At 40.7% G+C, this 288,358-nt stretch overlaps 3 protein-coding genes across 3 annotated transcripts; 1 reads left to right on the plus strand and 2 right to left on the minus strand.

Annotated features, from left to right (window-relative positions):
• Positions 1-22,214: 22,214 nt before the first annotated feature.
• On the plus strand, positions 22,215-23,717 carry LOC145987018 (zinc finger MYM-type protein 1-like). The gene has a single exon (XM_083121480.1). The coding sequence runs from the start codon at positions 22,215-22,217 to the stop codon at positions 23,715-23,717; it is 1,503 nt and encodes a 500-aa protein (XP_082977606.1).
• Positions 23,718-40,397: 16,680 nt separating this feature from the next.
• On the minus strand, positions 40,398-42,308 carry LOC145987019 (uncharacterized). The gene has a single exon (XM_083121481.1). It carries the CDS (start codon positions 42,306-42,308, stop codon positions 40,398-40,400), a length of 1,911 nt encoding a protein of 636 aa, XP_082977607.1.
• A 61,644-nt stretch (positions 42,309-103,952) lies between these two features.
• dsb (scavenger receptor class B member debris buster) lies at positions 103,953-228,496 on the minus strand. The gene is made up of 9 exons (XM_083120927.1): positions 227,966-228,496; positions 161,460-161,551; positions 154,599-154,759; positions 130,832-130,973; positions 119,286-119,489; positions 117,644-118,037; positions 111,276-111,394; positions 108,101-108,226; positions 103,953-106,447 (listed from the first exon to the last, which is right to left on the minus strand). Exons 1-9 carry the CDS (start codon positions 228,120-228,122, stop codon positions 106,115-106,117), a joined length of 1,728 nt encoding a protein of 575 aa, XP_082977053.1. The 5' UTR covers positions 228,123-228,496; the 3' UTR covers positions 103,953-106,114.
• Positions 228,497-288,358: the final 59,862 nt, after the last annotated feature.

The raw sequence follows: 288,358 nt of genomic DNA on the forward strand, positions 1-288,358 counted from the left end.
TCCTACATAGTAGTCAGTAATCGAAAGTAAGATCACTGGCTTCCACTGCCATACGCAGGATTTTATTCGGAGGGTGCTGCTGGAACTCTAATGATGGATATAACGCTTAACGCTCACCAAGACGCGGAGAAACGAGACAACAGAAAGCAACAGACGCGTTTCCGGCGTGTCAGTGGGCGATAACCTGCATCCATGGGCGTCCGGAACCAAATATTATATATTTTTCACATATAATTTCATTTCAGCTACAATAATATGTGTTAATTATTGCATGAATATGATAAATTCAAATTTAAGCAATGTTTTTTAGAGGGAACACTATTTTTGGGGAAAATGTGCCTTATTTGCCCCCCCCGAAAAAAATACCTTCCTTGCCCCTCCTTGGAAAAAATAATCCTGCGGACGTCCATGCCTGCAGACTTCTGGCACGGAAATTCAACGCTGCCGTTCCGCGCGTTACACTATTGATTTCAATAGAAGCAGACAACAGAAGTTCTGTTGCCGCGTTTCCCCGCGTCTCAGTGGGCGTTAAACTTTACATAGCTGCGTTCTGGCGGGCTGAGGGAGACGGAATACACAATGAAATTATTATTTTAACATCATTTTTAAAAGTGGTTCATACAAAAATTGTAATCGGGGAACATTTAAGGTGGGACTGAGTTACTACTTGGGTTTTCCCGAGTTATTTACTGCTTACATTTGAAAATTCAGACTTTCTCAACATTTCGGGAGGGGCTGTAGCCCCATCACCGCCCCCTGTGTACGCTAGTCCTGGCTTCATAGCAAGCTATACGAATCAATGGTCACAGACAAATCCGTCCGTTTTTTTAATCTACAGGGTAAATAAATCATCCACTCAAATATTGATAAATCTTTCTATAAAGATATATAGATTCTTTAATGTACGTATATCACAGAATCAGAATTTGGGTAACGGTATTCTTGAGTGCAATTTTAGTAGGGTTGGCATCACTGATAGCAGTTGAGGCGCAGTGCTTCCCTCACACGGCGACGCCGTTAACTAAAAGCCATTGCACCTCTCCCACTGCCGCACCTGTTGTGCGCTTAGGTTCTCCCTTATCGCACAACACTTCTGCAACCTTGCGTTCTGACGTCACCAGAGACTGCTTATATTTTTTATGCTAAATGTCCAAGTTGTTAGGTTAGGTTAGCGAGGTTTAGTTCTCTTAGCATAAATAATAAAATCGCATTGTATTTATGCTAAGAGAACCAAACCTAACAGGTCTAACCTAATAACATAGTCATTCCTCGTCTGACGACAGAACACAAGGTTGTAGAAGCGTTGTGCGATACGGGAGAGCCATGTTCTCAAATGCCTCAATTCCGATCACCGTGGCGGAGTGCTTATAGCACTCGAATTCCGGCGTGGGCGTTCCTTGTCAGTGCTCCTTCATCAATTTCATATCATCAATCGTCCTCATTTTGCGATTATCCTAAAATGGCAGAAAAGCCAAGTAAAATAAATCAAATCAATCAATAAATATCACAATGCAGTCGCATGAGCTTTGAAGATTATACTTAATCTATTGTTTATATTGAATTCGAGGAACCAGAGTTCTGAGTAGCAACTTCTAACCTTATGCATTATATATAAAATAGAACAGAAATATGAGTATAGCAACCCAATTCTCGCATTATTTTTTAATTATTGCAAAATAATATGTGTGTTTTATGAGAGATGCTATAATGGGTGCCCAAAGGGAGGGTTGGGGAGGTTACTTCATTCCAGTGGCGCCAACTTATATGGGTCTGTGGGGCCAAAGCCAATCCAATAATTTGTCGTGTAATTATTATTATATTTGTTGTAGTGGTTCATGGTGAAGTGCTTACTGAAATCTGTAAACAACAATTTTTTTTTAAATAAATGAGGATACATTGTTGATATGGTACGTGGAAAGGGGGGATTATGAGATTTCTTTAGTGAACTCAAGTGTTTGAGCCAATCCAATGTTTTTCAAAAGTTAGTTCCCCTCTCTTATATTTGTACAGTGCCTTTTTCGGTTGAGTCGCCGCGAAACGGCGGCTAGCGGGGCGGAAAGTAAGATCACGTCTGCCGGCAAACATGATGCCGCTAGCTATGTAATGAAAGATGCTCGTAGAATTACATTGATAGTTACAATTAAAATGAGCACGTATCTTGTTACACGAGGTGTTGGAAATAATGCCCTCCTGCATCCACACATTTACGGCATTTTTAAAGGAAATTTTCACTAACACGTATGAGTTCCTTCTCCAAAATTGCTTCAATTTTCCTTCTGACATTTTCTTTCAATTCTTCTAATGAATGGTTTCAGGTTTGAAAGCTTGGTAGCTTTGGTAGACGTCATGAAAATGTCTGTTTCTTGTACAAGGCGCCGGAGGGATTTTTGATCGTACGTCAACGTTTCTCCTCATTCATTAAGCACACGCTGTTTTACTCTTTGCTTCTTATCAAGAACAGACCCTGATTACCTAAATTTGTTCACAAGTATCCGAACATTGTCTGTGTGAAACAGGAACATCTGGGAATTCTGCTGCAAAACGTATTTTAACTTCCCTACAAGTATTCGTAATAAAGTAAGAGTCGTGCATAAAAATGCGTTGTTTCAAATTGTACGGATAGCATGGCATTATTAGTCTGGAGAACAGCACCAGAAGTACGTAAACTGAAACAAAACAATCTAAAACACTTGTAAACACCTTAACACTTCACAAACACGATCAAACTGGACACCAGCTATTAGCACTGACGCGTCCAGTGGCAAGTCAGCGTAGAGCTGTGCCGTCAGATGCGATCTTACTTCCCGCCGGGTAAGCCGCCGTTGAGAGGCCGGCCGATTCGACCTAAAATGGCACTCTATTTCTTTTCCCGCTATCTGTTTTTCTTTCTCTAGGTCTTCCTATGTCTTCTTTCTTTCTCTCTCGCCCTTGTTAATATTTTTACAATCTTTTCTTCCCCGTTTTATTGCCTCGTTTTATCCTATATTCTAACCCCCCTCTCTCTCTCTCGTGCTTTGTTTATTTGTATTTCTTTCTCTTTTCTCAAACTTCTTCTTTTTCCTCTCTTATGTGTGGAAAGCTTTCAGACCGAAGCGGCAGGTGACAAACGACACGGGGATTTCAGGGAGCTTTCAGACCGAAGCGGCATAATGACGGATCACTGCACATAAATTACGTTTACAATGCAATATGTTTCCACATCTTTGATTAACAGCTTCCACTATTTATATAGATCACACTAATTTCTGCGTCAAACGATGCGTCTTTGCATGAAACTGTAGAAGTATCGTTTTCGCCAGAAGTGGTCGATAGGGGGTTTCTGGAATAAGCGATAGGCCAGTGGCTCATTCTGATTTTCTTTCCGAAGCAGCTTTCGATTAAGACACGTTGTTTCTTCTGTTTGCCAAACTGACAGTTACCATGGCAACCGAAGTGTGGCGTCATCTCGAGTGTTGTTTTCCCCCTCTTTTAGTGTGAAAAACATATTTACCTTGATCCTCGATATAATTAGGCACGTTGAACTGAGGGAAACTTACCTAAGCTCCTCTCTTACGTATAGGAATTATTTCATAAAGTGTTTATAATCTGTACGCGCAATGAATATCTGCATGTTTGCATTTATATTTTATCGACACAATCTCGGTGTTGATCACGCCCTGGTAGTTTTAGGTTCGAGTCCCAGACAATTCATGAATGCTCCATTGTATTATCTCCTCAATCTATTTCATATCCTTCACATGGTTGTTCATAAAAATAGAAATAGAAATTAATAATGGTCCATTTTTTTGAAAGATTTATAACTATGTCAAACATATTTGATGTCGCGCAGCCAGTGGCGGCGAGGATTCCAAAACTGGTGTGCAAGGTGCCAAAACTGGGGGGGGGGGAGGATAATTTACTTTCCCTTGGTCGATACGATTTACCATAATCCAGGGCCAAAAGTGTGTGGGGGGGGGGTCCGCATCTACTGCGTGCAGGTTTTGATTTAGGTGTGCTTGGGGGTGGGGCCTCCACGTAAAAATACAGAGTTGGCATTTTAGAAACATTATGTTCTTCCAGGCAAAGCTCGAAATGGGAATTTTCACGAAACGGAACATTTTACTTTCGTTATAGGTATTTTCTACTCTCACGGCGGCCGGCCCTAGTTCTGGCAAGTTTAAGTGGGGAGCGGGGATTACGCCGCAGACCAACCAGACAACGGCGATGGCGCCGAGAGATACGACGCGGCAGGATGAAGTACTACGTGAACCTCACTCTACTGCCTGCTGCGTTTCTTATCGTGCTGGATTGGTCGCTTCCCCGCTCCCCACTTCCCTTGCCAGCATTAGGATCGGTCGCCGTAACAGTAGAAAAACCTTTAACATGCTGTTGACTGTTTTTTGTCTCCGATTGTCCATAAGAGTTAATTGAAAATGTAATTAATAGTTCCAACATAGACCTACAATAGGCTGAATGCCATCTCACATGTCATATCTGTTATGTCACTTGAGTGCAATTTTTAGTATCATTTTATGATGTTACAAGTCTTACCTTTATATTATCTCACAATATTTAATTTAATCTTATAATCCATTACAGAACTCACATGTTATTTTATATTGTAACCTCAACATGTTTTGCTGGTGTTACTTTTATGTAATAGACTGTACCACTAATACGAGTACACTTCTTCCAGCACACAACTGTAATAAGCCAAGGTATCATTTCATTGTATCAACCAGAAGAGTCTCGTGAACGCATGCGCAGCATGCACTGCATGCGTTCACGAGACTCCTCTGGTATCAACTCACTGTGCATTATTGTATTTCATCGTATTAGTGTATTGTAATGTGAACACAAATTGACATGTCCGATATCAAAGCATGTAAATGCAAACATTTGATTAAGAAATAAATTCAATCTAATTACGTCAGTGGAATGGATAGGTTCCAGCAGAAAACGGCTCGCCGCTTCGGTCCATTTCGACCGTTCATCTCAGGCCGATGGCTTTCTTTACAAGTGTTTAAAACACTTCCATAATTGAATAGTATGCGGGAGAAACGGTTTTGTTCCGCATTTAATGTACAGTACATTGAGCTTGATATAAACGAAGGGTCTATTTTCTTGCATTCAGAATAAAATGTGACATTTCGGAAAACACAGTTACTACCACGGGGATAGAGAGGGTGTTTGGCAACCGTGGAAGATTTGAACCTTCTCGAACAGCCTAAATGTGAGATTTACAAGTAACGTAAATAGATATATTGAGAACGGTGTTAACTTCATAAATAGTAACACAACCCTTCCTAGGCTGGTTAACAAATTTCGTATAAACTATTTTTCTTAGAAAATAAGTCTTCGGGATTATGTTTTCAACGTTTTATTTGTTTAAAACATTTTTTGTTTTTCATTAAAACACTGGTTAAAACATAAAACACGTTTAATTGGTTTCTTAAAAAAACAAAAACAGATTTTGCCAATCCTGTAAAAATATAGCCAACCATCTGACGCAAAGTGTGTTCAAATTATGAAATTTTATAGTAAGAGGCCTCGTGATAATGTTACCCACAGACAGGGACGGCGACAGGGGTGGGCACGGGTGGGCAAGCGCCCACCCAAAAATTTCTGTGCCCACCCGATTGCCCACCCAATCAAATTCAATAAGTACATATACTCGGGGATATATGAATGATTAAATATTTAAGTGTAACCTGGTGTTCATAACATGTATATTTTACTTGTAAATATTATCTATGCTGGAAATGTTCACATATTATCAACCCATAAAAATCCACTTTTGTCATTGTTGAAACAAAAACTGTGATCAAATTAATACTTCCATGTTTGAAAGCAGCTATAGCTCTTTTTAGTTCTTACATCGTCCGCTCTAGAAGCTGGCAGGGGAAGTGGGGAGCGGGGAACGTGCCGCTGACCAACCAGAGAACAGACCACCTAGCGGTGGAGCCGAGAGTTACGCAGTTGCGGGAGGAAGCTGCAGCGCTAACTTCGTTCTGCACGTTGCTGTGTTGCCAATTCACCGCGTTGCTGATGGTATTTTGCCCCAGTGTTGATTCCTGTTTGTTATGAGCGGGATGTAGGAATAACATACGTGGGAGTAATTGTTGTCGCGTCGTGTATTACCTAACTGCATTGTTTCTTCGATAAACGTGTATGTGGCATGTGATGTGACGTTTATTTGTACTCTCGTTGTTCCATAGGGAGCTTTGTGCTTATTAACGCAGTAAGCATAGGCGCCGACTCCATGGGGCTTGGGGGGCCCGAGACCCCCTAATGTTAACGATGGGGGGGCAGAGCCCCCCAAATAATTTTGCTTAAGAGTTCTAATGCATTATTTTGCTTCTCTTGTCAAGTTTACTCTGAATTGTGCCACATGAACTTAACTTTAAATACACATTTGAAATGTTCTAGACTAGACCATCACCTTTGGGGGGCTGAGACCGCTAAACCATCAACTTAGGGCGGGCTGTGACCAGAGAAAACAAAACACATGACTTATTACTATATACTAAGTATATAATTATGAGTATTGTTAAAATTTTTACTAAAAAAAGAGTTTCAAAGGACGATGTGCATGAACTAGGGTAGTGGATGGGACGTTCGGGCTACATGACATTCAGAACGAGATCATTGATATATTAGGAAGATCTGTTTTGCGCTCCTTGGTAGCAGATATTAAAAGTCGAGAATATTTTGCTATTATGGTTGACGAAACTTGTGGCATATCCATCCGTTGACAATCAATATTCTGCATTTGAACTGTGAATAAAAATTTTGATATTTTTGAGGAATTCATAGGCTTTTATGAGATTCCGAACACTGAGGCCAAAACTTAAAAAAGGGAGAGAGTGAGTCATTGATTAATTTATTTCAGTGATCAGAGCCCCCCCTAATAATTTTGACAAGTCGGCGCCCTGGCAGTAAGTATCGTACGATGGTGAACAGGAAAGAGGGTAGTTTATAGCCAAGGCAGGAAAATAATCAGTAGGGTTCATGGATATTATCAAAAGGAAGCAGAAAACAGTGGTCCCTTGGTAAGTGTGCACAAAGTGCAACAGAGTGTGTTGGAAGCGAACTGTGCAGCTTATTGTTAGGGAAGGCAAAGACAGTCTTGAGGCGTCGGGTTCCACGTCATTTGAATCACCGCGCAAACGAATCAAAAGGAATAGTATCACAAAGACAAGCGACGGTTGCGATAAAGATATAACAAGAAGAATTATCCTCGGGTCTTATGTAAAGGGCGAATATCCAACACTGAACAAGTTTTCGTTGATTTGCATACACAAATAAGCTTTCAGTGGGGAGTTTCGTCGTTGTGGAGGATACTGAAGTATATGGGGTTAAAGTACAAAAAGAGCAATGACGGTAGACGATTTCTGATGGAGAGAGCCGATATAATTACAGCCAGAGTAACGTTTTTGCGAAAAACGGATCTTCTAAAAAATAAGGAACCTTTGCCCTATATAGGTATTTCATTTAGATGAAACGTACATACATCAGAATTACGCTCCAACGAAAAACTGGCAAAATAAAGAGGGTACATGGGGTTTAAAAGTGCCCGTGGGTAAAGGTGGGTGCATTATTATTTGTCACGTAGGTTCCAGTCACACTGGTTTTCTACAGTAATGTAAATTATTTTTCAGTGGTTTTTCCAGTTTTTAGATCCGCTTGACGAAAGGAACATCAAAGACGCAGTGATTGTAATGGACAATGCTATAGATACCATTCGTTACAGTTGGAAAGAATTCCTACAACGTATACACTTGATATCGTACACTTATCGGTATTCTACTGACCACAAGATGGGGATAATATGCATTCTCAGGCCATACGCGAACAATGGGACGTCTGTATTTCATGGTTCTTTCGATTTCAACTCCCCTTTCCCGCTACTCTGACATGGCAACGCTGCAGTCTCTCTCTCTAACCGGCCTGTCTCGTTGCGCTGGATAGGTCGTTTCCCCGCTCTCCACTACCCCTGCCAGCTTCTAGAGCGCACGCCGTAACAACTGAAAAGAGCTATAGTAGGCTTAGGAGGCTCAAAATTATGAAGGGTATGATCAAGATTAAATCAGAATTGAGGGTGAACTTGAGGGCTGCAGCTCCGGGCCTCCACTACGTATATATACATTCCGGCCTGGCTATGGTTAAAATAATCTCCAAATAAACAAATCCAAACATCATCTTAGCTTTACTTCCACCAGCAACACAATAAATTATTTCGACTTTTTAATTAATATTAGAGTAATTTAATCAAGAACACTTAGTTAGATGGGCAGTAGACTGGGACAATTTTCGAAAATTCTGACTGTAGGAAGCATTTTTGAGGAAAAGCGGGCAAACAATATTTTCTGAATGTATTTGATGTGCTGATTACGAATATTTTGTTTGCCACTCTCGATTTTGGTGTTATATGCTTCAAATCGCTAAAAAACAAAATGGCGGCCATACGAAATGAGTTCCTATTAACTTTTGAAGGAGCAGAAAGAAAATAGTGATCTTGGTGTCAAACATTATGTTTTTGGGTATGCTGAATCCAAATATTATGTTTTCTAATCTGAAATTTTAAGCTATGTGCTCCAAATCGCTAAGAAACAAAATGGCGGCAATACGAAATAAGGTCCTAATAACTTTTGAGGGAGCAGAAAGAAAATAGTGATCTTGGTGTCAAACATTATGTTTTTGGGTATGCTGAATCCAAATATTATGTTTTCTAATCTGAAATTTTAAGCTATGTGCTCTAAATCGCTAAAAAATCAAAATGGCGGCAATACGAACTGAGTTCCTATTAAGTTTTGAAGGAGCAGAAACAAAATAGTGATCTTGGTATCAAACATTATGTTTTTGGGTATGCTGAATCCAAATATTATGTTTTCTAATCTGAAATTTTAAGCTGTTTGTTCCAAATCGCTAAAAAAAACAAAATGGCGGCTACGTGCATAAATGCAATGTTTCGTATCCATACTTTTGAACTAGGAATAAAACAGTGTAACAGTAGGTTTTTAATACAGAAAAAAGTATAGAGCATTGCTAAAGTAAAGATGCAAAATAATAATACTATTCAAAGCATAAGACCATATTGAAATATTAAGAGTACCAGTGTATGATAAATCGGCACGTTATCCTTATTCAACCTTATTTTGCCTAGAAAAATAGTATAACATTTTTCTAGTCGCGGATATTCATTCCCTCCTTAGTGCCAGTATCTGCACATTTGCAAGTTGCAGTACATACAAGCTGGCCTTTCCTGTAGGAACATGTAGCAGATATACAACCACCCAAACATCCACAGGTGACACTGTCGTAGCAGGGTTGTGGAATTGGTGGCAGCGATTGAAGTTTTGGAACGAGCTGTCCATCAACCATTTTCCATCCCAAGATAGTAGGTGGTGGTAACACAGGTTTTGGTATGACCGACTGCCTCCACACCATGGCTTGATAGTGGGCCCGTTGTACATGTACCCGTAGAGCATCGGTAGTGGGGAGCAGTGCTTGTGGTGTTTTTCCTTTGCTGAACAGCTTTACTCTGGCTTCATCACAGCTGCTTGCCTCCGGTACACCATACAACTTGCATATGAACTTCTCTGCCTTGTGTGCTGTTTCTTGTTTCAGTTTGTCAACACCAAGATTTAGTAGATCATTATTATTAGTGTTAAATATTTTCCATGCTGTCGTATTACTGATTCCAGCAATGTAGGATACTGTGTCGCATCCTGTTATGGCGTGGAATAGGATGAGAGTTTCGAAGACAGGATCCGTAAATGAAAGCTTCCGCCTGACTTCATGTACTGGAATGTATTTTCTTTTCTTTTTTTATGTTCCTGCTCGCAACCACAATTTCGTACATCTAATCTTGTAAAATAACGCTACCAATTGCACTAATACATCTGCATCACGTGCTGAGACAACAATGTTATCAGCACCAGAACGAAGACAGTGAAGTAGAATGCGCGTGTCCTCCTCTTCGTGGTTTGCCTGCAATCCTTCAATAGACAAATCACGATTGTTTGTTCGTACGTCATCCTCCTTGAGAAATCCACCGGAAACCACAAATATTTTGTCTTCAGGAGCATTGTTGATCAAATGAATAGAGATAAAACAGGCCAAATCTCTTTTATTCTCTGAGTTAGCAAGAAAGTCACTGAATTTGTTGGGGATTGGCACGCATCCATTTTCTATTACTCTCCTTACTAAATGAGCATGTTTCAAGCCCCTATCCCTTGTTCCAGCCTTGATTGAAGTTGCGTTATACCGATCAAAGGTGACATCAATCCTCTTAACAATGTTAAGAAATGCATCTGCCAGTTGACCAAAGTTTAAAAACTCCTGCAGGCTTTCCAAGTGCAACAACTAATGTTTGACCATCTATTATAAGGCATGACGCAGACGGAATTGATATATCAGGTGGACAATTTACATCCTTGGTCATCACATCAGCTAGAATGGCTTTGTTTCCTGTTCTCAGACTTCCGTTTGTGTTGGCAAGGGAGATTGGAATTGGCATTAGTTCATGACACAAAATGCGATTTAGATCCACATTACGACCTCCCTCATAGGCAGTTACGAGGCGCTGGAGAATATTCCTGTCAGTTTTCAAAATTGTTTCCTTGCCACTTACTACCAATTTAACTTCATAGAGGGACTTAAAGGTCTTTGCATTTGACTTATGTAGAGGATCACTTAACTTGACTTGTGTGTGACTTTTACCAGGGGCCATCATCCTTTCCTTCACGAAGGTGTCTAGCTTTACCTGGCCCAGTGTTTCAGCTTTGAGGAGAGTATCTTGAATATCTGAAGTAGCTAAATCCTTTGTTTGTGGCAATGTTCTGGAGGAACTGATAAGAGACATCTTAAGATGATGGCTCACAGGTGCAGGTCTTTTCAAATTTATTAGTGGATCCATGGTTCCATGTTTCTATCATTCTGAAATAAAGTAAAAAAAGAAAAAAATATATTATAGGTTTAGTCATATTTGTGGTTCTTTTGTTTAAAAAGAGGAAAAAAAACTACAACAATTTTCAAAAATGTCAGATTAGAAAACATAATATTTGGATTCAGCATACCCAAAAACAATGTTTGATACCAAGATCACTATTTTGTTTCTGCTCCTTCAAACGTTATTTGGACCTCATTTCGTATGGCCGCCATTTTGTTTTTTTTAGCGATTTGGAACAAACAGCTTAAAATTTCAGATTAGAAAACATAATATTCGGATTCAGTATACCCAAAAACATAATCTTTGACACCAAGATCACTATTTTGTTTCTGCTCCTTCAAACGTTATTAGGACCTCATTTCGTATTGCCGGCAATTTGTTTTCTAACGATTTGGAGCAAATAGCTTAAAATTTCAGATTAGAAAACATAATATTCGGATTCAGCATACCCAAAAACATAATGTTTGACGCCAAGATCACTATTTTCTTTCTGCTCCTTCAAAAGTTATTAGGACCTCATTTCGTATTGCCGCCATTTTGTTTTTTAGCGATTTGGAGCAAATAGATTAAAATTTCAGATTAGAAAACATAATATTTGGATTCAGCATACCCAAAAACATAATGTTTGACACCAAGATCACTATTTTCTTTCTGCTCCTTCAAAAGTTAATAGGAACTCATTTCGTATGGCCGCCATTTTGTTTTTTAGCGATTTGAAGCACATAACATCAAAATCGAGAGTGGCAAACAAAATATTCGTAATCAGCACATCAATTACATTCAGAAAATGTTGTTTGCCCGCTTTTCCTCAAAAATGCTTCCTACACTTTTTACAGCCACATTTCTGAGAATTTGCACCAGGCTACAGGCCATGTGACACGAATGGCAGAGGAAAGAATAGTTTACAGGATTCTTGTTGGAAAACCTGATGGTAAGGGAACAATAGGAAGGCTAAGACGAGGATGGAGGGATAACGTTGAGATGGACCTAAAATAAATCGGTAAGGATGGGAAAGATTGGATTGATAGGGACAGATGGAAGGCTTGTGTTGCTGCAGCCATAAACCTTCGGGTTTAAGTATGCTATAGGGCAGGCATGTCCAACACGTCGATCGCGGGGCGTTTGTTGGTCGATCGCAGTTATCTATTGTAATTATACGAATATACGTTATTTGAATTCAACTTCTATAATGTATAATGGCTGAATGGGTACAAATTTTTGCAAAGATTAACGATTAATAGTAGCTCACTGCCTGTTATGACAATAAAAAGTAGATCACTGCTTCATTGAAGTTGGACATGCTTGCTATAGAGTGTAATATAATTTTAATTAGCTCTGCATTAAAATTCCAGAAGTGTCCCTTTTTTTTTTCATTACAATTTTTATATACCTGTCATCTTCAAATATCAATATGGTATACAAAATATCAACTTTATATTCGTTCTACTAATAGAAAGGATCACTACAATCACTATAATACCGAAGTGAATAAATTTTAATAAATCAGTTATATATGGAAAAAGCTACAGAATTATTCAATTGCTAATGAGTGGCTTATCCTATTTAGAAATCCTCGTTCCACACACAAATTTTGTTACATGAATCAGCCGAAAATGTAAACAGAATCTGTAGATGCAGCTGATGTAAAGAAAAAAAAGTTATGTCACGAAGTATATAGAAGACGATTTTGTTATAGTTTGTATCTAAGCCCACTTTTATGCTCAGATAGGCCAATCGGTTCTAAACCTACAGTTTAACGTGTAGTCCGAACCCGTGTGCATTATGCTTCCACCAGAGGATGGGGGAGTCGAAACAGGACCTCTTCATTATAATGCGACAGCGTTATGCCATTGGGGGAAAAATATACAGAAAGAACTCGCAACAAACGTGGCATTTTATCACCTCAGAAGATGTGTCTATTTTAAGAGGGTGATTGCCTGAGACAAATATTTGAGACTTTCGGAAAACAACGTCATTGTTCACGGAATTAGCTGCCTTGATCCACTAATGAAACGCTGTGCGATTGAAATTACCACCTCAACTTTCTAAGAGGTATAAACTAATGAAACTTCATTTTGGAAGAGTAAGTTCTGGTTGATTTGTTTTATTGTAAGTCATTTCTCTGCTGATTTTAATAATGACGACGTTATAAGGTTCAATGGTGATTAGATGAAAGTAACGAATAGGCGAAAACAAACACACGCTGACACTCAAAATACAAACCCTCATAAATTATTTGACAGTGGTTCCAGGCGCCAGGGACTCGTTGCCCTGAAATAATAAAGTTCCCAGGGTATGCTGCACAGGATAGAGGTTGATATTCTAGTGTGTTCGAAATGGTCACGCCATACAACCCAATGAAAAATAGATGAAGTATTACTGGTACGATGATCAACTTCGATGAATTCCTTGTGTCCTAAATCATTTTGTTACCTCAAAAAATATGTTCATGTAACCATACGTCTATTGCTTCTCCCGCATTAGTAATATGACAGTTCTTCAGAAAACGAAGAGCAACTTAACCAATAATCTCTTAAATTCTGAACAGATTTCTCAATCTTACTTGTTTATTACTTATGACGAGTGATATTTTGTCAAATTAGCCTTTCATTAGCCTAGGGATACTTAATGGACAATGAACAAATAATTTATTTTCCGTGTGTGTTTTAAATCATTCCTAATAAGACGTTCATTTTAATCCAAACATTCAGTGGCGGCGATTAGGAGGAGCGGGAAGTGGGGGATGCAGTTCCCCAGCCACATTTTGCCACTTTTTGCTCCCGCACTATTGCCTCTTTATGCTAAGCCTTTTATACCAAGAAAACGTATATTCAGGGGTACCCACGGGGGGGGGGGGGATTATCGCGCAGGCTGCGCCATCGAGATTCTTTGGGGGATTTTTTCCCTTCAAATAATGTAAAATTGAACATTTATATATTTGTCCAAAATACAGGTAAAAATTTTACACCTTAAATTCACCATATTTAATCCATTAGCTGAAGAAAAGAAAGCGTTTAAGGTCATTATTGAAGGTGCGAGGGGGGGATAAATATCCAACTCTTACATGTTAGGTGGGTTCTGGGGGCAATTCTAAATTAAACGTTGGCGGGGACAGTACTATTCAACTCTAAGTCTTAGATTATGGCGGGTATTTTAGTTAGAGGGGCATTGAGCATTAAGGTATCCAATTCTTGTGTATTACTATTGTCTTAGAATGTTGCAGAAATTCTGGTGTGGAGACTGAGAATTAATTTTTTGGAGGAGGCAATATCCAGTCTTCAATATCAACAGTAAGTCTAAAATTGGCATGGACATTTTTGTGGTAGGATTGAGTATTAAATTTAAAGGAGGAGATAGGAAGCTCTTGATAAAGTCTTAAATCTTAGATTGTCAAGGGATTTCTGTAGTGGAGAGAGAGTTTGAACATTAAATTTTGGAGACTGTATTTAGCGATATGGTATCCACACGTTTTCGACCCCGAAGGTGCCAAAACAGAAGTTGGAAAAGGCTAAATATCCCGGGATCCTAAGAAAGTATTGACACACCGTTAAATTAATATTCTTGAAAGCCTGCAAAGAAATGGATGTAAAAATGTTCTTGCTTTCTTCGCTCGCAATAATGTATTTTTTACAACAATGCGTGTTTGGCGCTTTACTGAGGTGGATGTGAACTTTTATGCTATAGCTGCATTACAAGACATGAGCGATATTCTCCATATTCATGAGTAACATCACTTCTTAAAATATAGTGCTTAGTGTTGGTATACTGCTTATTTTAAAGCAGGTGCATCATTTGTAACAAAAAGCTAAGGAAAAAGTTACTTTCGGTGTAGGGATTACGATATAGTTTCAGGGCGCAAATGATATGATTGGGGGGCGGATGACATGGACATGATTTTTGTGGGGATGCGCCATTGGCCTTTGGGGGGATGGGTACCCCTGCATATATTGTCCTTGCCCCTCAAATGTTGGCACCCAATCGCTGCTACTACAAACATTCAGATAGATTTGTCAGTTGTACAAACCTTGTAAGCTAAGAAAAGTAACCCCCAAGGAGTAACAAAACTCTTTCAGTCAAAAACTTATACGATGAAAATACCATGCGCAGGAACATGCATTTAAATTACGAGAAACTTCACGATTGTCTACCATCGCACTTTCTATCATTGCCGCCGAATACATAAAATCAAGTATGTGCCTTGTATTTGTAACACAAGCTTAAACCTAATTCACATTTATTTCACTGTATTAACATGCATGAAAGAATGTGATTAGAATGTATGGCTGCGCATGGGTAAACACTTCCTTGAAATAAAAATAATTGTGTCCGTCAGAGACAAAGCGAAAGGAAATGGAACAAGATGCGAGAATAGATTAGAAAAGAATAAAGAGGAAAACAAGGAAAGGGAAAAGAAGTAAGAGGAAAATCGGGAGTGTGAGAGAGAGGGGGATACATACGTCTTACGTACACATACATGGTCTTACATTTATACTGCCCACCCTAATCTATCACTTTGGAGCTTCTGCCCACCCGGTCTAAAATTTCTGGCGCCGCCGGGCCACAGACCTCCACACATACGTATATAAAGACAGTAAGTCGACAGCTGGTCTAGACACACACAAAAGAAGAATCCTTTAATAACGTTGGCGTAACCGGACTACTTCCGAAAATTTGCCAAATTACACTTCTCTACAGTAAAATACTTACAGAAACAATGGCAGCCGTTTTAATACATATCTTGAGGTGATGCATAAAAAGAAAGTGCCATTAATCTTTGTTCATTGCAGGCCCGTAGCTAGAGGGGGGGCAGGGGGGGCAACTGCCCCCCCCTGAGACCCTGCTCTGCCCCCCCTGTGAAAAATCAAGGAAATGTTTTTCGCGATAACAATTACGAATTAGCATAATGAACCAAGATTGAATGAAGAATAAAATTACAGAAACTATTATGCATGGACGAAGCATGTTGCTTTGAACTAATGGGAAAAGTTCAATCTTTACTGAAAACCAAGCTTTGGTTCCAAATGTTTGGAATGCGAGAATCTTGAGGTCAAACTGAAGGCACCTTGTAACTTGAACCAACTTGCAACCCCCCATCCACTTCGACATCTGGTTCCGATGCCGGACGAGAGCCGTTGTGGTGTTTAGGGAGAGAAAGAGTCGCATTCCTCTTGTCACATGGATGTGCTACGGATGTGTTAGAGAAACTTGGAGATATTTCAGAAACGAGTTGCAAGGTAAGTTTGAGTTTATTTACCTCATCTAACATTAAATAAAACCCTGTCATATCACGTCAGACGGTCAGACTGACTTTCCAATTCACAGTGACATGTTGGGGCCTCGACCGAAAGGAAGTAATTCATGTTATACAGATTTGAAAATGCCCACATATACATTCGTATATACACAAAAGAACACCATTACAATTATTGCTTCTATAGTACATATTGGTTTGAAACACTGTTCCTCCCCTACACACACAAAATGCATGGATTCGAGCATTGCATCGAAAACAAGAAAGGCTTTCATTCAATTTTTTATTGAAAGTAATAACCTGATTCATTGGTTGATTTCATTCATTTGACTTCGCTTTCTGCCACTTTTGGCTAATTGGGAAGATGAGGATGAGTGATAATATGATGAAACTGGTGGTTAAATAATTTAAATGAAATATTGGAGAACAAAAAATAATTAAAAAATTTAATATGAATAAGTGTAGGGACGCTCACAAGGAACATTATCCCCAAAACGGGATTCGAACCAGGAAACTCTCGCGTCGCTAACCACTCTGCCAAGGAGGTCGGCAAGTGATAATTTGGGCAAACCTAAATATTCTTTATCCGTGTGCCCCTTTTACAAAGAAAATGTAATAAGTGCCTATAGATCTTGTTCATTCTTAACGGCGGGCAATCTAGATGCTGGCAAGGGAAGTGGGGAGCGGGGTAGCGAATAATCCAGCACAAGAAACACAACAGCCTGTAGAACGAGGTGCGCGTAGTACTTCCTCCTGCCACATCGTAACTCTCGGCGCCACCGCTGTTGTCTGGTTGGTCTGCTGTGTATACCTCTCTCCCCACTTTCGTTGCCAGCATGTAGAGTGCCCGCCGTAAGAGTAGACAACACCTATAATGTTATATCAGATAGTACTCAGGATTGATTTTAATGTAAAGGAAAAACCTTCCTTCTTGCGTGAGCGGTACGGAAGTAAAAGTACACACGGATAACAATATAATCCACTGTGAATGGATGTTATTGATATAATGATTTCCACTTATTGGACTTCATTGACTTCGTTTCATTACCGAAGGGGTTATGGAAATAGTTCTCCAAAACAAGGGCTAGTTTGACACCCACGAATTCCCATTGGGCACGCCACTGATTACTTCAAAAATCATTGTTAGTGTTTTATAACTGTGCATGTTCACGCGCGTGTCTCTATTCCTCAATTTTTATTTTTTTGCTTCTGTAAAAGTATTTTTATTTTTTTATTATTTTTTGCATTTATGTATATTTGCCATGGTTTTCTGATTTTGCATATAATTTTGTATTTTTTATCATTATTTTATGTATGCCTTATTTTTATTTTACCATTCATTTAAAACATATTCGTAGTAAATGTGTGTACCTTGTATACCTCTGGTTCTCATACTTTTTTGATCACGCCACATCCGTCCAGTATAATGCATTTTAAAATGTCAATCCTTCCGACCTAATCTCTTTTGAATATATTCACGCTTTCCCATTTTAATAAACGTTTTTCGTGGATTTTGACGCACACCCATATACCAAAGCCATCCCACACATTTTATACATTTTTGGTGCAAAATAACGTTCTTTTTCATCACTGAGAGGTGTCTAAAGAAAAGGTTATTTCGTTTTTTTTTTTGTTTTTTTTTGTACTTGTTAATAAGTTAAGCAGTCAGAACCAATGGCTTTCTCTGTAAAAATATTCAGCAATGAATTTGTACGCGAGTTCAGATATGTTTACCATCCAGAAGGCAACCCTCATGAGGGCGGACCTCATCCTCATCCCCTGTGGCCAAGCACGTAGCCAGGGGGTGGGCTCTAGAGGCAGTAGCCCTCCGAAATCGTACATTTGACGAAAATACTGTATAGCGGTAATCAGGTCCGTAGCCAGAATTTTATTTCTGCGGGGGGAGGGGGGAGGCAGTCACTATCAGCACCTCCCATCTAAAATCTAAAAAGTTGGAGGGGGTACATATTAGTGAATTGAATGTTTAGAACCAATATAGAAAAGAATAAATATGCTATACGCATGCATAATTTCATTTCGGAGGAGCTTCAAAGCGGTAGGCGTATAAGCCAACGAAACATTTGTAGGATTTCGTGGGGACTTCAGCCGTCCGAGCCCTCCCCCTAGCTACGTGCCTGGTGGCAATTAACTTTACTTCCTTCGTAAGATTAAACATCTTGTATAATAAGTTACAATATACTGATAAATTCATCATCAGTGCTATCCCCACACTTTATTGCCTTTATATGACGGCTGTTGATAAGGGATGACCCCCCCCCCCTACCCGAAATAAAATTCTGGCTACGGGCCTGCCTCCGGAAAACTTGTAAGGATGAGGAAAGATGAAGTCTTGGGTTACGTGACTCGTGAGGGTGTGGGCGAGGTGATTCCCAAGGATGAGGACGTCTGAGGATGAGTCAGGAAGTGAGGGCGGTCCGTAGGGATCAGGTAGGGCAAACCTGATTGCCGTCCGCTTTGGAAAGTCTGTTATAACGGCCGTGTTTGGTAAGCCGAGACAATTGTAAAATCGTGACGTCATAGGGATGAAAAAGATCATGGGAAAACCCATCAGAAGTTCCGTTAAATTTGCAGGCAGATATTTGAAAATTCAAGTACGCTATTGTATTTAAACGAGACCCCTTTCAAGCTATTAGAAAAAATAACTATTTTCACTATGATTCAAACTATGATTCGTGCGACTCAAGAGAGTGAACAGGGCTCCGTCCTCGGGGGGAGGGGGTGGGTCGCATGGACGTCCGCAGGATATTTTCCAGGGAGGGGCAAGGAAGATATTTTTCCAGGGGGGCAAACAAGTCACATTTTCCACCAAAAGAGTCTAGTTCCCTAAAAAAATTGCTTAAATTTGAATTTATGGTGTTAATGCAATAATTAACCCATATTATTGTGGCTAAAATGAAACTATATGTGTGAAGCCCGACCCTGTGGCCGAGTGGTTAGCACATCGCGCTGCGACGCCAAGGGTCCCGGGTTCGAATCCCGGTCGGGCTTGGTTGTTTGTGAATGTCCATTCATCAATTTCATCATTTCATCACTCATCCCCATCTTCGCAAATTAGCCAAGAGGCACAAAACGCGAAGTAAAATAAACTAAATCAAATAAAAAATAAAAAATATATGTGTGAAATACATAATTTTTGGTTGACTTTAATTTTCCAGGGGGGGGGGCACGACCTCGCCTTGTCCCCCCCTTCCGGACGCCCATGGATGGGTGACAAACTGTGCATCCGCCTTGAATAATGTCGGAACCTTATTTCTGATCATATGTGGTGTAAGCGTGTCTATTTGTTTGAAAGAGAATTGGATTTGTGCAGACGAAAAATTAATGTAAGATACTGTGGCATATCATACTTTATTGCAAACTTATGTAGAAATTTAACCCAAGAAATTATTGTTATTTATATATTATTATGTAGGTATTAAATAATAAATACATACCTGCAACGAACGTGTTCTTTAACAGTAACATTTAAAGTTTGTAAGAAATAAGACTATTACTTTTCGTCATTAAAAACTTAAATATACAACACGGCCATGTTTCTCATTGGATAAAGGTGGAAAGTAGAGAGACCAGGGTATAAAATTGTGGGGGAGGGTGAAAAGTACGGGGGGCGCTGGTCCTGCACACGGTTGTTTTCAAAACTGTATCAAATACATTTTGGGAGTGTAAGGAATTAAACTTGTAATTCAGAACATTTATTGTACAAGACTTTATTATTATTTTTTAAATAGCTCTCTCCATTCTTCTCTCTTTCTCATCCCCTCCCCCCTTTCTCTCACTATAATGCATAGTTCAGGAGGTGAACGGAGGCACTCATCCGGCTTGATAATCCAGTTCTTTTAGTGGTCCAATTTCAATCTTGCCACCGAACACCGAAGTTCCTCGATTCGAGTCTCGGCCTGGGCATGAGTGTTCTTTAATCAAATTGTCCCGGATTCGATACCTAGTGGAGGCAGATTGGTTCAAATCCGGTGTTAAACTGTAGTTTCAGTCTCACAGTAGCGTTTCTGTGCACAAATTTGCACAAAGCTGAACTCATGTGTTCTTTATGTGTGTCCCTTCATCGATTAAAACTAATCACGAATCATCCTCTTCGGCGCGATTAACCAAAACTGGCAAAAAAATCTACACACCTCATCCTCCGGAAGACTTGTGAGGATGATTTTTTATTTGCTTTATTTTACTTCGCATTTTGTGCCACTTTTGGCTAATTTGCGAAGATGCGGATGAGTGATGATATGACGAAATTGATGAATGGACACTCACAAACAACCATGCCCAGGCCGGGACTCGAACCCGGGACCCCTGATGTCGTAGCGTGATGTGATAACCACTCCGCCACGGGGGCCTGCTTTGTAAGGATGAGGGAAGGCGATGGCTTGGGCAAGTCACGAGGGTGAGGTTAAGTCGCAAAGATGAGAGAGGTTGATTTGAAATGAATACCTCTGGGGTAGATTAAGTAGATAGATTCCGGCTCTTAAAATATTAGATTTCATAGTTTCAGTTCTGATATTATCTTAAAATATGTTTATTTTTTTCTGGAAATTCTACAGAGAAGTTTGGTACACTTCACCCCTCATTTTGTAGATTGCAAAATGCATTCAAAACAAGAGAAATGGGCATTAAAATACACAAACTAGAAATACATTTCTACAAAGTTTTATTTTAATCTATGTAGTATTCAACTTTAACATAGACAATGAGAATAATAATAAGCTGAATGGAAAGTCTAAGAGACTGGCAAGAACATACTATGCCTACCATTTGTCCATTGAGAAGCTATCACTACATACGCGTACAATCAATACAAAACGAAGGATTTTATTTGTAGTTCTATTTATAACGCTATAGTTTAAATAAGATAAATTGAAACGTGATTAAACACAGTTTGTTAATTGTCGAACTTGTGAATAGACAACTATATCTTCTGATTGGCAATAAGTGCAGCATGATCTTTGTTCTTTTATTTTTACATCTTTGGATATGGTTTGTCGAACATTCTGTGTAATGTTATAAAACTGCCTGTTTGAACTTTCAAAAAAAATGGTATTTGCAGGACAATTAATTTTGGTTGCCATCTAAAAGAGGTTTTCACTGCTGACTTTCTGCATCCATGAGCTGCAGCTTCATCCACCAACTACTTCTGGACAAGAGCAAACTGTTCTACATAAATGACATGAATTCTCCATGATGACAGTTTCATTGAGTATCGATGTGAGTGCCAATTAAGTTCAACTGTGTGTTAATGGACTGATTTTTCAGAGAAAGATGGATAAATTCATAGTGAGGAGCAAGAAGTTCACAAACTCAGGTACAGTGTCTAATGATTTTTCCCCAGCCTCGTCATCATCTGAAAACGAGCATCTCCTTGTTGAGGTGAAAGTATTTTCGACACACAACAATAACACGTCAGTACCCAGTGATATTTCAACATTAGGTGAAGATATAAAACAAGTAAAGTTAAAAGTCTATCCGAGAAAAGATGGAAGAGGATTTAGAGAGGACTGGTTCAAGCAGTATATATGGCTAGAATATTCACCTTCCAGGGATGCTGGATTTTGCTATGCATGTAGGCAGTTTAACTCATGCGGTTCAAAAGAGAATGTTTTTACAGTTAGAGGATTTACGAACTGGAAAAATGCTCTTAGCAAAGAGAAAGGTTTTTCAAAGCATTCCACTTCAGATTCCCATCTTGAAGCAATGCAGAAGTGGCAAGAAAAAAGGAACAGGGAATCTAAAGGTTGCTCTGTCTCGATACTTTTAAAAGACAGTGTGTTAGAACAAAGAAGATACTACGTAAAATCCATTGCAGAGGTTATTCAGTTTCTAGTGGTAAATGAATTACCATTACGAGGCGATTACAGCTTGGAGGAAAGTGAAGAACGCAGTTTATTTATGAACTTATTTAGTTTGTTTTTGAAAAAAGATGAAAAGCTCAAAGAAGCTAGTAAAATTATGCCAGGAAATGCAACATATACATCCCCAGAAATTCAAAATGAAGTTATAAGCATTATGGCTGAAATGGTTAAACAAGATATTGTAAGTGATGTTCTTTCAGCTGATGTACCATGGTTTAGTCTGCTTGAGGATGGAACAAAAGACAAAAACAACCGTGAGCAGATAGCTATTGGAATTCGTTACGTCAAGGATGGCAAGCCAAATGAATCTCTTCTTTGCATGAAGTCTTCTGAAAAATTGGATGCACAAACGTTTGCAGACTTAACTCTGAAAGAACTGGAAGACTCTGGACTCTCAACTCAAAATGTGTTAAGTCAATGCTATGACGGAGCATCGGTTATGAGTGGCCGTGAAGGCGGAGTTCAAGCATTAATAAAGAAAAGTGCAGGGCGAAATATTCCTTACGTACATTGTGCCAATCACCGTCTTCACCTTGTTGTAATGAAAGCTACAGACTTTGAGGACAGTGTTCAACATTTTTTTCAGCAGTGTGGTACACTTTATTGTTTCCTGAAATGTCATAAGGTGAACAGATTATACAATGGACAGCAGTTGGTGCGATTATTGCCTCAGAGGTGGTCTGGACAGTTGCAAATGATCAGAATAATTTACAATAACTTTGACCTTATTCTAGCTGCGCTTGAAGAAGTAAAATCCCAGCGAACACAGTTTGATGGAGAAGACATTGTTCAAAGTGTAGGTCTTTTGAATGTCCTGAAGAAGTTTGAGTTCAGATTTATATTAGTCCTTATGAAAATGGTACTTGAAGCCCTTGAACCTGCAAATAAAAGTCTTCAATCACGCACTACAAGTTTAGTAGATAGTTCTAATATTATCAAGGCAACTACTGATTTCATATCTGACAAACGTAATGAAGAGACACTAGAAGTGCTTCTAGAAGAATCTAGAACTCTAATAAAGGTAGAAAATAGGAAATATGAGAATGCTCATGATGGTACTGCCGAAAGTTTCTCATCTCTGCTTCCATGCAAGAGACGAAAAGCAAATACGTCATTTTCAGATTTTGTCATCACTGAAAAAATAGGATCAAGTTTCTCTTCAGAAAATTTAAAGAGAATATTTTATTCGGTGATTGATGTTATTGTATGTGAACTTGCTCGCAGATTTTCCAGCAATGAAAAACTGTTAACAGGACTTGAGGCAGCGGAGAACCTTGATTATGATAATTTAAAATATCTTCGAGAATTGGGTGTGTGTGTACCTTCCAAAGAAGAGGTAAAAGTTGTGAAGAACTACTTGCAAAAATTTGATGATCCGTGCATATTTCAGGAAGTTTACAAGCAGAGAACAGCTTTTGAGGACACATACAAGTTGCTAGCAACAGTGAGAACATTTCCTTGTAGTACAGCAATGTGTGAATCTACATTTTCTGTTTTAACCCATATAGATAGCCCAAGAAGGAGGTCAATGTCTACTACCCGACAATCAAAACTCACCTTTCTCGCCTTCGAAAAGAAGAGAACTGAAAACCTTGACCTGGACAAATTTTTACACTGCTTTAACAAAAATAGAACAAGAAGGTTGCAGCTGTTTTGATTATGTATTCTGGAGAACAAACTAAGGCATGATGTAATAAGGAACACAAGAAACTATTGTTTGTATTCGTGTTGAAAATAATACTATATTCGTTGGATGTGTTTGGTGCAGAATGAATTAATATTAAAGTGATGAACATGTTGCACGAGTTAAATGCAAATTTATTACATGAAGAGCTGAACATTTTTTCCCCCAAGAAAATGTGAAACAGTGACAAAACACAAAAGACTGTTGATGTTGATGGAGTTGCTTGTAAAGGAAATTTCAATAGACAAGTGTATAATTAAAGTTGAAAGTGTTGCTGTTGAGATGCTCAATTTTTGTTTCCTTCATATGTCTACTTTTTGGATACATTGATGCATGGTGCATAGAGAACTTATTGGGTTAATTAGGAAACAATGTGAGAATGTGATTAGTGTCAAGTGTGATAGTTCAGGAATTCAGGAAGCAGGAGCATAGGAATTCTATTTTTCAAGAATGGGTGAGTACTGTAGCTTCTCTAAATTTTGTTCTTGCTATGTTTCAGTTCATTTGTTAAAATATTGTTAATATGAAATAAGTCATTGCATGGTAGAATATCCATGCACATAATAATTTCATCCACGAGCCGTTACTGAATGCGACTGGCAGCTTGCATTGAAATAAAAAAAAAAAGTATCATCTCTGAAAAATAATAATTATTGTTAATGGTGAAAATTGTCTATACATTTGACTCAGTATTATTTTATTTATGCATTAGTGTGTGATATATTTTAAGATAAGTGTGGACTTTCCTTGAACACTACTGTAACTAAGAGCGACACCATGTATTAAAAATTTGCCCCCTCATTGATTAATTTTGCCCCCCCTAGTAACAAATCCTGGCTACGGGCCTGGTTCATTGACTCTTGTTTTCTTCCAATACCAGGAAATGTAGTTTAGGATTGCATACGCGGTGAATGCAAGTAGTTTATTTTCTCGTACACAGATGGCGGGGTAAACTACAATACTGCTATGGCCATCTATTGCCCACTGAGAAAACTAATTGGAAGCATCGTAGCGTTGTAGAATCCCTGGTTTCAGTGCCCCGAGGTTGTGATTTCTAGACACAGGGCTTTGTTTGCAGAAAATGATAGCGGTTGCAGCACTGAGGCTATTTGCATCTTTTTTCGTAGGGTAGATACGGCTTTGTAAAGGTGGAGGGATATGAACATAAGGTATAGGAATTTTGGATTTCAAATTTCAGCAATAGGTTTTAAGTTTGATATTTTAATTATTTTCCTACACTCAGGCACGTATCCAGAGGGGGGGCTTAGGGGGCTCTTACCCTCTCCCCAGGAAATTTTTCAGTTTACGTTAGATAAAATTGGGTTTTTGGCTTCTTGAATAATGTGAAAACAATGTAAGGAGAGAAATAATTATTGAGGCAATACGGAACATGTTTTATACCCCTGTTATTGTTAATAGCACGTATCCAAGGTGGGGATGAGGTGTCTCGAGCCCCCCTCTCAGGAAATTTTTCAATTTACACGAGATAAAATTAAATTTTTGGCGTCTTGAATAATATGAAGATAATAAATTTATAAATCTGAGAGAAATAATTATCGAGACAAGACGGAGAGCGTTCTATAACCTTATTATTGTCAATAACACGTATCCAAGGTGGGAATCAGGAGGCTCGAGCCCATCTTCAGGATTTTTTGCTGTTTACACTAGATAAAATTAGAATTTTGGCTTCTTGAATAATGTGATGATAATTTGGGAGAAATAATTATCGAGACAAGTGGAGAATGTTCTATAACCCTGTTATTGTAAATAGCACGTATCCAAGGTGGGGTTGAGGTTTCTTGAGCCCCCCCCCCCCTCCCAGGAAGTTTTTTATTTTACACTAGATAAAATTAGGTTTTTGGCTTTTTGAACAATGCGACGATGATTTAAGGAGATAGACAATTATCGAGGGAAGACGGAGAATGTTCTATAACCCTGTTGTTGATAATATTGAACGTAAACTTTTCTTGCGCTTTCGGTGTTGTCGCAGCGCACTTGAGCACTATGTAGAAACTTGTCAGCATTTGGAAGCTGTACAGCAAAGGTAGCGGCACACGTAGGGCGATTCGTTGTAATTTCTAATCTCTGGAAGGCGGGAGAGGGTACGTTCTTGAATGAGAGAAGGAGTCAACTACTTTCAATATTAACGAATTGTTTTATCTGCGGAACGTTCTAAAATGTCATGAGGATATAAATACGCGGATTCAATTTTTCGGTTCATCTGTACAAAGAATCGGTTAATGAGATTTCAGAGGTAAAACAATTCATACTGTCGATTGATGATCAGATCAGTCAGCGTCCTATCTGGTTGCTTTATAAGATATAGTGATTCGAAAATGTAGACATTGACGACATCAGAACTTCCGGTTCCTCAGTGTAGTGCTAGTTCGGTTCGAGGGCCGAAGAGATCAAGGCCTGCCTCTCTCTCTCTCTCTCTCTCTCTCTCTCTCTCTCTCTCTCTCTCTCAAGTGAATATTTCAGCAGTACCGGATATTGGAGTGGTTTATTAAAACAGAAATAAGCTGCATAGATCAACTGTAAATCAAAGTTTTGAGTGATGATCTAGTTTTGCCAGAACTAAATTTCGTATATGCAGTCCGAGAATTTCATGGTAAAAAAAAAAACAACTTTTGTTTAAGCCTACTAGGTTCGAAACACATTCAAACACTTAACTACCATAAAGAGACAGCCGAAAATTTTATGAATGTCGAGAAGAGAAAGCAAGAAAGTGTTACATATGTAGACATTTTAGGCGGAAATTGCAGGCTCTACCGGAACCCGAATCAGGGCTCTACCAACTGAGCCACCTAGCCATCCTCGACTTCAATCGATTTTTCGTTAAAATGTCTAAATAGTACATATCCTGTGTATATCAAATCGTAAGGTGTTGCCTGTATAGTGAACAAGCACAGAAAATATAGGAGAGAAGAAAACTGAAGAACATTTCCACCGGTTGAGGAGATTTTTTTTCTTCTGTGTTCAACAAGAGCTACTACTTCGAGGTGGCAATGACAGTGGCCTAATAAGGGAGATTTCACACCGTGTCGCCTGAAGATTAGGTTTGTTCCGCTTCTTGTGTCACTACGGTGTGAAACGTTGCTGTTGATTGGCCCATTCCAATCGACATGTATTACGTGTCCCTTCAGTCTGAAACGTTCCTAAGTCTTGAAAATCCAAGTCACAAGAATGGAAAATTAGGGCCTTGTTAAGGGTAGGTGTGAAGGCAGGCAGACGACAGCACCCTAAAGGATCATATCCAAACCTGCAGGAAGAACGCATCTTACTTCAATCTCCAATACGGAATGATAAAAACTTCTGGTGAGTTGATTTTAAAAAATGTGTCCGAGATAAAGAGAGGCGTGCCCAGGATTTTCGGAAGGGAGAGGGGTTACGCATACTATTTTTGGTGGTCAGTCCTGATTTTGCCATTTTTTTCCTGTCTTCGACGTTCCTCTTCTTTTTTTTTTTTGTAAAAAAAAAGGAATACTGGGTCAAATGGGGTTATGATCTCACCAACCCTCCCTTGAGCACGTCACTTGAGATAAATAAGTCAGCATTTGATCATACTGGGAGACGAAACATTAGATGTGTTGGGAACGGAAAGGTTTTCACTGTGCATTAATTGTTTCGTGATCTACCTGTATTCGAGAAGACTTGCTTTGTTTCGTGCCGATATACGACAAGACAGCGGAATCTGTGACAGGCATTTTTGAACACTTGTGAGTGCTAAGGCCAGAATCTGAACAATTTGGTGGGTTTCGGCTTTCATAAGAGCTGCAAACATGGGAGGACAAGACACGTTAGTGGTGTTCAGGCTCGAATCAGAGAGAAATATTCGAGAGCTGTCTGCATCCAGTTCGCAGCCCACAATTTGAATCTCGCGTTGTCGAGTGGATTGTCCATCCCGTGCATGTGTAACAGCTTCGTAAAAGCACTCAAAGACACCATAGATGTTTTTATGCCTGATGAGAAGAAATGGACAAACACACATACTGAGATGGTTTCGGCACACAATGTTAATGCATGGAAACAGAGGAGTCGAGTGGTAAAAAATGTTCCGATCTCACGTTCTGATTAAAATGACAGCCTTACAGTGGCAACGATTTAAGGGATAGTTGCTCCCCATTTTTTATTTTCTTGCCTCAACATTATGGCCTCTTAATGTTAAGCCTTGCCTACCAAGAGAAAGTAAACTTTCCTTGCAACACCCTCCGCACCCCCCCCCCCTCCTGTTTTGGAACCCAATTGCCACCACTGGTCTTGAACATACAATTGTGAGATTCTTACTATACCCGTTTAAAAAATGGGGTTGAGCCCCCTCCGAAAGGAATTCCTGGATACGTGCCTGCCTACACTCTACATTTTCCCCGCCCTCTCCTGGGCACGCCACTGTTTATAACTTAAATCGGCTCATTGTTAATGGTCTTATTATAGCAGATTCTGTTTATTTTCTCGTACACAGATGGCGGGGTAAACCACAATACTGCTATGGCCATCTACTGTCCACTGAGAGAACTAATTGGTTTACCAGAAAAATCTCAACAATGGACCATCTGTCCGTCTAGTAGAAAGCAACATCAATGAATATCGAACAATAGAAAAATGAAACTTCCAGTTTTCTAATTCTGATAGTAAAATTTATCGTTTTCAAACTAATGAACAGAGACTGAAATTTTAAAAAAGTTTTAAAAAGGGTTCAACAGATAACTTAGGACGCTAAACACTAACTTCGAATATTATAACTTAGCTTTTCATGCTTTCGATGAAGAAACTGCAATTTCTTTCTCAATATTACAATTTGATAATATCATTTATAATTTTCAGTCTTCCTGATCTAATCACGATGTCAAGTTGTTTTCATTTGTAATTATTTGAAACAAGTGCTCATTCATTGTCACATAACACGCACACATATACGGTAAATATGTGTTATATGGGAGAGAGAGGGAGCTTCGGTGTTCCGACCGGCAGGGCGTCTGTCTGCCATCGGGAGACTCGAGTTCGATTCCAGTGGTGGGAATTTTTCCTGCAATGTTCCTGTGTAGAGCTGTTCTGAGGCTCCTGGGGGCTGCTCTAGCCTGTAAGAAATGAGTGGCTTGAAGGAGTCAAGGAGGCCGGAGCGTGGTGCTGATCGCATCATCTTCACAAGAGACCCAGTTGTGAATGTGTGGAACCCTAACTCCACATCTCCACATGTGCCTTTACTACAGTAGTATGAAAATAGCGGAGCTGACTCATCCGGAAGATTCGTAGCCTTTTACGCTGTATATTTTAAGGTACCTTCACGGGAAATCACCTATATGGCAGTAGTGAACCGTAGCCTTTTACGCTGTATATTTTAAGGTACCTTCACGGGAAAGCACCTATATGGCAGTACCTTCACGGTTAACCCAGTACCTTCACGTGAAAGCACCTATATGGCAGTACCTTCACGGTTAACCCAGTACCTTCACGGGAAAGCACCTATATGGTAGTACCTTCACGGTTAACCCAGTACCTTCACGGGAAATCATCTATAGGGTAGTAGTGAACCGTAGCCTTTTACGCTGTATATTTTAAGGTACCTTCACGGGAAAGCACCTATATGGTAGTACCTTCACGGTTAACCCAGTACCTTCACGTGAAAGCACCTATATGGCAGTACCTTCACGGTTAACCCAGTACCTTTACGGGAAAGCACCTATATGGCAGTAGTGAACCGTAGCCTTTTACGCTGTATATTTTAAGGTACCTTCACGGGAAAGCACCTATATGGCAGTAGTGAACCGTAGACTTTTACGCTGTATATTTTAAAGTACCTTCACGGGAAATCACCTATATGGCAGTAGTGAACCGTAGCCTTTTACGCTGTATATTTTAAGGTACCTTCACGGGAAAGCACCTATATGGCAGTACCTTCACGGTTAACCCAGTACCTTCACGGAAAAGCACCTATATGGCAGTATCTTCACGGTTAACCCAGTACCTTCACGGGAAAGCACCTATATGGTAGTACCTTCAAGGTTAACCCAGTACCTTCACGGGAAATCACCTATAGGGTAGTAGTGAACCGTAGCCTTTTACGCTGTATATTTTAAGGTACCTTCACGGGAAAGCACCTATATGGTAGTACCTTCACGGTTAACCCAGTACCTTCACGGGAAAGCAAATATATGGCAGTACCTTCACGGTTAACCCAGTACCTTCACGGGAAAGCACCTATAGGGCAGTAGTGAACCGTAGCCTTTTACGCTGTATATTTTAAGGTACCTTCACGGGAAAGCACCTATATGGCAGTAGTGAACCGTAGCCTTTTACGCTGTATATTTTAAGGTACCTTCACGGGAAAGCACCTATATGGCAGTACCTTCACGGTTAACCCAGTACCTTCACGGGAAAGCACCTATAGGGCAGTACCTTCACGGTTAACCCAGTACCTTCACGGGAAAGCACCTATAGGGTAGTACCTTCACGATTAACCCAGTACCTTCACGGGAAATCACCTATATGGGAGTAGTGAACCGTAGCCTTTTACGCTGTATATTTTAAGGTACCTTCACGGGAAAGCACCTATATGGTAGTACCTTCACGGTTAACCCAGTACCTTCACGTGAAAGCACCTATATGGCATTACCTTCACGGTTAACCCAGTACCTTTACGGGAAAGCACCTATATGGCAGTAGTGAACCGTAGCCTTTTACGCTGTATATTTTAAGGTACCTTCACGGGAAAGCACCTATATGGCAGTAGTGAACCGTAGACTTTTACGCTGTATATTTTAAAGTACCTTCACGGGAAATCACCTATATGGCAGTAGTGAACCGTAGACTTTTACGCTGTATATTTTAAGGTACCTTCACGGGAAAGCACCTATATGGCAGTACCTTCACGGTTAACCCAGTACCTTCACGTGAAAGCACCTATAGGGCAGTACCTTCACGGTTAACCCAGTACCTTCACGGGAAAGCACCTATATGGTAGTACTTTCACGGTTAACCCAGTACCTTCACGGGAAATCACCTATAGGGTAGTAGTGAACCGTAGCCTTTTACGCTGTATATTTTAAGGTACCTTCACGGGAAAGCACCTATATGGTAGTACCTTCACGGTTAACCCAGTACCTTCACGTGAAAGCACCTATATGGCAGTACCTTCACGGTTAACCCAGTACCTTCACGGGAAAGCACCTATAGGGCAGTAGTGAACCGTAGCCTTTTACGCTGTATATTTTAAGGTACCTTCACGGGAAAGCACCTATATGGCAGTAGTGAACCGTAGCCTTTTACGCTGTATATTTTAAGGTACCTTCACGGGAAAGCACCTATATGGCAGTACCTTCACGGTTAACCCAGTACCTTCGCGGGAAAGCACCTATATGGCAGTACCTTCAAGGTTAACCCAGTACCTTCACGGGAAAGCACCTATAGGGTAGTAGCGAACCGTAGCCTTTTACGCTGTATATTACAAAAGTTCACGGTGTATGTTAACCTCACTGTCAGCGTTGGCAGCTCTGCGTAGCCGTATATTACAAGAGTTCACGGTGTATGTTAACCTCACTGTCAGCGTTGGCAGCTCTGCCATCAGCATTTCACCACAATATTTTTACGAGTTAAACTAACCTAGTGAGTTGGCAACATTAATTCTATCATTCATTGTTTGAGCCGCAAGCTAAATTTAGCTAACAAATCAAAATGAGTGCTCTTCAGGGGATGAAGTATGCTTTCGAAAACAAAGAAACAATACAAATTCCAGCATTTCCTCTACCGATGAGCCTCTTTTCGCCGTTCGGGCAGCTCTGTTCTTGGTTAATTACTCAAGGGAAAAAAGGGCGTTGACTTCGAAAGAAAATCTTTACCAGTAAAAATATCTGCGAGACCTTTTTCTCGAAGCAAGAAGAGTAAAAATTAATAAAATAGTCTGAGCAGTGGGAAAGAAAGAAATACGCTATAACATGCCAACCAACGTGTTCGGCTACAACAGGAGGAAACCTGGCGCCACGCTTCCCAAGTACGTCAAGATATCCAGCGAAGAGGTCGTCAAAGCTCGAGACATGCTTGACGATGTCTTGCTTGCTTTCCGAACCGACCTGTTGGCAGCTACAATCGTCCACTTGAACGGTATTGTGAAGCAGTTCGAAGAGAACACTGGCAAGGTCTTCTTCATCTTCAACAACAATAGCATCTTCTACGAACTCTCGCTAGGAGGTGGAAGTCTCCGGATTGTGAACTTGCATCCCCCGAGCGGTGTCGTGATAAGTCTACATCACGGGGAGAGTTTGTTCAGGATCAAGCACGACAACATGAAAGTCGGAGTCTCGTACGACAACGTTTCCGTCGGAGATCGTCTGTACGCCGAATCTATCGAGACGAATATGGAGCATTCGATAACGCTTTTTTTGGAGTTGGTGCTCTCCTATCCCGTCGCCAGTGTCAGTCGTCTATCGTAAGCAAAGAAAAAAATGCAAGAAAGCAAGGAAGATAATAGATCGTGCTATAAGCCTCAAACAACCTTTATTGCCATGAGAGCAGCTATCGTGAACGAACTGCACAAACCTGCCCGCAGGAATTATCCTCGACTGCCCGTGATCACCAAAGGGATAGACGACCTCTGGCAGGCCGACCTCGTGGAGATGAGCACGGGGAATCTCAAGGGGCTTCACAAGATCAACAAGGGGTTCAGATACCTCCTCACCGTGATCGACACTTTCAGCAAGTACGCTTGGGCGATACCCGTTAAAAACAAGACCGGGGTTGAGCTCAGCAAAGCTTTTGATTCTGTTCTCAAACAGAGATCCCCTTGTTTCATGCAGACCGATCGAGGCAGGGAATTCTACAACTCTGCCTTCGGGAGGATGCTCAAGAAGAACGGTATTCTTCACTATTCAACCTACAGCGAGCTGAAAGCAAGCATCGTGGAGCGATTCAACAGGGCCCTCAAGGGACTCATGTGGAAACGGTTCACCCTCCGCGGGAACTACAAGTGGGTGGATCTGGTGCCCGAACTGGTGGAGGAATGCAACAACCGAATTCACAGGACGATCGGGATGAAACCCTTGGAAGTGTCCAAGCGAAACGAAAGGTGGCTGCTCTCCGAAGTGTACTGCAAACGAAACACTGGCGAAAAAATCAAGAAACCAAAGTATAAAATAGGAGACAAGGTGAGAGTGAGCAAGTTCAAACGCCCCGGAGTGTTCGACAAAGGTTTCACTCGAAACTGGTCTACAGAAATTTTCACTGTGACCGATGTTCTCCTGCCTTCATCACCTCCCTACATCCCCACCTACAAGCTGAAGAGCACCGCGGACGGTGAGGACATCGAGGGTCGATTCTACGAGCAGGAACTGTCCGCCACTAGGTTCCCGGACACTTACCTTGTGGAGAAAGTGCTCCGACGCAGCAAGGGCAAACTTTACGTCAAGTGGCTCGGCCTTCCCTCTTCGCAGAATTCTTGGGTTGATGCTGTCGATATCATATGAGCTGGGAGGTGACCAAGAGGCTCCCGGACGTTGGCGAAGGTAAAGGAAGAAAGAAAAATGGCGAATTGCTTCCCGAAAGTATCAGATGCCTCATCGTGGGGCCCTCGGGTTGTGGCAAAACCACATTGATGGTAGACAATTTCATCCTGGCTCCCCACTGGCTCGATTGGGAGAACAGACACCTGTACGTCTTTTCCAAGAGCCTCGAGCAATCGAGATACCGGCAGCTGATTGCAATCTACGACGATCTGGAAATAGCCACCTTTGCCTCGCAGATGGTACCTTTGGACGAGAGTCGTGAGAATTCGGTGGTTGTCTTCGACGACGTCATCCTCGAGAATCAGGAAGAGGTTCGCAACTACTTCACTCGAGGTCGCCACAAGGACATGGACTGCTTTTACTTGGCTCAGACCTTCTCGAAGATCCCCAAGCAACTGATCAGGGACAACGCCAACTTCATTTGCTTGTTTCAGCAGGATGCCACCAACCTCAAGCACGTGTACGACGAGTTCGTCGGAGGGAATATGACGTACGAGTCGTTTCGCAACCTCTGCACGCATTGCTGGAATGCTGACGACTACGGCTTCGCCACGATAGACATGACTCGCAAACCGAATCAGGGGAAGTATCGTAACAAGATCAACGAGTTTATCGTGATAGAAAATGTAATATAATAGTACGATGCGAACAAAAAGAAAAAATGAATACATCACGATCTGCTAACCTTCCTGTGGAGCTGCTCTATCAGATCTTCAAGATTGTGTCGGGTAAAGAAGAAGATAACATCCACAGAATAATTGATATCGCCGATAGTTCGCCAGCGTTCGCCGTGCCGTGTCAGATGATCATGAAGGACTACATATTTAAAATCACGGGGAAAAAGATCGTGAATACCGAAGATCTTCACGCAATAACAGACGAAATGGAAGACATGCTTGATGGATATCATAAGCAGAGTGTTAGAAAATTTTCAGATGCATGGTACGAGATGAACAACAAAAAAGATAAGATTATCAACAATATCATTTCATTGACAGCTCTGTCTTGTTTCTTCCGTCGAAATAAAATAACAAAATTGTAAGAAAACAGATAGGCCCAAAACTTCATTTTGCAATGTCCAAAAGGAAAGCCGAAGAAAACATCAAGTTGACCGAGTACCTTGTTAAACGATTCAAAGGGTGGAAGGAAGAGAATCGTGAATATTATGAGCAGAAGAAGCGACAGGAGCAACCGCTCATCGATGCGATCGGTGACCTGGGCAAAGAAATCAAAGATGTTGCCGAACATAACAAGGACTTGATCACAGAGTTGGTGCCGGTGGCAGTTCGCAACATTACGGACTATCCTCCCACTCCTCCTTCACCCACCACAACTCTCCAACACTTCCAACTGCCGTCGCTTCCCACTAGGTTTCCGTCGCCCAGCAGCAACAGCAGTTCGTCTTCCGTCGAGGGAATACGATTAGGACCGACCGCAGCCAAATATCTGAGCACCAAAGGCGATGACAGAGACGAAGTTTTCTGTTTGTATCCATCACCCGACCCTTCCGGGAGCGTCGTGTGGAAGATAGGCAGTTGGCACGTCACGTTCGACAAGGACGATATCATCATCTACAACGAGAGCCGAGCGGGACGCAGAAGTTTCTTCAAGAAGTATGCAGGCACGCCGGGGCTATGGGAACTAATCACTAGAAAGCGCCCCGACGACAACGTGTATTCCGAAGAGGATTATGACAATTACAAGGAAATTTTCAAGATGACCGATGCTTTGTATCAGAACAACGACCCATCACAGAACAGGGTTAAGTCAAGTAGCAGCGAGAAGTACAGGAACATCATCAAACCGTTTTGGAATGAAATCAAGCAGCAACCTGGCACCACTCGCCTGCCTACCGGCAGCGGTATCAAGCGCTACTCCAATTTGCCCGTGGAAATCGTGTGGTTGGACGATGTTCGTAAACTCGTGGACCGGCTGCTGGTCATCGCCGGAGAAGAAAGGGCCGGAAACCGAAACTTTCACAACGAAAAGGTTGGCATCGTGGACATGATCGTTTCCAAACTAAGCCGCTTCATCGTTAACGAACCGAAAGGCATCGGGTATCTGATCAACATCATCAACATCTTGCCCCCGCGATTCTGGAAGCTGGCGGAAGGGAAGGGGCTCATCAACGACATCATCAACAAATTGCCTTTCGAGATGCATATTCCCGGCTACCAATACTGCGGTCCCGGTACTAAATTGGACGCGCGACTGGATCGCGGTGATCCGGGGGTTAATCCCTTGGACGCTGCCTGCAAAGACCATGATATTGCGTATCGGGACAACAGGGATCTCGCAGCAAGGCACGATGCCGACATGCAGTTGGAACACCGGGCTTTCCGGAGAGTGGTCAGCAGAGATGCCAGCATGGGTGAAAGACTGGCCGCTCTGGGAACGACAATGGCAATGCATACGAAAAGAAAACTCGGTTGGGGTTTGTAAAAAATTTGTATTTATTTCATTTTAATAAAAAATATCAAAACTGTTCAACGATTCTCTCGTTCTTTACATCGTAAACAAACTTTTTCCCTGCAATCAGGACCACGCTGCATACTGTATTGTCTGGGATCGCCTCTTGGAAATCCACGACAATCTTGATGCTCGTGCGGTCGCTGATCACCACCTGCTTGCGTTTCGATGTGTTGATCACGTACATCGGACGTTTCTGGATAAACTCTGCTGGCGTGTAGTACATGTCGGTAGATCCTTCCATGGTGACCCTCTTGAACGCTGTGTAAGCTTCGTACAGCTTCAGGTAATCATCTTCCGCGAGGTTGTAGTTCTCTCTGGGGAAAATCTCGTTACGCCCGTTCTTAAGGTAAATGTTCCTAACTTTGCAGTAGTCGAACATACTCGAATCCGCATTCTGACTGCCGTCGCGACCGGTTTGAAACACAACCACCACGAAGTCGGGCATGTCGTACTGGATGCTGTTGAACTGTGTCGTCACGTCGAACTCGAAGTATCGCCCGGACACTGTCCTCTGCAAGAATTGGTACATCTGAAACTCGAGCGGGATTTTCGGGTTCTTCAGGATTTCTGCTTTGATCTTCGCGGCGTGGTTAGCTTCGTATTCGATGATCGGCATGCGAAGTTCCATGGATTTTATCACGCACTTACCCTCGGACGGGAGGCTCGCATCGTCCACGGCACCCCCAGCCGTCGCGGATTTCCATCGCAGAAACAAGTTGTTGTCGTTGGACGCTCTCTTGAAAGTGATCCTCAGTCCACCCTTCCACATGATTTCCTTGTAGTCGGAGAAGAATCCATAGAGGAGTCGCAGAGGGAATAGCACGGTGCTGAGTTTCCCGGGTAATTTGTTGTCGGTTTCGAAACCCGCCGCTTTGTAGTACGAACTCTCTGGCTTTGAGAGCGTCATGGTCGCCACGATGGTCGAAGTTAGTCCGGGGTTATCCATCCTGTCGATGACTGTGCCATGCTTTCTCACTTCCACCTGGGAGAAGAGGTGAGAGACGAAATTGTCTATCAGCCTGATGTTGGCTCCTGCGGGGTAAGCTGCATTTTCGTCCCTGGTGACAATTTCGAGTCTGATGTAGAGGTCAGCGCGATGAGGACGTACAAACCCGTCACCAACATCCACATCAAATTCGATGTCCTTGTTCGGTTCGTTGAGGTTGCCAAATCATTGGCAGGGAAGGACTGAAGTTCGTAACTTTCTACGTGATCCATCGTAACCGTCTATTTTATTACAAGATAGCCAGTACGGCCGTGCTCGTGGCTCCGGCAAAATCCACCAGTTCGCCTTTCTCGTTCGTTATAGTCAGTTCTACTTCACTGAACTTGTCGTGCTGGATGGGAAAAAAGATTGGTTTGACTGGTTCGTAAAGAATCGGCTCCAGGAATTCTGAATTGGGCTTGAACGTCGCAATTATACCGGTTTCCTTGTGTGTTTGGTCCCGATTTGCGTCCGTCGATACAACCATGCCCTGAGCCAGGTTGCAATGTACGTTCAAAGTTTCTATGGACAGGAATTTGGGAATAGAGGACCCGACATGCTTGATTCCCGGCGCCAACCTGCTGTTGTTAGGAAAACCCAAGAGCTCCCCGATGGATCCGAGGTTTATTTCTTCTGTGGCGGACGTGATCTCCACGCGATGAGTGACCGAACTCTCGGACAGGATGACGTTCGAAGGCAATTGGGCTTGCAGCGTAGTCAGGTTATATTGTCCAGGTGAAACGGTGACCTTCTTGCTTCCCACGTGGAGGGTGTTGTTGTATTCTGTGACGTTGCGAATCAAGTACATGCTGTAGAAAGCCACGAGCCCCAACGACTCTTGTTGCAGAGTGCTCCTGATTACATCGTAATGCAGTTTCAGTTTAAGGATTGAAGTCTCGCTGGACAAATGCAGGACTAGCATTTTTCTTTTATCGCTATTGTTTTATCAAATCCGTTGCTCTCTGAAACATTTCCAACGACGTCGAGTCGCCGCTGCCGGTTAGTTGCGAAAGAATGACCAGCATTACGACGCAGAGATGACCGCAGACCACTTCGTCGAAGCCCTGCATCCTTTCGTCGTTGTAAAATATTTCGGACGTCGATTTCAGGTAGTTCGCAAGCGCGAGTAGCGGAACGCCACCGAAAGAATAAAAAACGAAAGCGCTTCCGTCCTCGGCAATCCAATAACATACCCAGTGGGTTCCCGGGTTGAGAGAATTATCCAAGTTGACCACTTCGCTTTCGCCGCCACTTCGGGGTCCGTTAGCAGGCAATGTATCGGACATGAACACACCTCTGAAGTTTATAACGTTGAACAATTCGGCTAGAGACTCAATATCTTCGTTTGACAGGGGCACTTTTTTTTAAGGTTGAATTTCTTCAACGCTGCTGCGGTGGTTTGCTTCTTCGTTCTTCTTCTCTTCAATCCGGAACCAGTAGCGTTCATCTTACTTTCCACGGCGAGGTTGTGTCTTTTTTGCTCTTCGAGCTCTTTTGTGTTCTTCTTGGCATCGATCACGGTTTTCGCGATCGCGGCACTGCCACCTGCGAGACTTCCCACGGCTCCGAGAGCAGCGAGGATCGCGGGAATGCTGAAAATGAAACCTCCCTGCTTTCTTGACCTAGATTTTTGCAACTTGCTTAGCTGTGGCCTGCTGAGAAGGAGCTTCATCCCGTGTCCCTTCTTTAAACATTTGTTTTTCTTCTCGCGTTGCTTCTTCGTGAGTATATAATCAATGCCCGAATCCTTTTTGAGTTCCGAGTAAGGGATTTGATAAGCCACTCCTTTCGGACGCATTGTGAAGAACTCCTATTTTATTATGTCTATTTATTTACTTACTGCTATCCATGAACTGCATTCTGCTTCAGCTGCTGCCTTCTTTTCTCTCTGTGCCAACCCCAAGACCAACATTGGGATAGTGTAGGAAAGAACAATAAATGGAGAGAAAAGGTTTTGGTGATATGCCGTTTATTTCAGAAAAAAAATAGATGAATGCTGGAAATGAAGTGAATGAAAAAAGTATTTACAGAAGTGTGCGAAGTAGATTCGTTACAGGATTAGCCTAATTACAGATATTGCATGATTTGAACTTTTCTCCGATTGGTGAATAACCCCATGGAACGGTGTGAATACCGCAGTTCAAAACTTTTCTCTTGTCGTCCTCTGCATCCAACGCCACTTTGTTCAGTTTCACGGTCTTCATATCATGGTCTATGCTCTGGAACCTCCTCTCTTCCCGCAGGATGGGGAGTTTCTTTTTCAGGCATTCGATGTAATCCTCAACGTTTAACTTCCCCTGAACAGTGCTTTTCCCAACTCCCTTGGACTTCTTGATGGTGGCGACTGTCGTTCTGATACAATACGATTTAGCCTTGAGTCCCACGAACTCTCTGATGATCTCACCGTTCATTTCGTCCTTCATCAATCCGGGAACTTTCTTGTTTCTTGCCAAAATGTTGTAGGGGTTCGGTTCTGGATAGTCCGAAGTGTCGAAATGTTCCTTCAATTCGGTTACCGTGCCCCTGTACGGATTTTTTTTCATCACATAAACGAAACTGTCAGTATCCATGTAAGCGATCTGGATTTAATTTTTGTATCGTGGCTTCATGATGTTGTAGTGGAACTCGTACATTTGCAGTTTCGACAGTTCGAGAATTGCAGCCCCCACGTACGTCGGTTTGTTGAACGTAATGCAGGATTTGTCAAGATGAAGCAGCGTCAGGTTCTCGTTGAAAATTTTCCTGCTCTTGAAGCGTGGGTTGGCAACCCACTTCCTGCATTTTTTTCGTCCGAAACTATCTTAACATCCTTGTATTTCCTTACATTCTCCATTGTTTTTCCGTAGATGGCGTTGTTCATCAGTTTATACATATCCTTATCCAGGTCAGATATCGCCACCTGCCGCTTCTGGGTGTTCATGTTGATGTAGGGTTTCAGCCATTTGCCCTGCGTGAATTTTAAAACTCTGTGCACTTTAGTTAAAACAAGACCCTGCTGGAGATAGAATATCAGCAGTTTGCAGTGCACTACGTAATGATCCTTCCTCTCCAACGTCAGAAGCAGTTTTGGTTGATTGGAGCGAGGAGGACATTTTAGCTCAGGCGCCAGAGGAAAATCCGAATGGAGCTGGTGCAATTCTGAAGGATACTCCAAGTCTACCTCCGCGAAGTATCCTGTCGATCCTTCAAAATTATCCTCTTGAAGCAGATGTTTCAGTCCTTCTTCGGTGATGTCCGACCACTCGAAATTAGACTGTGGCAGCTTCTGAGTCATCGCATAACCATACAGGTTGTTGGCGTCCAAGTATATTATGTAGCTGGACTCCTGATTGGGATCGTACTCGTCTCCCATGTACTCGTTGTTTGCTTTCGCATGTCTTAAACAACATTGCACGATGCCACCCCTGATACATTTCTCTATGAAAAGCTGCATGTCGCATTGATCTTCCGCGAAAAGTTGCAATCGGATGCTACTGTAATACAACATGGCATTCCAGGTGAATCCCGGAAGACTCACGAAGTGCGCAGGATCGACTTTGTAATCACGAATAGCGGTTTGACGAAACGCTTGGAGCACGTCGAATAGGAGAAGCACGTCCAGCTTCAAGTATTGATCGTGGAAATCACCCAGCGAGCAGCATCGAAACTCGTTCCACATACGTTTGGCGTGCGCGTAGTCTTCTTCGGAACACACGGAGTCCTTCAAGGTTGAATTAAAAGCGTCTTTCGACGGAAGATCCGTCTCGTCGAACTTTTGGGGCCGTCGACGTATTCATATGGGTACACTCCTTTCCTTCGAATAGCGTCCAAGGACACATCTGGGAAATGATCTCTGGTAACTTCCGGCATGTCCAACATGGAGACGCATTTTTCGAGGCTAGCCTGGAGAAAGCGGTAAGAATCGATGAATCTAAGATCAATTCTTCTGTATTTTGGCTTCTTGCCAGCAGCGCACAACGTGCACTCATCGTCGCAGGGGATCATTTTGCTCATCTTACCATGATATCCCGGTGGAATATTCACCCACTTGCTGATAGTAATGTATTTCTCATCGGTCTCGGCAATCACACGGATGGATTTTTTGTCATAGCCCAGCTCTTTGATGAAATGGTGAAGATCATAATTGCTGAGCCCGTGGAAAAATACTGGTACAAACTTGGCAGTTTGAAGCTTCAAATTACATCTATGGCATAACGGACGGATGTACTGACCCGTTACGTGATTGTGGTGTGCCACTTTTATCACGCAATCATCAAATTTGGACTCACAATTTGGACAATGTGTTGCACAAACAAACCTCAATTCTTCGTCTTCGGTAAGATCATTCATGGGTTTAGTCCTGAACAAAACATCACCCCATTCCTCCACTTCCTTGACTAGAAATTCCAGGAAGCGTTTTCCAGCCTCGGGTCCTCGGTAAAGAATCGGTTCCTTGCTATCTTCGTCCGCTCCTGCCATCCAGTGCACGTAGTATGCGAAACTGCAAGGTATGTGCTCGTGGTAGGCAGTAGTTGATGATTTTGCAGGATCGGGGTCGCAGATCGCCATGGGCTTCAAGAATGCCTCGAAGTCCGCAACGATGACAACGGGGACCTCCAGCTGTGACTTGTACTTTCTGAAGAAATGAGAACCACCAGGGAACACGCACCTGGATGGTTGATGCTGTAGGCATTCTCTGAGGTGTTCCTGCAGCCTCTCCTTGGCGGTTCTTGAACCTAGGTTGTTGAAAAATGACATACATCGATAACAGATTTCGATTTTATGTTCATATTTTGTTATCTCGGTTCTGACCAGCTTCGAAAGATCACGGATGAGGCAATAATGGTGCTGTTTCACATTTTTTATCAACAGCATGTGCACTACATTCACCTCATCACCTACAATTTTGCTGATCCGAAGCGGAAAAATATTTACTTTTTTGTTGCTGATTGTATATCCATACACATTTACACCGATTGGAATCTCGTTCTTTTGTTGATATGCTTTTTCGAATTTTTCAATTTTTGTCAGCTGCACAGGAAATGGAACGTCTTCGAAATATTCATCCAATTCATTCTCGTACTGGCTGTAACTTCCAACGCGCGCAGAGTTTTTTGTTTTATGATGCAAATGGGCCAGGAGGCACCATTTGAAACACTGGTTGTCGTTGTATTCAATGTTAAGAACGGCTTTCTTGTTTTCGATCACCTGCGGGAGCTTCACGTAAGTCGATCCTGAAAGAGGCTTGTATTTGCTTATGTTGATGTTGATGATGTGTGTAGTGTTGCAAACACTCCAACCCGATCCTTTACCTTGAAACTCTTCCTGCTTCCGAACGATCTCATTCATTAACTTGTCGTAAAGTTCGCTTATCAACTCCCTATCACTTTCCAGCAGAAGTTGTTGCTTTGTTCTACTGGAGAACACGTGAGTTTGTTCCGACGAATGCTTCTGGAACAACGAATCCAAAACCATGTTGAATTTGAAGGGGCCCTTGTTGAGAGTGGAAACCAAAATCTTAACCACTTCTGCTTTCTTCTCCTCCAGGAAAATTTCGGCACTGCAGGGCAAATCTCTATTCTCGCTGCTGAGGCTGTAATTTGCCAACATATTCCTGAAGGCCGTTCTATTCATCTTAATGCATTCTGGGTCGCGTGCTTCAGCCGATTCTATGATCTTTGTTCTCTTTCCATAGCTCAACTGGTCATCGTTTGAAGACTGCTTTCGCTTTACCCCACTCTTCTGATTTTCTGTTGTTATCACTTTCCTGGATGTTGGGGAAGGTTTGGTGATGCTGGCGGGTTCTTTCGACGAACCAGGCCGTTGAATACATCTTTGTTTATGCCGACTTAGGTTGGACTTGGTTTGTGGGATATTACAGAAGGGGCAGGAAACTTGAGGTTGTTTCGTCTTCGGAACTGACGACGCAGTGGATGTGTCTTGTGGCTGCGACATTTTTCTGCAACAGAGAAAGCCAACTTTTCAAGGATATGCAATAGGCTATTATATACACATTGGGGCCATTGATTTGATTCAAATCTGTAAGTAAACAGTAAGACGCATCAAGATGCCGAACAATATCTTCGGCCACTCCAGAGGCGACACGGATACCGAGCCACCCGACAAGACAACACTGAAATTTTGAAACTCGACCAACGAGTGAAGAAACTTCGCAGCGACCTGCTGACTCTCCAGAACACTCTGTCCTCGAGCCTACAAGATGAGATCACAAGTCTGCAGAAAACATTAGTGGATCCGATCCTGAAGATCGAAGCGGAATTCAAATCACTGTTCGCCAAGTATGCTGATTTAGCATCCTTGGAAAGTTTGAGCGGCATTCAGGAAACAGTGAACAACCTGCGAGAGGAATTATCTAACCTACAAAAATCCAGAGACATTATTCAACTAAAAACTAAGTTTGAGGAACAGGAAACAAACATCCAAGCTAGCTTGAACGAACTTCAAAATGTTATTTCTAACATTAAGATCCAACTTGAAACCAACCCTGCACCCGAAGACATACTTCTAATCAATCGAGCAGTGGCCGATCTACGAAACGAACTCGGTAGTTTTCGGGATGAGATCCCGTCTCTGATATCCTTCGCAGAACTTGAAAACTCGGCGAAAAACATCAGGAAGAAACTTCAAACCGTCGAAGAAGCCATTGCCAACTTTCCTTCGTCCGAGGAACTGAAAATTATAGGAAAGTCTGTGGCCAACATCAAACTGCAACTCGAGACATACGAGGATTTCGGTAAAATCCAAGGCACCGTAAGCCACATCGAAGACACTTTGTCGACCATGAGAACTGATCTATCGACCGTGCAGGAAGCTTTGGAATTGAAATTGCCAGGCATAACGGAAACCCTGACCACAGTTCAACAGCAAATTGCCAAGCTGGAAAGCCTTAACACCGAAACCGAACTTTCACACTTCCATCACCTGATCGACGACATACAGAGCAAGTTGGAAACACTGCAGCAATCAACCCCCACACAGGACGACATGACGCGACTCCGGGATGCGCTGGGTACGGTAGCCGACGCCAGTGAGCTGGATGCCGTGAGAAAAGCTTTGACAGTGCTGCAGAATACAGTCGCCAACTTACCAACATCGCAGGAACTGAAAGCCGTGAAGAGGGCAGTGAATCGTTTGCTCAAATCCGAGGACGTGAAAAACATTCAGATTGAAATCATGCAAATTCGAGACACCATCGCTACGATGCCCACCAACCAGAACGTCAACGAGCTGCACACTCTGTTCGCAGAAATCAGAAATCAGGTTCACGACCTCGCGACACAAAACTCCAAACTGAGGCTCGTCGAAAGCTTACAGCAGATCATCGCAAGCGTGAAACTTCGAATGGACGACGTGGAGACTGGTCAAGAGTCTGCTTTGGCTGATTTTGCCGACAAGCTTCGCGAACTGAACGAACACTTCAAGCAACTTCGCGTGGAAATCAAGATCAAACCTTCTTACGACAGCATCGTCAACCTCTTCAGCGAACACCTGGAGCCCGTACAGAACAAACTGGACGACGTGCAGGAGAAACTGCGAGCCAACTTCGGCAGCCTGAACGTTAGCCTCGACAACTTAAAATCGACGGTCGTCCTAGAGATATTCAGCATCCCAAATCGAGAATTTCCGTCCCCTTTCAATCCACGAAGCAAACTCTACATGCTCACTCCTGTCAAAGCATACCATCAATTTTACCTCAGAGGAAAACTTCAGTTTGTCAAGGTAACTTACTGGTCGCTACTGCAAGCCCTTCACTATCCGATTATGACTGTGACGAATATAGGGGACGAACCTAAAGTCCGTAATGTACAGCTGGTTGATTTCACACATCCCGAAAGTGGAGAGACTGCATATGCAGAGGATGCTTCGCAAATCATAGACATTCAAGTCGGCGATAAACTGTATGTAGAGAATCCCACGCTCTCTCCAGCACAAAATCCCATCGTCATCGTGTTCCTTTTCTCACACGACGTTCAGTAGAAGCAAGTAAAATTTTGTTATGTAAACTTATTAAAGATTAAACGAGACTTTCCTGATTAGCAAAAAAATACACTGATATTGTGCGATCACGGGATAATTTGAGTTAATAATATGCAATGTAAAAATAAATTCCAAGTTAACTCGGGTTAATAAAGCAAGTATAGCTCGACCACATGGAAAAAACCTTCCCTCAAAAGCGTTCGCACATCTTCCCTGCCGTTATCGGTGCTCGGGGCAGTATTGCCAGGTTAGACTTGAAAAAAATCGGGGGATTGTTTCTTGGGAAACCAGAAGATCTGCTACAAAATCCGATGATCTAATAGTAGCGGATGAACGACCTTCTCGGGGGGGGGGGGCGACATAGGCGTGTGCACTGGGGGGCAAGAGGATGTCTGCAGATTTTTTGCAAAGAGGGGGAAACAATGTATTTTTATCAGGTGGGTAAACGAGGCATATTACCCCGTATAATGTTGCTCTCTCAGAAAACACCACTTGAGTTTGAAATTATCACGTTTCCACATCCCTATTATAATAATGGATGTAAATTACTGTAACTGAAATCAACTCAATTTTCGGGTGGGATAAAATACAACCATCTAAAAATAGTAATGTACATGGATGTCCGCAGGATTTTTTCCAGGCAGGGGGCAAGGAAGGTATTTTTTTCCAGGGGGGGCCAAAAGAAGGCACATTTTCTCCAATAATAGTGTTGTTCCCTCAAAAAACATTGCTTAAATTTCAATGTATCATATTCATGCAATAATTAACACACATTATTGCAGCTGAACTGAAAGTATATGTGAATGCCCATGGTAATGTAGTAATAGTAACAAAATAATAATAATGTCCTAGCACATCGTTTGGCATAATTTCACAGTTCAAACATCCACTCTCCCCTCCATGTTGAAGTAAGGTGACCAGGAAACTTGTTTTTGAGCAGGCCGTCGGAGGTACCATAGCAATAGTTTATTGTGGAATCCTACCGAGAAATCAATAGGTCTGGCAACACTGACGTTGGCCGCTATGAAGGCTCCTTCCTCCTGTCTTTTTCCCCCACCCGCCAGCGCGATGGGGTCTGTGCAGGTTTCTTTCCTTGTGGTTCCACTATAAAAACATAATTGCTGTACTTACCTCCGTTGAAGTAAAGCTGTTCTTTCTCCTTCTTGCGAAAGTTTTCATGCAATTGAACACAACGTGCACCACAAGCACATATAGATCTCAGTCACTAGAGTTAATACAGCAAAAATGTCACTAACAATTCACGGCAGGAATGCTGTTAATATAGTCACTCGGTCACCTTCTCGCTAAGCACTGCGAAAAGTCGAGGCGATGTATGGCGTGGTAGGAAACGATATCGATCCGTCTAGGAGTTGACCTACATACATCGTTCCGTCTTGCTCACACAATTAGAGGAAAAGAATCGCGTAAGTAGCATTAGCACCGACTCCTAGACAGATATTTTTACTGGTAAAGATTTTCTTTCGAAGCCAACGCCCTTTTTACCCTTGAGTAATTAACCAAGAACAGAGCCGCCCGAACGGCGAAAAGAGGCTCATCGGTAGAGGAAATGCTGGAATTTGTATTGTTTCTTTGTTTTCGAAAGCATACTTCATCCCCTGAAGAGCACTCGTTTTGATTTGTTAGCTAAATTTAGCTTGCGGCTCAAACAATGAATGATAGAATAAATGTTGCAAACTCACTAGGTTAGTTTAACTCGTAAAAATATTGTGGTGAAATGTTGATGGCAGAGCTGCCAACGCTGACAGTGAGGTTAACATACACCGTGAACTCTTGTAATATACGGCTACGCAGAGCTGCCAACGCTGACAGTGAGGTTAACATACACCGTGAACTCTTGTAATATACAGCGTAAAAGGCTACGGTTCGCTACTACCCTATAAGTGCTTTCCCGTGAAGGTACTGGGTTAACCGTGAAGGTACTGCCATATAGGTGCTTTCCCGCGAAGGTACTGGGTTAACCGTGAAGGTACTGCCCTATAGGTGCTTTCCCGTGAAGGTACTGGGTTAACCGTGAAGGTACTGCCATATAGGTGCTTTCCCGTGAAGGTACCTTAAAATATACAGCGTAAAAGGCTACGGTTCACTACTGCCATATAGGTGCTTTCCCGTGAAGGTACCTTAAAATATACAGCGTAAAAGGCTACGGTTCACTACTGCCCTATAGGTGCTTTCCCGTGAAGGTACTGGGTTAACCGTGATGGTACTGCCATATAGGTGCTTTCCCGTGAAGGTACCTTAAAATATACAGCGTAAAAGGCTACGGTTCACTACTGCCATATAGGTGCTTTCCCGTGAAAGTACTGGGTTAACCGTGAAGGTATTGCCATATAGGTGCTTTCACGTGAAGGTACTGGGTTAACCCTGAAGGTACTACCATATAGGTGCTTTCCCGTGAAGGTACCTTAAAATATACAGCGTAAAAGGCTACGGTTCACTACTACCATATAGGTGATTTCCCGTGAAGGTACTGGGTTAACCGTGATGGTACTACCATATAGGTGCTTTCCCGTGAAGGTACTGGGTTAACCGTAAAGGTACTGCCCTATAGGTGCTTTCCCGTGAAGGTACTGGATTAACCGTGAAGGTACTGCCATATAGGTGCTTTCCCGTGAAGGTACCTTAAAATATACAGCGTAAAAGGCTACGGTTCACTACTACCCTATAGGTGATTTCCCGTGAAGGTACCTTAAAATATACAGCGTAAAAGGCTACGAATCTTCCGGATGAGTCACCTCCGCTATTTTCATACTACTACTACATGTTGCAATATGTAGTACAAGAAGTTCGAACCGGCATGGCTGTACTATTGGGCTTGTCCCATAATCAGTTTCATCAGTTAATCCATCCTCATCGTAGCGATTAACCCAACAAACAGAAAAGCGTCGTAAAATAATATTAACACAAATGTATTCATACACAACTTGAGTTATGAAATTCACAATGAGAGTATATGTATTTGAATGCATCACCTTTTGTTCTGACACTTTACGTTTCTGCCCCTAACTGACAGAAAAAATACTATACACAGCACATGGAATTATGGCATTACTTTTGTCTGGAAGACATTTGATGACGAGAGTTACGTAATGAATAAAATAGAGGAAGGGTACATTAAAAAATCCTTCAGAATGTCGAGCACACAGATGAAATAAAGGAAACATTAGGAGAATAATATATTGTGCTTCCAGGTTGGTCGTTTCGTATTGAATCCTACAATACAAAAAATGAAATTGACATGTAATTACTTGGGAATGCGGCATACTTTGCATTTCCACATACACAAGTGGACAAGGAGTATTCTCAGGAATATATGATAAGCATTGTCTTGTGTGTCATATGCTGGATTTTGTACGACAAACCTACGTATTCCATGTGACAGTAATGATCATATGTTTTGTCTCTGGACATGTGTGGCGTTTGTTGATGCGTAATAGTCTCTCGGTTAATTATAAGAAAGCAAACTCATATTCCTGACACATGCACATAGGGTTGAATGACATATCCTCCCGCAGTCATGCCGGAAATTCTTCAAAGTGAAATGTGTGGTCGTGCGTGCGAATGTGTGTTTCGCCAGACTTTTTGTCTATATCCATCTATCTATGTATCTCTCCCTCTCTCTCTTTATATATATATATTTATGTGTGTGTGTGTGTGTGTGTGTGTGTGTGTGTGTGTGTGTGTGTGTGTGTGTGTGTGTGTGTGTATGTGTGTGGGGGTGTGTGTGTGTGTGTGTGTGTAGTGCCTCATTATAATACCAGAAGACATCAATACAATAGTCTTGAAATCTAACTCTTGGATAGATAAATTGGTAAAGTTAGTGGGGGTAAATGTCCCAATGTATAGAAATGAAATTCGACAATAATGTAGCCTATTTTAAGAACAATTATGTATTAACTTTTATTTATCATTTGTTTTTAAAATTTCTGACTTACGTATTGAATGTACATTATTATAAGTCTCTTTTATGTTGCTAACCTTTTATGCTTGCATGTTAAATACACGGTGTTGTATAAAGGTGTAAAACTGTTCACAACACTTAAATAAATAGATTTAAATTCAATTCAATATACGTTATATGTACATATATGTGTATATATATATATAGACACACACACACATTACTCGCATGTATATTGGTTTATATTACTCCGCTTTTATGCCACTTTTGGTAAATCGCGAAGATGAGGATGAGTGATTACTATGAAATTGATGAAGGGACACTCATGCCAAAGCCGGGATTAGAATCCGGAACCCCTGGCGTCATAGAGCGCTGTGATAACCACTCCACCACGGAGGTCTGCGGTGGGTTACTAAGCTCCGCGACAGGTTAAGTGTGCAGCAACTTTTCGCATATACAGACCGCTACGTGCGCGCAGAATATAGTTCCGCTGCAATACTGCCGATTTTCTCACTGTCTTTGATATGAACAGCTCGGCAATTGAGGCAAGACTCGCACGGAAGATCCTGAGCGCCGTTCTCGCGTGGATTAATACATAACCTGCTGTTAACTTAACCTGTCACGGGGCTTAGTTCAACTGATTTTGGTGTGTTTTTATTTCTCTGGTTTGCTACTATTCGAATTTGTGAAACGACGTATCGGTGTGCATTTACTAGTCCTTTCTAGTGGTATGACCAAATGAATATCGCAAAGAGAATACATGACCATAAAGAGGGTATGACTTGTTTTGTTTCAGTAATCAGAATAACGTTCTAGTGTCAACTTTTCTTCTTCCCTTTTCTTTCTTGTTTGAAAATCTGAGCAGAGTCCATCAACCTGCCTTCTAGGCAATATAATCTCAACACAAATGAAGACATTTAATGCATGTATATTTTTGATCTTACTCGCGTAAGGACAATCTGAAAAAAGGTTGAGTAATGCTCAATTAATTATGATAAGAAATGACGTAACGTATGTAAATCAATTACGTCATTATGGTGTATCGAGCAATGCTTGGTAGTTTCATATTCCAATTCTCGAAACTAAATTAAACTTTGTGCTGCAGTAAAACTTTAGGGGCGAAGGCTTGTCGAGCGGGTTTTCACTGCTCAGTGCATTGAATCCCGTCGTCGCTGTTATCTAGCTTTCCAGATTTCCATCCAGCTATTATTTCTCTTCATGTATCTTCCCAATTGTCCTCACTGAGGATGGCTTCTCTCGGAAACCAACTCAGAACTTCCGCTTGAACCCTTCGAGTCCTCTGCCTTGTGGTTATTGAACCGTTCTGCACTCTTGTAAAAAATCAGATTGCGCGTTAAAGCTTTTACACTATACTGGTCTTACGTGGTATTGTCGCTGCACATCTCTATTTACACGTTACATTAGCAAAGGTTCTTAACCTATTCGACCTATGTGCATAGTCAATTACTTAAATAACATGTATATTTGTTTGGTCGCTTTTGTTTTGTTAGTTTTGCTTTAACTTTGTGTTTTCCTTTCACAGTTTACATAGGATTTGAAACACACACACAATGTGTAATTATTGTACTCTTCCTCCATGGACATTGAACTATCACATCCTTTCTTGAACTGGGTAAACGTTTCTGTACTTTTCCTCGTTTTATTTCATATTTTTCTGCTTCGTTGTTCCTTAGTAGCACAATACATTCACTTTTGATTGCACCTTTTCTTGAGATTATTTAGATATTTTGAGCTCATTCGTTTCATTACATTCTTTTGTATTTTTCTAACTTACTTGTTTTTAGTTTTTATTCATTGAGTTTTCTTTTCATTTTCTCCACTTCCATCTGTTATATCATTCAATATTCGCTGCTACTTGGCTGTGCATTGTGTACAGTACACTCTTTTTTTACTGTTTTTTTTCTGGGTGTAAGGGGTGCTCCTTCCACGTAGTGAACCAAATAGTCAACCTCACTTCCACGTAGTACACCCTGGACTGCAGACTAACGAGGCTCTGGCGACTGGCCCCATGGACAGTATAATTTTGTTTGTATTGTCCTGTTCTTTTGTCCTTATGTGTGCTGAGTGCTCCTTTACAGCCTCAGCTTTTAACGAAAGTCAAAAGATTTTAATATTTTATGATTTTAGTTATGCAACGTTAGAGTTGTTATGTGTAACGATAAGGGGCTGGACCCCGTATAATGTGACCGGTGCAAAATAGCCTTAGTGCTGACGGACCCAAAAATTCAAATTCAAATTCAAATTCAAAATTCAAATTTACTGGGTTTTTTTCATCGTGTTCTTTTGTTACTGCCATATGCAAAGTTTGTAGGTGACACAGCAATTTAACTGTCAAAACTAATTTCTACAAAGTGACAATTCAGAAAAATATTTTATTTCTGAAAAGTAAATAATATGTCCTTCTAGGTGTTTCATTTATCGGAACAAGTTGTACATGTATGAAAAACGATAAGTGTTTTTGTAGCTTCCCTGCCAAAACATTCGAATTCATCTTGTAGATACGAGTGCTTACACTAAAGTTTTTACTTCTGAGTTCTTGTAACCTTAAGATTTGTCGCAAGTAAATTGCGATAGTCCGGTGCCATTTAGGCATATTTTAGGCCTAACCCGGACAAGATTATTAACAAAGCGAAATCTCTTGGGATGCGCTCATAATATGAGTTAGGTGAAAAAGTTTCATTTTCAGTACGGAGGGAGTCCTGTACGCCTAGTTCATGCATATCTGGGACCGATTTCCATTTCCGCATGCTTACTCTTCAGATAAAAGTCGAGGATCTGCGAAGGTCGTGTACTTTTGTGGAGTGAAGGAAAAGCGCGTCTCGGTTCATTTGCATGTGCTAAAACATTTCGTAGTCGAAGGCGTTAATAGAAAAAGTGAATGGCAACTGTCAAGGAAGGTTGACAAACCAACTTCCACATGTCGTCCTCGAGATTCGTTGACCCCGTGGTGAACGAATGAGAGGAAAAGAACACACAACATTACTTTGCAAGTGTGTAGAGCAGATCCACTTTGACGCAGAGCGTGGGGAAGCTGTTTTCCAAGAGTGCTGGGAATCAACAGCAAGCCCAGGATTTCATTTTGGGAGAAATCTGAATCTGAAGTGTAAGAATTTGTTCTCTTCTTTCTCCCCCCCCCCTCTCATCCACGTGTGTATTTATGTGTGTGCTTGTGTAGAGCAACGATGATCCAGTCGATAGGGTGCCTCACTACCACTCGCGATACTCAGGCTCGATTCCTGATGTGGATGATATCAGATGGGAACTTTTCCACCAATGTTCTTGCATGGAGTGGAGGCTCTGGGATTCACTCAGTATTTATTGAATGGATACTTCATGGCAATCCTGGGGTATAAAAGCGGTCCGGGCGTGAAGAGGATCACATAGTCATCACAAAAATTACAGAGATTGTGAACGTCTGGGGGCCAGTGGCGGCGATTGGGTGCCAAAACTGGGGTGGGGGGCAAGGATTATAAAGAGAGGGGGAAGTCTGCTCAAATATCTGAGCTATACATGCTCGCCATGTATCTTCTACTCTGGCGGACTAGTCATTAGGCAGGCACTATAAGTACAGAAATCAAATTACAATTCAATTATGTATTTTATTCTTTTTCATTTTTAAATCAATTAATAAACATGGTCTTACATTAACAACCCATTAATTTAATAACCTAGAATACCAGACTAAATAACTACTGTAGACACTACACTTACATAACATCTCAGGGTCATCCTCAATAAGCATAGGCGTACTGATAAAAATATTTACTTATCGAAACCGATATAGGTTAAATTAGAGTTTTGGATTGTTAAGGTAAGATTATGTTTATTGTTAATTTAATACAACAAGCAATGGATATTCTGTAATAACTATATGTTCTTAGTTCCATACAAAATGTACAGGGAAATAATTGAAGACTAAAATCGGTAAACGCTGTAAGTGCCACAATAATTCAAACACCGTTTCCACGTTAAACTGTGAAATGTGCCATGCTTTATAATGTGGTAAGCGTGAAAAGTGGCTGGTAGCCCTCTAAGTAGTTCAAAGGGCGTGTAAAGAGGGCACTAGTGTGAAATTGACCATAAAATTGAATGGAAGATGTGTAAGAATAAGGCTTACCATAAAGAGTTAATAGTGCGGGGCAAAAAGTGGGGGGCAACTCCCCCCCTTGCTCCCCCTAATCGCCGCCACTGCTGGGGGCCTACCTTCACATCCAATCATGTACCTTCACTGCATGTTACAATGTGCAAGAGTAGCTGTACCATTTTATAGTGTGTGTGTGTGTGTGTGTGTGTGAGGAAGAATGATTATTACATGGAATCAATAGTGGAACCCCTCACAAAATAACTTCCAATAACGAGATCGTAAGTCAACGACTTAATGCTCTCAGCCACAGAGCCGGATCGATGTTATCTCGATAATACATATGTACTTACATAGACCCTACAAGAGCCGAGGTGGTCTAGTTGGTAAGGCGTCTGACTGCCATGAGTTCGATTCCGGGGGTGGGTGATCTAAGGTCGGAATTTTTCCTGCCTTGTACCTACATAAAGCGGCTCCGGGGCTCACCCAGAGCCTTAAATCAATGGGTACCCAGGAGCAACCCTGGGAGGTAAAGGTGGCCGGAGCGTGGTGTTGATCACATCACCTCCAAATGGCCTAGATCGAGAATACCCTACCCCCATACCCCAAAATGTGCCTTCATGGCCCGGAGCTATATACACGGGGAACTTTACCTTTACCTAATACAGACCCTACTTCTTGGTCCCTTTCGGTCAAGTCTGGACGTCTCTGCTTTGTTCTCATATCGCGGCGATGAGGATGAATAGTTTCCTTCACGTCTCCATTTTTGGATGGTAGTTAGTTCCGGTTTCGGTATTCCTATTTAGAAGGGAATGTCAGGATGAGGCTGCGATATTTTCTGAGCGTAAAATTGTGACTTTTCGCCCCTCGAAACCCCAGAAACTAAGAAAACCATTATGAAATAACTTGCACAGTGTATAACAGAATCTAAGTGTGGAGTGATTGATATGGTGTCATATCCACTGTGCGGTGCTAAAACGTTCTAAATAATAGCAATAACATCTGAATGTTCTTTACTATGTTTTTTTAAAATAAAGTATACATCACCCTCCACCCACCGTGACCTATGCACCCCTAGATTAAAATTCCTTTTCATGTCCCTGTTATTCATTTCTTTCCATCAAAACCTCATTTGACGTATTCCGCCAGAGGATAATCACCACCCAATGTTATACTATGATTCCCGTTCGGAAGGTTATTCGTATATTGCTCAGCTTTGCGTAAATATTTTGAACAGCCAGCAAGGTCAAAATTTTCCACTACCTTGACTAACGCTTGATGACGTCACACTCGAAAACATCATCGGATAAATCATGCTATAAATAAACAAATTGCTGAAGAAACGGTTCAGTGCAAGTCACAGTTCGGTGGTTCTGGATATGCAACTTGTGTTTTGCGTCATACGAATTAACCTTGTCCTTCTGTACGTCTCAAATGGCAACATGCGATTTAAAGCACATCCAGAACTTTGGTCAAGAGTTGTTGGGTACATAATGTGCTTGGTATTTTGACTTTGACGTAATGGTAATGCCAAAATTGTCGAAACAATGTTGGTCTTCCTGTGCAGTTAATGCATTCAGAAATGTCAACTGAAGTTTTGACATCGGCTAACAAGTTGTTTGTGTATCCTTGTGTGTCTGTTGCTGTCGTAGTGAAAGATGACATGCTTGTCCTTTCATCTTGTGTTCCTTGGTGTATAGAACTTTGACAGGCAACACTGTGAATGAAAGATGAAACAACATTTTCATACAAGAACTCCTGGGAGAACCATTAAACACTAATGTCCAAATACAACCTTGGCCTTTTCAGTTCTTTGCCTCGACTGTAGTCAAAATTATGAAGTTGTAGACTTTATTCAATTTTAATACAAAGTTAATCATAGTGTTTGTGAATTGTGAACAGAACTTGAGGTTAAACGTTTATTAGCTTTTAAGTGTATTTTATGCTCGGATAAGGTAATCTGGACTTTGCCCATAGTCAGGCCCGTATCCAGGATTTTTTTTTGAGGGGGGGAAGCCCTGAACCTTGGTCGAGAGACCATTAATAGATTTACACCATTATAAAAACATAACACAATAAAAGTATGAAAATGTTATTATCATTTTTAATAAAAAGCAATAATTAAATAACATCTAACACTTACTAAAAACATTTAACCTAACTTGTAATTTCTTGACATTTTGAACCAGTCGTTAAAGGAATTAATTTGCTAGTTTATAAATGTAGCAAGTTAAAATTTGTTTATATATGTTTATAAATAATAAATAAATAAATAATTTAATAATTGACATATATTTCATGACAATTATATATATATATGTCAATTATTAAATTATTTATTTATTTACTATTTATAAACATATATAAACAAATTTTAACTTGCTACATTTATAAACTAGCAAATTAATTCCTTTAACGACTGGTTCAAAATGTCAAGAAATTACAAGTTAGGTTAAATGTTTTTAGTAAGTGTTAGATGTTATTTAATTATGGCTTTTTATTAAAAATGATAATAACATTTTCATACTTTTATTGTGTTATGTTTTTGGTGTAAATCTATTAATGGTCTCTCGAAAGAAAATATTTCCTTATCAGAGTTGTAGCTAGAGCTTTCAGCACCCAGGACGAGAATGATTTTCGCACCCTCTGCACCGAATTTGCACCCCCACCCCCCTACCTAGATGTAGGCATTGTAGACATTTTATGTACTTACTCATTTTCACTGAATCCAATGAAAAGAAATCTGGCTAATAAAAGGACAGTCGGTTGTGCATCCCGCAGCATCTTCATTGAAGCAGTGTGTGTTATTGTTCACATCTGCAAAATCGATTGCAAATTAAAGATAACTAGGTGGAGGGACAAAAAATGAGAAACTTTAAGAAGACATTAGATTCCTATTAAATTAACATGTAAGTGCTATGTTTTATTCTCGACGAAAGAAGGTGAGAAATGGAGGAGAAATGACAGGTCGGTCTAATTTCTATGTTCCAGGGGCCTAGGGTGACAATGACAACCACCTTCGCAGCTACAGCTCCATTTCTAACTAGTCCAATTTCATATAATTTTAAAATCGTATGTATGACTGTAGAAGTACGTTTTTACCCAATGCTGTTACCAGCCCTAAAAATAGAGAGAGAGAGAGAGAGAACAAGAGATGTATGCAACATTCACACACAGGCTGACATCATTCTTTGTTATTCCTTCTTTGTATGTGTTTGTGATGTTATTCTTAGTAAAGTATGTTTGAAGTCCAAACTAATTGCTTACCTTTGTTGTTATAACACAAACTCTTACCCTCGGAAAACTTTAATGGGGGAAAAATTTTAATAGGACAAGATCGTTGGTGGGAAGGTGGGAGATCCCCCTTCCGCCATGGGAATTCGTACTCTGAATGTGACCACCAACGCTATGGAATTATCCTTATAATGAAGAACATGTCTGAATGTGAATTAACCACAAAAAGAGAACATTTTCTCATCAAGACTGCAGTTCGGAAAAAGTCAAAACAGGGAGTAAATATGGTGAACTGTCCCGACCGAATTGGAACATTTAGTAGCTGCGCATAAATGGTTATAAATCTAAAATTACTAAATATAGTAGACTGCAGTCTTCTGGAGTCTGCCTCTCTCCAGAGACAACCCATTTATTTATACAAGAAGAAAATCTAAATTCTTGGAAATTTTTTTGAAAAATTACCCATGTTATTTTTGTAGGTTTGCATCAAATATTTCATGGCTGGAGGGGGTGGGGGCATGGCCCCTCTTGCCCCCCCCCCTGGGTACGGGCTTGCCCATAGTTTAAAATGGAAATTGTGCAATATGCCTCCAACGGAGATGGAACAAGGCGACAACATTACCACTACACCATCGGGGAGGCACTGTATTGAAGACTAAAATTGGTAAAAGCTGTAAGTGCCACAATAATTCAAACACCGTTTTCCACGTTAAACTGTGAAATGTGCCATGCTTTATAATGTGGTAAACGTGAAATGTGGCTGGTAGCCCTCTAAGAAGTTCAAAGGGCGTGTAAAGAGGTCACTAGTGTGCACGTTCTTACGGGCTGATGTGCGGAACGATGCGATTTCCCAACACTTTCGCTTTTGGCACTTACAACGTTTACCACTTTTAGTCCTCTATTCTTGTGTTCAATAGAAAGAAAGCATATCGTTGATATAATAGGGTGTTAGTTTCTATTTAAGAAGGAACTCAAAATGTTTATTTGAAGATCGATAGATAGCCATTTTGAGATTTCGCGTCAGCACTCAGGGGTAAGAACAATGTGTGTGGAGTGTTTTTGATGCAGTTTCGTTTTTAATTTAAAGATAACACTGGTCTACGTCCATTTTGCTGACTGGAGGCTGATGGTTGTTCTTTGTTATTCGAGGGTGGTAAAATCAAAACAGAAATCCGTTTTTTTCTATCACGTCAGGTTTCGGAGGAAAATAGAAAATTATCTAATATTAGGGATGTATATTTAGAGCAATGAAACAACGAAGTCCGTAAAGAGGTCACAAGATGGCAGCACATTGAATATTATAATGAATGTTATTTCAATCAGTTACTCGAACATTGATAACCCCAAAACAAAGGACAAATATTACTGACTTTGTAAGGAAAGCATATAGTTTATATTTCGGAATTAAATTATGTGACCAAGATAAATCCTGGGCACCTCATAAAGTATGCAGGACCTGTGTAGACTAAAGGAAAGAAATACGGTAGTGTCTGGAACAACCTTCATGTATCGAGACAGAAAGAGGCATATATTAAGATATTTTCAAAGAGACGAAGAACTTGTCTATTGTACAGATGGGAAGGGACTAATTGAAGCTATGGGATGTACGTATAATGCAGAAGAATGGAGGCTTTTTATTGATAGCTCGAAGAGGCATTTCAAGTGTGTATTGCTGCATAATGGCAATAAGTTAGCATCCATTCCTGTTGGACACTCCGTACATTTGAAGGAAAGCTACGAAACAATGAAAGAACTGCTCGAAAGATAAAGTATGCAAATGACAGTTGGCTTGTGCGCGGAGATATCAAGGTAATTTCAATGTTACTTGGTCCACAAGCAGGTTTCACGAAATATCCATGCTTTTTGTGTTTATGGGACAGTCGAGCAAGGAACGAACATTGGGTACGAAGACTGTGGCCTGCCAGGAAAAGCTTTGAAGTCGGGGCGAAAAACATCCAGAACAAGCCGCTTGTTGATCCTAAGAAAGTGTTACTTCCTCCACTGCACATTAAGTTTGGATAAATGAAGCAGTATGTAAAAGCTCTGGATAAGAATGGGGCTTGCTTAAAATACATTTGCTCAAAATTTCCTGCATTGACGCATGAGAAAGTAAAAGCAGGTATTTTTGATGGTCCTCAGATAAGGATGCTAATGAAAGATGAAGAATTCTTACAAACAATGAACCGCACAGAGAAAGATGCATGGTGTGCCTCTTCTGATGTCATTACAAACTTTGTTGGAAACTTCAGGGCGCACAACTACGAGGTTCTAGATGAAAATTTGTTGGTGACGTTTCAAAAGTTAGGAGTAAATATGAGTGTCAAGCTTCACTTCCTGCACAGCCACTTAGATGTATTTCCGTCCAATCTTGGTGCCGTAAGTGAAGAACAGGGCAAACGCTTCCACCAAGACATAAAAACCATGCAGCACCGATATCAGGGGAGATGGAATGAAAACATGATGGCCGACTATTGCTGGTGCTTGCAGCGTGACGTTCCTGAGGCCACCTACTCCAGAAAATCAAAGAAACGAAAATATTTGCCTAAGTAGGTATGCATGTTGTGCTATTCTGTGGTGTATGTTAAGTTTAGCATAACACAGGCATCAGGTGTTGACTGTATGTGCTCGTGAAACAAATTCATCAATTTGCCGGAATTGCCTAAACTTTTTGTCCATTAAGAAACTCCCTATTGAGAAAATAGAAACGTATGTTTGTTAAACAACGTGACGTGATACTCTGCATGGACATCTGACTACGTTGCATTCTCTTTGCAAGTGCTGTTGGAATGTAGCCGGATATCATTTTCTGAAAATTTTGAAACGTGACTTGTGAAACAATGCAATTTAATACCTGTTATCAGCTACGCCCCCTATTTATAGTCCTATTATTTCATTATGTGCAGATATCTATATGGAAAATTGTTGGAGTTTAGCCCAGTATTATAATATTGTGAAAATTTTCAAATGTGATTTGTGAAAAATTGTGACGTGATACACTTTTTCTGACTACATATTTGGAATCAGCGACCTCAAATTATATAGAATCAGTTAAAATATCTAAGTAAGCAGGAAAAAAAATTTCATATGTAGACCAGTGTAATCTGTACAATACTGTTGGCAGCATTTGAGGAGAATGGGAAGGATAATCTGGGTACAGTGTCGATATTTTGCGAGTAATCAATGGGGCTCATATCGAGCGTCTGTTAGTTTTAGTTTTATACTGATTTCAAAGTGTATTCTTTCCAAATTCTTCCATCTTTTAATTGTTTTTTTACCAATACTTTTTTTTATTCAGTAAGAAACTTTCTTGGGTACTCTGTGTTATATACACGTGGTCTATCAAATCATATTAGGGACAGTGTGATTTACTTTTGAATCTGATAATACCCCTAGATGAAGAACAGTAACCGTACCATGTCAGGAATTCAGGATTCTTGGTTTTGAGGCACCCTACGCTAGACGAAACAGCCAAGAACACCAGTACGGGCTTGCTATACAGTACAGACGAGCACGTATCAAGAAATATATTTCGGGGGGAGTGGTCCTAACGAGATGTGTCAGAAATCATAATAATATAAACGTTTAAATTAATACGTTAATATAATTTATAGGTTTCATAATAATACGTTAATTAGTTAATATTCTTTATTATTATTACATGATTAGTTGAAAGACAGTGCAAGAATAGAGATACAACAGCATGTTAAAGGTAAAGGTAAAGTTCCACGTGCATGCAGCACCGTGCCATGAAGGCACATTTAGGGGGATCTCAGACATTTTGGAGGTGATGCGATCAGCACCACGCTCCGGCAGCCTTTACCCCCAGGGTTGCCCTCAGGTACCAATTAATTTGAGGCGGGGATAAGATCGGAAAATTCCGATCACCCACCCCGGGAATCGAACTCGAGGCTCCCTTGTCGCAGTCAGACGCCCTACCGAGTAGACTACCGCTGGAATATACAACAGGACTTACGTATTATCTAGCATACATGTACGAGCACCAAAATTTGCATAAACAGTTGTCTTACAAGAAAATTAAATATTTATTGAATAACAAAAATTGATGTTAGATCCAGTTGACGAAAAGTAAAGTTACTGATTAATATTTTATGCATATTATTATAAGTAGTAGTGTGCATAAATCTTAGTTACTGTTATTCAAAGCCGTATGATTCCAGTCTAATCCTTGCCTTCGTCTATGTTCGGCGGATGTAAATAACTCGATTATGCAACAAATGCTATGTAAGTATGACAGGGGAGATGCGTCTCCCAAATAATCTGGAAATTTATTATGTATACTACGTATACAGGGTGCATCATAAGTAATAGCGCAAACTGACACTGTTGAAAGTACGAGGGTCACTATTTATATTTTGAGCCTTGGCAATACTGATTGAAGTTAGGCGCGATTTGACGTTTGCACGGAATCGTCTGGCATTATTGACCATAACGTACTTCAAATGTTTTGTTAATAGCTTCATTTGTGTTGTTTACGTTGCCTTGGAGATTGCGCGATAACAATAAAATGGAATCAACTCGTGAACATTTTCGTGCGATGATTTTTTACGATTTTCGACGTGGATTATCAAGACAAGAGTGCATCGATCAACTTACTTCCACATTTGGCGATGAAGCCCCATCCTTTGCCACTGTGAAACGCTAGTATAACGAATTTAATCGTGGCTGCCATTCGCTCACCGACGAGATTCGCGAAGGTCATCCAAAATCAGTTGTTGTTCAAGAAAACATTGATGCTGTGCAAAACCTAATACTGCAAGATCGTCATGTGACATACTGTGAGATTGAGGCAACCGTAGGCATTAGTTCCACCAGCATATATAAAATATTATATGATCATTTAGCTGTGAGAAAGGTATGTTCTCGTTGGATCCCACACAATTTGACAAAAACTCAAAAAGACGCTTGCGTCAATTGGTGCAAACAAATGCTCAATAAATACAATCGTGGTGCTTCAAAAGACGTATATAAGATTGTAACAGGTGACGAATCATGGATATATGCATATGAGCCGGAACGTAAACAGCAGTCGACTGTATGGGTGTTTCAAGATGAACCCAATCCAACAAAAGTTGTTCGCGCTCGAAGCACATCGAAACAAATGGTCGTCTGTTTTTTCGGGAAAACTGGTCATGTGGCAACTGTGCCTTTAGAGGAACGTAGAACGGTCAACTCTGAATGGTACACAATAATTTGTTTGCCAGAGGTCTTCGGTCAAATACGGAAAATAAACAAACGCCGTCGGATCATTCTTCATCAAGACAATGCCAGCTGTCACACATCTCGTCTAACAACCGACTTTATGAACAGTCAAAAAATCGAATTGATGGGTCATCCGCCGTACAGTCCTGATTTGGCACCCAATGACTTCTTCTTGTTCCCGAATGTCAAGAATAAATTGCGTGGACAACGATTTTCGTCGGCGGAAGACGCCGTTGATGCGTTCAAAAACCATATTATGGAGGTGTCTCAAGAAGATTGGAAAAACTGCTTTGACAAATAGTTCGAACGAATGCAAAAGTGTATTGACCATAAAGGAGAATACTTCGAAAAACAATAAAGCAGTTTTCAATGCCAAATTCCTGTTTCTTCATTGTTAGGCTCAAAATATAAATAGTGACCCTCGTACACGATAATAGATGCAAAAAAGTCTCAGAAATCATGGGTCTGCAAACGAGCCGTTTTCGAGATAATTGCGAATGTGTGGTTACATGCGGCCACTGACTTCATTGTTTGTAAACGTCGTCCTAGTTGGTAAAATGTACTCTTCGTTGCTGTAAGGTTACTCCCACAGTACGATCAGACTGTGTACTGATTGTATCCATCCTGTTTGATTACAACGCCACCTCTCGGTAGTCTTCTTTTTTTTTTGGAAACAAAGATCAAACCTCGGAACGCGCAAGGAGTAAAGCACTCGGTGTTTACAAAATACAATCAGTGACGGCTTCTAACCACACATTCGCACACATTATTAGCATTTTACTTACTAGGACGACGTTTACAAACAATGAAGTCAGTGGCATTCGCAATTATCTCGAAAACGGCTCGTTTGCAGACCCATCTGTAGTGAGACTTTTTTGCTTCTATTATCGTGTACTTTCAACTGTGTCAGTTTGCGCTATTACTTATGATGCACCCTGTATTGGCATGCCCTCCCTCAAATAACTCGAATGGCGGCAATGGCTTACTGCGCAGTTCAACTTGTTCTAAAATTAGACCAAGAACACCAAATTTACAATTCTCTTCTCTTGAATCTTCTTTAAACCCTGCAATACACAAACCTTAGCATGAATTAAAGGAAATATAAGCTTTGCTCTTGTTAATACCTATCTCGAACTATGGAAAGCATGTAATTGTACATTTAGTATCGTTTTGACTTGTAAACACTGGTTATTTACCTATAAGTACCAATAACCATCGGCTTTATGACCTCAGCGCAAAGGTTGATAAGTTTACAGCGAGGGGAAATTTTCCCAACAACCTTTACTTCGCCCTTGAACTGTGATTATCTTCTGCTTGAAAGCCTATACTCATACATGGTTGCAGAATTTTTCACTCGTGTCCTTTGCTCAATATTTGTTGGCTTTCCGTGGGCTGCCGAAGTGTTGCAACAACCCTAAAAAGGTGTCTAAGGTCTAGGTCATGGTTCTCTCATTGCGGAAACTGCTTCTCGTATTTCATTTCTCCTTTTCCTCTTCTTTTCATGGACCATTGTAGCCTTCTTTTGCCACACGCGGCCTTGTATCTTGCAGCCTTGAACCGATGTACGCACCTTAAAGCACGTGTCCTTGGTTCGTAGAAGACACTGTGACAGGGCCCGTTTATTCGATTGAATTTCACTAAACGAATATTTTTAAAATAAGAGACATTAAAACGAGCACCCTGTCAAGGGCGTATTTAGGGGGGATCCAGGGGGTCCGGACCCCCCGAAAGATTTACTAAGTACAAAAATTAAATAATGAAAATAATGGATTAATGAACTTACTAAAATTAAATATTGAAAATATACTTTTTCTTTAATGGAGTGTTATTTATTTCCTCGAAATTTATTGGAAGGAATGGATTGTATTGTGATCACATGACTTTGAATGACAGTAGAAGATGATTTATTTAAGATTTATTACAACTTGCAACGTAACATTCATAATATATCACCAGGAAATTTACTTTTCATCAACTGTACCTAACATCCTTTTCTTTATATTCATTAAATATTCAATTCTTTATCTATTTGACATTAATTCCCTTGCCACGGCAGTTTTTTATTTACAAATTTTGCTGTCCTTAATTATACACGTAAACTAGATAATGAATACGTACTGTTATATCACTATTCTTAAACCATCCTTTTTCCTATTCATGTAATAAAAATATATTAATTAATTTGAATATTTTAATTAATACTATTTTAATTAATTTAATATAATAATTATTTTTGTTTAAACATTATAATTATTTTGTGAGACTTGGTTCGGCCCCCCCGAAACATATTTCTACATATTGCACCCTGTAATCAGCACCATGCAGTTGGGTGAGGCTGTAAAGATTCTCTATTTTTCTCGCTATTTTTCTTTCTCTATTCTTCTATCTTTCATTATTTATTTTCTTATTCCTTCCCCTTTTGATTCTCAGTTTTCCCCTATCTTGCTCTACTTCTCTAACTATCGGTCACTTTCAGAATTTCCTTGTTTCATTCTTTCTCTATTTCTCTATCTCTTTCTATCACTTTTCCTCAATTTCTGTCTGTCTTCCTGCCTCTTTCATCAAGCTTCTCCGACGGCGTATTCCCGGTAGAGGTACAGTCACTGACAATAAAAACGGAACACCTAGATCCTGAAATGCTCGCTTCCCTGCAAGGCGTTGTGTGTATTGCCTAACTCTACGGCGATAAGTGGATTTTTAGTAGCAAATTTTCAATGGAAACATCTGCTACCGCCGTGGAGTTAGGCAACACACACAACTCCTTGCAGGGAAGGGAGTATTTCAGGATCTAGGTGTTCCGTTTTTATTGTCAGTGACTGTACATAGAAATTCGAGTTCCATTTTATAGTGTACGCCCAGTCCCGATTAGCCTTTCTGTGCATAAAGTGGACTTAAACATCAAAGAGTTCAGTTTGTTGATTGAACCGAGAAACTCAAACCTCTAACCATCTCTTCTTTACTCCATTATTCTGCCCCCCCTCCCTCTCTCTGTGTGTTTCTTTATCCCGCTCTCTGTGTGAACTATCCTAAGTAATAGGACAGATATCCGCTCGATATGTCCGAATAAACCGCACAGTGAATTGATATGGTTTTTAAATACGAGACGGAGAATCTTGGACACCAAGTCTCGTCTCGTTCTCGGTATCGTAAGTCTCGAAGTATCTGTTCTTGTTCTCGTCCTGATTTCTAAAAGGTCTCGGTATAATCTCTGTTCCGTTCCCAGTAGCCAACTGTTGAAACTGGCAAACACAAACACCTCTCACTACCCTCATCAATACAAAACCACATATTGTTATGGTGGTGTGAAGCAAATGGACGAAGCGTCGACGCTTCCACATATTTTCCAACACAATCTATGGAGACGTTTTATTACACCCGGAAGGGAAGACATAAGCCTCCATACATTCACTCGGAGTGAAGGTAGACGTATTGTTTGGTCTTCGTCAGTCCTGTAACATCCTGAGCCAGCATGCAAGAGCCTGACCTTCCTCAATATCCTTTTGTTACCTGCCTCACTTCGTGCTGCTTTTACGCAAACGGTAGTCGCAAGGCTGCTTCAATGTCGTTTCCACAGGAGCCGCAAGCTTCTTTGGTAACTTTATCATCATTGAGCCACGTCATGTGAAGATTAGTCTCCAACTGTTATGCATAATAGATGACTCTACAGATAGTAGATATGACTTGCTCCACGGGGTATTCTTGCGACTGCTCTTGATCGGCAGCCTTCGCCCAGAGGAAGGAAGATGGACACAAACGGAACATCAAGTAACTCCAATTTCCTCTTTCACGACTCCAATGCCGAGTGTTTAACACAGGGTTGGTTTTTCCAAAGGAAAGGACAAGTTGCATTTATTACGTGAGCACGACAATGCATGAATCAGCTTGTACTCTGTCATTGCCTTTTCTACAATGCCCGAGATCCTTCGGTATGCCATTGCACAGTCAAGTTCGACCTTTGAGTAAAATGTGGTTAAACACACGCTGAAAAAGACCATTCATCAAACGAGAAGGTAATGGGGATTGCCAATACTTATTTCTTATGTTGTGCATGATTACTTAAGAAGACAAGGTTCCTTCCTTCCGGGAGGAACAAATACGTGAATTCAAAGAAAAGTTTCTGCTCTGGAGAAGGACTCTGCGGGTCATGTGTATACACACAACTAGGTTTCAAGGTCTCAAGACCTTCAATTTAGTGATGATTTGTGGATTTGCAGTTGTTAAATCTGAGAAGGATGACGTACAATATATTACGTTTCTTCAACCCACTTCGTTAGCCCAGTCGAATCAGTGTTAAATTTAGCCAAATCGTATTTTGAGTGATGTGACCGCGTTGATCCAAGCTGTTGAAAATGGCGACGCTGCTGAATTTTACAAACATTTTCGCATTATTTTAGGAACAATCGGACAAAGTTTGTTTTTAAGTCCATTTTTTGTTGAGATAGGCAAATAGCGATTGGAACTACAGTTTAAAGTGGAAATCAAAACGAAACAGTGTGTACTGTGTCTCCACCAGGTACTGAACTTGGGATTCCTTTGCAATATGACAACTAGAAAATGAAGTTCAAATAGACACTAATGATGCTACTATTATTTTAGTAATCCTTAATGTACCATGAAATTTAAATTGAGGTTTTCCATAATTCACATTATTTCATGCGAATCTCTTCTTCGAAGAACAATCGAAATGAGCAGGTCTCCCTTTTGTTCTTAACGTACATTGTAAACGACTATGCGAAACAAAGCGTTTATCTCATAAATATTATGCACCTTTGCTACTTGACTTGTACATATTTTCATATTATCAGTTGTCAATTATCTACCTTTAATTCCTGGAGTTTTCTATGTCAAGAACGCACTAGTTCATGGTGCAATTTGTTAATGTACATACAGTTAAAATTCCAAATCACACGATATTCGAATAATGAGCACACTTTTCATTCCAAACAAAATATAAACTTCAAGTCTTTGGCGCTCAATTGGATTTTATATAATATTATACAAGTTCAGTTGCAAGTATCAGCACACTAATTAGATTTTTTGCTATATTATTTCTTTGAAACAATATGTTTCAAGATGTAATTTATATTTAACGAATACACATTAAATACATTTTTATACTCAAACCAAAACGAATCAACTTTAGAATTGTTTATATTTATACAACGTTCTTCAACGTATATAATGGAAGAAGGATAGAGAAAGAAGAAGACGGAAATATTTTATACTTGTGAGTTTAGAATTACAGTTGCAAATTCTTTAAAACTCCCCCAGCTACTTTTCTCTCTTAAGAAATGTTGTAGGAGCTGAGGTGCCTTCTTGAAAGAAGTTTCTTTATTGCCCAACTGACCGCTTTGTTTGCCAACTTTAACCATTTTCGTTTTTACCATCACTCTGTTATAAAGGCACTTCGTATCAAGGTGCGAGATGTTGATTATGTAAGATAGGGAAAGAGTTTCGCTACTCACTAGATAGAGAATTAGAAAAGAAAGGCATTGCGCCGTGTGTCAAGATTATTTTGGTTAGTATACATTGTGTCGTCACTCTATTTGGTTTGTTTTTCCTGTTTTCAGGGGTGTTAACACCGGGGAGTCAAGGTGGGCTCCTGCCCAAAAAAAAAAACAAAAAACAATGCCTGCACGGAAAATTATAAAACATCAGTAATTGATTTGTGATATATTCGTTTATTTTACGCATCGCTTTAATGCAATTCTTTACTAAGAAGAGCTCAGGGAGAGGATCTTAACAGCTGGTCAACACATCAAGGACACCATCACATCACGAGTTAAGAGACCAAATGTCCGTAAAAACCTGCGTGCCTGCTTTCGTAACGGAGGTGCCCACTTTGAGCAAGACGTGTAATGTTCTTTAATTGTATTGTTCATTGATTCCATTCACATGAAGATGAATGAAGTATTATTTCTTGTACACAAATGTGAATGTTAGCAACATTTGTACCTTGTTGGATAGCAGATGACACAAGGAAGTAATTTAAGTAATTTGTACGCTTCGTGTCATACCATTTTTGTTATTAATACGTTGCCAAGTAAAACTAAGAGTGCATTTTTTATCGTCATTTGTAAGTTTAGACCCACCCGTTACTTACATGTGATTGTTATTTGGGAAAACCTTTTTTTCAACGAACCGCTTATTTGTTAGCTATCAGAAAATGCTGAAATAAGTTCCATACAATGAGCAGTTCTTTCTCAATTCATGTTTTTATGTGGAAAATTGTCATTTTTTTTAAAGAAACAGAAGAAATTCGATTATCTCGAAAACTACTAAATTTCGGACGGGGTATCATATGGTCAAATTTATTCCAAATTGTCTCTACTTTAACCCCTTTCAGGGAATACATCTAATTACCAGACACCCTGTATAGGTTGATTAATTGAGTTGGTGTTTTAAGTCCACTTTATGCACAGTAAGGATAATCGGGACTGGACCTAAAGTTTAAAGTGTGATCCGAACCACTATGTGCCTCCACCGGGAATCGAACCCGGGACACCTTGATTACAAGGCGACGCCAATTCCACTGCGCCATCGGGAGGCCCTGTATCCATACGAGTATAGGATTTTAGAATAATGATACCGTGTATATACATGAAAGTTTAACACCTCTGAGAAAGACCATATATGTATATACGGTGAGGCGAGAAAAGTAAAACGAGATAAAAATATTCATTTTTGTGGTTTGATAGTTCAGGTACCATTAAATTAAGATAAAGAGAAGGCGACAGGATAGTAGTTGTCTTAAAGACAGTCTAAAATACTTTTTCATTTACTATCAAAATATTATAGGTCTAAACACAAAAAAAACACGAGTTTTTTGTAAATAACATTGCGCGTAGTCATGATATAGTTGCTATCACTCAAACATGGTTAAATAGTGATGTGTATTGTAGCGAATTGTTTGATGTGTTTAAGGTGTTATCGGACAGAAAACGGCCCAGTCCGAGCGACACTGAAGCTGCACTAGTGTCGCTTCGGTTCGAAAGGTTGCATTGATTGCTGACGGTTCGCTTCCAAGCGACAAGTGTCGTTTCGGTATGAAAGTTTCCAAAAGAGAAAGAAGGGAGTGAAAGCTTAAAAGAACAGAGGAAAGAGATGGAAACTTAGCAGCTGTGACTTAACTGGAAATATTTCGCCTATGACGACGCGAATTCATGATTGCAAAGGCGACAACGTTAGCCAACTTAATAGCAGAAGCATGATTCCCGTAACTGCAGGGGTATGTATACTTTCAGGTTTACGAGATGTCTGTGACAGAGCAAGCTCATAATGCAAGCATCCAACAACTTATCCCTTGTGTATTCCAAAACCGCAGAAATTTAACACTTCTTCCCGTCCCGCATTCTCAATTATCGTTGGGAGCGTCCGTAACACAACTGTGGTAACTTGGGATACGCCATTATGCAACAGCTTTCCACTTGCTGCCTGGTTGAGTGGAGAGACAGCCCGTTACGAATAGAAGAAAGCATAGGGACAAAAAAACAACAAAAAAAACAAGGCAAGTCTTTAAGACGAGACCTTTACAGTGCACAATACCTGCGTAATGCCTGGAAACCAGTTTTCTTGTTATTAGGATTTTCGCTTTCTGAAGATGCTGATGGTGTTTACTTACGGTTCTCGAGTTGATCCATTTTCACCGAGCGTTCCCAATTGTTCATGGCAACCGCCGTTTCGCACCATTAGACCTTTCTTCTGCAATCCTATGTTTGTTTCCAACAGCATGGGCGTTCACTGACTTAGTAGATGTCTGTTTTTCTTTCTTTTTATTTCCCATTATGCTACGTCTCTTTTTATATCGCTTGTCAAGACTAGACCGAGACATTCGTGTGCCTTTAAAGTTTACTATCTGAATGAATAAGTTAAATTTGGGGGGGGGGGTGAGTATGCCCATTTTGCACCCTTCTAAGTACACGACAAAAAACCTCTTATCTAAAACCCTTACCTAAAAGTTAAAAAAGAGGTGCAAAGAGCCTTTTGAGAAAGGTTGAAAGTGTAAGGTTCTAAGGGACCTGCACAGGACAAACACAACACATTGAAAAGGTAAGGATCCACTAAAAACTTCCTAAGGAACAGTTGAAGAGCCCCGCTCTTCTCAAAAAGCTAAAATCATTTCATAGAGACTCTTCAGACATGCGGGGATTCACCTGATCATTTATAAATAAATTATATATGTTGTGTACAGTAATGACAAAGTCTATTCATTTAGCAACAATTGTGAGTCTGTGCTGCGTGCTTGCATACATTCAGGATTAATTAAGTTTTAGAGGGTTCATAGTGTCGGAATGAAGCGTCAAACAGAAACAAAGATAAAGTTGTTTTCTTTCATTTGAAAGGATTGATGGAAGAATGGATGAAGAAGTGAATAATAGGGTACAAAAGGCAAACCAAGTGTACTATCAACTCAACAACAAATTAATTGGTAAAAAGGAAATAAGTGAGCAAACAAAGATGATGAATTACAAGACAATCTATATTCCCACATTGGTGTATGGAACAGAGAGCTTGACATCATTACCAAAACAGAATAGCAGATTTCAAGCAGCGGAGATGAGATACCTAGGAAAAGCTGTAGGAAAGACTGAAAGAGATAGAAATACCACAATTAGAGACCTGTTACAGCAAAAACTACTATTGGAAACAATAGAGAGAAAGGCACTGCAAAGGTTTGAGCATGTGACAAGAATGGAGGAGGATCGCAAGCCTAGAAAGGTGCTGGAGGCCAGACCAGAAGGGTTACGTGCCTGAACGGCCGAACCCAATAATCAACATAGGGAGAATTAGTTGGCGGAAGCAACAATAGATGGCAGTGCGACGGAAAGGTGGAAAGTAGATTGATTGACGAAATTAGAGGAGACAGAAAGTGATTATATTAAACAAAACGGTAACACTTTACTATAGCTGAGACCGATTTCTTCAAATTTATTTTGATCCATTTTAATGCGAATGCCTGTGGTTTTCTACGAAAATCTCTTTCCGACGCGCTATTGCTGATGCCGCCATTTGTATTCTGCACGAGAGCACAATGTTCCGTGTGTAAGATGACGTAAACCCCGTAGTCAGTGTTTCAACCCACGCCGTTTTTTCGCTATAAGATGACGTGTCGAGAATGCGTCGTGAAGTTGTTGCCGGGTGTGGAAGATGCCGTGGAATATGTAATTCAACACGGAATCTTGAAGAAAGAATTGGAATGCAGGACGTGGAAAGTTAAAATTAAAATAATTTCGTGTATTTTCTTTCATCGAGAAAGAACGATGTTGTCCGTATATGAAATTGAACGAAATGAGTGCTAACGGAACCTAACCTAACAGGCCTAACCTAAACTAGTAGGCATACCTCGTCCCCGTGATGGTTCGTGGGGCTATCGTGAATTTTTGGGCTAACGTCAATGGTTTTTGGGGCTGCCCGTGGATGGTTTTTGGAGTTAACGTCAATGGTTTAATAATTACTCTTTATGTCAAAAATTGAATTTCTTTCTTGAAAAATTTTGTGGTGTTTTTATTTTTAATTTAGGTATTTTTCGGTGAACAAGATTGCAACACTGCATGCACACTCCAAATCGACAAAACACTGGCACAACGCGTGATGAACGGGTAAGCTATCGCCATATTGTGTGTGGAAATAAGTAAGAACAGTAAGTACTCGTTAATGTAACAAATAGACATTATTTTCGTTAGAAATTCATTATTTCACCTAAAGAAATGTTCCGCAATGCAGAATAGTACGTTAGCAATGTAAAAAGTGCGAAATTAATTATTTATAGGTGTCTCACCTATAGTAAAGTAGTAATAACAAAACAAATGAAAGATAATGAGTACAGATTAAACCATTGTAAATATAGGATAAGAAATATAAAATAATAGAGGAATTATAATGATTACGAAGATGGAGGGACAATGTTGAGATGGACCTAAAGGAAATCGGTAGGGATGGAAAAGAGTATATAGATCTTGCTCAAGATAGGGACAGATGGCAGGCCTGTGTTGCTGCAGAGATGAAACTTCGGGTTTAAGAAGGCTAGAGAGTTAGTTATAATGATTAATAAAATACTCATGAATTAGACATATAGGAGAGTAAGGAAGTCAAGATGTCGATTCGAATCCGTGTCCTTTATTCCTGGCGAAGAGAAACGCCTCGTTAGGTTTTTGGTTGTTTCCCCTTGGTGGCGCTACGCGTATATTGATATTTGTCGTCCCAAAGCACTACGGTTGCGCTAGCTGACTTTAGTCGCACTGGGCCATAGGTAGCGCTCTTACATTAGCGATCCTACGTTGTTCCTTTGTCGTTATTTAGGTGGCGCTATATCCAGACTTGTCGCCCCAAAATACATCTCAGTTTTGTTAGCCAAATTCATGCTTCAGGCCGAAGAAAAGGGGGGAACACTCAGGATAAAGAGTTCTATGATAGATGATCCTTCTATAGAAGAAAAGAAGAAATAGATGATCCTTGTACATAAGAATAGTAGAAATATTTAACCATTGTACAGAAGAAATAGATGATCCTTCTATAGAAGAAAAGAAGAAATAGATGATCCTTCTACAGAAGAATAGAATAAATATTTAATCGATCTATAGAAGAGTAGAAGAAGTAGATGATCCCTCTATAGAAGAAATAGTTAATCCTGTCATAGAAGAGGAACTTAACCTTTCCCAAAGAAGAAGAAGTTGACCACTCCATAGAAGGAAGAAGAAGAAGCCAACATTTTTTTCCTAGAAGAAGAAAATAATTTTGTATTGAGAATTTAAGCATATAATATTTGTAATTGTGAAGGTTTCAGAATATATATTCTCATTCCTATATCCATTGGCATATATATATATCTCTGCTTTCTGATTTACATTCCAAAGAAAAGAACCCATAACCCTCGAGATTAGCCGTGGTATACAGAAGTTGTGTTCCTCGAGTGTGACATACACGAAGGCACGTGGCATAAGTGGCTCTCACAACGTGGGGCATACACGAGGATGTAGCAGAGGGGAAGAGGACGACCAAGAGTTTAATGGGAAGAGTGTGTGGAAAAGATAGGAAAGAAGAAAGGGAAAACAATGACGGAAATCCGAAAACTAGTCTTGGACCGAAAAGTGTACAGGAAGTGGATGATGGAAGGGGGATAGAAAAGAAGAAGAAGAAGAAGTTGTTTGCTTTCATGAGTTTTAGACGCTGTGCGAGTTCGTGCGGTAGCAATCTGTATATGTTGGTATATACTGTATATTTCGAGAGCCGATACAAGTTCGTAAACAAAGAGTGTTTACAATTCGAGACGAAACCGAGACAAATGAAAAACTCGAGGCCAGACCGAGAACTACACTGTTTACAATTCGAGATCAGACCGAGATGGATGTTTTCAAGCCGAGGCAAGGCCGATCGAGACCTATTGAAATTTACAAATCGAGAAGAGAGAGAGAGAGAGAGAGAGAGAGAGAGAGAGATAGATGGTTTACAATTCAAGACAAGATCGAGACGGATGTGCACAACTGGAGACGAGACCGAGGGAGCAGTGTTTACAATTCAAGACGAGACTGCTGCTTTGCCAATATTCGTCTTGTTTGTATACCGCCCATAGCATTTCGGATTAAGCGAATTCATGAACGTGCACTATCACTACTAGGGACGTTCAATATATAAGTTTCCCTGTGCTATAAAATATTGTATAAAGCAATGCCATTAAAAAGAAGCACATGGTTGACAAGCGCCATCCTTTGTCTACAAGGAACAAAAATCGATTCGTTATCAGACGTGAAGGCGCATGCGCTCAAGGGCGAAAAGTAAATCCTTGTTCGGAAAACGCGGGCTCGCGTCATAAGGAGTTCAGAAGCATGGATGCTAAGGGAGCTCTGCTGATGGGCTTTTTGCAACGAGGAAGAACAATTAATGCTGACCGTTATTGTCAAACATTGGATAAACTGAAAAACGCAATTCGACATAAGCGACCAGGTCTCCTGTCAGCTGGTGTCATTCTTCTTGACGATGACGCTCGCCCCCACTCAGCAGTGCAAACACAACACAAAATTGAAAAATTGGGGTGGAAACGGCTGCCCCACCCTCCATACAGCCCCGATTTAGCGCCGAGTGATTTCCATCTATTAAAGTCTGAATTGAAGGGTTACCGTTTCGAAACAGATCAAGAAGTGAAGCTGACTGTGAGAATAGTGCTCTATAGCCAGAGCCCTGATTTTCTTGCAAAGGGTATGGACAAATTGGTGCAACGGTGGGACAAATGCCAGAATCTCTATGGGGATTATGTGGAGAAGCGAGGAAGGATCCTCCTACACACGTATGTATAGTTTTCTAATATATCTTAAAAATATTTTTTTTTACAGCATACGGAAACTTATATATTGAACGACCCACGTAGTAACTTTCTACAAGGCGCAATATGGATGAAGACATGTAATCACTTCAAGCTTTACACCGTCTCACATTTCACGATTGACTGTCAGAAGAAAGTACGTTGCAATGCATTCTTCTTTACCGTAACGAGAACTGAAAAAAATGATCATTGCGTAACTTCTTTTGTCAGAAAACGCAAGCGAAGGAAAATTCAATTTCTCTGCAACAGGAAACGTGCAGTTTACAGAAAACAAATGAAGATGTTTTGCGTGACAACTAGAAGGCATACGTCGAAATTTTCCAAGGAAATAAATAATATGTGTGTACATTGGTAATATCCTCTCGCATGGATGACCCTAACTACTGTGATGAATCTTGCCAATCGTGAAGGTCAAATGATACTCAACCTGGCATCACTAATTGAGAAGACAACGCAGAAGTTTGATATCCTAATAGTTTAAAGTAAATATTGTTCGGCGTTCACGATTTTTTCTCGCAGAACCTTGGTTTGGTAGAGACGCGTGTGGTTGTGAAATATTTTTTTATGCGAGGGATGTTATCGGGCCGTTTCGTTCGTGAAGAAGGCTATGTTGGCCGAAGTTTTCCACTGGCGCACACTGCAACGGTCACACTGCACAGCAGTAGCCCCATCTAGTTCGCAACACTTTTTGACATTAGGTGTAGTGCAGGTGTATCGCGGTGTCAGGCTGGTGCAAGGAAATGACTTTCAATCAAGTCGACAGATAGCGGTGTTTAAGTTCGGAAGATTCACCAAATGCCTGTCTGCTGCTTTAAACGTTCATTTGATTGATTAGCACGTACCACGCGATCATACACCACACACTACACCGCTCCAGAATGTAGTGCAAACGGTGCAGACACCAAATACACTACTTGACACCAAATCAACGAAGTAGACGAGTCGGTGTTGCACCGTGTAACCAATTAAACCCGTGAGTGCAGAGAGTGAAAAAGTGCAGCGAACTGGACGGGGCTAGTGTTTCATCAACCACAGATTCGATGGGTCTCACTTATTGCACAACACTTGATCAATCTTATGTTCTGACGTCACGGGAGAAAGCTTTTTAGTTTTAGGCTAGATGCCTACGTTATCAGCTTAGGCTAGCTAGGTTTAGTTCTCTTAGCCTAAATAATAATTTTTCATTGTATTTATGCTAATGCAACCTAACCTAACCTCGTAGGCATTCCTCGTCTGACGTCAGAACGAAAGGTTGCTCAAGTGTTGTACAATAAGGGATGCCCCGATTAGATTCGAATCAAATCATTTAGTATTTTCGGCCGAATGCGCCAGTAGTGTACTGCTGGCACTTCACACTTGACTTCCTGCGTTGTTGGGTGACAACAGTGGGCAATAAAAAGTTCATTGACTTGGTTTACGAACACAAACCGTCAAAGAGGCACTATTACAAGCAGGAGCCAGTGAAATGTGGCTTAAAATTACACACAGTGAATAAAAACATTCCAAAATCCTAACAACCTACCCTGTTCACCCTATCCAAGAAGGTTTTTCCAAGAGTACAATTTTTATACACTCTGCACATCAAACTCTACCACAACATTGACAAATTTCATGATGCAATGTGACCACCACGTCCGTTAATCGAACTCAGCAGAACAGCACAGAGCAAAAGTTCGTCCAAAATCGGACGAAAAGTTACCATAACCAAAGGAAGCATGTCTCGGTTTCATGTCGAATTTACAATTGCTTGTCTCGTATCGATATTTCTCGATATTAACTCCAGTCCCTTTTTCTTCTCGCGGCTGTCCTAAATCTCGAATCTTGTAGATTTTAAAATACAGTAATTGTTATTAAAATAAACTATTAATGTTAGGAAAGTTAATTTTAACAAGTAACCGCAGCTATTACATGTATTATAAGGTTCGCAACTCATCTAGATGGCTATTTCTGGCACGTTCTGTACCCCCAATCATCTTCTGGGGGGGGGGGGGGATTGGTCCGATGGGTGTCAACAAACTTAGTTGCGAAGTAAAAGCTGAAGGGATCACATCGCTCTCCCGAAGCTACGTTGCCAAGCGTACTTCTGTTTTTGCCACTATGGCTGTGTGTCCGCCTGCATTCCGACCTGTGGGTGGTCCTTCCGGAAACTTCATCGTTCAGGACCGCGAGTGTTGTTCCATTAACCTCCGCTGATTTCCAGTGCTGGCAATATCGTTGCCCGAGAAGACTCATTCTTGCTTTACAGTACGTTTGGCAAGATGTGGTGGACCCAACGCTCATTTGTTTCGTGCCGCGAATAACGTTCGGCACCTTGTGGCTCGAAAATGCCCGATCTCAGACGAAGAAAATTCAACTGATCGCTGATTCGCTGTTTCTCAGCCGCCAGTTGGAGTTGCGTTCAGTATAACTTTCGCGCCATTGTATCCACCATTGTTGTCTTGGTTGAGAGTGGGATCAGTGTGTCCCAGTTTGCGAGCTCGTTCCCCTGTAAAAACGTCGTGTGTAAAATAACAAACGGAGGCAAGTCACCAATGCTGTAACCATAATGACTGCTGTAAAGTTAGAGCTCTTCAGCTTAAATTCTTGTGACAACTGGATACTAGGATTCAGCAGATACCACTTTGATCCGATATTCTCACCGACTCCCACCGATAACGAGGCTTGAAAATTGCAATGATTAAAATTTTGTTCAAGTATGGATTAATATTATGTTTAAGTATTCCACTATAATTATATGCATCAAGTTACCAGCATTTTTGCATTAAATATTTGAGAATTCCATCAGAATATTACATTACATGTCACCTTAGCACAAATCTCCGTTGTTGCACAAAAAATTGGTGCAAAATAAAAAGTCACTTCGAATTTTGCCTAATTTCCAGGATAATGAGACTCCTCAAAATTGCCTCATGGCATTTTTGCGGAGTTCGTGAAAGACCAAAATGCCGGAAAAGTATCGACATATATCGGTAAATACATTCTAACAGATGCTTTCCCGTAACGGTACCACTGGTATCGGCTGATACCCGTATCGGCTCAGCCCTACTGGATACCACCTTTATGGACTTCTCTAGTATGACATTTGAGCTCAATCGATTAACGAGTTTCAAGATGGCGGACTTTAAACTCACCGTAACAAAAACTATGAAAAATTCATTTGGCGCTGTTAATGAACGATGGAGATTCGAGACCTTTGAGAGAATGGAAAATACAATACACCTTTCCTCAACTTTGCCAAATATACTTCTGCATCTCGACACACGAACGCTGCTTGAAACAAATGCAAGTTAGAAGGAAGTGAACCAAATAATAATAATAATAATAAAACGCCGCCGGAAGTAATCAAGAGACTCAACAAGTCGTACTTTCTATTTCACAGAATTTGCCCGGATGCATGACATTTGATTTGCAGAACGCACGTGGATGTTTGTGCTTTACATGATGGAGTCGTTTTGGCCTTAGGTTAAGCTGTTTGAGGTCAATTTGCATTGCGCGAACGGGACTTACCAGCTCCAGTGATGTGCGTCTACCCCTAAACAACGATAGTCTACATTCTACACGAAGACTATTTTATACACGTAGATGAGGTAATCTATGTAAACAACATGGCGAAAGGTGATAACTTAGCAAAGAGCGCCGTTGAATTAAAAGAAAATTATACTGCGTATCAGTTGCTGATGTGTAAGGATAACTTTTCATACTCTTTCTTCCAAATTCGAACAATTTCTCACCTAGAAAGAAACCTAATATAGGCAATATTCTAGTGTTTTATGCGAAAAAGACCAAACTTGGCTCACGACTGCCATCTGTTGTTGTTTCTTGCATACTATTTATCTTCTTCCATAGTTGGTAATAGAAGAAACGAGACATTTTGTTGTAAATAGGGTTCTTTTCATTCCGTTAGGAACCAATATAGTTGAAAATGTCACTTTCCTTTCATGAAACCCTTGAAAATTAATTTTAATGCACTTTTGATTGACTACGTAGTCTATGTAAACTACAACCCAATGTAATCTATGCGTAGATTACGTGTAGACAACGCATGTAGACGTAAACGTATAGTCAACGGCACATCACTGACCAGCTCTAGCCTGGCGATTAAGGGTGATTCCCAGTTCAATTCCAGGAAAGTCTTCACAACCTGTCACTGTGAAGGGAGAGGAGGGGCCGGGGGCTTCCAGACACATTGTAATCAGTCTTCAAACTGGATAGGACCAGTCGCGATTTTCCTATACAAGCATAAAAATGGACTTAAACTGACATAACTTTGAGCAGGCGTTGAAAGGAACAGTCAAGTTTTTGTACCATATATAAGAGCAAGAAAATTCATACTTGGAGTTCAAGTACGTTTTATTAACGCACGTTTCTTGGCTGTTAGGGTAACTTGTTAGAAATGAGTGTAAAGTTTATAATATCCTACCGATAAAATTTAACCGTCTGCATGTTATTTCACAAAATGGGCATCGACCTCCTTCATCCTATGCAGTTTAAAGTAGTATCCGAACCAGTATGTGCCTCCACCGGGTATTGAACCCGGGACACCTTCATTACAAGACGACGACGCCACCACTGCGCTATCGGGGAGACCCGGTTAAGAACTCGATAGAGAAACAAAATGGTAACTGAAAAAACCCTTAAGATAACCGTTTTTGTCTTTGAGCAACTTCTAAAACGAAGGTTACGAATGACAATTATGAAATACTTTATTTTGTAACCCGTCCACCTCCTCTTCCAGAACGCAGTTATCCACCTTTACAATTCCAGCCACCTCCGAAAAAATCCTGCGTACGCCAGTGGTCGTGAATAACCTAAATAGGGAGAAACGTGACGCAAAATGAGAGAATTACAACAAATAGAATCGAACAATGGATGGGATATACAAACGAGAATTAAAAAAAGCAATCATTTACTGCCTTTATAGAGCCACCCCTGTTTCGGAGTGGTTAACACATCGCGCTACGACGCTAGAGGTACCGGGTTCGGATCCTGGCCTGGGCATGGATGTTTCTGAGTGTCCATTCATCAATTTCATCATATCATCCCTCATTTCCATCTTCGCGAGTTAGCCAAAAGTGGCACAAAAAGCGAAGTAAGATAAAGCAAATCAAATCAAATATAGAGCCGGTGGACTAATGGAAGGAAATTCCCAAATCTGAGGATATCGCAAGACAAATTACCTAGCGTCCTTGCGGGATAAATGGCTTAATACTAGCGTCTCTTGGACGTAAGAACAGGGAACCTTTCTTCCATGACCTTCTTGGCCCGTTATGACACGCATCTTTGTTTCATAACTCTTACGCAATACTTCGATGTACACGGAGATTTTTTTAATGTTCAATGTTAACATGATTTACTCATATATACGCGTGCGATTACAGTGATATGTCTGCATAAAGCAATTCAGTTTCAAAACTTAACATTCTGCTTTGTGTTTACGTTCTTGGAAGCGCCCCATATTTCTGCACCGTTAGTTACAGCCAAAAATATAGGAGTAACGTGTATACGCAGCAAAACGAGGGTGTGACCTTCATTGCTGCCACACGGAATCATTTTTCGGTAGAATCATAGGCAGGCATTGAATCATGGCTCGAAATGCAAATTTTCAAGAAATGAAACGCATTACTTTTGTTAACATCGTGTTGTATTTTTTTCAGGGTAGTTAAAGGTCCAAGAATATTAAATAGATTCAATTTCGGTCCAGGAACCTTTTTTCAATGAAACAATATGAAACTTGGACCGAATTTAAATTGTGTGAGAAAGAAGGTTCCGGTCCTTTTTTGGAAACCAATAGAACCTTTTAGAATTTATGGGTTGCAGGACCTTTAACAACTCTGATTTTGTTGTCTCTGATTATTACAACAACGAGATTAACTAGTGAAATGACGTGCTGTATTAAAATTAATAATAGTTAATATTAAATTATTTAAATAAACATCAAATAATGCAAAATGCATTGGACAAGAGGCTTCTGGAATTTTCTTGTTAAAATGTAAACAGACCGAAATCGTGAATGGTAGTCGACTAAAAGGAGGAATTTAATGTACATGTCCACAATATTTTGTCTTAATAATACTTATACCAGGTGGTTATAATTAAAGTGACGGTGTTCAGAGTGGTATAGCACGGGCTGTAATGAGAGTAGCAGTCTGGAACTTCGTAGATATGCTAATGAAGCAATGCGCTCGCGAATTATGCAAAACAGAAAATTAGTTCCAATTCTCGCCACCAGGGTAAAAAAATGGAGCTGTAAGCAGTCAAAACGTGGTATAGTTCCAGGAAAAAGACCGAAAAGATCAAACACATGAGAACAATAGTTCTGGCATGTCTATTAGGATGGTTACAAGAACTGTTCAATATTGCCTCCCAATTCAGCAACATGCTGCATTCGTAACGCGGCATGGTCGACGGTTGCTCGCAGCATGTCTGGTGAAATCTGAGCGACATGTCGTTGTATGCTAGCCTTCAGATCAGGTAGAGACAGGACATGTCCCTGATAGACACGATCTTTTAAATATCCCCACAGCCAGAAGTAACGTGGATTAAGGTCGGGGGATCTGGAAGGCCATGCATTTGGAAACTGCCTAGAGATGATGCGGTCATTAGTGAAGGTTTCTCGCAGCAAATCTTTCACGTGGCGAGCGACATGTGGTGTTGCCCCATCTTGCATGAAAATGGTGGTGTGTTCACAGTTCCGTTCTTGCAAAGCTGGAATCACGTGTTGCACAAGGAGGTCCCTATAACGTGCAGATGTCACTGTACACCTAACAGGCCCTCGAGGTGTCATCTTCTCAAAGAAAAACGGACCAAGAATGAAGGAGCTAGTGAACCCACACCAAGCAGTCACGTAAACTGAGTGCAATGGTTGTTTCTGCACAACATGTGGACGAGTGTAACCCCATATGCGACACTTCTGAGTATTCACTACACAGCCCAGAGTAAAATGCGCCTCGTCAGTCCACAGAATATTCCCCGGCCACATGTCATCCACTTCCATGCGTGCCAAAAACCGATGGGCAAACTCACGGCGTTGTGGAATATCTTGGGGTTTCAATTGGTGCACAGTTTGAATCTTGTAGGGATACCAGTGTAAAATGCACCACAAAAGCTTGCGAACTATTGATCAGGGGAGTAATAATTCACGTGTCACAGCTCTAGCACTGCTTGCAGAAGTTGAGGCATGTACTGCACGGTCAGCTACAGCTACAGCAACTTCGTCCACAACTTCCACGGGTTTGGGCCGCCTTCCTCTCCCTGGTGCAACACCCAATTCACCTGTTTTCTCGAATTTCATCATCATCTTCTTCAGCCCATTAATTGACAAGGGCCCCTCTTCTCAGCCCTTTCTGTTGTCGATATTTCCGCAGTTCAGCGTTGCTATTGCTCCCATTCTAGTAAAACAACTTCACTAGCAGTGCACGGTCTTTCTTCGCAATAGCCATTGCTTTTTACACGAAAAAATTCAAACTTTTAATGTTCGGCGAACATTCACATCACTAAAGGAAAAAAAAGCAACAAGCGTCACCAACAACAACCAGGGAGCTCACACAATGGTTAAGGCAATGTCACCGACATTGACGTCAGAGTTACGGAAAATTCCACGTTTTGACTGCTTACAGCGCCATTTTTTCCCTGGTGGCGAGAATTGAAACTTTTTTCATAATTCGCGAGCGCATTGCTTCATTAGCATATCTACGAAGTTTCAGACTGCTACTCTCATTACAGCCCGTGCTGTACCACGCTGAACACCGTCACTTTAATTATAACCATCTGGTAGAAATACATTTGTGCAAGTGAAAGATATTTCCATATTGGTAATACTCGTGTGATCTAGGATTGGGTTTACTCTTTGACTGAATGTCGGTTCAAAGAAAGGACGACAGAAAAACACTGAAAAAATGAAAATTCTAGAAAAAAGGAAATAGGCCCACCGCAGATAGTGCGCTGCTTGCAGTTCCACAGATTCGTACTTATCTTCAACTTAGGCAACATAGAAGCCGTAATACTCTGCTAAACCCCACCGCTGCAACAACACATTTAAATAGGAGAAGCTTATGTGAATGACACAATGTGTAGACGATTTACATTGAAAAGAGAAAGTAGTGAAATATCTAAAAAAACAATAAAAAAAATGAACGAGCCGGAACGGTCCGTTGCCATTTCTGACGAGACAGAACAGGAAGGTTTCAGATATTCACGAACCGGAACTGAGTTCCGGTCCGTTCCGGTCCATTTCGAGCCCTGGTTGTATGTAAATTGCAATGTACGAATTTCGTAGTTTTGTGGGAGTTTATACATGGCTACAGGTGTACACAGAACTCGAAATGTGGCACAACGCGCTACGACGTTCTTTGTGAGCGAACCTTCATCAATTTCATCGCATTATCACTCACCTTCATCGTCACGGTTCTGATCCAGGGGCGTCGCCAAAGGGTGGGAGAAGCCCTCCTTCAGATAGTCTTACCCCACTAAAAATTAGCATGAGAATCAGATTCATTTATAGTAGAGAAAGACACTCACAACCACACACCACCACGCACAGAGGGATAAGGAGATAAAGAGAATAATCCAATAGGAATAAAGAGATTGAGATAAAGAGCAAGAAAGAAGAAAAGGCACAAGAAGAAAGAGAAATTGGGAAAAAAATGAAATGACAGAATTGGAAAGAGAAATAGGAAACAGATGGAGGAAGAACCAATACGAAGAGAGAGAGAGAAGGAAGGGGAGAAAAAGAGAGAGATATTAACAAGGCATAAAGAAGGATTAGATAAACGCAGGAAAAAATAATGTAGAATATAGAGAAAAATAAACAAGGCAGAAAGAGCTAGAGAAACAAAGAAAGAAAATAAGAGGAAGAGAGAAAGAAGAAAATAAAGAGATGAGGAAGAATAGAAAGAGAGAAAAATAGATGAACGCAGAAAGAAAGAGATAGAGGCACAGAATAAAAAGAGAAAGAGCCAAGGAAAGAGAGAAGACAGACAGTGACGTCACTTGTCTCATTACAGGAATCCTTAATTGCTGGGAAAATACATACAATCACTTGCTTTTGTTCTGTTTCAAAATTAAAGTAAAACGCGCGAAAAGAAAAAAAAAAGCTTCCTTTAGGAATGGAGTTATTAAGACGTCAAGTAAAAAGACATCCTATTGACATTTAACGCAACTTCAAACAACCTAATTACTTTGCAAAAATTACGTCCTTCAAACAACACTTATTTCCAATTAGTCTTGATAATTCAGTATAAACAAAAATGCAAGTTGTTCACACACAGGAAGAGTGCACATAAGGCCAGACCCATCGTTACGTCAGTAACAAATGGTGTAATTATCATTATTATCCAGCCTTACCTATCAATTCACATTACGTGGGATTGGCACGAGAGTGATGTAAGATGATATATTAGTTCCCTGGGGTGTAGGACCCCGGTTTCCTGCCTTATTGACATAATGTGAAAGGTCGAGCTTGCACTAATAAACGAGGGAATAGACGTTATAGCTATTATGGCTTTGCAACTCAGGATGGGTAGATTCGGATATCATATTCTAATGGATCCGGATATCAGATTTCAGATTTGGATGTCAGATTCAGAATCCGATGTTCAGATAGTATGAATCCTGTAGATATCGAATTCGGACAATTTTGGATTCGAACGCCCATCTCTGCTTGCAAGAACAGTGATGAAGACATTTCGTCAATTGTACACTTTTCTTCGTAAAATAGCCTTAAAAAACAGCTAAAATGAATTTGAGCCATACGTGGGTTCCCTCATTCGTTATTTCCATTATCGCTTAATCTTAAACCGAAGATCCAGTCCCGCTTAGAACATCTATGCATCAAGTGGCCACAAAACAAACAAAACTTTAAATAAACATTTACCTCTTTGGCCCAATCGCAACGACGAGGATGAATAAAAATTAGGTGAAAATGACAAAAATTAAATCAACGAGTGCAGGGATGATACGAGTTGTGGCTAGAAAAGAACCGGACTGTTGCTACAAAATCTTTTATTGGTTATTTTGTACAATACGGACATTATCCCCTTCAAAGTACTCCCCTGCACATACGAATCTTCCATTGCTGGAAGCAGTGCTGAAAATAATTTTCTGAAACCATGTTCATGACCTCCGTTGCTTTCTTTTTCACAGATTCTATGGTCGTAAATCTGGTTCCTTTCAGTGCTGATTTGGCCTTTGGGAATAAAAGAAAAGTCGCACGGAGTGATATCCGGCGAATAGGGTGGATGTTCTATAACTGGGATCCCATGCTTGGCCAAAAAAGCCTTGACTGACAATGCCGTGTGGCAGAGCATTGTCCTGGTGACGAATCCATGACTTGCTTTTCCACAAATCAGGTCGTCGTCTTCTTACTCGCTCACGAAGAGTCGTCAGCACCATAATGTAATAATGTTGGTTGTTTTGCAATAGCTCGAATACTCAAGCGACGATCTTCCCGAATCAATTCACCGACATTTGCAATGTTTGATTCTGTTTTTGGCGTGCAAGGCCGTTCAGAACTCGAGTCGTTCGCGTTCAGTTCTCGTCCCTCTTTAAACCTTTGAAACCACTCAAACACTTGCGTGCGTGATAAACACTCATCTCCGTATACTTCCTTCAACAAACCATAAGTTTCCGTGGCGCATTTTCCGAGCTTCATAAGAAACTTCAAATTGATATGCTGTTCCACTTTCACACTTAACATTTTTCCGACGGAGCACAGATGTACGGTTCACTTCGTCCACAAGCTACAGCGGAACTGAGCGCCGCGCACCCTGGGAAATCACACAGTCGATAGGCAGGATATCACGTTATACACTCATGCACCGCTTGACCTTGACGCACTTGTCGTTTGTCGACAACAACATCAATCCGGTTATTTTCTAGCCACACCTCGTACTTTTGATCAACACGGCGATTAGAGGGGGGGGAGGGGAGAGTTGTCCCACACTTTTTGCCAGTTTTGCCCCCGCACTATGCTAAATTTATCTACCAAGGGAAAGTAAACTATCCTTGCCCCCCCTAGTTTTGGAACCCAATCGCCGGCACTGTATGTTCAAATGGAATCCGAACCACTTTGAATGTGGAACCCCAGGTTCCCTTGATTACTAAGGGCGTGTAAGGGGCGACCCATTCTGAAGACACCCAAACGTAAACCTCTCTGTAGTACATCCTTGATTACATTTTGAAGACTAACGAGGCTCCGGCGTCTGGGCTCACAGCCAGTATAAGCCTTTGTGGATCTTGCGTTGTGTTCCGTCAATGCGTGTATGATTTCATATTTGTTATTTAGCGTCACTTTTCTGCCACTTTCGGCTAACCGCCACGATGAGTATTAGTGACACACACAAGGAACACCCATGCCAAGGGACCCCTGGCATTGTAGTGCGCTGTGCTACCCACTCTGCCGCGGAGGACACCAATTTCATGTTTTCTTGTTACCATTCAACGTGATCTCCGCGATTAGACAAAAGTGGCAGCAAAGTGAAGTTAAACAAATGACATCAATGAATCAAGAAACCTTGATTACAAGGCGACTGCGCTACCACTACACCTGAGAAGTAGCTAAAGATGGAGAAAAGTGAAGTAAAATAAGAAAAATGCAATAGTTTTACAATTACGTATTTGTTTTTGTAATAATCACTTTTCCAGTCCGTAAACACACTCCGTAAGGCTTATTTACCAGAGGATAAATATGAATTATTTACGACCAAAGCAGGATTTCATCAATGTAAATGCACTTCGCTAGTTAGGTAACCATTAGCATTTCCGTGAGGAACCTTGCCTCTTGGACGCCACATTCCCAGAACTGGTTTCTAGCTCATTGCCAAAATTAACGTAAGCCGTCTCCGGAGCGTTTGGGAGTTCTTGTAGTGGGAGAGGGAAAAGACCCGATAACAAAGTGGTGTCAGTGGGTGATGTAACACAAGTGACCCCGCCGATCCAGCAGCCCCACGTTCCGGAAGGTATCTTTTCTCTTTCCTTTTTGTCCTCGGCAAGGCCGTGGCCTTCGATGTCTTCGGAGGTCGATGCAGAGAATGAAGAAACCACTGGTAACGGGTTCACCGAAGAGTTCTTTCCGTACGTCGACATACAGTTCCGCTCGGTCAGTTTTGATGATAATGACCCTTGTTGTTTGGTGTAAGGTTCCTGGATGCCTCCTCCGGCGTGTCTTTGGAAGAAACAATGCTACTTCCGGCGTTGTTTTTCCACGATGTTTTTACGGAGAAATCTGTTTCAACTCCTCGGGGGGTTGGAAATTAAGTCGGAAGTGTGAACTAATGACTATTTTTTTCCTCCCCGAGCAGCAAAACAAAGAGCTTAGTTCCAGATGTGCGTCTTGATTCCTGTACATTGCCGACCTCTGTCGCGAAGTTATAGCACAACGACGCCAGAGGTTCAAGGTTCAAATGCCGGCCTGTGAGTGTACTTTCATCAATTTCTACATATCATCACTCATCCTCATCATCGCGATTAGCTACAACTGGAAGAAAAGAAATACTATATAATCTAACCAACCCAAACTGCAGGGTGAGACAAAAGTCAGATTACATAAGAGAAGATATACGCGCATACAAACTTACACATCAGTGACAATGCTTACAGATACAGTACGTGTTGAATATGCACACCATATGCTGAATTCGACACTCTCAGTTGCGTAAGACGTGTAAGTGTGCCTGTGTGATTTGGGAGATGGTGCCTTTCTTCGATGTGGTCTAAGCTCTTAATTTTCTTAGCGCACACAATGGCCCTTACGTGTAAGGGCCTCCACGATGGTAACGCCGTCGCCTCATAATCAAGGGGTCCTGAGTTTGATACCCGCTGGAGGCACATAGTGGTTCGGATCGCACTTTAAACAGTAGGTCCAGTCCCCCAGCCTATCTGTGCATAAAGTAGACTTAAAAGATCAATTCAAACGTGCGCGCACAAGTAAAAATCCAGGGTTGTTAGGACAAGCGACCGTTGTGACCATTCAACAGGATGTCGATCAATATCACCTATGTAACCTGATTTTGTATCACCCTGTAGATTGATTGATTGATTGACTTGCTGTTTTAAGTCCACTTTATGCACAGTAAGGCTAACCGGGACTGGACCTATAGTTTAAAGTGGGATCTGAACCACTATGTGCCTCCATATCATCATGTAGATTCGGAGGTATCGGCTATGTGGACAAACGGATGGAGCATAAGAATATTGTAACTGACAGGGGCGCCCGCAGGATTTTTTCTCAGATGGGTCAGTTATAGAAACTTTTATTATTACTATTATTACTATTATTATTACCACTACTACTATTTCTACTACTTATGTTTTTTTAAAAAATACACGTATATACATTTGTAATTTGCATATTCTGCGTAATTATATAGAATTTGCATAACTATAATTAACATATCAATTCATGTAGGACAAAAAGCTGTTTTTTATAGTTAGATAATAAGTGTAAAGTAGCTTAAATGTAATCCTACTTCAATAAACAAATAATAATAATAATAATAATAGTTGCTGTAACTTACTCCTTGTAAGTCACAGAAAACAAATATTTTTGTTACAAAATATCGCTGCAATTTCACCATTCCAATTCCATTAACTCTCTCCAGAAATCTCAAGAGGGAAAGTGCCCCCTGGCCCCTCTCTGCGGGGGCCTTGGTAACTGATATAAATCACGTGACTTGCTAACGCATAGCAAGCCCCCATTTAATCACAAAACACCCTTTCCCTTTGTCGAATTGAATTGAAGTGCAGTTTATGCTCAGATAGGCGAATCTGAACTGAACCTACAGTTTAAGCCATTGTGCCTCCACTGGGAATCGAACCAGAGTCCCCTTGATTAAAAGGCAACGAAGTAACCGCTACACAATCGGGAAGGCACTCCTTTCCCTTTGTGTTAATGAAGTGGCGACAAGATAATGGGAAGCACAATCAGTTGTTCGAGAATGTTCGTGAAAACGTTTGAGTGCTGCAAAAAAGACCGCGATTACATAACGTCTAAAAAAACGCAACAGCTACGCTCGGTTGAACACAAGGCACCTCCGTAATTGCCGACAATTTGGGATTTTGCATTCACAAGTCCTTTTGGAAGATTTCTCCCCTCCCCAGACGACCGCAACTGTTTTCCGGGTGGCAGTCATGCACTCGATGCAGGCCCATGGCAGTACGATTAGATAATTGCAAGCCAATGGTGCTTTGAACCCTTTAAAAGACATCGAAAGTTCGTAACGAAATGTAGAGAGCTGCGTTCGTACGATGTTGTCATGTTAAGGGAAATTTTTGGATGAAAGGAAAAACAAATTTTACAGAAAATATACAGTTACACACACACACACACACACACACACACACACACACACTCACACACACAGGGAGAGTCAAAAGTCACAGGACACTTTTTATTTCAGAAAGGGAATGAAAAATGAAATATCTGAGTACCCCAAAAATCGCTTGTTTCCTGGGATTCGTAGATATTTCTGTTTCCATTCTGTTCCTGAAATAAAAAGATGGCCTTTTGTTTTTTACTCACCCCGTATATAATGCTTAAATTTGAATTTTTATTTTTCATGAATATGAAAAAAATGTTAAAGATATTTGAACTCATTATTTATTTTCAAAGAATTATTGACAAGACTTGTATAAACGAAGATAGAACACGGGCTGAGCGATTGATGAAAAGATTTGAAGATGTTGACAAACAGAAACTGCAGAAAGCCCACATACAACTTACAATATGCAGTCAATTCTCTATTTGAGGTTCCATAGAGTAATACTAGATGTTACTATTATTATCTTGTACTTGTATTTTTCTTATTTATTGTCACTTTTCTGGCACGAGGAGAATGAGTGATGATTAGCAGTGGCGGCGATTTGGGAGGGGGGGAGGCAGTTGTTCCCCAAACCACTTTTTGCTCCTTCACAATAGTATCTTAATGCTAAGATGTGTCTATCAAGAGAAAGTTAACTGTCTTCGCCCTTCCCACCACCAAATCGCCCCTATTGATGATTAGATGGTTAAGCAGGGACTCGAACCCAGGATCTTTGGTGGTTAGATCCAAAGTCGACCACTTAACGGTCTTCGCACATACGCGAAGAAATTGCTAAGAATTGACACTATTAAATTATCATTGCTACTATTATCATTATGTTATTGTGGATATGAATTTCAATTTCTTAAAATGAACAGAAAGATTGACCACCGCTTCAACAAGGATACATAACAGAAATATAAGAAGTTATTTGTACAGAATAAGGAAAGATGTTCCTAGAAGCAAATTGCTTATATCCTGTTTTTAGCATGCAAATAATATGGTTGGAGGACTTTATGCATTTATATAACGATTATTTCTCCTTCAAATTCTTGTCGGATGAAGAGTTCGGGAAAAATAGGGAAATCCTCAGATTGTGGAAGGAATGATAGAAAACAGATGCAATACCATGAAATTGATTGTTTTCAATGTATTCTTACCTTTTAATGTGTTGTGTTTGTCCTGCGCACTTTTAATTTTTCCCAAGGGGCTTTTTACACCCCTTTCTTTAACTCTTAGGTAACAATTTTAGATAAGGTTCTATTTTCCCGCATATATTAAAATGTGCAAAATGGTCACGTCCCGACGCACCCAAAATTTTTAAATCAATCAAGGAACATCCATGCTCAGGCCAGGACCCCTCCGCCACGGAGATTGGCTAAAGGATGGATGAACTCATGTAGGGATATCGTCGGGAATATTCCCCACCTGTCACGGGAATCGAACTCGGGTCCTCCGCGTGGATTTCCTAGGATGACCACCGTGGTTGAAGACTAAACGCACGGCCATGACATTAGGCGGGTGTCAGAAGTTCGCGCTGTTGCCACGTTGGAGCATAACCTTGTTTAAGAGAACGAGTTGGTCTTTGTAATCCACGTGATACAGACTGACAGTATTTTCTCGACGGTGGAGGCACATAGTGGTTCGGATTCCACTTTAAACTGTAGGTTCAGTCCCGATTAGCCTTACTGTGTATAAAGTGGACTTAAAACACCAACTCAACTTCCATCTTCCAAGTATTTTCTCGAAAGGTCAGGTATGACAAAAATGCCACGGATAGAGGTCAGTCTGACGCTCGAACTAGGCAACGCAGCCCGATTGACGTTGCTACAGTGCACGGAACCAGAGACTTTTGTACCACTCTCGCTTTGCTTTTCCCAAATGTGGCACCAGCGCAATTCTGCCCAGCCGCCTATTTTCATGCGCGTGCGTTTAGTCAAAAGTGAGCACTCGCAATACATATTTCCGGATATACTCGTTTCAGAATGATCTGGTAATTGTAGACTGTTTTGTTAACAGAGATGAACGAGTAGTATTCGAAGCAAAAAAAAAAGAGCTGTTTGTGTTGCTAAACTGCAATCAGGCACCAGGGTGTACTATGAGGCAACAGAGACTCGCTGCCCAAGGCAAGGTAGACTTGATGTTGGGGATATTTCACAACTTGCCCGTCGAGGTCGTGTCCTGAATGAGGTCAAGCGTCCGAGTATCATATGTATTCTTAATGGAATAAACCTGCGTATGCGAAGAAGCGATAGTGCATTAGTTTTTTCTTTTTAATTGTCGTCTCTTGCTGAAGGAGCTGGAAGGCCTGTTACGATTCAGGTTACATGATTGCGATTCCAGCTTCCGTTGGGAAACTGGACCTCGGTAACCTTGCACGAAATATATGGATGTAGGGAACATGCGGATGAGAAACGTGATCTCTCCAGAGCAAGATTCGAAGATGCTGCCTCCTCTTCTTGGGCGCGTCAGTACTAGAGCTATTTGCACCCGTCAAATTATATGGGGTTCAGCCCCTTACCATTATTCAAATCAATCGTTGCTTCTGAGGACTAAAAACTTCTTTTCTAGTTAAAAGCTGAGGCTGTAAAGGGCTTCTCAACACACACAAGGATAAAACACAGCCCTAAAGAAGATTATACTGACTGTAGTTAAACATCCAGAGCCTCTTTGGCCTGCAAGGTTGCAGTTACCTGGATGTACTATGGAAGTGAGGTTGTCTTTTTGGTGACTTTTAAAATCGTCTCCTTACACCCAAGCTAAGATGACAATACTCGAATTCTCCCTCGCCATTTTCGTTCTGTAGTTATGTGCTGAAGTAGAAATTTGGTTCACTTTTCGAAATTATAGATATCATGCACATATATGTAGGTATAATTTGGCATTATATATACACACCGTATAATGCATTTAGCTAAGAAATGGAGTTCATATAGAAGCAGAAATTGGGTCCAGTGTTCGAAATTAATCAGCGGCGTTTAATATGCTGGATGTTACTTATCCTGCACAAATAACCAAGAGGCATGCATTATATGGCGTAGAGGTAACCTCGTCCCTTTATAATCAAGAGGTATCGGGTTCGATACCCGGTTGAGGCACATAGTGGTTCGGATGATCCCACTTGAAACTGTGTGTCATGTAGTCCCTATTCGCCTATATCAGCATTAAGTAGACATAAACTTTGATGAGATCTGAAAATTAACTAATTTGTCAGAAATATTTTACAAGTGAAATTAATTTCTTCGGTAAAAAGAGTCTTGATTTGGCTATAATAGCGTCCAAATTTTGGGAAAGAGTGCGTAAAAGGTTTCAGGTTCGATTCCTATCACTAAAGATTCTTGTAACTGAACAAGAATCTTACGGTTTATTCCACAGTATATAACAGTTCATTGTAGCTCAATAACAATTAAATAATATCCGGGGATATTGACTTGTAACGTTAAGCCAAATTAGACATAAATGTCAACGAGTAAGCTTTGATCTTAAAGCCATCAAGAAACTTATGGTTGGATGGAAGCCTTTTCCAAGCTGTCAATAATAGCTCTCATATGCCAGACATTTCTAAATAGTTAACCTGTCAATCTATGTAAATTATGTATTAATACGCTTAGTCATCAGTCGAAACTACTAATAAAGATGTTAACTTGTTCTCTAGCGCTCAGTTTAATGGCGTAATGAACGCGGACTGTGAAAGGTCGTTTTTTCGATGGTTGTTTACGTTTATTGAGAGCATTGTGTCAACATGAAAGCTTACGTGGGCATGTAGGAAACCTTGAGATCACGTTCCTGATTGCTGGCCGACGTTCCAGCAGCCGAAGCGATCTATTGGCACATTTAAGCCCTGTTTGGTCGTTCTTTTCTGCCCTGCTCAAGCTTATTACATAACAAGGCAAAGTGGACGACCTCAGTGTACTGCTAAGCAATTCAGAACGGAAAGTGGAAGATTACGGACTTGCAAGTTACTGGAAATTGCTACTCTTTTTTTGAAGCAGTATCGAGAACTTTTCTATTCTATTATTATTAACTGTTACTTTTCTTGATTGGCTCAAAGGCAGAATCATCAACTATAAGCGGAGTGATAAGCTGATCCATATATCATAGGAACCGCTATTCTAGTTATGTTAAGCTTCAACCAGAAACAAAAAGCCCTGCTCCAAATGGTTAATGATGAGAAAATTATGTGAATTTGTGACTTCACAACATGACTGAACTTGTAGCAAGGTCGCGCAGATGCGCACGCGAAATCTTTCTACGCATGCGCAATCTCTTTACGCACGCGCAGAGAGACTGAGTTGTAGAATCCTTATCTGGAATGACATACAGATGCTCAATTCGCCTGCGCAGAAAATATAGCGTTGAGTGTAAGGAAGCTTTCAGATCGTAACGGCTCGCGACAGACGAAACGCTACACTTGTCACTTGGTTTCGATTGATTAGGTTTATTTTACTGCCACTCTTGTGCCACTTTTTGGACCAACTTCGACGATAAGGATGAGTGATGATAGGATGAAATTATCCACGCCGAGATTCGAACCCGAGACCCCTGGCGTCTTAGCAGGCTGTGGTACCACTCCGTCACGGAGGTTGGTGTTTGTCACTTGGATACGAACCAAAAGAGGTTCCTGGATCGTATTTACATTGATCCGAAAAAAAAGGTTCCTGGACCGAATTGAAATACAGGGTGTCCATAAAGTTTCTTTACAACTTCAAGCTTTTATTCCAAACACATATGAAGAGATAATTAAATGAAATTTGTCACACAGCAGCAGTATATATTGAAGTTTTTTTCATAACTTAATAAACCTCAATACGGGCACCATTGGTTGCACGAAGGACGTCAAGGCAAAAATCGATTTCGCGTCATGTCCGCTGCACCATAGCCTCATCAATGGTGGCAATGGTATCAGTGATCCTTTGCTTGAGGTCAGTAATGTTCCGTACCTTTGTTCGATACACAGTATCTTTAATGTAGCCCAATAGAAAGAAATCTAGGGGCTTTATGTCTGGTGAACGAGGTGGCCAGGGAATAGGCCATCCCGTCCAATCCACCTACCGGGAAATGTTTGGTCCTGGAAGTCACGAACATTTAATCCCCAATGTGGTGGTGCACCATCCTGTTGGTAAAGGACGGTTGGTTGAAGGTCAGCCAGTTGTGGTGTCACATATTCAGTCAAAAGGTCAAGGTAAACATTTGCAGTAATTGTTTGCTCCTTAAAGAAAAATGGACCAATGATTCGATTAAACATCAGTCCACACCACACATTCACCTTTGGACTGTCTCGTTTGAGGTCCAATGTCGCATGGGGGTTTTCTGAGCCCCAGATTATTTCATTGTACGTGTTCAGTTTACCGGAAACATGAAATGTTGCCTCATCAGTAAAACACACTCGGTTGTGGAACATTGCATCCTCCGATATTCGATGAAGCATGTCCACTTGAAACGTTTTGCGTTTCGGTTTATCATTGGGCTCGATGGTATGCAACAGTTGCACTTTATGCGCATACAATCGCATGTTGTGGTGTAGGACCTTGTGCACTGTTGATCGTGGTAGCTGTAACTGTCGGGCAGCAGTGCGAATGGATTTCTTTGTAGAATTAACAAAGGCTTGTCTTACACGTTCGATGTTCATCCTCTGATATTCGTTTTCTTCCACTTCTTCCTTTATCCAAAATTGTACCGGTCTCCATGAATATCCTGTGCCATTCACGAATTGATGGACATGCTGGTGGTTGTTTCCCATACCTAGTCCTGAAGTTTCGCTGAGTCTGAGTTTTCAGATTTTGTTTCAATGAACCACGCCGCACATTGTGCCTTTTCTTGCGGAGTAGCCATTTTTCTTTCGAGGACCTCTCTTTCTTCACAATGTTACTTGAAATACACAAATTGACTATTAGTACAAACTTTAATAGTAAACGAGTACAATAAAAAAAATCACTCAAGTATCTCATCATTTGCATTTATAGTGAATTTTTGAAGTTGTAAAGGGATTTTATGGACACCCGGTACTATACAGATAGAAAGGTTTTTTACGGTTCAGAACCCATTTATGCTTGCTGATTTTCTCTCCTGAACCAGAATTGGATTTATTTAAATTCCTGAACCTTTAACAACCCTGGTTTAAAGTGAGATCCGAACCACTATGTGCCTCCAGCGGGTATTGAACATCTTAGGTTCGTAACGAATTGGTTGTTCGAATGATAGCTGTGCAGGGGTTTTGGGCGTAGGAATACAGTGCATGTGACAAAGTCATACCATTTAACCTAGCTGCTTCTATGGATTTATATTATTAGCTTTAGTAGCAATATATTCATGGACAAAGTAACACCACAATTAATACATAGGATAGGAACTACTGCTCAAAAGTCACGTGGTTTTGTTTACACTTCATTCTTGCAGTGGATTGAGAAAAGGTATGTTTGGAATTGAACTCAGCTATACCTGCTGGCGCTAATGGCTAAACAGACCTAACTCTGTGACTTGCAGGTTGTGGATCTCATAAGAGACGTTGTCTCCTATTTTGATCCACAAGATCTTAATATTACTCGAACCTGAACTTAAGAGAGCCAGTGTATGCGTTGGATCAAATATCACGGCATTCCCATCGGAAATAATTATTTCATAAACTTTTGCATCGAGTATGTAAAAGGCATTAAGTAGCCGGAGTTGTGAAGGCCACATTACAATCCGACGACAACTCTTTGTACAGTTACACATTAGCATCAGCGAAGTCTACATTACACTTTGTGACCTTTGTTGACTTTGTAACTTTCTCTGCATATGCAAGAGTTGGCTCCTCTCGCAGAGGAATCCGAAACGATGTTTGACGACACACAGGACCTTGGGTTGAGATCGTGGCCCACAAAGGTTGAAAACATCCGAAACACCATGACTTTGGCATTGGGCGTGTGCCACTTTTAAAAGTATGTGCTGCGAAGAAAACTATTTCAAGTGGTTAGAACTTCAACCGAACTGACTCATCTTGGATCCTCTACGTCCAATCCATTGATGGAGGTTCTCATCCAGCCACACACGCGACCCAGTCAGGGAGTAATGAGTAAGAAACGGATTTCTAGGTCCATACCAATTTTTTTGTACTATGTCCTAGACGTGTACTATTTAGATATTTTTGCGTTTCATGTGCGCAACACCCCTCTACTGAAGTTCTATAGGAGCTAAAATGCCTACGAGATGAACTATGAATTCATATAACTGCCTATTTTGTCCTGAAAAACGCCTTTTAAACCATTTGTGAAACTTTAAAAATAGCTTTAATTAAGAACTACCCTTAATTTCCACCACAAAGGTTTGAGACCTTGAACCTTGAGACCTTGAACGAATTCGAGAAACAAAAGAAGCAAAGGGTGTCCGCATCTGCGCAAATTTTCGCCATGTTCCACCCTGCATCACGAAATTGGAAAAATATGGAGTGAACTGACTGGATGAGGCGTTCTCCGTTGTTAAACGCTGTACTTCCCAGGCAATTAAAGGGACACCGTAAGTGTAGTATACCAAACAAAAATGCAGTCTCTTTTGGGACGGAATCCTAGCTACAAAATCATTCCCGGCCTCCAACAGTGGAAGAGCGCGAGAAGATTACAAGAATACCTCCGTCTGATTGGCTATTACGAGTAGGAAAGACAACCCTGCAAGTGACGAATCACATCGCCCATTTCCCCAACTAACACAACAACAGTTAGGGGAAAAGTGAGGGTTTGCACCGGAAACTGCAACTGCCCTAGTATGGAGACTATTCATCAAGGAGATCACTGCATTGGACCACTGGGAACCTGCCTGCGGCTTGAGTTGTGAGGTTGAGTTGTTCGAGCCCATTTTATGCACAGATTAACTAATCGAGACTGGACCTACAGTTTAAAATAGGATCCGAGCTGTTTTGTACCTCCAACGGATATCGAACCTACAACTCCTTCTTTACATGGAGGTGACATTACAACTACGCCTCGGGGGAGGGGGGGGGGCACCGAACCTGCCTTGGGAATCAGCAGCAGTTGCCTTTATGACGTTTGCACCAATAACTTCCTGCGGTGTGGAGAGAAGGTTCTCTCCATGTACAGTCACGGACACTTCTGGGTTGTAACGATCACATTGAAAGTTAATGGGATTGTTACAACCCAGAAGTGTCCGTGACTGTACAAGACCCTACTCACGAACGACTGGAAGAACTTAACAACTGAGAATGTTGAAAAGAATGTGGTGGTGTAGTGCTTCAAAATGTGATTAATATTTTATATTGGAGAAACTGTATCTTTTTTATAATCAAAGAAAAGGATTCATTGCACTGAAAATAGCGCCCTTTTGCATACAAATTGCATCTAATACTTGTTATTTCATAAAATTATTATTAAATAATAATTAGTTTATTATAAGCACTTAAAAGTCCTAAAAATAAAGGTCCTTCCATCCCCATCGATTTTTTTTAAACTCGACAGACCACTCGATCAATGTAAACGCTTTCTGAGGAGAGTTGTGGTAGAGTGTTGTGCGTTTGCTTATAAATTGTAATTGTATTTTAAAAAAATCAACCATAAATAGGAGGTGATACAAGTCCGAGTTTGTAGAAGTGTGCCGTGAATATGAGCATACATGGAATTTGTGTCGATTATAGGAACAAACAAAAGAAACCATGGGCGTATGAGGTCATAAGTGCAGGAGATGGGACTTGATTGATGTACAAGGTAACCAAAAATGTTCTTGCCGTTCTAGAGCAGTGATAAACAAAGAGCAATAGAGTGGACGGTACGTTCCTATAGGTTTCGAAGTAATCTCCATCAGCATCCAACACCTTTTGCCAACATTCCTGCAGCTGCACAATACCCTGGTGATAAAACTCAGCGGGCTTGGTTGCAAAGAAGTCCGTGAGTACGTTCCGCAGTTCTCCCTCATTTGCGAAGGATCTCCCACGGATGTGGTTGTCGAGGGGATGAAACAGGTGGTAATCTGTTGGTGGAAGGTCCGGTGAATATGGTGGATGGCACAGTGTCTTCCAGCCAAGTTGCTGAAGTGTCTCCTGGGTCCTCTTTGCCACATGTGGCTTGGCATTGTAATGCAGGAACAGCACACCCTTGCGATTCACCAATGCCGGCTCATTCTGCCGCAATGCCCGGTGCACCCTTTGCAACTGCTGAGAGTAGAGGTCAGCAGTGATGGTCTGGCCAGGTGGAAGGAGCTCGTAATGCACCACTTGCCGACAATTCCACCATACAGAGAGCATATCCTTTCGTGGGTGCAGAGGTGGTCTTGAGGTGTGAGGAACAGTGTCACGTGGCGACAACCAATGTCTGGTACGCTTGGGAGTGTCATAGGAGACCCACTTTTCGTCACCAGTGAGCAAGCAATCAAATATGGGTGTGTTCAGGTGCCGAGTGAGCAAGGACAAACAGGCTGTCACTCGTTGTTCCTTGTTGGCTGCCGAGAATGTGTGGGGTACCCACTTGCTTAACTCGTATGACTTCCCTATCCCATGCAGGTGCAGTCTGACTGTTTCAGCGGAAACATGGAATCTTTCTGCAAGTTCATCACACGTTAGACCACTGTCCTCCTCGATGGCTGCTTTCAGGGCCTCGTCATCCAACACATGTGGTCGTCCACTGCGAGGTTCATCCGAAAGGCTCACATCTCCCGAACGGAATTTCTGGAACCAATGCCTGGCAGTGCGTTCGTTCACGGCATTCTCCCCAAATGCCTGGCAAATGCGGCGACTTGATCCCTCCCCAAGGAAAATGGAATTGATAGCATACAGTATACCATTACTTAACTATGGAAGAAACACCATTTAAAATCATCCTGGAACAGTTATTTAAACTTTAAAACCATTGCTTCCTACTTCGCGTCTGAAGGTCGATTTTTAAATAGACTATTGTTTGCTTATTTTTATTATCGTCGGATGCAAACAGGTTTTACAAAAATATCACAAGCTAGCGGCATTGCTCTGTCCATTGTTAAATAAAATACGAAAACTTCCCGCCATGTCAATTAGAGTTGATTTCATCAGCTGCTAGGCCTTAGCCTATTATTCTTAAAAATAAAAGGTCAATGGCAAAGTGAGATGACAAAATGAGGGCTGCTGACTACTTCTACATACCCCCTCCCCTTTCGAAAATCCTAGGAACGCCACTGCATATACAAATTATCATACCCAATAAAATCTTCCCCAGAAATGAAATCACAAATACGCCATTGAGTGAGCATCCCCCCCCAAGCCAAAAAGCTTAATTCGCACACTATGGGGCCTCCCCGATGGCGCAGTGGTAACGTCGCCTTGTAATCAAGGGTCCCTAGTTCGATATCTGGTGAAGGCACAGTGGTTCGGATCCCCCTTTAAACTGTAGGTCCAGTACCGTTTAGCCTTACTGTGCACAAAGTGGACTTAAAACCCCAACTCAATTAATCAATCGCACACTGCCTGTGGTTCTGAATTTCTGCAGCAACCTGCCAACAATGGAGTGCGCAACTGTCTCTAATTCTGTGTACCGTCGATTGAATTTCACTGCGACGTTCCTGTGGCAGTATCCATCGCGTCCACATAGCAGAATGAGATCTACCCGCTCTTCAGTAATCAAGTAATCAAGAATAAATAGCAAACATTTCACATTTATCGTCATACGCCTATGGTGCGGAACTTTTGGACCACGTTGTATTGCCTGGACCATAACCTGACAGCCCGACCTAGACCAGTAAAATACACGAAATGCACCAGACGAGAGAATCCGGCTCTTCTCGGTTTGGCAACAGCGCGCTTGTTCTCAATATCGCATGGCAGAATGCTCAACCGCCTTACTATAGTAGTGCCACCATAAGAACCGGCCTCCATACAAAGCAGAACGATTATTTAGACATTCCTGCTTGCTGCTTCAGAGAGGAGGGATTCTAATGTTGCCGCTTCTTGCCCAAACAGAGCGGCAGCGTAGCGGTAGGCCTAATTGGCTGTTCGACCGCAAGTTTCTTTGTAGTATACGAGGCAAAAGCGGGCCACTGTCATAAAGGCGTTCCCCACGCAGGGATTTAGCATGGTCTCACTTTAGGTGGCGTTCCGTGTACACTCAACTGTAGCGACACTTCAGTGCGCACATTTTTTATAATGTATTTCTCCAACTTTCCATATTTTAGACACGTAAACCAGATGAGGAAAGTATGTGACCAAAATGCTGTTGTTCGTATTATGATTCACGATTTTTCATGTAAATGTATGGCTAATCTAGGCACATGTTGTTTGCGTAATTTTGACTTGCTAGTGTTGTCAGCTAAGGTGATATGCATCTAAAATGGCACTTTTTCACTCAACCCATATACTCGCCAGTCATAAATCCATCAAATGTTGCACATTACCCATATTGGTTGCAAATAACAGATTGACATGGCATCAGTCATCAAACATCTAATTATGACTCTTCGATAATTTCTTATATATTTTTTTCTCACCGAAAAGTGGCCATTCTGGAAAAATTTTAACGCTGCCTTCCGCCAGTTATTAATTTACACAATTTTCTGTATGGCATAAACTGATAATATTAAGCATTACAAAATATCTCAATGGACGAGGCTATATAATGCAGAAAATCCGGTGTAAATATCTCTTACGGTTTTCATGATAAACGTTTTGAAAGTTTGGGTTGCGCGACATTTGAAACATTCTGTACACTATTCCAAACAATATGCCTATGACAGATAAAATGAACTTTTCGTTTAACACAAACATTAGTGGTAAAGATATTGCAGTACGTATCATTGGAAAATTGCTTTAAATATAGGCTATGTTGAGAAAATTCGTGTTCTGTTCCAAATTGTAGCCATTTCCGGCAAATGGACGTTATCTTGTCTTCCACGTAATGCATTTCGTAACTATTTATAAATAATCTGGCAGATGCTTTTGGTGCGCTGTTGCTTCTGTGGGTTTTTCCAGTACCTTGACCTCTGACACCACGCGCCTTTCACCTTCCTTGGCCGTTTTTCCATGTGACCACTCGCTAGACAACCATCTTTGACAATGATGCACAATATGTGTGCATTAGCATGGCTCGTCAACTGCAAGATGTGTGTCCCCGTATCGTCTCCTCCTTGGATTCAGCGTGAGAAAGCACGCTGCAAAGCCACATTCTACCTCCCTCCCTCCGTTCCTGCCTCTTTCTTTTTCTTCTGTTTCCCCATTCTCTATACTCTCCTTCTTCTCCTTATGTTCTCTCTCTCTCCCTCTCTCTCCCTCCCTCGCCCAGTACTTAAAGTGCTTTCAGTTAATAGCCGAAACGCCGAACACAAAAAGACATTGGTAGAGCCCCACACATTCGCGATATCGGCCATTTTGGAGCAGATGTGATCAGCACCATGCTCCAGCCCCCTTTACCCTCCTGCCATTGATTTGAGGCTGGGTGAGCCCCAGAGCCGCTATATCTGGGAACAAGGCCGGAAAAATTCCGACCTTAGATCACCCACCCCCCAGGAATCGAACCAGAATCTCCCGCGTGGCAGTCTGGCGCCCTACTGAGTAGACCACCGCGGCTCCACTCTACTAATACTACTAATAAATATATATTAAAATATTTATATATTATTATTATTATTATCATCATCATTATCAGCGCTTTTCTCGGGGAAGAAAGGGTTCAGTGTTCTTCAAGTTGGTTTCTATCTGTTCTAATTTGTTATTGTGTTACCACAAATACTACTCTAAATATTGTGGTATGTTCATTAATGATCGTGCATCTATGTAGGCACAAAAGCACAGATTTCTTTCGTTAAAATAAAATGTTTTTAATTTTGTTCTCACCTATAAAAATATGCCAGTGCGGTGTACCGTTGCGTACGCCAGGATAAATAGCACATTATTACTATTGCATCCAAAGTAAATACAGTGTGTCTATAAAGTCACTTAACATAACAATGAACTAATGACAAATCTTTTCTTTTTTCCAAGTGATCTGATAAAATGTACTCTATAGAAGAGAGAATAGCCGTTGTTTGTGCTCGTCTGCGTGGAATGACGTATGAACAGGTGCGGACGGACTTCACTCGGAAATTCAGAAAACCAGGCCCCACCACGATGGCTAATAAGAACCTGGTCAACAAATTCAAGTGAATAGGTAGTGTTGAGGATGAAGAACGTCCTGGTAGGCCAGCCATAACAACACAAATTGTGGAAAATGTTCAGGACGCGATCACACGTAGCTCCACCGCATCGACCAGGCGACTCAGTATTCATAATCCCAGCATCTACCAACTGTAGCTCATAGCACGGTGGATTGGGGCACACCAAGCTTCTTACTATGCACGAACAGGATGGGGCACCACCCCATCTGGCCATCATCGTTCGTGATCACCTAAACAAAGTTTTCACCGTTAGATGAATTGGTCGTGTGTTGCAACGGGGAGTTGGGCCCCCCTAGATCTGACCCCCTTAGACTTTTTCATTTGAGGGTTTATCAAGTCTAAGGTGTATGGGGTGAGGATCCACAGCATAGCCCAGTTGAAACAACGCATTACGGCCGCAGTTGCCGAGATTACAACAGCTATGTTGGAGAAGGTGTTTCGGGCTGTGGTGGATTGTTGGCATATGTGCCTAGCCTTGAGGGGTGGTCACATTGAGTTATACTGATTTTGTGTCCTACTGTGATATATGTTTCAGTTCATATTGTATTTTGTACCATAAATCCTGTTCGTGCAGAAATGTTAGGTGACTTTATAGACACCCTGTATACAAAACGCAACAACTACCACCACTGTCATTTCAAGTTCGCATTTACATGTTAAACGAATAGCACTGACTACAATATATTTTTTTCTAAATTTCCGGACCGTCCACGGAAAGGAAACAAATTTAGTATAACTTTATCTTTGTTTACAAGAATTAATGTGACAAAGGATGGACTTTTGTATAGTGTATTAAATAAATAAAATGGATGTCCAATGTCGCAGCAGGAACGGAGTTCTGACATCAAAGTGATTTGCCGGAACCGAGTTCCGGTGCGTTCCGGATCATTTTATTCCCTGCTATCTCCCCTTTCCTACCTCTTTAATTTCACTCCTGTTTCTTTCTTTATCTTCGCTTCCCTCCTCAATATGGATTTCTTACCAGTATCCTGTCGGCGGAAGTTGGGGGACAGGCACCTTTAATAACATCTGAGTTGTCCCTAGGCCGGAAACGAACTCTCGTCGAAGCCTTGGCAGGCAACACAACAACGCAGTATTCTCTCCCTCTTCGTTTCTATCACTTCCTTTTTACGTCTCTTTCTACCGCTGTCCACACTTTCCCTTCTTTTTTGTATTATTTCTATCTCTCTCGCCCTTTTCTATCTCCTTATTTACTTCTCTTTCTCCTTTCACCTATACTTCCTCTCTTCTTCGTATTCTGTCTGTCTGTCTCAGTTTCTATTTCCTTCTTTTCACTTCTGTTTCACTCATTCTCTCTTCGCAGTCTCTTTCTATCTTTCACACTTGCCGGCCCGCGTGGCGGAGTGGGTAGCACATCGCGCTACGACGCCAGGGTTCCTGGTTTCGAATCCCGGCCTGGGCATGGATGTTTGTATCTATTCATCAATTTCATTATAACTAATCCTCATCCTCGCGAATTAGCCGAAAGTGGCACAAAAAGCGAAGTAAAATAAAACAAATCAATCTATATTTTTATTTTCAATTGTGTTTCTCCCCTTATCTATGCTTCCATTCTTCTCCGTATTTTCTGTCTCTCTTCTTCTGTCGCTTTCTTTTCACTTCTGTTTCTCCATTTCTCTATTTCCATTATCCGCATTCTTTCTCTCAGTTTATATCACTTTCTTTTCTTCTCTATACTTCCCTTCTTGTCCACATTATCTTACTCTTTCTTTGTACTTCTGTTTCTCTCACTATCTCTCGTTTTTTGCCTTTATCTTCACTTCTGTTTGTCCTTTTCTTTACACTTCCTTTCATCTCCACATTCTCCCCCCTCTCTCTCTTTCTCTATATCTACCTCACTTCCTCTATCCTTTCTCCTTTATTTTCTTTCCCTTACTGTTTTCTTTCCTCTCTTTCTCCACTCTTCCTTACCATCCATTTCCTTCCTCTCATTTTCCCCTTTGACATCCGAGAGAGGGAGAGTTGGAAGAAGGTGAAGAGCAGAGAGGAATGAAGGAATTAAGAAATGCGCCTGACACATTCTGAATATTAATTTATATGCATGGCATTTATGTTTATGGACCAATCACTATCGTGGGAAGGAGTAATAAGCAAATTAAACGTGTAGTAAAATCTCTAATAAGCAACCGCGATGTAGCGTTGACTTGTCTATTAGGTAACTTCCACCTAGGGCATGTCCTTGGTCGTGGGCTTCATTTTTGTATTTCCTCGGGAATTGTAATGCGATCATTTTCAGGGACACCCAAATATTAATCTCTTCCTGGGGATTCAATGTAAATGCTGCTATGACTGCAGGCTGACGATGCTCTGGCGATTAGACCTGCAACTACCTAACTCTGCCCCAAGAGTCTGTGGAGCAAGCAACAAAAATCGACTCAAGAGGGCTCGACCAATGAACGTGAGAGAGGGAAATGGATTGCAACGTGACTGCAGCTACGCTGTATGCTGCAGCGCGCGCTGGTTTGCTCCGCTCACTCGCTTTCACCTCTTCTCTACCGTTATGCGCAGCGTTGCTCCACAGACTCCTGAGAAAGTTTACACTTTACGAAATGTAAAATTCTCTTGTACATCGTACCATAAAGAGGGCTATAGTGAAAGTAATGAATTCAGCAACATGTTCAGGCTAACTTTACTTCACAGAATGCCCCACTGCATGTACCAATTTGTAAGAGGCTGGGGTGATCCCCAGAATAGGGATATCTATCAGATTACCCACTCCACCCGTCCCCAGGTGACAATATACCTTAACTATTCTCTATCCAATGCAAGAACGAAGTTAATGTAAACAAAGCCATCTGACTTCTAAGAAATAGTTCATTTCCTGTGTTCGATTCTGGTGTTATTTTGCCCATGAATATATTGTTCGTAGCTGTACAGCTCATAATATGAGGTCCCACAACTTCGACATAGCATGACTTTATCAGTGTATTCCTACGCGTACAGTGGTCATTCGAACAACCAATGGGACTTCTCAGAAGTCTTGTGCATTTATTCACATTAACTTCATTCTTACAGTGGACGAAGTAGTGACCATAGTAACACATCACAGAAAAAAATCAATAAAATGCCATTTTGATATTTATGAAATGTATTGGTTCATTTAACATAAATATTGTTCAGTGACAGGCAGCAATGTTGCTTTTCTGACAGACATTTTTCAATACATATAAAATAGTTGTAGAAGTGTAGGATGTCTTATTTACATACATGAAGTTTCATAAAACAGTCTTTTTCTCACACAAAACAAACAACACACACACAAACATGTCCATACATGTACACATCACTCTCAACAAAACAAAGAAATGACAAATAAGGTCACGTGCATCATGAACAAGACAAGGTAGAACCAGATTCATCTGGTATTCTATAACACCTCTCATAAGGTTTACATTTCTCCCCCATTCTAACAGAATGGCAGGATATTTATGAGGAAAGTCGTTGGCAAGACAAGATATGTTATGACACAATCTTAATTGCGTTCTACTAGGTTCCTTTACGTTTTGTTTCAAACCACTTACATCACACTGCACACTGAAGGCACAGAGGATTGATATTCATGTACCATGACGTAACGTTGAGTCGTCTTACTACTGACAGTATAGTAATTGGATATCTTTACGTAACCGATTTGGGTTTACATAATTTTAGGTTCGTACATAATACACGGAATACAAGAAGGCCTTTAAGTACTAAAATTATAACCATATATTATCTGAATAAAATAAATATAAGCCATACTAATATGCCGCCTAAAAGGCACAGATGAACCACAATTTCACAGTACCAAAAGTATTAAAACACTTTGTTTATGCACAAAAACACATTTCTTGGCTTTGCAAGAAAAAATTATAGGCATGTGTCATTAACAAGGAAACATCGTGTCAACTCATTTCACACTGCCATTCTTAGTACCCGTATAAAAATAACGGTACATTTGATAAGGGGTGAAGAATAAAGTACCCTGCACTATCACAAATAGCACATGAATGTATAATAGTATTCTTTGGTTGGCAACCTACTTACAAAAATTTAGGTTTTGCATGCTGGTTAATTTTTTAAAATCTTAACTGTAATTATCCTGCTTATTTATTATGCATATATTAGCTTGCATGTTTATACACTATGCAGCAATACTTGCAATTTTCATGCTGCAACATAACTGCTCATTAAATATAAGTATCTATTGAAGCTATAATACTTCTCTTGTTGTTTATATGTTTGTAGGCCTATGTCTATTTGTATTATATGATATGCATAAGTACAATTTAAGAAAAGCTTTCTAATGTTTATTTTTGAACTAATGAAATGGTTGAAGTTTATAAATACATCAGTGTAGCACCTCGATAACATTTAATTTCTATGCAAGAAATTGGTTCCTTAGCGTAATATGTGCAGGGTATAATCTAAGTATTTGTCATGCGACTAAATCACATTGATGCTCTTTTGCTTCATGTGAAGTTAACCAACAATACTCTAACCTTTTTGAGCACAATATCACAATTCAAAACTACAAAAAAATTAACATGTAACTTGAGGATTTCACCACACACAAACACACACACACAAACACACACACAAACAGATGTAGACATGGACACTTTCCAAGCTTTTGACTTGACGAGGAAGGGGGGGTAGGCACTGCAATATAGGTAGAGTTCTTGATAGTGATTTAATGTGATGTCCCACATGTTACTTTTTGGTCTCTTCGCACGTTCCATATGATAATATGGAAACCAGCACTTTTTTAAGCATGGCATTCATACGAGTCACTGAGTCTCCATGTCGCATGCACTGGGAACACACATATAGGTAAAGATCAGCAGAATAAATTAAAGCCTACTGATTTTTTAAAATACATATCAGTCGAAAAGACACGCACATTCTTACACTGGTATGAACAAAGCGTTTGTTCCAAAAACGCTTTAAAAAACATGGAGTAAATAGTACATCGTACGATTGCACATTGTGCCCAGCATAAGATGACCCCTTCGGTCACTTGAACACGCTCACTGTTTCATACACATGGTAGGAACTCATGTTGCTTTCCCAACCCAAGATGGTAGTAAATTAGTGTTTATCCTACGTATGGCTATGATCATTTTCCGTGTGCTTTCTCTTGTCCTCGCGAGATAACGCTATCTTGCGAACAGTTGTGTCTTTTGCATCTGGATTGGCAAGCTATCGTAGACTGTCAACGTTTTTCTCTCTCTTGAGGCTGTGTTCGACTAAGTTCCATCAGACGTCCGGATCAGGGTCTGGGTCAGGATCGACATTTTTGTTATCTAGTAACGTATAGCTGTCCCTTACTATGAGCATCCTATGCTGGCCGTTGATGAGGAAGCTGCTGCCTCTCCTCAGCTTCTCCCTGCCCTTTTCAAGGGTCTCCTTGCCCTTCTCGATGGCTTCTTTGGAAAGGATGACATTCTTGTACGCTCTGACGAACATAAACACCAGAATGGAGGAACCGAAGACTATGCTTCCGTATGTAAACAGGGGTATGGCCACGTCAGCAAATGTAGTGGCCAAGTACACAAGTGTATGGAGTGTGGCTGGTAATTCGTCCACACCCTGAAACGCAAGAAAACAAATGAGAATATAGATAAAAACATTGAATTATGGTCATTAATACACTTTCTGTAAATATGTCGTTAACAAATTATTTTTATTGAGTAGTGGTAGAGAAAATAAATGAGGAACTGTGATTCCATTGTGTAAGTAATGAAGAACAAACCAGTATAATAGAACTCCTAAATTGAATTCCCGCAAAAAGAGAAATAAGGTTTTTCATAAATTAACAATATTAACTTCGCTTATCTGAATTACCTGGCCTATTTGAATGAGGACCTAGGATATGTGGGAAAATCAATTCTCTACCTTAATTTATAAGTATCATGGGTCGTTGTCCAACATAATCCAAATAAAATGCACAACAAAAAATATTTCATATCTAATACGTAGCCCCATAGATTTGTTTTTTGTTTTTTTGTGTTCATGATCAAAAAAATTGAATGATTAATTTGGCTCAGTCACCATAAAATAAGAACTCATGTTCTTATGACGAATTTTGAACAAAAGTAGCATATCCCATGAAAAGAAAAGAATGAAAACGTTATGTCTTATACATCTCAAGATTCTACACTATATACTGGCTGCTCAGTAAGAAATCTATGAATTTTGATAAGAAACAGTGTTACATTCTAAAAATGTAAACTACAATCCCACGTGCTTTGCATTGTTACTATGCCAAAAAATTCGTTTAAAATTATCAATTATGTTTCCAAAACAGGGAATTTTTCTTCCGGAAGCTTTTGATTTAAATTTATATTATTAAAAAAATATGTAGTCACGTCCATAGGTAAATGGACGCAAATTATCCACCTTTATTTTATACCACTTAAAAGAAAGCTATGGGCTTACATGGAATGGTTTTGTACTGGTGGTGGTAGAGAAGGAATTCTCTGTTTTGTTTACTGTTTTGTTCCCATTCACCAAGCTCTTATTACGCAAAACAAAATCGATGAAGTTGGTAATGGCCTATTTGGGCATACACATCATTGAACTTGATCGTAACTGATATTTTTTTTATGTTGTACAACTTTTCCACTTAAGAATGCCAGCCCTACATTTGATTTGGGTAACAGGACAAGTATCGACAAAGACGCATTCCTACATGTAACTCGAGATTGCAGGCTATGCATTAGGCCAAATCATTCACAAATGGTACCGATACCACAAGAAACGTTGTTTATATTCAAATCTAGTTCGGTAGAGAGCAGATCAAAGAGGAAAAAAGAAAACAATTGTTATGCAATGAACCTTTCTTTTCCAAGTTCAACACTGCTGTGCATGAGGTTTGCCACACCCATCTTAATTACATGAAGTAGACATGCAATTTATTGCCAGGGTGTTTCTTCGCAATGCGGAAGGCACCATTATTGTGACAGCAACCAGATAACAGACAATACATCTGCAGAAGTGTGGTAGATTTGTCATTTTAGCAAGGATTACATTCTGACTGGCAGCGTGAAGTCAAATGGGGCATTGTACTTTCACTAAACTGGTTGTACACGAATGATTATCTGGCAGTGCGGCCAGATATACACAGATTCTAAACTTTATATGTACGCTCCTGTGCAGATAAAGTGGCACTGTAAAGAGTGCCACTTTATGTGAATAGGAGTGTACATTATTGGTAGTTCTTTTAATTTGAATGACACTTACCTCTTCAATCCACATGATGGGAAATACAATATCTGGAAATTTCGACACGGCATGTATATTCGGAGCTTTCTCTACTTTCAAATTCAACTGCAGCCGACCCTTAGCTTCCAAGGGCACGCCAATTTTCTGTAATTAAACATTATGTATGAAGTACAAGCTCGAAGATAACAGACTTATTAAAGTTTTTATATTATAAGTTAGTTGTGAGGTAATGCTTTTAAGTACAGATGTACGAAAGTTATTTTTCATGTTGAAATTACCATGTGGGCCAGCTTATATATTTCTAAGTAAGAAATAAAATCTGATATTATTTCTATTATAAAGACGAATATACGTATGTATGGGTGTGTCTAATAATAACTGTCTTCCAAAACTGATGTTCTACAGTTTAGAAACAATGCTATTTAACTTTGCGGAAAGAGGGGGAGAAGAAAAAGAGGAAAAAACGTGAAGAAGCAGGGAGAGACAGAAAAAAGAGGTGGAAGAGGTAGAAAGAGAGAAGGAGGGTGAGCTAGAGGAACGAAAATAGAGAGGAAAAAGAGGAGAGAGAGAAAGATAGAGAATGGGGCAAAAGGTGTCAGTCAAAGGGTATTGTGTTGTTTTTTCTTTGCGTTGCTTTATCAGCCACTTTATGCTAAACGCGACGATGAGGATTGCTGATGATTAAATGGAATTGATGGAACAGACACTCACAAAGAACTCCATGTCCAAGTCGGGACTCGAACTGAGGAACTTAACGCGCTCGGTCACCCAATCGGGTACGGACAGAGGAGACAGACAGAAAAGATGAAACGGGGTAAGCTGTTGAAGTATTTCCACACGAAAGTGGCAGCAATTGAAGGCAAATAGGATTGTTAAATATTATTGAAACAACTCTTGCAACAGTCTGCTACATCGCCAAACAATTATTTTTGATCATAAAATAACAAGCCATTGCAACAATTACATAACTTTTTAAGAGAAATCTAACAATGAAGGAAATGATTGGTGGCTTTTGAAATCATAATTCGAAAGATTTGATGACGTCTAACTGAGAACTATATTTTCAGACAATTAAGGATAGGATTTTGTAACCTTTAATTCATTATTTCCCATAAATACTTTAAAGATAAGGATTACATAATGCTTCATTTCCATTGTTAAAGCGAGGAAAACATCTTCAAAACCTGTTCACGTTCACAACTATTAAATGACCTTGACTACCTACAACTTCCAAATCAACAAAAAAAATACGGAATTTATTTCCTGAGCGCCGTCAAGGGTATGTGAACCTATTCCTGTTACATAATTGCAATGGAGGATGTAATGAAATCATTTCATGACAGCATGTTACCTGCAAGCGGTCTTACTGGACTGTTTGGATACGCACCTGAAACCATAAGCTAATATTCTTACAGGCCTTGAGTACAAGGTTTATTCTACAACAACATTTCTTTCAAACATAACAACACGTTCGAGTGGAGGGAGCCACTTGTAAAAGTGGAATACATAGTTTAATGGCGGTAAGACGGAGGGAAGTTCCCTCACAGGCAGGCTGAAGTTGTAATTTTATTTGTGTATATATAGTCAAGATCGAGTGATGTTATAGCTTTAACTCCTGCTTAGATAGGTTTCCAGGTGGGAGAACACTAGAATAAAACTGTGACGCGGAAAGTTCTAATAACTCAGGGCCTAGAAGTTATATACAAATTGTATGTAAATGTAACTGCAATTAAAGCATGTTCACTAATTGTAGTTCATTTTATTGTAGGTTGTTATATTGTTACAAGGTCTAACAAAATATGTTATAATTTTCAGCTGTGTCCGTGATGATACTCCTGTAACAGCCCCCTCCTCTTTCTCTCTCTCCCTCTCTCTTTCTGATTCTATCTCTCCCTCTCCCTCTGTGTGTCTCTCTTATGCTACCTTCCTCTCTGTCTCTTTAATTCTATCTCCCTCCCTCTCTGCATCTCTTATCCTACCTCCCCCTCTCTTACTGTATCTCTTATCCTACCTCCCCTCTCTTACTGTATCTCTTATCCTACCTCCCCTCTCTTACTGTATCTCTTATCCTACCTCCCCTCTCTTACTGTATCTCTTATCCTACCTCCCCCTCTCACTATCTCTTATCCTACCTCCCTCCATCTATTTGTATCTCCTATCCTACCTTCCCTCGCTCTCTGCATCTTTTATCCTACCTTCCCCTCTGTCTTTTACCCCCTACTTTTCTCTTTTCTGCCACTCATGCTTCTCTCTCTCCATTGTAACCTCTGGTTTACAGGAGCACCTCACACTGTAAAAAAAAAAAATACACTTTCTGCACACTTTTGGAATACTTCCTAGAAACTACTTTTGATCACTTCTTGTACACATTAAATGTGCACAAGAAGTGTTTGGAAGTGTTTCAAAAGTGTACATGAAGTGTACAAAAGTTCAGCAAAAGAAGTGTTGTAGAAGTGTGCAAGTAGTGCTTCCAATATAAAGGTGTCCCAAAAGTGTGTAAGGAGTGTACTCCAGAAACTACTTTTGATCACTTCTGGTACACTTTACACATTTGAAACACTTGTGAAAATACTTGAGCGACACTTTCAGAACACATTGAAAACACTTCTTGCACAACATGAGATATATCGCAATTCAGTACTTATACTTAGTTTCTAGCATAAAAATACAGTTGGCTCACATTTAACTTGACAATTGAAAGAGAAAATAGCAACAACTTTCAACTGTGAACCAAAATTTTGTGTGATGCTACAGAATTGAAAAGCCACTGCCAAAGAGGAGTTAAAAACATTCTTTAACTATATACACCCAGCACTGAAATATTAGTGGAAGCCTTTGACAATGGACAAAATATGAGTAATTATGTGAAATTAATAGAGACAAATGATACAAAAAGCTCTTTTACAAGACAAAGGTTATATTTTCCATTTATATGTTTATACACCCACACCACACACACACACCCATACATTGCTACAAACTATACACATTCACTCTTCACACTGCAGTAGTAACAAGATTAACACTGGGTAACACATATTGCAGAAAATATAACAAAGACTGTAGTGTCAGACGCCAAAGCCTCGTTTGTAGAAAAATTACACTTTACAGCTTATCATTCATTGTCCAAGAGTAAAAGTAACCGTTATAATTGACCACAAATTATTTAAATTATATGTTTTAGAATACTTACTGGCTGCAGCTTTATGAAAAACTCATGCTTCTCTTTGTCAGGTTCCAGTCCATCAATTGCGTCGAGCAGGCTAGGATCAGATTTGTAGAAGTGTGGGAAGGACAGGAACACCGGCGCATCTGTAAGTAAACAAAAACAATTTCTATTAGTTTTTGGATATTCACATATTTCGGACACTTTAAAGCTAGCCTGGTCACTGATTGTATTTGTGAAAGAGCGCTCTCGTATGCACGTGTGGCCTGCAGAAAGAGGAGCGGTACTGTAGCGTTATGAAAGGGCAGGAAGTGAACGAGGCAGGAGGCTTCGTCGGTCGCGATCGTCATTTGATTCGTGAGTAAGAGTGCAATGTGACATTGTAAGCGGCACGTGTCGCTTGGAAGCTAACCGTCAGTAATCAATGCAACACACAAGGGGTCAACACACAAGAGCATCTGTGCCCTGGTCAAGACTAACAAGGGAGGTTATTTAAGTGTCCCTCTCCGATTTCCATGAAACTTGGCAGGTGTATAGAGGGGCCCAAAGAAAGAAATACGTGTTTTTTGTTTCGGCTAAAAAACGGTTTTAGGGGCAAACCCCCCCTCAAATGTCAAAATGAGGACAAATTGAAGTGGCATTTGACCCCTGTGTCTCCTCCGATTTCTATGAAACTTGGCAGGTGTATAGAGGGGCCAAAGGAAGAAATACGTGTTTTTTTGTTTCGGCTAAAAAAAAAAACTGTTTTAGGGGCGAAACACGCCTCAAATGTCAAGATGGGGAGAAATTGACGTGGGGATCTGACCCCTGTGTACCCCTCCGATTTCCATGAAATTTGGCAGGTGTATAGAGGAGCCCTAGGCCCCCTGTTTCTTATTATGCCATATTTACGTGGTTTCGGGGTTAGATCCCCACTTCAATTTCTCTTCATCTTGACATTTGAGGGGGTGGGGTTGCTCTCTAAAACAGTTTTCTTTTAGCTGAAACACAAAAACACGTATTTCTTCCTTTGGGCCCCTCTATACACTTGCCAAGTTTCATGGAAATCGGAGGGGGACACTTAGATAACCTCCCTTGTTAGTCAAAAACTAGATGACGGGAAAAATAGCAGGAATATGCAAGAAACAAAAGAAAAAAATACTCCTAACTAAAGGAAAGAACAAGCGGAAAAACCTGGATAAAGCGAGAACGGAAGCATCGTAAAAGATTTGAACGCGAAAGTTAAATTTCCGGAGATTCAACTCTTCCCTTTCTTTTTATTCGCTTCCTCGGTCTCTCTGGAATGTCGTCTTTCCACGGTTACATAACAGCGTGCAGAAGATGCCAACCGCCGAGCAAGTTTCCTCGAAGACAAAAGCACATTTATATTGCAAGTTCTTCCGTCGATGTAACTTCCCAATCGCCTTGAAACTTCTTGCAACCAATGCTACTACGCTGCTCCTGCAGTCCCAGGCATAGACGTGCAAGCCCGCAAAGGTCGCACGCAAAACCAGATGCACATTGTTGTCCTTGAGGATATATTGACCTGACCGTGAGGTTTCAAACTGGAGGAAGTCTTTTACCGTGCCAGGTGTAGACGGATGTTTGCAGACGTTTTCCATACTTCCTTAGCAAGAATCTTGCACTTAGAGCCTGATTAATCTTGCCTGGATTATTTATGGAGGCTTGCCATACAATCAGTCTTTGTTTACTTGGCCCAAGGCCGTGCAAGACTTGGTAAACCGCTTCGGGGTTCTCAGTTGCTGTGTTTACTGGAAGCGCGCTTGCCTCATCCCTGATACAAGGGCATCGCCGATTATGGCGAACGGTGGGTCAGAACCCCCTCCCCGTTTCTCTCCATGTTACCATTCATAATTAAAAAATTGCGCCGTCAGTGGGGTGTCTGACTTGCACGCGGGAGACCCAGCTTCTATTCCCGTGATGAATAATACCAGGTGAGAAAATTTCCAGCAATGTCGCTTCACGGAGTGGCCCTGGGCTTCACCCAACCTTTAGTAAAAGTATATACTTTGGGTAACCCTGAGGGAGGGGGTTAAGGCCGCCGGAGCATGGTGCTGATCACATCACCACCTACAAAATGTCCGATATGTTAAATGTGTGGTTCTGCTTCCACACACACACCCATATGACTTCAATGTGTAGGGTGTAGCTTCATCTTTCAGCTTCGTTCCATAGGGTGATTTAAAATGTTACTCTGCAGAATATTGACCACGTATATTATGGAACAAGTAAGTTTCATTTTACTTCGCATTTCTGCCACTTTTGGCTAATCGCGAAGATGAAGATGAATGGTGATAAGATGAAAAGACAATCACAAACACGAGCCCCACGCTACTGATCGTGAGACCAGACGCCAGAGCCTCGCTAGTCTGCAGTAGGGTGTACTTCGTGGATGGAAGCTTGACATTTGAATGTCTTCACCCCTTACGCCCGAAATATAATAAGACCAACAATTATTACTTTATTATCGACATTAATCAATAGTGAGATTTTTTTATGGCTTAAGAAAGCTGTATCATATACCTTCACAACGAGTTATTTCCAAATTTTGACAGTATTCGATTTGAAAACACCCAAGTACATACGTATCATCACTTGGCACCTTGAAAATTATATCTTTGTCAACAAACGGCATGCAATATCCGTTTCAAAGAATTAAGTACAAAGTTTTTTTTATTATTTCATTTCCTGTGCAAGCCTTAGGCTGTACGCACTCCATAATATTTGCATTTTTCTTCTACAATATTTTGTTATATTAAATTTCTCTTTCATGCTGTCTCTCAGTTTGTCCGCTATGTACATATTCTTTCCCCTCCCCTAACAGATCATTCACTCCATTCGCTCTTCTTCCAGTCTTTCTTCCTCGCCACAAAAAAAAGTACAAGTTTTTTCGACTTAGCGAAACGATAGAATTGAGAGAGAAACGAGGAAGAAATTGTTTCGATACTTCTTTGTAAAGACAATCCAATATTTTCGCAGGGCGCCGCGACGCTTAGTCTTTTCCAATGTCTCCCTTTCTGCCAATTTAGCAGCCTCTTTACCTCTACGCTTTCGTAGCTACGTCTCTGATTGGCTCTGCTGGATATAGTAATTCAATGTTCATTGAAGACCGCTTCAAAAAGCTTGACAGCAGGGAATCTCTGTTGGGAAACACACCTACTGCAAGTTAACTACTAGCCTCCAGAAGTTACACTCATTGCGCTGACCAGTTCACAAAAAAACAAGTAGACAGACGAAGACTTGGGAAATTTGCTTCCGTTATTACAGCTGCGGAACCTGTTATATTCTCGGCCCTTGCGGATCTTCATTTGCTCTTCAATGTCTACTTTCGCTTACATTTTTTTATCCTTTTTATTTTAACTTCCACTTGCCATCTTAGCGGTTCGTGGTAATTGAGGGATCATTAACTCTACACAGTTTGTTGCAACATAATGAAGCTATTATGCAAACTGTGTACTCTCGTGACTGTTGCATATGTCGTGATTTTCAATAGCTTGGGCAGTCGGTCACTAAGATTGTTGCAACACGCATGTTTACCAATTTTTGCAAGATGCTGTGAAATCGCTGTAAGGTACAGATCTCCACTTAAGACTTAGACCCTAGGGTGTATGTGATGATATACTCATGAGTCATGAATGCTGTAAAGGTCCATACGAAGACACCCTGTTATTGGAACTTCAGTCAATCCTTCCCCCCTGTTTTGAAATTTTCTTGCTCTCTTCGCTCGCAATAAAGTATTGCTTGGATGCGTGTTTCTATACTATATATGCATTACAAGACAAGCGATATTCTTGATTATGATGAACAATTTTAGGGGTGGTCTTGAGTGATGGCATCCCTGTTTAGGGAGGAGGGGTAGATCAAGTATAGTGTTCAGTATAGCTAAGAAAAAAGTTACTTTCGGTAGACACGCTGTCGTAATTAAATACTTTGTGGGTATTACCATATAGTTTGAGGGCGTGAATGATATGATTTGGGGGGAAAGCATGACATGATTTTAGGGGGATGCGCCATTGGCTTTGGGTGGGATGGGCACCCCTGCCAGGTACTATCTATCATTGAATGCCCTGCCTACAATGTTCCATCCACTGGATTCTCCAGTGTGCCCAACCGGCCACGAATATAAACAAGAACTCTGTGGTAAAAGAAAGTCTGTATATTGCACAAGTGTCATATTAACACGTGCTTGAAAACACACGTTAGCACGAAGTATATGGACGAGGAAAAGCCGGAATAAGATTTCCAGCACTCGACTACACATCCGAGTAACCGAAAGAGGGAAAACATACGAGCTCCATCGGTGCTAAACAGTTACACAATTCTTGCACTTGAAGCTGAAAAAAAAGGTGAGTTGCAAAACTGGGCTGGTAACGATAAAAGAGAAAACTCGTAATTAAACTGGGGGGGAGACGTCTTGCAATCGTAATGTCACCTTGCGGGACATAATATCAAGTCATAAGTGTCACAAAACTACTTTCCTTAAGTTTTAAAGAAGAGTGGGGGGAGAGAGGAAACTAGGATATGGCTCACTTCAAGCACTTGACCACAAAATGGGGAAATTGTCATGTGAAGCGTGCTCATCGAACACGGAAAATCGGATCATGTATGTAGATGTATGTAGACCAGCGAACTGTTTGCGATATTGAATGAGAGAGACTCATTTCAAAGTTTATTTCCAATACCTTGTTTTTTTCTGTAGGTTAATCAGCAGGCGTTAACACGGGATGGACACGGGTTGGCTACAGCTCCCCGTGAAATAGTGTTATTACGCTATCCTACCTACTCTAATAGCCTTAATGAGAAATTTTCGGTATCATTTATATTAGAGGATGAACCACACAACGCAGTGGGATTTGAGAGAGAGAGAAACATATATAAAAGATGAAAGAAGGAAAGAAAAATAAAGATAACAAGGAAGGGGTGGATAATAGTGACGTTTCTGTCATTGTGAAACTCAAATACACTATGAATAATGTTATGGCAAAGTCGTGAAATTAATGCATCGACGTAGATCGGTCGGGCCGCCCTGGAAATTCTCACGGTTAATTTCAAGTTACTAAAATAGAGGAAGCTTGTTATTTTTATTGTTAATAACGGAAGTAAAGTTAAATTAGTTAGTGAACAGAATAACGAAGTGGAAAATGTTTTAAGTCGAAAAAATTGAGTGTGCAATTCAGGTACTACTTCATATTTTCATGTTCTACCATTTAATACAAATAATAAATGATTTCATAATTTTCAAAATTTCAAACAATGAAGAGTCACACAAGAAATGCTATGAAAAAAATTCCTCCCTAACTTTTAAAGCTTTTTCTTGAACGAGGTAGAAGTTAATGACAAAATGAATTGAGTAAAAAGAAATCTCCCTAACGAATAATAAATTTTGAAAAAAAAAGGTACAATTTATTAGTTTATAATAGGTATTATTTTATAGTAATAATCATAAGTATGGTAATAATTATTATAATAAATATTGTTAATGTTTCTAATATACAAGTTTCATCAGTAAACGACCTCACTACCTTACAAAAATTTCTGGAGACGCCCATAGTTTCAAGAAACTATACCTCTTGGGACAAAACTTCCTTTGTACAGTAAAACCTCGTTAATCCGGACCCCGATAAGCCGGACTTCGCTTAATCCGGACAGGCAAAAAAAACAACAACAAAAAACCAGAATGCAAGGTTTTAATTTTGGCTAGAAGTCAACAAGAGAACTTCCCAAAGAAAAGGCAGTCAACCACTGATGAAATTCTGTATCCCGCAGACGTTTTACTGTACTGTATAGTGTATTTAGGTCTATGCCCTTTTGAAATACACCATAATAAACGAGTTTTGTTGCTATAAACAGAGTTTTAATGCACTTTCTACTGTTCTTTTAGGTTATTTAATCCGGACTTTCGTAAAACAGGTCAACTTATCCCCCCCATTAGTCCGGATGAACGAGGTTTTACTGTATTTTTATACTTTTACTTCGTTTTACTCCCTCTCTAGTATTTTTTAGCGTCACATTTCAGTCACTCTTGGCGAATCGTGACTATGAGGATGAGTGATTATGAAATGAAATTATTGGATGGACATTCAGAAAGATAATGGGCCATTGAAAAAGGACCACACGTCCTGAGTAGGACTCGAACTCTGATCTGTGCATGAGCAAAGCTATAACAATTGTCATACACAGACTACAACCAACTTAAACATTTGCAGGCCTCCCCGATGGCGCAGTGGTAGCGTCGTCGCCTTGTAATCAAAGGGTTCCGGGTTCGATTCCCGGTGGAGGTACATAGTGGTTCGGATCCCACTTTAACCTGTAGGTCCAGTCCAGTCCAAATTATCCTTAATGTGCACAAAATGGACTTAAAACACCAACTCAATCAATTAAACATTTGCACTCACCGAACTGGCATGCGCTGATATCCTGAAGGCCTTTGACGGGGCAAGCGTTATCTTCAGGGCAGAAGCAGTCATTCTCCTTATGGTCGTCGCCGTAGGCAAAGACTCCATCGGAAGGCGCATAATAGTTGGCATCTATCCCGTCCTTGGTCGTCTTGTACTGATACTTGAGGGGCAGCACCCTGCAGATGTCTTTGTCGAACACGCGGATGACTTCGCTCTTCGTGACGTCAGGCGGTGGGAAGAAGGAACCTTCGCTCCCCCTGATGTCATTGCAAGGGGCTGACCGCCACTGGGGCAAATGATCCAGGCCGTTCAAACGTGTCATGAGCCCCAAATCTTGCATACCCGTTTCTCCGTTGTAGATGGTTTGCCGGTCTGTTATTGTGCCATTTCTCTGGAAATAGAAAGACATAATATATTGTGGTTACAAATGGTAATACAATTTCCACAAATGACAGTTCTACTATCAGAATCCACATTTTTTTGTTATACATGGAGTGGACAATCATATTTGCAACAGTGGTTGTAACGAATAGGCGTTCCTGACAGTGTAGAGTTACCGTCGTCTCCATGTACGCGAGGAGTCCCAGTTCGATACCCGGTGGAGGCACGTAGTGGTTCGAATCCCACTTTAAACGGCAGATCCAGTCCCGATTAGCCTATTATACACTTTACAGTATATAACTGAATATTAACTTTCAGCTGACAATATTCGTGCTTCTAGCTTTATGTTGAGTTGAGATTCTTAAAAATTAGATACCATGATCAAGGATGAGCTTCTTTATGTAGGATTGTTTCCAACATAATATTGCATTTCACTATAAGGCACATTCTATAATCATTAATATAATAATACCAATGAATTCCTTATTAAGTACAAATCTGATGAATAACTAAATTCTCTGCTCCAATTAATTTTTTTGTATCTCTTAACAAGGAATGAATTCGAGCTGTTCTTCGTGTATGACAGAACCATCTCTAATGTGTGTAAACTTTGTGGATGTGTGTTGTAGATGGCTGTGGATGTGTAGGTGCAGGACACTTGCTTCTGGTGCACATCACACCCTGTCGCCCCCATTTCCTGAAATGCAATACTTGCACAGAAAACTGAGGTGACAAAAGGTTGAGGTACTGGCTGCTAAATAAGCTAAGGGTGCCACAAGTGAGGCAGCTCCCGTTTACGTTTATGAAAACCAATAAGTGCCACCACAAGGGTGCAGAGGTATGGCTTAGAGCATATCTCTACCATCTGCTATCTTCCTCCTCCTCTCGCAACGAAAACAGTCCAGTCAAGATCGAAGCTTCCCCTTGCCTCCTCTACACCCCTGGCCCTCCAGGGTTTCCACACTTCTTCTAAGCTGCTCAGTCGACATTTCGCGCGCTGCGGTCGTAATTGTTGCTAATTGGCAACACTGTAGTGGGTGGCGTGACCTTGACTGTACTGTTTTCGTGGCGAGAGCTTCTAACTAAAAAAAAAAAAAAAAAGTGCCTCGCCTTTTCCTGACGGTAACGCTTAATTAGGCGTTATAAGATATCAAGACAGGTACTAATTGCATTTACAATGTTTGCTGCCAGTCTGTCAGCAATAGCAAGTCGACTAGCGCACAAATAAAGATGAAGGTCCACTAATTTAGTTACTCACCGTAAACAGAAGTCCCATCCGATCCATCGGCCTTTTATGCTTCGGAAAGAATCTTTTAGCAAGGTTTAGTAGCGGGTCGTCATATCCGAAGATAAATTCTTCAGGAGTGACTTTGATAAAAGGTTTCAAACCCATTGTCCGAAGCATGATTGACAGTCCTAGTCGAACGATACGTGGAAGTCCGTTGCTCATCGTACTCAGGGTCTGCAAGGAAAGGAAAAAAATCGTAACTGTAGAATCATATACATGTATATATTTACCCACATATTTATTTTATAGACATGCAGAGGGAGATGTGGAGTTAAAACTAATTGATTCTGGTAAGGGCCATAGTGAAGGGAAAATCCAGTATTTTGCAAGGAAATCTGACTTACGGAATAAAAAAATTGTTTGGAATAATAGAAAAAAGTTTGACGTAAACAAATATGTGTATAACTAGAAGACAAATAAATGAATATTCACCGGACCAGATTTTTAAAAATAATCCTGGGCATTTGCTTAGGGTTACCGAAACATTTAATAAAAATTACGTAATTTAGTAAAAGCTACCAAATTTTTTGTGTTTTTCTCAGACGGAGTGACATCATCGCTTTGTAATCAAAGAGTCCCAGGTTTGATACTCTTTGGAGGCTAATACTGTTACGGATTTCAGTCCAGGTTAGCATGTATGTGCATAAAATGACCTTAAAACGACATTAACCCTACGCCAACAGGGAGTTCCCATTTTTATCCTGAAATGTATGCAACTGTCCTACGCAGTTTCTCAGATGCCACTAACGGATTAAGTTTGTAATAATAATAAAGGAAATCTATGACCTATCGATAAATAACCAGGTGGATATCTGCTTGGTAGGTCTGAATATGTCACGTGCTAAAGTTATTCTCTTTTCCGTAAGGTACAGCCAGGGACAGTTTTGGCTAGTAACACCACCATTGATTTTCAGTGGTGCCGTTACAAGCCAGAAGTGTCCGCTACTGTACAGAAGTCCCGAGCGAGATAAGAGTCTGTGGCACTAAGTCTCATCTTATCTCGGATTTACAGTGATTTTTCTCGTTCTCGGTCTCGTCTCGATAAGGAAGCTTTCAGACCGAAACGACATGCGACGGGGGACACGAGATTTCACACCGAAGCGACAAGGACCCAATCAGTCTAAAGCAAATATTCACTGCGCATGAGCAAACAACGGACCGAGCCGACACGATGCACGGTATTGAGAAAACAGCGCAGTCCGAGCGACACGCAAGCGACAAACAACACATGCAGCTTTTTGTGTTGCTTCAGTTTGAAAGGTTACATTGATTATTGAGGGTTCGTTTCCAAGTGATACGTGTCGCTTCGGTCTGAACGCTCCATAAGGTTAATTTCAAACCGAAGCGACACATGCCGCTTGGAAACGATCCGATCAACAGCAACGTTTGACACCGTAGTGGCATGACAGCCCGCACTACCATGCGTTAGACTGGTGAAATTCTCAAGCGACAAGTGTCACTTCGGTGTGAATACTCCCTAAATCTCCAAGAGTCTGTTTCATTCTCTTCTCGATTTTTAGAAAACGTACTCTGGGTCTCTAATTCTCAAACAAGACATTCCCATACAAGAAAGGTGTACTCAGATGACATAACAGATCCTGCTGCAGTGTGCAGGTATATTCGCCATGTTAATATTACGTATCTAATAAGTTCATCATTTTCAAAGTGCGTCGAACTTTACGTAAGATGCACCAAAACGCTTCCTAGTACCTTTGGCACAAAGCCTAGCATCTCGCCGATTCATACGCGCATGAAACAGCACATTACCTAGAGTTATTGTTCGCAATCAAATAGTAAATTATATAATAAACGCCGTGCTGGAGAGTAGCAGAAGGCCGCTGCACAGATTTCGCGTCGATTATAAACCGTTGTATAACATCACCACGGCTTCGCAAATAGGCACCGTATGGGCAGAAATCCTTTCTAAAGCTGCCCCTACTCAAAAGATTACGAAAGTTCTCTTCGTCCACTTTCCACCGCTCCGTTTTTCCTGCGGAGAATTCTTATGTTTTTTACATCATTCGAGATTTCTCCGATTGGATCGCCGCTATTGCTGCATGTCCTTGGCCTTCATTCCGCCGGCCTCGGGGCAAGAATGGTTCTGTTTTGTCGGTCGTTGCACGGGAAAGATTGTGGGTTGGATGGAAGACCGCCCGCGCACGCCGTGAGAGCCGACTCTGTTGTCCATTGTTTACCTCCTTGTACTCTGAAAGATGAACTGGGTTAGAGCTTCTTTGTGTACGGGCAGTGCCGCCGATGCACATCATTTTGGTTGGGGAGGCAAGAGTGACAAAGTATATTATGCATGTGCCTGCATCAGCGCTTCAAGTGGAAAATGTTAGCTGGGGAGGATGTTTGGTCTAATCTTTGGGTTAGCAGAGGGGATGCTTTGGGGAAAAAAATGTCTACTGGGGGATCCCATCCCCCGCACTCCCCCCTCACTGCGAGCACTGGCCTGTATACACATATATATGACTCTGTGTTCGCCGACCTCTTGGCGGAGTTGTCACAGCTCAATGCACTGCGAAACCAGAGACTCCCGGGTTCGAATCCTAATAAGCCTTAGATGCATCATTGAGTTTGTCCTAACACTTGTTCTTCACGTGGGCTTCCCTGATGGCGTAGTAGTAACGTCGTCGCCTTGTCATCAACGAATCCCAGGTTCGATACCCGGTCGAGGCACTTAATGGTTCAGATCCTACTTTAAACTGTAGGTCCAGTTACAATCAGTCCATGTGTTAATAAAGTGGACTTAACACAAACAAAAAAAAACATCAATTCATAGTAAATAACGGAAATACGAGTTTTGTCAATATATATAACACATACAACACACTAATTAACTTAATCAATCAGCCAAAATATACAATATGTAAACCCTAGAAGGCCGGAACAGGATTCAAGGGACACATTTCAGCACGCAAAGGACCAAACGCATACTTGAAAATTTCAGAACATTTTACTATCTGTTCCTCTGCGTCAACCGAAGACTTACTAAGTTTAAAATTTCGATGAAGAGTGAATGGAAATATGTGCAACAGGCAAGTTTACAGATAGTGCTTGTACCTCGTAAGACAATCGCATAAATGAATGAAGCTGTTGAATACAAATCGCGATAAGGGTAAATATCATCCTACGGCAGCAACATAATTAGTTCCAAAGTAATATTCAGTCTATTCTTCATCTTTGGCATTTCACCAAATCTGCTGTTGGTGCTCAAACGCAGCAATGAGACAATTGCTAAAGTTCACAACATCCTCCGACAAGCTTTTGCTGTTGGGCAAGCTTGGTACCACTTTCTCGTTTTCGGCAGTGTACCATTCGTAAAACCTGATTGCCACCTGCATCATGCGGAAAACATAGGACATTCATAAAATAGATGGGGAACAACGCCACATACCCTGCAATTTTTAACAACTTCTACGTACACCCGACGAACGTGATTTTGCACTTTGTGAAAGCGAAGCTACTACATCAATGAACCCGTCATCTACGATCGTCAGTCGATGCAGTTGCTCCAATTCTTGGATGATTTCCATATTCTTATGATGGATTTCCGGGTAACCTACAAGCAGATTTCTTTTTTTCCTTCTTTCCACCGCTGCCCCTTCCTTCCCGAAAGTTTTCCCGCAGCAGGAAGTAAATGGTGCACTTGGTAATAGCCTCCTGGAGACGTTGACTAAGCCTGCGTTGTCAGATTTCCCCCCTTCGAAAGACAATTCTGGTTTTTCAGGTTCTACTCTAGGGAACAAACACATCGTATATCCGAGCCTTCCATCGTAATAGCTATCCAGTCAAGGCAACACATGTGCTGAAGGACGCCTGAAAGGTGTTTGTCAAAGACAGGGCATAAACATTTGAATATTTGTCAGCGAATATAGCGCCTTTTAGTCCTGTCCTCATACATTGCCGAAACTCCATCCTGATTGTCCATTCTTTCTTCAGCAGCACCATTTCCAGACTGAAATGTTTCGTTAAGGTCATGGGTCTGTAATTTGCCTGTTCATCTACCCTTTACGGATTTCACTCTTTCAACTTGTCACTGGTCCCGTCTAATTCACTGCACTTTTTGACACTAGGTGTAGTGCAGGTGTATCCCCGTGTCAGGTTGGTTGGTTGATTTGGTGTTTTAAGTCAACTTCATGCACAGCAAGGTTAATCGGGACTGGACCTACAGTTGAAAGTAGGATCCAAAACACTATGTGCCTATACCGGGTATCGAACCCGAGATCCCTTGATTAAAAGGCGACGACGCTACCACTGCGCCATCGGGGAGGCTCAGGTTGGTGCAAACTGACGTTCAACCAAGTAGACGAATAGCGGTGTTCAACTTCCGAAGATTAAACAAATGCCTGTCTGCTGCCTTAAACGTTGATTTGATTAGTGAGGTACCATGTGGACATACACCACACATTACACCGCTCCAGATCGTAGTGCAAACGGAGCAGACACCAAATACACCACTCGACACCAAATCAACGAAGTAGACGACTCAGTGATGCACCGTGGAATCTACTCTACGAGCCAGTGGAGAGAGCCAAAACGTGCAGCGAACTAGAAGGGGCTAAAAGCAATTAGAACAGTTTCTTTTGCGCACGTCATCTCCTAGCCTCGCCTGATGTACCTCCGGGATGTAAGGGTTAGATCTGCCCTCATGATTGTGTTCCCGGTTGGCGAAAGCGCATTCAAACAACCGCGGAGGAATTTGCGGGTGCGAAATAATGTAGAAATTTTTAGTGGTCAATATCCATACTCGGCAGACTTGTTCCGGCAGTCATGGTGCAACAGTAGAAAAAAATATCCAGAAAGAGGGAGTGAATAAGACCAGTCACCGAGAATAAAAATGGGACATCTGTCAGGCTTTATGTGTGTTGCCTAACACTACGGCGATAAGTGAATTTTAATAGCACATTTTCAATTGTAACCACCACCTCCGCCGTAGAGTTAGGCAACACATATAACGCCTTGCAGGGAAAGCGAATATTTCTTGACTTTCAATAGAATCGTTACAAGCTGACAGTGTCCGTGACTGTACACGTGCGTCGGGTGGGCACAACATAACTTTAGTAGTTTGGGCTTAAATAACACTAACTTCATCCACTTTTATGTTAAACTGGCCCTTTCGACTTAACAATATTTAGCCGAATGCATAATATGATTAATTTTGCATTTAGTTGGCCTGTCCTTGCACCAATTAACAACCCAGTTCTTATTTTCTTTCTTTAATACGTAAGGGACATTTGATGATGCAAATTTTGGTCTCTGCAGTAGTAAGTTCTTCTAATTTCAATTTAACTTATCAGGATTATTTACTGTGATATGAAGTCAATAATGCAAACTATTCAACAGTCCACACTTCTGAATGATGTCGTACATCTCGATTTTTGCGTTGAAGCTACGTAATTGGAAAATTACAAAGTTGCCAATAGTGAAAACGGAAAATATGATATCTTGATCTTCAATAACATCTGTCCATCGTTCCACAAAACGCTCCTCTACACCAAACAATCATTCTTTTAAAGTCTGGATTAACTGAAAGTGCCTCCCCGAAGGGGCAGTGGTAGCGTCGTCGCCTTGTAATCAAGGGATCCCGAGTACGATACCCGGTGGAGGCACATAGTGGTTCGGATCCCACTTTCAACTGTAGGTCCAGTCCCGATTAACCTTGCTGTGCATAAAGTGGACTTAAAACACCAAATCAACTGAAAGTGCATTAAAACTCCGTATATAGCAACAAAACACGCCTATTATTGTGTATTTAAAGTGCATAGGCCTATATACACTATACAGTACAGTAAAATGTAAAGCAATGCTGTACATACAATACAGTACGTACGAGGAAAGCGATTGTTGACTTCTAGCCACATCTAAAAACCTTGCATTCTGCATTTTTATTTTGTCTTTTGCCTGTCCGGATTAAGCGAAGTCCTGCTTATTGGGGTACGGATTAACGAGGTTTTACTGTATAAAGTACTCGTATATACATATTTATGTGCACTCTGTCGAAGGCATTCATTATTTCTTCCCTCTTCTGTTGTGGGAGTTAAGGACCTAACGGTAAACAGAAAGCATCAAAGCATTTGCATCGTTCACTGCAACAACGTAACGATGACTCACTCGTACTTGTATTATGCAATGTTATTCCTTTCACTGGTTCAGGTTTTTGATGCCAACCTTCTTCTATGATGGGTCATCGTTTCGCCTGGAAGACTAACGCACCTTCCGCATTCTTGGTCTATATTTTAAACGTACCAATATTTTTGCATTGTGCACCTTGCTTTGGAAATGTATCGACAAAAACTATAAGTAGAATCGAGCTTTGTTGGTAGCCGGAGCTGTGACGACATATACTGACTAATTTGGAATCTTTTACATCTAGGAACTACATAGTCATTTTCTATTATCCACTCACACACGTGCTTCCATACAGGTCTAATACTTCGAGGAGAATACAATCTGAAGTTCATTTTTGTAGACAATGAAGAATATACGTGCGTGTCCGAGTAATTTATATTTTCCCATGTAGATGAACTTTCACTCTTGTAAGCAGATCATGATCATTGTACAGTCACGGACACTTCTGGGTTGTAACAACCCCATTGTCATTCAATGACATCATTGCAACACAGAAGTGTTCGTAACTGTACAAGTCGGTTATTTATTTGAAAAATAAACTTGCTGAACATCAAAACTGATTTCTATGATGTATTTTCGTGCTCTATTCATTGGTTCACCTCTCAGCTTATACAGGGTGACCTGTAATTAGATGTATTCCCTGAAAGGGGTTAAAGTAGAGGGAATTTTCAATAAATTTGACCATATGATACCACGTCCGAAAATTAGTCGTTTTCGAGATAATCGAATTTCTCTTCTCGGAAGAAGAGCTCAGGGAGAGGATCTTAGCAGCTGGTCAACACGTCAAGGACACCATCACATCACGAGTTACGAGACCAAATGTCCGTAAAAATCTGCGTGCCTGCATTCGTAACGGAGGTGCCCACTTTGAGCAAGACGTGTAATGTTATTTAATTGTATCGTTCATTGATTCCATTCACATGAAGATGAATGAAGTATTATTTCTTGTACACAAATGTGAATGTTAGCAACATTTGTACCTTGTTGGATAGCTGATGACACAAGGAAGTAATTTAAGTAATTTGTACGCTTCGTGCTATACTATTTTTGTTGCCAAGTAAACTAAGATTGGATTTTTTTATCACCACTTGTAAGTTTAGAATCACCCGTTACTTACATGTGATTGTTATTTGGGACAAACTTTTTTTTTTCAACGAACCACTTATTTGTTAGCTATCAGAAAACGCTGAAATATGTGCCATACAATGAGCTGTTTCTTTCTCAATTCGCATTTTTATGTGCAAAATTGTTAATTATAAAAAACAATAGAAATTCGATTATCTCGAAAACTACTAATTTTCGGACGGAGTATCATATGGTCAAATTTATTGCAAATTGCCTCTACTTTAACCCCTTTCAGAGAATACATCTAATTACAGGTCACCCTGTATAATTAATTTGTTCTATTCATCACACAATTCAAAACACATTATGTTGCAGGAATGAGAAATACAATTTACCTCTAGGTTCTTTGCAACGTTATTCCAGCTCACCTGCTTCTTTTATTTCTTCACGGGACTAGTTCTTGTCAGCTTCTCTTATTTCCGACAACCGACTCGTGTTCTTATTCCTGCTTCCGTGACTTGCTTCTATATTTTCGCGGACTTAAAGACCCTTGTAAGCTTTCCATTGATTTCTTGTTTTATCCTTCTTATTTTTCCTTCTTGTTAAAACGGTTTCACTTTACTTATTTCTCAGGAGTTTATGTCCACAATTATTATTATTTTCTGTATTTAACTTATATGTATTCTATTTGTATTCAAGTGGGTACTTATATGTTTAAAAAATGTTATGAACCCTAATTAGCGATACTTGTCTCTGTCCTCCAATGATGTTGTTATAGTATTTCTATCGTTTGGTCTCGGGGGTTTGCTTGTTTGTTTGATTTGCTGTTTTAAGTCCACTTTATACACAGTAAGGCTAATCGGGACTGGACTTACAGTTTAAAGTTGTATCCATATCACTATGTGCCTCCGCCTTTGGCTCGGTGGTGGACGAAATATTTTCAGCGACTATAATTCGGTTTCATGTCTACTAAGTTTCCCGCTTGACCTCGGTCTCCTATTTGCTACATTCTTCAGCCTATTTCTATCTTTCATTCTTCCTCTCTTCCCCACTTATTTCTTTCCTTCAGTCTTCTATTTCTCAACCTATTCCAATTATTCATTCTTCCTCTCTTTCTCCACCTATTTCTTTCCTTCATTTTCCTCTTTCTCCACCTATTTCTTTTCATCATTTTTCCTCTCTTTCCCTACCTATTTCTCTCCTCCATTCTTCCTCACTTTCCCCAGCTATTCCTTTCATTCTTCTCTTTCTCCACCAATTTCTCTCGTTCATTCTTCTCTTTCTCCACCTATTTTTTCATTCATTCTTCCCTCTTTCATCACCTCTTTCTTTCTTTCATTGTTTCCAGCTTCTCCAACATCTTCTCTATTTCATTCTTTCTCCTCTTCTATCTCTATCAATTTCTGTCTGTCTTTCTGTCTGTCTGTCTGTCTGTCTCTCTCTCTCTCTGCTCTCTTTCCGTGCCTGTGTGATCCTTGCTTTGTTTAAATGCTCCTGAAATGGGGGGGGGGGCAGAAAAGTAGAAAAAGATACATAAGTGTAAGAACACCCGTTTAACACAAATATGGATGGAGAAGCACGAATGGAACTTCTTGATACACGATATAGGAAAGGGGAGAAAATTTTTACCATATGTTATGGTAGGGTACCGAAATGGCGAACATTTTCAAATGCGCCATCTTTGATTCAACTTAATTTTCTTAAATGCAAAGGCGGCCATGTGATGTCAAAATGGGCTAGAATATTACGACAATACGACGGTGCTACTAATTTCAACGCAGCATTAACCATTATGCTGTTGGAACCCCAACTTTTTTATTTGTTACATGCGGCTTGATTAACGATGATGCTAACGAAAGAGATCGTTCTGATCGTGCCGTGTTATTGGAAAGGATTTAACAAATGTCACTTAAGATTTCCAAATATATTAATACATTTCGAGAAATTGGTTACGTCCATCTATCAAACCACATGTAACGAAAACACTTGCAGTTAAAACAGCATAGTGGTGAAAGTTGCGTTTAAATTAAGCAGACCGTCGTGTTTCGTCAAATTCTAGCCCAGTTTGATATACCACGTGACCACCTTTCATTTTAAAAGAAAATAATTTGACTCCAAGAAGGCGGAATTGACAATGGCCGCAGTGTTGATAACATATTATTAAGAAAGTTTTCCATCTATCCTCGAATATCATATACTTTGATTGTTGATGTTTGATTTGTGTCTTTCATGCGTATTTGTTTTAAAAGTGTGTCTGTACACTTATGGACCAACCTATATTTAAAGATAAGCTAGAATCTTTGACCTTTATACATCAGGATGTAACCCATTTCGGACATATCCTGAAAATAAAGCCCTAAGTTGTTCAATGCCATCACAAGAAAGGGCACAATTGCTGTTATAACACACACTTCAGTACCTAACGGCAAATCACGAATAGGAAACAGTATCATAATATATGCATTTTTTTGACTGACGAATAAAAAAAAACAGCTAATTGGACAACAAGGAAGATGTAGTTTGCAAGCGCTTTCTCCCAATATCCAAAAGCAAATAGTTGTCCACATTTAACAGCCTCAAGCCATCGCGACGAAGTCACATTCTGTCACATTTTCAAATCTTCCTTGTGTTCTCTTGCCTTTTTCTTACATTGCAATGTTGCACGTAGCTTTGACCTTTTTCCATTGAAATTCCTAGAGCAAGTGTTCGTATTTCCTCATACATCTAACAGTCTAATTAGTGCCAAGGTTGCATAAGCTGTCTGCCGGTGAACTCCAGTCACGGTTTCCAGAGGTTTATGGAACATCTGGAGAAGGAGGACATGGCAAATGAAGGGGAGCTATCATTGAGAGAACGCAGCAGTAAAAACCGCCATAAGTTTACATAACTCGGTGCAGATGAAAAGAACATGTTTCTTGTCGACAAATCTATTTTCTTTGGGGGGATTGAGGATACTGGTACTGCAGAAGCGCACGCGACCGTGCAATTGCAACCAGTTGTAATGCATGTGGAATTAGTAACAATAAAATTCCCATTCAATCTTCAACCCGGAGGATAGCCAAGTCGTAAATCAATCATTGCAGAGGTCCTTGGGATTGTCCACGTATTGGCGACATACGTGTTTGCCACTTGATATCAAATTACCAACTACACTGAAATAATGAAATCAGAATCTGCTACAAAACCCCACCACTTTGCATTAGCACACATACACCATGGATTTTTTTACAGCTTTGCATCTGTCACCACTGACAATGACCTGCTGCAATTAAACTAAACAATTACCGCCCATTGTTCATCACGGAGGAGTGTAATTATAGACGTAGAATCAAGGTCTTATGTGTTCATGTAAGTGAAGATTGCAGAAAGTAGAACCGTCTCGTGAACATATAATTAGCGACTGCGTAATGATCTACTTAGGATTTTTTAATGGTAAGTTAACAAGCCCTTTCTGGGCGAAGGTCACCCAGATTTTTTCAACACATCTTCAGATGGCTTGTGATTTTAGGGGAAGCAAGGATTAAGTGCTTCGAATCGGAGACGAAAAGTCTCCGATTCCTGGAATCTCCTATGGCAAAAAGCTAGGCTTCGTTGCATGCTAAATATAGAAGATTCATGCTTTTTTGCAATTCGCCACTTCAATTGGGTGGGAAGACTTCCGTGGTTTTGGATGGATTGCTACTAATTCGGAATGCGGCATTCGAGCAAGAAAGAAGATCTTTTCGAGCTTGGTTGGTTGGTTGGTTGATTTGGTGTTTTAAGTCCACTTTATGCACAGTAATGCTAATCGAGACTGGACCTACAGTTTAAAGTGAAATCCGAAGGACTATGTGTCTCCACCGGGTATCGAACCCGGGACCCCTTGATTACAAGGCGACGACTCTACCACTGCACCATCGGGAGGCCCTTTTTAATGGAAGAGAAAGAAACAGGTGCAAGTGCAATAGACATACAGAGTACAGTAACTGACATACAAACAATATTTCTAACTAAAATCATTCAAATAAAGCTGACCTCCTTGCTACATCCTTTACCTGTCGTAATAATATAAACATATGAAGACTTATATGCAAGGAACATATATGGAACACATTTAAGACTCCATACATTTATTTTATTACAATTAAGGATAATTGATTGTGTGTGCTTTATTTGTAAGAAAAAATCCTGCAGAATAAAACCATAAGAGTAACTTACAGTTACTTTCCAATTAGCAGTAACTGGAACTGAGTAACTTCATAAAACGAATAACTGCAACCCGCAACTCAGTTACTTCAAAAAAAACTTTCCCAACACTGAAATTAATGAACACTTACCAGCAAAGGGATGTTTGGCACTACAAGTTCTTCGTCTACGTTATCGATTGACATCTCTGGCATAAAATGCAGAATCTTCTTGTGTTGAAATGTTAGGGTACCATTGTCATGGAAGGCAACGTTCACTTTCTCCATGTCCTCTCTGCAAATGTAAAAAAAGGGGAGCAAAATTAGTATCAGAAATAGAAAATAAAATATTTCCTGTCACAGAAATATTATGTTAATCAAGAATGTTTACCAGTTCTGAATTGGTAGTTAATTATATCGATACAAATTTATTCCGTTAATTACAAAAGTTACCATGTTGTTAGGAATGGAGATGGACTATCTCTCACAACTTCAAGACTGTATCTCGACACTTCACCGTCCGTCCGCCGACCTCCATCGGCAACATTTGTGTTTTTTTTCAAAAGATACAAAACAAACAGTTTTTTGTTTGTTTTAAACATGTTTTAAACAAGAACTGAAAAAAACATGTTTAAACAAATGAAACGTTTAAACATAATGCCAAGACGACTTGTTTTGTAAGAATAATGATTAATAAGGAATCTATTTATCATCCAAGGATGGAATGTGTCCCTATTATTAAGTAAACGCTTGACTAACTTCTTTAAAATAGACATTTATGTTAAGTCTTAAATCTCGCATGTAGGCTGTTCGAGAAGCTTCAACTAATTCACAGTTGCCAGGGCCCACTGAGTCCACGTGGTAGCTACTCCATTTTTTATTTTTTTTTCAATACGTCATTTTATAATGAATGTAACTAAATATTGACATTAACAGCAATGTTTACATTTTGCAGAGTGTTAAGTGAGGAACAAAACTGTTTCATCCATGTAGTAAAAAAACATTGCCATGTGTTTTAAACGTGACCCATGGGTATTCATCGCGATATGTTTCTCTGTTAATTCAATATATATTTTCATTTTCAGCCACTAAACAGATGTCTATGCACAATAAACAGGATGACACGCATTGAATGAAAAGGCATACTAACAAAACACGCAAAAAAACACAAACTATCAAACATCAAGTATCAAAATGTGTTTTTAACGAGTCTGAAAAAACATGTTTGAAACACTTCAAACGTTTCAAACATTTGTGAAAAGAACAAAGCCATGCGTTTTAAACGTTTAAAACAAGTTGTTTCAAACACTTTTGCTTTAAACATGCCAACCCTTCCTCCGTGGCGGGGTGGTTAGCATATAGAAAGTACGCTTAATAAGGTTTTGACCTTAGCTTCCTTGACTTCTGAACACCTTCTTTGACTACTAATGTGTGCAGGGGTGCCCACAGAGAGGGTTTCATGTGGGTGATCGCGGCGATAGGGTTGAAATGATACACCACCTCTTATGCCTTTAGAATCGGTTTGGTTGGGGGGAGCGTGCTGTTCGTATTAATAAAAGGTTAGTCGAGCAGACAAACTGTGAAGAATAAGGTTCAGTACACTAACAATGGCAGTGAGCATGAGCAGTTTTGTACGTTTTATGTTAGCAAACATGAAAGTGAGTCTAAAGTACCTACGTATATTGCTTAAATATGAATGTATTATATTGTTTTTATTCGGTAATATCAGTCTACCACCGTATCACCGAAATACGTAATAAACAATAGGAGAAACATATAAATGCTCATTGCGGTGCCTTTACACACTCACACGCCGTGTATGTGTATGTATGTATGTATATAATATATACGCAGTTGCCGAGAGGTGTCAACTGTCGTCATTTCACATTGCTATCGAGATTGCTTAGATTACAAAGCTAACCGTCTATGAACAAATGGATTGCGGCGGTTTTAAGAGTTCACTGGAATTTTTTTCACTGTTAGTCTTTTAAATTACATATTTACTTTTCTAGAATGAAGTATGTGTAATTTGTATAGACAAGCGTAAAAGAGGACTTCTTAAAATCCTCGATGTTAGGATAAATATGATTATATACTCGGTGCACAACCCTACAAGTAATTCTACCGGCGACCATACTTATGGGCCCCATGAAGTGTAATATCCAATGATGTATATAAGGGTAGATAGCTAACTACGTCTCTCCGCAACGGTCGAGGGGTGAAGTCACGCATGCGAGCAGCCATGAACGTCAGGAAGAGCGGAACCCTTCATTATAGCAGTTATGCTTACGAATGTTAATTTCAAGTATTTTTTACAGTTTTTATGTTGGAAAGAATGTTGTAACGATGAAAAATGAATTCGTAACACACTGTGAGTTACTTCTATGCAATAAAATTCATTCACTGCTATTAAATTAATGAAAAGTCAGGAAATAATACTTCGCGTACCATGTAAAGTGTCTATTTTTCTTACAGAAAGTAATCAGAAAGATTATAATTAGCAGGCTAAACGAACCACTGCCTTAATTCAATATAAACAAGGACGTATTTAAGGTCGTCCATTTTGTCCGGACCCACTGAAAGACTTAGCAAGTACTAAAAATAATGAAAATGTGCTTGTTGTTTATTTATTTCCATCGAACTTACTGGAAGGGAAGGTTTATATTGCATTGCAATCATACGGCTTTGTATGGCAGTGCCAAAGAAGATTTATACACTATACTATTTATAATAATATGCATAAGATATTATTCACGAACTTTACTTTCCGTTAATTGGATCTAACATAGTTTTTTACTTTTAAATAAATATTCCATTCTTTTTTTTTTGTTCCTTACCAGAAAAACTGTTTTAACATAAATTTTCTCGATCTTAACTAAGCGCAAGCTAGATAATGAATACAACCTGTTATATCTCTATTCTTAAATCTATTATTTTTATCTATTCATGTAATTGTAACAATACAATATTAATTTATTTACACATAACTATGAATAAATCTATAAATTATTATTAACGTATAATTTTAAACATTCTTCTTTTTATTTGGTTCCTCAGCCTCTGAAATATATTTCTGGTTACGTGCCTGAACATAAAATATTCTATTCAGTTCACTTAATTTATTAGTAAATAATAATAGAAATGTTTGTAATGTTAACAGGTTTTGTACATCTGAAATTCTTTGAAATCGCACAAAACCCATGTTAATTGGACATTTTCCAAAGAAAATAAACTCCCTTGCCTTTTTAAAAGAAGTTTTAACGGACAATTTCAAGGGGTTTTCAAACTGCGCAGCAGTTATGAAAAATATTGCGACATTTATTCCTCTTAAAAAATTAATAATTACCTTTGCATTTTGTTTGACAAGTTAACCGACTAATCCAGGGACTATCAAACTGCATAGCAGTTATTTAGTTATTTACAAAAAAAAATTGTCGCTATCAAAAAATGCGAAGCCATCAATTTAAAAGAAATACTTGTCTTCCTTGCCTTTTTCTATAAGGAGTTTTCAAACTGTGTTCATTCAGGCTACACAAAAAAAACTTCGATCTGAAGTGTAGTGTGTTGGGAAATATTAATACCTCCATAACATATACGTGGTTTGTCCCCAGAAGCCGTAACTTTATATAAATATTTGGTGGAGGGTGAAGATTGACAATATTTTTTTACGCATAATGTATATACTTATTGAGGAATTGAGGGGGCAGAAAGCCAGCGCCTATTCTTGTACCACAAATAATATAAAAGTATACAAATATGTAGAGCGAAACACGAACTGGCTTCCTTCACGCATTCTCACATTTATAGTAACATGTACATAAAATAGTTACGTATTTCACAGTAGAAATGTAGGTCCATAATTAATAAGCAAATGTCTATGAAAGGAAACATCTGACCCTGTCTTTCCCAGGGTTATGCAGTTATATGCACTGCAAGAAATAACCATAATAACGGCTACCGCCCATACAGCCAACAGAGACCTCCTGTGTGGCTTCACTCGTCGGCGGCGAGTCCGCTATCTACCCATATATATATCATTGGTAATATCCTTGAAGGTGGGTCCCGGACAGGAAAAGTTTGAGAACCACAGGCTTAGAACATTCGTGAGTTCCAAGTAGACGCCCGCCATATTGGTGGTCGCCATATTGAACTCGAACTCAATTTTTTTAAAATGAAAAGGGGAGTGATGTGGTGTATATATGATACATTTGTTACAATCCTGCAGTCGTAACTTTTTCTGATTAAATATAGTTTGAAGAAGCCTTCACCTCTGTATTTCTCGTCAAATTCTAGCCTCATTTTATTCTAATTTGACTGCCACACTGGCAACCCGAGGTGAGTGTCTAACATCGGAATTTTTCCGGCTTTGTCCCCGCATAAAGTGGCTCTAAGGCCCACCCAGCCTTAAATCAAATGGTACCCGGGGGGATAAACGCGGCCGCAGCGTGGTGCTGATCACATCACCTCCAAGATGGCCGGCATCGAAAATATGTGTGGCCCTACCCCCACATACCATAAATGTGCCTCTATGGCACGGTGCTATGTGCACAGGGAACTTTTTCTTTACCTTTACCTGTATATATTGTATTGTTTTCTGTACCCCTGAGTAACTGAGGTTGTTTTTTTACATACGCATATACAAACCCTGTACTATGTCAATGGCTGAGGGCCCCCTAAGTACTTACTTGTCTCCGCCCCCCCCCCCCCTGCACTGCAACTTGTAGATCCGGCACTGGCTCATCGATTTAATGCATGTGAACCATTCTACTGAAACTAAGTCAGAATTGCTAGCTCAGTGTTTCTTTGCTGAAGAGATTTGTTCGATTTTATTTAATTTTTGTTATTTACTGTCGCTTTTCTTCCACGTTTGGCTAATCTCGACAATGAGGATGAGTCATTATATGATGAAATTGATGAAGGGAACCACACTCGCAAAGAGCACCCATGCCCAGGCCAGGATTCGAATCTGGGACCCCGGGCGTCTTAGTGCGCTGGGATAACCACTCCGACGTCGGCGTGAAGAGATTTGCAAATTATCTAATCTCTGTATGTACATTACTTTATTGACTTGGACATTCACCTTACGGAGAAAGCATATAAGTTACCTGCCATTATTTATGAGCTAATTCAAAACTTTCACGATTCGTCCATCTTTGAGAAACCTATGTAATTGATTATGGTAAGAAGGATGACTTTCACCTTCGCCTAACCTTACACGAAAACTAATGTGTACACTTGTTTCTGGTGGCGGAACATTCAATTATAGGCTCCTTGAAGCTTTCATGTTTTCAAGTTCATTCATGAAGCAATGAAACAGATTCTTTTTACCCGCTGATGCTCAGTGTTTGTTTATACAAGTGTTTACTTTGATCTCAACGCTTTAAGATCCATGTGCGTGTTTCCAGAAGTGGTTTGGTGAAAGTAATTTGGACGGAGACCTTTGCCTCCTATCCCTGACACCAATTAAGAAACCCGTGAGCTTTCCTTAGCACGATAGGTTAGAATCTTCGAATATAATCTAAAAAAAAAAATGGAAACTGAGGATCTGTAGACGACCTCCAAATGAGTCCAAAGTGCTGCCATCCGCCATGATGTGCGTGTTTACACTCTCCGATCTTATATACCTCAGGTTGATGTCCAGAAGGGTTACTATACCCTGTCCCAGGTAACTGTAGACCAGGGCATAGCGGCAGAGGAGGAAAATCGAGTGGTGAAAGCGCAGCGTTGTCAACCCTACGATCCTGATCGTAAGTGTACGGAAATTCAATGGCATGTCCGGACGTACGGTCCAGACTTTAGTCCATACGCTAAATGTACGGCTTGTCACAATTTGCACTTGCTAATTTATCCCTAATATTTCCCGAAGAAATTCTAAAACCAAGCGAACGTAATTGGAGACAAAAATACGGTCTGTTTGCCATGTGCGTACGGTATTATAGTTTTCAAAAGTTTGCAACGCTGACAGATCGAAGCAGCGAAAGCGGGTAACTCCAGTCGTCCATTACACAATCCCGTTTCTCTCACTGTTCATTGGTGGAGCCGTCTCGCGTCACTACTTGCGCAGAAACTTGTTCTCGTTCACCTGGTCTACAGTTAGCTATACAGGGTTTAGGATCTAATTCTTCTAGTACAAGCGCACCGCTCACGAGAAGATCCCCAAACAAGGGGAGCGGGTGTGAAGGAAAGGACCGGTCCATTTTCATATTTTAGGGGTAGCAGAAAGCCTTCCGCTGCGGCTGTTCAAAGTGCATGGAAGTTGACTTGCGTCAATCACGCAGAGCGTGTGTCAGCAGCAACAGTTTGCTGCTTTCTTTCAGGGGCCAGAATACTTTTGTATTGCTTATCCTGTGCATTATTTACACTGTATTTCAAAGAATTTTAATAAGAATATACTGCAACGACTTTAGGGTTACCAGATAACAAACTTTAAAAAAGAAGGCATTTTTAGATTGCAAAATGTTAACTTTAGACGAAGACACACGTTTTGTGCTTACTGGTGTTTTGGTGGGCTTATAGATCACACACCCCTGTAAAATAATTTTACACCGTTTCCGTATAACTAATAATAGGCCTCATTGTAGGCAAATGCCTTAATATTCTAATATTTATTCACTATGCTCCTAATATTATACGGTTGTGAAGCTTGGTCTCTTACTTTAAAAGAGCAACATAAATTGACATTCTGCCTCGGATCTTTTTTCTTCCAGGCCTAAAGTCGGGAAACCGTTTTTGTAAGACGTCACTAAAAACACATTTGCATTTTGGCATGGTTCAGATCGCTGATCGACAGAACTTCACTTCTCCACTGCCATGTAACAACAAGAGTACGGCAGTTAAAAAATACTGTTTATTTCTGAATTCTGCCATGAAACTCAAATCAAAGTAAGCCGCGGCGAACTGCATATTCTTACCTATTCTCAGAAACTTGCTGATCACGAGAAGCCGCGGTAGATGTCACAAATGGTTTGAAATCAAAACCTCACGCGGCGCGGCGGTGACAACAGAAGCGACTCAAAGATCCAACAATTTTTCTTTGTTGCAAGAAAAGTTTATTTTCTTTGCGCTTGGAACTGAGAGTGTTGTATTTCTTTACTTTGAAATTGAAAACTGAAACAATATTAACAATTGTTTACAAATAACATTTTGTTACTAATCTTGAAGTTAAGCAGCTGTCTATACCCCAAAAAATAGGATATTTCCAAATTTTCCTAAAAACGCGCCCGGACCATTTTTAGTACTCACTCAGGGTGCACACCCCCGACCTTAATAGTGGAGTAGCCTGCTGGTACGTCACTTCACTTCCGTCAGGGATCTTCTCCTGAGCGGTCAGCTGTACTCCTCTCTCTTTTTAAGTACATCTTAAAGATGACACTTTAAATGTTGAATTCATAATGTTCCCGCTTCATGCTTTCCGTAGCTACATTCAATGGCTCGAGAAGTTTTTATTTGTAATTTGAAGGAATTAATTAAAATCAATCAAGAATCAATCATAACTGGGAGTTTGCTCAACAATTTTCATTAACTGATATTTTTGTGTATTTGTCAACAAGCTTAAACATAATCGAACTGATACTCTTTATGATTGTGCCATAATTTATTTAGTTGTGTTTAATTTCAAGGCTATGTATTAATTAATGTACACAGTTTTTAGAAAAATTAGAAAGAAAGTATTCCATACCAAAGTGTCTTGAATCTAAATTTTAAAAGCAATGCTATAAATTTATCCTATCTTGTGAGTGAACAATCTAAAATTGAAGACTAAAATTGGTAAACGCTGTAAGTGCCACAAGAATTCAAACACCGGTTTCCACGTTAAACTGTGAAATGTGCCATGCTTGATAATGTGGTAAACGTGAAAAGTGGCTGCTAGCACTCTAAGTTGTTCAAAGAGCGTGTAAAAAGGCACTAGTGTGAACGTTCATACTGGCTGATGTGCTGAACGATGCGATTTCCCAACACTTTCGCTTTTGGCACTTACAACGTTTACCACTTTTAGTCCTCAATTGTCATTTGCATAAAAATTCAAGTATTATACATAATTAAGGTAGAAGGTATTGTACATATTGTTCGTTTATTTTAACTTTTTGATTTGCTTTTGTTTTCTATTGGGTCCCACCCGTGACACCAAAAATCATTTTTTCCTTTAACTGTTACATTTCTCCCTCAACTCCACTAGAATATTCAAAAGTCAATTAATTACCTTCTATCTTTGTCTTAAATAATTTATTTTTTTATCATTTTACAACTCACAGAAATTTTAAAAAAATAATTATTAAGTAAAGAGTCAGTGTTTCGTCTGACCCACCCGTGACATAGAATTTTCCACTTGTAGCTACAAATCTGGGGAACTATTTAAAGGGTAGTTGTGTTTAATCAACAGTGTTAAGTTTCCAATTCATTGCACAGAAACTGCAAGAAAAATATCGCTTAAGTATCAGTAGAATAGCTACTTTAGTATCAAAAATATAGTGCACGTGTCTCACCCGTAACAATGGAATGTGCCAAAGGTATTATTGCATCCCTTGCATCGACTTTTAAGGGATGAATTTCCGTGCAAAGTTTTACGAAGGTTAAGAACCACTGCATGGTTATTAGAACTTTATAATTTGTATTCATGTCCAGATATTATTAGAATGATTAAATCAAGAAGACTTAGGTGGGCAGGCCATGTGGCACGAATGGGAGAGCAAAGAGGAGTTTACAGGATTCTTGTTGGGAAACCTGATGGTAAGAGACCTGTACGAAGGCCAAGACGAAGATGGAGGGATTACGTTGAGATGGACCTAAGGGAAATCGGTAGGGATGGAAAAGAGTATATAGATCTTGCTCAGGATAGGGACAGATGGAAGACCTGTGTTGCTGCAGCCATGAACCTTCGGGTTTAAGAAGGCTAGAGAGTTAGTTAGTTAGTTAGTTAGAGAACCACTGCTCTAGAGGCCACAAGAGGTAGGTTTAAAAGGCAATCTCCATGGGAGGGAGAGGAAATAAATGGAATGATAATATGGTGTAAGAGATAGGAGTAATTAACCATGCTACTTCTAACTGGAACCAGGGGCTCCCCGATGGCGCAGTGGTAACATCGGCGCCTTGTTATTAAGTGTCTCACTTGTAACACGCGCTGCATTGCCAAATATTCTAGCGAATGTCCCTTGCACTGCGAAGCCTCCAAGGGTAATCTGCTTGACCTATCGCAGCAAGTTGCGAGAGATAGCGGGCGCGGGGGGGGGGGTAATGTTACAACATCCAGTTTTCAGAAGAGAGATACACACCACGTGCTGAATGGCTTCTATCATAGAAATCACGTACTGTAAACTTTCACTTTTTAACTCCGCACTTACACATGTGTTTTGAGACGAAAAAGCGACCGCACCTTACAGCGAGGAGGGGAGAGGATCAAATTTCATAATTTAATTTGCTTCTTCAACCTTCACCTATCATTAACCGGCCCAGAAGATGAGTGGAAACGCTCACTTTCCACGGGTATGAAATCGGTTCTCAGAACTGGCGATCAGCGTTATGCAAGTAGCCATGAGACATGGTTAATTCTCATCCAATCTGACTGCGACTGCAAAAAAAAAAAGAGTTCGGAATGTGTTCCAGCCGATATCACTCTCCTCCAGAGACGGATCAGCTGATCGCCATTGTATGGTCTGGTAGCCTCAGGGATCCGGGCGAAGTCCACGATGCGTGGCTTGCGTAACTGACCACTGACACAACCACGTTTTAGGAGCAACCCTTGCGATGAGTTTCAGCGAAGCCCGAGCTGGAGCTCTTTACATTATAGTGCATTCAACAGAGTTGTTGGGTCGAGGAGTCCAATAACAATGATCGCGTTATTTGGCCTAAGAGATAAAAAGTGAAACCTCACGTCCCATAGCAACACCCTTTACAGTATCTCTGAATCATCTCGAGATGTAAATGCCTGATATGTAATGTTTTATTATTATTATTATTATTATTATTATTATTATTATTGATATTTTCTTTATTTAGCGTCGCTTTTCTTCCACTTTCGACTAATCGCGATGATGACGATGAGTGATGATATTGATAAAGGGACACTCACAAAGAACACAAATGCGCAGGCCGGGATTCGAACCCGTGACCCCTGGCGCGGTAGCGCACTCTGATAACTACTCCGCTACTGAGGTCAGCTCGTAATATATACACCGAACTTAGAGTCTCATCTAGCTACCATACCCAACCTATCTCAAGCTTTTGGAATAATTTGGTGCAGTTAAATCTGCCATTCCAATCCATAGAAGTGTTATGGATGAATACATTTCGATACGTCTAAAGTGAATCTCAACAGTATCTATATATATATTTTAATGCCATTACATGCCTAATTGATTATGGAAAGCGCATATGGATTTAGAAAGCGTCCTGTTGTAGACCAACGGTATGATTTATGTAAGAGTCTAGAAGCGAGGTGACCAACAAAGCATGATACAGTTCTCTAGTGGGTGCTGGCTTCTCCAGTCTTTTGTAACAAAACATTATGTAATACTTTTTTTTTTCTTGTCCGAGGACTTCGCCTTTCAGGTTACCCCCTACACGTTTCACATTCACAGAGGACGAACCCACGCCCTTTTTGTGATTTATCTGGTATCCTTCCAATGTGCATTCCTCAATATGAATATACGATAATCATGGTCGCTACTTACGGTCTCTTACGTATAGAAGGAGGCCGCAAATGCATGGCAATGAAGCACTCCTACACGCACGTGTCACGTTTTTATAAGTATCCCTGAGGTGGATCGGGCAGCTATGTTGAGAGGCACGCACGTACATGTCGCTCGACTCCAAATAGTATATGCACTTTCCAGATGCCTTCAACAAGGATAGTTCGGTTTATTTGTGTATCGAGGCTGATCGGGATCCTGAATAGTATGGCGAGGAATATATTACTGGATATTCTCTTTTCGGAAGACCAACAACGGTTACTACAGCACGCCAAAGGTCCGCCGGCCTTCGTGGCGGAGTGGTTAGCAGAGACCCCACGGATCCGGGGTTCGAATCCCGTTATGGGCATGGGTATTCTTTGTCATTGTCCCTTCATCAATTTCATCGTACCCCCATCTTCATCTTCGCGATTAGCCAAAAGTGGCAGAAAGGCGAAGTAAAGTAAACCAAATCAATCATCACTCATTCTCATCATCGCAATTGGTCAAAAGTTGCACAAAAGCGACGCTAATTAACAAAAATATATTTTTTTTCGAGGGAGTCGGGTAATCTCTAATCTCCGTCCACAGCAAGAATGAAATCAGCGTAAATAAAAGAACGTCACGTGGATTTGCTCGTTGGTTAATTTTCAACTCTGATTTAGTGAATATTCATGTGAAACCACTGCCGTCGAAATTAACCAATGCGATCTCTCCCAGATCATGTTGCTTTGTTTGCATCGACTACATACTACGTATGAACGTTATTTCTAGGGTCTCGGATTCGAATACCTGCCTGGGCATGTGTGTTCTTTGCGAGTGTGCCTTCATCAATGTCATCCTCATCATCGCGATTAGCCAAAAGTGGCAAAAAAGCGACGTAATAAAACCCAATTCAATCAATCTCTGGAATGTGCAGAGACATCTTTTCCGGTCTCCGAAACGAAGGTCAATTAGTGACTCCTGAGCATGTGGAAAAGCATTTGGCTGTGCTCAATGAAGAAGATGCCTGAAGGCGTGCGAAAGGTGGTTAGTCGACGATGGATGTTCGCTAATAGACTCAATGACTCGCTCATTGAAACAGCCGCGTTTCTCTGTCCTATTCTTTGGCGGTGTTGTAATCTTAAGTGTCGAGAGCTTTCGCCACAGTGTACCAACGCCGGATAATAAATTGTTTTGAACTGCCATGACAGGGCGAACAAGAAAAGGAACAAAGTCAGCGAAATTCTCAATGGGGTTAATTTGACAAGAATCTTATTCAAAACAAGTTATTCAATACAAGCGAGATTGTGTGTCGTAACAACCATGTAATCTAGAATTTATGAGCTCATTTCTGGCAATTCGTCATTTAGCCACTCTTAGTATTGAGTTCACTAAAGATGTCGAACAGTTCTTCAAAGCTGAGAGATTTTCTCGGATTTCCAAACAAGCTATTTGGTGTCTGTTGTAAGAACTAAGTCAATCTAAATAAATACATTGGCTTCTGAGAGATCTTGGGGAGCATCAATTTTGCGCGTAGCAATATAGTGCATGTGACAAAAGTTGCATGCTTTATTGAAGTCGTGTAACACATAGGAAAGGAACTATTTCTCAGAAGTCACATGATTTTGTTCATATTAACATCAGTCTTACAGTGAATGGAGAACAACTTGTTCCTTTAAGTGACCTCTGCAATTGTAGAGTGAATAAAACAACAAGAACACACACTTCTGTTTTTAAACGGATTTCAATTCAGAGGTCTTTGCTTTCACAGTAAACTATGCTAACCATTATACTACTCAAACGGTAGTTAAACGATTGCTATATGTGATGGCTATCATTTCATACTACAAAGCCGGGTGGCGTCAATGGTACGAAAACTGAATAAGACAAGGATGTACAGCATGATTCAAAAAGACTGACTCAATTTCCAATTTCATACACCTATATTTCCTGAACCACACTGTATATAACAATAATTAGCTTTAAGTTCAAGTCATGCTCAGATAGAATCCAAGTTCCGGATTCCAGAGTTTAAAGTGGGATTCGAACCACTTATGACCTGAAGATTATTCTTTCGAGCAGGATGTCGATGTTGCAATATGTTTAACCGCAATAAGCAACATAGGTAAATTCATGATGGCATTATACCTAGAGTAAAGCTCTTGGTGTCAAGTTATAAATATTCTACCAGAACAATTCCGTTGACTTTCGGTGCTATCACTATAACACAGTTGAGACAAGTGCTCTCAATCAGTATGGTCTGCTCAGTGGGCCGAACCTGCAAGCTCCAATTTAAGAGTGCTTTAACCTGAGCGGTCATTCACGAAGACAGCGGCAGTAACCTTTGGGTTAAAAGAGGAAGGTACCGCTTCACCTGACCATGCGGGCAAGGGCACCCATGTTTAAGATCGAGGATGTACTTGGCCATCCACCTACTCCTTTTTTTCATGTATCATCTGTACCTGAACGTCCTAGAAACGTTGCGTCATTCCCTGACATCTTGCTTGCATTGAGAAGAAGAAAGCTGAATTTATGCACTCATTTTCTTTACCCAAGGCTGTGACAATTTTTATTACTCTTGCGCGGGAAGTGCATCTCAAAAGATGTCGTCGGAATCTCTGCAACGTCTTCCTGAACATAGACACTTATTCCATTACAATTCTTTAATGTTATTTTCCTTTTTTTCCATCCGATAATGCATTCCTAAAATATCGTAATGTAAAGTTGAGGTCATGAGGTATTTTTGTCACGATGACACACGTTTCTACGAACCTTGAGATAGGAAAAAGAAAGGGATTCCAGAACTAGCAACATCGAAAGTTCTGCATTACAGCTGAAAGTACCTGCGGAGTTTTATTAACTACATTTAGCTGCCTTAGTGTTCACGGTATAACGAATTAGTAGATGTAACAACATCGCAAAACGTTTATGAATAGAGCGAAATCGCGAAATGTGAAAAAAAAGATGCAATTTTGAACATTCTGCACGTAACTACACCCCCAATGATGAAATATGCATGAGTTTTATTCGCGAAGTAATGCGAAATGTGTGCTTTTCCAAGAAATTAACTCTTTTTCGCCAAATAACCGTGAAATATCATGAAATTAAGTAGAAAACACGCAAAAACCGGCAATCGAGGTTGTGCGCGCAAACTGTCGATTTGTAACGATACGTTTGCCTAAAGTTTCCTTCCACTTGCAGCTGAAGAACGTTTTATCTTCGATCACATCAGGAAGACGCTGCAAATTTGGATTTCCCATGCACATAATCTCAGTTCGAAAACTTCGCTCCCTCTCATCTGCATTCCTTTCTTCCCCCGAATGTCTACTCAACTTCCAGTTTCATTGAACTTGCTAGCTGTAGCAGCGATAAGATTAGTCTGTTCCCGCACATCAAGGGAAACAATGGTGTCATTTGTGTTCAGTCATGAATGAATTTTGTTTATCCATGTGATTTTCAACATGTGTTTGTGTATGTGCAGTAGTGATTATTTTATTTGTTGAACAGCAAGGATATCCTTTAAATACATACAATGAATAAATCACTTGAGATATGCAATTTAGAAATGAAGTGATTTTGTGTTGATGTTTTATTTTGGTTGAACAGCTAAGTACTTGTGTATGTGTACAGTATATAAAAATGAAGTAGTTTATCAATTTATAGCTATTTTGTATGTTGTTTCCTCTCCTGATGAAAATGTTTACGAGTTCAGTGTTGCTTAACCAATCTCGAATCCCTTTATTTACGAGTTCAGTGTTGCTTAACCAATCTCGAATCCCTTTATTTACGAGTTCAGAGTTGCTTAACCAATCTCGTACCGTATCCTCTTGTTTACGAGTTCAGAGTTGCTTAACCAATTTTGAATCTAATGGTTTCAATGTTCATGATTCTTTAACGAACCACCAATTCCTTTGCTTCACATAACGAACCTCAAATCTTTTTATTCTTCGTTCACTGCTGTTTAACTGATACTGTGTCTTTCATTCCTAAGTTGACGATTGTTTAGTTAATCTCATATTGTTTGGTTACTATTGCATGTTGTTTAGTTCACAATTGCTCAACCAACCTCTTCTTTTAAAATTACCTTATATATTTTTTTTATCATCCATGACTGATTAGGTAACATGGTATTGTTTGATAGTGCATGAGTGCCCAAGTAGTGTGATATTGTGTCTTTCCTAGTTTGTTGAAGAGATCTCCATTGTTTAACTGCTACTGGTTGCAAAAACTTATCCAAAGCAGTTTTCCTTGTTTCCGAGGCGGCAAATGCTTAAGCAGCCACAGGCGTCAAAACAACAACTAGGATTATTTCCGGTATTTGCAGACACTACCGAGAAATGTTTCGGCGAAGGGACCTACATCCTCCGGCACTCTTCCCCTTCACGTGTTTCCACCAACGCTCAGTCGTTAACCCCTTCCTTTGCGGTGACGTGATATGCACTGGTTTAATTCCTTGTCGGATACACTTTGCACGCGCGTAGAAGAGAACCTCTCGCAGCGTAATTTTGACCGACCCGGTTATGAATTGCTCTCCGAATGCATCCGGTCTTGGCCTTGTTCCAATTAGGACATGATTTCGATATGTGCTAACACATGCATCGCACATGTTGTTGGTTCACTTTCCGTGGGAAAGAAGTACTCGTAATTTTGCAACTGAAAATGAAACCAATTTTTTTTTCTGTTTCTGCCTTCTGGCTTCTTTTGACGTAATGATTCTCCGGCATCAGATTTCGTAGAACGATAGGATATGGGGATCTACGAATCGATAAGTTACGTAACATGATTATATCTAGCTTCATGGTTCTCGGCATGAAGCTTCCTTCGAGCTTTGGCCGTACCCGGTTACTGATGATTGGCCCTGGCAAGGCTTTGTTTCGTATACGTCACAACAGTTGGGTGGGACAACAAATTAGAGAGTCATATCGTTGAAATTTGCCCGCCGTACTTAGGAAGTGTGCACTCCCTGGTGTCATCTTCGTCACTGTCGATTTGCATGCCACCTTCTGAAAGAAACGCAGGTAGTCTTTTTTTCACCCGAAGATAAGCGATTTAGTCTTTAAATGTTTGAATGATTGATTGATTTGGTTTATTTTACTTCGCTTTTCTTCCATTTTTTGGCTAATCGCGAAGACGAGGATGAGTGATGATATGATGAAATTGATGACGCGACGCTCAAAAAGAATGCCAATGCCCAGGTCAAGATTCGAACTCGGGACCCCTGGCGTCCTGGCGTGGTGTGATAACCAGGTTGGCTCGAATATTTGAAAAGGCGAGAAAAATATGTACATAAAATATAGTCCATATAAATGTCCAAAATATTCCATATTTACTTTTTTAATTGCGATTTGAAAGCGTTGTAAACATTTACTGAATACAGCAGTACCAGTGGAATTAAGAAATAAGCTTAGTAATGTTTGAAGGATACGGCAGTACTAGTGGTAATGGACAAAGAATCTTATACATTAGTACTGACGGTAATGGACAAATAAACTTAGTAATGTTTGCAGGATGCAGCGGTACAAATAACATCAGTAAATGTTTTTGCAGGATGCAGCAAACAGTACGTTGGGAGCGCATAAATAGGGTTAGTGAAATTTTGCTGGATACAGTTGAAATTTGTTTAACGAGGAATCATGGTTACAAAGTTAAACCACATATGAAGGCATCTGTGGTTAAACTTTGATGCCACTACCTAACCTAACATGCTGCTGTGGAAAGGGGTGTGCTATGTGTGCTACATATGCGCATGTAAAGCTATTGGATAGTTTCTCTGCAAACTCTAATACTAGACTAGGAACTCTGTAAAATAAGATGAGTAATACGGCTTTGAAGTAGGTTCCGGAAGACAAGAAAACATCCCTCAAGCTGCCTTTGACTTTATACATAGTCGCTGAGCTTCAAAGAGGAATTCCACCACCTTCTGAACAATAGAATCATATTTTCTATTAATATGCGAATATGCTGGCGGCAATTCCTTATGAACTAGGCAGCAATTACTACCGAGGCATATAGGTAGTGCGTATTACTATAATTATGATCGGCTTCCGAGACTGCTGATCACAAACAATATGTTAGAACTGCAAGATTGCAAGATCCTTTTTGCAATTATTGTAATTATTGGTGTCAATGATCAAGTAACTTGTATATCTACCCACAAAGAGGTTTATTTTTGTCAAGATTCCACTTCATTTTCCAGCATGAATATATGATGTGGAAATCTACAGATTGTATAGCTACTTTATCTGAGAAACCACCCTGAGTAAACCAATAACACTATCAACAAATATGTTCTTGCTCTTTCTCTTTGTATTTTTTCCACATTGATTGTTAATATTTTTTGACGGAGTAGTACCAAGTCTGCAATGGACATCGAACCACTTCAAGGGTGGCCCCCTGATAGCGCAGTGGTAACAGTGTAATCAAGGGTCCCGGATTTCGATCTTAGATTGCACTGTAGATTCAATCCTGACTACCCTATCTGGCACAATAAATTGACTTAAAATTTGACGTTTAACCACCTCATCAAGTTCAAACTTCCCCGGCTATATTTGTGAGGCGTCCCCCCAAAAAACTTTAATATTTGTCCCTGGTGTACAACTATTTCACTAAAATATACTATTATATCGGGTTGGAATCCAGGAGAAAGGAATTATCCGTTCATTTATAGTTAATACAGAGGTGGACACCAGAAATTTAAAAAAATAAATAAATAAGCAAAGGAACCAAAGTTTCCTAATACTACATACCATTTAGTATAGGACACAGAACCACAAGTACCTGTCAGAAGTGTTATATGACACCACAAAACTGAAAGGGATGGACGACCTAAATATAAAACTCCACGCGAGGATGTAACGCGGAAAAGATATTACACAACTGATTTTTCCAGCGAGCCGTTCCATCATTGCACGACGTACCTGCGAAAAGCGTTATGTGACATGAAGTGTTATGTCAAGTGTGGACAAGAAGCTCGGGGGGATTATGTTATGGCTGGTGTGTTGTGAGCACGTGATGAGATTATTTAATAACATGCGTTATTGAATAAGTACATAACTGACAAAATTCCCACCATATTAGGAAGACTTTTCTTCTGGATATATTGTACGGAATGGTTGCATATCACTATCCTTCGTAACTATTACCTTCAGGCTATAAAAGGTGCTTTTGTCCTTGAATGTACCATAGCTCTGAGACTCGTATGTTCAATATTTTGTCATATTTTATATAACTGTTCTCGAGGTATGGCCTCCTTGCATCATACAAGTAGGGCAAGCTGCAAGGCATATTGAGTGTTGACGCTATAATTCCAAGAAAACAGCAGGAAAAGAGTCACTTATGATGTGTAGGCAGGAGAAAATTGTTATGGAATCATTGGACACACCCTGAAATTAAAAAATCAAGAGCCAATATACGATGCAAGTTTGTTTTTAAGGATAGTTGTGTGTGTTCAACTCTGTAGCAACGGCGGTTTTCTCCGGATTATATAGCTCTGCCAAATACTGTGAGGTAGATTAAAAATATTGCATCGTTCTTATTTTCCACTTTAAACTAATCGCGACAATGGGAATGAAAATGGATGTGAGCTCACAAAGAATTGCTCTTGTCAAGTCTCCGACTCGAAGTCGGATAGGAATAAGGTGAGGAAACAATTGGAAGTGGAAAAAAAGTAGTATTAATTGCCCCCGATTCCGGGCTCCGCCCCTGGGGTAATTCACCTACCGCCCCCTACAGCCTTTTTCTATAAAGTCCCTTTGAATGAAAACATGAAAAAATACGATGAAAACATGATTTTAAAAAAGTTGAATCCTAGTGGAAATTCGCATATATATTCACGTTGAAAACCAAAGTTCGACCTGGCAATACTGTGTGTTTACAACATTGATTAGGTTCAAGGAAACCAGCTATGGCAAGTAATGTAGTAGTATTTTTTATTATTATTTAATAGAAATCTAACTTCAAATTGAGAAATGCACAGTGACAATTCGAAGTGTTAAATACGTACTATTAACGCACAATATATATTTTTTTACTTTCAAACAGTAAAACACAAGGGTCAATTGTACAGTCTAGCGAGATGGTATGTCGGTACTAACCAGTGTACGAGTAGTATTTGATAGAATTAGGTTATTTTACGTCACCTATCTTCCACTTTTGACTAATCGTGACGATGAGGATGATAATGAATGAAGGATACTCATAAAGAACAACCATGCCGAGGCCGGGATTCGAACCCATGACCCTGGCGTCGTAGCGCGCTATGCTAACCACTCCACCATGGAGGTCGGCAAGTGTGATGTAGTATTTGAAATATTTTCGGAGAAGGGAATTTCAGTAACTTCTCTATAAGCAGCGATATAAATAATTCCACTCCAAGTGCCAAAAAGTAACAATCAGAGGGAGAAATGTCCCCTCATCATCCTTCAAATACCACCCTGAAATGGAGAATATTAGCAATGGTCAACATCATATAATATCAGTGACTTGTAACATTATTTTTTCTTATTTAATGTCTTCGTCAGCCCTTAGGTTGGATGATGGGACAATCAAAGTGAAACATTTACATCTTACTCAGGATTTTAGCCTAGGACCCCTAGTTTCGTAACACGCTACTACAGTCATGTAAGATGACAGGTTCTTTTTGTCAAAAGAACATGATTTAAACCAAACACAATAAAAATGATCACATGAAGACTCGTAGCATTCACGTGATGCCTCTCAGGATATGGATGATAATATCTCTGTTCATTAGTTGGTCAATAATCAAGGTCAAGGTTTCACTAAGAGAAAGAAGTATATTTTACTTCTTAGCAAAATAAATACTTATGTGCATAAAATCCATTTCAGTCAAAGAAATAACAGCTTCTTACAATTCAAGTTGACCACTTTTTTTTTTTTTAAAAAAAAAAAAAAACAACTCAAAGCTCGATATACAAGATATGTATATACAGGTCAGTCATTATTCTGACATTATCAGTGATAGGTCTAAATATGAAATAACTATTGACTGGAATAATGAACATTTGTACAACGAGAAAGGTGATTATAAACAATAAATATTTGTACAAGAGGAAAGGACGTGTCAAACACTGACTGGAATCAATTTTGTGAGGAGAGCAGGGGATTAAGGCTTTATATAATCCCTGGGTCCGCCATGAATTCATCATTTTGGATGACCAAATTAGAAATGATGCAAGTCAAGATGGTATTCCAGCAGTGCCTGTATAGGGTCTGCAGTGAAATATCGGGACTTTCTTTGTACGGATGTTGTCCGACATTCTTTTCTAACTCTTCTACATGAAGATTTGCAGGTTCGTTCAACAATTGAAACCCGGCGATGTACATATTTTGCGTCACTTGTGTGCAGATTCACTTTTGAAATCATCAGCAGCACTTACACGGTCAAAAACGAGGTATTTCATGATTTTCGCAATTTGAGAAGACAGCCTCCGAGAAAAACTGACAGTAGGTTAAATAATACGATAAACACTGACCTATAAACTCCCCCCTTTCCACACTGAGGCCTTCAACAAGTATTTATCGTTCAAGCGTGCCCATTGGACAGAGTGTTGGTCAATCCAGACTCTCCAGATTCCAGTTCCGAAATCCCTCGAGGCAGTTGGTGGCAGAGGAGATTCCTTGGGACAGACACATTTTTCTTCTCCTTTTTCTCCTAAGGAATGGCTTTCACTTTCAAGTTAACTGTGCTCTTTAGCTTTATAAACAGTTCCAAGTACCCTAAGCGGGCAATTGTTTACACAGCTTCTGCTTTAATATTTGATCTGACGCCCTGGTATTTTACCGGACTTCAGTGCAAGCGACAACATTCTCCCTCCTACGTACGCAATATTGTTTCAGAGTATTGCGTGTTAGTCTTGAAATGGTTTCAAAACCTTTTTGTCTATCCTGAATAGAAATATATGTCCGTAGAAAACCAATACCTTTAGATAAAGGCTTTGAAAATTGTTAATGAGTACCTTGCATTAACCGATGCGATTGTCCGACTGTCTCCTACTTGAAGACTGTCGGACAAGCAGTGATTTTAGAAACTGTGTTTACATATGCCAGGCTCTAATATTTTCATTATGTATTGCTCGTTGATGAATATGCATGTGTGAACACACAATATATTTTCTGGCTTCCCTAATTATACTACAAAATTCACGTTTGGGAACTTTCAAGAAAAGAAGATAAAACTATTGTAAGATAAATGTCAATATTCTTCGCTCGAGCGTCGCACAGAAACAAGACTCCAAGCTTTCCCAAGAAGCACAGAAATTTATAACTTCTACAACAGCGTGACAACACGTGTAGCCAAAATATTTACAAGAGACGCAGAAATATCCTAAATCCTAGCACAGTACAGCAGCACAAGTAGCCAAAATATTGCCAGGAGGTGCGGAAATATCCTAAGCTTCAGCACAGTACAGCAGCACGAGTAGGCAAAGTATTTCCAAGAGGCGCAGAAATATCCTAAGCTCTAGCACTGTGCAGGAGAACAAGTAGCCAAGTTATTGGTAAGAGACGCGGAGATATTCTAAGCCCTGGTACAGTACAGCAGTATTCAGAGCCAAAATTCCGTTCTATGGACAAAAGTAAGACGTAGCCAATTTCTCCGCCTCGCGATCCCTGATGAACTCTGCCAATCTTGAGGCGACATCGAAATTACAGGGTAAGTGCTTCGTCTCGTCACACTGCCATCCGCGATGCTTTCGAAATGGAATACAGGAACAAAAACTCCTGTCCTTTGGCAACGGTCTTTTCCATTTTCTCTTCTCTGCTTAATAGTTCGGTCTGTCTCGTAATCAAGATTGCACGTGTTGAGATCATCGTACTTTCCTTCTGAATACAACGAATTTCATGGTGAAGGTTTCAAATTAATACCTTCTGCTTCCATCAAACTAAAAGCACTGTTGTTGCCCTTTAAAAAATGATGTAATGGCAAAGAGGGAATGGTCTACCTAATTTTATAGGTTGAAATATAATTCAAAACACTTTATTTATAACTACGGGTGTCGCGAGGGTGAAGGGGTTTAGTCAGCCGGAGGCATTGGAAATTAGCATAATTTCAAATTTGAAAAAAAATAATATAAAACTTCATATTTTGAGGGTCGATAGATAATATATATTTCTCTTAATTAGTCCTCCCAACAAGAAAAGAAAAACATTTATCTTGAAAAAAATAGTGCAAAATGCAGTTACTAGGTCAGATGTTAATGTTTTCAAAATTCCAAAAATGAGATTTTATGAAATGACACAATTAAACTTTATACGAATAAAATTTCCCCATAACTTTCAAAGATTTCTGTTGAACAACACTTCAGTACATTAACTCTATGATACGTGTAAAAATATAAAACATGATATGTACCGTGTTCACTCATCCGGTGTATATAATAATTTGATAATCGAGTTCGCAGTAAAATATATAACAGCCTGTTATTAATATAAGTGCATAATAATAATTATTATTCGATTATTATTTATTGTATTCAATCTTATATCAATAGCCGGACACTTGTGTTTTCAACATATTTACTATTTAACCATAGTCTTTTGAAGCAAACAAGAGAGCCTCCTCGATGGCGTAGTGATACCGCTGTCGTCTTGTAATCAAGAGGCATTGGGTTCGAACCTCGGTGGAGGCGCATAGTTGTTATGATCCCACTTTACACTGTAGACCCAGTCCCAATTAGCCTATCTGTGCATGAAGTCGACGCATTCACATTCAAGAGAGTGGTGTACGGTGATTAGACATGGAATACTTAAGTCTGTAACTGCTTGTTCATTTTCGATTTACGAATGCTGCAAAATCTTGATACACTGTCGAACGGACTCTCAAATCGCTACCAAGAGACTTCTGTTGCGTTGCGTAACTCCCATTGCAGCCGATTTGTAATGCACAAAGGACCTCACGCATAAGTAACATAGGGTGCTTACAATATACTGAGGTGGAAACCGAATGCAAGAGGCATTACTTATATCACATGCCGCGTTTTACAACCGGTTCTTAGCATAACCGACGATATATGCGAGAGGGAAAGCTAGCTGAAGGCGCCTTTTCAAAATTTTCTTGTGAATTACCATCATCTTTATGCTGGTGAAACAGTGTAGTATGGAAAAGGGGTGTTTCTTGAGATGAATTATTAGGCTTGGAGAAAGCAAGGAAACTTATAAATGGATGGAACTCTCAACCAAAATGGCTGCTTCGATATAAGAAGGAAACAAGAATCATGTGGAAGACAACGCACAAGACTCAAGGTCGTCGACGAAAGAAAAAAAGGGATAAAAACTTGCATGTATGGACGCGTGCAAGATATTCACACAGTGAATAATTAGCGAGTGAGGTTAATTTGTCCATGCATACAGATTTATTTATATCACGCGCACAATTTTAAAGATGTACATGGTGATAATTACTATCTCCACTACATACACTCTCATGGTGGTAGTGGGCCCAGGAAGAGGATATAACCATTACGACGGAGTGGTGTAGAGCTCCTTTCTTAGTAGTCAGTGCTGAATTTTGCCTCTTTTCAGGTATCGGACATTTTATTTAGAAAAGCTTTAATCGAGGTGAAGTATAACTCCATCCTTCTGATATATCACTGTATTAAGTTACCCATAGAGGGACTTCATTAAACAGGATTTGGTCATGTTTGGACTCTTTCAGTTCTTTATCCTGAAAAAGTGCAGGAAAAATGATTTCCTCATATGTAATCAAGGGGTCCAGGTTCAATCCCTGTGGACAGACATTTCACAATGGTTTGGAACCTACTCTGGTCCAGTTGCCTATCGACCATAGGTTTCAACAAACTTCAACTTTTTCTCTGATTATGTTTGTTATTATGAATTAATCATTGATGAATTCATTGATCTCACATGAATATTGCGGTAAAAGCACTGAGATAAATAAAATTATCCTGAGACACAAAATAAAAAACGCTCATCACTAGTTACTGTAGATACAAGCATTCTTCGAAATTGCTGCACTAAGTTCATCAAATGAAAACACGACTATTTCCACTGAACGATGCACTTCAATTAGAGAATCCACACCTTCTTTTTCACTACTATTAAATAAACTGTCCAGCCTTTCATTGCTGCTGTACCTAAGAAAGATTCAACACATCCGACAATAGTTAAGGAAGTGCACAGGAAGGAGACCCATTAGTTAAAACTAATTTGTACGCTTCTGAAGGCCAGGTTGGCTATGCAAAAGAATTATCCCACACTTTACTTGTGTGTGTAGGAGTCAAGAGATATTGTTCACTTACCTGTAAACAAAGGGACCAACTTCAGTCACTTTAGGTTTCTCACCATTGTTGAGGAAACCCTCCGGATTGGTAACGTTGAATATATACACCTTCGTGAGTCGAAGGACGCCAGGTTTTTGCCAGTACTGAAACGCCAAACTACCGTTCAGGAGCCTCAGGTTCTTGAGGAAAAAAGAGAATAAACGAGTAATTAGAAACACACAAAACAGACGTTCCGAGCAAGCACAACACACACAATAAGTAAACAAATGCTCAATGAGTACATTTATGCAACTTCCTTACAGCCTACAATGGTGGTGGCTTGGTTTCTGGACTACGTGTTCACTGATTGCAATCAAGGGAATCTTGCGTAGGAAGAAATTCATTAGCACAAAGATACTCATTTTGATAGTGATGATCGAAATCTATGTATCAGTCAATAATTAATTGTCTTCAGTTATTGTCTATAGAGTCTGTGGTCAGTGAATTAAGGTCAGTGCTCTGAAAACTCAAAGGTCATTTCGAATTCTAGGTAGTGGTGCAGATTAATTTCACGTTATCAGTCACGTAGTCAGAGGCGTCACCAATGGGTAGGCGGAAGCTGTAGCAAACCCAATTTTATCTTGATTAATAAGTATATTAGCATATACAATAACTCATACTTATTATTAGGAATACCTAAGAATTATTAATACAGGTTCCTAACATTATAGACATACACACACAAGGGAGGCTGATATGTTCTCGATCAGAACACCTTCCCAAAATACGTATGTTATTTTGTCATTGTCGTTGTAAAAAGTGTTATTTCACAGCACAATGTGACAATTTCCACGATCACAACACTATCATGTGTTTTAAGTGGGAACTGAAGGCAATTTAGCAGTAACGTTTCGATAACAGATGGTAGCACCGTTTGTCATGGCAACCGAGTGTCATGTTGCCAGATCTACGCATGAATCAAGGGTAGGTACTATTTGTCTAGGTCCTCTTCCGTGGCCGTGCGGTCTTTGGGCTCCGACTGCGGGACAGCATGGGTTCGAGTCCACTTGGGTTCAGTCTCTGGGTTATCGGCCTGTGTATAGGGCCGGTGGCAACCCACCATCGTGAGGAAATGTAGGAGCTACGAGCGTATCCCGGTCGCGTATATCTCCTATAGAGGCTGGGGGTTCGACGTGTTGACCACACGTTACCCCATTACCGGTTGAAGAACTCCACACCTCTAGGTAGGATTGTGGGAGAGAGACTGGCAGTCGGGAGATAGGCCAAGGACCTTTCGAGGGCTGTCGAGCCATGGGTTATTATTATTATTTGTCTAGAAAGTGTGTGTGTGTTTTTGTTGTTAAGTGAAAACTAATTTGATTTTATCATCCAAGTTACAAAGAAATTGCATATGCGTGGGAGGGGGAGAGGCTCAGGATATTGTTAGTGCTGGACTTTCACGTACCGTATATAAATCCATGCCTGGTGGTAACGAAAAAATTCCAACCCCCGCTACTCAATAGAATCCCTTATGCAGAATGAAATCTGGAGCCCCAATGTCGGACGCCTAGACACACTTGACTTATTATAAAGTTACTATTATTATTTGCGCTGTGACGTAAACTATTCAAACTTCTAAACCTGAATTTAAGTTTATTTTTTAAAGAACTTAAAGACTGGTTTGCGTACGCCACTGACCGTTCTCCATCGCACTCTTCTAACGACCGGGTTTCCTTCTCGCGGGAAGCCGAAGCGAATGGCTATTTCAAAACACAGGGCCTGTGGGCTTCAGTTCCACCGCTGCTAACCCTGTATGTTAAAAAAAAAAAAAAAAAAAAAAAAAAAAAATTGCGAACTAGCCCTCCCCAAACTAGCGCCAAATTTCAGTTCCACGAGTGGCATCTTGTCGCCGTTTCGACATTGCAAATTGCTCATTTCCACGAGTGGCGCCGTCCCGGTATTGCAAATCGATCACTTCCACGAGTGTGTGTATGTGTGTGTGTGTTAGAGAGTGAGTGAGTGAGTGTGTGTGTGTGTGTGTGTGTGTGTTAGAGTGAGTGAGTGAGTGAGTGTGAGTGAGTGAGTGAGTGAGTGTGTGTGTGTGTGTGTGTGAGAGAGAGAGAGAGAGTGAGTGAGTGAGTGAGTGAGAGTGTGTGTGTGTGTGTGTGTGTGTGTGTGTGTGTGTGTGTGTGTGTGTGTTTGTTTGTTTGTTTGTTTGTTTTTTTTTTTTATTGTGTAGTAGTTGTGGTGTGTGTGTTTATATTGTGTTATAGTTGTGATGTGTTTGTGTGTGTCTTGTGTAGTAGTTGTGATGTGTTTGTGTGTGTCTTGTGTAGTAGTTGTGCTGTCTAATGTGTTTGTGTTCGTCTTGTGTAGTAATTGTGCTGTCTAATATGTTTGTGTTTGTCTTGTGTAGTAGTTCCTCCATTCATATCGGGGGTTAGGCGTAGAGCTGACAACTCTGCACTGTAAAAAGACATGTCAAGAAACAGAAATATAAGGCCATGGATGTTCCCAAGGTAAAATATTCCGGAGGTAAAATAGTCCCCCGTTCGGATCTCCGGGTGGGGACTACTTTGGGAGGTCCCTGGACTAAGGATAAGATCTACGTTAGGAATAAGGATATTAAATTAGGCACCTGGAATGTTCTGAGCCTTTACCGGCCTGGGGCATTTCAGTGTACAGTTAATGAGATAGTGAAGTATAAATTAGATGTAGTAGCTGTCCAGGAAGTTAGGTGGCCAGGAGAAGGGAATTGTAAAACTAAAAATTATACTTTTTTCTATGGTGGTACTGAAAATCATAATTTTGGAACAGGCTTTTTCATAAATAATAGAATTATCTCGGCTCTTAAAACAATAGAATTTATTAATGATAGGATATCATATGCAGTTTTACAGGGTAGGTGGTGTAAAATTATTTTAATAAACATACATGCACCAACGGAAGATAAAGATGATAATACTAAAGATGATTTTTATACAGAGTTAGAACAGGTCTTTGATAAATTTTCTCAGTATGATATGAAAATTCTGTTAGGTGACTGTAATGCACAGATTGGCAAAGAAGAGACATTTAAACCCACGATTGGTAAAGAAAGTCTTCATGAATTAAGTAATGATAATGGTATAAGATTGATTACTTTTGCAACCTCAAAGAATTTAATTGTGAAAAGTACCACTTTTAAACATAAAGATATCCATAAATATACCTGGTCGTCTCCAGATGGTAAAACTCATAATCAGATAGATCATATTCTCATTGATAAGAGAAGGCATACTAGTATAATTGACGTTCGTACACATAGAGGTGCTGACTGTGCCAGTGACCATTATTTAGTAATTGCTAAATTAAGAGAAAGACTCTCAGTGATAAATCATAAGCAACAAAATCTAAAAGTTATAAAATTTGATACAGGAAAGTTTGCTGATGAAAGAATTAAGAAAGATTACCAAATTAAACTGTCAAATAGATTTGATGTTTTGCAGGATTTAAATGATGATGAAAATATAAATGAAACAGACGTAAATAAGAATTGGGAGCACATACGTAATGCAATAGAATCAGCAGCTAAAGAAACTATAGAATACCATAAACCAAGAAAAAGTAAGCCATGGTTTGATAATGAATGTCATAATCTAATAGAAATAAGAAATCAGGCTAGACTTAGGTGGTTAAATAACTCGGATGATACAAATCTAAGCAATTATAATACAATAAAGCGAGAAGTTAACCGCACGTTTAGAAGTAAAAAAAGAGATTACTTGAAAAGCAAAATTAACGAAATTGAAACAAACAGCAAAAATAAAAATATCAGAGATTTATATAAAGGTGTAAATGAGTTTAGAAAGGGGTGGCAACCTAAAGTAAACTTGATAAAAGATAAAGACGGTGATTTTCTAGCTGACCCAAGCGATATTCTAAATAGATGGAAGAACTACTTTAATGACCTTTTAAATGTTCATGTAGGAGATAAATCAGAAGTGAATGAAGTACACACAGCAGAACCTTTAGTTCCAGAACCTAACTTGACTGAAGTTAAAGATGCTATTAAAAGGCTTAAGAATAACAAAGCACCTGGCATTGATTTAATACCAGCTGAGTTAATTAAATATGGTGGAAATTCATTAATATGTCAAATTCATAAATTAATTTGTTTAATATGGAATAAAGAAGAAATCCCTCAACAGTGGAAAGAATCCATAATTGTTCCTGTGTTTAAAAAAGGTGATAAAATGAACTGCAATAATTACCGTGGAATTTCTCTACTCTCAACAACATACAAAATATTGTCTAACATTCTTTTAACAAGACTAACCCCATATGCTAATGAAATTATAGGTGATTATCAATGTGGATTTAAACGTAACAGATCAACTACAGATCAAATTTTTCACATCAGACAGACACTTGAAAAAAAGTGGGAATATAATCAAAATGTCCATCAGCTATTCATTGATTTCAAAAAAGCATATGATTCGGTCAAAAGAGATAAATTATATAATATATTAGTAGAGTTTGGAATACCTAAGAAGCTTGTTAGTATGATAAAAATATGCACCAGTGAAACAGAAAGTAAAATTCGTGTGGGTAATAATATGTCTGACAAATTTATAATTCATGATGGGTTAAAACAAGGAGATGCATTATCTCCATTGCTCTTTAATTTTGCCTTAGAATATGCTGTTCGGAAGGTAAAAGAAACTAAAGAAGGACTAAAATTAAATGGTGTGACTCAGTTGTTAGCATATGCAGATGATGTAGACTTACTGGGGGATGATATAAATACGATTAAGAATAATGCTAAAATATTTTTCAAAACTGCTAAAGAGATAGGTTTGGAAGTTAACAAAGAGAAAACTAAATATATGCTTACAGGCCGAAACCAAGTGTTAGGTAATAATCAAAATCTAATTATTGATAACAACTCGTTTGAACCAGTTTCCAAATTCAAATACTTAGGAGTAATATTAACAAATGAAAATTATATTAAAGAGGAAATAAAAAGTAGGCTTAATTCAGGAAATGCATGTTACTTCTCTCTTCATAAACTTTTGTCTTCTCGTTTAATATCTAAGAAACTAAAAGTTAAAATATACAAAACAGTAATTTTGCCTGTAGTATTATACGGGTGTGAAACTTGGTCCCTTACATTAAAAGAGGAACATAAATTGAGAGTATTTGAAAATAAGATTCTTAGGAAAATATTTGGACCTAAAAGGGATGAGGAGACAGGTGAGTGGAGAAGGTTACATAATTTAGAACTACATAATTTGTATTCATGTCCAGATATTATTAGAATAATTAAATCAAGAAGACTTAGGTGGGCAGGCCATGTGGCACGAATGGGAGAGGAAAGAGGAGTTTACAGGATTCTTGTTGGGAAACCAGATGGTAAGAGACCTGTAGGAAGGCCAAGACGAAGATGGAGGGACAACGTTGAGATGGACCTAAAGGAAATCGGTAGGGATGGAAAAGAGTATATAGATCTTGCTCAAGATAGGGACAGATGGAAGGCCTGTGTTGCTGCAGCCATGAACCTTCGGGTTTAAGAAGGCTAGAGAGTTAGTTAGTTTAGTTAGTGTTTTTGTTGTATTCCCGTATGCATTTTTTTGTAATTTTTGTTTGTAATTTTATATTTTTCTTTTTTTCTTTTCAATATTTTGTAACGGACCTGAGCGTTTAATGTTTTATATTTGTAAGAAGTTAAGATTTTTAAAATGTTTGTTACTTCAAATAATGTGCAAGCTGTCACAGACAACTATAGTTAGATTGATACAGTTGTGGTTGGAACTTGTGTATCTGTTTAGAAATACGTCATAATCTGTTCGTGTTGACGTCACTTTCTCATCTCAGCAGAGGAAGTGAACCCACCTGAATGTTTTTCACCTGACGACAGACTCAGGTGAAGGTGAGAAATCAACAGAAACGTGTTAACGGTTAATGGAATGCCCGAATAGTGTAATTGGTATTTATTTTCGCTTCATTCTAGCTATACTCGGAAATAATAATTAAGTACAGAAACTTTCGTGTATTTACGTTTGTCTTGTCCAACGTTAATTCTAGATGCATTTGTGTTTAGTGGTTGTGATTTGATATGTTATAGAATTGTTCTTTACGTCGCTTCAGAAAAGCAAAGAAACGTAAGTAAATCGAGTACATTGCTTGTAGGTCCACATACAGTAGGAAGTCTATGTGATTATGAAATATAAGTGATCATAAAACTGCGGTTAACTTTGAAAACCATGTTGTGTTTTCTTTCTCAGCAAGCCTTGAGGAGTGATAAAAGAGTCTCATGTTCCCGACAAAAGTAGCTGCGGACTAAGTTTGTGACGACTGGTGTCCAACTGGAGGACGTTGCAATTTCCCTTTTTATGTAATGCTTTGAATGTTATTTCTAATTTTCATATGCTTAAATTTCGATGTAACCATGGTTATGTGATAGAAAAGGCTACAAAACCTTAACTTCGCCATGATAAACAAGACGTAATAAATGAATCCTAATCATCATGACTAGTCTTCAGGCAATCCCTTAGACCTCATATGCAGTATATTGTGTGTGTGTGCATAAATTAATAATGGATGCGATGGCGGGGAAATTTGTATGGGTATGTGTCAAAGATGCTGGAAGGAAGAATCGAAACTAGCGATGTAGGCAAGCCCGGAAGGAACAGGAAGAAGTCTGTAATTAGAATGGTAGCAAAAGTTGTTAGGAAAAAAGGTGAAGGTAATTCCTCAGGTTGAAAGACTGGCACAAGGTCGTGAGAAAGTGGGTACAGCCTAATGATGTAGAGGGGAAGAAGCTGAAGAAATATCTTTGCAACATAAAGCTTACTCCACTAAATAATTATTTTAAAAAAATAAATGTTATTTTTATATAAAGTGAAGAATATTACTTACTTTGGCTATGATATAATCGACCCATGGTATTGACGACAATATAATTCCCATGACCAGCGTGAAAAGACCGAACACTATGACAGCTAATCTCCCTGCAAGAAATAAAAAATATTTTATTAGTTATTTTAATTGATTGGAAAACAGCTTGACAGTCATATAATAGCATTTTCTACAAAGTTATACACGCACACATACTTAAAACCGAGGATTCTGAGGGTACTTTATTTCGGGAATCCTCTTATTTTGCGATCTACCTAGTTTTCTGGCAATCTGTGAGTCAAATTAATAGTTGGGATTTTTTAATAGGCTTACACATTTCTGGCAGATCTTACACACTTTTGCATTAGTGCTGCCGCCTGGAGAGCTTGATAGGAACTAATTCACACACTTTTCACACATTGACTGAAATTTTTCCACTCTCAACTTTCCAGAATTTCCTCAAGATTATACCAGGCCATTATTTTTTATTTTTTGCTGGATTTTGGATGAAATTTTCCCGGAGACACGAGAAAATTTCCCTAGAGTCGACATGGTTTCCCCCGCGTATTCCAACACAGTTCCTCGAAAATACCAATCTGTCAATGCGCGTACACACAGAACTTTTTCCTGACAGTACGCAACGGTGCTCAGTATCGGTACTTTTTATGAGTGAGAATAACCATTTTATTCAACGAAAGAACGTGTGTGTGTATAACTACATGGATGCACGATCATTTATGAACACACCACAACAATTTGAGTGGTTCTTATGATTAACACATTAACGATAACCAACCGACTTGAATATCGGAAGCTTTCTTCCCAGAAAAAAAAGCTCTGCGTGTGCGTGTACACAAACACACAATTCTCTTGTAATGCATAGTGTGAAAATACCCAGCAGGGAAAAGTCGAGAAAGAGTTTTTCGACAATTTCTCTCCTTTCGTGAAACCGCTACGATATTCCAAATTCAAATCCTTCTGGATCATTCGGGATGTAAGGGATGATCCTTTCTGAAGACACTCAAATGTCAACCTTCTTCCCACGTAGTACACCCTGGATTGCATGTTGCAGACTAGTGAGCCTCTGGCGTCTGTACTCACAGCCAGTATAATCCTCCGTGTGGTTCGTGTTGTGTGCTGTCCTGGTGTGTTTGTGTTTGTCCCTTCATCCATCTCATCTTATCATCATTCATCCTCATCGTCGCAATTAGCCAAAAGTGGCAGAAAAGGAAACTAAAATAAACTAAATCAATCAATTATGAATCATTCGAATGAATCTTCGTGTAATTTAACTTTGCTTTTGTCTATGTATCCGTGATAGAAAACAGGTAAAGGAAAAAGCCATTAAAATTCAATCGAATGCTTTAGAAGGAATTTATTTTTTCAGATTTTGGATAATCGTAGCGGTTTTCCGAAAGGAGACATATTTTAGAAAAAGTCTTTCCCAACACGAACCAAAGGTCGAACCACACCAATGTGTTGGATGGTCCCTGCGAAATGCGCCTCAATGTGAAAGGTGACTTCACTCATCCCTAGGCCCCACGAGAAAGCAGATTTCTACCCTTCATACTTTCGAACGAATATCTCTCTTGAAGATCCAGCCAACGTCTGCTCCCCTGAGGGAACGAATGACCTTTCTTGAACTCCGGTGCATCGAATACTAATTCCAGGAACCTGTCGTCGAGAACATGTGGATAGGAATAAGGGATTCGGGTTTGAGTCAGATCTAAGAGATTTGTTTCTGTACAATGAGAGAGTTGTAACTCTCTGCGACTTATTAGACAAAAAAGAAGCATGAAACCAAATGTAGTTTTTTTTCTCAGATATACCGTGTTGAGACATCCTTATAATGATGATGATAAAAGAAATAGTGAGCAGCGGTTATTCAGTCTGTAGAACTCCTCGCTGATAAGTGGGAGACCTGTGTTCGGTTCCAAGGGTTGAAGCAGAATTTATTTCGATATGATTGTGTAAGCAGCTTTGGGGCTCATTTAGTCTCTTGTACATACTTGAGGGTGTTCCTGATAAGGATAAGTGGCTACTACCACCCTCACTCACTTTCTCTCCCCTTTCTCTTTTACTCTTCTTCCCCCCCCCCCTCTCTTGCTTCCTATCTATAAAAGCCGGATCGATGACCAAGCGGGTTGTTTGATTTAATTTTTCTTATTTAGCTTCATTTTCTGCCACTTTTGGATAATCGCGACAATTTGGTGAAACTGATGAAGGGATACTCACATAGAGCACCCACGCTCAGGCCGGAATTCGAAACCTGGCACCCTGTGTTAACTACTCCGCTGCAGAGGTCGGCATGAAGCGGAAGAAAGAGTCTATCTCGTATATACCGCAACGTGAATTTCAGGCCGAATAAAATACAGCTTTCATTCAGGAGCTGTATAAACATTTAACGGCAAATAGCCTAGGCACACAGAAATACCAGAGAGCAAGCAGAGCTGTGGCAGAAATTTACGGAGACGTAAAAATCTCTTTGCAAGAGAAACCATCCTAGTTAGATAATCAGCTGCACCATGTGTTGTGTGTGCAGATAACACAGCTACCTTCATTTGCAATGTAAATTGACACTTGTAAACTGCAAATAGAAAGTTACACTTCAAGTCGCAAAATATGCCCCATTCAGAAACCGGGAGCCGCGTGGCCTTTTAGTAAACAGAATAACAACTTGTACATATCAAGTTGAAAAAGCCAAAGGATGGATGGCGCTTGAGGGCACTGTCCCAATGGCGGCTTTTTGATAGCTGCTTGTTTACCCAGGCAGAGGAGGTCAGTTACACAAGTCAGCATGTTTTATCCTACTTGGATATGGCTTTTATTAGATCGAAACAGCGACCAGGTTATTTTGTGAGTTTCTAGTTTCACATGAACGTTCTTGTCGGTTGTTTCTTCTGCACTGGATCAAGTTGCGTGTTCGTCACTGGATCCTGCACAGAGATCTACCTTTCGCACCCGATCCTGCTCGGAGATCTACTTCTCGCACCCGATCCTGCACGGAAAGCTACCTTTTGCAGCCAATCCCGCACGGAGAGCTACTTTTTGCACCCAATCCTGTGCGGAGAGCTACCTTTTGCAGCCAATCCTGCACGGAGAGCTACCTTTTGCACCCAATCCCGCACGGAAAGCTACCTTTTGCAGCCAATCCTGCACGGAGAGCTACCTTTTGCAGCCAATTCAGCACGGAGAGCTACCTTTTGCAGCCAATTCAGCACGGAGAGCTACCTTTTGCAGCCAATTCCACACGGAGAGCTACCTTTTGCAGCCAATCCTGCACGGAGAGCTACCTTTTGCAGCCAATCCTGCACGAATGGCTTCATTTAGCCCTTAACCCTGTACGAAGGGCTTCCTTTAGCACTTAACTATGCACGAAGGGCTTCCTTTAGCACATAACCCTACACGAAGGGCTTCCCTTCGTACTTAACCCTACACGAAGGGCTTCCCTTCGCACCTAACCCTACACGAAGGGCTTTCCTTCGCACCTAACCCTACACGAAGGGCTTTCCTTCGCACCTAACCCTGCACGAAGGGCTTCCCTTTGCACTTAACCCTACACGAAAGGCTTCCCTTCGCACTTAATCATATGTTGTACATTACTGGCACGAAAGTTAGGGGTACATTACTGAACCTTTAAGATAAGAACAAAGAGTACTTTTTTGAAGAATGCTAGACTATTATTTTCGATTCATATATATATATATTACACTTATCTAAGTCATAAAACTATTTAAAAGGGCAATAATGAAGTAAACATAAATTACATTACAAAACTAACTTCTTTACAATGGCAGTTACTCAGTAACATAACCGTTTCTTCAAGTAAGGCATTTCAGGATTGAATCCTTGCAATTTGCCTCTTTTTTGCGCGAAACATGGCTGTTTGTCCACTTTAACTGCGGCTATAAATCTCAATGACGACATGCAAATTAAGCTCCCGGTCTTTGAACGAAGGAAAGGGGAACTAGTATAGCATAAAGGCACTTCCGAATTATTTCCAATGTTCTCACCACGGTTGTCAGGGTCAGGAAACCTTTCCGCTTCCTACTATATTGTAATTATGTCACTCCGCGTCCTCAAGAGCTGTCCTTACAAAATTTCCTCCGCGGCTGACCTCGAAGCACAAAACACATGACGTGGAGCTTGGACGATAACTAACCTTACACAACTTCTGTCCGTAAATTAAATGTTTCAGTTACGCAATTTTTTTTTTCTGCGTAGACTTAGCAGGTAGTAATAGGAGTGGACCAAAGGATGTGATTTCGTAAGGCTACGTATTGAAAGTGATAGAGAAGGTTTTATGAAAGTTACCATCCCAACACTCGTAGGGATAGTGTACACAGGGTGATACAAAAGGTGAAATGTGAACTTCTTTTTCTTTAAAATTTGTGCTGCAATCCTCTTGTGGAATTCGGTCTCGCATTGTGAAATTGTTCCACCACCAATTCACCATCGAAAATATGGAAATTTTATTTATCGAGCCCAGCATTCCGAGCTCAATAATGGTGTTCTAATTGCATAATATAATTACAGTATATTCACTGTATTGTTTCAGTCATGTTGTTTTAAAGTTTGTATAAACTCATATCAAAAATATCAATAGTGTTGTTTTTATTTGCAAGAGTTGCTCGCTCTCCACACCGGGGATGTTGAAAAGTAGAGCTTGTACACTGTCTGGCAATAAAGTATTTTGTGTTTTAATATATATTTTATACACTGGAATACTAAAAGCTACGGCTGATACATTGGAATGTCAATTTCGTTGTGGGAGTCTTCCCGATGACTTGCTGCTAACGCTTGTAATCAAGAGGTCCCGGTGGAGGCACATAGTGGTTCGGATCTCAATTTAAACTGTAGCTCCAGTCCCGATTAATCTATGTGTGCATAAAGTGGACTTAAAACTCAAACACAATGACAGACTGCAGTGACCATTTTGTAATTCTGTATTGAGGCAGAGACTGAACAGCTAGTACGAAAGTCAAGATATTTCAATTTTTGTATTATTCAAAGCGCAGTGTTTACATTTGGAATATTTTTAAATTCTTGTGCATGCAGCAGAGGAATCTAGAAGCCTTTGGCTTGCAAAATTCAGATTCAGAAAGTGCGTACGATTTAGATTTATCAATTTCTTTTTCATGTTTTGAGTATGTGATCCTGTAGGTTCAGTACAGATACTTTTTGATCACACCTTATAATATATATAGAACACAGAAAGAAACTCGTTCCCAAGATAATGGATTCAGTTAGGAAATGACGCATGTCTTATTAAAGTAAGCCAACATCCATCTTCGTCCACTTTAGAATCTTTGCGGTTGTATGAATGCCACGCACATAACTGGACTTGCACTCTCTCAGTTTCTATGCTACATGTTACAATGTTTGTGGTTGACACTATTTTCTTCAGATTTCTTCGAATCTCTTAACCACCAAAGACAGCATTCTTTGCATATTATGCAACGTCCTGCGGCTAACCCACGCGTTCCCGTGCCGTATGCCGATTGGTCATCTGCAACTCGAATGGCTATTCAAGTCTTTCGCCTTAAAATCTGTCTGCAAGAAGTAGGTTACGGTGACTAACTTTTGGAATATTAATTTTCCCTCCCCGCCCAACGGTCATGTGTTTCAGCGACCGCCTGCTCCGACTTCAAGGTTAGGCTGTTCCCACAGCTTTCTCAGTTTCCGCTCATTTACTGCAGGCGAAAGTGCAGCAACCTGAAATATGCAATTGCCTACCAGCAAGACCATTGTGCGACAAATTGTGAAGATCTGTTCATTGTTACATTGAAGGTCGAATGTAGGTACAGGGTGTCTCATAAGTCTGGAGAAAACCATGTAGAATTACAGAGGTTGTTTAAAGTGCCATTGAATCACACACACAGTTGAAGATGAAGTCTCCCCTCCTGCAACATGTGGATAGCAGTTGTAGAAATTTCTTGACACGCTTTCATAGTACGTTCTTTAAGGAGAATACTCTAAATTTTGACCTTATGCTTTTAGGTGGCCCAACAAAACCAAATCAATTGGAGTGAGATCTGGGTTCCTTGCAGACCATTTCGTTTATCCTTTGCGTACAGTTCAATATACGAGAAAGTGCGTTAAGGTAATGTCGGCACACTGTAAGCATGAAAACTATTATGGAACCAGACTTACGGGACACTTGCAGTGTTCTTTACTGTGTAGGGATAGCAGTCTGAAAAACAATGGAACGTTATGGATTTACCTGTTTTGCTACAACCGTAGTAGCTATGAAAGATAACTTAAGTTTACCAAGACAATGTTAAATCTGAATAGATGCTTATTCCTATCAATCCATCTACGTTAACTATCAAGCCTTTGTTTCTTTGCCTCTTAAAACAATGACGTAATAATGAGCACGTGATTTGAATAGCCACTGAGCTTGTGTGGTTTACTGCTGATGCAGCAAGTAGGAAAAAATCCATTACGATTATTTTTGGGAACAACAATGTTAATGTGACTTGATTTGATTATTGGTATCTATCGTCGCTTTTTTGCCACTTTTGGCTAAACGCAACGTTGAGGATGGGTGCCGATATGATTAAATTGATGAAGGGACACTCACAAAGAACACCAATGGCATTATTGGAAATAGGGACCTACGGCGTCGCAGCAAGCTGTGCTAACCACTCCACCACGGAGGTATGTTATGCTAATGATATACTGGCAGAAACGTATAAGGAGAAACTTTGTAAGCAGACAGGAAATTCTAAAACTAATGACTTGACTTGAACCAATTATCTTCGAAATATTCTATTAACTTTATATCGTACCTGTGAACCGACTGAGTAACGTATGTTTATTTTATGTCCACGTTTAAATAGTATTGTAAAATCTTCTCGCTTTACGGTCAAGGGTTTCTGGGGTTGTTTTACGGTGGAGATACAGTGGTTCCAATTTATTCCATTTTATTTCCAGGTTCTGTTTCGATTAGCCTATCGCAGCATAAAGATGAATTAAACTTTTTTCAAAGGTTTATTTTTTGATACAGTATATTTGATACAAGCTTCAACGTTCGTAAGGCAACAAAAAATTTGTACAGGCCAAATATATACTGGAATATGCAACACAGAGACTGTTAGAAGGAATACGGAGGCTAACTTGTGTAGCGTCTTCAAAAAAGAAAAAAAAATCCTTGGCTCTAATAGTATCAGGTGAAAGGATTAAAAAGAATCTTGCCAGCAAGATAATTATGGTGATGCAAGCAATATGTTGCAACTTCGCAGCCAAGATTATTTTGTGATGAAATGGTTCCAAACAACTCTGTGGCTGGACTACTTAATTCTCCATGCCTCTGGAGGGAACCGAAAAATATGCCCTTATCCTATATTCACCGCACGAATTATGCAAGAAATATTAACATGAAGGTTAAAATAAGAAGATAATAATATCTGAGAACGAGAGAACAAGTAGTGTATATTGGTTGTTTCAAAATAGTACTTAGTAGGTATGGTCTTTTTTTACCAATTGAATATCACTTTTTGACATATTTTGACAATTTTTTGTCGATGTTTTAGCGTTTAGCGATGTTTTAGTACAAATTTTCACTATACTCATTTTTCCCCCACTCGTACTTGGTAGGTATATCATGATGTTACGTGATACAACTTAACCTATCCTTTTTTTACGATTATTTAATTTTTTTACGATCCTAAGTGATATAACTTAACCTATCATTTTTTTTATTTAGGTACTGTTTGAACGTTATTATTTGAGGATCATATTTTGTAGGTATTTTTTTCATCAATCGAATATAAGTTTTTGACATATTTTGACAATTTTTTGTCGATGTTATAGCGTTTAGCGATGTTTTAGTACAAATTTTCACTGCACTCATTTTTCCCCCACTCGTACTTGGTAGGTATATCACGATGTTACGTGATATAACTTAACCTATCTTTTTTTTTACGATTTTTTTAATTTTCTTACGATCCTAAGTGATATAACTTAACCTATCATTTTTTTTATTTACGCACCGAACTAACCTACAAGGGGGACTCCGTTTGTTTTAATATTTCAGTATTATAAGGTTTTCACAAATTTTATATAACCTAAAATGTGTTGGATGTTGATTTTTAGTATGTGGCAATTTTTTATGAATTTAAAACTGCTCTGTGACCCTCTCGTTCTTCACGTCGTAGGCGAAGGACTTCTCTCCAATCAGGATGACACTGCATAGGGTATCCTCGGGCAAGGCATCGTGGAACTCGCAAACACCCACTCTACAAAAATTCTACTATATGATCTTTCACTGGCTAAGCTAACCTACAAATAGGAATTGGTAGCACTGACTTATAAACCCACTGGGTCTTCTTGGCATGTTTTTTCATGATGTGTTGCCAGGCTATTGCGCATCTTGGCGTATACAATGTATATATTTTTGAGGGGGGGGAGTTATAGCTTTTTATGCTGTACGAATACTAAAAACTTGACAGTGACAACCAACAGAGTAGGTAAACCTACATGCAGAAACTGGCAACACTAGTTTCTGACAGTGAATTTGAAATAAAATATTAAACAAAATACATGAGTAAGCACTGTGATTACAAATAATACCAGTGTTATGCCCCCAACTCCAACTGGGCAACTGGGGGAAATAATTGTACAACAATTTGTACCTAATTGTACAATACTTGTACCTAATTGAGAGTGCCTTCTCGTAACTTACTTCATGCACAATTTATATGATTTTACAACTGTGAAAAGAAAGCATATGTGTTCTGTATGCACATATTCATTCTTATTTTTCGAAGTTGAATGGAAGCACGTGTTTTTTACGCTCTCGTAATACTGACCTTGCCCCAGTGATTTTAAATTGCTTCCATCCGGTTTTTTTTTCTGTGCTATTTCCGCGTGCACGCAACATTCGCTTTCAATAGTTTAATGAAATACAGAAGGAGTGTTAGTTTAGCAGGCTCCGAGTTTTACAATTTATTAAATTAAACAATAATTTATGTAAGAATATACTTGTACTTACCGAACACAAAATAATAAAAGCACATGTGAATCTTTGCGTGCGTTCATGTTATATGACGACTGAGTAAGAAATAATGTTGACTCCCCGAAAGATAAAAGTTCCTGGTTCGACATCAGATGCATGCAAATTTTATGTTTTGCTCTCCAAAATCTTGATTTCTATGTTTGTGCTATTTGCCATACAGCAGAGGAGAAGAGGGGAGAGGGGAGGGGAGGGGGTACTATTAGCGCCATCTATTAGCAAACAATAGAAATAAAAAAGTAGCGTCAAACTTTTTCAACACCCAAAAATTTTAAACGTCCTCGTTTAGTAATACGATCAGCAGAAGACGTTTGAAAGAGTACTCTTAGTCGAGAAAGCTAATTGCTAGGGCCCATATATTGCTAAAATGTTCTTTGATTTGCATATTTCTCATACCGCCATATGTTGTTCTAGTTGACTTCTTCCAAAAAAATGCTAATTAGCGAGAGTTAATTAAGCAAGGCAAGTAAAAGAAGCAAATAGGACAATATGTGGCGGCGTGGAAATATGTAAAAATTCGATTCAGAGGTGGATCGAATTAAAATTGGAGGATATTTTGCATTTTTTCTCTATAATGTACAAAACATTTACCGTACATAATCTTTTCTATTTACAACAGTATAAAATAAGAGGAGTGTGTGACAATATCCATATTAATTAGGAAGGTATGTTGTATGCTAGGTTAGCTAATTGTGTCTTCACTGTATAGAGGAAAGATGGAAAAAGAGAGCTCTACAAAAACTAACGCTCTTAACAATATTGAACGCCCCGTGAAAATTATATATAAATAAGGCATAAGCGTATTATCTGCTTTCATGTCGGATTTTCCCGACCTGTGAGCTGTAGTGTTTAGGCGACAAGCGGCTCGCTCAAATATTATACCGTTGACAATATTGAACGCCCCGTGAAAATTATATATAAATAAGGCATAAGCGCATTATCTGCTTTCATGTCAGATTTTACCGACCTGTGAGCTGTAGTGTTTAGACGACAAGCAACGCACTCAAATATGATACCGTTGACAATATTGAACGCCCCCGAGAAAATTATATATAAATAAGGCATAAACGTATTATCTGCTTTCATGTCAGATTTTCCCGACCTGTGAGCTGTAGTGTTTAGGCGACAAGCGACGTGCTCTAATATTATACCGTTGACAATATTGAACGCCCCCGTGAAAATTATATATAAATAAGGCATAAGCGTATTATCTGCTTTTATGTCAGATTTTACCGACCTGTGAGCTGTAGTGTTTAGGCGACAAGCGACGTGCTCTAATATGATACCGTTGACAATATTGAACGCCCCGTGAAAATTATATATAAATAAGGCATAAACGTATTATCTGCTTTCATGTCAGATTTTCCCGACCTGTGAGCTGTAGTGTTTAGGTGACAAGCGACGTGCTCTAATATGATACCGTTGACAATGTTGAATGCCCCGAGAAAATTATATATAAATAAGGCATAAACGTATTATCTGCTTTTATGTCAGATTTTACCGACCTGTGAGCTGTAGTGTTTAGGCGACAAGCGACGTGCTCTAATATGATACCGTTGACAATATTGAACGCCCCGAGAAAATTATATATAAATAAGGCATAAGCGTATTATCTGCTTTCATGTCAGATTTTCCCGACCTGTGAGCTGTAGTGTTTAGGCGACAAGCGACGTGCTCTAATATGATACCGTTGACAATATTGAACGCCCCCGTGAAAATTATATATAAATAAGGCATAAACGTATTATCTACTTTCATGTCAGATTTTCCCGACCTGTGAGCTGTTGTGTTTAGGCGACAAGCGACGTGCTCAAATATGATACCGTTGACAATGTTGAATGCCCCGAGAAAATTATATATAAATAAGGCATAAACGTATTATCTGCTTTTATGTCAGATTTTACCGACCTGTGAGCTGTAGTGTTTAGGCGACAAGCGCCGCGCTCTAATATGATACCGTTGACAATATTGAACGCCCCGTGAAAATTATATATAAATAAGGCATAAGCGTATTATCTGCTTTCATGTCAGATTTTCCCGACCTGTGAGCTGTAGTGTTTAGGCGACAAGCGACGTGCTCTAATATGATACCGTTGACAATATTGAACGCCCCCGTGAAAATTATATATAAATAAGGCATAAACGTATTATCTACTTTCATGTCAGATTTTCCCGACCTGTGAGCTGTTGTGTTTAGGCGACAAGCGACGTGCTCAAATATGATACCGTTGACAATGTTGAATGCCCCGAGAAAATTATATATAAATAAGGCATAAACGTATTATCTGCTTTTATGTCAGATTTTACCGACCTGTGAGCTGTAGTGTTTAGGCGACAAGCGCCGCGCTCTAATATGATACCGTTGACAATATTGAACGCCCCGTGAAAATTATATATAAATAAGGCATAGGCGTATTATCTGCTTTCATGTCAGATTTTACCGACCTGTGAGCTGTAGTGTTTAGGCGACAGGCGACGTGCTCTAATATGATACCGTTGACAATATTGAACGCCCCGAGAAAATTCTATATAAAATAACATACCTGAAAATTATATTCACAGTAGATTTATTTTTTGAGTTTTGTAATTACCCCAAGAAATTCTATATAAAATAACATACCTGAAAATTGTATTTACAGTAGATTGAATTCTTGAGTTTTTGTATTCGCACACAAGAAATTCTATATAAATAACATACTTGAAATTCTATTTACAGTAGATTGAATTTTTGAGTTTTGTAATCACTCCAAGAAATTCTATATAAAATAACATACCTGAAAATTGTGTCGCTATATACTAGACTTTTTGATTTCTGTGATTTTGGAGAAAGCAATGGCATCCACCACCAGTTTCAATCGTAAAAATGATAAAACTGAATGTGTTACTTGTGGGAAGCTAATCTCAAGGAACAATTTATCGGTACACAGGGCAAGATGTAGCGAAACAGGTTCGAGAATTAATCGTTCCTTGCCTTCTAAGCCTTGTGCTCGATGCGGAAAGATGATTAGCATTACAAATTTAAGTAAACATCTCAAAATTTGCAAACCATCGACCGGACAAGCAACATCGAAAAGGAAAATCGATAATTCAGAAACGGAAGCTTCCACTTCCAAGCAAATTAAATTATCTAATGAAGGCAAACCAATTAGATCTGCATTTAACGACCAACTCCAGGATTTTTCAATTAAGTCAGAACCAGGTCGTGACATCCTTAGTTTCTTGGATGAAACGAAAACATCCGTACTAAATATTTTAAAAGATAAACTTGAAAACAACTCTATAAAAGTATACGTTGTTCTGTTTTCCGAATACAAGAAAGTCGATGGCACAACGAGTATTTTTTATCATCGTACAAAAAACCAGACTCTTTATTTGGCGGACGTCGAAAATTTGGACAACTTCTATTATAAAGTTTCCAACGAGCTGGTTAGCAAACATGACGATTTCGAGGCTAAAGGGTCGGGATGGTCTCTATGTGGAAGTCCTCACACGTTAACTGTTTACGTGAACCGATTCTCGCCTCTTCGAGCTTCCAGCTACGTTCCTCTTCCACCGAACATTCAACACAAGAGGGCTGTGTTAAATATACAGAACAGCGATAACAAGTGTTTTCTCTGGTGTGTGTTGGCTGCACTGCATCCTGTTCATTGCAAAAATAATCCACAGTGGGTTGGACATTACAAACAATACGAGACCGACTTTCAAAGTGTAATGTCTGACATTGAATACCCGGTGACATTGTCGGATATAACAAAGTTCGAAAATCGTACAGGAAAACGCATCGCTATTAATGTGTATTCCTTCACGTCAGATAAATATCTCGTGCACCCTGTCAGGATAAGCGATATCGACGATGACGATGCCTGTGTAATAAATCTCCTTCTAATTTCCAACGAGGATGTTCATCACTATACGCTAATTCGTTCACTATCACGTTTGGTCAGAAGTCAATCAACCAAGCATGCAAACAACATCGAAGTTTGCCCGAGATGCCTAACCACGTTCGACGATCGAAAACAACTCGATTATCGAAATTACACCGGACGTCAAATTGCTCTGGAGAAACTTGCCGAACATAAAATTTATTGCGGCGACAACAGACCGGCTGGAATGTTGATGCCCGAAACGAACGAAGTCGAAGAATTCAAAATGCACAAGGCATTGTTGGAACATCCCGCAATCATCGTCGCAGATTTCGAGGCGTTCCTCAAACCACTCTCCTACTGCGAACCGGATCCTGAAATTTCCTCCACAACGCCGTACCAGCTTCATCAACCTAATAGTTTCGGCTATGTTGTTGTGCGACGTGATAAAATAAATGAAGCATATATATACCGCGGGCCAAATGTAATCGAACACTTCCTGGAAAAAATGGTGGAGGAGGTTGAGGTAATTGGTAGCGTACTGCTTACATCAAAACCGATGGCACCTTTAACTGAAAATGAACTTCAAAATTACAATTCCACTGAGGTGTGTCCGGTATGTGATCAAAGTTTCACTGATGAGAACAAAAAAATATTCCACCACGATCATTTCAGCGGAAACTACATAGGTGGAATTTGCAACACGTGCAATCTTAAAATCCAGAAACCTAAATTCATCCCCATATTCTTTCACAACGGAAGCGGATATGATTTTCACCACCTGGTGAGACATCTTGGCTACGATCCGAAACGTATAGGTGTCTTGGCCGAGAATGAAGAACGTTACATTAGTCTCAGCAAGCAAGTGTCGATTCCGGGAACGAAAAATACAATCGAGATGCGCTTCCTGGATTCGTATAGATTTCTCTCTGCAAGTCTGGATGCTTTAGCGAACAAACTCACCGACGATCAATTTAAAATAACTAGAGCTAGTTTTCCCAACGTAGACATAGAACTCGTTAGACGTAAAGGGGTTTATCCTTACGAATATGTTAGTGATGGTTCTAAATTTAACGACGACGCTCTTCCACTTCCAAGAGAATTTTACAGCAGACTCAGAGAGAAAGGAATCGCGGAAGAAGAATACCAACACGCGCAACTCATGTGGGAGAAATTAGAATGTAGGACACTCGGAGACTACCACGACGCATACTTAAAATTGGATGTGACGATACTCGCGGATGTTTTTCAAGCGTTCAGGAAAACGGCAACGAATATTTATAAATTAGATCCAGCATATTTCTACAGTCTACCGGGATTAGCGTGGTCGGCAATGTTATTCCAGACAAAGGTCAAGCTGGAACTGATATCGGACGTTGACATGTTGCTATTCATCGAAAGAGGGATACGAGGTGGAATGGTGCAATGCGTACAGAGACATGCAAAAGCTAATAACGTACACATGAAAGAAGATTACGATTCAAATCGAACATCGAATTACATCTTCTACGCTGACGTTAATAATCTCTACGGACATGCCATGGTTCAGAAACTTCCTTACGGGGGATTCGAATGGTTAGATCCCACTTCGATAGATATTATTCATTTCGACGATAGCGAGTGTGGTTTCTTCGCAGAGGTAGATCTCCAATTCTCCGACCACCTGCACGACACGTTTTCGGATTTGCCTCCGACTCCCGAAATCAAATGTCCACCCGACTCGGTTCAAGACAAGCTTTTGTTAACATTGGATCCTAAACAGAGATACGTCGTCCACTACAAGAATCTCCGGTTTTTGATTGGGAAGGGTGTTCAGATAGTGAATGTTAGACGAATACTAAAGTTTAAACATTCCACGTGGTTAAGATCTTACATAGAAACTAACACACAACATAGAACAGCTGCCACTTCCGATTTAGACAAGGACTTCTTTAAATTAATGAACAATGCGGTGTACGGAAAGACCATGGAGAATGTTAGAAAGCACGTAGACGTGAAATTAATTTCCGATAAGAATAAATGTCGGAAGTGGATAGCCGATCCTAGATTCAAGTCGAGAAAAATTTACAACGAGAATTTAGCACTTTTCAATCTACATATAAAATTGATGAAATTCAGAAAACCAATTTACGTTGGCGCAACGGTTCTCGACTTGTCGAAACTTTACATGTTCGAATTTCATTATGACGTGATGAAACCCTTCTACAATGATAAAATATCACTTTTGTACACGGACACCGACAGCTTCATTTACAGCATACAAACACCCAACCTATACGAAGACATAAAAAATCCTTCCATGCTTGAGTATTTCGATACTTCTGCGTACCCTCAACCCAACAGATTTGGAATTCCTTCCCTCAACAAAAAAGTCCTAGGTAAGCTGAAAGATGAATGTAACGGTGATATTATTGTCGAGTTCGCGGGTTTGCGTTCGAAGATGTATGCCATAAAAACAGAGAGTAGTGTTACGAAGAAAGCAAAAGGTGTGGGCAAAAATACGGTGGAGGACAAACTCACCTTCCACGATTACATCGATTGCCTTTACTCGCAATCGATGATACTAAGCATAGAACAAAGAATCCAGAGCGTCAACCATGTGATTACAACAAACGAAGTTAGGAAAATTGCCCTGGATCCCAACGACGACAAGAGGTGCGTCCTCGAGTGTGGTATTCACACATTGCCTTGGGGACATCGTCGTTTAGAAATAAATAAGAATTGCGCACAGTGCAAATAATTAGCACTCACCACCACACACAACAATTTTTACTAACTCAAAAAAAAACCTTTTGTTACTCAGTAAAAAAAACACTGACTGTCATTACAAAATAAAACTATGCTCGTATCCTTAAATAACCAGCATGCCTATGAACTTGTTCGGTTTCAAAAAACAGATCATCATGGAAACCATACCAGATCATGAAGTCTTACCTTCCGTGTTACCTAAACTCAACGGTCTGTTGATCATTCACCTCAACAGCATTTGGACGAAACTGAATGACGATGTGGGCAAGATGTTTTATGTTTTTAATAACAATTTACATTTCTACGAAATTCCGATCGACGGGAAACTTCAAATCACCGTGAATCCGGAAAACGCAGGCGAAACCAAAATTTCTACCGGCAAGAACATTTTTCGAATCAAGCACGACAAGATGCTTTCTAACATTACGTACGATGTGTCTGCAGGAGATTATTTTTACATAGAACTCCTCGGAGATTACGACAAACTTATTCCTCTCTTCGTAGAATTACGAATCGTCTATCCTATTATAAATAACCGTTAACCAAAAATGCCTAACGATATTTTCGGCAACACCAAGCGTGTGGACCACGCAGAAGAGATTCTCATGTTGGACATTCGAGTTAAGAAGTTGAGGACCGATTTGATCGCTTTGCAGGAAACCTTAAACAAAAGTTTAGAGTCGGAAATCGCTACGCTCCAAACGCAATGTCTCGACCCCATTCTGAAAATCGATTCCGAACTGAAAACGCTCATAAAAAATTATGTCGACGTACCTTCTTACGACAACGTTCAAAATATACAGTTGAGCGTGGATTCGCTTCAAAATGATTTGGCCAAATTACAGCAATTTCAATCGAAAAATGAAGATTTGGAAAAATTGAAACTCGAAATCGAAGAACGAACTTCCGCAATAGAAAAGAATTTCTCTGAACTTCAAACCGTCGTGAACGATATTGATGTAGAACGCTTGCATGTCGTTGTTTCCAAATTACAAGAAGAATTCACCAGCACGTTGGAAGAAATTAAATCCAAGTTGCAGACTTTGGAAGATACCATGACGAACCTACCATCGTCGGACGAACTGCAGGTCATCGGTAAAAGCGTCGCGAACATAAAAATTCAATTGGAAGCCTATCGAGATTTCGAACACATTCAAACCACCATCGCTACGCTTCAGGCGTCCTTGGAATTGATCAACGAAGAAATTAAAAATATTCACGCTGAAGCGAGAGCGTTGACGAGCATTCAAGACACGTTGAGCACGGTTCAGCAGAAGATCGAATATTTAGAAAATTTGAACGTCGAAACGAATCTCCCTCATTTTCATCACGTACTCGACAACATACAGGGTGACTTGGAATCGTTACGGACGAGCGTGCCTTCGAGCGAAGATTTGGAAAAATTGAAAACGGCGGTGACGGCACTATCCGATTCGGGCGACATCAAAAGTTCATTGAGCGATCTCGAGAGTAAAGTGGCCAATCTCCCCACCTCCAAAGAATTGCACGTTTTGAAAAGAAACATATCTCGAATGCTGAAACGACTGGAAACGGAAACGGCGAACGTGGAACAGATTCGAGACGAAATTAGTTCGCTGGTGTCGACGCTGCCCACTTCGCAGAGCGTAGCCGACCTTCACACGCAGTTTACAGAGATGCGAAGCATCGTGAACGATCTTACCGAGAAGAGCTCGAAATTGAATCAAGTCGAGAACCTTCAGAACATCGTCGCCAACATCAGAGATCAAGTTGGAGTGCTGGAATCCACGCAGGAATCGACGCTGGCTTCTTTCGGTGCCAAGTTGCAAGAACTCAACGAAAACTACAAGCAGTTGAACGTGGAAGTGAAAATCAAACCGTCGTTTTCTGCCGTAACGGATACCATAGTCGAGCATTTGCTGCCCATCGAAAATAAACTCGGACAAGTTCACAGTAATCTGCTCGGTGTCGACACTAAATTCGCTAAACTGCATTCTCTGCAAGCCATCGAAATCAACAGCGTACCCAATCAACAGAGAATCTCCACGTTCGTCGAAGGTAACAAACTGTACATGTTGCATCCTTATCATCCGTACTACAAGTTTCTCCTCGATGGCACGATTCAGATAAACGAATTTTCGTACTGGTCTCACGGCAGAAAAGCTAGCGTTCCCACCATGACTTTGATATCGAATCGTGGTGTCCAGAAAGCAGGAAACATTCCTCTGGCACGTTGGAACGAAACGCGCAACATATATGAAATACACGAAGACGAAGATCTCACCGTTTTCGACGTGAGTGCCGGCGATAAGCTGATCATTCAAAACACGAGCGAAGTGCCCCCGTCTTTGAATCCCATCACGCTGGTGCTTCTCTTGAAACGTAATCTCTAAGAAAATGTCTAGGCAAGCCATCGTCGAAGAATTGCATAAACCTGCACGCCGTAACTACGAACGTTTGGCTGTGGTAACCAAGGGCATCGACGACCTCTGGCAAAGTGACCTCGTGGAGATGAGTAGCGGCAATTTGAAAAACGTACATAAATTGAACAAGGGCAACAAGTACCTCCTCACCGTCATAGACACATTTTCGAAATTCGCATGGGCTCTACCTTTGAAGGCGAAAACGGGAACGTGCGTCACGGAAGCATTCAAATTAATTTTTCGCGAAAGCGGTGGCAGACGACCTCGGTTTCTGCAAACGGACAACGGTAAAGAATTTTACAACGCCGTATTCCAAAAATTTATTCAAAAACACAAGATTCGACATTATTCGACCTTCAGTCACATCAAAGCCAGCATCGTGGAAAGATTCAATCGAACCTTGAAAACACACATGTGGAAACGATTCACGCTTCGGGGAAATTACAAATGGGTCGACATCCTGCCGGAACTCGTCGACACCTATAATGATACGGTACACAGAACGATAGGTATGAAGCCAGCCGACGTTACCAAGTCCGACGAGCAGCGTTTAATTTCTACCGTTTACTGCCCAAAGTACACGCCCACGACAAAAAAAGCTAAATACAAAATTGGAGACCGGGTGAGGATCAGCAAATTCAAACGCACCTTCGAGAAGGGATTCACAAAAAATTGGAGCACGGAACTCTTTACGGTGGTTCGAGTTCTACCTGGAAACCGACACACGTATATAATAAAAGATAGTAGCGGCGAGATTTTGAAAGGGAGATTTTACGAAGAGGAACTCTCTAAAACGAAACACCCCGACACGTACCTCATCGAGAAAGTATTGCGTAGGAAAGGTGACAAACTGTTTGTCAAATGGTTGGGACTTCCGGAAAAGAGTTGGATCGACGCGGACGAAGTGATCTTGTAAGTACGTGGAACGTGGTGAAGCGTCTACCGGATCCAGAAAGTCAAACGAAGAAAAAGAACGGCAAGTTGCTTCCCGACAGCATCCGCTGTCTGATCGTAGGTCCATCGGGGTGTGGGAAAACGACACTGCTCGTGGACAATTTTCTCCTCGCACCGAATTGGTTAGATTGGAAGAACAGGCACCTGTACGTGTTCTCGAAAAGTTTGGAGCAATCCAAATACCAGCAACTGATGAAACTGTACGATGGTCTGGACATTGCAACGTTTGCCTCGGAAATAAAACCACTCGACGATTGTCGTGAAAATTCAGTCGTTGTGTTCGACGACGCCATCCTGGAAAATCAAAATGAAATTCGCAACTTTTTCACGCAAGGTCGTCACAAAGGAATGGATTGTTTTTACCTAGCTCAAACGTTTTCCAAAATTCCAAAACAGTTAGTGCGCGACAACGCCAATTTCATATGTTTGTTTCGTCAAGATCACACCAACCTCAAGCATGCGTACGATGACTACGTAGGCGGAGACATGAACTACAATCAATTTTCGGAAGGCTGCTGCTCTACTTGCTGGAACGGTGACGATTTCGGATTCGCGACGATCGACATGACGAGGAAACCCAACGACGGAAAATACAGAAACAAAATCAACGACTTTCTAAACGTTGCAACGTTGTGAGAAACGACGTATATAAATAACGTCATGACGAAACGAAAAATCGAAGACGAAAATCTCAAGCTTCGCGATTACCTCGCGAAACGCTTCAAAGGTTGGAAATCCGAGAATCGCGGATTCTACGAAGAGAAGAAACGTCAGGATCAACCCGTGATCGATGCCATCAGCGGTCTAGGTAAAGAAATTAAAAGTGTCACGGAACAAAATAAAAATTTGATTAATGAACTCGTACCGCTCGCAGCTAAAAGTTACGCCGTACCCACGCCTATTTCGAGCATTCCTTCGACGCCGTTCGAACTGAAGGATGCACCGGCACGACGTCGAGCCATAGGTAGCACGTCGTCGTCTTCGGATAAAATCGAGTTGGGACCTTTGGCACGAGACTACCTGAGCACGGGGAAATTCGACAAGGATGAAGTGTTCGGATTGTATCCCAGCATGGAAACCAGCGAGGGTGGTGGTGTGGTGTGGAAGATTGGGAAATCGAAGGTGACCTTCGAAGGCAACAACATTAAAGTCAATTTAGGCGACAAGGATAGTTGGAACAGGTATCCGGGTACGGTGGGACTGTGGGAACTCGTCGCCAAAAAGCAGCCGAAAGATTACACCGACGAAGATTACCAAAGTTACAAGGAAATTCTGATCATAACGGATGCCTTGTACCAGAACAACGACGCCTCGCAGAATAGGGTGAAATCGAGCAGCGGCGAGAAGTACAGGAATCTCATCAAACCGATTTGGAACCAGGTCAAAACAGGCAGCGGCGTCAAACGCTACAACACGTTACCCAAAGAATTCGTTTGGGTGGACGACGTTAGGAAACTCGTGGACCGATTGTTGGTGATAGCCGGCGAAGAGAATGCAGGCAACCGTAATTTCTACAACGAGAAGGTTGGCATCGTGGACATGATCAGCACGAAACTTTCCAACTTCATCGTGAACGACGACAAGGGCATAGGTTACCTGATCAAAATCATCAACACGCTGCCTCCGAAATTCTGGAACGTGGCCGAAGGAAAGGGACTCGTGAACGACATCATCAACAAGTTACCTTTCGAGATGCATCTACCTGGCTACCAGTACTGCGGGCCGGGTACCAAACTCGAGAAAAGATTGGAGAGAGGAGACAAGGGTGTGAATCCGTTGGACGCGGCATGCAAAGATCACGACATCGCCTACAACACCACGCAGACGGATCTGGATGCACGTCACGAAGCAGACAGAAAGTTAGAGCACGCAGCTTTCGAAAGATTCGTGAGCAGAGACGCATCGTTGGGTGAACGGGTCGCCGCACTAGGCACCACCATCGCCATGAACACGAAACAAAAATTGGGGTGGGGTATATAAATAACATACCGTAAAAAAAAAACTTGATATATAAATAACACACATCGTAAAAAAATAATCTTCGGTATATATAAATAACACACATCGTGAAAAAAAAGCAATTAAATTTCTCTCTAACACTTTGAAATTTTTCTTGATATGACAACTGAAAAAATAAGCGATCTCCAAGCATTAAAACAAATGCTAAATTTGTCAGTCGAGTATGTAAAAATTCAGGAATTGGAAGTCGACAAGCCTTACACGATAACTTCCGGTTCAATCGTTTCTACCCAGTATGGTCCCAAGGTACGCCTGTTGCTCAACGCACAATACAGTCTATTTTTACCAGATCGATACGCTAACATGTTATCCGACGAGAAGCTATCTATTTTAATCGAGAACAAAACTCGAATCGTGTACAAGGGGACAAAGGAACTTCTTGGCAAGAAAACGAAACATGTAATAGAATTTGTGTAACGACTGCGAGGCCTTGAAAATATATAAATAACATACCGTAAAAAACTACACAAAAAAAATCTCAGAATATATATATAAATAACATACCGTGAAAATAACACATAGAGCATCAACATGAAGCCCAAGGGTGTCGTGTACCAGATACCATACTCCAATCTTAAAAATCTAGGTGCCCTCGATGGGTTACTCACCAAGAAACAACGCGAGAAGAAACGTTCTTGCTTGTCGAAAGGAGATGGAATGAAATTGCTGCTCAGCACACCTCAATTGAAAAGATTGCAGCGTTCGCGGAAACAGCAAAAGGTCGGAGGTTTCATATTCAGCATCCCGGCCATCCTAGCAGCATTGGGGGCCGTTGGAAGTTTGGCTGGCGGAAGTGCCGCCATCGCGAAAACCGTCATCGACTCGAAGAAGAACAAGGCGGAATTGGAAGAACAGAAACGTCACAACCTGGCCATGGAGAAGAAGGGGAAGGGCGTGATGAGAAAGTTTAAAAAAAAGAAACAGAAGCACTCACCAACCGAGACATTGAATCTCTGATCGAACCGTTACAAATCAAACACTTCAGAGGAGTTTTCATGTCCGACTCGTTACCTTCAACCGTGAAAAAAAAAGAATGCGGAGTAGTCAACTTGGACGGTCAAGAAAATCCAGGCACGCATTGGATATGTTACCACAAAAATGACAATAACAAAGCATTCGTTTTCGATTCTTTCGGAGGTGTTCCACCTACAAATTTAGTCTATTATCTGAAAACGAACAAAACCTCCATATACTACAACGACGAACGCATTCAAGATTTCGGAGACGTGAACTGCGGTCATCTCTGCCTCTCCGTGCTCGCGTTTCTCTCTAAAATAAATAACCCTACGATCGAGGATTTCCAGAAAGCATTGTGGAACCTCAAACAGCATCACTAGGATGGGCGTGTTCCATCTCACGAGCGAATCTTCAATCTTGAAACTCACGCTGCACGACGACATCGTCTATCCTAAATCCGTGGCTCTGCGTGCATTCTACAGCATGTACCTCATACCTAACGTCACCCAGCACAACAACAAAATTAGCGTCGGAAGCGAACACATCGTCGTCACGCCAGGCCAATACAATCTTTCCACTTTGCAAGCTCAATTACCCAAAGGCACATATCTTTCTCAAAATTCGGTCACCCACAGAGTGGAAATCCTATCCGCGACGGAGACCGTGGACCTGGGCACCATGGGAGAACTTTTAGGTTTCGAGAACAACACCAAACTCGAAGCTGGCATCAAGCACGTAGCAACCAACATTCCTAAATTCTTGGCCATAGAAACTCTGAACGTACACTGCAACGTGGCCGAAGGTATGATCACGAAATCCTCGGACGGTTTACTGGGAAGTCACAAGCAGACGGGAATCATAGCCACTTTCAAACCAAGTTCCGAGTTCATGGAACCGATCATCTACACGCCCTCTTCGCCGATCTATTTTCCAGTATGTCGCAACCGCATAGACGACATAGAGTTGGTGGTGACGAACGAGAAAGAAGACGTGGTGGATTTCGCAGGTGCCACTACGACGGCCATCGTGGAGATCAACGTATAATAAATAACCATACATGTAAAATGGAGCAAATCGAAAGTTACGAATTGCAATCTTTCCCTCCCAACCGTCGCACGTTCGCCAATCTGAACGAGGCGAACAGGGAGATCGAATACGACGTGGACGTAGGCGACGGGTTCATTCATCCTCACAGAGCGGACCTCTACCTTCAATTCGACGTGGTGAAGAAGGAAAGCGGAGACGCGTTTCCTGCAGCAGCAAACTTGATACTCGTGGACAACTTCGTGCCTCACCTGTTCTCGCAGGTGGAGGTGAGGAAACACAACACCGTCATCGACAGAATAGATTATCCAGGCATCACGTCGACGGCAGTGGGAACTTTGAAATTATCCAAAACGGACGCAGCGTACTACCAGGCCGGGGGATTCGAAGCCGGGACCAAAATATCGACGAGAAGTCACACGGTGCTCTTTCCCATGCGTCTGCTGCCTGGTTTCTTCTCGGACTACAAGGAGATCATGTGGAAGGGAGGACTAAGGATCACGTTTCGAAGAGCGGCCAACGACAACGACGCACTGAAGCGATACGCTACTTTGGGTCCGGACGGCACCACGCCGCTGCCCAACACTTTACCCGAAGCAGCAAAATGCATCATCCGGAGCATGGAATTGAGAATGCCGGTGGTGGAATACGAAACAAACTACGCCCTCAAGTACAAAGCGGAGATCTTAAAAAGTCCGCAGGTGTTGATTCACTTTCACGGTTACCAGTGCGTGCAGAAAATGGCGTCGGGAAGTCACATGGAATTCGACGTGACGACGCAGTTCAACAACATACAGTTCGACATGCCAGATTTCGTCGTAGTGCTTTTTCAGACCGGGAGGGACAAGAATCAGGAAAAAGATTCCAGCAAGTTCGACGACTGCAAGATCAAGAACGTTTATCTGAAGAACGGACGCAACGAAGTGTTCCCGCGCGAGAATTACAACCTCGACGTGACCAAAAACGATTACCTCAAACTTTACGAAGCGTTCTCGGCTTACAAACGCGTGACCGAGGGAAGCGTGGACATGTACTACACGCCCAGCGAGTTCAAAGCACGGAGACCCATGACCGTCATCAACACATCTAAGAGAAAGAAGGTTGTGGTTAACGATCGAACCAACATCAAGGTCGTCTGCGAGTTCCACGATGCCTTGCCCGAGGATACCCTATGCAGTGTCATCCTGATTGCAGAGAAGTCCTTCGCCTACGACGTGAAGAACGAGAGGGTCACAGAGCAGTTTTAAATTCATAAAAAATTGCCACATACTAAAAATCAACATCCAACACATTTTAGGTTATATAAAATTTGTGAAAACCTTATAATACTGAAATATTAAAACAAACGGAGTCCCCCTTGTAGGTTAGTTCGGTGCGTAAATAAAAAAAATGATAGGTTAAGTTATATCACTTAGGATCGTAAGAAAATTAAAAAAATCGTAAAAAAAAAGATAGGTTAAGTTATATCACGTAACATCGTGATATACCTACCAAGTACGAGTGGGGGAAAAATGAGTGCAGTGAAAATTTGTACTAAAACATCGCTAAACGCTATAACATCGACAAAAAATTGTCAAAATATGTCAAAAACTTATATTCGATTGATGAAAAAAATACCTACAAAATATGATCCTCAAATAATAACGTTCAAACAGTACCTAAATAAAAAAAATGATAGGTTAAGTTATATCACTTAGGATCGTAAAAAAATTAAATAATCGTAAAAAAAGGATAGGTTAAGTTGTATCACGTAACATCATGATATACCTACCAAGTACGAGTGGGGGAAAAATGAGTATAGTGAAAATTTGTACTAAAACATCGCTAAACGCTAAAACATCGACAAAAAATTGTCAAAATATGTCAAAAAGTGATATTCAATTGGTAAAAAAAAGACCATACCTACTAAGTACTATTTTGAAACAACCAATATACACTACTAGAACAGGCACTTTTTATTTCAAAGGAAGTTACTGCCAGTCAGGAACAATGCTTGATCATAACGACACTCTAGTTTCAATGAGATCGTTGTAACTCAGAACTGCCCATGACCGTTACAAGATGCAACACCTCACACCTGATCGTTACACAATGAGGGTCAGATCATTGACACCAATTTGTAGAAGCTAACTATTGGGTTGATGCATAAGTTTGTAGCGTTTTTATCACCGTGCCAAAAGTATTTTTATTTCATACTAATTTGAGATGAACAAAATACAAAAATTAATCAGTAATATATTTCCCTTCATTGTCTATGACTGTCTACCAACGCTAGGGCAGTTTTTCAATTCAGCGCCTGAGAAAATCAGCTGATTCGGGGTTAAAAGCATCGTCAAGCCAAGTTTGAAGAGCATTTTCGTCACCAAAGGGGCTTCCTTGAAGATTGATGGTTTGAGAGCAATCAGAGGGCGCAAGATCGGGGTAGTAAGGAGGATATGGAATAACTACCCAACCAAGCTCCTGGATAGCGGAGTGTGGATGTGCATTATCGTGTCGCAGTACTTGATGCTGTCTTCCTGGCCTACTCGCTGATTTGGTTGTTTTCATTTAAACCGTGCGGTATCCAGAACCTTACCCATGGAATGCAAATGTCGCACGATGGTTGAATGGCCACAGTTCATCACATTTGCTAATTCTCGAGTCGACTGATGTGGATCCTCGTGGATTAAAGCGTTTAAACTGTCTTCATTAAAGCCTGATGGTCTTCCTGAACGTGGAGAAACGCTTAAGTCAAAAATGCGCTCTTTGTAATGACAAAACCATTTTCTTGCTCTGCTTTCCCCGTTGGCATTCTTCCCGTACAAGGGACAAATGCTTGGAGCCGCCTCCGCTGTCTTTGCCCCTATGTTAAACTCTGACAAAATAATATGTCGGATATTTTTGGACACTTATTGTTCTTCAGCCCATAAATAGCACAGTCTTTCTTCAAATCTGTAAAATTCAATGCATGTTCTCAAGCACAACAATACCACTCCAATTGATGAACATTAAACGATAAACAAACTCCCAACACCGCAGTGTTGCCATATCAAGCACAACGAACTTATGGGGCGATTGGGTGCCAAAACTGGGAGAGAGAGAGAGCAAGGATATTTGATTTTCTCTTGGAAGACAAGGCTTAGCATTAAGAGCTCATAGTGCGGGGGCCAAATGGGCAAAAAGTGTGTGGGGGAGGGTAACTCTCCCCCACACCCTCCTAATGGCCGCCATTGACTGTGAATAAACTTTGCCTGTGTCCTATTTCTGCTTTAGTTAGTGCATGAACTTCTAGAAATGTAGAAGAAACTATCCAAGAAAACTGTTATCCGTATTCACTAATACGTTCTGAAATCTTGAGCTCCACAATTGTCGTAAATCATATACGTCAATTTCAGTCAAGCGAAATCCTATGAATTATGACTAAGAAATGTGTAATGAGAGAAATATGCCTGTACGATTCTTACGTGTGAGAAAACTCTGTATTAAGAGCCAATTACTTTAAACTTTAATTACTGCTTACGTAAAGATCTCTTTAGGTTTTATCTTGAAGTCACTCTTCCATATAATTACTCCATCTCGCGGATAACTTGTAGAAAATTGCACATTGCATCGTGCCATTAGGACACACATAGGAGGTGTGAACGTGGGATTTACACATTTAGGACATTCGTCATAATGGGGATGATATGATCAGTACCACGCTCCAGATGCATTTATTCTCCGAATTTCACCCACCCTCATTGACAGATCAACAAGAGGCTGGGTGGGTCTCAAATCCGCTTGTGAAAGGAAGATATCGCATGAAATCTCACCTGGGATCACCCACCCCCAGGAATCGAACCCGGGTCCCTCGATTGACAGTGTGGCAATATACCGACTGGACCATTTGCAGATATTGCATTAATTATATTAGAAACTGATAGTAAACGTGGTAACGGTTCGTCACGTGAACAGCAGAATTTCAAATTCAAGCAGTGTTTGGATGGGATAGCTTTGGAAAACAAGCGCATTTATTCCTCTTCCCTGGACAAAATTCCCGTGTACATCCTTGTTTCTAACATCGTCGCCTGATAGTCAAGGGCGCCCGCAGGATTTTTTCTCGGAGGACAGAGTCATAGAAAGTATTTTTATTATTATTATCATCATCGTCATTATTATTATTTTTCTGCTATTATTGTTACTATTATTTTGGTGGTTGTTATTAATCATTACTACTACAACAAGTACTACTACTACTATTTGTTTTTTAAAATTGCATAGCTACATTTGTAATTTCCATATTCTGTGTATCTATATACAATTTGCATAACTGTATACTTAACATATTAATTCACGTAGGATAACAAGCTATTTTTTATAGTTAGATAATCAGTGTAAAATAGACCAAGCTTAAATGTAACCCTGTTTCAAATAATAATAATAATAATAATAATAATAGTTGCTATAACATACGGCCTGTAAGTCTCAGAAAACAAAATTTTGTTATATAAATTATCGCTACAATTTCATAATTCGAAATACATTAACTCTATCTAGTAATCTCAGGGGGACACTGCTGACAGTGCTTATATATAAAGAAAAGTTGTGTTACATTGAGAGCAAAACAATAAGACTTATGCTGAGGAACCCTTCACATCTTTCCTAAACAAACGGTAAAAATTGTACATAATTGACATCAAAATAAGTGTATTAGCATTTTATAAAATTGAGCGCCCACTGGAGCGGAGCCGTTACGAACCGACAGAATCCTCATCGAGAAAAATACAAAAATACGGACTCCGAAGAGTTTCTGCTGCATCTGTCGCTTCGTTGCTGCTTTCCTCCAAGGAGCGTAAAGTTTAAACTTCGGATTCGGCCCGGAAGACCACATGTAACCACATTGCTTCTTTTCTCTGCGAGATTTTGTAAAAGGGTAGGTACAACGTAACCTCGTTTACAAATTCTCAGCATTTGGTAAACATGTACTATTCAGTGTTGCCTTGACGAAATGTTGACCATCGTTATCTAGTGTAGTGCGTTGCAAATATATGTACGAATCTCTGGTAACTGATTGGTGTTAATACGGGTCCGTTCTGTCCATTACTCTTTCTCGTTGTAGCTATTTCCACAGGAAATTTTGTGGGAGGGGAGCTCTGAAGTGACGAAATGCATAACAGAATTGTCACAGGTGACGTGAAAGACTTTCACGGCTTGTTGGACAAAGTGGATGTCGTCAACGACCAACAGAGCACATCGTGTAATGCTTGGATGAAGCCGAACTTCTTTCCCCACAAGCCAATTTGCTGGAGGGACATGACCATAATACAGAAGATCTGTTGACTGAAAGGGCACTGAAGGATTGAGTAAGAAAACATGTCCAATCTTGATCCCGGCGTAGGCGCCGCTTGTTTAGCAGCAGCAGGATGATTGACCCGTACAATTGGATGAAATGTTCGCCCAGAAGGTGTTGAAAGGGAAGCAAGAGTCTTCTCGCCTGCAGCGATGCTCTGTCCGCAGAGCAAGCCTACGCTGAAAAAGCCACGAATCATTCGTTGCGTAATGCCGGTGTGTCCCGTACGTCATGCCCTCATCCAGCTGTTACCAAAACGCTTCTGCGACCTTGTCTCCACGAGGCAGCGCTTTTTGGGTTCGTTGACCAAAGCTTCTGGAAGCGAAGAAGCATTCGTCAGCTGTGGTGCGGAAGGAAGGAGGAAGTAGCACCTTCCTCACTCTTCGGTTTCGCGCAAATCTCCGTGGCGGAGTGGTTAGTGCAGCGCGCTACGACATCAGGGATCCTGGGTTCGAATCCCGACTTGGGCATGGGTGTTCTTTGCAAGTGTCCATTCATCAATTTCATCATATAATCATTCATCCTCATACTCGTGATTAGCCAAAAGCGGTAGAATGGCGACGTACACTTGTCCCCTGGTTCTTCTCTGTCGCGGCGATGATTCGATGCAGTTGACTAAACTGATTAGGCTCTGTTCAGCCTGTAGCACGATTGGTCTTAGGTTCAATCCACGTGCGGGACCAAGCTCTTGGTGTATATCGAGCGGTGACAGTGCCAGAAACATATGAGTGGAGAGTCAGTGGCGCCAAGGCAATATTTTCTGGGATCCAGCATCGTCAGGAACACACACATATACGATTAAATGAGAGCAGACCTCCGTGGCAGAGTGCATGGTTAGCACAGCGCGCTACGACGCCAGGGGTTCCGAGTTCGAATCCTGGTCTGGGATTTTGTGAGTGTCCCTTCATCAATTTTATCATATCATCACTCATCTTCGCAATTAGCCAAAAGTGGTAGAAAAGCTAAGTAAAATAAACCAAATCAATACAATTGAGACTGCAAATTGGCATTGAGAACAACTCAAGAATAATTGCCCTGGTTATGGTATCCTGTCATCATATCGCCAAGTCTAGTTATCTGAAGGTCACTGTGTATAACTGGAGCATTCCACCGAAAAGAAATTAGACGATTGTTAAACGGCCGTTTCATAGCAATATACATTCTGCCAAGGTAATAGCATTGCTCCAGGACCAAGTCTGGACTGTAGTTTTGGTTGCTTCCTGGCAACATTGTAGCTATGTGCATGCATGCAGCATCACAGAATCGAACCCGCGATGACCCTCATACAGCAGCGAATACTGTAGCCCGTAACCCGTCGAGGTCATCTTGTTCCTTTCTTGATGACTTCTCCAGACATGACCGAAGGTCGGCGAGGAAGCAGTCAAGGTTTTTGCTTCAGAAAATTTATTATCATTTGCATAGCGTAGCAGGCAAATAATAATAATAATAAACATCGCGTTGGCGCCCCTCCCCATCCCTGCAAGAAATGCACACGCAAACATATCCGTTTGACTAGTAGGTTGACCCGTGTCCTCCCGTTTCGCCTTATTTCATTTCGCCTTATTGCGTTTCCACCTCCCTCAATACAATTTCAAATTATTTATGTGACACGAACTTTCTAAGGCGAAACGGGACATCCCATTTCGCCTCATCCTGTTTCGCCTTACATACAAAAAATTTCCCACCTGGGAATATTATCGACTTGAAGGGTAATTCATAATGGGAGAGCAGTGCTGGCTCTCATTGTCCTGTCGATTAGGTTAGGTTAGGTTAATAATATATTAATAATAATGCCCCTTTACGTCGATAACCAAAACCTAACCTAACCGACAGGACAATGAGAGCCAAGGTAGGCAACATCACAAGCTGTGCGTCCCATCATGAATTACCCTTCAAGTCGATAATATTCCCAGGTGGGAAATTTTTTGTATGTAAGGCGAAACAGGATAAGGCGAAATGGGATGTCCCGTTTCGCCTTAGAAAGTTAGTGTCACATACATCACGCGAAATTGTATTGGGGGAGGTGAAAACGCAATAAGGCGAAACGGGATAAGGCGAAACGGGCCGTAATCGTTTGACCATATCTTTGTAGTACTGTGGTCGATTGTAAATTAAGAGAATTGCATCTAATTTCTTTTGCGTTTCTTTTAAGATTGATATTTCTATATATAACACTATAAATTAACGAAACCATTATCTACGATCAAAACTATGGTGGTATTTACGTGACGCTGACTTACTGTACGATTGCTTTGATTGAGTAAGGCTATTCAACGTCGCATTGCTGCCACTTTTGGTTAACCGCGTCGATAAGGATGATGGTGAGGAGATGAAATGGATGAGGGGACAATCACAAACATATATTGACCAACACAAGTCCTATATAGGATTATACTGGCTGTGAGTTCAGTCGCCAGTGACACGGTCGTGCCAGATTCAACCATAGGACATTAATAGTCATAAGAATATATTTATCTCAATACAAATTGAGAATGAGTAACATGAGACTGTATATTGGTATACACGTGACACCTCCCGGGGCACGGGAAAACATTAAGATTTGCAGTAAATGGAAACAAAAACAAAGAACTTAGGTTTTAACATATGAATTCAGAATCTATTTATCTTGATTATGCAATTTAAAAAGAACCAAAGTTATACATCATAACGAAACTCACAAAAAAATCACAGTAAAAGCACAATCTTTCTCTCATGCACTTCCATTAATCTCGTAACTTCCAGCACAAGATTCATATCTGTCAGGCGGGATGGTGTACTTCAACACTCTGTTCATACGTCCGGGAAGTCATGTCACCAGAGCCTCGCTATCCTGCAACATTGCAGTTACCGGGGTGTATACGTGGAAGTGAGGCTGACTTTTGGATGCCTTCAACGAAGGTCACACCCTTATACCATGACTTCTTGTGGTTAACTTTATCATTGTGGTTAACTTTAAACGGTCCTATGCTGTAATAAAGCAACAGCGTAGTGAATACCTGTATATTTCGTCACTACTCTTTGTAATTAATTTCATATATTTTATTTTATTTTATAGAGCCGCGGTGGTTCAGTCGGTGTGACGTCTAACTGCCACGTGGGAGACTCGGGTTCGATTTACGTGGTGTTTCATCTTAGATGTTTCAGATGGATTTTTTAAACCATGTTCGTGCGTAAAACAGAACTCTGGAGTTCACCTAGCCTCTCAGAGCAACCCTGATGGCAAAGGTAACCAAACTGTGCTGCTGATCACGTCACTTCCATAATGACATAGATCGTGAATGTGTGGAGCCACTACCTTCACACCTTCTGAGCCTTCACGGCTTGTAGGACATTAATTTTGCTAGAATGGCAGAAGTAATTTTTTTGGTTGATTTTTATCGTCTGATATTTGTATGAATAGGTTACATGCGACGGGTCAAGGACACCAAGCATGTGCCTGGGTTCCTATTGGAATCCTTGGTCACCCTCGAAGTACTGACCCCCTGTACAGACACACTTGCTCCAACACCTAAAGGGCCTCGGTTGGTGTGGACTCTAAACAACATTCGCATTGAGGTCTTCAGCTCTCTTCTGAAAAGTTAAAATCTGCAGGTGCCAGATCAGGAGAGTAAGGAGGTTGCGGCGCCCGTATTTCTAAACTGGAACTGTTGCGTTTGCATCCACTGGAATTGCGATATTCTACGACAAGCAGGTGACAAGATCCTCTCATGACTGCCACTCCACTTGCCATCATGGTGCGCAAGGTTGACCCGTATCATGCAGTGAAGCACGGTTGCCACATTTCTTGTACGAGGACACCAACCATTCCGGTATCGTTTTGATAAAATCTTGCACAAAAAAAAGTGTTGGTGAATAATAACTTGTTCGTTACCTATTTAAACAAATGGGTAGTTACTTCGGCTATTCCAAATAAACATTGTGGAAATATCAGCCAATTGAAATGAAGTAAAAGTTATTGATTCAATGCCAAGTTGTAGCTTAATTCCGCCATGCTGTTGTGGGGGAGGGACCACGTGATCGATTTAACCTCTCTGATTGGACGACGTGGATCGCTACCAGAAATAGTAGGGCAAGATTTCACGAGCGCTTTGGCTGAACAAAAGACGAACGATTGCAGAGCTTTCCACCGCCCTGGACCCTCTACACCTTCTTTATTTCCTCATGGAGTGTCATAAATTTATATGCGGCTTCTTCCTAGTCACCAAACAGTAGGAAATGTGCATAACAATGCATGACCTATAACCAACTCCCATCAGGAAGTTAGCAGAGATGAGAGGTGTTCTCTTTGGGGGAAGGGTATGGACAGTCTAATCAAAATTACGTGACAATATAAGGTCGCTAACTTTTTGGGAACACATGGGAAGGGGAAGAGCATGCATCGGAAGAAAATAAATCGTAAATCACAACTACGGGAAGTAAAGAAGAAACAGGCTGAAACACTTCTTCTTGATTTTGCAACTCTTGTGTCAGATGCGTTGGATTTGCACACAACCGCTAATCAAGCTTCATGTGTCTGATCGTGTTTTCTCTGTAAACTTCCGGAGAAATTCTTTTACGTGGAATTCGACCTCCGTCGCTTTCGGAAGGCAGGAGTACCAACCACAGGCTCCAATCAGGGAAACTCGAGGCGCGCGCGGTGTATCGGGTCTCAAACGGGCATCAAAAGCCGAAAACGAGTTTCGCGCACGACCACTTCGCGACTCGTATTGCATACAAAGCGTATGGTTGTTGAAAATATGTAATTTTTTCCTTCCTTCCGTAAGGCGACAAGAGGGAAATGAATTCCTGGACGTTGGCCCAGACAGGCCACGCGGATACTGGACAACAAGCTATCACGTGTGGCTAGAAGTGGGACATCCGCAACTTGATGATATAAGAGGAAACGATGCTTTTAGAAGCGTATGCACCACGTGGTTATCACCCCTACAAACGCTGCACAGTAATTGGCAATATCCTTGCAACAATACTTGATTTCTCAGTTTTAGTTCGATTTTATGTAATTTTTGTTATTTAGCGTCGCTTTTCTTCTACTTTTGTCTAATCGCGAAGATGAGGATGATATGATGAAAATGATGAAGGTACTCTTACGAAGAACACTCATGCCTTGGCCCGGATTCGAACCAGAGACCCCTGGAGTCGTAGCGCGCTATGCTAACAACTCCGCCACCGAGATCGACAGTTTGAGCTTGTAAGTCCACTTTATGCACAGATAGAGACAACCATTCATTGATAGGGGACGATTTTACCACTGTGCCATCCCGGAGGTTCTTTGTAACAAAGCAACACTTGGGAAGTTTGAAACCAATGCACATATACTAAACGCACTGCCATGAAATTAGGCGGGTGGCAGAAGTTCGCGCTGTTGCCACGTCGGAGCACAACCCCTTGTGTTCGGAGGTTTAAGAGAATGAAAGATCTTGTAGAGTTGTACTTTATAATCCAAGTCATACAAACTGATAGTATTTGCTCGAAAGGACAGTGATGACACAAAGTGCCCCGGAGAGAGGTCGGTCTGACGCCCGGTTGACGTTGCCACACAGTGCACGGGAACCAGCGATTTTTGTCCCGCTCTCGCTTTGCTTATCCCATATGTGGCACCAGTGCAATTCGGCCCAGCGGCCTATTTTCATGGCCGTGGGTTTACTTGGTAACGGAAATACCATTTGACATCACCGGTAGTTGATCCTTGAGTATACCTTCATATAACTAAGTAAGGGTTGATTTTATTACTGACATTGGACGTATGAGACCTCATACCAAGAATTCTAAATGTGGTAAATGTCATTTTCCGTGGCGATTAATTAAGCACGTGTACTATCGTATCGTTTTTCTTTGTTTGGAAGTTTCAACTTCTCAGCTTTGCCTCCGGGCTGCACTATGATTGAAATAGAGAGCTAGAGAAATAGGAAAGGGATAGAGAAACATTGATTGATTGAATTGGTGCTTTAAGTCCACTTTATGCCCAGAAAGGCTAATTGGGACTGGACCTACAGTTTAAAGTAGGATCCAAACCAGTATGTGCCTCCACCGGGTATCGAACCCGGGACCCCTTGATTACAAGGCGATGACGCTACAACTGCGCCATCGGGGAGGCTGGATAGCGAAACATGGAAAGAGAAATAACCAAGAATAGAGAAACGAAAAAGTAAGGTAAATGCAAGGGAAAAGGAATGAAGGGAAAGAGAAAAATGGAAAGAAAAAAGAAGGGAAGAGAAAAACAAACGAAAGAACCATAAAGAAAGAAGTGAAAACAGAAAGAATGAGGGATGGCGAAACAAGGGAAGAAAGAGATGGAGAGAAAGTGGAAGAAGGAAAAGAGATGATAGCCATGATCACCGAGGAAAAGCCCAGCTGAAAATATCTCGTTCAGCTTAGAGTTCGAATGCAGTGCAATTTGCCGTCCTTAATTCATTCCATCAATTCATCCTCATCGACGCGATTATGCTAAAGAAAACTAAAATCAAACAATATCTAAACCAGATTGGATGTGCTAGTTTGTCCAATCGGACGCTACGTGACGAGCAAAAGCGGGCCAATGGCAGAAACTGCTATCCTCCTTTGCCCTTTGAAGCATGTCTTTTCGCCAACTCCTTCCGGTACCAAGGCACCTAATAATCAGTCTGAAGGCTTCATAGTTACAATCGGCACGAACAGAAACTCTCCTGCCTTACATCGCGCAGTTACTCAACCAAAGTAATTTTCACACGGGCTCCGATTTGGAAGGCGTAACAGCATCTCTCTGCCAGACCCTCGAGTATCTTGGCTGAAAAAAACACGATATCGTTACGAAAGGTCCCACCACGAGCAACGTTTCGCGTCGTAAGTGACGCAACGAATACGTAAGTGTAGCAACTTTATTTTGCTTGTTTTCTCCACTGCCGCTGCTAACCTGTGCTCGCTCAGATCAAATGTCTTGGTACCCTTGTTCTTCACGTACTCAATGGTTCAGACCATAAAAATATTGCAATGAAATATTTCATGCCTCATCAATTATGTAATGCAAAACTAGTTAAAGCCTGTCGTGTAGAAGATTATAGGGTTTGCTGAGTTTCCGCACTGCCCTTGAACACATGAACTTTCACTCACTCTCTCTCTCTCTCTCTCACGTAGCCGACCTCTGTAGCGGAGTGGTTAGCACATCGAACCACCAGAATGCAGCTGTACGCAGCATCGGAACAGCACCAATCCTACGATAGAAACATCGCACACCCAGACATCACGACCCTAGAAATGAAGCCAGACTTCTATAAACCAAATCCCAAAAATTAACACACAAGGAACCCAGTGTGCTCAATCTTTTATTCTCTTATTCCCATGTTCATTTCCATGTATATTCCCATGTACCTTCCCACGTATATTGCTATTTCATGTAAATCCTCTACCATGTGCTCCAAACACAGTCACCATGCAATGTCACCTAACCCCAACGAGCTCCACGATGCCGTACTGCCATACTAGTCCTCCAAGAAGGAACCACACAGTCAGTAGGCTAAACAAAAAAACAGCCTCGCGGAGTGGACCAAAAATCCTCTCCAAACCCGACCCGCCTCAAACAATAAAGAGGCAAAAACCATTTTCCTTCTTCCTGCTCAAGTTGCAGGGAGTTGCCATCTGAACACAATTCTCTTAAAACTCTTAAATCCTCAACACCCCTATCGCACAAGAAAAGTCAGGTCCCAAGGGACGAAACTTGTACCCCACAAACATATAAATGAATGTTAGCACATCTCGCTTTGACGCCAGAGGTCCCGGGTTCGAATCCCAGCCTGGCCATTGATGTTCTTTGTGAATGTCCCTTCATCAGTTTTTCCATATCATCACTCATTCTCTCATCTTTGCGATTAGGGAAAAGTAGCAGAAAAGCGATGTAAAATATCCGAAATGAATCAATCTCTCTCTAGTACACAAAGGCACGTGTATTATACGCCATAATAACTTGGATACAGTCTGCTGCAGCGTCTTGCGGTGCAAGTTAGTTAAACCTATGATGATACTGGAAAACAAGCATGCACTGTGTATCTATTATACGTACATGCATGCATGCTTACAGCACATGCTGTGTTGTCAGAAGAAAAAATCTCTAGATTCAACTATTGAAGGAAGGAGTGATAGATATAGAAAAGTGAAGAAAGTAAGGGAGAGAGAGAAAGAGAATAAAAGAAACAGAAAAACAGCGAGGAAAAGAGAATGGTAACAGCCAATCTGAGCCCACCTGAAAATCTCTGATGAGCTCACTGATCTACTTCAGAAACAATAGCTGCCCTCTAGAAACACAAAAGAGAATGAAAATAGCATTGCACATTAACCTACTATTACTTTGGTCGCCGGGTGTACAACTGAAACCTCCTATAACACCTAAAACGGGAGGTACGAACTCATCTTATCTTTCCATTTCGCCGAATCACCTTTCGCCGAATGGCCCAGAGGCGCATTATATCAGATTCCACACCTTTTTTCTGCGAAAGGGGAATTCCCTCCACAGGAAAATTTCAGGTGTTTGGGGCCAAAGAGTACCTTTTTAACTTTTGTAATCGCCCTTTGCAGCCTCCCATTTTATTACTGGCGTCTTTGGTTTCTTATTGTTTTCCACTGGTATCATCGTTTCTATCAGGGGAGTACACATTTTTTCTCCGTGTTTCATTGTGTTGTTCATAACAAGTTCACCCCCAAAATATTTGTTCGTTTTTTTCAAATACTATGTTTTTGCCGAGGGATTGAAGTCTCTACATTAAAAGAATCGTGCGAATATCAAATGTTCACTAACATATGTCGCCTTTTATTTCACTCCCTGCTTGTAACAGGATAGTGTAGTGTTTTAGAAATATATGTTACGGTATCTGGTTCATGAGATCATTGAGAAATCAGGAAATTTCAAGCAATGGGACCGTTTCAATATTTAAATGTCACTCCACATATTTGATTAGTAAGTTCCAAGGAACATGGTTGGATTTCCTTGGCCGAGGCCACACTCCTAATTAATTAAATTAGGAGATTCTTTGCTGACATTCTTCTCAGGAAACAGTAAGAGTTCGAAAGAAAAATGTTATGTTTATGATTTAATTCACAACACGAATCTAGCGTTGCTAACCTTTGAAAACAATAAAATAATACATTATTTGCATTTACAACGAGTTTCTGATATCCGATTATCTAAACCTAGTATACATTAACTTTCATTGTCAATGGAAATGTAGCTAAATAATAAGTTTTTGATTTGGTTGAAATAATATTTTCCCTTCAGTTCCTGAAATTTCCCGACAGAAGGAAAATTCCCTCGCCTCAGAATATTCTGTGAAAGAGGATTCGGCAAAATGGGAATTCCCATTTCTCCGAAAATTTTGCTTAGGTGAGATATTTATCTCTGGGGCATTCGGCGAAAGGGGATTCGGCAAAAAACGGCAGGTAATCGAACTCATAACCTTCCGAAAACGAGTTTGGCACTGATGGAGCACCCAACTCCCTGACCAGACTGGTTCTCACCCAGGACAAGGCTGTAAATCGAATGAAACACTACCGTGAATCATCACCAGAGTAGCATGAGGTCCTATGAATTCCTGAAGTAGTCCATATTGATGCAAATTATGCGTATTATAACCAGCGGACTTCATCCACTGATAGGCAACAATAAAAATTGCCCCTTTATCATAGATATGATGTCAAAGCACCTGCGTTGGTGGCGGAGTTTTCAGCATAACGCGCTACGAAGCCAGAGGTCCCAGGTTCGAACCATGTTCATGGAATGCATCATTGTGCACATTGATTACGGAATTGGTCAAACGTTGGAATTGGAATCCGTTAAAGGCGCAACCGGAATCATGTAAATATCGGAATCGGAATGAGTTAAAATTTGCATTGGAATCTGTTGAATATCGGCAAAAATGATCGTCGTGCATATCCTATTCACAACAAATTCTTATTACGTGGTGCACAGTTTAATGCATCAATTTCACCAGACAAATTGTAAATTATTTTACAAAATGGTACAGACAGGAACCGAAAATCTCCGACCTAACTTTTAGACTAACGAGGATGGTACTTGCCAAAGAATCCGGTTCGAACTGACCATTTAGCGAAAATGCAATTCCAGTAGTTCCAAATATGAAACCTGTTTGTTCCACTGACCACAGCACTCGAGGTTCAATAACAAACAACCCGACAAGGTCGACGTGCTTTGAAGATTCCATCCAAGGTCGCGATATATTGCTCTGTTCTTCGCATTGGTTCGAACCAACTTTAACTTCTTCAGATGTAGGTTGGGTGGGGTTCGCGATTGGTAGAAATGCGAAGTAAAATAAACTAAATTAAATCAAATCAAATCACAGTCAAAGTGTGACTAAGCCATAGCCGATAAACGTTCTCTCAGTGAGTGTACCATACTGTTCCTCAATTGTACATTGACCGGAGATGCCCCACCCTCCTCAAAACTATTAAGGATCTGACAGTTGCGCATAAGCTGCACTGGAATTAAGTTGGCTATCATAAATGTTAAACCCTGTTAACTCTTAACATGATGGAGCCATGGCTACCGCAAAACAATTGTCCCTCGCATTCTGTTTTTCCTTTTTCTAGTACAAAGGGCGTTCAATAAGTTTTGCACAGATGGTTATAATATTTTTATTAGTAGCAATATGATGATGACATTTTAGGTGAACATACTTTGATCCTTTGGCTAGAAGACCATGTCACTCAATGTAGCCTCCATCTGCTGTGACGCATCTCGTCCAACGTTCTTTCCATGGCTTGAATGCACTTTGGTAAAATTCAGGGGGCTGACTTTTACACCATTGTATCTCACAAGAAATGAGGTCCTTGTCACTGTAGGATATTTTTTCGCCGCAGGTGGACCTCAGACGATCAAACAGGAAGAAATCCGAAGGAGCCAAGTCCGGACTATAGGGAGGCTGAGGGACGACTTCCCGTCCCATTTTCATGATATTTTGCTGCGTCATTATGGCTGTGTGAGGCTTGGCATTGTCATGGAGTTTGATGACCTTACGTTGCAGCTCCGGTCTCTTGGTCTGGAGAGCACGTACGTTAATATAACTGCTCTACCTCTGACTCGACGCCCGTTGGTCAACTGGTCCTAGCCTCAAATACAGAGCGTGAAATCCGGTTCGACTAAGGTTCAACGCTCCCAATTGAGTCTCTAGGGACCAGCTCTGGTACGGAATCTTTAGCTCGTAACTATATCATCTCATCACTCATCCTCATCGTCGCAATTAACCAAAAGAGGAATAAAATCGAAGTAAAATAAACCAAATCAACCACATAACACAATACACTACCCTAGTAGTGTCCAAGTCCTCCCCGATGTTGCAGTGGTAGCGTCAACGCCTTGTAATCAAGGTATCCCGGGTTCGATTCCCGGTGGAGGCACATAGTGGTAGGGATATCACTTTAAACCGTAGGTCTAGTCCGGATTAGCCTTACTGTGCATAAAGTGGACTTATAGCACCAAATCAATCCAATTCAAATACTAATGTCCAAGACTGAAAGAGCCTTAAAAACGTTGGTTTATGTTAAGAAATGAGTACAGTGGTTAGAATTGATAGATTGGTTTTATTTTATTCACTTTTTCGCCACTTTTGGCTAATCGCGAAGATGAGGATGAATGGTGATATGATGAGATGGACGAAGGAACAATCATATAGGGACGAGACGTCAGAGCCTGCAGAATGCAGTCCAGGGAGATGGAAGGAATGTTGATATAGGTGTCTTTGGACCACCCCTTACACCAATACAGTCGTCAGAAGTGCAAACAATACATCATAAGGATTGTAGTGATTTCGTGGTGAGAGTAGAAGATGAAATCTATGAACGAGCAGGGATTCGAACCCAAGATCTCACGAGTCCACAGCGTGCTATGCTGTTCCGAAGGCCGACCACACAGGTCTAGAATAAGGTCTTAGGAAGGACGTAGCAGTACTCTAAGTTTCAGCCAGCACCAAGCAGGTTCCAGAAATTTTCCGCGATGGCAAAATAAGTTCAAGGAGAAATAATGTCCCAGATCGAAGGAGTGGAGGGGGAGGTATCTCAGTAAGGAAATGAACACGTAAGAAATTACGATGGCCGTGATGATAAAAAAAAAGAATGTGGCTTAAGGTGTTTTTCATTGAAGACAGGTTGAGGGGGACCTAGGATTGCCGGCTGAACACAAGCTGAACGTTACGTATGCCGTAAACAATTACTCTGTCTTTTTCCTACTTCAATTCAATGACAGTCGCCTCATTACGGGAACATAAACGACTTCTCATGTGCCAAATGTCAGATGGAGCTCTGAGGCTCGACGTGACCACAGGCCACTATCCCCCCCACAATACATAAACAAAGCGTCCACTCTCCGGCATTTTTTGCTACCTTCAGCGACTCTCCAATGTAATTAAGTAACTCAACTTGCGTAATTGGGGATCACCTTTCACGTAAGACGAAGCGAAGTTAATTTTTTGGGATGGTCGGTGATGGAGAGCAATAGTTCCGCATTGTCTTGACGTAATAACCGCCCGAAACTAGCTTTTTTTTTGCGGACTATGCTTAGACAAGTACAGGGTGATTCGAAAACATTTTACCAAAAGTACAAAATGGTCAACGCCCTCTGCTTCTCATTGTTTGATCAGGTAACGAGGCTCGGGTGTAGCCTTCAACTTTTCTCCTACAGTTGGTCATTTTCAGATTCTTCAAGGACTGACGGTTGATTGCTTGATTTGGTTTATTTTAATTCGTTTTTATGCTAATCGCGAAGATGATGATCGGTGATGATATGATGAAAATGACACTCCCAAAGAACACCCATGCCGAGGCCGGGATTCGAACCCGGGACTCCTGGCGTCGTAGATAAACACTGACGGGCCGCAATGTTCGTCACGTTTATAGAGAGTGTGGTAGCAAAACAAGTAATTACATACGCTCTGTTCTTCAAAATATGCATCTACTTACTGTACGCTTTTCTTATGAAATAATACGCCAGCATGGATAAGTACTGCAAGGTCTGTATTGAGGTTAGTCGCTGCAAAACAACAGCATAGTGAAACAGAGCTGTACGTTGCCACATCTAATCACTGCCAGTCCCTCGCATTTTTTCATTTCTTTCACTTTCTTAAACCCTTTACAGGTTTAGTGGGCCACTATATTAAAGCCAGGGGGCTGCGGGTTGAAGGCCACCAGTCTGTAGTGTTATTGTTTTTCAAATCTTCATTGCTTCTGTAGCCGTTGAGTGCTGGACTTACAATTTTGAAAGCAATGGTCCCAGTTCAAGTTCTGGCTTGGGTGTTCCTCTCATCAGCGTCATCCAATCACCATCTATCCTCATCGTTGCGATCTCCCTAGAGAGGTAGAAAAGCCACAAAACAAACCTTTATTATTTGAGGCTTGTGAATGACTGTGCTTGCATTGTTCTTATTTGCGTCGTTTTTCTTCCTATTTTGGCTAATTGCAAGGACGAGATATGACCAAATTGCTGACGGGACAATAGGCAAGAGACACCCGCGAACAGTGAACTTGAACTTGGAGCCTTCGGTAGCTAGAACACCCACTGCGCTTGGTCACCGATGCGGCAACTTTCTGGTGGAAGAACAGATACTAAAAATTAACATATGTAGGAGTTTAAGAGAAAAGGGATTGTGTCTGTTTACTGTTTATTCCCAGGCCAGGATTTATATGTGAAGGTCTGGGGCTCCCTACCTAACCCTACTCACAACTGATGCCAAATGGTTAGTTACTTCTAATACAGTGGTTCTCAACCTTTTTCTGTCCGGTACCTTCCTTGAAGGATATTACACTTCATGGGACCCATAAGCACGGGCGCTGGCAGAATTACTTGTAAGGGTGTGTACCCAGTTTATAGTGATATTATACAGGGTGTCCCACGAACGGCGCAACTGGGAATTAAGAGCGGCGTTACTTTGTAACCGAAACCTGTACATACATAAGTCATACACCAAATGTTTGCCCTGTCCAAGTAGATATTTTTAAACATAGAAACAACAAACGGGGTGCAGTGTTGTTCATGCAGTGTTGCCAAATGTAAGTGAAAGTGTAAATTTATTTTTCCACAAAGCATGGAAAATTGCATGTCAAACATTCGTACGGAAATTCGGACGTCAATTTCCACCTTGGGTAGGTGGACTATTTCGCCATCTATAGTTCAGAGAAGAAAACCGATCGTTTTCGCGTATAGCCAATCCTGAAATGCCTCGTAAAGGCGTACCGGTCCAAATGGGTGTTTTAAAAAAAATATGAGGTACAGTGGCAACACTGTTGATGTTTGAAGGCAACAAAAGGTGTGTTTAGTGATGGTCTATGACATGGAAATACTGGAAACAGGAAAAAAAGAAAATGAAAATTACCCAAGGTGGAAATTGACGTCCGAATTTCCGTACGAATATTTGACATGCAATTTTCCATGCTTTGTGGAAAAATAAATTTACACTTTCACTTACATTTGGCAACACTGCATGAACAACACTGCACCCCGTTTGTTGTTTCTATGTATAAAAATATCTACTTGGACAGGGCTAACATTTGGTGTATGACTTATGTATGTACAGGTTTCGGTTACAAAGTAACGCCACTCTTAATTCCCAGTTGCGCCGTTCGTGGGACACCCTGTAGCTAACATCGAGTAGCTTACTTTAAGAAGCCCTCTTTTTAAACACGAGTTGAATTTGAATTGTTAAAACAATATATCTTAGTAATTTAAATGTCATAGAGTTTTAAGAAACGGTAAATAAATTTTCGACTTCGCAATCCACCAAACGTCCACTCGGGTCCCAGCAGTGGGTCGCGCCCCATAGAATGAGAAACGATATAATATTAACAAATTCCTCTTTTTTAAAATTTTATGGCATTTTTCTTCGCAGTGGAGACTTCTTACAAAATGGCGTCTCTAAATACATATTGTTTGTTCTCATTTTTGACAAAATATTCCTCTAGATCCTCTATACTTATTCCTCTCGAGTACAGAGACAATTTTCATTGTCGAGATTTGAATATCAACTTGGGAATAGGTCCATTCAAATCTCTCCCTCTTTGCCAAAGGATATTTCGGCTTGATTTTAATATGTTTAAGCCCACTTTATGCACATAAAGGTTAACCGGGGCTTGACCTACCACAGTTGGATCCGAACCACTATGTGGTGTGTAAGGGGTGTAGTTTTTGAGAAGGCACCCAAATTTCAACCTCACTTTCACGAAGTACACTCCGGAAAATGCAAGGTTGCAGACCAACGAGGCTCAGGCGTCTGGACATATGGCCAGCATAACAATATTTAAGGCTGTGTGTTGTCCTGTGTTTCGTCCCCATATGTGCTGAGTGTCCTTTTACAGCCTCAGCTTGAAATTAGGTAAGGGGATTTTAATCCTCAGACAGATATGTTGATTTTAGGTACGATAAGGGACTGGGCCCAGTATAATGTGACGGGTTCAAAACAGCCTAAGTGCTGACACATCCATAATTTCAATTTCAATCAATCAACGAAACCGCTATGTGTCTCCGCTATGTGTCTCCACCGCGTATCAATCCCGGTACATCTTCATTACAAGGTGATTACGTTACCTCTAGGCCATCGTGCAGTCTACTTCAGTTTGAAATCGGATAGAGAAACTGCAAAGAGTGAGTGCAGCTGTTACATCATTGCATGCTGTTCTGATTGACCTAGAGCTGCTACTCTTATGACCATAAAGCTTCAGTTCGCGCGTTTAATCCAGCCAGCGATCAATCATTCTCGCAGGTCCTTGTCCCTTCACATCTTGCGTGATGCTGGCACATATTTCCGCTTCCGTCGGCACCCAATGCCTCCCCAGGGATACCTACAAAGTCTGTTCACAGCACACGTAACATTTTGTTGCAAGATTCATGCGAGTGGCTGCTACTGTACAATTGTCCGACCTCTTGGTCTTCTCACTGAGGTCAGTACCTCGAGTGCGTACAAAGACTTCGAGTGTATTCTTTGAAAATGACCAACGACCTTCAAGGACATTGCTAGGAATACAATGGAGAGTCTTTTCTGGTGGTAATACTAGTCTCTGGATTCAGCAATTTTTAAAGTACTTTCTGTAGTTATCAAAGCCACTTATCAAATCTTACAATCTCCATTCTTCACCTGCGACTCAAATAAGTTTAGAAAGACTGACATTTACAAGATACATATAGAAAATAGATCATGTACTTCTTAGGAATGGCTACTTTAATTTACGCTAACCTCCGTGGTGGAGTTGTTCGCAATTCGCGCGACAATGCCAGGGGTTCCTGGTTCGAACCCAGGCTTTGGCATGGGTATATTTGTGAGTGTCCCTTCATTAAGTTCATCACATCATCAGTCTTCGAGATTAGTCAAAAGTAGAAGAATAGCGAAGTAAAATCAATCACTTACTTACCCTGTACCTCGTACATATCAACAATGTGACCAGAACAGGTGGAAACCTCATTCTGATACCCTACCTGGGAGAATCAACTGCTACCCATGCCTTGACTAGGTTATCTTGTGATTATCTTCACGCCGTGGCTATTTTGAAATTGAATTTATAATGCGAATAACTGTGGATAGAACTGGCTTCCACCCATTGAAGGGTATGGCTTTTTGCCCTGGAGCCTTTAAACAAAACCAGGGCATCAGTTATATCTGAATTACGGTTTCCCTATGTATCTATTCACAAACTTTATTTGAGCTTACATGTAAGTGAATACAATATGTTACAAAGGTAATTTTGTTTGCAGTGGAACTGCAAATATCGGTCGTGTTATATATGTTAAAAGACAATAAATGTTACTGAATATTTTCTTCGAAGGAAGTTTCATGTAATCTCCAGCTGCCAGTCTTGTCTCCTCTTGATATCTCTGGCGTCCTTACCGTAGTAAAAAATAAGCAATTACTTTAGGAAAATTCCAACCTGGATGAATGTAAAGAAATCCTGCAAAAAGATCAATTCTTCCAACAGGCTCTATTCCTAGTCTTATTGTGAACTAATTTCGATCAATAAATCCAATCAAGATTTCGTACGTAGAACCGCTTCACCAACAAATCTGAGATCGGGACAAAAATCGAACGGATCAGTTACCAATGTTAATGGAATTCAAGTCTGAAGCCTCCTTACTCAATGACCACTTGAGACTCTTGGAAGGCAAAAGGCCCCGAGACGATGTCAACTCCTCAAGATCCTCTCAGCCTACTAAAGGCTCTTCGGAGACACATAACTCTTGCATAAACGTATGCAAATTCACATTTACTGCTCCCTTTGGCGAGGCACGCTTTTGCCGTGTGTTACTGCGACAGGCAACAAGCCTCTCTGTAGAAAGTTACATAAAATATTGAGCCACCTCGCCATGACAGCTATTTACAAAGCGGGATGACTGCCTCAACCGACGAGGAATTTTGTAACAAAAGCAAACATGGGTTTCTATTTGCGATACGATATTGTTGGATTTCTCTTTCGGCACGATGTAGTGTGAGTACTCCGAAGATATGAAGAAGGAGCTGTGTGTGTGTTTAGTCTGTTTATGGTTTCACAGAACTGAAATTACGGTATCTGCAATATTTATGATTGAAGTACTGAAGACTAATCTTAAGGGGCCTTCCCGATGGCGTAGTGTTATACTGATCGCAACGCCAACTGGCGTTGACCTTGATAGCTATTTCTGGCGCTTTCTGTCCCACAATCATTTTCGGGGGCGTGTCAAGAAACTCAGTTGCGAAGAAAAAGCTGAAGGGATTACATTGCTCTCCCGAAGCATCGTTGCCAAGCGTACTTCTGTTTTTGCCAGTTGTCTTTATGTGGCTGTGTGTCCGCATGCATTCCGACCTGTGGGTGGTCCTTCTGGAAACTATCGTTCAGGACCACGTGTGCAGTTGCCTCGCTGATTTCTGGAGCTGACAATACCCTTGCTCGATAAGATTCTTTCTCGCTTTACAGTACATTTGGCAACATGTGGTGGACCCAAGGCTAATTTGTTTCGTCACGCGAAAAACATTCGGTACCGTGTGACTCGAAAACGCCCGATTTCAGTCGAAGAATATTCAACTGATCGCTGATTCGCTGTTTCCCAGCCGCCAGTTGAAGTTGCGTCGTCGCCTTGTAATCATATATTCCCGGGTTCGATACCCGGTGGAGGCACAAAGTGGTTCGATCGCAATTTAAACTGTAGGTCCAGTCACTATTATCATATCTGTGCATAAAGTGGACTTAAAACAGACAAACAATTCTTAAAATTTTTAGTAAGTTTCACGCCTTCTTTTTGCAATAGCTGCCAAAAAAACATTTCTCCATTTTAATATACTTGTTTCTTCTGAAAAAAAAACGGGGATCGAGAACACTATAGAGAGGAAGAGAAGTACTAGGTTTGGTTCTCACTATCAGCAAATGTTTTGAAATGTTCTCTTGTCCAATACTGTGGTTTTGGGTACCTTGTAACATGTTAATCCATCTTTTGTAATACTGCTGTACTAAGGCTGAGAAGCTGTACTCGGCAGTTTAAAAACACGTTTAAATAAAATAAATAAAACGAGTAGAGAAAATTCTCCTGAAGACAAAAGGTGCTCTCTCGTAACGATCAGACCCCATTTTTCCTAATCCCGTTTCGCCTAATGGCTTGTCAGCTCAGCACCTGTCAGCCGGATCCGACAGGCGTTCGCCATTTTAGGCGAAATGGGATATCCCGTTTCGCATAATCCCATTTCACCTAAACCGGTTGGAAGTGAATTATTGCAAGTGAGGGAAATTTTGACCGTGATCAACGTAAACACAAAATAATTCGTAATATGTGCCGATGAGCCAAATAGTCAAGTGTTGGTCTTAAAGAGGAGCATTGTCACACAATCCAGCAGCCGGGGAGGTTTGTTGTATTTTCTATAAGATAAAATGAAAAATGACTCCATCTTTTAGTAGGCAGAGACGATCCTTAACACGTCTCCAATTCAATCTCTGTCCTTTAGCAGCATTGCCAATTCCAAGCAGCTTCATTGACGCTTCATTTTCTGCGTGTTTTATCTAATCTACCCTAACCTAACCAGGTGTGTGACATTAAGGAGAGCTAAGGATGAATTAACGTAACAAAACGGAACACGTATCTCCCGTTAAATCTCCCTCATGTGAAATATTTCCTTTTCAACCAGTTTAGGCGAAATGGGATTAAGCGAAAGCGAATATCCTGTTTCGCCTAAAATGGCGACCAGGTCATACATCACATTATATTTTGCTGATAAGCAATTAGGCGAAACGTGACTACACGCTCGTAATATTACCCGATGGAGGCAGATAGTGGTTAGGATCCCGCTACTTTAAACTGTAGGTCCAGTCCCGACAAGCTTTTGTGCATAAAGTGGACTTAAACAAAAATTAAACTCAAAACTCGTAATGTTACATTAAAATACGCGATAGGGAAAGTCAAATGGTTAATTTCCTATTAAGATTGCCATGCTAACACTACCACAGTTAAAACATACAAATTTGTAAAAACCTGATCTTCTTGGGTGGATAATAGTGAGGCAATACTTTAAGTGCTCCAAGGAAAACAGAGATACAATAAAAATGAAGGAAAGAATAAGTAGCAATTTTGGTTCATTGTGGAGGAGAGGATCTTGTGACCCCATGACCCTCTCTCCAGGCACCCAGAGGCCTCAATTATCTTTCCGCCTACTTTATCTTTAATGCTTCTCCTTTACTGCTTCACAAAAGACATCTTTCTTTCTTTCCTAGCAACGAAACACCTATTTCCTCCTTTTATCCTTAATTAGTTAAGGCTTTTCGTGTTTGTCTTTTCCTAGTCTCATTAAGGGCATTCCCCTTTTACGATATTGTTTACTTCGGGTCTCTTTTATTTCAAAATTGGTATGTTTTTTTCTCTGCAGAAGTGAAAAAGTAAAAAAATAGCCATTACTTAAATATCTTAGTGGACCAGACTTTTTGTCGTAAGTTGGAACACTAATAGCATATTCGTAAAAAAAGAAAAAGTTTGCTTTTTGTAACTTTCCTAGTCTCAAGTGTTAGCGGGCCACACAAAACTGAAGATGTGCCATTCTCCCCTGAGGTCAAACGCAGAAGTCAAGGTTGAACAGATTTGTATCCTACTCATCAAAACAATCTTGAGAACGGATTGCGTGTGGACATTTTAAAGAAATTTGCCCAAAAAAAAGCCATCTAGAGTCCAACAAACTATTATTTTTTTTTTGTTCGACAGGTGCTTGACCTTATTTAACATTTTTCTCGATTATATTTCAATTTTTGTGTGTAATTACGACCAAGTCATACATATTCACACACACACTTCGATTTGCATAATTAGTGACAATAACTTTCGATTCTACAAAACTACAGAAGATCGAAGTTGAAATATGTGAGGTTAGTATTGCTCATTAGCGTGTTTCAGTCAATTAACCAATGGAATTTCGATTTTAAGTAGCCTATCTACGATCTACTGGTTGTCCTTGTTGACAAGGTATCCAAGATTGATTATAAATGGATTACTAAACCCATCGAAGAGTGTGGGTCCTGTTTTGCTTAAAGTTTTATATATATATATATATATATATATATATATATATATATATATATATCGATTCTTAGGAGACTGAAATTAGTGGTAAACTGAAAATTTTCAATTGCAATATAGAGCTAAGTATATGGATACTGAAAGGGGTCCGAACGGAATTGTGGATTTTTCTGGTAGTTTTTAAATATACAGGGTAACCAAAATGAGCTATAACATAGTCAAATAACCTTATTGTATTGTATTGCTGTTGTATGTGAAATACAACAAAATAAGAAAAGTTAGCAAATGACAAGAATAATTCGCTCAACATACTCTTAAATACGACACTGTTTCTGGTATTCCAAAGGTTCAATGTCGGAGCAACACAAACCTTCCAAGAAAGAGCAATGTATTGTAGATTAAGCCAGGATACCCACTGCATTGGAGAAGAGCAGCAGGTAATTAATCCGAAATGGATACCTTGACATAGCATACGTTTTCAACATTCTGTATTAATCAGAATTCATAATCAGGTATTCAAATTCCAAAGCATTCCTTCAGAATGCTTCTTTCGTAGTGATAGATTCAGAAACGCCATCGAGGTCGTACGGATGCCAGCAGCCTCTTACGTTACATTAGGAAATGAATCAGTGGGTCTGCAGGCGTCTAGACGAGGTATAAGAAACCTAGTGAGTAAAAGTTGTTCGAAGGCAAGTTGCAAACGCGAGCGTAAAAAGAAGCAAGGCAGGCTGGTTGATGAGTTTTTATGAATGGTTGAAATCTACGGAACTAGAATACCTGCCGTGCAATCTAAAGCAAATAAGATCGGTTTACAGGATGTTCAATTGAATGAACTAAATGCTTTTTTACTCTTTGTGCCAGTTACGTAAGGGTACGGATCGTTAGATGGACTGAACACAAAGTTTGGTGAACTTTTGACTGTGTATATACAAGGTGGTTATAATTAAAGTGACGGTGTTCAGAGTGGTACAGTACGGGCTGTAATGAGAGTAGCAGTCTGAAACTTCGTAGATATGCTAATGAAGCAATGCGCTCGCGAATTATGCAAAAAAAAAAATAGTTCCAATTCTCGCCACCAGGGTAAAAATGGCGCTGTAAGCAGTCAAAACTTGGTGTAGTTACAGGAAAACACTATAAATCGCAGATAACAATACTCTTTGTAATAAAATATCGCTACAATTTCACTATTCGAATTAAATTAACATTACTAAAGGAAAGAGCAACAAGAGTCACCAACCACAACCAGGGAGCTCACACAATGGTTAGGCAATGTCACCGACTTTGACGTCAGAGTTACGGAAAATTCCACGTTTTGACTGCTTACAGCGCCATTTTTTACCCTGGTGGCGAGAATTGGAACTTTTTTTTTTTTTTTGCATAATTCGCGAGCGCATTGCTTCATTTTCATATCTACGAAGTTTCAGACTGCTACTCTCATTACAGCCCGTGCTGTACCACTCTGAACACCGTCACTTTAATTATAACCACCTTGTATAAGGAGGAACATTCAGCAGTTTTTGTACGGATTCTAGTTAAGTCCACATCCAATACATCGCTTAAAATGCGATGAACCAATTTGGTCAATGCAAGTGATTCCGAAGACTTGACCGATTAATACTATCGCAACGTAATTCGTAATGATGTAAATGCATTATAGTTGGGGGTAGGTGAAATTACTTACATGGTTTAGACGGGAACAGAACCCAGTACTTTTAGTTTAGAAGACCACATACTAAATCAGTGTCTTATACATGAATTATGTAGTCAGATATGATTTATTTTCCTTGTTTAAGTTAACATAAAGCTCACATAAGGTAATCAGGATGGACCTACAGTTTAAAGTGGGATCTAAATCACTGTGCAATGTGCTTCTTTCTGAGATCGAACACGGTATCTCTTGATTGCAAGACGTGAGAGTGCTTGACAAGTCTCATTTCTAAGTCTAAAAAGTGAAACTATTCCCCCTCACATTGCAACATATCTTGTAGGCACATATGGCGGAGTATAGAGGTGATATAACCACCATCACTCTCCGACCAGGTTTCCCCACAGGTTTGACCCAGGTATCCACTTGTTAGAAGCTGGTTGAAATTCTGAGCCAGGGACTTTGAAAAATTCCAACCTGACATCGCCCACCCCGGGAATCGAACACGGCACTCCCGCCTGGGATTTAGACATTCTACCAGCTGGACCACCGCGAAACGTAGGTGACATCTGCTGAACTAGAAAAGTTAGCAACAAATCAAACTCAACGTATATGCTAAAGAAAATACTTATCATTTTCTATCAATCAGATCATGTGCTTGTCGAATTCTATACTTGGAATTCACAGGACATAAATCGACACAACACAATCTACATGTCAAGTTTCACTATATTCTAGTGGAGATCTATGGTGTAGTTACCTAAGAATTGAAATCCATGAATTGATCTCTGGTAGAAATCCCCAGCACATGAGACCACAGGAAGCGAATAAATCCCTTATCGACGCATGCCACATGTCAGTGCTCTCCCCACCCAAAACGTGTAACTAACTGCTCACGTTTATGCCGAACCCAAACCCATGAATGGGAAGAGCTGAGGTGTTTCTTTTTTCTTTTCCCAGAGGGACCAAGCAGCTGGAACTCTCTTGAGGACATTCTCCGAGACTTTCACCAAAAGAGTCTCCGTTTGAGATCTTGAAGCTATTCTCTTTACTTTCGTTAGCTCCCTACGTGGCTTGTATCACAATAGAACAAGCTGTTGTCTACGAGCCTCGGATATGTCTTTCTAAGATATTCAACTGTCGGCACGATTCAAGTATTTTACATAATCGCATGCGTCACTGTTTATGCAATCTCTTCACATCGTCAAGTCTTGGGCAGAGTAGACGAGTGGATAACTGGGCGACGTTGTAATATGATTCCTGACTCCTTTGTAGTATGCTATCATCTAAGCATTTGTTTGTAGAGCACGAGGGTAAAAAATGTGGGGCAACGCCATACAACTAGTCATAGTTCTATACCATTTGTTAGCAATATTTTGCGAATATATTTCTTTCCTGCAGAACTGCTTTTCAAGCAAACTGGTTGCTTTTATCATTTTACCAATGCTCAAAGATGAAACTTCAGTAAGTGCGAATGCTAAAATTCTCCGACATTACCAAACCCGGAGCTCTATTACTACACATCACAAGTTTTCTACCTATTCCTATCTTGAAAAGGATGAATCCACTTTTCAACATAAGTTACTTGTCATTTTCCTTCAGTTTCACCTCAACATTCTTCTTCGACTTGCCTCACCCAGCAATTTACTTATTCTAATAACTTATATGTACAGTTACCGGCAATAAAAATGGGACTTTATGGCATCCTGGAATACTCGCTTCCCTGCAAGGCGTGTTGCCTAACTCTACGGCAGTGGTACAAGTTACCACTGAAATTTTTGCTGTTAGATCCGTTGAGTTAGGCAACCCATATAACGCCTTGCAGGGAATTGAGTATTTCAGGATCTATGAGTTCTATTTTTATTCCCGGTGACTGTACAGCGGGATGCATAAGTACTATTCAGAAAATTGCCCATGACTATTTTCATTAATTTTTGTCTTGCATCCTACGTGTTGTTAATGGCTGGATTTTCACGCATGCTGGTGTTTTGTTTCATTGCGTAAAACAAAGGAAATGAACTTGGTGACGGACAATTTGCCCGAAAATACTTATACATGCCACTGTACAGTCACGGACACTTCTGGGTTGCAGTAGCGCTATTGATTTTCAATGGGATCATTACAACCCAGACGTGTCCGTGATTGTACGTCAGTAACCTTCTGTACCAAATGCTTCTGTAACCCTTTTAGGTACATACCGGTATATGGTTTTTAAGGATTTTATTTTCAATTTATTATTAACCTTAGTGAATCATGTTTCACGTCGATATAATGAAAACCATGTTAGGCAAACAGCCTGTTGAGGTATAAGACCTGCCAAGCAAATCGCTGGGTGATGCGTGGTCAGCAGATCGAGTCCCTTCGTCGCTGCCTTCTGACTTCCGAGACCTAGGTCCACCACAAGCTGTTGCCATTCCGGTAAAGAAACAGGCGACAGACATTCAGGCTTGAAGTGTAAGTCCATTTTATTCAAAAATAGGCTAATCGGGACTGGGCCTACAGCTTAAAGTGGTATCCGAACCACTATGTGGCTCCACCCAGTATCGATCTCGGGACCTCTTGATTACAAGGCGACGATGTTCCCACCACGCCATCTGAAATCCTTTCTAAAGACACCAGTATTCATCTGACAAGATGTTACAAGAAGTCTGAAATTGAATGTGAAAAGCTGTGTCCCGTTTCTCAAAGTCCTTCAGCAGCTTTCATCTTCATCTGGGAACACTGTCGTTTTCAAGCCTTTTGAGTGAAAACTCGCAATTTTCCTTTTCCCTTCTCGTCAAGTACAGGTTCAAGTGCCAAGGTGTCGTGCCTTGCGTGCATATGTATAGTGATCATTTAGCCAGAGGAACTCGGTCTCGAAACTGACCAAGTTCAACAGTTATGGCTCTGGGATGTGTGACAATGCCCATTGATGAATTGTCATGACATGCAAAACTCAGTTTTCGAACAGTCGGATTCTATCCCTAGTGAAGACCAGAGGTGGTCATTTTCATTCAACCTCCCTCACCCTCACTGCTCGATCTTGCCCTCACCCTCACACGCCCCCACCCCCACAACTCGGCATCGCGCCCACCCTTACACACCCTCACCCTCACGACTCACCTATCGCCCTCACCCTCACACACCCTTACCCTCATGACTCGCCTATCGCCCTTACCCTCACATACCCTCACCCTCACGGATCGACCTCACCCTTACACGCCCTCACCTCACGACTCAACTTTCGCCCTCACAAATTGACTTTGCCTCGCCCTCACATGCCCTCACCCTCACGACTAGACTTCGCCTTCACTTTCACCCTCACGACTCGCCTTTCACCCTCACGGATCAACTTCGCCCTCACCCTCACACGCACTCACCCTCACGGGTCAACTTCACTCTCACACGCCCTCACCCTCACGACAAGCCTTTCGCACTCACACTCACGGATCGACCCCGCCACTCTCACAAGTCTTCGGAGGGTGAGGTCTGCCCTCGTGAGGGTCGCCCTCCGGAGGGTGACCACCTCTGGTGGAGACAGTTAGTGGAGTACAATGGCCAGAACCCGAGTTGAAACTGCAGGTCAGCTCTAATACTACAGATCAATAATGATCATGGTAATTTGGGGACATATAAACACTAAGCACAATCGTAGGTTCAGTCAACGTAGCATAGTTAGACTGTAGCCGTTACTGCAGTTTTATCAGGAGAATTGAGTCTAAAGGCTCTTGGTAATCATACATACGATCGATTCATTTAATTAACGCCGCTTATTTGTGTAATTAAGCTCGACGCCCACTGAGACACCGGAAGCGTGGCAACAGATCGCAACAGTTTCGCTCCCGACAGAAGTTCTGTTCCTTTCTGTTGCTGCGTTTTTCCGCATCTCAGTGGTCGTTAAACTTAAAGGACCTCTCCCACTAAGACGCGGGCAAACACGGAAATATCCAGCAATAGAGAGTGAGATATCAGTGGAAAGAAACGACCAGGAATGGGAAGGTAAGTTCGTATTCTTCTTTAACGCCACCATCTTGATAATCGCTTGGCGCGACTTAAGGTAATATGCAAATCCAGGGTCCTGGGATCCGATTACGGCAAAAGCACGTGTGATTGTATTTGCGTAATTTCCACCAATTGTCACGTAGTAGCGACTGGTGCCAGAGTGCGCCTCCAAAACTGCTGCCCCCCGTGCGCAAAGATAAAAAAGTATCGGTTATCAAGTTATAAGTGTATCACTATCATATACAATATTTGAATTTGAATTTAAAATTTTGGGTGCGTCAGCACTAAGGCTATTTTGCACCCGTCACATTATACGGGGTCCAGCCCCTTATCGTTACACATAACAACTCTAAAGTTGCATAAATAAAATCAAAATATTATAATCTTCTGACTTTCGTTAAAAGCTGAGGCTGTAAAGGAGCACTCAGCACGATTAAGGACAAAACACAGAACAACACAAACAAAATTATACTGGCCATGGGGCCAGTCGCCAGAGCCTCGTTAGTCTCCAGTCTAGGGTGTACTACGTGGAAGTGAGGTTGACTATTGGGTGCACTACGTGGAAGGAGCACCCCATATACAATATTGTGTATTCATTTCCAAACTTCTGAAATGTTTTTCTACACCAACTTCTGCCATGTTCGAATTCCGGGCTGGGCATGGGCTTTCTTTGTAAGTGTCCCATCATCCTCATCGTCGCGATTACTTAAAAGTGGCAGAAAAGCCACGCTAAATAACAAAAATCAACAAATGGATTTTGTACAGTAGCTGATCTCTTCTCTTCACTTTCCCTTCTAAAATTTTTCTGGCTTCGGATATAAGGTAAACTGACAGGAAAGCATAAAAAAAAGAAGCAAATACTTATCCTTGCACTGTTAAAATCGCCAGAGCCTCTATGGGCCAAATAAAGACGCTGGTACGTGTAATTACGAGTGTTAATTGGGTGTTCATTCGCACGTGCGTGCAAGACTATTTTGAAAGGGATTTAATTGCGGAATAACCTGTCGCAGCATCCATCTTTCCAGGACAATCTCCAAAGAGAAACTTTTGACTGGAAACGCTCATTCCCCACTCTAATACATACAGGATCACCTTGACACAAGCTGGAGCGCGTGGCTTTGACTGGTTTTTCTATCCTCCATTTGAGGCTCTCCCCGCGTCTCCGAGACAATGAGGTCAAGATTACGATAATCTCGCACGAAATGAGCCAAAGAGGCAAAGAACGACGCGGGATATATCCTGCCTCCGACGGCTTAAGCGGACAGCTTCTAGGAATTGCCCCAGCACGCTCTCTCGAGACAGGAAACATTTCCTTCCGCACACTGTGACATTGAAGGAGAGATGGATAACTTGACACTCAAGGATGGGCGACAGGTTTCCAGCGTGTGTGGGCAAAGCGGATGGTATAGCGGCTGCTCTTCTTTGTTTGGTGCCTCTAATGTCTCCTCCGGTTTCAATGATCGATTGAAATTAAAATTGTAGGTGCGTCATCACTTAGGCCATTTGCACCTGTGACATTATACGGGGCCAAGCCTTTTACCGTAAATATAATCAACACGTGTCTCTGAGGACTAAGGTGGCTTTACCAATGTTAAAAGCAGGGAGTAAAGGGTGGTGGCTCCTTCCGACGACGCCCAAATGTCAACCACTCTTCCACGTAGACTGCATTTTGCAAACTAACGAGCAGGGTTCTTAAAGGTCCAAGAAATGTAAATAAATTTAATTCCGGTCCGGGAGAGAAAATCATCAAGCTGGACTGTTTATCTTTAAAGCATTTCCATTCGGTCCAAGGTTTTTTTTTCCCGGATCAATTTAAATACGGCCCAAGTTCGGTACTTAAATGAAACAATACACAACTTGGACCGAAAAGTAGTATATGTTTAATATCGAGGTTAACCTGATATGTAGTATATAAAAAAGTAAATAATATAAAAGTTGAAAACTTTCAATTAACGCAAGGCGGCCCCCGTGGCGGAGTGGTTAGCACATCACACAACGACATCAGGGGTCCCGGGTTCGAATCCTGGCCTGGGCATGGATGTTTGTGAGTGTCCATTCATCAATTTCATCATATTATCACTCATCCTCGCAAATTAGCCAAAAGTGGCACAAGAAGCGAAGTAAAATAAATCAATCAATTAACGCAAATTATTATTATTAATATTTACAAACATGTAAAATGCGTTAATTTTAGTTTCAATAATTACACAGAAATCAAGCACTGTGTCATATTTATACCTACATAGATATTGTTACAAAATTCGATACTCCTTGCCCTCATGTCAGCAAACCTTTACTCCTATCATAGTTTCCCCCCAGTTTTCAGCTTTTTTTGTAATATATATAATTATAAGAAATTTTAATTATAATTTTTTTCCTCAGGTAAGTGTAATGATCGAAAGATTACTGAATTTCTCAGTGCAAGTGCACTTATAGTTTTAATTCTTTTCAGCTTTTTGAGTTTTTAAGTCCACTTTATGCCCAGATGGGCCAATGTAGACTAGGCTTACAGTTTAAGATCCGAACCGCTGTGCAGTGTATCTTCAATAGGGATCGAACCTAAGAATCATTTATTACAAGACGTCAATTATATCACTACGTCATCGAGAGGGCGTAATCAGGAATAAACAAATGCAAGAACAGAAACACTCGAGCGAGTAAATCGAGTGCTAAACAAAGTAAATGAGAATATGAAATTTCGGTTTTTCCTTTGCTATGTTCACCTTCTTACTTATGCAGGTGTTGCAAATCTCTATTTACATAATGTACACACACAAAGTTCATTACAATATCTTTTATCTTTTTTCACGAGATCTCTATACAAACCACAGTAGCAAGTCTGTTACTTGCTTATGTTGTTTATACCTGATTTGCAACGTTAACTTTTACGTGGAAAATGCTATGCAGCGTTTTTCCAGAAATTTTGAGTTGTACTGTACGTGCAAAGAAACTGCTACGTTTTGTAGGTGTTCAAAAGTAAACAAAATATTCTTACTGTGAATAGAATATTTCCAAGGATATTTACAGTTTAGTGAGTTCAACTCCTGTTGAATTTCACAGAGTTGCTAGCTCAGAGAATTTATTTATGCCACTTGAACAATACTTCTTGAAAGGAAAATCCAGATACCAATTTCCAAGAATATCTGACTACAAATATCCTGTTGATTAATTGTTTATTTATTTAAGATATATATTAAAGTTCTTAAGATGCAGCCTCATCCTTGTCAAGTCTTTGTTAAATCGAAGTTGTAACTAATGCCTAATAACTATTCAGTCAGTGTTCTAGTTTAATGGTCTTGTCACGTAAATTAATTTTCAATCTTTGGTGTCCTTTTACCCTTGAAGATTTTTCTGTGATAAGTCCTTGATAAATCATGGCACGAATAATTAAGTGGCAGAACCATATTTCTTTACTATGAATATCCTGGAATCGTCGTCCGCAGTTATTTTAAGTGCAGAAATAACATTAACTATGTAAATGAATGTACGGTGCTTCCCGCTGACGTAGTGGTAACGTCTTCGCCTTACAATCAAGGATTCCTGGGTTCGATCCATCTTGAAGGTGCTTTAATCCCACTCTAAACTGTAAGCCCAGTCCCGGTTAGTCTGTCTGATCGTCAAGTCTAAATTCAATATTCGCAAGTGCCAAGAAATCCGGATAACGAATAATACTAACTAACTAACTCTCTAGCCTTCTTAAACCCGAAGGTTCATGGCTGCAGCAACACAGGCCTTCCATCTGTCCCTATCTTGAGCAAGATTTATATACTCTTTTCCATCCCTACAGATTTCCCTTAGGTCCATCTCAACGTTGTCCCTCCATCTTCGTCTTGGTCTTCCTACGGGTCTCTTACCATCAGGTTTCCCAACAAGAATCCTGTAAACTCCTCTTTCCTCTCCCATTCGTTTGATTGATTGATTGATTTAGTTTATTTTACTTCGCGTTTTGTGCCTCTTGGCTAATTTGCGAAGATGGGGATGAGTGATGAAATGATGAAATTGATGAATGGACATTCACAAACAACCAAGCCCGACCGGGATTCGAATCCGGGACCCTTGGCGTCGCAGCGCGATGTGCTAACCACTCGGCCACAGGGTCGGGCACCTCTCCCATTCGTACCACATGCCCTGCCCACCTAAGTCTTCTTGATTTAATTATTCTAATAATATCTGGACATGAATACAAATTATGTAGCTCTAAATTATGTAACCTTCTCCACTCACCTATCTCCTCATCCCTTTTAGGTCCAAATATTTTCCTAAGGATCTTATTTTCAAATACTCTCAATTTATGTTCCTATTTCAATGTAAGGGACCAAGTTTCACACCCATATAATAATACAGGCAAAATTACTGTTTTGTATATTTTATCTTTTAGTTTCTTAGATATTAAACGAGAAGACAAAAGTTTATGTTTATTTTTGTTTATGTTTAACGAATAATACACTGCAAATAAATATGGATACAAAGTACATAGAAAGTAGTTAGAGAGGCTGGTTGATAAATCTATGTATCTCTGTGTTATAAACAATTCAGTTTTTGATGGTGTTTTATTAGCATATATAAGTGTTTCGAACATAACACTATTACAAATCTTGTATATATTTGCTTTACCAAGAGTAGTTGCGTACGTGTCTACAATATGGCCATCGGATATGAAGCCAAAGTTCGTTTTAGGCTCACTTTATGCTGAGACGGGCTATTCAGGATTGAACCTGCAGTTTGAAGTTCGATTCAAAGCACTGTACAATGTGCTCCCACCCGGAATCAAAGCTGGTAAATATAATAATAAGCAAATTACGGTATTGGGCAGATACCAGCCTCATCGGCCCATGTAGACATAAGTTGGCATTACCGATTGAGATATACATTTACATCATGACACATTTCACACACACTCATTTCCCCGTATAGATTGTGAAATAAAATATTTTACTGGATTAACAAGAAGATATGCAACATTATGCAAATAAACAATACTTAAAAAATAACGTGCGAAAACGCGACTGAGGGTAATATTGGAATGCATAACTGTAAACTGCATTGAATTTGTTCTAATTCTCAGGAATTATGTAGCTACAAAGTTCTCTGAAGTAGAAATGCACACGAAAACTCTGAAACAGAGGCTGCAGTTCCTGTAAGGAAACGATTGGTTTTTTCGTACTCGATTCTTTATAACGACTTTCTCAAGACTGCCAGGTGCACTATAGGTATTGCTATAAATTTTACGCTTGTCATTTACGACTCAAAGAAATTTCTGGCTGTGATTTCTACAAAAGTCGTGATGGTAGGGCGGTTGAAGCTCGAGGATATTTTCCGGGTGAATTCGTTCACAATAGCCCCATTATCCATCAAAGGATTAATATTGTCAGATATATTTTACCAAAGTTTCATTGGGTATTTTCTTTAACATTAATAGTAATTTAGACTCAGTTCTTGTAAATAATTGTGTCAAGTTTCTCAATAGAGAATAGTGTAACACGATGTGAAACACATATTCATATCCAGAACCTCTGTTTCGAACAAGTCTTGAAGGACATGTGGGATTAAGAAAGATTATTATTTCAGCCTTAGATTTCGGGTAAATTATAATTTTTAGCGTTAGATTATATAACAATCTAGAAACAACAACCGAAATTTAACATGTGTTCAGTAAATATTTATAACAACTCGTGGATTTTTCACTAATCTAGTAAAATCTAACGAGTGCTTTTAATGGATCTCACACTTCGTGAACAAATTTTGAGACTAATAAAGTTGATTTGCTTTCTGTTATTCAGCGTCGTTTTTCTGCCACTTTTGGCTTATCGCGGCGATGAGGCTGAGTGGCGATATGATAATAACACTCACAAGGAACACCCATGCCGGAATTCGAACCGGGGACCCCTGGCCTCGTAATGCCACGGATGTCGGGTAGGATTGATAAATTTAAGACTATGAACTACAAGCATTCTTATTGAGTTATTCGAATGTCATCAATTTATATATTTTGTACAATATTTTTCATAATATATCGAATTGAAAATTGTTACACAACATGGCGAGTGGTTTTCGTGCAGCGTCCTTGTTGGCTTGTCCTTTTGACCTTGAATGTCATTCCAAGATGGCGTCAGCTCTTCCAACCACAACAAGCCCATTGTTTCTCTTGTATCAAAATTATTATATATATTATTATCTGATACTGTATATGCCAGTCACGGCCATTTTTCAATATCCTTGGCATCAAGCAGTTTATTTTCAGACGATCTCTTTCTCAGGTGAAATTGTTCCACGCTCATGACTAGAATATATAATTATGCTCAATATTGACGAATAGAGGAAATTTAAGCCACCGAAAAATCAAATTGCCATTTGGAATTCAATAAATATGGGATACATTTACACAAAATGGACAAAAAATATGTTTAGGACAAAGCATTCGTAAAATTAATCAACTTTTGTGCGGGTGAGTCCTTACAATTACTGGTCATTTCGTTGATCGATCTGTTCGATTCATGATCTATCAAGTGAAGGTTTTGGCCTCCTGTCTTGGGCCAGGACATGAGCGTTTCATTGTCTAAATTGTTTCATTTATTTTACCTACTTATAATTTATGCTCGGCTCCCCTTTTTTTCCCCAAGAGATGAGAACCTCCGTAATTAAATACAAACAAAATAACATTTTCACTTATTAGGTAATGGCAGTCAAGAGTTTTTTCGCATCTGAATTAATTGTCTTGAAAGTTTGTTCTCTTTATGCTTTGATAAGCTATCAGGACTGGACCTACCGCTATCAAACCAGGTATACCTTCATTACAAAGGAACAGCGATACCACTACACCATCGCCGAGGTTTTCATTGTTATCATTCCTTAATTTGTAACACTAGAGTAATATTGGAAAGTAAGAAGAATTACGTTACATGTCATACTACGATAGTATATAAAAGTCTCTTCACAGACCTCCACCCTCAAAGGGTTGTTGAGTACATACTTTTATCTATTTTTTCGGAAGGGAAAGGGGCAAGTAGGGGACAATTTAAAGTGGTTTCGGTTTGTTATGTCCTAATATTTATGACATAAACAGAAATAAACATCTCAAGATTGGAACTTCATAATTAAATATATTAAAACTTGTAACAAGGTGGATTACATTATTAAAACTTAAAATCATCCATTAGACATATAAAAAAGATGCATAATCGTTGCTATGCACAGACTATGTACAATGGCCATAACTGCTAGTTCACCATATACAATCATATACATATACATTTTATAATATATATATCACGGTTCCTAAAAAAACTTTAGAATTCATCGAGAATTTCCTTAAGTGTGTTTCGATATCGGGAGATCGAATTATGGCGGTCGATTTAATTACTCCAAACAATGCACCCCATAACGTACCCATTTGCGCGGAACACCGACACAAAACTTTGAAAGCGAAACTAAATGTTACTCTGTATTAGAAAAATAAATGCAGTGTACTTGGTTAACAAATATGATCCTGTAGCCGAGCATTGAACATAGAATTGTTGATGACATGACCGGAATAATATTCGTGAGACAGTTATTTATTAAGAAATAATTCATTGTTGATTATTGTCATGAAAAAAGTAGTAACATATGAAATTTGGAACTTAAGATTTGATTGATTGATTGATTGATTTACTTTATTTTACTTCGAGTTTTCTGCCACTTTTGGCTAATTTGCGAAGATGGGGATGAGTGATGACATGATGAAATTCATGAATGGACACTCACAAACATATAGAAAATCAGATACGCTGGTTTTCTACGCATCCACTCTATAACCTAGTTGGAGTTGAACGTATGGGCTCACATATTACATGATTTGATTGATTGATTTGTTGATTTAAGTTCACTTTATGCATAGTAACGCTAATCGGGACTGGACCTGCAGCTTAAAGTGGGATCCGAACCACTATGTGCCTCCACCGGGTATCGAACCCCTTGATTACAAGGCGACGACGATACCATCGGGGAGGCCCAGATATACATAAATACCTCAATATATTCACCGTATTGAGGCATGGTCTTTGTCAATTTTATCTAATGATCATTGATATTTATCGTCAGGATTAGCCTAAGAGGCAGAAAGCAACGTAAAAACAAGAACAAATACTTTGAACCATCTCTATATTATACACATAACTGGGCACTGTAATATCTTTACACTGACGTGAGGTGCAAATCAACTTGAAAAGTGTACTATTGGAATGCATAGTGTTGTCGCCTTATAATCCAGGAAACACGAATTCGATTTTCGGTGACATTTCAGTAGACCTAGCCCCGATTAGCCAATTTATAACCTGTATAAAATTGACAAACTTTTGAACTTCAAATCTTTCTTCTAAGTCTTCATTCTAAAGATTTGTATCAACCATCGAAATTTAATATTGATAGCAATGCATGGCGAATTGTGATAAAAACAAACAAAAAAAACGCAACTTAATTTTCTACCTCTCTACGCTAACCCTAACCATAAAGATGAGCGAATCATTATTAGATTAAATATATGCAAGAACTAGAATGAAAAATTTATCAAACCGCGCAGCGACGCTAGGGGTACAGGGTTCGAATCCCTGCCTGGGCATGTATGTTCTTTGTGAATGACCCTTCATCAATTTCATCAAGTTTTATGTATTAATCCACGCGAGAGCGGCGTTCAGCATATCCTGTGCCAGTCTTGCCTCAACCGCCGAGCTGTTCATATCATAGACAGTGAGAAAATCGGCAATATTGTAGAGGAACTAAATTCTGCGCGCACTTTTGGATCTATATATGTGAAAAGTGGCTGCAAACTTAAACCTGTCGCGGGGTTTAGGTTACGAGCGTGGTACTTAACGCGCTCGACCGCCCAAGCTGCTACAACTAGCTAAATACTTTCGATATCTCCACTCAAGTTAACTGGTTAGAGCCCCGGCGTTATTTGTGACTGCCCCTTCATCATTTCCATCGAATCATCACTCATCGCGATTAGCCAAAATGGCAGGAAAGCTAAGCTTAATTAGAAAAATACAAAAATCCGTCACTGGGGATTGAACTCGGGGCTCCGGGACTACAAGGATGACTACCAATTCTATCGCAAAGACCACAGTTGTAGATTAACACAACCGCGGTTATCCGGAAAGGTACTACATGCACAGCGTCAGGCATGCGCGAATCCATGCATCTGCTCAACGTCTCAGCCACTCTAACAGTGGCCAGTTCACTGGGTCATCCGCGGCTAGGTCCGAGACGGCCAAACGAGAGAGAAAGTGGTATGCGCAATTTGGTCCACTTCACCTTAAATTGTGGTTCTCATGTAGGCCGTAGCCTGCCACTGACTTAGTCTTTCTCTCTCACCTTTTTACTCTCGTTCAGAACCCGGTCGATCATTTAGTATCTTTCCTTTCCCGCAGCAACGGACAACTCCTTCCAAGAGAAATCTGTCTTGACGCAGCCTTGAGCAGAAACGGTCGTTCGTTAGCCTTACCCTACGCAAACAGAACCTGTTACCAATTGATCTCGTAATGGTTACCGACGCTGAGTAATGTAAATATCTAAATTCTAATCATTTAGTTACGAGCTTCACAACTACCGCTTAGGATTTTGTTATGTATGAACCGCAATCCAAGAATTTCTTCGAGCCGCCTCAGTGAATTAACAATACGTTTTATACAAATATAAAGATAATACAATAAATTCAATACTTTATGTTACCAGTAAATGAAACATAATAATCTAATAAACAAAATAATTAATATAAATCGAAAGCGACCTCAATAATGGAGGTTCCGGGTTCGAGTCCCGACCTAGCGTTCCTTTGCAAGTGTCATAAATTTCACCTAATTTCTTTTGCGTTTTTGTTTCTAAGTCCACTTTATGCTCGGATAGGCTAATCGGCACTAGTTCTAAAATTTAAAGTAACATCCGAACTATTATGTGCCTCCACCGTAGTGTTGCCCACGAGACGAGACTTTGGCCTGTCTCGTCTCGTGGAATCTCGTGGAAATGCTGTCTCGTCTCGAAAATATTCGTTTGTCTTATGACACATGGTCAATCTCGTCTCGTCTCGAATTTTTAAAAGCCTGTCCCGTCTCGTCCCGTGGGCAACACTACTCCACCGGGTATCTTACCCGGGTCCTCTTGATTACAAGTCGACGACGCTACCAAACAAACTAAGATGACATTCTGGCTATTTGGTCAAAGTGGGGAGATTCACGTCGTTTACGTTGTGATGATTCTCCAAAACCGGATAGGGAAGAGAGAATAATGTTAAATTGATTTGTTTACATTGCATTGATACCTAATTTCAATTTTTTTTTAGTTCTAAAGAATTCGTAACCGTTGTTGCTGTCCTGGAAGACCTTTATTTCTTTTTTTAATTATTTTTTTGTTAGGCAGTATTATAGTAGCTCATCAATTTAATTACTTTATTGTATATATTAGGTGCGAGAAGACCTCCAGTTCACAAATTAACTAAAATCGTCTTGAGTGGTGCTGATGTAAAAATTTCAGAAAGTACTACTTCACCGAATGACAAAAAGTGACGAGTTTGAAATTTTTCACTCTGCAATGCACATATTCTTATTTACTGAACAGAAAAGTAAATAGCAAAGCCAGAGTCCATACTGATAAGTTTGGCAGACAATCACAGGTTAATAGATGTGGAATATACAAAATTCGAAACGCGGAAAGTTGGCCTCGCTGGGGATGGAACCAAGTACTCCACAGAGCAGCGGGCCCATCCAGTTTGTCCGTCCCGATTATGACGAACGTCCGAGGGGATAAATACCGCTTTAAAGAATATCCGAATAGCCCATCTGAACAAAACGGACTTTGCCTTGTAGAGCATCCACAAACAATGAGCTGTACATTATCAACAATCCCAGATGCCTTCACTTCACTTTCATCGCATGGACTTTCTTCCCATCGTTTGTGCTAGATTCTCACGAACATGTCGCGACGAACAACACAATGAAATTCCTACCACGAACAAGCAAGACTGTCTTTGTAAGCAGCAAAATCAAGTCATTTCAGTGTGTTCATTGAAGCGTTCAACTGTCACTTTTAATGAAATGACTGCACCGAAAAAGCATCTGCGCCAGTTGGAATATTTATTTACGTGTTCATGGGATTGGTGTTTGGTCAACGCGCTAGAAGCAATTGCTAGGTTGCTGTTCCAACCTAGAATTGCATTCTCCCAACAAAGCTACTTTTCTAGCATTCTCCAGAGTGGTTCCTTGCCTGTGTTTACATTTGCAGCTTCTAAAACAACAGAGTTCTTATTGAAATATGGGCCCAAGTTCCTTTTTTATTATTATTGCGATTTCATCATGCTACGTATACAATTTTTACATATTTCGATTTCGATTTACATCTGTTAACACATACGGCGGTTACTTACGTCAAAATGTTTGTTCAATATGTGCTTTCGTGGTTAGGTTAGGCTGATTAGGATTAGTTCCTCTACCATTAAAACAATATCCCTAAATGCTTTTTTTAAAAAAGGATCTAAATTTCTTCTACATTCATTCCCACTAGTCTACGATACGTACTGTCGCTTCAATCAACGGAGAATGTCTTGTCCATGGGATTGATTGATTAATTGAATTGCTTTATTTTACTTCGCTTTTTGTGCCACTTTTGGATAATTTGCGAGGATAGGGATGAGTGTTGATGTGATGAAATTGATGACTGGACACTCGCAAACATCCATGCTCAGGCCGGGATTCGAACCCGGGACCCGTGGCGTTGTAGCGCGATGTGCAAACCATTCCTCTAGGTGGTCGCTCTTGTACATGGGGAGCGCGCATGCTTACGTAAGGTAATTTAATGTTTTCTTCCAACATAAATAAATTTCTTTTAAAATCCAAATAGTGCTCATTACTTTAAGGAAGGTTCAAATTTCGTGTGACAATGATTGCCAAAATTCTACGATAGTTAGACTTTCTGCTAGGAGAATTTGAATAAAACAAACATAAAACATTCGGAACCGTTACCAAAATATGATCGCAGCAATTCTGAAACATGACACCTGCGATGTCGTAATCGAGACTACTGCTGAACCCCATCGTTCAGATCTCGTAACAGGAAACAGCCAAAGAATCGTTCGATTTGACTTACCGTGGCTAACTTTTCCCTCCTCCGATATCAACATTTGAAGCGGCGTCCTGTCTCCATCCACAGCGACCCCTCTGCTGGGGGTCCTAAAGGGAGAAACACCGAACAATCTATTCTTGGCGGACTGTCCAACTTTTAGATAATTCTTCTGAAGACCCATTGTCGATGTCGCTTTGTCGCACAACAATCAAAAGGAAACGACCTTAAGAAACAAACAAAGAATCACAGCACACAGGTTTCACTGTAAGAATGGTATATCCTTGTTCTGACTGCACCGTACATGTGTCTTGTTGTTCACCAAACGAGAAAAAGCACCAAAAACACGATAAGGCAAGACCCCTCCTGCGCTCAACGTTCGACATTCACTTCTTTGGGAGCACCATCGATCACTACCAGCGCACCAGTCAGTGTTGTTCTCGACTGCTCGTCGAGAGTTTTCTCTTGGGCATGTAGGCCACTCGTTCCTTTCGGTAAAAAAGGAAAACCACTTTTGCAAAGTGCGCGCGTGAACGGAGTCAGCCGTCCACCAGCATACGCGGGGTTTGAATGGTGGTCTCCATTACGTACCTGTATATACTGGTTGGCCAGGGGGGGAAGAAAGGAGGATTCCTATTGGGCAAACGCTCCGTGACGTCATTTACCTCTTCGGGTTTCTCCCAGCTGATGTTGTTTGCGACCATGAGGAGGTATCTGCCATGACCTTCTGCACAAAATAATCCAAGAAATGTTTTTTTTCTTTCAAACATTTTTTTTATTCTTACCTTTTTCCTCCTCTTAGGGCCCATACCCCCTAATACACTGCGGTTAATTGAACTCAGCGTGCTGTCATCATCGCAGTCAACAATCGAATCGAGAATGAAGCAACAGAACATCTTCCCAGCTTGTCTTTGATTTTTAAGCATGTTTTTTGAAAGTTTAAGGTTCAGTGTGTTCAATTAACCAATTTTAATTTGTTATTATAGTATCGCTTAGTGCCGGCCTACGTGGCGGAGTGGTTAGAGCAGCGCGCTACGACCCCGAGGGTCCCGGGTTTGAGTGTAGATTTTTAGTTTTTAAGTTCGCTTTATGCACTTATAAACTAATCGGGGCTGGACCTACAGTTTAAAGTAGGATCCCAACCACTATGTGCCTCCACCGGGTATCGAACCCGGGGTACCTTGATTACACGGCGACGACGTTACCACTACGCTATCGGGTAGACTGGTACCTGGTTAGAAGCCCGGCTTTGGCGTGGGTGTTTGTGAGTGTCCATTCATCAATTTCATTATGTCATCACTCATCTCCATCTTCGCAAAAGTGGCACAAAAAGCGAAGTGAAATAAAGCAAATCAATCAATCAATCAATTGGCGTGGGTGTTCTTTGTGAGAGCCCCTTCATCAATTTCATCATATAATCGTTCATCCTCATCGTCGCGATTAGCCAAAAAAGGAAAAAAGTTATATAAAATAACCTCACTCAAGCAATCAATGTATAGGTTAACATTACTCGCTTCTAAAGAGATAATCCTGGAATCGAACCTTGGTATGACGTGGGCAGACACCACATTTTCGAAGCTTAAGTCAGTTTTGTGATCAGCTCTGGCGTACGCAAAGAGAGCTAAAAAAATTTAAATTTTCAAATGGAAGCAGGAAAGTACTCGTGAAAACTCTTGTCATTTTTGTCTTGAGATAACTAAAAATGGTAAATAAGAAATATTTTATTGGGCATCTTTTCCCCTTCCTATGTAATGCGCTTCTTTACAATACGAGCTCCATCCGAAAAAGAAATCCTGCTGACGGTCACAAACAACACCCACCCCGAAGCATGGACTCGAACCAAGGACCCTTGGATCCATGTGGCGCTGTGATAATCACCCCGCCACGGAGGTCGGCCGTCTGCCCTGCAGAAAAAAAAATATTTTTTTAAAAAAATTGTATCTGTTTTTCTTATTTTCCGTCACTTTTTGCAACTTTTAGCTAATCACGACAATGAGATGAAATTGATATTGGCACACTTACAATGGAACAGTGGTATCCAGTTTAGGACTCGTACCAGGTACCTTCTGCTGGGAGTTCGTCTGTCAAATGCTCAACGTCCTCGGTCGCCCAGGTTGCACAAACATATTGATCATGAATTGTGGACAGCAGCGTTGAAGAAAGAAATATTGTTTTTTTTATATAAATCTTCAATTAGGGACCTAACAGTCCAAATTAAAAATATACCAGAATCAAAATTAATAGTCATAAATATTAAGACAGCACATGGTATTTTGGATTTCCTTACGTACTTATGGACTGATTTTTTTTCACACTTGGCAAAGGGAATTGGCCAGTTGCCACCTCCGAAATCCAAAAAAATAAGTTCAGTATCACTCTCCGTGAAACCTTTAACCTTTCCATGGGAAACTACCAGAATCCAACTGAATAATACAAAACTACAAGAACACTTTAACAACATGGTTCAAAGTTCGTCAGAGGTCATGTATTACATCCTAGAGAATGGGAATCTACGTGTCGCAGAAGTTATTGTTAAACACGAACGTTGCATTACATAAGCCGGTAGGCACCGACTCCGTCTAAATAAGATTTCTTTTGGATTTAAAGAACAGCCAGTATTAAATTGCTGTTAGGGTCTTACTGAAAAGCATTGAAATTCTTACAACTCACACCTTAATCTTGCAATCTTACCACGTATTATCTGACTAGTCTGTCAAGAAGAGATATAAATCATATGAATTTCATGGTTTGTTTTAATGATTCCATAGGAACGGAAATTTTCTGACTGTTCAAGGCCATGAGGATCCAAATAGGATCCCAGCAGACGAAACATAAGAATAAGACCTAAAATCTATATCCAACGCGATACACTTGGCAGTTTCCACTTTCCAAAAAAATGTTGGAAACAGATCCGAAACTGTAGGACAATTTTAAACTGAATAATATTTCTTTCATTCCATACTTAAGATTGATATTATTTACCTAACATTATTCTTGATAATATCGTCTGCAGTGGCATATCCACGAGGGTTGATGGGGCTTTGTCCCTCTGTTGTTCTAACTTTAAAAAACGCTTGTTATGTGAAAATATGTAAAATTATAATTGTTCAAAGATATACATTTTGGTATCGTCCATGTATTTCCTGCATACGAATTGTAGAAACCAAACGAAACTCAAGTTGACATCGGAAAGATTTGAAGTTGAAACTTGTACCACGCTCATAAAGATTCATATATATTTTGTGTTGTACTACTAAATGAAAACTCAGTTCGGTTGTAAAATTCAAGAAATATTGATTCTCAATTGGTAATTTTCAAATATAAGGTTATGTCAAAAAATGCATAACACCCTTTGCAATATTTATTGGAAAGTTTTTGTTCATCTGGTTCTGAAATTACATTTTTTAGTTAGTTTCTTGCAAATTCTCATTTTCTTGGAAACTCTTATATTAAGTTAACAAGTGGCATTGGCGTTTCCTATCATACATAGATTTAAATCCAACAATATAACTAGAATATTAAGAAAGTAAAGTAATGGTGAGATAATGTTTTAAGTTGCCAAGTACACCATTAGTGACACATTCGTGGCATATCCTCGAACTACTTTTAGTCTTATGGGATAGTTCACACCGTGTAGATTCATTCTGGAGGTAATGCACAACCGAGGGATCAAGGTCCGGTGTTTCAAATTGTGACGTCATACTTACCAGCACAATTAGCAGACCGAACCCTTAAACTCAACCAAGCCTTGAGAATTGAAACCAACGATCTCTACGTTAGGAAATTAGGCTCGATATGTCTACTTAAATAACTTTCAGGTTTTGGCAACTAGACACTTAAAACTGAAGAAGGTCCAGGCAGCAGCACTTGAGATTATACAGGAGTCTCGGGTTCGATTCCCGAGGGTGATGATCATTGAATTTTTTTCCCACAAGCTTCCTCCATGAATGCACTCTGCATCCCACCTAGCCTCTTACCCATGGGAAAACTGGGAGAGCGGTAATAGCGGACGGAGTGTGGTACCGACCACGTGATGTCCAGCATTCGGCCGAAGCGGCTGAAGAACATTGCTTAGAAACTGCGGTCACGATGGTCGTTTCCGAGATTTAAACCTGAAACCTCCCGAATACGACATCAACACTAACAGAGATAGTTTAGAAGTGGGGCAGAGCCACTGTTCAATATGCCTCCATCGGCGTCAAGGTTGTCATTACGCCATAAGAATGGAGGCCCAGAAACTTCTCAATGGAAGGTCTGATCAAAAGGAGGGGGTATTATTCGTTTTGGCAGGCAGTGCTACATTTTATCTTTATTTCTTGTATCCGACGTTATTTTTGCAAATAAATTAAGCCAAATCGAATTATTACAGCCTGTCTTGGATATGCCAATTTTCTAAACGCACTTCATGTAAGTCTGCCTCTTGTTGATCTCATGGTAGGAACACGTGACACTAAGCAAACCAATCAATTAAACAATGACTCACTCAGTCAACTGATGAAGAATATTGGCCGATTCTCATCTAACAGGGAGAGAACCTTGCAAGTGATCAGACTTATAAGATCTTTTCCATCTTTTACTTCATACTTTCAAGTTATTTGCTGAACTCGAGTATTGTTGGGAAGACCACCTTACTGAGGAAATGTTAGATTGCTCGAAATTGTGCCTTAAATTACAGGACTATTAAAAATGAACTCCCTGGTTTCATGATTTTATTGTGGGGAATTTATGGAATATATCATCATTATATGGGTGTACATCTTTGTCTGATGTCCACAGCCATAGACCATTCTATTATAAGGCAACAGCGTTAACACTATATCACTTGGGAGACCCTTTCAAAGAATTAAAAATTATTATTTGTACACTCAGCGAAAGTTTTTTTTTGTATAAAATTACTTTCTTACACATATGCAAAGTTCGTTACAATATAAAGTGTAGGAAGTTATACGAGGGTTGGTCCATAAGTAATGACAACTATTTTTTTTCCTCGAGTATGTGAAATCGGCAGGAAAATGATCTGCCTTGTATGAACAATGTATGAACAACGCAGATCATGTACACCAGGTGTAGGATGTAGTGAGAAAACAACCATAATCGTGCTACGGGTGGTTTATTTGTCAGAAAGCATACATTAGCATTACAGGAACAAAACAGGAGCACACTACGGTAAAGCATTATTCCCAGCAGTTCCCTGTGGCATTCCCTGGCATTTCTCCCCCGAAGAACGGTCAGGCCACTCCATTCTGTACTGTGGTTGACTCATCATTTTATTACCACCATCTTATGCATCATATAGTGATGTGTGCGCATACTACAGGTGCCACGTTCTCCGGTACATACGATCATATTGTGGTACCACCGTTTAACGTTGAGAAAACATATAGGTGCCACGACTTATGAGCCAACCCTCGTATGAAAGTTAATTGTGAATTCCGTGTTTTCTTGTTGCAACCAGTCTGTACGCAGACTGTACACGGGATGCAAAGATAGCGTGCAGTAATGGCGTGTAAATTGGAAACCTTAATACAGTCTTACACTTCATCCTGGAAGAAATTCCAAGGTTGTTCCTACGTCATGATATTTAGCAAATATGGCGCGCTATTAAAAATATTTTCCTTGTTTGTACGCACAGAAGAAGAGGGGGAAATCCTTTAATATGGAAATTATTTACTGGAAGCTTAGTCAGTGCATTTGCGTTTTCCATCCTGATGTTTACTGTACGGTATACTTGGTATTTGCACGGCACGGCCTGGGGTTACCCCACCGTAACATATGGAGGAGTATCCTCTTTCTGCAGTGCTCAAGAAATGATACAGTTGGAAAATACTCTAATTATAAAGTTAAAATTAGAAGCAATAAAGGATGACAAATAGTCTGATTATATATTTGAACAAAGAAACTGTATTTCATTTTTCATGGTTGTATTTCTTTCACGCAAATTCGTCTATTTTGCAACCTCAGTCGCTCTTCCTTCTCTTGTGAAGAGTCACGAAGAATCGAACTCATGAACTGAACGTGTCATACTATCTTACACGGTTAATTCTCCGATTCAAAATTGCGCAATTATTTTATTACATATTTTTTCTTTCTAAGTAGCCAAACAAAAATGATAAATGGCGAATTTCATGTACTTGATGCATGATATTTTTACATATTTTTCCCTCTACAGCCGTTCGTGCCCACACAGGTGGCCTCAAACCTGTGACAAATCAAATCAAGGAGAAATTTCCTATCGAGTGAGCTATAGATGGAGAATATACAGCAAGATGCTATTGTATTATATAATTTCGTTATTCCTTAATACAATTAGCTCTGACATCCTGCATAAACAAAATACACTGCACTACCTTTCACACTTTCCCCCATTTACTCTAAGGGAGATTTCTCTAAGAAGTGACAAGCCACAAGCACCTCTTGCCACTTGGAACCACACTTACAGAAATACGAGTAATCTATGTCGTGTGTCAGTTGTCGTTTGGCACTTTGCAGTTCTTTCCCGGCGTTCCTATTCCATCATTTCCAAGAACTTATGACGTCACTCCGAGAGATGATCTTTTGAGTACTCACAGTCCACAACGCATGAGGTACGTCTAATTATCGCCCAGGGAAAGAACAAGGAGACACAAGACTGCGGTTAACCATTTACAGTTATGGAGCTTCCGAATGTCACAATAAACGACCTCAAGCATCGAAATGCAATAGCTTCAAACCGCCTGCCCTTACGACCTGTCAATCATGTGCATGTGGCAAGTCTCGAGTCTTAATACTTACAAACATTATATGTGTGCAGGGTATATGTATAAGTTATACACGGGTGATTCGATACAAACTTTGAACCACTAGAATATTGTACCACGTAAAATATGTATTCCATTGTAATTATTTCACATCAATCTATCAGAGTTTCGCTTTGAATATTCAAAAACGTACATAACAGACAACCCGAAAATTTTCAAAAATGTCTAATTTAATTATGAAATGAATCTTTGTCGCACAACGTGGTGTGAAATTAACTATAATTATATATTTTGCATAATTCTTATGACAGACGCCAGAGATACTCAAGACTCCGGAAAAATTATCAGGGACTAAATTGTAATAGATGCAGTGATAACCCCTCCCCCCCACACACACACGGGCGCACGCTCGCACACACACACACAAAGCTCTGACAATAAAGTTCCGTGAATTTACTCCCTTATGTAGGAACGACTCCTTGGGCGTATGAAAGGCCAGTCTACATACCAAACAAGGTATCAAGAGGTGCAGTGCCGAGTGAAGTCTGTTACTGAGGTGTTAGTGAAGTGAAGTGAAGCGCGTGCGGTCGAATGCAGAAAAATGGATCCCTGAAGAAACCATACTGAATGCCACTAGCTACGTCCAAGTTCTGCAATGTTAATTCCAGCGGATCCGTCGGTTGCTCCCAACGAGGATTTTGTTTTTTTCTTCATGACAATGCCCGGCCTCACAAGGCCTTACTCGTGCAACACATTCTGGCCAAGAATGAGATTGTGTCGCTCGTTCACCCTCCATACTCATCTGATTTGGCTTCATGAGACTATTTTCAATTTTCGTGACTGAAATTAACGCAGAAAGTCAAGAGGCTTTCGTACTTTTCCGACATTGAACATCATGTTAAGGAGGAAGCCGAATAACATTCCGAAAGAGAACTTCGCCCAAATTTTCAGGACTTGTACACTTGTTCTCAGAAGTGGGTTAACTTTGACAGGGATTACTTTGAAGGACAGTAAAACATGCTTGGTAAATATATCAACACTTTCCGTTTCTGAACCCTTTCATCGAACTTTATTGTCAGAGTTTGTTTGTGTGTGTGTGTGTGTGTGTGTGTGTGTGTGTGTATGTATGAGAGAGAGAGAGAGAGAGAGAGAGAGAGAGAGAGAGAGAAGGACAAGTTAGCAAAGAAAGTTTTTCTCGCTTTCGTATTATCATTTTTGTTTCGAAGATATTTATGGGGTAACACTCCCTGTACGCCCTTGCAAATCATACTCGAACGAAACACCTTACATTTTTTTCCTGTCGGCGGTTGGCTAGCCCGAGGGTTAGCTACAAGGTCCGCGGAAGAATGACACAGTAGTACATTTGGCAAAGAGTGGTTAAGTGTTAATTTGCAGAACTTAATGGAGAAGGGGTGTAGCTTGAATGACTGGTCGTTGACGGTGCGAGGGCCCAGTTATCTTCTCTTGCTTGAAATTGGTGGGTTTGTGTACCACGGAACAGGAAGTGCACCCAAAAAAGTAATGGACATTTCTTCTTCCTTCTTCCTTTGACTTTTCAATCAGGTGTGAGACTTCTCAGATACGCAATGGGCATGCTTGCGCCAATCCCGCCATTTTTACTGAGGTATATCCGTGTTTTTCCTCAGAGGTTCGAAGCGAATGTTGGTACTGCACCTTAAAGGAAGCCATTGAATTGAATTGTCGTTTTAGGTCCTTTTTATGCACAGAAAGGCTAATCTCGACTGGACGTACAGTTTAAAGTGGGATTCGAACCACTATGTGCCGGGTATCGAACCCGGGAACCCTTGATTACAAGGCTACCACTGCGCCATCGGGGAAGCTTTAAAGGAAGTCACTTTCCGTCAATCGGAATCTCGCTATTTCCGTCACGTTTAACATAATGGTACAAATAAGCGACACGAATCAGCCAATGCTATGGGCGGAGTTTGAGCTTTTGGTTTGGGGGGGCAGACTCTGGGAGAAGCATATGATGTACCTGAGGGTTGTAGAATATCCCCTAGCTTATAAGGGGTCTGGAGACCTTCCTCCGGAAATTAAAGAACAATAACTTAAAAACACTGAGTTCTAGGCCTTTTAGATTTGAAAATGTTAAATTTCCTCGCTTAAGTAAACAAATATTAATTAGTATATTGGTTGTCAGTTTTAAAAGAAGCTAAAAAGAGATGGACCTAAGGGAAATCGGTAGGGATGGAAAAGAGTATATAGATCTTGCACAAGATAGGGACAGATGGAAGGCCTGTGTTGCTGCAGCCATGAACCTTCGGGTTTAAGAAGGCTAGAGAGTTAGTTAGTTAGTTAGTTTTAAAAGAAGCAAAACGATTATTGCATTTTGCTTTTCATTAATTTTTTATTGATACAATACTCGTATTACTTTAAAAAGTTACGGTACAATAGTAAGCTTCAGAAATTTTAGAAAAATTAAATTGTAGCGCAATTACCGCACATGCCATCATGCCAAACGGCAAGATTTGCGGTATGGCTTCATAACAAAAATGTAGTAATTGAACTTAATCATATGTTATTTTTTTAGTATTTTTAAGTTGGGGGGCCAGGCCCTCCCTTTATACACGTATTTAATAATAATAATAATAATAATAATAATAATCCGTGGTGCAACTGCCCATTGGGGGGACGGGCCCACCTACCGACTGCCAGCCTCACTCACACCTGATCCTACTATCTCAATCACCCCGAGGTGGGAGATCATCTAACCAGTTACGGGGCAACGTGTGGTCAGCACGACGAACCTACAGTCGTTGTTACGCTCGCTACTCATTCGTAGATTCTCAATTTCCTCACGATGGTGGGTGGCCACAGGTCCCATACACTGGCCGAAATCTCAGAGAAAAGTTGTTATACGCTTCCTCCAGGAGACTCGAACCTGCGCGCGTCTCATAGCCGGAACCCAAAGCATGACGCCTCTAGCACGGCCACGGTGTGGGACCATATGTTTATTATACACGTATTTACTATTACTTTTATGGTTGTGTCTAGTAAGTATGAGTCCAGAACTATAAAAAGTTTGTCGCATAAATTTGCACATATTACCATGTGAGTTAAGTTGGAGTTTCGTTTTAGGAATATTTAATAGAAACTTGACACAAGTATGCTGCGACTTGTTGCTGCTTCAATTATTCAAATTGAGAAGGAATTTTTCTACAATCGTTGATGCCCGTTTGTTCAACGACCCGTCCTTCATTTGCCCGCTGTTAGCTTGAAAGCATAAGGAAGATTCGGAAATTTTAATAATTCAGTATGGCTTCTTACGTTGTTTCCTCTAGGAAACTTGATTCTTTTCGTAAGGTACGATAATTTGCATTAGTCCTATTAAGCGTTTTACCCCTATCCTTATGCTAATGAACGATTTTTGGAAAGTAATTTTCAAAATCTCTTCTACTTTAAAAAAGAAGGCAGTGAGTTCTTAAGTAATAAGAGCTTGCGGTAGACATTAATTGATACCTTGGCTGGAGAATCATCCAGATTATACTTTAGTGGCCTCTGTAATAAGAAACGTTTCATTAATGCTATTGGATTGAACTTGACCTCGGGTTTCTAACCTTCCAGATGATTACAAGGAATTATGGATTTAACCTCCCGACTTCAACAAGAAGCTATTGTTTATGGCAACAATAGTTGGTTCCTTGGCTATTTATTGCATTGATTACTGATAGATTAATTCTTTATCCTTTACTGCCGTGCTTAGCCTTTACGACTCAATGTTAAGTCCTCTAAGGTCTGCTCAAGGACAAGATATTTTAAGTGCGAATTTCGAAAACCATATTTCATCATCTTATCGTTTGCTGCAGAGAGAAGAGATTTTCCTGTTAGCAATTAATACAGGAAGCAAGGAACAGTGCAGATCATATCTCTGAAGGCTGTGTTGTCATTGAAACTTAATACACGTCTAATAAATTCATATTTCCAGCTCTACTCTTACTTGATGGCACATATAGACGACTTTCACTTGTTTTATGGTACGTTCTCCATGCGGTAGTTCTAACCGTGAACTCTTTGACATCATGCGCTGTGCCGTTTCCTGTCCATGTACCATCCATGTTATTGACGTAACCGCATGGCTGTAACCTTACCCCGCGTTCATTGTCTCCGTGTCTAATTGCAAATCGATGCCTTAGGGCCGGCACTGTTGCGTGGATTGAACTTTCCTCAAAGCTTTGGAGTTGAGGACGCATCTCCAAGGTTTTTCCGTGTCTTTTCGTCCTTTGGTGTTAAAAGTATTGTATTCTAGGGTCTAGCAATGCATATGTTTTAATCTCTATAGATACGAAGTTGCACGGAGACCTTTCTTCATGGACAGTATCCAACTTAATAAGGTCACGTTAGTTCCACACGAGCAACTCTCGATTATGTACATAGGGACCATGAAAGACGTTTCTGTATACTTATAGCTGGAAACAGCGGTAGCTATTATGTAATTATTTTAGGTTGTTTAATTTAAATATTGTTCATTCTTGATCGTTTGCAACTGTACGACGATTGTTATAACTCGTGGCGCAACAGACCATAGGGAGTCTGGGCCTCCCTAGCGGCTGCCGGCCTCACTCCCACTCGATCCTACTCGCTCTCTCACCTGAGGTCGTCGTCGTAGATTTTGTATGAGCTGCTTCCGCTACTCATTCGTAGCTCCCCAATTTCCTCACAATGGTGGGTGTCCACCGGCCCCATACACAGGTCATACAGAGCTCAAAGCCGTGCCTTGGACCGCACGACTACGGTGCGGACTCTTCAACGATTGTTAATGGATTTTAATATGCAACACCGCCGACTTCCGCGGGGTGGCCAGCACAGAGCGCTACGACACCAGGGGTCCCAGGATCGAACCCCCGCCCGTTCTTTGCGAGTGTTTCTACATCCATTTCATCTTATCATCACTCATCCTCATCGTCGCGGTTAGCCAAAAGTGACAGAAAAGCGACCCTGCATCACAGAAATGAAATCAAATATACACCGCAATAAAACTTTTAATTCGGTTTCCGTACGGAAACTTTGTGGAAATTTTGCGAGTAGTTTGTAGAAACTATTCTCACTGGGTATTGGGCGCCGAATGTATAGTGTTGCCCACGAGACGAGACTTTGGCCTGTCTCGTCTCGTGGAAATGCTGTGAAATGCTGTCTCGTCTCGAAAATATTCGTTTGTCAAAGGGACACATGATCAATCTCGTCTCGTCTCAAATTTTTAAAAGCCTGTCCCGTCTCGTCCCGTGGGCAACACTACGAATGTAGAGCGACGAGGAAGTTCCGCCACATGCAGACCTCAAAATACATCAAATCAACGTCGACGCACTTTTGATGCATCGACTGATATAGTTAAAATTTACAGTAATTGGTGTTCTAACGTACTACCAAGGAAGAAAGGTGTTTGAAGGGTAACTTTTGCTGAAGGCACTGAACTGCCAACTTATTTTCCACGTAGTACACCCTTGCCTGTACTTTTGCAGCATGACTGGACACACTGTGGGGGCTTGTGTTGTGTTGCCCATATGTGTGCGTGACTGTCCCTTCATCTATCTAATCTTAGCATTGTTCATCCCCATCGTCGCGTTTAGCCAAAATGGGAAAGATAGCGACATAGAATATTAAAAAAATCAATCAATAAGAGACAAACGTTTTTCTTTCAATCCACTTTCAGCCCACTTCTGTGGCGGAGTCGCCAGCGCGGCGCGCTACTACGCCAGGAGGTCCTGGTTCGAATCCATGTTAAGACATGGATGTTTGTGTTTGTCCTCAATGAGAAAACAGAGAAGTAAAATCTGATATGTGAAAACTGAGAAGGAGAATGACTGGTGATACTACCGCTTAGGGGGTTTCCTTTAAAAAAGACGCTATGACGCCAGGGGTTTCTGGTTCGAATCCCGGCCTGAGCATGGGTATTCTTTGTGTGTGTGTGTGTATGTCTCTTTATCAATTTCGTCATCCTCATCGCCGAGATTAGCTAAAAAGTCTCAGAAAATCGAAAGTGAAATAAACGTAATCAGACAATCAAATCCTATTGACGACGAAGTTAGGTATCGTAAACCAGTGCACTACGGATCAGTCTAAGGTTATCGGTTAACTCGAAATGTTGTTGTCCTTATATACGTGCAAAAAGCACCAGATGGCACTACCATCTGTTTACTTCCCTGCGAGCTGCCTAGGTGCGCTGTAGCAGTTGGTGTGAAGTTGTTGTTGCAAGCATGTTGATCAAGACTGTACCAAGAAGGTAGGCAATGTATAAATATTCTGAGACATTTGGTAACGTTTCATCTTAGTGTGTAGAGCTGCAAGCGTCACATTATTTCACGTTTCAAACTGTTATGGCCTTGTGTTGGTATGCCTGACCCAACTTGTTGCTTCGTAAATAGTAATATTTCAAAACTAAGTCAATCGGGGCAAAATGGATCTTCCTCTTTTGTGAGTTGAACGTAGATATGTGTTTAGCCCGTTCTACTTAGCTGCACTTTTTGACACTACGTGTAGTGCAGGTGTGTCACGGTGCCACGTTGGTGCAAGGAAATGATTCAACCAAGTAGACGAAAAGCGTTGTTCAAGTTCTTAAGATTCAGCAAATGGCTGTTTGCTGCTTTAAACGTTCGTTTCATTAGCACGCCGGCCCCCGTGGTGGAGTGGTTAGCACATCGCGCTACGATGTCTCTGAGTGTCCATTCATCAATTTCATCATATCATAACTCGTCATCAGCATATTCGCAAATTAGCCAAAAGTGGCACAAAAAGCGATGGTATGAATTTACAATACCGAAAGTATCTTCAATTGCTTTCAAATTCGGCATGCTCAATAATTTTGGCCTCGTAATCACGAATCTACAGTTAAAAATTGGCGGTCACGTCTAGAAATTGCAAAATAACCTTGTCAATTACCGCTATGATTCTCCATGCACTAACATGGAAACTATATGAAGACGTCTTCCTTTCCGCACAACGGTCTTGCTACCAACGTTGCTCAAGTGTTGTGCAATAAGTGAGAGCGTTGATTTGCATGTGCGAAAATGGCATCTTGCGTAATGGAAATCAGGTTTGCCCACGAACCATTCACGGTAAGGTTAGGTTAGGCAAGCATAGTTATTAAGGGTCATAATAAACATATTTTTCAAACGCTAATCATTGCAAAAAATAGTTGTTTTCTTCATGAATCAAGGGTGTTTGTTTACTCCGTTCACGGACCCACTTTTTCGACTTATTTTGCATTTTCTAGACGTGACTGCCAAATTTCAACTGCAGATTCGTAATTAGGAGGCCAAAATTAGTGAGTAAGCTGAATTTGAGAGCAATTGAAGATACTTCCGGTATTGTAAATTCGCTCCAAGTAAAATAAAGCAAATCAATCATTAGTTAGCATGCAACACGTGAGCATCCACCACACGTTACACAGTTCCTGAACGTAGTGCAAACGATGCAGACTTCAAATACAGTAATTGACATCAAATCACCGAAGTAGACGAGAGGTGTTGCACTGTGTAAAACGCTAGACGCGCGAATGCCGGGAGATTCAAAAAGTGCAGCCAACTAGACGAGGCTTTTGTGATTGTCCCTTCATCCACGTCATCTTACCACCATTCATCCTCATCGTCGCGACTAGTCAAAATGGGCAGAAAAGCGACGTAAAATAAAAGTAAATAAATTAATCAAAAATGCAAATGTGCTTTTAATCCACGCTCAGACTTTCTGGTTAGTCAAAACTGTATAAACCAAGAGACTACATTTCTTCTTATTGAGAATTCCATGCAGACATGTTGCAGTTTTACCTCAACTTTCAGGCAAAAATCTCTGGGCATGTGCAGTTGTGATGGTAACAACAATGATACTTTCCTTCCGCATGAGTGTGTTGCGCAACAGTATTAGCATTCAGATTGCACGTTTAGGAGGAATGTGAGGCACCACTTCTTTTAAAAAAAAAAAGTCTGCAAAGATGGGAACTGGCAAAGACAGAAGATATCGTTTTACAAATAAAAGTGCAACTCATGTTGTTAATTGCGTACGTAGATGGGAACTGACTCGTAAAAGAGCACGTGAATGTAGACAATGTCACATTGTCATCACGTATCAACACAGTGCTTGGAAAATCCGAAGTTATGGTTCCTCAGGATCTTGGATAATGAAAAAATGCCATTTTATTAAGAAGAAAATCCATTAAAAGTGAAAATATTGGGAAACAATTGTTTTCTTAATTAACAGGATTTGTTTTAGCATCAAAGCTTTAAAATAAATCAAATTGTATAGATACAACGAGTTTGTAGTTTAATTTAGTTTCCAGCATGTCTGTATCGTATTAAACTTGAATTTGTAGATCATTCGTAACACCCGTGACAAAAAAAAACGCACAGAATGTTTTTGTATTTTTAATATTGAATTTAAGAGTATCTTCAAAAGTAAAAACGCTGAGGATTTACTTTGTTAAACACAATATAGCTACATTTTATTGCATAAGGTTCATTGAGGGCCAGGGGTCCCGCGTTCGAATCCCGGCATGGACATGGGTGTTCTTTGTGAGTGTCCCTTCATAATTTCATCATATCATCTCTCATCCTCATATTCGCGATTAGCCAAAAGTGGCAGAAATGCGAAGTAAAATAAACCAGATCAATCAATGAGGGATCAGAGGGTTGTTTTTTTTTTATTTCAAGCTTTCCACTTGCAAAGAAGGTTCACAATTTTTATAACACCTGTGACATCATATTTCCTTCAATTTCTTTGACAAGGTTTTATTCTAGTTCATGTGAGATTGGCTGCAGATGTTAGTTATGAACTACTTCTGTTTCTGTTACAATTGAGGAAGAAAATTAAGGCACACTAACTTTACAGTTTAGAAATGGAGGGACAATGTAACTTGTTCAGTTAATAGGAATGACATAGAGTTAGTTTCATGACTTACTGGCCAAACTAGCAATATGGAACTCATTGGCGATTTTCATAGTGCAGAATTTGACACAGTCAGTAGCGGCGATTGGTGCCGAAGTTGAGGGTGCGGGGAGGACAATTTACGTTTTCTTGTTAGGGAAGGCATATCATTAAGAGTCCATAGTGCGGCAAAAAGTATGGGAACAACTGCCCCCCCCCACACCCCCTCTAATCGCCGATACTAGTCACAATTTACTTCGTCATGTTCTGAGCAAAATGTAGAGCTCGGATATGACTTATCGCACGTAACTCAAACACCTTCTCGGTCAAGTTGAAGTGCTTGACTCTTTCAATCTGACTCCCCTCGTATTCCCAATGTTGATTGGCTCACTGCAAAAATGTGCTTCTTATTGAAGACCATGACCTTTGTTTCTGGTATGTTTACTTTAAGTTGCCACCGTGTGCAGTATTGTTTTAAACCATCCAGCCCTCGTTGCAGCCCTTGTATTGGCTTCCGGTCTGCACGCGCACGTGTTAAGGTTTTCTGCGCATTACTTCACACCTTCGTTTCCTTCTACGCAGCGCACAAAAGCGTTAGATAGAAGCAAAGAGGTTATTTCACTTAACACCTTCTTCATACGTTTCTCTAAATGGAGTTACTCATGGGGAAGCATCACATGTTAACAGGGTTACCACGTTAACTACCAAACATATGCAAACAAAATGATGGAAATTTGATGCGCCCAATAGTAACAGTGTTCGATCATCTTTCCCATGGGAATATCCACGTGGAGAAGTAGATGGGGATGTCGGTAGATGCTATAGCCACCATTAGCGAGGAGAATAATACTTTTTCGACTGTAGGCAAAAAGAAAAACCCACGAAGTTTGAAACAGAACAAAACACCTTTTTATCAAATAGAACTAGTGCTGTGCTACTGTACGTACATCAGCTAGATTGATTGATTTACAGTAAAAACTCGTTAATCCAGACTAATAAGGGGGGATAAGTTGACCGGTTTAACGAAAGTACAGATTAACTGAAATATCCTAAAAGAACAGTAGAAAGTGCATAAAGACTAAGTTTAAAGCAACAAAACACATTTATTATGGTGTATTTAAAGGGCATAGGCCTATATACACTATACAGTACAGTACAAAGTCTGCGGGAAACAGAATTTCATCAGTGGTTGACTGCCTTTTCTTTGGGAAGTTCTCTTGTTGACTTCTAGCCACATTTAAAACCTTGCATTCTGCTTTTTTTCCCCTTTTGCCTTTTGCCCATCCGGATTAAGCAAAGTCCGGCTTATCGGGGTTCGGATTAACGAGGTTTTACTGTATTTGGTTTGTTTTACTTCGCTTTTCTGTCACCTTACGGTAATCGCGAAGATGAGGATGAGTACTGATATGAAGAAATTGATGAAGGGACACTCACCTCACAAAGAAGAGCCATGTCCATGCCGCGATTCGAACATGAGACCTTTGGCGCCGTAGCGCGACCACTCCGCCACGAAAGCCGGCACACATCAGCTAGATAATTTGCTTGACAGGCCGAAAGTCCGGACTTCCGTAGAACTTCCAGAAGCTTCTATTAAGAATGAGAAGGCAGTCTATCCTTTAGCAGAAGGTGCGTGGATTATGGGGTCAATGTCACCTAAGGAAGGATTGGAGAAAGGTCCCAGAGGCGAGGTAGACGTCGTTCTTCGACCAGCGATGAGTGTGGAGGATTTCGTAGAATCGTGAAATAAGATTCGATTGTTACCATTGTGTCCTTCCTTCTCTCAAGTGTAATGTTAATTTCATTGCAAGCGGGGCAAGGTATTCGTCAGAAGTGCAGTTGAGTATTTTCCGTTCTTTCTTCATAGTACAAGGTTTCCTATGTACAGTCACCGGCAATAAAAGTAGGACACGTATAGCCTGAAATACTGTTGCCTAACCCCAAGACGGTAATAGAAGTTGTCATTGAAAATTTGATATTAATATCCGCTTATCACGAGAGTTAGGCTGGTGACTGTACTTAGCTTTATCTCCTTCCTCGCTCCACAAATGTAGGGTGTCTCGAAAGTATACACTTATTTGCATCATGCGCTGCGGCCATCAACAAGATTATCGGGTGTTGGGCCTCCTCAAGTCGTTGCCTTGTGATCAAGGCAGTAGCGTATACTGAGTCCAATTTCTGGGCTATCTCACTACGTCACTGGTCCTAGGCTATGATTAGAAATCAGGTTGCCAACTCCTAAGAAATCAGGTTGCCAACTCATAAGAAATCAAGTTACCAACTCCTAAGAAATCAGGTTGCCAACTCATAAGAAATCAGTTTGCCAACTCATAAGAAATCAAGTTACCAACTCCTAAGAAATCAGGTTGCCAACTCATAAGAAATCAAGTTACCAACTCCTAAGAAATCAGGTTGCCAACTCAAAAGAAATCAGGTTGCCAACCCATAAGAAATCAGGTTGCCAACTCCAGAATCAGCATCATCTCACTGATATGAATAATATTATTTACAATTTCTGATTTCAGGCATCTCAGATAGCCTAACTAGCCTAGAATATACGCTCCTGGATCAAGGTGTCCCTGGTTCGATACCCGGTGGAGGCACATAGTGGTTAGGATCACACTTTAAACTTTAGATCCAGTCCCGATTAGCCTTCTGTGCATAAAGTGGACATGTAACTCAAATGAAGCCAAACCAAGGTTAGTGGGTGGAGTACTGCATGGCACCACTTTCGCTCGCTCGTAATCGATCGAGTCTCCCACCCTCGAGCGTGTTACGCTCAAGTGTATACAATCTAATATAATTGCATTGTATCATTGAATATTTCATTTTCATACATTTCACTGTGTCTTTCACTTAACGATCCATATCAACGACTTACCTAATTGCATACAAAATTCTCAAAGTTGCTTTTCGCCGAACGATCTTAAACTTTTCCACGAAATAACTATCTCTGAAGACTGTTTGAAACTACAAGAACATGTAGTGATCTCTTGGTGTAAAAATAACAAGTTAGATCTAAACCCAACAAAATGCAGCGTAGTCACTTACTCAAAACGCAAATAACCTCATGCTTTTCCATACCGCATTAAAAATATACAAATCACACGCAAAAATGAAATTAAAGACCTCGGAGTGACCTTCGACTCCAAGCTCAAATTTAATAAGCATATTGAAGTTGTTACTAACGACGCTTTCAGCAACTTAGGTTTCAAAATCTGGTCAAGCCACGACTTCACGAAAATAGAACCAGGGAAAGTACTTTACTATTCCCTCGTACGGTCAGAACTAGAATATGCGTCAGTAATCTGGAATCCCACTCAAATAAACTGAATTCATAAACTAGAACGTATTCAGTCAAAGTTACCTAGATACCTGAAATTCAAACCCTGTGGAGAATATTTAACTTGCGATTCATACGATAATCTACAAGGGTTGGATAAAAAGTAATGGCAACACTGCTGTCCCGTGAAAGGGGCGAGTCACAGCGACACAACCGTTTCGTGGTTGATAAAGGAATGTCAGACGAGGAAGTATAGTGAGAGGGGTGCGATTGTATGTTATTCAGTCAAAAACAGCAGTGCTCTGAAGCAGAGGACGAGAGTGCAAGCGCCATAACAATATGTTTAGGCAAGAAGAAGAACGTCTCTTAGGCAGACGGTCAACGCAGCCTACTACTGCACCTTCTTGCAACACCACCTTCGTCTCGCATTAAGAAGGAAGCGACGGCACGTTCTGGCACTGTGTCCCATCATCCTGCTTGACAATGCAAAGTGTCACACTGCGAACACTGTGACGGCGCTCCTGCATAACTGGTAGTGGGAGGCACTGGAACATCCGCCGTATTCACCGGTATGAGACCGTGTGATTACGACCTTTTTGCCAAAATGAAGGAACCACTGGGCGGGAAGCACTACGACACGCGCGAAGCCATCATACGTGCTATAGGGCGGTCACTGCAGGACATCGACAGAGATGGACGCGCTGAAGGTGTACGACGCCTTCCATACGTGTGGCAGAAGGTCGTAGAAATGGGGGGCGATTACATTGAAGGAATGTAACACGTGCTCCTCTGCCAATACAGTCAAGTAGCAATTATGCCAGTATTGCCATTACTTTTTATCCAACCCTTGTAGTTTCAGAGAACAACTTCAGTAAACTAGCACTCCGACGACAAGTAAATGACCTACTCTTTTTGTATAAAGTAAGAAACGGTATAATAGACGATTCCAACTTGTTATCAGCCGTATCATTCAATGTTCCCGTTTCCAAAACACGCCCCAAGCACAAAATCTTTCATTGCCAGAGAGCGAAAACGTCAATTCTTTCTACCTCTCCGGTGTGGAGAGCGTGCAACTCTTTCAACACAATTTCAATTGTAGAGAACACAATGATATTTTTGCAATGAGTTTATACAATTTTAAAAAGACTGGAACACTGAAGTGAATTTATTCTGGTAATATTATGTAATTAGAGAATTATAATTGGGTTCGGTCTGTTGGGCTCTATCAATAATAATAATAAAAATATCTGAGGTCCCACTACCACTGATAAATGGCGGATATACATGTACTACTGATGAGTTTCGAGTGTAAGCCGCTCGTTTTGTCTGTGTTATCACTCTTGACGTTGTAGCCAGAGAAGAGCCCTCAATTCCGTACGCTATCTAGCGTCTTCTGTGAGAACTATTAGGCGCTCGAGCAAAAACCTCTCGCTGCAGCACTAGTGAACGATTTCACACTTCAGAGTTTATCTTCGTATTTGTCTGGCTGACCAGAACACTTCTATTTTTATTATTTTACGTGGCTTTCCTTCTACTTTTTGGCTAATCGCAACGATGAGGATGAACGATGATTAGATTGAATAAATGAAAGAACACTCGCAAAAATAATCTAGACTAGAACGTGGAAACTCAGTCCTCTCTCGATATATCTTTTCAGCGAATGGTTGTAAGCTTTGGCAATGTTTCTCTCGTGAATGAAAACATTATTTTTCCATACAGATTATGGTTAAAAGGGACAGAGCAGACAATTAACATGAAATAAGCAACTGACAGGTATGGAGAATTACGATTTACCTCTACAGTAGGTATACAAATTGACTAGGCTGTTGTGAGGAAATGGAAATATAAGATACCGTCTTTGATATTCCCTTACAATGTTTACACCATTGTTGTATCACACATATTACAAAGACTAGGAGCAAAACAAGACCAGAGATTGACATTATCGTAAATACCCGAACATAATTTATATGCAGGGTTCAAATCGATGTAACAATAGGCCTGGCCGGCAAATTTCGTGTCCCCGAATATAGTATTGTGGGAGGGGGGCTTTGTTGCTAATAATAGTTGGTTGGGCGTCTGACTGTCACGCGGGAGATCCGGGTTCGATTCCCGGGGTGGCTGATCTAAGGTCGGAATTTTTCCGGCCTCGTTTCCGCATAAAGCGGCTCTGGGGCTCACCCAGCCGCAAATCAATGGATATCTGGGGGCAACCCTGGGAGGTAAAGCGGCTGGAGCGTGGCCTAGATCGAGAATGTATGGAGCCCTACCACCAAATCCCCTAAATGTGCCTTCATCGCAGGGTGCTATATGCCCGTGGAACTTTACCTATCTTGTTGCCAATAAAGTCTGTTCCATCAAAACATAATGATTTCTTACTGAGCGGCTTCTTTAACTTTAAAACATTCTGTTTTGCTGTAACAAAATTTTCCTTGTAAAATAAATATCCAAATATGGTGTGGTGCTCCATATTTTATTAAAGCGTGCCCAAGTGAAATCCAAATGTGACGTGAATTTCTTCCATTCGTCGGTACGCACAGCGAAGAACAGAGATAGACACAAGGAGAGGTTAAAGTTGAAGCAGAAGGAGCATTCCGCTTGCAAATGACGAAGCAACACTCTGAGAGAAAGTGATATTGATCTTAATATGAATGCCGAATGAAGCGGAAAAAAAAAGCAATTCCCGCAACACAAAAGGGGAACGATGCGAATTACTGCATAGAAGTTCTATTGAGAACAAGTCTAATTAGGACACGATACGTTTGAGGAAGTGAACGAGACAAGAAAAGATGAGGTAATATGTTGAGAAGGAGGTGGTGCAAGCAAAGAAGACCGCTCTACCAGAAGTAATATGCAGGAAAGGATTGCTGAAATCACATGTGGGGCAGATCAGTTTGTGAAACATCTGAACACGAAGGAAGAATAATCAAACAGGAAACATTATATCAATTGGGAACGGTAACGATGAAAATGATAAATATCCTAATAAATCTCAATTCTTGTCCAATCAAACTATTATAGAGCAGAATCAAAGGCTTCGGGTTGCAGTTATAATAGCCAGTGGCGTATATTGAACCTAAGATCTGGGCAATCTCACTATGTCACGTGGTTCTAGGCTATTAATAGAAATCAGGTTGCCAACTCATAGGAAATCAGGTTGCCAACTCATAGGAAATCAGGTTGCCAACTCATAAGAAGTCGCAGAACTCCAGAATCAGCATCATCATCTCACTGATATGAATAATATTATTTACAATTTCTGATCGATTTCTCTCTTGTATTTTATTCTCTAGACTTCAGGCTTCGCAGATACTAGCTAGCCAAGAATATACGCTCCTGATAATAGCGTTGCGAGAAAAAAAATAGCAGTCTGGTGAAGGATGACGAGGATATTTTGAGGGGGCGCGCCGGCCTCTGCAGCGGATTGGTAGCGCAACGCTCTACGATGCCAGAAGTCCCGGGTTCGAATCCCGGCCTGGAAATGGGCGTTAGTGAGTGTCCCTTTATCAATTTCATCATATCACTCATCCTCATCTTCATCCTCATCTTCGCGCTTAGCTAAGAAGTAGCAGATGAGCGAAGTAAAATAAACTAAGAGGCGCCTTCCTATTTAACAGTAGATAGGTCAAAGTAGCCAAACATGCATGGAATGAATCACGTGGAATTCAGTGTTTCTTCGCTCGAGCGAATAACACTCGCACATTTAAACCGGTATACGCTCGAAGCCCAGTAGAAAGACTCAGTGAAATTGAAACTTAAGTGAACATGGCCATCATCTCCATGTTAAAATGTAATTTAGACTATGTTACCAATACAGTGATATCTGAAAATGAATGAGATGGTTGTGGGCTGAAACTGCCAGCACTAATATTACACATATTTGTACGATTATTGTCACAATGAAATGATATTTGATATTCTATATATTCGAGCGAATCACATGGGAGATTCGATTAAGTTTGAGCGAGCGAAAGTGGTTCAATGCAGTACTCCAGTAACTATACTACGCAAAGAACCGATTTGGAAACTAAGGAAAAATAAAAGAAGCTGCCTTCATTGCAATGGTGCAAATCACTAGAAGTCATCCCAGAATTCAAACAAATATGATCCTTGCTCCTCATAAATTAGAAATAGTAGCATACGTGGAGCAAAAATTCGCAACACATTTCTCAAACCACTCCGTCACGGAGGTCGGCTCTAGGGCAAGACCTTATTAGACTCTAACAAGATCTCAATGTTAGCTTTATGCCCCTGTCAACCTTAAAACATAGAACGTATTGAGAACAGACATTTCCACTACACTGGCCCTTGAGCATTGTTTCTTCAATCCAGCCAGCCTTAACTAATGATATGCATTTATGGCTGATGATACAACGATGCGATTTATATAATCTTATTAAACCGTACGAGGCTCCACGTAACACAATACGCATGGTAAGTTTATTCAAAATCAGACTTGATAGTTGAGTGTTACGCAATCACAGAAACAGAGTTGTGCAGTAACTGATCTACAACTCAATGAACGAGGGAAGAAAATTACTTTTCGTTATTGTGACATAATAGTACACTGAAGAAGAATACATTTTGTAAGGAACTGACATAAAATTTAAGAAAAGTAGTGCAGAGTATTGCACATTTGCTTTCTCGTGGTCCAAATTGTCTTCGTAAACTACGCATAAAGAAGGCTCACTTATGTCGTTTCTTAATCGCCTTTGTTACCAGTGGGATACAAGGGGTGTAAGGCGTGACCCTTTCCGAAGATATCCAAGTATCAACCTCCCTTACAAGCAGTATACCCTGGACCAGTGTTGCCACATGAAGGGAAATTCGGACCGGAATTTTAGCCAAAACGAAAAAGGTAATATTGATGAAAAATACCACAATTGCAGGGAAATTTTAAGGTCATCTGACTACATTATTACAGTTCATGTTAATTTCGATTTTCATATCCACATTTTTATGTTATTTATTTATTTTGCTATTAGTACTTGTTTCTGCTCCTTTAAGTTCATTGTACGTTGCTTTTATGCATCTTTGGATAAATAGTAACGATGAGGATTAACGATTAAATGGATTAAAACCTGGGACATCTGGTCAGGAAGTGAGGAAACCGAAATGTGATTCTTTTAAAAATATTTTTTATTCAAACGAATAACGAATTGAACGGAATAGTTAACTACGTACTACTACTACTGCTTCCACCACCAACACTAATAATGCTGCTACTACCACTACTATTAATTACACTGGTCGACATTTTTTCAAAAGTTGAACGATGTTTTGAAATGAATAGGTGACTCTGAAAGGATTTTTCATGCTGAATTCAAATTTCAAAACCGTTTTGCTCCATCACGTCACAATTTTTCACAAATCGTGAAAACTGAATAGCATATAGGGGTCTATTATGGTATTATTGGGATCATTTGGGGTTTATATAATCATATTACAGACACATAGAATAAATAATTTTTGCAAATATAGTAATCAGTGGGACATATATTGAGATTGTAAAATCTATATTATATACTATATTCATGTACATTTTCATTTACACATGTCTAGAAAGAGACATAACATAGTGCATTTCGAATTACCGAGACTCAGGATCAAATTTCATTCTTTTTGACTTTCTGCCTTCTCCGACACCCGAAATAGGAACATTCTTTTTAACATCCAACAAAAATCTGCCATCATGGAAACATTCCATCGTGCTTGGTATCTCCGTTCCATCTCTGCTATGTCCTTGTGAAATCTTTCCCCGTGCTCCTCGCTGAAGTGTCAGAGATTACTCGGAAAGAAATCTAGATGTGAGTTAAGGAAATGCAATTTGAGGCTCATTTTACAACCAAGTTTACATAAATTCGTTAGCAGATTTTTCACAAAATGTTCATAGTTAACGTGTTTTTCATTGCCCAGAAAATGGGCAACCACCATTTTGAAACTTACCCAGGCATCCCTTTCCGTAGCAGTCATTATTTCTCCAAAATCTGCATCCAACATCAGTTTCCGTATCTGAGGGCCAACAAAAATACCCTCTTTGAGCTTACCCTCAGTGACGGATGGAAATTTCCTGGCAATGTATTTAAAGCATTCGCCGTCTTTGTCTAACGCTTTCACAAACTGTTTCATTATCCCTAACTTAATATGCAACTGAGGAAGCAGTATTTTAGACGACTGAATTAATTGCCGTTGTGTCACATTCTTCTTCCCTGGAGAGAGAGATTCTCTACTTGGCCACGTTTTCACTTTCCAATGATTCTCCCTGTCCCGACTGTCCCATTCGCACACGAAGCAGGGGAATTTTGTGTCCCCAGCCTGGAGACCCAACAACAAAGCTATCACTTTGAAATCTCCACAGACAGACCAACCATGTTCTTCATATTTCACTTCCAGTAGCATGAACATCAAAGTTTCATAAGTTTCCTTAAGCGACACAGAATATGCAACTGGAATCGATGGGAACACATTACAGTTATTTAACAGAACACCCTTCAGACTAGTCTGTGATGCATCAATGAAAAGTCTCCATTCACTTATATTGTAAGAAATACCATACAATTCTATGACTTTCCTTATGTTGTTACAATAAACAAGGTTTTCGTCTTCAGTAAAGTATGGGAGTAGCTCTGTCTCTCGATGCCTGTACCATGAGAAATGTGTTCCTGGAGACAACAGGTTTTTCTTACTCAGTCGGGTACCAAGAAGTTGGGCACTCTCCTTTGGTAAATTTAGGTCTCTTACGAGATCATTCAGTTCATGTTGTGTGAAAGGTTGCGGAGTGCCTGTACTTGTACCAGGACAGAAATCGTCACTGTCATCATAGTGTGCACGTTCAACTTCAGTGTCACTTGAAGTGCTGCAATTATTACTACTCGTACGTGGTACAGGTACAGGTACATCTGGCCCATGAGGCACGGGTCTAATGGCCGATTGTATGTTGTTGGGATAGCTCACATTGCTCTTGTTCTTAGCACTGACACCGCTAACATTTATAGCACAGAAATAGCAGTCATCAATGTGATTTTTTGGTTCCCGCCATACCATTGGTATTCCAAATGGCAATGCTTTCCTCTTGCCACACTTCCACAATCGCAAAGCTTCCACACATGTTTTGCAAACTTCATGCGGGGTCCAGTTTTTGTCCTGATCACCTACTTTAACACCAAAATATTCGTGGTAAGCAGACCTCACAAATGTGGGACTACGTTGTTTAAGCCTCTTCACTACATAGCTTCCACAAATGTAACAGAATACATGGGGCGAGTTCAAACACTTCCTGGACGACGACGACATTGTCTCTCGACACAACACAGGACGAACTATCGACAATGACGAAAACTTTATCAAATATTTTGCATTCCCTACTGCTATTTACATATATAATATCTACAATACACTTAACTAAGGTTTTCGGATCACGTAATCTTATACACGGTAAATAAATTAAAAACTGTACTATTTGCATTAGTTCCTATCGAATAACAAAACTTAAACAAATTTATTGAATCATTCATTTTTACTATAGTTCAAATCACAAACCCTGACACCTTCTGTAAACAAAACCACCTGCATGCAGAAAGCATTGCAAACTCATAGAAGTAAAATAATCCACACGAAAATCCAGCGTTGTTACAGGATTCATTACGTAAGGTAAAACAATGGCAAATTTGTAGTATGGGATACGCTGCCGCAAATGACGTCTCACTTTAAACCCAATGCTCTTTCTTTTTTTACTTATTGCTTCACCTTTATGGTTAACTCTTTGCACCAGTAATCATTTGCCATAAATTTGGCTTCTTTCTTTGAATATATTTTACTTGCATTTTTTAGACAAAATGATATAACATGGCAATGTATATTTCTAAGGTTTGATATAGATAGGAGTGTATTTGAAATTTGTTTGTACATTTTATGTAAATTGTATCTTATGTAAATAAAATATATAATGGGCATAAACAGCCATATGCATTGCTGTAAGTCCAATAAATATATTGATGATGATTAAAACAAGACAAAAAGTTCGTAAATTTATTGCGGTTGGAAACTTTGACAAGCATCCTATTAACGATTTTTGTTCCGCCAAATATAGTGCACTTCGTAAAATAACTTGGTGACATGGCAAGGCAAGATAAGTGTGAACATTTTGTAGTAATATAACTTTCAATGAGCTTAGAGATTTGTGTACATAATGATATTTTATAACATTGGTTATTTTCTAAAAATAATCATGTGAACAGCAAGGAAGTAGTGCAACTTAGTAATATTGCCTGACTTATCCTTAGAAAAATAACATGCCGAGTTCTATGCGTGAGGGAAAGTCTCCGTTTACTCCGAGCTTGTTTTCAAAACACCAGCAAGGACAGCCTTTGAAAAGGGGTGAGAAACAGATTCTACTCAATATTTATGTAACGTTCTGTCAGTAGTATCCTGAGAAACCAGTAAATGAAGTGGTTAAGTTGGTATCCCAGTGCAGTGGTGTGTCAGTGTCTGCAGTTTTAAGGGTTTTGAAAGAGAGAATGACCGGGAGAGTAACAATGTATGCGGTTGCATATTCGTCTGATGTTTTGAGAACGGGTTCTCACATTCAGAGGCTCTTATATAAAATGAATAGGTGCGGCGAACTATGAGTGTAACAGCAGATGATTTCGGTCATGGATCAGCTGACGCGGAGTGATACATCGGATCGATGAGACCGTTTGTTTACAGAAGGTCTCAGGGATGGTGATTTAGACCTTAGGCATCTTCAGAAATTTTGTTAATCATATAATGTAATAAGAGGTGCACTGCCATCTATCGGGAATATTATTAACTTCTAATTTCTGGGCAGGAATTACGACTTATACAAGAATGAAGATTTCTAAATAACTGAGGGTGATACAACAAAAACAAGGTCACTTCTGAAATCAGCATCAAATGTAGTTTCAGAAACCACAATTAGTTTCCAAACATCAAAACCCATGTCGACCAGTGTTATTATTATTATTATATAATTTGCTTAGGTGAAGGGAAAAATTGGTCCAAAAAGGGAAATTTTGCTCCTTGGAACGGGAAATTGTGCCCTCATATTGTGGCAACACTGCCCTGGGCTGCATTTTGCAGACTAACGAGGTTCTGGTGTCTGTATCTACGGCCAGTATAATCATCTGTAGGGCTGTGTATTGTTTTATGTATTGTCTTTATGTGTGCCCCTTTACAGCCTCAGCTTTTAACTAGATAAGTAGATTTTAATCTTGAGAGACAGATGTTGATTTTAGCAATAATATGATGGGTGCACAATAGCGTAAGTGCTGATGCACCCACACTCACAATCAATCAGTGGAATACACGGTACTTTCGACACATTTGTAGCTGGTTTCGATGCCTTGTCTCAACTTTGTTAAGGCACAATGACTGCCTTACCTCCTGCAAAACACTCAATAGCACTTCGGTGTTGGCCTTGTTGCTTTCATCTTGCCAGCTCGACTTCTTTCAAGGACTTGGAGTGATGTTTTCATGAGGTTATAGTAAAGTAAAAATATGAAGCTTACATGTAAATAATCCGTGTAGACTTCTCACGTATATTCCAACGGAAAAATATGTTGAGCGACCTTCAATGTTGTGGCCTACGTGTGGGCCAGGGTGTCTTATTCTTCTGTCCAGCCACATAACATAAATGAGAAACTACACTCAGAAGAATAAAATAGAAAGAGGATAGGAAGAGAAGAAGAAAAGATAAGAGAGATGGAATGAGAAGCGCAGGAAGAATGAAGACAGAAGGAGGTAAAGAGTAGGAATTGAAAAAGAGAGGAAAGGGGAGAAAATATAAAGCAAGACATAATGAAATCTAGAGGAAGGCATTGGAAAAACAGAAAAACAAACATAGATAGAGAGGCCGAAAAAGTAAACATGAACAAAAGAGAGAGAAATCAAAGGAAGAGGGAGAGAGTAAAAGGAATAGAGATAATGAGATAGAATAACAGTGAAATTGAAAGATAATGGAAGAAGAAAGAGTAAGAAAGGACATTTTCAGTTATAATTTAATCACAATTGTCAAAATTCAACAATAAGACTAGAACACACGAGATCGGCAATCCGAACATATCTGAACTGAACAATCACACCATGAATCCCTTAGTAACCGAAAAACCTATAGGATAGTCATAACCCTTTTTGTAAAATTATAAAAGCGCTCCATGAACTGTAGAACTGTTGTCATAATACATGAAAATTATTCTGGTTCAAGCACTCAACCATTGGTACAGGTAAAGATACCCCTGTACATGTACACACATGCCATGAAGACATTTGGGGGTATTGTGGAGGTATAGAACTGCACATATTATTGATCTCGGCCGTAGTTAGGATGATGTGATCTGCATCATGCCCGATTATTCAACTACTGGGGATCACCCAGAAGCCCTCAGAGGAATATGACTTTAGTTTTAATGTTAATTTCAGAATTGAGATCTAGGGATTTGAGGTATTGAACTTCCCATCAAACACTACAAGCAAACCATAGTTTTCAAGCTTTCGATACGTATAACCAAGAGGAATTTATCAAGCAAAGAACATCACAAGTGATTATAGTGGCTCTGCTTCAGACGTCAGAACCTCGATAGCCTGGAATAATATAGTGTACAAGGTATATACTCAGCCTTCTCAAAAATACGTAGCATATACGGATAGATATAATATTATATCAAAACTCTTAACATCTTATGGAAATTCCATAGGGGCAGCTTAGAATAAAATGTAATGTGTCAGCATTTTCTGCAGCCACATAAGTGTATAATGGAATTCTCGGAAGCACCTATTAAGGAAGACACCTGGCTGCCACCACTAACAATGAATTAATGTGGGAAAGATGAAATCAACAGCGGCCATGAAACGCAAAACATTAGATAAAGCTTTTCAGCGAGTGTAACACGTGGACATAATTAAAATTTGTGATGAAGCAGGGTGGGCCAAACGCGGATCAAGCAATACGATAAGATCTGATATTATTTTTCTAGCAAATTTCCTTTAGGTGTAAATCAAAAGCATGGAATATGATTATTTTGTAAAAGCAAGACTGGCTCCCACGGTTTTTCCACGCAGGACAAAGATATGCAAGAAGAGTAGACAAGCTGAAGGAGACGAGGAAAAGCTTCGTAACCCAATAGGTTAGATTGCAGGCTTTTACGAGCATGGAATAATGATTATAAACAAACATGGTCGCCCACTCTAAGTGTTCTTTGAGAGATCAAACTTCACTAGGTGCAAGTTGAGATTTGCGACGTCAACACAACGTCGTAAATGAAATGATTTCCGGATACTTTCAGTATGGTTTACACGTGATAACAATGAAGAAAATATCGGTATGCATATTTGTACGGTGACGCCAGCTAGCAAATAACAAATATGATGGCAATTGTGAAGGCAAAAAACGGTGGTAGGTTAGAAATATACGTGGAAATAATGTGTTCGCTGCTTCTTTTTAGTAATTGCAATGAATTTACTTTTTATAATGTTACTGTAAAAAGTTGTCGGAAAATAACTTTTTAAAATCAAATAGCAATTAATTCTGTATGTATATAAAAATATTTCTTTTAAACGTAATTGAGTTACAGTTATCTATTAGAAATGCAGAATTTTAAAATTAGATTATAATTACTTATTAAAAATAGTTCATCTTATTTATTAGAACAATTACAGACTTCTTCTGTTCGAAAGTGCCCCTTAAAGTAATTTATTGCAAGGATATTTTTTTGCTGAACTAACGAAGTTATACACACTGTTTATTTTTCTTAAATCTTGAACCTTTTTAAACCTATATACTAATTTACTTTGTTCAACATAATTAAAAAAGAGTATTTTCATTCTGCTTCCATCTGCCGACATGATTTTTAACTAATTCTAAATCCTGCCCAATGACGTTTTAAAGGATTAGTCCACGTCGCAGTTGAAAATATGCATGTTCCTGATGCATATCTGCCAATGAGATAGAAGTTCTAGATTAAATCAAGTGGTTTCCACGCCACACCAAATTGAATGTGAAGTTGTGACTTCCGTGAAGGAACCACCCATTGGCGGAGGAAGAACCACGTGGTGTGCGTACGCAGCTGCAAGTTGGAAGTTGCCTCTCTTATTGGACGAGGCAGAAATACTACTGCAAGACTTTCCATTTGCCTCGACAAAAGACGATCGGTTTCATCATTTCGCAGCTCTGTTCCTTCTATACTTGATGATACCAGCGTTGAAATCTCATTTCTTATTTAGTGTGCATATCTGTGTCTTCTAAACTGATTGAATTTGTTCATTCTAATTACTAACGGTAACCTGCATCCAGTATAATAATATTTTGTTGGTAAGATGTGCTGGTGTGTCACACTAAACACAATAATATACAAAAGTCCATTCCTACTGTCTCAATATAATAAGAAAATTAAATAGGCGTGTCTGTTTAATAATGGTCAGCTTTTTACTACAAAATCTGTAAATATTACCAAAACAATTATACAAAGACATTATCTTTATCTATGTATGTGAAAGTAGTCACTATTATTTCCCGTTTTGCGAGCCACCAGAATTATAAGTTACGTAATACGGATGCATTTTTGTTGCAGCGAATATATGACTCAGCTATTGTTATTTGCACTTGGTAATTTGAGTTAATTTCACCGGTTAACTAAAGAAACAGTTGAATTAGACAAGTCAGTTTTTGTAGATGTATATTCTTAAGGGAAAAGTTCTTGTTTTCATTGATGCATTGTCCAAAATTGGTGGAACAACGGTATAAGATAGGCAGAAAAGTAAGTTAGAACAAATAATAGACAGTGTTGAATGAGATTGAAATATTTTTTTTCTTTTCAGGAACGTTGACAGAAGTTCAAAGATAGCCTTCACCTGCGGCTGCGCTTCTCCTTAATGTACGAAGCGAGTAATGTTTTTTTAAGTCTTACAGTGATTTTGAGATATTTAATAGATTCCTTGCTACTATAGTATGCAATTCTTTCAGTAATTCCAACTTTCGACATATTTGAAATATTTATCTATATTTTATTTGATTTATTTTAGTTATATTTTCATTTTCGTGGTGATGTGGTTATACCGCGTATTATTGTTTCGCCTAATGGTTTATTAGCATACGAAAAGACATTTATGACCAGTTAGCCATTTTAGGCGAAACAGGAATTCACTTTCGCATGCACTATTTGAGAGGGAAATGGTTTTAACTAAGGGGATACACACACATATTTTGTTTTGTCATGAAAAGATTTTATTTCAATATAATTGATAAATTTATATCTTTGTTGACTCAAGATAATATCTTATGCCTTCTGGTAGGCAAGAGTTGAGGTACCACTACCATGGACGTCCGCATGTTTTTTCCAGGGGCTGGCAAAGAAGGCATATTTTCCCCCTCAAAAAACACTATTTCAGTCTGAAATTATCATGTTTCTTCAACGAATTTATATAATTAACACAAATTACTGTGACTGAAATGAAATTATGTGTGAAATAGATAATTTTTAGGTGGACATTAATTTTCCAGAGGGGCGTGGTCCCCCTTGCCCCCCCCCCCCTTCCAGACGTCCATAACCACTTCATGTAGTTTCATCCAAGCCGGTGTTTGAAAGACATTTTAAAGCAGTGCTGGAATTTTCCCTATGTAAGGAGGCCAGGGTAGGTTAATCAAACTAATTTGTCTGGCGTCATATCTGGAAATTCGTCATTAGTAAGGCTCTCATTTAGAAACGAATGCATACTTCTACAGTTTGTTACACCATAGAAATCCGAACCATAGACAGTAGTTTATATCTTGTGCGCAGATACGCATGTGCAGCATTGTGACCGCAACGCCGGAGCGGCAATATTTGCAAACTGAACATATTTTGTGGACTTCCCTCGTACAATTGAAAACAATAATGCGACGCACACCAATTGTTGTCAATCGCATCCACAGACGGACAAGCCCTTGACATTTTCTACTATAAAGGTTTCCCTTGGAAAAAAAAGCATTGTCAAATAATATTTATCCACTCCGTCATTCAACATCGCCAGTTCTTGCGAAGATGTACAAACAATAGGATCATCACAATTGACGTCATAGTTCTTTGGCCCTTCGATAATATTTCATGCGCCCTTGAACCCACAAGTCTTCCAGGATCGATGTCGTAGGTTAAGAATGAGAGAGAAATGTACTTTTTTTTACACACATCGCGGTTGTTCATGCAAATTTTCGCAATGACTGCTTGTGCCGAGCTTCCGTAATGTTTCGCAAGTTATGAGGCCCTTTTTTTTAGTATTGTCGCACCTTCTATTATTCCATCGCTATTACGTTGAGATTTATACATGAGCTCTTTTGTGGTTGTGCACGTGACTGTATGATGCTTTGGTATTAGGTACGAACGTCATAGTGACCTTCTGTGCGCAAAAGGTATTACCTGCAAAAAAAAGTTTGGAAAACAAAAAAGTTTAAAAAATTTTCAGAGGATGCTTTGCACAATGCACACATATACAGATGGCTGTGTAGCCTATATATAGCTTAAAAATGTATAGGCTATTAATGTTATTATTATTAGTATTGGTAGTAGTAGTAGTAGTAGTGTTGATTTCATTATCCATTAAATTCTGTTTCGTACATATAAATTGAATATATTTTTTCTGATTTTGTTATTCAATATACAAATTATCAGAATGTAAGTGTTTATGCAACAATTCTGAAACATATCTGTTCGTTCATTGTTCCATAGATACTTCACAGAATTGCTTCATGAAAAGATTGTAACTTCCCCGTATTGGAAAGAGTTGTTCATCTCATTGTTAAGTAAGAGCAGTAAAAATAAAATCTTTTCTAAACACTTTGAATGAAAATATTAGTATTAAGTTGATTTTATTGTCCAATAAATTCTGTGTTTTACATTTACTGTCAGGATTTTATTTTAAAAATAGAAATTATCAAAATGTTATGTAACACATTCCGGAGAAAGTGATATATGTTCATTGATTCATAGAAATTACTTCACACGTAGCCTGATGGAGATAATTTATCTTCTGTGTAGTAATATATTTAAAAAGTAGTAGATATTCATAAAACTGCCACAACGTGTTCGTGCGGTTTAAGGTGCAAGTTTTGGGTTCCGGCTACGGGCGGCGCGCAGGTTTGAGTTTCCTGGGGAAAGCGTAACAACTTTTCCTGTGTTTTCGGTCTACGTATGGGACCGATGGTCACCCACCATCGTTAGGAAATTGGGGACCTACGAATGAGTAACGTAATACGGTCATAGGAAGAAATTCGAAATACTTTGCAATGTTAATATTTTTCTCTCAGTATGAGCATATTTATTCAAATTCCATACTACGTTTTGCGCATCAGGATTTGTTCTCTTATTATTATTATTATTGATAATAATAATAATAATAATAATAATAATAATCGTGGCGTAACAGCCCGTAATGCCCAGTGCCTACCTACCGACTGTCTGCCTCACTCCCACCAGAAGTGGGATATCATCCTACCAGTTACGAGGTGACGTGTGGCAGTCTTTGTTGTATGTCTTCTAAAAGCCAATAGTTTATTATACAGGGTGAGCCATAAACACCTGACAGTTTTTATTCTTTTACTTTCAAGACACCCACCACGCGTCGCTGTAATTCTACACGCCACTACGGTCCCTGTCCTCTGAAGTTCAGTTGAGATGGAGCGCTGGTCTGTGCAACACGGCATTGCGGCAGTAGAGGAGTTTATAAAGACAAAGTCCATCACGGCTACACAACGCAACTTTCAACGCAAGTTTGGTCGACGTGATGCCCCTAGTCGCAATACTCTGTTGCTATGGGGATCGAAATGGCGTCAAGACGGAACTGGGAAGGACAGCAAACCTGCAGGACGTCCTCGTTCAGTACGTACACCGGAAAACGCGAATCGTGTACGGGACGCGATCGTGCGTAGTCCTCAACGGTCAGCTCGGCGGCAAGCTATCGCACTTGGGTTGGCGAATACCAGCGTTCGTCGAATCCTGCACAAAGATCTTCACTACCATCCTTACAAGATCCAAGATGTCCATGAGTTTACTGAACGGGACAAGACGAAGTGACTTCAATTTTGCATCGAGTTCTTGGAGCTTCTGCAAGTTGGAACATGACATTGTGAACAGGTTACTGATGTCAGATGGGGCCCATTTCCACTTGTCCTGTTATGTAAACAAACAGAACTGTCGTTTCTGGGCTGCAAACAACCCATGTGAATTGATAGAGCATCCTATGTATAGCGCAAAAGTGACAGTATGTTTCGCCATTTGCTCCGAGTTCATTATCGGTCCGTATTTTTTTGAAAATGAGGGCCGTACTGTAACATTAATTTCTGAGCGCTGCACAGACATGTTTCAAACATTTCTGCGTCATGAGGTCAATCCCCGTTGTCACCTATGGTTCCAGCAAGATGGAGCAACAGCCCATACTGCACGTCTTTCCATGGAATATCTGAGGACCATGTTTCCAGGCAGAGTCATTTCTCGCTTTGGGGACGTCAACATGCTCGCTCGCCCGACCTCACAGCACCTGATTATTTTTTGTGGGGCTACTTGACACACAAAGTTCATGCACAAGTATCAGCGAGCTAAAAGATCGCATTCGTGAGTGCATTCGGGAGATTCCAAACGACATGTTGCGGCGAGTTATGTCTTCTTTGGGCAGACTACGGCAGTGTGTTTATCTGCATGGTGGACACTTAAAAAATGTTATTTTCAAGGAATAGCGATACACACTAATTCTCCATGAAAAGAAGAGTGTATCTGTGTGAAAAAATAGATTTTTACACTTTCCCCTGAAGTGCTACATTATTTTCAAAACCGTCAGGTGTTTATGGCTCACCCTGTATAATTAAGGTAATATGTTTTATTCTTATGGGGAAGTGTCTGGACCCGTTAAACCTTCTCTTTGAATATAACCAAGCGTAAGAAACATATTTTGAATAATCCAAAAACAAATGTGTGTTCATGGCAAGCATTTGTTCCAATAGGAGACACAACGCTGATTGTTCAGTAGCATGTATATTGAGTTCTTTATAAGTTCACTTTATGCACAGTAAGGCTAATCGGGACTGGACTTACACTTTAAAGTGGGATCCGAATCATTATATGCCTCTACCGGATATCGAACCCGGGACCCATTCATTACAAGGCGACAACGCTACCACTGTGCCATCGGGGAGGCCCTACCTCCTGGTTCGCAATTGGGGCGAGTGATTTCAATCCCTACAAGCATGGAGTCCGGAAGGGAAGCCAGGGGGGGGGGGGTACCCCCTCATGGAAAATGAATGTCCACAAAAAAGTATATATTTCACATATAGTTTCATTTCAGTCACAGTAATTTATATTAAATATTATAAGGGAGTTGAAGGAACATGATAATTTCAAACTGAAGGAGTGTTTTTTGAGGTGGCATCACTATTATGGGGGGACATGCCTCCTTTGCTCCCCCTGGGAAAAAAATCTCACAAAGTGGAATTTGCTTCCTCTGACATTACCCTTACGGTGCAAATAAGCAAGCCAAAAATTATTCAAACATCATTGAAAACTTCTTCCTTATTTGGTCCAGCATGCCACTTCACCACGTGGCTTACGATCCAGGAGGCATGTGCCGTGCCACTTCAACCTCGTGCTTTAGCAGCCCCAGTCTGGCAGAAACTTTCTTTTCTCATAACAGGATAAATCAACTGAAACCGGTAGTGGCAGAGGCAAGAAGGTGTGTCCGGTCGGAAGAAAAATGAAGATATCGCAAGCACTTTTTCTTCTCCTCGTCGAAATGACGTAAGAATTGCTCTACTCCAGTTCTCCAAATCTCCAAAGATGCCACCGGAGTGTGCGGGAATCTTCTTCCATCTCGTGCATCCACGTGCAGACGGCAACACCTCATCATTTCGTTCGATGATTGCGTGCATATCCAGTGATACATTCGATCGGAGGGACAGGTAGGGAGGGTTTTAACGACCTGCACAACTTTCCAGAGTATATTCAGGAAGCGGATTGAGGAAATGTTTTGCTCAAAGCGACAGGCATACTTTTGGAGGGAGAGAGTATCGAGAAAAAATGGGCTTGGACATTGAGCAGATTATGGTGCCAGTCAAGCACATGGAACATATGCACATGTGATTGTTAGCAGCAATGAAACAACCACTTAATGGTGTCCACTTTCCTGCTGTATCCGCTACGCCAAAATTTTGCTGATAACAAACTAACTCTCTGGCGCTGTTAAACCCGAAGGCTTGTTGCATCATCAACACAAGACTGTACCTACGAATCAGTCTTGACAATCTTTATCAAGTACCTTCGGGTCCGAAACCAAATGCTAATTTATTAATATCTAAATGTTCATGATTAGCAGTTCGTTCAAAAACTATAACTGGTCTATATTTCAATGCTCTGAACCTTGTTTTACGTTAGATTCTCGCTAGTTTTGTATCACCCTATATCATTTGAAGCTTCCTCGACGGAGTAGTGTAACGTCGTTGGCTTGTAATCAATGGATACCGGATTCGATTTCGGCTGAAGGCACTTTGCACAGAGGTTTTGATCCCACTTGAAACTGTAGGTCCAGTCAAGCTTAACCTTTCTGTGCATAATGTGGACTTAAACAAAACTCAAAACAACAACCACTCACTAACAAAAGTTGTAGCAAGTTGTAATAGTCGTACACGGATTCATTGATTCGGTTTATTTTACTTCGCTTTTCTGCAACTTTTGGCTAATCTCAAAGATGAGGATGAGCGTTGTCATGATGAAATTTATGAAAAAACACTCACAAAGAATACCGTGCCAATACGAACCCACGACTTCTAGCGGCGTAGCAGGCTTTGCTAACCACTCTGCCACGGAAGTCAGCACGGTCATACTTTAAAAACTGTCATGATCATAATTAGGTAGTCGGATGACGGCGGACATTGGTGGTCCTAAGCTGTCACTTTTTCCGGTGTGGTTGACAAACCTGAAGAAAATTCCATCACGTTGCTTTAGATCGCAGAGCGGAGTGACGCATATGTGAATCCGATCTGTAGATTATGTTAACAAGCTGGGTACATGTGCCGCCTTCGCATGAAATCGATATCCATTGGATAGTCATGAAATGTTGTCCTCTCGTGCTATTATCCCGAAGCTTTGTTACCTTTCCACCCCATACTCGTGACCATGATATTACGCACTGTATGCTCTGCATCACTATGTCACTTCTGGGAAGAATAGACTTGTTGATGTCGCGGATTTTCCTAGCTTGACAGATGCGGTTAATCTAGACGAATCTAGCACAAACATCTTTAGCATCTTCTCGTGACGTTTCGAGTTCAAATGGAGGAGTAGAAGATCTAATTTTGAGGATGAACGCAAAGCTTTCCGAGTATCTCCCACGTTAATTATGCAGTACCTTATGGATCCATCCGTCTTTTCCTCGATTTATTAATGTCTATAGCCTAATTGGGACATCGTCCGTCGATTTTCGCTAATGCTGTTTTCGGGAAATGATGTCATTCCTTATTTTTGCGATGGCAGGCTGTTTTTGTTTCATACGTTTCTGAAAGTGAGAAGGAATTGAAGTGAAAAGTATTTTCTTTACAGATTCATAATTGTAGACTTTCGTTATTTAAATATCGTCATTAGAACCAGAACACAGATTTATCACATTTGCAGGAGAGAGAGAGGAAATAATGTGTTCTTAGAAATATGTCTGACTCTTAACCCTAGTTTACCCTACGGGGGGAGGAGGCTGTCAGGCCCACCACTTCAATTTTTTCAATTTTTCAAATGAAATTTATTTTATAAAAAATTGAAAGTAAATAACATTGTTCCCTAGTGTGTTTACAATCTTTTTGTATTACTTTTGTTCACAGAAACATAAATATATTGTAAATGGGTGTCAAAATACACTTGGTAGGCGTATCAGGCGCCATCTTTGAATGTATGTCATTTGAGACACTCGTGTCACTGACAGTGTAAAATTGGTTGGTAATAATGGTATTTTTTGTAATTATTATAATTAATAAACAACTTTACATCTATAAACAAAATAGCATTATACAAAAATCGTTGTAGTTTTTGTGAGTTTTAGTGAATGGTAAAGTGATTGATTAATTTCCTTTATTTTACTTCGCTTTTGTGCCACTTTTTAGCTAATTTGCGAATATGGGTATTAGTAGGGACATTGAATTTTCGCGATGCGCGAAATGTGAATAAAATATGCAATTTTGAACATTCTGCACGTAACTACACCCCCAATGATGAAATATGCATGAGTTTTATTCGCGAAGTAATGCGAAATGTGTGCTTTTCCACGAAATGAACTCTTTTTCGCCAAATAACCGTGAAATATAATCAAATTAAGTAGAAAACACGCAAAAACCAGCAATCGAGGTTGTGCGCGCAAACTGTCGCTTTGTAACGATACGTTTGCCTAAAGTTTCCTACCACTTGCAGCTGAAGAACGTTTTATCTTCGATCACATCAGGAAAACGCTGCAAATTTGGATTTCCCATCCACATAATCTCAGTTCGAAAACTTCGCTCCCTGTCAAGCTGCATTCCTTTCTTCCCCCGAATGTCTGTTCAACTTCCAGTTTCATTGAACTTGCTAGCTGTAGCAGTGGTAAGATTAGTCTGTTCCCGCACATCAAGGGAAACAATGGTGTCATTTGTGTTCAGTCATGAATGAATTTTGTTTATCATCATGTGATTTTCAACATGTGTTTGTGTATGTGCAGTAGTGATTATTTTATTTGTTGGACAGCGAGGATATCCTTTAAATACATACAATGAATAAATCACTTGAGATATGCAATTTAGATATGAAGTGATTTTGTGTTGATGTTTTCTTTTTGGTTGGACAGCTAAGTACTTGTGTATGTGTACAGTATATAAAAATGAAGTAGTTTATCAATTTATAGCTTTTTGTATGTTGTTTCCTCTCATAATGAAAATGTGTGTGCTATTTTTTTCTCACCGCTGGTATATACCGCTGATCTAACATTTTATTTACCGCTCTCCTCAGTATTTATTTACCATAAATTTGTCTCCATAGGTATTAGTGATGACTACACCTCGGATTTTTAAGTTCTAAAAAGTGTGCTTTTAGGTTCCTAAAATAGGTTCTAAAAATCCTAAAATAGGTCCTAAAAATCTTAAGTTAGGCTCGAAAAATCTTCAAGTAGGTTAAAAAAATTAAAATAGTTCAAAATTCCTGAAAATGCTGATTAGGTATACTCACCGGCAATGAAAAGGGGACACCTATATCCTGAAATACGTACTATCTTGCATAACGTAATGTGTGTTGCCTAACCCTACGGCGATGGCAGAATTTACCATAGGAAATTTGCTATTAAAATCCACTCCGCCGTATAGTTAGGCAAAAATCTTTTCATGTTATCCACAGTAAAAACTCCGCAATTTTGTCTGTGAGGATCATCTTATATGCTGAAAATAATCTTTCAACAAAAACATAGTCAGTGGGGCAAACTTCAATGCTGAAATGTTAGTTTGCAAGGCGTGAATGTCACAAAGCACCGAAGTGACGCGAAAGTGAGCAAGACCACACAGATCAGACCACATTGGATTGTACAGGTGACAGTGGCACCAGACATTTTGCATTGTTTAGAGCTTTGAAAAAATCACCATGAACTTGGAGGAAGGGAAATCGACAGAGTACGTTTCAAATACGTTCGTCATTGAATTTCTTTCGTGACCAAACAAAGCAAATGCCTCCGTGTGGCATAAAAATCCTGTAAAATCTTTAAAAATATATAAAAACCTAAAAAAGACTTGATTTAGGCGCTTAAACCTAAAATTGGTTCTAACAAGCACAATAGGTTATTTTAGGCACTATAAAACTTCATCAGTTGTTGCGTTTTTTAACGAAGCGCTGGCATAACTTATTATTTCTTACATACCTGTAAAAGAAAAAAATAAGTTAAAACCCCTTAAGTGGCTGTTTCGATTTTATAAATTGAGTTACAAGCGGGTTGCCCGAGCTAGGTTCGGGCAGGAAAGTTTATTCTAACTTCAGATCGGGTAACGCGAAGTGTTCTCGGGTATTGTTGTGTACACTATGCGGAATCCGATGCGCAGTTGTTTTTGAGATAGAGATAGAGAGAGAGAGAGCAGAGAGTGAGAGAGAGAGATAGAGTGTGTGTAACTGAAACCTAAATGGGAATTGAAACTACTGCACACATAATTTAAAGTAAATCGTATGTTGAATCTTAGTCCCCAGTTCAGCGAGCCCCCAGTCCGCCCCTGTCCCAGAGGGCATATGGCTCTGGACAACATTATAACATTACATGTCTTGTAAATCAGATAAAGCTGAATGAACACACAAACATTCAAACAAACTGTACAAAACTGTACAAAACGAAATGTATCTATGTATGTACTACTGTATATCCATTTAAAGAAAAATAATTCCCCGCTAAGGGAACATTGACTGGATCTGAAATGCACAAAAAGCCGCCAAATTCAAATGCCCGAGCACAACTCGGGCTCCCCGCTTAAGGGGTTAAAATCCGAGGTCTAGTGATGACATGATGGAAATTAATAAATGGACACTCACAAACATCATGCCCAGGGAGGGATTCGAACCCGTGATCCCTGGCGTCGTAGCGCGATGTGCTAACCACTCCGCCACGGGAACGGCTGAATGGTAAAATATGTGTGTGATAGTCATGCAATAATTGGTTACTATTCTTTATTAATGATGGTAATTTTTAAAATTATTATTATTAATAAATAACTGCACATAATCAACAAAGAAAGCAGTGATTCAATAACAAAATGGTGAGTTTCTCTTACGGTACGGGTAAGCTAGGGTTAAAAAGAGCCAGTAAATTGGAGATAAGTGCCTCCACCTTACTGCTAAGGATTAGAAGTGGAAATATGTCGACCTGACTCCGAATAGAGATCTTCGGAGGAACTACGTCAAACAAAACCGAAAAACAGATTTGTTCGTCTGCTTCTCATACGACGATATCATGTGTCAGGTCGGTGGTGTAGCGCGTTATGTGGACTTCCGATCTCTTTTGTGACTGTCTTCTCATCAACTTCAGCCTGTCATCACCCACTCTCATCGTCGCAATAGCCAAAAGTAGAAGAAAAGCGACGCTAAGTAACAAAAATACGATTTTTTTTGTCTCGCTCTCTTTTGCATAATAAAGATTTTTGCATAATATATTATGAAGAGGGTTGATAAATTACTAATTATCAGTTTTGAAGAAAGGTGGAAGTTTCTTCGACTGGAAGGCCCTTGAGTAGCGTGTTCATGATCTCGCTTCCGAAGGTTCAAAGTGCGAATCCTGGCTCGCAGATGGATTTTTGAGCGTTCTTCCATATCAATTCATGTAATTATGTTTCACCCTTTTCGTTGCGATGAAACTAAAGTGACAAAAAGCGACGTATAAGAACAATAAGAAATGAAGTTTCTATTCCGCCAAAAACTTTTAATATCTCAGTCTATTTTTCTATAATATTGTACACTCTTTAGTGCAAAACGTACCTCGTCATTGTCTTAGTCTTGTTACGTCAATGGTATGGATATTTCGTCAAATTTCGAGGAATTCTGTCGAGGAAAAGACGGCGAGAAAATTAATTACATATAAACGGAGCTTGTACGTCATCGAGCATTGTACAGGAGACGAAGAAAAAAGAAAGGCATGCACTTCTAGATTGCGTGGAAGAGACGCGATACGCATCGAGAGTGTCCCACGACCAGTTGGAAGGTTGCGGCCGCACGTGGTCTTTACGGGAGAAGAAATGGATCGCAGGTAATTACGCACACATTGTTTACACGGTCGGCTGGCTCTCTTACGCAGAGAGCGCGTCAAAGGAATCCGGGGTCCATTGCCAAATTGTGACGCAAGCAAGTTATTACGATGATTCGACGTTCCATGTTTTGATTAATGGAATTTTCTTGTCGCCGCTCGGAAATTCCCAAAGGTTGCAGGAAATGATCATGCTAAGTGTGAAATCAAAGGCGTGATGGAGATGATGTTCACCGAACATTCTTGTCAATCTCAAGAGGTTGGGCTCTTTTTCGTCGTTTCCGGTAAGACATGGATGACGGAATTGAGTTCAAAGGTCACGTTTGCCAATACGGTTCACTGGACTTTCTGACGCGTTGGGTCAGCGTACTGTTGCACACTTGGAATGCCCGGTGTAGAGTTGCTGGATACAGGAGGAATCTATACAATCAGGAATTATAAACGTATGTAGGCATCTGTCTCTTCCTAGGTCTCCTCTCGAGTTGAAAAATGCCTGTCTCGTTTTCGGTATCATTTCGATTCATAACTGCTCGTCTATGTCTCGAAAGGCAAGCCTCCCTCTCTTCTCGACATAAATAGTATAAGTTATGTAACTATAACAGCATGCAAGTAGAGGTCCTTGAGGTAAACAGTTTCTCTCATCGCCTGTTAGATCCGAAGATGGAAGGATAACGTTGAGATGGACCCTGAAGAAAATCAGTAAGGATGGAAAAGATTGGAATGATCTTGCCCAGGATAAGGACAGATGGAAGGTTTGCGTTGCTGCAGCCATAAACCTTGGGGTTTAAGAATGCTAGACCGTTAGTTGTTAGATTCCTCGTTTTTATGCTACGAACCCTCGAAAACGGCAGTTTGAACAGATTCTTACTTACCAGTTTGATTAGAAGCCAGCAACTACGATAGACAAAATATATGTGCTACTAAATAATCAGGTAGATATTTTCTTTGTATGTCTGAACAAGTTGAATGTTAAAGTAATAGCAGTTTTTTGATAATCAGAAGCACGGGGCACCAAGTTGCGAATCGTCGTCGAAGAGCAGCCAGCCGAGGTATCGGCATCGGCGGATAGTAGTGATATCTGAAAGTATCATCTGGAATTTATTTATCTAACCCGGCCTATACATTTTTCCCGTAATTAATTGGTCTTTCGCAAAAATGCAGTGCAACAATGGCGACACTTTGGTAAGAGTATCGGAATCGGTATCGGCTCACTCCTAATTATTATCGTTATTATTATTAACCGTAAGTTTGTATGTTACCGTAAGTTTACTTTTTCTGCTCTCATCGCTACTCCCATTAATTGTAAGCTAACATGAGTTTGACCTTTCGACTCTCATATAAGCTCACATAACTCGCCCGCCCATAACATATTACCACAGATAAAGATATATAATGGTTCGGGTGAAGTTAGGCTTGACAGCTGTTGAAATTTAGCAGTGCCATCTCTTGTTCTGTTTATTAGAATAAGTGGAAGCAATATTACGAGTAGTGCTCTCAGCGCCTCTTAGCGTATTATTTCAAAACTTCTTGCGAATGGGGATTCTCAGCAGGAGGTCAGTGCACCGGTTTCCTGCCTTAGATGAAGATCTGCTTATATATCTTCATCTGTGATATTACCGATATGTTTCGTTTCCTTGTGTGACAGCATCATGCAACTACATTAAAAACTGTAGGACTCCTAGAGCGAAAAATAAGGTCAAAGCATAAGTAATATGAGTGGATATATGCTCGTCTTTAAAGTATTTATTGAGTTGTTAAGAAGCTAAGAGTCTATTGTAGGAGGGGTCGCATTCAGTAGTTCATTTTCCGCACCCTACCAACGATGGTTGGTACACCCAACAGCAAAAGAAACAGTAGGCGAATTGTCCATGACCATTTTCATTCGGTATTTGTTATGCAATGTAATGATAATGAATCGAAATAAAAGCGTCAATATGCAGAGGAAAAAACCTGCTTCGAATCAACAGAATTTCCTTCGTTTAAAGAACACAGGATGTAGAATAAAAAAAAGTAATGAAAATAGCGATGGACAATTTGCCTACCATTATCTTTGCCGTTGACTGTACAATTGCACCATGTCCAGACACCTTTGGGTAGCTAATTTCAAGGTTGCAGAGCTCCACACAAGGATGACGTTAAACCACAATTCCTACGTTTAAGTTATTAAAATTCCTAACCGACGCTTGTTCTCATCTTCAATTAGGCAACATCAAATATTACAATGCTTATCCGTGAGGACTTCAGGCAGTACAAGCTTATCTCCATCAGGGGACGATAATTATGGTTGTTTGTTAGACACTTCACGATTAATTGACTCGGAAAAGAATTATATGCAGAACTAAGTACGTCATTCTGCAGAGAGTGGATATGGTAGAAAATAACAAGGCGTTGGAGGATTACAGGGTGTAAATGTGTTGGGAAATATTTTGAATCATTTCCAAAATGCACGTGCAGAGAGATTGCTATTTACCACGGAAGGCGCGCCTGCACTGTCAAAAGTTAACTTCAGAAATGAAGTCTAAGACCGTCAATTTATCGATGTCATCCAAAGGAAACATTTCCTCTGCGCAGTACTGACTCAAGCAATGAACACGTGAGAGAGGAAGTGAGTACACGGAGGGGAAAACGCAGCTGCACCCCCAGAACCCGAAACGTGTCAATTGACACATACATTTTGACTCCAATAACAAATTAACGTGCATAAACTGCAATTGATGCATTTTTGGTGTGTCAAAATACACATAGAAATGCATAAAAGAGCACTTTTATCAGCTGGTGTTCCTTGTGATGCACTAAAATGCATGAATTGGGAAGATCAGACAAGATCATTTCAAAGATAACAAAATTATACATTTAGCTGTGCCAATTGATGCATTAAAAGTGAAATTTTGTTATCTTTGAAATGATCTTGTCTGACCTTCCCATTTGATGCATTTTTAGTGCATCACACGAAACACCAGCTGATAATACCCTTTTATACATTCCTATGTGTATTTTGACACACTAAAAAGTGCATTTGCAGTTTATGCACGTTAATTTGTTATTGGAGTCAAAATATATGTGTCAATTCACACGTTTTGAGTTCTGTGTGCAGCTACCAGCCGTTTGCAGCAGTACGCACTGCTTTGGTCCGCCCATTCGTAATTTTCCCTCTCTCTTCCGTTATTCGCTGCTCTGTTGCAGTAGTGGGGGAAAGAGAGTTCAACGCCCGAAAATGAGGCTCGGTGAGGCTCGCCTTAATGGATTTCTCTCGTAAGGCATGAGCCTCATTTTCTCGCAGTGTTGCCAGCTCACCCCAAGAATATTTCACCATGTGATATTTTACAGGCGAAGCTAACCTACAAATGGGAGTTGGCAACACTGGCAACATCAATTGCGGTTTAGTGTTGCCAACTCACCTCAAGAATATTTCACCATGTGATATTTTACAGGCGAAGCTAACTTACAGAGTAGTGGGGGAAAGAGAGTTCAACGCCCGAAAATGGGGCTCGGTGGGGCTCGCAGTGTTGCCAGCTCCTCACTCGAAAAAATCACCAAGGTTTTTGTTTTTGGGTATAACCTAACCTCAAGCAAGGAGCTGGCAACGCTTGAGGCTTTCTCGCAGTGTTGCCAACTCACCCCAAGAATATTTCACCATGTGATATTTTACAAGCGAAGCTAACCTACAAATGGGAGTTGGCAACACTGATTAGTGGAGGTAGCCGGGTTCACCAGCATCAATTGGCGATCAGTGTTGCCAACTCACCCCAAGAATATTTCACCATGTGATATTTTACAAGCGAAGCTAACCTACGAATGGGAGTTAGCAACACTGATTAGTGTAATCAGCTCAGTTGAGCGCCATCAATTGGCGATCAGTGTTGCCAACTCACCCCAAGAATATTTCACCATATGATATTTTACAAGCAAAGATAACCTACAAATGGGAGTTGGCAACACTGACTAGTGGAGGTGCACGGGTTGAGTGCCATCAATTGATGTTGCCAGTGTTGCCAACTCACCTCAAGAATATTTCACCATGTGATATTTTACAGGCGAAGCTAACCTACAAATAGAAGTTGACAACACTGGTAACATCAATTGCGATTCAATGTTGCCAACTCACCTGAAGAATATTTCACCATGTGATATTTTACAGGCGAAGCTAACCTACAAATAGAAGTTGACAACACTGGTAACATCAATTGCGGTTCAATGTTGCCAACTTACCTGAAGAATATTTCATTATGTGATATTTTACAGGCGAAGCTAACCTACAAATGGGAGTTGGCAACACTGACTAATAGAAGTGGCCAGGGTTGCGTCCGAATCAGCAGCAGATGTCACCTACACTGTTCCATCCGGGACTCAGCCAATCTCTGTTGTCCGAATTTGCGGTAGACGTGGAGTCGGAGGGAAGAGCAGAGAGGCGCGACAGATGCACGCTTGAACTCGCTGTGACGCTGCGCTTGGCAGCCATATTCTAACTTTCACTTTGTACAGACAATATTTACTGATTAGAGGATGTAAAACTCAGTTATATTTTAATATTTTATCGATAATACTGAATGCAGAAAACATAAATAATGAAATAGCGTGTTATATTTTTAATGTGAGTAGTTAGGTGGAAATCATTGTCATGTTTGTTTGCGCCCCAGAGCGCGGTGGGTGAAGTTCGGGCTGACACCTGGCGGGAAAAGTGACAGCCGTACTACAAGGGGACATGCAGATTCGGACGACTTGGACGCGACTTCGAGTGCACGCGAGAGCAACGGGGGAGAACGGGATGGAGCGCTTGCCAATCCGGACACGGCTTTTGTAAACCTCTCTCGGGAACGATGTGCCACACACGCGCGCGCGCGCCTATCGGTAGATTATGTTTCGCGTATTTATTCGTTGCGCTGACACAGCGTGATGAGTAAATAATGCACTCTCTCACATTCTTGAAGGATGAATGCATCTTATCGTAATCTTCCAAGTCCCGGGGACACCAATGTTTATATATCGTGATTTTTTGTAAACCTATTTTTTTTTGGGGGGGGCGATGTGCCATATACACACGCGCGCGCTGGCGCCTCTTATTATTTGTGCAAGAAAAAGATGTTAAACCTGTTAAAACTGCTCTGTAACCCTCTCGTTCTTCACGTCGTACGCGAAAGACTTCTCTGCAATCAGGATAACGCTGCACACGGTATCATCGGACAGCGCGTCGTGAAACTCGCAGACGATTTTGATGTTGGTGCGATCGTTGACCACCACCTGCTTCCTCTTCGTCGTATTGATGACGAACATCGGCCTACGGATTTTAAATTCGCTGGGCGTGTAGTACACGTCCACGTTTCCCTCGGTCACGCGCTTGTAAGCCGTGTAAGCTTCGTAAAGTTTTAGGTAATCGTCTTTGGTCATGTCGAGGTTGTAATTCTCGCGCGGGAACACTTCGTTCCTACCGTTCTTCAGGTAAACATTTTTGATTTTGCAGTCGTCGAACTTGCTGGAATCTTTTTCCTGGTTGTTATCGCGCCCGGTTTGAAAGAGCACTACGACGAAATCTGGCATGTCGAACTGTATGTTGTTGAACTGAGTTGTCACGTCGAATTCCATGTGACTTCCCGACGCCACCTTCTGCACGCACTGGTAACCGTGAAAGCAAATCGGCACCTGCGGACTCTTCAAGATCTCCGCTTTGTACTTGAGGGCGTAGTTTGTTTCGTATTCCACGATCGGCATTCTCAACTCCATGCTCCGGATGACGCACTTGGCTACTTCGGGTAATGTGTTGGCTATCGGTGTGCCGTCGGCGTTCAAGTTGGTGTATCGCATCAGCGCGTCGTTGTCGTTGGCTGCTCTTCGAAACGTGACGCGCAATCCTCCCTTCCACATGATGTCCTTGTAGTCCGAGAAGAATCCCGGCAGCAGACGCATGGGAAAGAGCACCGTGTGACTTTTTGTTGATATTTTCGTTCCCGCTTCGAATCCTCCTGCTTGATAGTATGCCGCGTCTGTTTTGGATAATTTCAATGTTCCCACTGCCGTCGACGTGATGCCTGGATAATCTATTCTGTCGATGACGGTGTTGTGTTTCCTCACCTCCACCTGCGAGAACAGGTGAGGTACGAAGTTGTCCACGAGTTTCAAATTTGCATTGGGCGGAAACGCTTCTCCGCTTTCTTTCTTCACCACGTCGAATTGAAGGTAGAGGTCCGCTCTGTGAGGATGAACAAACCCGTCCCCTACGTCCACGTCGTATTCGATCTCCCTGTTCGCTTCGTTGAGATTAGCGAACGTGCGACGGTTCGGAGGGAAAGATTGCAATTCGTAACTTTCGATTTGTTCCATTTTCACTATGCGTGTTATTTACTATACGTTGATCTCCACAATGGCCGTCGTAGTGGCACCTGCGAAATCCACCACCTCGTCTTTCTCGTTCGTCACTACCAACTCTATGTCGTCTATGCGGTTGCGACATACTGGAAAATAGATCGGCGAAGAGGGCGTGTAGATGATCGGTTCCATGAATTCGGAATTGGGTTTGAATGTGGCGATGATTCCCGTCTGCTTGTGACTTCCCAGCAACTCCCCGTCCGAAGATTTAGTGATCATGCCTTCCGCCACGTTACAGTGAACGTTCAGAGTCTCTATGGCCAGAAATTTAGGAATATTGACTGCCGTGTGCTTGATGCCAGCTTCGAGTTTGGTGTCGTTCTCGAAACCTAAAAGTTCTCCCATGGTGCCCAGGTCCACGGTCTCCGTTGCCGATAGGATTTCCACTCTGTGCGTGACCGAATTTTGAGAAAAGTACGTGCCTTTGGGTAACTGAGCTTGCAAAGTGGAAAGATTGTATTGGCCTGGCGTGACGACGATGTGTTCGCTTCCGACGCTAATTTTATTATTGTGCTGCGTGACGTTAGGTATGAGGTACATGCTGTAGAATGCACGCAGAGCTACGGATTTAGGATAGACGATGTCGTCGTGCAGCGTGAGTTTCAGGATCGAAGATTCGCTCGTGAGATGGAACACGCCCATCGTGTTTCAGGTTCCACAATGCTTTCTGAAAATGTTCCACCGACGGGTTATTTATTTTAGACATGTATGCGAGAACAGAAAGGCATAGGTGGCCGCAGTTAACATCGGTGAAACCCTGGATGCGTTTGTTATTGTAGTAGAGGTTGGCAACACTGAGATACTTCACCAACCTGGCAGGCGGTGTGCCACCGAACGAATCGAAAACAAATGCATTGTTATCGTCAATTTTGAGGTAGCATATCCAATGTGTACCAGGATTTTTGTAACTGTCCAGGTTGACCACGCCATACTCTTTTTTCTTCACAGCAGAGGGTAGAGAATCGGACATGAAAACACCCCTGAAGTTTTTTATTCCCAACAGTTCGATTAGAGATTCAATATCGAAGTTGGACAGGGCTTCTTCTTTTTTTTATATTTCTTTAAAGCATCGAGGTTGCTTTTTTGTTTTTTGGTTATACCTTTCCCTTTCTTCTCCATGGCCAGGTTGTGACGTTTCTGTTCTTCCAACTCGGCTTTGTTCTTTTTTGAGTCGATGACGGTTTTCGCGATGGCGGCACTTCCGCCGGCCAAACTTCCAACAGCCCCCAATGCTGCCAGGATGGCTGGGATGCTGAATATGAAACCTCCGATTTTTTGCTGTTTCCGCGAACGCTGCAAGCGTCTCAATTGAGGTGTGCTGAGAAGTAATTTCATTCCGTGTCCTTTCATCAAGCAAGAACGTTTCTTCTCGCGTTGTTTTTTGGTGAGTAAACCATCGAGGGTACCTAGATTTTTCAGATTGGAGTAAGGTATCTGGTACACGACACCTTTGGGCTTCATGTTGATGCTCTATATGTTATCTTCACGGTATGTTATTTATATATATGTTTTGAGATTTTTTGTTTTGTGTAATTTTTTTCGGTATGTTATTTATATATAAATGTTCTGAGATTTTTTTTGTTCCGTGTAATTTTTTTTCAAGGATATACTCCGCGCAGAGCCGTTACACAAATTCTATTACGTGCTTTGTTTTCTTACCAAGAAGTTCCTTTGTACCCTTGTACACGATTTGAGTTTTGTTCTCGATTAAAATAGCTAGCTTCTCGTCGGATAACATGTTAGCGTATCGATCTGGTAAAAATAGACTGTATTGTGCGTTGAGCAACAAACGCGCCTTGGGACCATACTGGGTAGAAACAATTGAACCGGAAGTTATCGTGTAAGGTTTGTCCACTTCTAATTCCTGAATTTTTACATACTCTACTGACAAATTTAGCATTTGTTTTAATGCTTGGAGGTCACTCATTTTTTCAGTCGTCATATTGAAGAGAAATTTTCAGTGTGTGTGTTAGAGAAATTTAATTTTTTTCACAATGTGTGTTATTTATATACACTGAAGATTATTTTTTTTTCACGATGTGTGTTATTTTATATATATTTTTTTCACGAGATTTTTGTATCGAAGATTTTTTTGTCTGTGTTAGAGGAAGAAAGTTTGTGCTTCGGAAAATGCGATAATGTGCGTGATGATATCTTCCGTCTCTTGTTTCGACTTATGCCAATCATCTGTGAATCGTCTTCTCCCCAGCCTCGCCTCGTGCAGTTCATCTAACCTATTGTTTAATTTTTCCCCTGCGACCGAAAAAAGAGTGTCGAGATCGCCGCACCTCATGCCGCTAATTTCCCGAAGATAATCCTTAACAGCCATTTCACAAGGGATGCGAAATTCCGGCGTTGATCTCGCTATGATCAAAAATTTTCTTATATCCTCACAATCTCCATTTACTGCATGTTTGAATATTTTACACAGCAGTTCGTGTGGCAAGACGGTTATACCAGACATGATGTGTTTTTTTTTTTTTTACTGTATGTTATTTATATACCCCACCCAAGTTTTTGTTTTGTGTTCATGGCGATGGTGGTGCCCAGTGCTGCAACTCTTTCTCCCAGCGAAGCGTCTCTACTAACGAATCTTTCGAAAGCTGCGTGCTCTAACTTTCTGTCTGCTTCGTGACGTGCATCCAGATCGGTGCGAGTGGTGTTGTAGGCGATGTCGTGATCTTTGCATGCAGCGTCCAACGGATTCACACCCTTGTCTCCTCTCTTCAATCTTTTCTCGAGTTTGGTACCCGGTCCGCAGTACTGGTAGCCGGGTAAATGCATCTCGAAAGGTAACTTGTTGATGATGTCGTTCACGAGTCCCTTTCCTTCGGCCACGTTCCAGAATCTTGGAGGCAGCGTGTTGATGATTTTGATGAGGTAACCTATACCCTTGTCGTCGTTCACGATGAAGTTGGAAAGTTTTGTGCTGATCATGTCCATAATTCCTATCTTCTCGTTGTAGAAATTACGATTGCCTGCATTCTCCTCTCCTGCAATAACCAACAACCTGTCTATGAGCTTGCGCACGTCGTCCACCCACACAAACTCTTTGGGCAGGGTGTTGTAGAGTTTGATGCCGCTGCCTGTTTTCACCTGGTTCCATATCGGCTTGATGAGATTTCTGTACTTCTCGCCGCTGCTCGATTTCACCCTATTCTGCGAGGCGTCGTTGTTCTGGTACAAGGCATCCGTCATGATCAAAATTTCCTTGTAACTCTGGTAATCTTCGTCGGTGTAATCTTTCGGCTGCTTTTTGGCAACGAGTTCCCACAGTCCCACCGTACCCGGATACCTGTTCCAACTATCCTTGTCGCCTAAATTAACTTTAATGTCGTTGCCTTCGAAGGTCACCTTCGATTTTCCAATCTTCCAAACCACACCGCCGCCTTCGTTGCTCTCCATGCTCGGATACAATCCGAACACTTCATCCTTGTCGAATTTCCCCGTACTCAGGTAGTCTCGTGCCAAAGGTCCCAACTCGATCTTATCCGAAGACGACGACGTGCTACCTATGGCTCGACGTCGTGCGGGTACGTCTCTTAGTTCGAACGGCGTCGAAGGAATGCTCGAAATGGGCGTGGGTACGGTGTAACTTTTAGCTGCAAGTGGTACGAGTTCGTTGATCAAATTTTTATTTTGTTCCGTGACGCCTTTAATTTCTTTACCTAGATCGCTGATGGCGTCGATCACAGGTTGATCTTGACGTTTCTTCTCTTCGTAGAATCCGCGATTCTCGGATTTCCAACCTTTGAAGCGTTTCGCGAGGTAATCGCGAAGCTTGAGATTTTCGTCTTCGATTTTTCGTTTCGTCATAACGTTATTTATACACGTCGTTTCTCACAACGTTGCAACGTTTAGAAAGTCGTTGATTTTGTTTCTGTATTTTCCGTCGTTGGGTTTTCTCGTCATGTCGATCGTCGCGAATCCGAAATCGTCACTGTTCCAACAGTGGGAGCAGCAGCGTTCCGAAAATTGATTGTAGTTCATGTCTCCGCCTACGTAGTCATCGTATGCGTGCTTGAGGTTGGTGTGATCTTGACGAAATAAACATATGAAATTAGCGTTGTCGCGTACTAACTGTTTTGGAATTTTGGAAAACGTTTGAGCTAGGAAGAAGCAATCTATTCCTTTGTGACGACCTTGCGTGAAAAAATTGCGAATTTCATTTTGATTTTCCAGGATGACATCGTCGAACACAACGACTGAATTTTCACGGCAATCGTCGAGTGGCTTTATTTCCGAAGCGAACGTTGCAATGTCCAGACCATCGTACAGTTTCATCAGTTGCTTGTATTTCGCTTGTTCGAGACTTTTCGAAAATACGTAGAGGTGCCTGTTCTTCCAATCTAGCCAATTCGGTGCGAGGAGAAAATTGTCCACGAGCAGTGTTGTTTTCCCACACCCCGAAGGACCTACGATCAGACAGCGGATGCTGTCGGGAAGCAACTCGCCGTTCTTTTTTCTCGTTTGACTTTCCGAATCCGGTAGACGTTTCACCACGTTCCATGTACTTACAAGATCACTTCGTTCGCGTTGATCCAACTTTTTTCTGGAAGTCCCAGCCATTTGACAAACAGTTTGTTGCCTTTTCTACGCAATACTTTCTCGATGAGGTATGTGTCGGGATGTTTTGTTTTAGAGAGTTCCTCTTCGTAAAATCTTCCTTTCAAAATCTCATCGCTACTATCTTTTATTATATACGTGTGTCGGTTTCCGGGTAAAACTCGAACCACCGTAAAAAGTTCCGTGCTCCAATTTTTTGTGAACCCCTTCTCGAAGGTGCGTTTGAATTTGCTGATCCTCACCTGGTCTCCAATTTTGAATTTTGATTTCTTGCTAGTCGTGGGAGTGTACTTTGGACAGTAAACTGTAGAAATTAAACGCTGCTCGTCAGATTTCGTAACGTCAGCTGGCTTCATGCCAATCGTTCTGTGTACTGTATTATTATAGGTGTCGACGAGTTCCGGCAGTATGTCGACCCATTTGTAATTTCCTCGAAGCGTGAATCGTTTCCACATGTGTGTTTTCAAGGTTCGATTAAATCTTTCCACGATGCTGGCTTTGATGTGACTGAAGGTTGAATAATGTCGAATGTCGTGTTTCCGAATAAACTTTTGGAATACGGCATTGTAAAATTCCTTCCCGTTGTCTGTTTGCAAAAACCGAGGTCGTCTGTCGCTTTCGCGAAAAATTGTCTTGAATGCTTCCGTGACGCACGTTCCTGTTTTGGCTTTCAAAGGTAGAGCCCATGCGAATTTCGAAAACGTGTCTATGACGGTGAGGAGGTACTTGTTGCCCTTGTTCAATTTATGCACATTTTTTAGATTGCCGCTACTCATCTCCACGAGGTCACTTTGCCAGAGGTCATCGATTCCCTTGGTTACCACAGCTAAACGTTTGTAGTTGCGGCGTGCAGGTTTATGCAATTCTTCGACGATGGCTTGCCTAGACATTTTTTTAGAGATTACGTTTGAAGAGAAGTACCAGCGTGATGGGATTCAAAGAGGGTGGCACTTCGCTCGTGTTTTGAATGATCAGCTTATCGCCGGCACTCACGTCGAAAACAGTGAGATCTTCGTCTTCGTGTATTTCATATATGTTGCGCGTTTCGTTCCAACGTGCCAGAGGAATGTTTCCTGCTTTCTGAACACCACGATTCGATATCAAGGTCATGGTGGGAACGCTAGCTTTTCTGCCGTGAGACCAGTACGAAAATTCGTTTATCTGAATTGTACCATCGAGGAGAAACTTGTAGTACGGATGATAAGGATGCAACATGTACAGTTTGTTACCTTCGACGAACGTGGAGATTCTCTGCTGATTGGGTACGCTGTTGATTTCGATGGCTTGCAGAGAATGCAGTTTAGCGAATTTAGTATCGACGCTAACGAGGTTGCTGTGAAGCTGTCCCAGTGTATTTTGTACGGGCAACAAATATTCGACTATGGTATCCGTTACTGTAGAAAATGACGGTTTGATTTTCACTTCCACGTTCAACTGCTTGTAGCTTTCGTTGAGTTCTTGCAACTTGGCACCGAAAGAGGCCAGCGTCGATTCCTGCGTGGATTCCAGCACTCCAACTTGATCTCTGATGTTGACGACGATGTTCTGAAGGTTCTCGACTTGATTCAATTTCGAGCTCTTCTCGGTAAGATCGTTCACGATGCTTCGCATTTCGGTAAACTGCGTGTGAAGGTCGGCGACGCTCTGCGAAGTGGGCAGCGTCGACACCAGCGAAGCAAGTTGGTCTCGAATCTGTTCCACGTTCGCCGTTTCCGTTTCCAGTCGTTTCAGCATACGTGATATGCTTCTTTTCAAAGTGTGCAATTCTTTGGAGGTGGGGAGATTGGCAACCCTACTCTCGAGATCGCTCAACGAACTTTTGATGTCGCTCGAATCGGATAGTGCCGTCACCGCCGTTTTCAATTTTTCCAAATCTTCGCTCGAAGGTACGCTCGTCCGTAACGATTCCAAGTCACCCTGTATGTTGTCCAGTACGTGATGAAAATGAGCAAGGTTCGATTCGACGTTTAAATTTTCTAAATATTCGATCTTCTGCTGAACCGTGCTCAACGTGTCTTGTATGCTCGTTAACGCGTTCGCTTCAGCGTGAATATTTTTAATTTCTTCGTTGATCAACTCCAGAGACGCCTGAAGCGTAGCGATGGTGGTTTGAATGTGTTCGAAATCTTGATAAGCCTCCAATTGAATTTTTATGTTCGCGACGCTTTTGCCGATGACCTGCAGTTCGTCTGACGATGGTAGGTTCGTCATGGTATCTTCCAAAGTCTGTAACTTGGATTTAATTTCTTCCAACGTGTTGGCGAATTCTTCTTGTAATTTGGAAACAACAACATGCAAGCGTTCTACATCAATATCCTTCACGACGGTTTGAAGTTCAGAGAAATTTTTTTCGATTGCGGAAGTTCGTTCTTCGATTTCGAGTTTCAATTTTTCCAAATCTTCATTTTTCGATTGAAATTGTTGTAATTTGGCCAAATCATTTTGAAGCTTATCCACGCTCAACTGTATATTTTGAACGTTGTCGTAAGAAGGTACGTCGACATAATTTTTTATGAGCGTTTTCAGTTCGGAATCGATTTTCAGAATGGGGTCCAGACATTGCGTTTGGAGCGTAGCAATCTCCGACTCTAAACTTTTGTTTAAGGTCTCCTGCAAAGCGATCAAATCGCTCCTCAACTTTTTAATTCTGACGTCCAACATGAGAATCTCTTCTGCGTGGTCTACACGTTTGGTGTGGCCGAAAATATCGTTAGGCATTTTGGTTAACGGTTATTTATAATAGGATAGACGATTCGTAATTCTACGAAGAGAGGAATAAGTTTGTCGTAATCTCCTAGGAGTTCAACGTATAAACAATCTCCTGCAGAAACATCGTACGTAATGTTAGAAAGCATCTTGTCGTGCTTGATTCGAAAAATGTTCTTGCCGGTAGATATTTTGATTTCGCCTACGTTTTCCGGATTCACGGTGATTTGAAGTTTTCCATCGATCGGAATTTTGTAAAAATGTAAATTGTTGTTGAAGACGTAAAACATCTTGCCCACATCGTCATCCAATTTCGTCCAAATGCTGTTAAGGTGAACAATCAGTAGACCGTTGAGTTTAGTTAACATGGAAGGTAGAAATTCATGATCTGTCGTCGCGCGGTGTACAGTCTCCATGTTGGTTTGTTTTCGGAAACCAAAGAGATTCATAGGTATGCTGGTTATTTAAGAATACGGTCAAAGTTTTTTTTGTAATGACAGTCAGTGTTTTTTTTGTAATAACTAACAAAATAATTTTTTTGTTTTGTTTTTTTTTTGTTTTTTTTTGTTTTGTTTTATGAATCTTCTGTTGAAGATGGGCATATGTTGCAGGTTTTGCTTTCTGCTAAGCGATAGTGCCCCCACGGCAGTGTGTGGATTCCACATTGGAGAACGCACCTCTTGTCGTCGTTGGGATCCAGGGCAATCTTCCTCACTTTGTTGGTGGTCAACACATGGTCGACGCTCTGGATGCGCTGTTCTACTTTTAAAACCGACGACCTGGTCTTGAGGCAATCCACGAAGTCCTCGAATGTAAGATGCCCCCGAACCACCTGTCTGCCGACACCCTTGGCCTTCTTGGTAACGCCACCCTCGGCTTTGATGGTATAGGCCTTGGCGCGAAGACCTGCAAACTCGAGAATCACATCTCCGTCCTTCTCATCTTTGAGTTTGCCAGGCACCTTCTTGTTGCGGGCCAGGATGTCGTACTGGTTCGGCTGGGGATAGCCCGAGGTGTCGAAGAGCTTTTCAAGAGCTGGAACTGTGGCTATATCCCCGTATACGTCGGCTGTGCGAACGTGGTACACCAAGCTGTCCGTGTCCGTGTAGAGAAGCGAGATGTTGTGGCCGTAGTGTGGACGTAATATGTCGTAGTATGTCTCGAACATGTGGAGCTTGCTCAGATCCAGAACAGTGGCTCCAACGTAGATGGGCTTGGTGAGTTTCACCACACCTTGCCTCATGTGAATCAGAGCCAGCTGCTCGTTGTAGATTGTTCGAGACTTGAACAATGGACTCGCGACAAGCTGACGACATCGCTCTTTCCTCGTCACCAATTTTATGTCCACGCGATTTCGTACATTCTCCATGGTCTTGCCAAACACCGCATTATTCATGAGCTTGAAGAAATCCTTATCAAGCTCGGACGTGGCTGCGGTGCGGTGTTCGGTGTTGACTTCAATATATGGACGCAACCACGGAGAATGCTCGAACTTGAGGATGCGGTGAACTGCGTGGACCGTGACCCCTCGCTGCATCAACCATCGGAGATTCTGGTAATGCAGGACGTAATTCTTCTTGGGTTCAAAATCCATGACGAGCTTCGTCTGGTTGGAATCGGGTGGACACTTGAACTCGGGTGCAGGGGGAAGATCGCAGAACAAATCCTGTAGCTTCTCGGAGAACTCAAGGTCCACCTCGGCGAAGAACCCATGTTCCGAATCGTCGAAACTTTCGACGTCGAATTTGAAAGGGTCAGCCCACTCGAACCCTCTAAAGGGGAGTGGCTGCATCATGGAGTGCCCGTACAAGTTATTCACGTCCGTATGCATGATGTAGCTCGACGGTTGGGAGGAGTCGTAGCCAGTAGCCATGTGATGGTTGTTGGCGCGCGCGTGCCGTTGCGACACCTGGACCATGCCACCCCGGATGGCACGTTCCACAAACAGCACCATGTCCACGTCCGAAAGAAGCTCCAGCTCGATTTTCGTCACCAGAAACATGGCCGACCACGCCAGTCCGGGGAGACTATAGAAGTAGGCGGGGTCCAGCTGGTAGATGGTCTTTGCAGTCGCCCGGAATGTCTGGAACACGTCGGCGAGGAGCGTCACATCAAGTCTGAGGTAGGCGTCGTGGTAGTCTCCGAGAGTTCGACAACCCAGCTCGCGCCACATGGACTGGGCGTGGTAATATTCTTCGTCAGTGATGTTCGAGCCTCGTAGCTGACTGTAAAACTTCGCCTGGGGGGGTAGCGACGTCTCCGCGAACTTGGCAGGGTCTGTGACGTATTCGTAGGGGTAGACCCCCTTACGCCTGAAGAGACCGACGTCCAAGTTCGGAAAATTCGCAGAGGTGTTGCGTATTTGCTCGTCGCTAAGCTTCCCCGCGAGAGCATCGAGGCTTGCTGGGAGGAACCTGAGGGAGTCGAGGAAGCGAAGCTCGACGGTAGAGCATGATCCCGGGATTGGCACTCGTTTGCTCACACTAATGTAACGCTCCTCGTTCTGGGCGAGAACGTTGATTCCCTCGTTGTCGTACCCAAGATGCTTGATCAGGTGGTGAAAGTCGTACCCCGAGCCGTTGTGGAAGAAGATCGGGATAAATCGCGGGTCCCGGGCCATGAGATTGCATCCGTTGCACCAAGGACCAACATACCTACCGTTAAAGTGGTCGTGGTGTTGGACTTTACGGTTGTTGGCGGTGTACTCCTTGACGCAGACAGGGCAAGCGATGGCCTCGTCGTGTCTACGTTGATCGTCGGGGGACAGTGGGAGCATAGACTTGGGGGCCAATAGTATCTTTCCTATCTCGATGGCCTCGACAACCATCCTCTCGAGGAAGTGCTTGGCTGCGTCGGGACCACGGTACACGTAGGGCTCGGGGGCGATGTGTTTATTTCGTCGCACCACAACATATGCAAAACTGGATGCCTCGTGGAGTTGGTAAGGGGTGGTGGAAGAAACTTCAGGATCGGGATCGCAAGTGGACAGGGGTTTGAGGAAGGCCTCGAAATCCGCAATGATGATGGCAGGGTGCTCTACCATGGCACTGTGCATGTGGAAACGCTCCACGGTGCCAGGTTCGGGCAAGTCTGCCAGCCCAGGCTCGTTAGTATTGCAATAAAGTTTGTGGCGAGCAAGTTTTTCGGCAGCGATGTTTTCTTCTTGTAAGCTCTGGTGTTTTTGTCGTTGGTTGTCAAAAGTGATCAGACACCTTCCACAAACTTCTATGCTACCATGATGCTTGCTTTTTTGACTCGACACCAACCGAGAGAGGGAGCGGATGAGGGTGTAATGGTGGTGGGCCTTGTTCTTGATGAGTAGGAGATGGATTTCTCGAGCATCATTGTCCTCTACGTCGCTCACCCGGATAGGGTACACCACTTTTTTGTCGATGAGGCCATAAACATTGATGGCCAACCGAGGGTTGTGTGTACGGGCCTCGAACTTGCGAATGTCCGAGACCTCCACCGGGTAGTCAATCCCAGCAATAGCATCTTCCAGTTCTGGCTCGTAGGGTAGGTAGTGGTTAACTCGGTGTGGATGGTTTTTCCAGTGAACAGGGTGTAACGCCGCAAGCACAGACCAAACGAAGCACTTGGCGTCACTGTTCTGAATGTTCAGGACGGCCTTCTTTTCCGCAATTGCTTCTGGTAAGGGGACGTAGCTGGAGGCGGAGAGAGGCACAAACTTGGAAAGTTTGACGCGCAGTTCGTGAGGCTCCCCACACAGCGAACCTCCCGAGCCCTTAGCTTCATGTTCTTCTTGCTTTGCCAGCAGCTCCTCGACAAACTTGTTGTAGATGACCTCGAGGTTGTCGACATCCGCCAGATGCAGCATCTTCGCCTTGGTGTTGTGGCAGAAGCTGTAAATTTCATCAGACGGTTTTTTGTACCAGCAACGAAGCGATGCGTAGAATTTAGTGGAGGCGTGCGTAGCCAGTGCATTACTAAAAATAGAAACTATTTCTGCTCGCTTCTCCTCTAAAAAGCTACGCACGTCGCATGAGCCATCCGACAATTGAACGTAATCTCCTAATATTCCCCCGAAAGCAGACCGGTCTGCTTTTATCGCAGGCTTGACGCGTTTAGCAGGTGGTGCATTGATGGAGGCTGCTTCTGCCTTCCTCTTGGTGGAGGTCGAAGGCTGGGCCC

This window comes from Lepisma saccharinum, chromosome 4, assembly GCF_977018435.1.
Source record: "Lepisma saccharinum chromosome 4, izLepSacc3.1, whole genome shotgun sequence".
Taxonomy (NCBI): Eukaryota; Metazoa; Arthropoda; class Insecta; order Zygentoma; family Lepismatidae; genus Lepisma; species Lepisma saccharinum.

What these genes read in the sequence shown, in the direction of transcription:
- LOC145987018 (XM_083121480.1), top strand. Translation starts at nt 22,215, where the DNA reads ATGGCTGAAATGGTTAAACAAGATATTGTAAGTGATGTTCTTTCAGCT.
- LOC145987019 (XM_083121481.1), bottom strand. Translation starts at nt 42,308, where the DNA reads ATGAATAGAACGGCCTTCAGGAATATGTTGGCAAATTACAGCCTCAGC.
- dsb (XM_083120927.1), bottom strand. Translation starts at nt 228,122, where the DNA reads ATGGGTCTTCAGAAGAATTATCTAAAAGTTGGACAGTCCGCCAAGAAT. An exon ending in TCGATTATATCATAGCCAAA is followed by an intron (nt 154,760 to 161,459) that starts GTAAGTAATATT and finishes TTTTTCCTCAAG; the next exon opens with AACCTGAGGCTCCTGAACGG. An exon ending in TGCCAAACATCCCTTTGCTG is followed by an intron (nt 119,490 to 130,831) that starts GTAAGTGTTCAT and finishes CTTTCCTTGCAG; the next exon opens with ACCCTGAGTACGATGAGCAA.